The sequence below is a fragment of the Carcharhinus amblyrhynchos genome, chromosome 2, assembly GCF_965287045.1.
Source record: "Carcharhinus amblyrhynchos chromosome 2, sCarAmb.v2.hapA, whole genome shotgun sequence".
Lineage (NCBI taxonomy): Eukaryota > Metazoa > Chordata > Chondrichthyes > Carcharhiniformes > Carcharhinidae > Carcharhinus > Carcharhinus amblyrhynchos.
In genome coordinates this window covers 86,230,904-86,519,261 of record NC_137325.1, presented here as the reverse complement: position 1 = coordinate 86,519,261, position 288,358 = coordinate 86,230,904, and the positions used below count along the sequence as shown (strand labels likewise).

General features: G+C 41.9%; 1 protein-coding gene, 1 non-coding gene and 1 pseudogene across 2 annotated transcripts; 1 reads left to right on the top strand and 2 right to left on the bottom strand.

Annotated features, from left to right (window-relative positions):
• Positions 1-87,063: 87,063 nt before the first annotated feature.
• epb41l4b (erythrocyte membrane protein band 4.1 like 4B) lies at positions 87,064-265,979 on the top strand. The gene is made up of 16 exons (XM_080208697.1): positions 87,064-87,506; positions 204,881-204,985; positions 219,276-219,318; positions 219,510-219,588; positions 229,382-229,426; positions 230,222-230,274; positions 241,838-241,958; positions 246,618-246,705; positions 246,791-246,879; positions 246,973-247,042; positions 249,165-249,334; positions 249,424-249,533; positions 253,397-253,427; positions 261,121-261,154; positions 261,273-261,331; positions 262,651-265,979. The coding sequence occupies exons 1-16, from the start codon at positions 87,255-87,257 to the stop codon at positions 262,805-262,807; spliced, it is 1,506 nt and encodes a 501-aa protein (XP_080064823.1). The 5' UTR covers positions 87,064-87,254; the 3' UTR covers positions 262,808-265,979.
• On the bottom strand, positions 201,271-203,268 carry LOC145351761 (malignant T-cell-amplified sequence 1 pseudogene; annotated as a pseudogene).
• Positions 240,096-240,292, bottom strand: LOC145361993 (U2 spliceosomal RNA). Its single transcript, XR_013889904.1, has one exon. It is a non-coding gene; the product is annotated as a U2 spliceosomal RNA (small nuclear RNA).
• Positions 265,980-288,358: the final 22,379 nt, after the last annotated feature.

The window sequence follows — 288,358 nt, the reverse complement described above, 5'->3', positions numbered from 1 at the left end:
AGGATCCGTCTAAAAGGTAACTAAGAGAGAGTTGGTTTTGTATGTCAGGTTGCCACAAGTTGCTAAGATACGAGATTCCATTAAAACAAATGTTAACTACATCAAGCTAATCACTGACTCCAGGCAATCCTACTGGTCCATTCGGCATATAGAAATCAGCTGATGTCTCTGATTGTTACAACGATGACAAATGAGCCAAAACCATTTCAGTCCAAGTAACCCCATACTTCCCGTGTGTGAAGCTCTAATTACCATTCATTTGCTGTTTGATGATAAGACCCATATTGCCTCCGGGTTGAATCTATTAGCCCTCAGAATCCTGCTGAATTTGTCTGCATTTTACACGTTTCCAGATTTTTGTGCTGCATCTGAATGGTTTGTGAGAATTAGGATATTCACTCTAGTTAAATGACCTGTCGTCTACTGAAAAATCCCTCCTAACTTAGCCACTGCCAACTCACTTGTGATAATCCACATGCAAAATGGGAACCATAGAACCATAGAACCCTACAGTGCAGAAAGGGGCCCTTCGGCCCATCGAGTCTGCACTGAACACAATCCCACCCAGGCCCTACTCCCATATCCCTACACATTATACCCTCTAATCCCTAGACACTAAGGGGCAATTTCTTAGCATGGCCAATCAACCTAACCTGCACGTCTTTGGACTGTCATGTGTCTGGGAAGTCATCCATATAAGGCAGAACCCTGATAGGCCTAGAAAGTAACTCAGGATACAGGTAGGTAAGGTCAAGGTAAAATATTCTGCACTCTGCAAGTGAGGCACACATACCTTATGGTTATCTACAATCAACCAGCCTCACCACTTCCATAACTCAAGCTTCTGTCTCAATTGATTATTGGAGGAAAAGTTAGAACAAAAAGGAACAAACTACTTACTTAGCACCTAGAAAGGCAGGTGTAGGTTCTGTTTTGTAGCCATTTGTGCCTTGAAATATGAGGTTTCCTACTGACTTGCATTTGAAACATTTTAACAGCGTCTTTTTAAAGAAAGAATGTTTTGTTGTGTCTGCTGCTGGAAAGTTTTAAAAGCCAAAGCAGGCTTGGTTTCTGCTTGCAGCATCTCAGCACAGGCAGTAGCAATCTGGGCTGGCTGGCTGCCAGGCAACAGCAGGGGCAATGCAGACTGGCACAGTGGTGGGAGATCAAATGCTGCCTCCATGAGAGGGCAGCGTGTTCGTGTTCCACAGAACAACTGACAGTTCCCAGGCTGCAGTCCTAGCAATGTGCTGGAGGACAGGTTGGTGGACTGCTGTGAAACTGTCCAAGTCCCCTTGCATCTTGTAAATCCACAGCCGTGATTTAACTCAGATGTTGGGTGGCAGATGCTTACACTGAAATGGAAGCTCTCATATTGGCCATGAGATGCTGCAATATGGTTGTGTTCACCAAGGTGCTAATAGATTTGGCTACCAACTCCACGCTGGAAATGATGGGCTCCAAGCTCTGTGTAAATCCCACTGTCAATTTGTTACTGGATTCCTCATTCTACTCGACATTGACCACAGACCGACTGGCAGACTTCTCAACTCACCAGAACATTTCACTGCACATACCTATTAGCATTCTTCTGTAGTCAATGAAGTCCCACCTGAGTCATAAGAACATAAGAACATAAGAAATAGGAGCAGGAGTAGGCCATCTAGCCCTTCGAGCCTGCCCCGCCATTCAATAAGATCATGGCTGATCTGTTGTGGCTCAGTTCCACTTTCCCGCCCTCTCCCCATAACCCTTAATCCCCTCTCTTATCAAGAACCCATCAACCCGCTTCTTAAAAATATTTAGCGAGGCAGCCTCCACCACTTCAACGGGCAGAGAATTCCAGAGATTCACCACCCTTTGAGTGAAGAAGTTCCTCCTCAACTCCGTTCTAAACCGCCTCCCCTTTATCTTGAGGCTGTGCCCCCTAGTCCTACTGTCTTTTTTGAGCGGGAAGACTCTCTCCACCTCTATCCTATCCATCCCATTCATCATCTTATACGTCTCAATGAGATCTCCCCTCATTCTTCTAAACTCTAACGAGTACAAGCCTAGTTTATTCAGCCTCTCCTCATAGCTCAATCCCCTCAACTCCGGTATCAGCCTAGTAAACCTCCTCTGCACTCCCTCCAGGGCCAAAATATCCTTGCGCAGGTGCGGCGCCCAAAACTGCACACAGTACTCCAGCTGCGGCCTCACCAATGCCCTATACAGCTGCAGCAAGACCTCCCTACTTTTATATTCAATCCCCCTCGCTATGAAGGCCAGCATCCCATTCGCCTTCCTGACCACCTGCTGCACCTGCAAGCTGGGTTTTTGCGACTCATGCACAAGGACCCCGAGGTCCCTCTGCACCGTCGCCTGCTGCAGTTTTTCGCCACGTAAGTAATAGTCCTTCCTACCATTCTTCCTATCTGATTTTCATGTTTTTTTCATGTGATTAGCGGGCCAGGGAGGCGTTCAGCCTGGGGGTTCTGCAGGGGGTGGTGCGGTACCTGCCTCCCGTGGAGGGGCGTGGTGGAGATCAGGATGTTCCAGGGCGGGGCATCAGGGCTGGCCCAGGAATGGTCATGGGGACTGCGATCAGGCCATGGGTGTGCCACGAGGGGCCCGGGCTCGTCAGCGATCGAGGTGGCCAGCAAACTGCAGGCTGACAGCTTGGAACCACTGCACATGCGCAGAGGATGTGGGTATGCCAGTGTTGGACTGTCTGTGCTTTATATGCTCTGTCTGAGGCCAGAACTCTCTATTCACCTGACGAAGGGACCTGACGAAAGCTTGAGAGTCTATTATCAAATACTCTGCACCAAACCTGTCACGTTGCTGTTCAGTGAGCTGGCCCCTGTGCCATCCTTCCCCCATCCTGGCTGTAACGCATTCAATATACTCCAGGCAATGGAACCTCATCTGTCAGTTGAAGAGCTGGCGAAAGCCCTGTTTCACCTTTAAAAGAGGCCCACAATATTAAGTGCCAGTAATAAGTGCCAGTACCAGGCTTTTGAGTGGCCAGCAGTGGGCTTTCATTGGGTCAAGGACACCAGAAGCAGAAATTCTACCCCACCTCAGAACTGTCAGCTAAGCAATTGCGGGCGTTGTTACAAGTCAAAACTACATTACTGTGGATCTGAAGTCACATTTAGGCCTGACTGGGTAAGAAGAACAGATTTCCTTCCAGGACATCAGTGAATCAGATGGGTATTCATGACAGTTCAATAACTTTGTTGTCACTATGACTGATTTTTTTAAAGTTCTAGTTTATTTAGTTGAATTTGAGTTCCTATGCTGTCATGGTGGGATTTGAACAGAATTATTAATCCAAATCTCTGGATTACTAGTCCAGCAACATAACTGTTCTGTGACTGAGTCATGCAATCTCTTTTGTTGGTGTAGTGATCTGCCAGTTTGTGCAACTTGGGAGATGTGGCTGTAAGGTTTGCAGTAGTGCTTTATGAAGTCTGGTGAATATGTCAGGCATGAGGCTCGATTGAGATTGCAGGTAGATGTGGATAGAGTGATGTGAGCATTTGCTGAGGTTGGCAGTGCAGTTAAAGGATTAGGCAATTGAAGATGTATTCGTTGACCTTGGCCATTCATGACAGGTCATCTAATGTTTTGCAGCACTGCATCCATGTCCTTGGAACCTACCTCCGAGCATTGATCTCCACGGCTATTTTCTCTTCCTGCCTTTGGAGCGTCAGTCTGGAAGATATCCTTCCTCATTGTGGTTACTCTCCTCTTTTGCACCTCACCCATCAATACCTCCAATGCAGCATTCAAGAACTTTAGAACCCACTTTCTGCTTACATTTCCCCATGTCGGATACTCTTTATTTATGACAGCACTGGCTCCAGCCAAAATGCTTTATGAGGCAGGGGCTGACTCAAAATAGTCAGATTAGCTTTAAATGGTAGTAGCCTCTTCTTTACAACAATCAATCATATTGTTGCAGTGGCCATCAAGGGGATTATCTTGAATTCCACCAGCTGTTATTTGAATCCAGGTCCACACAGTGTTAGCCTGAGCCTCTGGATTATTAGTCCAGTGACATTACCACCATCTCCCCCACTAGTGTTGGTTGGACACTGGGCAGGCAGTATGAAATTGGTATGCTGCCTACATTGCAAACAATGGACACAGGTTAATCACATTTCACAATCTTTGGGTTTATTTTTCAGTGGCTAGAAAATTTACCCCCCCCCCGCCCCTTTGTTTCATATGGAGGACTATCTCTTAGGACTGATTAACCCATGTTCAACTACTGTTCATGTGGAACCCTTTTCCGCTTCGGCCTTCAATGTTCTCATTTGAATATTTAGGGGCCATAAATGTAAGGGAAATAAGAAAAATAATCTTTACTCAGAAAATTTGGAATTTATTGCCACAGGAAGCGATTAGGTAAATGGTTTTGATGCTTTCAAAAGGAAACTGGATGTTGACAAAAGGGAAAGGGGAATCAGAGGATGTGCTGATAAAGCGAGATGAGATAAATAGAATGGAGGAGACTCATGGACTTTAAACACCGCCACAGATTAGTGGGCCAAGTGGTGTGTTTTATGATGTATATTCAGTGTAACACTTAGCAGCCACTTAGCTGACAGCACTTGGATGTACACAGGTTGGAGAATTGAATATATGACAGCCCTGATCTCAGCATTCAGGTTGGTCAGACTTTTTAATGCACACAAACTGCCATTTATAAAATTTTCTTGCACTCTGAAAATCCCCACATTTTGTATTACATATCATTATACTAATGATAATTTACAACTCCAGTGAAGGAGTTATGAGCAAACTTGTCCCATACCAATAACTGCAGCTAATAAACAAATTAGTTTTCTTAACTGATGAGCTCTTTTTCTATTGGGCTAATGAGATTGGTATGACTCTATCACTTTATCAATGGTTTAGCATATAATTGTTATTCCACTAAGGGAAACCTTTGATTGCAAATCTGGCCTTAATTCCATTTTTATTCGGTGTCTACAAGGAAATAGCAAACTGTCTTAATGAAAATCAATGGTCGGTGCTAACTTCACTTGTTTGCCCTGATGTTAGGTAAGTATTTGTGCCTGCTTGTTCTCACAGAATTTTTTTTGTTCTAGTTGCAGAGAACAGAGGCAGGAGTCATCTCAGAGAGATTCTTTAGGTGAGCCAATCTTTTGTAACTGTGTTTAAAAGATGGTTAAAATTCACAATGTGAAAGAAAAATTTTTAAAAATAATTTTGATTTGTCATGAGGCTGTCAATTCCATTAAAAAGTACATTCTTATATAACAAAGTGGGCTTGGAGTGTCCGTAATAAGCTTCAGCTAAAGTTCATTTGAATTTTGCTGTGCACTTTAAGCAGTGTTGCAGTGATTTCAGTCTTAAGATTCTCCCTGATGTAATGTTGATCCTCACAAGCCTCAAGTCATTTTGATATAATACTGTGGGATATGTGGCTACTTCAGAGGCTTGAGGAAAGTTTTTAATGCTTTAGATGATATACACAAGCCTCCTATAGCTGATGTGCACTTTCAATCTGACAGGTATTCTAGAATGCAGTGTAGATTAATTTGACCTGGAGTCATGTTCCACTATTGGTGCATCACACTTTCAGCTTAGCTTCTTAAAATCACTGACATTCTTTTGAGACTTTGGTGTAGGTGCAGGGATCATGAGTGAAGAGTCAGGCAACAAGTCTGACACAAGGCAGAACGAGATCACCCAGCAGCTGCTGCTTTAGGAAATCGATTTTTTTTAAAAAATTAATAATATAGCCTCCTCTCTACACTTTTTCCCTCTTTCCCAGGTTGGCACTGCCGTGGTGCCAAGTTGGCAGTAACATGGGGACCTTAAGAGGAATGGGGGGAGGTCTACTGAAATGGGGCGCATAGGGGGGCTCCTGAATGGTAGGGGGGCCTTTGGCAACCCCATAGCTGGGTGTCACTCACTGATGCATGAGGAGGGATGGGTGACTGGTACCAGTGAGTGATTGGCGGGGTTGCTGATGCCAGCAATTTGGGGACAGGAAGAGAGGGGGGCTGGTGTTTTAGCCAGCAGGTAGGAGAGTTGGGGGGGGCGGGGGGGGGGGGGGGGAGGCGGGGGGGGGGGGGGGGGGGTGTTTTCTGGAGATCAGAGTGCTCTGTAAAAAGAGTGCCAGGATCTGTGAGGATCTGGGCTTGCCGGTGTCTTTACCAAATACATTCTAAGTGTGAATTGCAAACTGAATTTTGAACATAAAAGTTGGAGTGTATTATGGTAAGGTTATATAAGGCACTGGTGAGACCGAATTTAGAGTATTGTGTACAGTTTTGGTCACCTAGTTACAGGAAAGATGTAAATAAGGTTGAAAGAGTGCGGAGAAGGTTCACACGGTTGTTGCCGGGACTTGAGAAGCTGAGATACAGAGAGAGATTGAATAGGTTAGGACTTTATTCCCTGGAGCATAGAAGAATGAGGAGAGATTTGATAGAGGTGTATAAGATTTTGATGGGTTTGGATAGAGTGAATGCAAGCAGGCCTTTTCCACTGAGGCTATGGGAGAAAAAAACCAGAAGGCATGGGTTAAGAGTGAAAGGAGAAAAGTTTAAAGGGAATATTAGGGGGGGCTTCTTCATGCAGAGAGTGGTGGGAGTGTGGAATGAGCTGCTGGATAAAGTGGTTAAATGCGGGGTCACATTTAACATTTAAGAAAAACTTGGACAGGTACATGGATGAGGGGGGTATGGAGGGATATGGTGCAAGTGCAGATCAGTGGGACTAGGCAAAAAATGGTTCAGCACAAACAAGAAGGGCCAAAGGGCCTGTTTCTGAGCTGTAATTTTCTATGGTTCTATGAGTTGCACCAAACCACCCAACAGGAATCTCTTTGGTTTTCCCACTGGGAACAACACTTAGAATATTTTTGGGAGAATTCTACCCTTCATTCAAATATAAAATAATTATTACTGAATATTGGAATTGAGTAAATAGGACATAAATATACTAATGAAAAACACAAATAAAATAAACGCGATAACGTTAGCAAAGGGACGGTCTTATTTACATAGGATGTCCTACTTCATACCCAATTTTACTAAATTTTATGACCCCTTAGAACGTTAGCAAGGGGACAATCTAATTTATATTGAATGGGCTAATTCATAGCATTCCCCCAATGTTAATGCATTTTTTTTTGCCGTCTCTGAAAACTGAGCAAACAAACATCAAGATTCTATTTAACATATAAAAAACTGAGTAGGCAGAACAACATTTATTCCTTTCTTAACTTTTGCAGTTAGAAACTAGGGTGTTACGTTTTAGGAATTACTGTTTTATTCAGATTTATACATACCCTGGCTGAATGTATCAGATCATTAAGTTTCTTCCGACATTGACCCGCCATCCTCAACATGACACTATTCATTGTAAGAATGTCCAATAGGTGCTTTCAAGCCATCGTCTGAAGTTTGCTAGGAGGTTTATGGCCTAGGATATGAACCCCCCTTTTTAATCTCATTAAATAAGATATCCAACTTATCGTCCGTAAAGTTCTGATTTCTCTTCTTCAAGACTAAATTTTCAGTTGCCATATTCTAAATTAACACAGGAAATACTTTTAAGCATGACATCCATAAAGTTTTATAATAATATTGTGTAGAATTATATCATAGTTTCACAGGTTTAAAACAAATGACAAAATCTATATTCACTTATGAATTTTGAACAATAACCATCTCTAATCATAAAAATGAAGCTGAGTACGGGACCCCATGAACTGTAAATCCATCATTGCCTGCTACATTATTGGTCCCAATATGGAACAGAAGAGATGGAACTATCCCTCTCCCTCTTATAAACATTTCCAATCGTTTTGAAATTCCTCTAACCTAGCATGCGTTAGGTAGCATTGTGGCCGGGATACTGCCAAAAAAATTCTCAGACCTGGATTTGGGGAAAGCGGGAAAACTCTCATTGGCTTTTTAAGTGTGATTTTCAGATTGAGTCTCCAGCAGTCTGAGCATTGCAGAATGGTCTAGCGGGATTCTGTCTGAAAATCCCACAGTAGAGGGCGGCAGCATAACACTAAGAGGGCTATTATCTATACACTGATTTGTCAGAGTGGAGATCGGCACATGTGCAGTGGTCCACCATTGCTAACCTCCATGTCACTGACCAGCCCAATCATTGGTCATCCCCACAATCATCCCATCAGTGGCCTTGCACACCCCCCTCCCCCTGCCATCACTGGCTTCCTGGACCTCCCCAGGCCAGCCCCAATCTTCCCTATCCACCCCCTTGGTCAGTCTTGATCACCATCATTCACCCCTCTGCCTGCAATCCCTGTGCGGAGTGGTAACGGGACCCTCTCCCCAATGATTGCCCCCATTAGGCTCCATCCGCCTCTGGCTCTGCTTCCTTGGCATTACCTGGTGGATAGTGCCAAGGTGCCCCTGGGACAGTGCCACGCTAGCAGGCTGATGCCAAAGGAGCACACCTCAACTCCTGGTTGACCGCCTGTTGTCTGTTCATGTGGAGTTGTTGTAAACCCCACTGGAGTGAACCACTTTTGGTACAGCTGATCAGAAGAATCGCCCCCAGTTTTTGGAATTTTCTAACTGACTGCAAAGGTTGATTGATCAAATCCCTTGCAGCCTCATTTCATTGTCCCCTTGGACAGCCACCTGTGCTGCAGCACCATGTTGTGGCCATCTTCCCCGTAGTCTTCAGCATTGTTGTCATGGGTACCTGTTGAATAGGACCAGTCTCTGAGGATCTTGTGCTTCCGGCCCCTTAGGATCTCTCTGCACACCAACAGTCGCACACGTCTCTTCCCATGCTTGTGTTTTCTTTGAGAAAAGCTGTACTCTATAGTATCCTGAATTTCCTCTCCCTCCTGTATCCCTTGCTCACATTCTGGCTCAGTGACTCTGAGTTATAATGTCTCAAGACAGAAACATTTTCTACAGGACTTTATGTTTTGATTTTTCTTAATGCCCACGAACTCCCATGTACTATAATTTAAATTCAGCATTGATAGACTCCTTCGATGTGGGAAGTTTCTAATTTTCACAACTATCTTGGATCAATGCATGCTGAAAATTGATTAGGTGCTGTGTTTTTCCCCAGTCGAAATATTTTGAATTACTGGGGATACGAATTTAATTTTCTGTCATGACTACACTCCCAAATGTAGTTAGCGTTCAATCATCATATTGGCCAAACAAATTGCATTAAACCCCTTCACTTTCTTTACCCCAAACCCTTCTGCTTCACAGTAAAAATGGCAGCAGTTGTAAATATATCATTGGAATGGCCTCAGATCTGCTTTGGTATCTGATGCCAGTGCTTGACATTAATCCTTTGATGCCAGTTTGAAAAAGGTGCAGGTGGTTTTATTCAAAGTGACATATGGAGAGAAATCTGTCAGGTAGGGCCTGCAATGCTGAGCCCCAGTCAGTAATTCTTAGTTACCATAACCAGTAAAATAGATTGCATATTTATGGGTTATGCTGCTTCAATCTTTTCATCAAAACATTACATTCTTATTCTGCATTTCATATGACTTGTGACCAGTTTCTTTAATGCACTATTGAAAACAATATAGGAATTAATCTTGATTTAATAACATTGAATGGAAAATTTCTGTAAATAGCATAAGCTTCCTTTTTAGCAAGAACAACACCTCAGTGTGTGTGAATGTGAACTGTACTTGCAGCACAACAGCAAGTAATGTGGCAGTCCTCCAGAGAAACCAAGATCAACTGGAAATTTGGTGTCTCTATGTTCTTTCATAGTGTTCATGCAATTGGAAATGTCATTTTAGTATCAATACATTAAAGTTTAAGATCCAGATTTAATATAGTTTTTCCTTTTGTCTGAAATAGCATCATGCTGATAAAATCTGTAAATGACCAGCTTGAAGAGATGTTTATACTATAACATTCAGTGTGTGCAGGCAAGTCAGCCCATATTTAATGCAGTTGGACAATGTAGGGTTAATGACAATTTTTTTGATACTTTTCCTGGATGGAGGCATTTATTTCCCATCCTTAATTGCGCTTGAGGTGGTGATAAGCCAACTTCTTTAACCGCTGCAGCCCATGCGGTGTAAGTCCACAAACAGTGCTATAAAGAAGGGAGTCCCAGACATTGGAAGAACAGTGATGTATTTCCAAGTTAGGATATTGTATGGCTTAGAGAGGAACTTGCAAGTTTTTTTAATTCATTTGTGGGACATGGGTGTTGTTGGCTGGCCAGTATTTATTGCCCATCCCCAGTTGCCCCCTGAGAAGGCGGTAGTGAGCTGCCTTCTTGAATCGCTGAAGTCTATGTGCTGTGCAATGCTGTTAGGGAGTGAATTTCAGGATTTTGACCCAGTGACTGTGAAGGAACGGCAATATATTTCCAAGTCAGGATGATGAGTAGATTGGAGGGGAACTTGTAGGTGGTGGTGTTCCCAAGTATCTGCTGCCCTTGTCCTTCTAGGTGGAAGTGGTCGTGAGGTTGGAAGGTGCTATCTAAGAATCACTGATGAATATCTGCAGTGCATCTTCTAAATAGTACATACTGCTGTTACTGAGTAGTGGAGGGAGTGAATGTATGAGGTGCCAATCAAGCGGACTGCTTTGTCTTGAATGGTGTCAAGTTTCTTGATTGTTGTTGGAGCTGCACCTATCCAGGTAAGTAGGGATTTTCCAGCACACTCCTGACTTGTGCCTTATAGATGATGGATAGGTTTTGGGGAGTCAGGAGGTGAGTTACTTGCTGTAGAATCCCCAGCCTTTGACCTGCTCCTGTAGCCACTGTGTTTATGTGGCTGTGCTGTTTTCATGAATTTGCTGCCTGTGTCTTTTTATGTGGTGGATGTTGTGGCTTTGGAAACACATTATGGGATAAAGGAAAGAAAGCTGGGTAGTCAACAGTTTAGGTAGAATGGATTCAAGAGGGAAAGAAGTATGTCTGACTGGGTAATCTTAGAAAAGGAATGGGATAATGAGACATTGTTACTAATAACACTGATAATACTGAAAAAGGCTTGCTAAGAGAGTTAGGAAAATTAGAGACTAAATTAAAAAGCAGAATCACAAAGGAAAGTTTCAATTCATGGGGCACTGGTATCAGTTTTGAGGAAAGAGGGAGTTGTAGCATTGGGACAGGCTTCAGTTGAACTATACTGGGACCAGTGTTCTTGTGAATTGAATAACCAGGGCTGTCAAAAGAACTTTAAACTAAATAGTTGGTGTGAGGGGATGGGAAAGTTAGAAAGTTAAAGAGAAAGGACAATATAACAATGTAGAATAGCGATATTGCTAATGATAACCAAACAGTGACAGGAAGGGACCAAATTTTTAAAAAAGATTAGTATCAAAGTGGAGTAAATGGTAAAATGGCAGTATTAAAGATTCTCTAACCAAATGCATGAAGTATTTGTAACAGGATAGATGAATTGATTGTACAAATAGAAATAAATGGGTGTGATATGACAGCTATTACAGAGACCCGATTGCAAGGTGACCAATGATGGAAACTGAATATCTAAGAGTATTTGTCATTTTTGAAAGAATGAAAGGCAAAGGAGGGCTCTGTTAATAAAGGATACGATCAGTACAGAGATTAAAAATGAACTTGGTTTAGAAAATCAAGATACAGCTACAGTTTAGATGGAGATAAGAAATAGCAAAGGGAAAAAAACATTGGCTGGAGTAGCTTGTAGTCTATCTAACTGTAGCTAGAATTAAATATGAATCAATAAATCATGGGGGCGATGATTGTGGGCAATTTCAATCTTCTTATAGATTGCAGGGAAAATACTTTTTTAGACCTGCCAATGTGTAACGAGAGGGGATTGATTAAATTAATGGGCTCAGAGTAAGCAAACCTCTAAGGAAGAGTGATCATTGCATCACAGAATTTCATACTCCATTTGAGGGTAAGAAAATTTTGGTCTGAATCAAATGTCTTAAACAAGCTGAAACCTTTGAATTCTTTATTCCATTGGAAATCTTTGAACTCAATTTCACAGTGCAGTGCTTTTGTTGACAGCTTAATGGATTTCTACTCAGCCACCAGTCAGCTATGTTTATTTACATTTCCCTTCATGCTTGAATGCATCTTGAGGACCTCCATAGTTCTGAACCACAATGCTAACATCGACTCAAAGCCTGGATGACAGATACGGTTTCTTCAAAGAGAATAAGTGATCAACAAAAGAGGAAGTGAAAGCACCCAACTCCAGGACATCTGTTGTATCTCCTTGACCCCTCCACCTTGAGGCCAGGCCAGGATGTCAGTGTCAGGAGGCAGAGCACCATTGGCGCACCAAGGTACATGTCCTGAAGGTGGACCTCAATAGCTCTAAAGAAGAGCCAGAAGGACCTGGATTATTAACTCTTTTTCTCACTCCACAGTTGCTGTCAGACCTGTTGAGTTTTTCCAGCATTTAAAATTTATTTATTTATAAATAGACTTACATTAACATTCCAATGCAATGAAGTTGCTGTGAAAACTCCCTCGTCACCACATTCCAGTGCTTGTTCGGGTACATTGAGGGGAGTTTAGCATGGCCAGTGCACCCAACCAGTGTGTCTTTTGGACTGTGGGAGGAAACCAGAGCACCTGGAGGAAACCCACGCAGACACGGGAGAATATGCAAACTCCACACATACCATGACCCAAGCTGGGAGTCGAACCTAGTTCCCTGGTGCTGTGAGACAGTAGTGCTAACCATTGTGCCATCATGCCACCCTTTTCAGTTTTTTATACTCATAGAGGTTTAGAATCATTGAGGTTTACAGCGTGAAAACAGGCCCTTTGCAACTTGTGCTCATTAGACTTTGGAGGATTGAGAAGAGACCTTATTGAAACGTATAAGATCCTGAGGAGGTTTGACTGGATAGATTCTGGGAGAATGTTTAAGGTGCTCCCATAAGATGGTGATGAGAAGAAATTTCTTCTTTCAGAGAGTTGTTAGTATTTGAATTTTCTTCCCCAGTGAGCAGTGTGGTTAGGTCATTGAATATGTTCAAGGCTGAGTTAGACCAATTGTTGGTCTAAAAGTGAGTCAATGGTTAAAGGAGATGAGAAAGAAAATGGAGGTGAGGTGGCTATCAGATCAGCCATGATCTTATTCAATGGTGGAGATTGACCAAGGAGCTAAATGGTCTATTCCTACTTCTATTCTTTAAGTTCTTAAGTTTGCATGTTCTTTACGTATAGAATTGTTTCACAATTTTGTCCCTGAAAGGCCTGACTTTTTTTTAGACCATGCCCCAGTTTTGGTCTCTACAACCTGTGAAATTATCACCAAAATCTTGCTAGCGTTTATGCCAGCAGGATCTTGCAGTCCTGCCAATGGTGCACACCCGCCAGGGACTTCTCAGCGACGAGGGGAGCATTCAACAGGAAACTCCATTGACAAAGGTGGAATTGTAAGATCTTGCCACCAGCGAGCAACACACTGCCTCCCACTGCCACAAAACACACCATGGAGGGGGAGGAAAATCCTACCCAATTTCTCACTAACTACCCTATCAATTCTCATTCAAAATTATGAAACTTTGATCAAATCCAGTGAAAGATTATCAGGAGTAGGTGGAAATGTGGAGTTGAGGTAACAAGCAGATCAGCCATTGAATGACAGACCAAGATCCGTGGGCTGAGTGGGCTATTCCTGTTCATAATTTCTATGTTTGTATGTTCATAAAATAACACTACACTCCTCATAAGGCTAGTGTACTCTTCCAACAGTAGTACCCAGAGCTGCTCACAACACACAAACTGTGATGTCAATAGAACTTTGCTTACCTGTAGTGTATCATCTTGTATTCTAGTGCTTCAGATATAAATACCTGCATTTCATTAATCTTTTTGATTATATACAGTGTCTGTCCATGACATTTTACTTATCAACGTGCGTGTACCTCAAGTCTCTTTGGACCTGTGTTCTTTCTAGCTTTTCACCATTTAGAAAGTATGTTTCTCTATCCATTTTGGTGGACAACTTCACATTTGCTTATATTGACGTCCATTAGCCACAGTTTTGCCCTTTAAATCTATTAATACTTCTTTATAATTTTACAGTAATGTCTACTTAGGAAAAAACGGGTCCCATTGTGGATGGATTGAGAGCCAGAGGACTCCAGTTTAAGGTGGATGGCAAAAGAATCAATGGCGACAAGAGGAAAAATGTTTTTGTACAAGTGGTTTAGACCTGGAATGCACTGCCTGAGTGTGGTCAAAGCAGATTCAATCAGGGCTTTCAGAAGGGAATTGGATCATTATTTGAAAAGTGTAAAATTTTCAGATCTACTGGAGAAGATTACATTAGGTGAGTTGCTCTTGCTGAGAACCAGGGCTGATATGACAGGCTGAATGGCCCCCTTCTGTGGTTCTGTGCCATCTATCTTTGTGTCATTGGCAAACATGGATTTGCAGCTTCCAATTCCATCATCTAAGTCATTAATATGGTGAATAGTTGAGTCCCAAACAGATGTCTTTATAGGAGACCACTGGTTAAATCCTGCCAATTAGATTACTTGTCCATTATCCCTATTCTCCAACTCTCAGCCAATTCCTAATCAGATCAATAATTCACCATCCATTCTATGAGTTTCATCTTTAGCTGTTTCTTCTGAGAAGCTTTATCAAGTGTTTTTAGAAGTCATATAAATAATATCCATAGACATTCTCCTGTCCACTTCTTTAGTTAACTCTTCAAATAAGGTTTGTAAGGCCTGATTTCTCCCTTTGCAAATCCATACCATTTCTCTCTGATCAGCTAAAAAATTTCAATGCATTCAGTCATGGTCTTTAATTTAATTTCGTGATTTCCTATTAGGCCAAGTGGTCTACAATGTTCAAGTTTCTCTCTCACTATCTTTAAATAATGGAGAGGAGATTTGCCAGTCTAAGGAAATGCTTCTCAAATTGTGAGAAATTAAAAGATTTGAGTTAAGGCGACTACACCTGCTCCCTTTGAAACCATCTGGTCCTGTCAGTTTGATGCACTTCAGTGCCATTATTTTCTTCATTGTGTTATTTTGCTTTTATACCTTTATTCAATATCAGTTTCCATTGGATATCCAGCTTGCAGTCCTATTCCTGTGCTGTAAATACTGAAACAAATTATAGCACATGTCCTCCATTTCCTTGTTTTCATTTGTAGCAACAGTTTAATGCTGTTTCTTTTTTCTGTGGCTGTTCGTTCTTTTTGACAAGTAGAGCCCTTCCCTGGTTTTGTATCATATTAGGCTTTTTTTGTGTACCACCCACTGATGTGCTGTCATTTTATCTATTAACAGATTGGCTTTATTTGCAATGGACTGTCTCTGTTTCCCATATTGACATGTGTCTGATGTAAATCAAGAATCTTAGTAGCTATGTTGAGTTTCCCCCTTTCAGATTTGCATAGAAACCCTGCCGTCCATTGGCCAATGACATGTCCTTCTCAGGAATTGGGTGTAATATTTGACTGCGTGGCAAAGCAATGTTTGTTATTCTCAGTCACAGACTGTGGAACTTGGCAACTGCATCATTGTTTCTTTTATGCAGTGGAGAAGTAGTGAATCCAAACCAGTAAATCCTGTCACACAGAACTTTCCACTCTGGAGACTGCGGAGGAGATTTTCTCTGAAATCGGGAAAGGCCAATGTAAGACGGGAAAAACGACGTTGAGCTGGGTGGAGGCGAAGACAGATTTTTCCACCATACAGTACAGCACTTAGAAGAAAAAATTTCAGGCATGAATTCAAAGCTGTGTTACTGGTGGGCGGCATGTAATTCGCCCACCCTATCGTCAAATCAGCAAATCAATGATCTGGGTGCCATTTTTGAAGGCTGCCCCAGCACACAGTGAGCAAACCAGGGAACAATCTTCACCTAGGTGCACCTCTGGGACCAAGCTGGCATCAACTTGGCATCAAGTATTAGTATGCCAGGTTTCCTTGTGGACATCTGAAACTGCTGGAATGAAAATATGGAGGCTTCAAATGGGTTCAGAGTGAAGCTCCACTGGTCTGATATGTGCTCTTCATTTCAATGAGGTTACTAATTATGCCTGAATGTAGTGTTGAGATTTTCTGGGTCACAGATATCAAGACGATGCTGGACGCGAATTTAAGAACTGCCATATGAAGGTTGGGTCAACTGTGCTGCTGAAGCTCTCTCTCTCTGCACACAAAGCTGACCTGATTTGCAGGCTCACACCCATAACTGACAGATCACTGTGTCCTAAACAATGATCTGATACTGGGAACACAATATGATGATGAGGACAGAACATTATTCTTGCTGGGAGGATGACCTGTGGAAATATGTTGCAGTCTGGATTCAGATCAGTCCTCCAACATTCAGGTGAGAACCAATGATTAATGGTTGCCCCCCTTGAGGTGCCTTGCAACACTCCAGGCATCTTGCTATGAGTGTATTGATTTTTGCAGTGCTGTTCCTGTCTCTTGGATGTTGCCACAGGCAGTGAAATGTTGGTAGAGTGTTTAAAAAGACTGCACCTTATCCGATTGCTTCACAGTAAGTGCAAGTAGAGTTCCTACCCCATAACAGAATACTCCAGAGGCTGCCTAGCCTTCCAAAGATGAGGCCATCATGATGCAAGATTGTGAGTACCCATCCTGAGATTGATGTCCTTCATTGAGGTGTTGAGGATAGCAAGAAGATGTTAATGTCGAACCTACGATGTGGGAACAGGTGAAAGAGGCTTGTATGAGCAACTTATCTTCTTTGTCCCGTAATTAAGTACCTATAAGGATCTCACAGATATGTCTTCCATGTCTGGTCTGAGCTCTGGCCTCTCCCTTTAGAGCCTCAATATCCTCGACATCATTAAGCTCATCCCTCTCAATACCCACCTTAGGACAAGAGATTGATAGCTCCTCCATCTGGCAACTCACCTTCCCTTTGATGTGTCAGCTTGTGCAGAACATGGCAAACCGTAATAATAGAAACATAGAAAAACTACAGCACAAACAGGCCCTTCGGCCCACAAGTTGCGCCGAACATGTCGCTACCTATTAGGCTTACCTATAACCTCAATCTTACTAAGTTCCATGTACTTATAAGAACATAAGAAATAGGAGCAGGAGTAGGCCATCCAGCCCTTCGAGCCTGCCCCGCCATTCAATAAGATCATGGCTGATCTGTCGTGGCTCAGTTCCACTTTCCCGCCTTCTCCCCATAACCCTTAATCCCCTCGCTTATCAAAACCCATCAACCCGCGTCATAAAAATATTTAGCGAGGCAGCCTCCACCACTTCAACGGGCAGAGAATTCCAGAGATTCACCACCCTTTGAGTGAAGAAGTTCCTCCTCAACTCCGTTCTAAACCGCCTCCCCTTTATCTTGAGGCTGTGCCCCCTAGTCCTACTGTCCTTTCTGAGCAGGAAGAGTCTCAGAAACTCTATCCTATCCATCCCATTCATCACCTTATATGTCTCAATGAGATCTCCCCTCATTCTTCTAAACTCTAACGAGTACAAGCCTAGTTTATTCAGCCTCTCCTCATAGCTCAACCCTCTCAACTCCGGTATCAGCCTAGTAAACCTCCTCTGCACTCCCTCCAAGGCCAACATATCCTTGCGTAAGTGCGGCGACCAAAACTGCACACAGTACTCCAGCTGCGGCCTCACCAATGCCCTATACAGCCGCAGCAAGACCTCCCTACTTTTATATTCAATCCCCCTCGCTATGAAGGCCAGCATCCCATTCGCCTTCCTGACCACCTGCTGCACATGCAGGCTGGGTTTTTGCGACTCATGCACAAGGACCCCGAGGTCCCTCTGCACCGAAAGTTTCCAAAAGTCTCTTAAAAGACCCTATCGAATCTGCATCCACTACCAATGCCGGCAGCTGATTCCACTCACCCACCACCCTCTGAGTGAAAAACCTACCCTTGACATCTCCTCTGCCCCTACTCCCCAGCACCTTAAACCTGTGTCCTCTTGTGGCAACCATTTCAGCCCTGGGAAATAGCCTCTGACTATTCACTCAATTAATACCTCTCATCATCTTATACCCATCTATCAGGTCACCCCTCATCCTTTGTCTCTCTCAGGAGAAAAGACCCTCAACCTATCCTCATAAAGCATGCCACCCAATCCAGGCAACATCCTTGTAAATCTCCTTTGCACCCTTCCAATGGTTTCCACATCCTTTCTTAATGAGGTGACCAGAACTGAGCATAGTACTCCAAGTAGGGTCTGACCAGGGTCTTATAAAGCTGCAGCATTATCTTCCGACTCCTAAACGCAATTCCTCGATTGATGAAGACTAGTAAACTGTACGCCTTCTTAACCACAGTCTCTGCCTGTGCAGCTGCTTTGAGTGCCCTATGAACCCGGATCCCAAGATCCTTCTGATCTTAATCTCTAATGAAGGATAGAGTACTGGAGACTGATGCCTGATGGGCCAGACGTCTAAAGTGCATTTTTATTTTTTATTTTTCATTCATGGGATGTGGGTATTGCTGGCTGGGCCAGCATTTTGTGCCTATCTCTAATTGCCCCAAGTAGTTTGCTAGGCCATTTCAAAGGGCATTTAAAAATCAACCACATTTCTGTGGGTCTGGAATTGCATATAAATGGGTTTTTATGATAATTGACAATGGTTTCATTGCCTTCATTAGATTTTTAATTCCAGATTTTTATTGGATTCAAATTTCAACATCTGCCATGGTAGGATTCAAACCGAATCTGCAGAGCATTAAGGTAAAAGCAGAATATTGCGGATGCTGGAATCTGAAATAAAAACAAAAAATGCTGGAAAATCTCAGCGGGTTTGACAGCATCTGTGTGGAGAGAATGGAGCCAAGTCATCTATACTCGAAACATTGGTTCTATTCTCTGCAGAGCATTAACCTGGGTCTCTGGATTATTAGCTCACTGATGATACACTCTGTCATTGCCGGCAGTCTGTTCAACCAAAGAATGTGCCAGAGAATGGTACCTCTCCTCTGAAGCACTTTGTGGCTTCCATGAAGTGGGTGTCATTAGCCATGTCTTTTGGGGATAGCCTTTGTCACCAATGAGCCAATCCTGAATGCACTGAGGAGTCTTAGCTCCGTTGGACCTGCGAATGACTCAGGATGTAAGAGATATACAAGCTCCCAGAGTGTCCCGCACAAAACTGCATCATCTGATATTCACTGTTAATGGCACCCAGCAGCTGTGCGAAGCCAGAGATTGCTGTAAATGCCACTGCTCAGGCAGTTTAGCTGGCTTCAGCCAGGAAGAACTGGATATAATTGTGGTCTTGCAGAATAGGGCATCCGTAACCTTTCAGATGTATTTATGAGCAGAGGACTGTTATATTCTGCCGGGGTCCCCATTAGAGCCCTGGAATAAGCCACTCAAAAACAGTTGGTGCAATGGTCACCTTTTGAGCCACTGGCAATGGATGGCCTTCCAGGCTGTGTATGTTAAATGAGGCAAATGTAAGCCACCACATCCCTTGACAAGTGAAGGTGTCTTTAACACTGTCTCTCTCTCTCTCTCTCTCGCTGTCAGATATAAGGAATATCTTTAATACAATCCGGATCATGCCAAAAACCTCTGTGCAATGGGTCTGATCACCTTAGCTTCTGAGTCTTTGTGGGGCCCTACTGACCCATATTTCTCAGGGCAAAACTCTTCCCTTTGCCCTGCCAGTTGGCAAATTGCCCTTCTTCTCTTCCATTCAATGAGAGCCATGAGAAAGGGAGCATTGCCAGCTGCCTCCATTCTGCACTCCTCCTCATATCTCTGTGGGAAAACAGAACAGAAATATGGTTGAATAAAACCTTGCAATGATCACCTTCCATCAGCAAGATAGAGAGTCTTTGAGAAGCCATAAGCTGCCCTCAATCCAGACATTCCGTCTGCAGATCCTCCCTTGTAGCTGTTGCTTGGTCTTTAGGATCGCTGGAAGTTGAACAATGCCCCACCCTGACCCAAACACCTGAGGCATGACAGTGCTTTCACAAAGCAAGTTGGAACTGGATGAGTACAGCCCGCCACTATCAGCCTCTTTCAGGGCACTGTCAGGCTGTCTCCTTCGGAGTAGACCTGTGCCCAAGTAATGACTTGTAATTGTTGAGGCGTGTAAAGCCTCTGCCTCTCAGCTGCAATATGTAAAGTTCTTTGGAATGTTCTGCATATGCACCTTAGATATTGCCTTTTTACAGTATCTTTCTGATCTTTGAGATTCCTATGAGAGGGACAAATGCTCATTCATAAGAACAAGCTGCAGTGGATTCTTGTGAGAATGAATTCCATGAGTTAAGTGCCCAAATTCTGCAATTGCAATTTGAGTTTTCCTAACATGTCACAGCTGAGCTTTGCTCTCTGTCCTCAAGAGGAAATTATTAGGGTGTCCCTCAATCGGCCAGAAGTGCAGTAATTGACTGCTCCTGCAAGCCCTCAGATTCCTTTCCCGGTGATTCTTTTCCAAGGTTAATTTTCAATTGCATCTTAATTGTTGGCAAAATATCACTGCTCTGCTTTTATTATGAGACCAGCTTCCAACCTCTTCACCCCTCCTCACTTCCCCCCGCTGTCAAAGTCCCTCCTATTATCCTGAAACGGCAAGTTTTCTTCTTCTTTCTTCCCTTCTAACTGTGTAGCACTTCACAATTCTTGTTGATGTCTCTGTTCTCCTCCTGAACCATTTTCTATAGATAACCTGATACCCTATATCAATCTGACCCTTTCCCATCTTGAGGCCCTATACACTGTGACCTGCTGTGACATGCCACCCATCCCCCACACATCCCCCCGATGGACCATCAAGTGCGCCTCTCTTACTTACCAGTTCCACATTTACAAGCTGAAGATGCCTCCACTGAATATGACTGTGCCACCTGCAAACCAAGCCAAAACTGAAGTGTGTGAGGAACTAACCGCACTCTATACACCATACTGGGCACAGCTGACACAGACAGGCTCTCCCACTCACTGGACTGCGATAAGGACATATGTATCAGTCTTTTAGCATGATGCCCACTGCCCAAAGATTGTCTCTGCTATAAGCTCCCTTTTCCTTCCACTCATGTTTCTGTCCACATCCTGCTCCTGGGGCTCCAATTAATCTCCAACCCCATGTTAAGTGTGTGCCTTCCAGGTCCTTCCCATGCCTATAGCACCATCATCTCCCTCCCAAATACCCACCCCCTTGCCTTTGCACTTGTCTTGCCTAAACAACCTTCCTTGGCCCAAAGTCAGAACAGCCGTGACTGTAACAGTGAAATGTGGTCGATTGTTGTGCACATTAACCTTGAAATTGCAAATGAAGTGCATGTCTGTTTCACCCATCTGTAATTCTTGCCAGTTTAATTAGCTGTTGGCATGGCCATTTGATTTGGAGTTGGGGGCTGGGGGGTACGTGATTCTAGTGAGATGGGCTTTTAGTGAGCATTCATGTGACGTAAATATGGTTTCCGACCATATTGACCATACCTGACTGGTCAGTTAGCAGTGGCAAATTGAAACCTATTTTCAAGCCTATGGGAAACTGACTTTTGTCTGCATCATGACATGTGGAACTGGAAAATCCGTGATGCCCACTGCTGGCAAGACTGGAAAGTTCTGTCCTGTGTGTAAAGTTCTGGTATTCAACTTTTAGAAGTGATTTTTCAATATTTTTCTGGGATGGAGAATCCCTATACTTTTAATGCTTCACGTGAAAATTTTTGACTAAAATACTCTTTTCGCTTTTTAGATTCTAGCATAAACAAACTTAGTTTCTGTAGATTTACTTGTAATTCATATGTTTGCTGTCTGCTCTCAAATGAGTTAGGTTTTATATTGCTATAGATCCCATTTGCCTCGTGTTGAAGATAGCTCAGCTACTTAGTCATGATGTCTGGTTTGTATCATTGCAGCCTGCCCATCTGGTCACACAGTGGGCTCCTAACTGGACATAGAAGAAGAGTGTGAGCCAAGATCAACTGGCACCAGATTGTCAGAAGAGATTGGTCAACAGATGCTGGAATTATGTGAGGATGCTAACTGTAGACAGGAGAGAATGAGTTTTGTCTATCTCATGCATTTCTACACACAGGAGTTACTTCATCTAAGATCGTTATTGTAGGATATTGTCATACATTGTTTCACATCCAATATAAGTTCAAGAACAAGGGAACAATTAAAAAGGCAGTTTATTGAATCATGTTAATGAGATAATAAAACACAGCCTCTTACATAAAGTTTGTGAGATACAGAAGCCAATTACACTCACATACCAAGAACTCCTTCTGGAGACTGCAAGTGTGTCGTTTTGATTTCTTATAATAACCTCAAGAAGATGAGATGGAAGTTCCACGGGAACTTCAGAGTATTATCACTTTTAGATATTTAATTGTTAGGGCAAAGGTGTGTACCTGTGACATCACTGCCTGTACATATGCTGTAAGAAGTCTCACAACACCAGGTTTAAGTCCAACCAGTTTATTTGATAGCAATCCCACAAGCTTTCGGAAACAGTGTTCCTTTGTCAGGTGTGTGGAATGTTCTGATCAGAGAAGGGCATATAAAGTCACACACAGTTTACAGAATGCTGCCATAATTTAGTGCTAAGGTTAACTGTTACCAATTTGTTCTGATCCCAGTTGGTGTAATAACTGGACAGGAAGATGGAACCCTGGCTCAAAATACTGTAACTTTTCTTTAGAAAACATGGAGGAACTGAGTCACAGGATCGCTAATTAGTTTTAACAACAAGAAAGGTTCAATTATAATACAATACTCCTTTACTTCCAACCCCCATTTTGCTTCACAAATATACACAGATTTTAAAGTTACTATGTGTTGCAAAGTATATCTTTGGTTAAAATGGTCTCGGTAACACAATCCCTTTACACACACAAGCTGGCTGTGGTAAGACACACTTTGTTCTGAACCCAAATGGATTTCTCATCAAGATGATTCTTCTATTGTGAGCCACCTTGTCTCACTGAACTGCAGCTTCCATTCAAGTGGCTTCAAATTCTGCTTTCATGGAAACCCTACAGTGCAGAAGAGGCCAGATGGCCCATCAAATCTGCACTGATTCTCTGATAGATAATCTTATGCAGGCCCATCCCCTCCCCTATCCCCATAACTTCATGCATTTACCCAGCTAATCGCTCGAAACCTATACATCTTTGGACACCAAGGGTCAATTTAGCACAGCCAATCCACCTAACCTGCACATCTTTGAACTATGGGAGGAAACCTGAGCACCCAAAGGAAACCCACACAGACATGGGGAGAACGTACTAACTCCACACAGACAAAGACCCAAGGCTGGGATTGAACCAGTGTCCCTGGTGCTGTGAAGAAGCAGTGCCAATCATTGTGCCATCCTACCATCAAAAAACACACTTTCAAATCTTCTAAACAATGCTTTCCCTTATGTTCCACCCACGATTCGTTTTCAGCTTTTGCACCTCTCCCTTCGGGTTTCTTTTGTCTTAAAAGATTTTGCACAATTTCTTGAGGTCCAGCCACAAATTTCCACAATTATTTCAGATAATGTCTCCCAAACTGTAGTAATTTCTCACAAACCTTAGCACCACTGCAGACATATTTTTGACTTCTTACACTGCAATGCTTTTTCAACTGTCTGTGACTATACTGAGCAGTAATCTGTTCTGATTCCCAGTTTCCTCGGTTCCATTAACTCCAGGCTTCTGGGAATCTTCCCTTCCTTTCTCTAGTTGCACTAAGTAACTGCTCGTTAGTCTCAACAATTGCTTTCTCAACCATTACTCCAAGATAAGGCTTTTCTCCTAGCAAAGCTGAGAGAGACATTCCCTCTCTAGCCTTTTAAATAAAATGCTCTCTCACCACATATCTCGAACTGTTAACGAATTCTGCTAAAATGACACTCGCAAAACCTTCCTACTTTAAAGGTACTCCGAGTTGCTAAGCAATGGCTGTTACTACTTGCTTAATTTTCACACACAGACCTCTCTAAGCACAATAGAATCACAGTTTAAGTTGAAACCAAAACCTCCATACATACAGACCAGCATAAATCTAACTATAAATTTATCCTTCCTTACACAGAAACACTAAAATTAAACACACTTAAAACCATATCTTATTTCTAAAATTTACCAATACAAATATAAATCCCTTAAAACTACTTTCATTTTCCTGGCAATTTGTTCTGCATGCTTTAGAACCATTTGTGATGCCAGGGAGCTCTAGAGGAGGTTAAATGGATCATTCAGTTGGCACTTCTGGCTGAAGATTGTTGTGAATGCTTCAGCCTTGCCTTTTGCACTAATTTTCTGGGTCTTCCATCATTGAGGATGGGGATATTTGTGGAGCCTTCTCCTGCCTTTTAGTTGTTTAATTGTCCACCGTCATTCACAACCGGATGTGACAGAATTACAGAGCTTAGATCTGATCCAGAGGTTGTGGGATCTCCTAACTCTGTTAATCAGATGCTGCTTCCTCCGTTTGGCATGCAAGTAATTCTTTGTTGTAGCTTCATCAGATTGACTCCTCATTTTTGGGTGCGCCTAGTGTTGCTCCTAATATGCCTTCCTGCACTCTGCTTTCCTGACTTGATGATAATGTAGTGGGAGAGCATGCTGAACCATGAGTAGTTGTATACAAATTTGCTGCTGCTAATGAGCCATAGCACCTCATGAGTGCCCAGTTTTGATTTGCTACAACTGTTTGAAATATGTTCCAGTGGTAGTGCTGCACTACACTACATAGTGGAGTGTATCCTTAATCATTCATTTCTACAAAGATACTGTCATGCATATACAACAGGTAGATTGGCGAGGACAAGGACAAGTATGGTTTTTCCCTCTTGCTGGTTCCCTCACCATCTGCCCAGTTTAACAGCTATGTCCTTTCAAGCTCAGGCCATTCAGTCGATAGTGGTGCTACTGAGCCACTTTTGATGATGTACATTGAAATCCCATCCCGTGTACTTTCTGTGCCCTTGCTACCTTCACTGCTCTTCTAATCGGTGTTCAACATCAGCTGAGGGGGGAACAGTGGGTGGTAATCAACAGTATATTTCCTTGCCCATATTTGACCTGATACCATGAGACTTCATAGGTCCAGTGTCAATGTTGAGAACTCCCAGGACAACTCCTTCCCGACTGTATGCCACCATGCCCATCACATGTAGTAGGGTCTGGCTTGCTTGCTGGTGGGATAGGACACACCCAGGATTGGTGATGAGTAGTGTCTGGAACATTGTCTGTAAGGTGTGATTCCATGAGAATGATGTGTTGCTGGAATAATTTGTGAGACAACTCTCCCAATTTTGCCACCAGCCCTGCAGATGCTATTAAGGAGCACTTTGTAGGGCCGGATGTTTCTTCTGAGGCATAATTGGCTCATCCAGTTTCATTCCTTTTCTCACTGCCTGGCCTTTCCAGAAGACATTGAGACAATCACATTGTTGTGGCTCTCATGTCACATGTAGGCTGGCTAAGGATGCCAGAGGGAACTGGGTGGGGTTTTATAAAAATCAATTCTAATAGCTGTGATGGTCAGCATTGCTGAGACAAGCTAGCAGTTCCAAATTTATGAATTAACTTGAATTTCACCAGCTGCCATGTGAACCCACATCTCCAGAGGATTACCTGGGCCATTGGATTGCTAGTCCAGTGATTTGACCTCTACACCAGCACTTCCCCCATTCTATGGCCCTCTGGCAATTCTCATTAATTAGTTTCTAAACTTCATCTTTAAGCAACCATCCTCTGCTGCCATATTTTAATCCAGAAAGCCAGATGATGAAATGGAGCCAATCTTTACACACTTTAATATTAATTTACAGAGTTACACATTACAAGCATACACCTCTAATCCAACAACTATAGGGGAACAAAGTGAATCCCCAATTAATGCCCACCATATGCCTACAATTAATATGCAATTCACATTCAATATGGCCTACCACAGATACTTCCCACATTGCCACCGGCCCACACCTATTGGCTCCTCCTTAACCCATTAACCTCACTGGAGTCAGTAACATAGTTCTACAGGAGGTGCAGTCCTAACAAAACTACATCTCACATTAGGCACCACGCATCAAAGAATCATAATTTCCCACAATCTTAGAAAAAGAGAAGAAAAAACCTAGTCATTGGCCTGGATTCTGAAATTTATTAAAACAACGGTTACAAACAACTAAAATTACATGGATCCTGGCAGGGTAGAAATATTTTTGTTTCTTTGGGTAGCACAGATGTGTATATCATGTAGCCTCAAGACATACATACACAGTTTAATTGTATGTTCCCATTAATTTGCACATATAAGCAAGCTACAGGTACCTATGGACTTAGGCGTTAGCACTAAGAATACATCATTCCAAACTCCCTGACAATAGGATAAATCAACAAATAGAAGTGAAAACCAAATTGGATTGCTTAGGTTTGGATTGCTAAGATTTGCCTATCAGCATTCAAGATCACATATAGCCAACAACCAATCTGTATTAAAAAAACAAGAATCAATCTGACTGTTTTTAGATGTGGACATTCAGATAGTATAACATTTTAACACAAGCTTTTCATTGTGTATATTTTTTGGTTAATGCACTTAGAAGGGCTAACATTAAACAATCTCCAATGGCAATAATCTCCAGTTTGGAGAATTTACTTTGAAAAGTTAATTAAGAATACCATATTTACAACTGCAATTTTAAGGTTACACGATTAAAGTAACAAAAACCAGTGAGGCACAATAATAAAAACATGTAAAATGTTTTTTAATTTGCACCACCAACGAGTTCTCTTAAGTTTCCAACACTCTAATGGTGCCATATTACAATTACACTGTAAGAGTTTAAGTATCAATTATCCTTAATCACGGTGGTGCTATTATGAAAAGTGGAAAATCAGTGCACATTATGACTCTCAAAATACAATTACACCTAAAAAAATGCAATGAATATGATGAAAAAATTCAACAAAAATGAAACACTTTAACTGCTTGTCTCTTCAGTGTGCCTGCTTATCAGAATCGAATAATCCAGCCTTCAACTCCAGATTTACTTCCTGTTGGCAAAACTGAATATTTTTCAACTCAGAGTATGTAACCAAATGAGGGCATTAAAAAATCATTGAATCAGTGTTTGCACTGCCTCTTTGAAAGAATTATCCAAAAAAGTTAACTTTCCTGCTTTTACACTCTCCCCATCTATTATTGCAATTGTTACTCTTACTCTAGTGTGGAACTCTTGTTTTGTTCCATCTCCAATAGCTTTCTGGCATGGAGTGCTGATAAGCAGTACAAATTGTCTTTTCAGTCTTGTGTTAGGGAAGAGGGATTTGATGTGGTAAGTTACTTGTGTTTTAAAGTTTGTTCCAGCTGCTGAGTTTTCCTCTTTTGGCTTCCAGCTGACTTATTTTTTATATTGAATTTCTCTCTTCTTTAATTTGGACTCAGGTCAAATTCAACTCAACTTTTCTCAGGCATGTGTCTCCAATTTCTGTTACAGATGGGAAGAGGTTTAACTTAGACAACCCTGATTCCTCCTCTCCCCACCCGTCTACAAACAGAAAGATGTTTTTGATTTTCCTCCCTTTACAAACGGCAACAGATTTCCCAACCTCTCAGTTTCAGTGTGATCCACTTTTCCTTTAATAACCCCACACTAAACATGAGGTGGGGATAAAGTTAGAAAGTCAAAAGGTGGGAGAAGTGTTTGCAACAATCCTTTTTTTGCATTCATACAAGAGGGATAAAGAATGAAAATGGTACAGGACCAAGACCATAGAGAAATTAGTAATTATTGTTTCACTTGAGTCGAGAATCAAAGGTCCAATGATTTCTTCCTCCACAGCAGACTGAAAACTGATGCTGGATAATCCCCTTTTCCAGTAGAGATAACTTCCATGATGAGACAGGCTTGTAGTGGTGAATTAGTTTTGCAGACTATGGTACAAAAGTTCAGTGGTTCCAGTAGAAACAATGTAGATGGGAACCAGGCATTCAAAAGTGGAAAGAGCCCCTTTTTTGAGCTGCTGCTTGGTTGATGGAAGATGGCAGACTGAGCTTTGCAGTTCCATGAGGAGAAAATGCAAACTCTCCACAGACAGTCACCCAAGGCTGGAATCAAACCCAGGTCCCTGGTGCTGTGAGGCAGTGATACTTGACACTGTGCTATCCCCTCCCTGTTCTTCCTACATCTGCATGGATTTTCTCCCATGGTCCAAAGATGTGTAGGTTAGGTGGATTAGCCATGATAAATGCATGGGATTATGGGAATAGGGCTGAGGGATGGGCCTGGATGAGATGCTCTTTCGGAAAGTCAGTGCAGACTCAATGAGCTGGGTGGCCCCTTTCTGCACTGTAGGGGATTACGTGATTTTATGATTGACACAACCCCTCAATGGTTTGGACGTACGGCGTAATGACTGAACGCTGGCATTGAAATTCATAGACTACGCTACTGATTTGTGTGATAGGCAGACTGTCTTTTTGCCTTAACAGCTGCATCCTATTTGTGGAAAATACTACTCATTTTGCGACTTCATAGTGACAGTGTGAAATGGCTAGTTTCATTTTTCAGGGAAATTTGTAGTACACTGGGCATTTTTCTGGGCCTGAGCCACATTTGTGAGTTTGCATGTTTCATGGTGAGCAACAATGTGATCGGGGTAGCCATTATCCCATTGGATAGCTTTGGTACACCCTATCTGGGCACAAGCTTGCACAGTAAGCAAATGTCTTGAGCTCTATTTATATGATTTATGTAAGGCCAACCTTATAGCATGTTGAGCTGTATGAATCACAATGTGCATATTTACTAGTGAAGGTGAGCTTAAGGAAGGCAGTAGCAGAGAATCCATTAGCAGATTTCACAACTCACACATCGAGAAAAAGTCAGACTGTTCCACTTCAAAGATGAATTTGAGAGCATTAAGATGTGTAAAGAAATTCTCGCATGCAACTGCAGATTCAACTACAGCAAATGTATCGTCTACTTACCGGAAACTTGCAAGGGGTAGGAAGTTATGAATCATTCCATTGAAAATGTATTTCTCATACCAACTGGAGAAAATGTTAGCAAGACCTGGACCTAGAAGATATCCCATGGCAACATAATTTATTTGGGCATACTTAGTGTCATTAAAACTGAGCCCAGCTGCATGAGTTGCTAAGTTCATAAGTTAAATTGAATGCAGATTTAGAAAATGGTGGATGTCTACGTTGCCATGATGTAGTGACATGTCTCAGTCGATATGCTCATTATTATAAGTCAGGCATGCAGCCAGCCAACTTGTGCTATTCAGTGTTTGCAAGTTTGTAGTAGGAGAAAATATTATTTAGAAGGGCCAAAACTTTTTATATGAAGGTACGCTCAGGTTTTAGACAATAAAGAAAACTTCTGAAGAGTAAACCAAGTTCTCACCCTCTGCTCTCACATCCTCCAGCCTCACAACTTTCAATACCTCACTCCCTGCCTTCCTTTAATCACCTACAATTGTGGAAATTAAGTTACAACAACAATGGCAGACAGCTCTGTCAGCAAGAATGGAAAGTGCTTAGGCACAGACAAGACCTGGGCAAAGTCAACAGTTATTTAGAGAATTGGGATTGGGATTGGGAGTTACAGATAGTTCTATGGCTTGGTAGGTATAGATGTGATTGGCGCAACTTGTGGACCAAAGGGCCTGTATGTGCTGTAGTTTCTATGTTCTATGTTAATTGACTAATCTAACCTTGTGCCAGTTTCTTAAACACTGTGTTCCTGGCCATGGCTGTGACCAGGGAATGAACCCAAAACAAGTACAAGAACTCATACCAAAAACGAAATATGGTGACATATTTTGTTAATGATGGATTAGAAGGAGATGGTTTTCTATTGGATAAGGAAGGACAAAAAACTACACTAAGATTGGTGGACCATGTGTGCAAATTATGGATTAGAATGTTGCTTGTTTCTTATTTGCTGTAATGAACATAACTGCAAATCATCTGTATGAATCAAAAGAATACCTAGCAGTGTATCCCACTGCATGTGTATTCTCCTTGTGCACAAGTAATAAAGCTTGGAAATTTGAGTACACTTGATGCCATAGTGTTGATTGTACCCAAGTTGACAACACAATCGCTGCATATCACTTCATTAGTCATACTCACCATTTTTGCAATACTCACTTCCCCATGTCTTATGTATGACACACTGCATGTCAGCTATTCTAAATATCTCAAAAGACTGGTACTAATACACATACATCTTTCTTGTAGGAGAAAGTCAGGCACAACTCCAGACAGCTGACAATGGAGACTGAGTCTGCTTACACACTCTCTTCCCCAAATCACCCCCGCCCCTTCACACCACTCAGCCCCACTATCCCAGAAGAAAACATGCTGGTCAACATGGGCTAGAGCAGTGTTGTAGTCATAGTTTCTGCAATGCTGTGGCCACAGTTTTTGCAGTGCTGGATGAAATATTGCAGAGTATCTTCATGCTATTTAATCTTTTTCTGTTATTATTTCTATCTCATTCTTCACATGCTACATAAAAGAACTGCAGGTGCTTTACCCCACAGAATATTTCAGGTGCTGAAGATTTGGACATAATTCTGCCATTTGTGGAAATGGGGGCCATTAATGCACCATCTCTCAGCCTCACCCTCACAATTGTCACCTCAAATCCAGGTACCATGTGTATTTTGGATGCTAGGTTAAATGAGATGAACTCCGTGATGAAGGAACCAATACAAATGTGAAGCTAGGGCAGGATGTAAAATGGCACAGGTGCCAACTTGCCACAGGACAGGATTGAATATTTTCCCTACTGCAGAGAATTCAGGTGCCGACTGTGAGGACCAGGCATACCATAGAAGCTGATGGATATATACCAGGAAATGCTGGGTACCTGGGCAGCCCATTAGTGAGCTTGTACACAATGTCAGAGCATGGAGGAGCTCAGCTCCAACTTGTGTCAAGACATCACGCATTGTTCTACTTAAGCTGCTTGGTCAGCTCCATCAACATAATCATGATGGGGCTTCTCACATGGAAACTCAGATAACTGGCATCTTGGCTTTGAGACCATTGTTATTATCGACTTGAGAATTTTACACAATTAAAATGGGAGCGCGTATCCAGCTGAAACTTGCTTGGGAAGACTTTGCACGTTTGTCCTGATGTCATTGCGTACGTGTGTAATATTATGGTCAATGGACGAAGTTGGAACCCCACCCAATTAAGGCCAATAACGACCCTATTGACAGTGATTGTACATTGCCCGTGTGATTTTGCCGACAGCATATGGGCTACATAGACAGGCAGCCAACTCGTTTTCATCAATTTCTCATCCAAGGACAGAATGAAAACCTTCAGAGTATAGTCACTGCCAGTTCAGGTGAAAGTTTGGTGTTGTTACATTTATGAAATTTGAGAGGTTTCTCTTTAATTTTTGTTACAATTTGAGTCTAGCTAGTTTTTTTTTAGAACTGAATTGTCTTGCCATTTTTCTCAGAGGATTTCAGCAGAGTGCACCCTTGGGTGCAAGAGACAGTAACTTGTGCATTTCTGCTAATGAGAACTGTATATTCGACTGCTGAGGAGGAAGAAGGGCTAAGGAAGTGGTTCAGATGCCTGGACCGATCATTGCAAGATCCTCCAGAGCACATGTTGCTTCTTGTCGGTGTATATTGCACTGTATAATCTGGCTCTGACAAGGAGGGGATCCAGTAGAGGATGAGGATGGTGAGCTCTGCATGCCATGGAAGATGTCTCCACTGATGGATCTGATGAGGAGCCTGGGGAGGCTGAGGATGTGGAGATAGACATGAGGAACTCTCAGGGAGGCAGGGAGACGGTGAGGATGCAAAGCTTCAGCTAGACTGCCAAAGTTTGGCATCTATCTCATGCCAAGGGTTTTATGATGAGCCAACTCATGACTCTGAAGGCAATTCACAGCCTATGCAATGAATTTACAAGTCCCTTCCATGCCCAACACCTTTAACAACCATCAAGCATACTCACACTATTAAAATGTAATCAATCTTTATGTCATTTGCGAAGTTACAAAACCAAACATAAAGTTCTTTATGATGTGAATGTTAACACCAAAAAACATTTGCAAGTCTCTTGTGAGAAGCCTTTCTTGTCATGTTCTTCTCAAGGTGCCTTAAACTTATGTTTGCAGGCATCTTGGAGTCATAGAATCCAACAGTGTAGAAGGAGGCCATTCGGTCCACCCAGTCTGCACTGACCACAATCCCACCCAGATCCCTACTCTTGTAACCTCACACATTTATCCTGCTAATCTCCCTGGGTCAATTTAACATGGCCTATCAACCTAACCCACACATCTTTGGATTATGGGAGGAAACTGGAGTATCTGGAGGAAACCCATGCAGGCACGGGGAGAATGTGCAGACTCCACACAGACAGTGACCCAAGCTGTGCCACTCCCATTCCACCATGACCGCCACCCCCCCCGCCCCCAACCCCCAATCATGCTGGTCGTTCTCTGGCCATTGTTTGCCATTGTGAGGTGAGTTTGAACATCCCTGTTCACCACTGATGGACGGGCATCCAGCAGCGAGACTGGCTGCCACATCCATGTCTCAGACTGGCAACGACCTCCTGCAGTTACGGTGTGTGGGATTGCAGATCCGAGGACCACAACACCAGGAATCCCGGACTCTGTTCCTGGAGCTGCCTCTCCATGACAGTCACCACTCTCCCATTGGAGAAGGATGTGCACTCGGTGCTCAGAGTCAACTCTGTGCTCACGCTCCACGTGGACTCCTCCCTGACAGAGACTATGGCACATAGACCCTCTGGGACCCCCGCTGGATTTTCCAGCACATCCAAATGGACACCAAGAATCTTCCACCTGATGGAAGACTTCAGAGGCTCATCATCATCCTGGTCTCCAGCAATTGTCCAACTGCTGGCATCCTGTGGACTCTCTGCTTCCACCAGTTCCTTGTACAAGTGTGCCATATGCTCACCACAGTGCACCACAACATAATTATTGACACAATGAAGAACTGCATCATCGTGCCATCTGGATTGGAAGATCAGTGGGAACTCTTGCTTTGAATTTTCCGTTTCAGATGAGATGACCCTACAATATTTCACTTCCTGCCTCTCTCACATCTGTCCAATGCACTCTTACCCTCCTCTAAGACCCCTGCCTCACCATGACCGATAGAACAAGTTCCACAGTGGTATTCTAAGGCATCCATTTCAAAGCAAGACAGGACTGATTGACCTCATCACCGTCAAATTATACCTTCTCTTTTGAAAGGACAAAAGCGAATTCGTCATTAGTGCTGCATCTCCTTGGGGCACCATTCCAGCATGATCCACCTCCTCACACATTCAACCACACCTTGAGAGCCCAGTTGCCAGATGTTTCAGAGTGGCACACCTTACCCTCCAATAGACTCAGGCCAAGAGGGAAAACCTCCCAGTGTTGGTTGATGCAGGATTTACTGTCAGTTGGTGCACACATTCTTACACAAGGAACAGTTGCCCAAATACACATCTCTATACATGTGAAATCTATACACATCCTTGCTGACTGCAGATGATTGTTGAACCTTTTACAGTACTGAATCCAGGTATGGCACACCACATGGTACCCACTGACCTGGAAGCCACTTCTCCCATGCCTCCTTGGTCACATGAAGCAACTCCCTCTTGCCATCCCTGGGCAACAGAACTTCATCAGGTAGTAACATCCTCTATGAGTGTGCACAGGTGCTCATCAGAGAAATGAGGGGCAAAGTGCTCACTGGGCTTGCCCTCCTGTGCTCACTGGGTGCTGAGGTTTTTGCCATTGAACAAAATATTTATTTCTATTGTTGCAGCCAGTTCCCTCAGTCATCCCCACGACTGCTGGGAGCTTTCAAGGAGCAGCTTATACACTTTCTAAATCCCCCACCCCGTCCCCATTGGACCTGGTGCCTGAATCCTTCCCACCCCCACCCTGCCTGCACCATCAGGCCAACAGAGGGTGTTTTTCACCCTGGAGGAGCCTTACTTGGCCACTCAGTGTGAAATTGCATCTACACTGTGATCTTGCCTGTGAATGGATTCTACATCTGCTTCTGGTCTACCAACCTCAAATTTCAGGCCTGCAGAACTGTTGTCAGGCAGTGCTGGAGGAGTGCTGTGCAGCAGTTACATGAGAATTCCATTGGCTCAATGGACAACCCACTGTCTTCTCTCAAGATTGACAACTTCATGACAAATATTGACATCCAGCCAACAAAAGAGATTTTGGACATTCAGATATTGCTGGGCCATTTTTTCAAGATCCCACACTACCATCCAAAGCTATTGGCAGGGATTTTCCAGCCCTTCCCACTGATGGGATCTTCTAGTCTTGCCAAAAGGTGCCCCCACCACACAAATGGCCATTGACTCCTGCTGAAGGCTAATGGTGAGCCTTCTCTGCCGCTGGAAACCTGTCGTGGTAGAGGCCAGAAAATCCCACGCATTGTTTGTGTTACTGTCCTGTAACATTCAGCCTCTTACAATTCACAAACGTATTTAGCTATAAATACAGGATGAAACTTAGTTGACTGCTTATAAGTCGTTGCTTCCATTTGGAATGATAAACTATGGCTACAGACCAGCAAAATAAGAAACCTGATATTAATAATTTCTAAAAATAAATGCTACCCTTTATTTAACAAGATTATTTTGACAGAATAGTCAGCAATGTAATTTCATCTGCTGATTCACAAACTGTGTGATGCTTCGCTCTGGAGACATGTAGCTGGTATTGTCGTTTTTTTTCCTTCCTAAGAGTCATTTTCTTCCAAGCTTTTCGGTTTAGCAGCCAAAAGCAAAAAGATGACTCAGTAGCTGATGTAAGGAATCTCAGGTGGGATCTATGATTTCCCCATACCAGGTTCCAAAATTCTGTTCAAGGTGCAAGAGAGTAATTCTGAGGCATCCATTCTTTCATCATCGGTGGGAAAAGGCAAGAGAACTAACAGCATATTTGAATACTCTGAATTCTGGGAAAGGTCCTTCAAATCTACAGAGGAACGTCTAACGATTGAGGTCTTCAGCCATGTGCACTTTGCTCATTCACTCCTCTAGCTATCATGTCCCCTCTTGATTTAATGAATAGCACAAAGTGAGGAGGTCTCTGGGCTTGATATCAGTGGGCTTGACTCCTTTACATCTATCTGGAAAGAGAACAAATACTTTTTCAGGAATAAAATGAAGTCAATTTTGCTGATTTTCTATAAATTATTATTAGGGAATAAGGGTTTTTGACAACCCAAACAATATTGTCAATGTAGCAAAATTTTCTCTCAGTTATTTAGGGCAGTGGATTATTATTTGTGCTTCAATGTTTAAATCATTCTAGTTTCAAGGGGATAAACTAAGATATAGGATCCTACATTTAGATACAGTAGTGTCTTTCATGTGCAGGAGTCATCCTAAAGTGCTTCACAGCCAATTAATTACGGTCACAGTGTTAATGTAAGGAAACGTGGAAGCCAATTTGCAGACAGCAGTGATCTACAAATAACAAAGTAAGATAAACGATGAGCTAATCCATTTTTGTGCTGTTAGTTGAGGATAAATGTTTACCTGAACACCAAGAGAATACCACTGCTCTTCTTTGAAGCATCTGAGAGGCCAGAGTTCAATATCTCATCAAAAAGATGCCACGTTTGACATTGCAGTACTCCTTCTATATTGCAATAACACTTTATTGGACTGGAACTTGAACCCATGGCCTGATGACTCACATGGAAATGCTACAACTCAGCGAAGGCTGAAGAAAATAATTTTCTGCCTCAGAATCTATGTTTAGAAAGAAAACAAATTATCCCCTTAACTGTAGAGCGCAGGGAGATAAGTGTTCTCTTTGTGAAAGCTGTACACTTTTGTTTCACGCACTTTATGTAACTCAACCAGTTACACGGCCAATGCCAGCAACTTATCTTGTTACAGTGCTTATTTAATCCATCTCCCGCAAAGGATGAGGAATCACATGGCAGCGTTTGTCACACTTTTTCCAGAATTTGGTTCATAACAGCTGACAAGAGGGAGGATTGACAGAAGACTGGAAACAAGATACTCCTCATTTGGCAGCGCCAATCTCAGCCGACCAATAGCAGTGGGAAAAATCAGAAAGCTAGAAGGAGAAGTAATTTGTTCACTTTGAGCAGGGTTGATGGTACATGATTTGCAATTTTATGATCTTGTTGATTCTGAATGACCTTCCTTCCATCATAAAGTCAAAAGTGGGGATGTTCACTGATGACTACACAATGTTCAGCACCATTCGCAGCTCTTCAGATACTGAAGCAGTCTGTGTCCAAATACAACAAGACCTGGACAATCTCTAGATTTGGGCTGACATGTGGCAAGTAACCTCTGGAAGACAGCCTTCACGTTCAAGTGAAGGCAAGAGTTCAGCAGAAGGCAGCGACACTGATTGGCTATTGCAGAGAACATTTGCATAGTTGCAGTCACTGCTACCAGAAAGTGGTCTGTAAAGAAGCTGTTGTAAAGGGACAGTTAAGCCCTAAACATTACTTCAGCATTTCTCTCCCTATCTCCTCCTCTAACCAAAAAAGATCACAGTGAGGACTACAAACAAGGAAAAGGTGAGTTGACATTCTTTTATCCTTTTACCTGTGAGATGGTAATATATCAGATAGGGCAGTGTTATGCTCCTCCTGCCAGATGTGGGAAATGAGGGAACAATCTTGTCTCCCTGACAATGTTGTCTGCAGGAAGCATGACCACATTTTTTGGTTGGTGCAGCAGATGGATACACTGAGGAACATACAGTGGGCAGGCAGCGTGATAGACACTAGTTATTGGGAAGTTGTCATGCCATAGAATCAGTCAGGTAGATGGGTGATTACCAGGATAGGCAGGCAGGTAGTGCAGGAGTCTCCTGTGGCTATTCCCTTTTCAAACAGGTGTACCATTTTGGATACTGTTGAGGGGGATGACCTGTCAGGGGAAGATACCAGAAGCAGCTAGGCCTGTGGCATCACAGCTGGTTCTGCTGTACAACGGGGTTGGGCAAAGAGCAAGCAAGTTGTAGTAATTTGGGACTTGCTAATTAGAGGCACAGACAGGCATTTCTGTGGTCACACTTGAGATTCCAGGATGAAGTGTTGCCTTCCTGATGCCAGGGTCAAAACATCTGTGAGCAGTTGCAGGACATTCCTAAGGGGAGGACGAACAGCCAGAGGTTGTTGTACATATTGGTATCAACGACATAGATAGGGAAAGGGATGAGGTCCTGAAGAGTGAATACAGAGAATTATTTAGTTATAAAGGGAGAAGTCTAAAGTGCAGGACCTTAAAAATAGGAATTTCTGGACTATTGCTGTGGCCACGTGTTAGTGAGGGTAGGAATAGAAAGGATAGGAATTGATGATGCATGCTTGAGAGCTGGCACAGGGGGCAGGGATTTAGATTTGTAGATCATTGGGATCCCTTCTAGGGAAGGGGTAACCTTTTCATTAGGGAGCAGGTTACATGTGAACTGGGAGGGGACTAATATCCTGGTGGGGAGATTTGGTAGAGCCACCTGGGAGGGGGGTGAGACCCAAAGCAGTAGGGAGACAGAAGAGAAGGTTGAGGACAGCACAGAAGTTAAAGAGAGCACACTTAATAACAAAGGCAGTGTCAGAAATCCTAGTACTAGACAGATCAGGCAAAATCAAGACAGAGAGCAAGAGAAATCCAGATTAAACTGCATTTATTTCAATGCAAGAGGCCTGATGGGCAAGGCAGCTGAACAGCCTGATGGGTACGTGGGACTGGGATATTATGACTATAACTGAAACATGGCTAAGGGAGAGACAGGACTGACAGCTCAATGTTTCAGGGTACAGATGCTGGAGGGGGAGTTGTACTATTGATTAGGGAAAGCATCATGGCAGTACTGAGAGAGGATATATCCGACGGTTCACCCACTGAGTCTATATGAGTAGAACTGTGAAATAAAAAGGGCAAAATCACTTTGATAATGTTGTACTATAGGCCTCCAAATAGTCAGCAGGAAATTGAGGAGTGAATATGTAAGGAGATTACAGATAGCTCCAAGAAAAATAGAGTGGTAATAGTAGAGGATTTTAACTTTCCCAGCATTGACCGGGACAGCCATAGTATGGCTTGGATGGAGAAAAATTTGTTGAATGTATTCAGGAGGAATTTCTCATTCAGATGTGGATGGCCTGACTAGAGAGCGGGCAAAATATGACCTCCGCTTGGGAAATAAGGACGGGCAGGTGACAGAAGTGAAGGATCACTATGGGACCAGTGACCATAATTCCATTAGTTTTAAGATAGCTATAGGGAATGATAGGTCTGGTCTAAAAGTTAAAATTCTAAATTGGGGCAAGGCCAATTTTCTTGATATCAGACAAGAACTTTCAAAAGTTAATTGGGTGAGTCTGTTGGCAGGTAAAGGGACGGCTGATGAGTGGGAGGCTTTCAAAAGTGTGTTAACCAGGGTTCACAATAAGCACATTCTTCTTAGAGTGAAGGGCAAGGCTGGTAGAAGTATGGAACCTTGGATGACTCAGGATATTGAGGCCCTGGTCAAGAAGAAGGAGGCACATGATATGCATAGGCAGCTGGAATCAAGTGGATCCCTTGAAGAATACAGACAAAGAACAAAGAAAATTACAGCACAGGAACAGGCCCTTCGGTCCTCCCAGCCTGCACTGAATTAAAACCCCTATCCTGCTGGGCACCATATCCCTCAATTCCCACCCTTTTCATGTATTTGTCAAGATGTCCTTTAAAAATCACTACCGCCTCTGCTTCCACTACCTCCCCCAGCGACAAGTTCCAGGCACCCACCATCCTCTGCATAAAAATCTGCCTCATACATCTCCTTTAAACTTTGCCCCTCGCACCTTAAACCTGTGCCCTCTAATAATTGAATCTTCCACCCTGGGAAAAAGCTTTTGACGATCCACTCTGTCCATGCCTCTCATAATCTTGTAAACTTCTATCAGGTCGCCCCCTCAACCTCCATCATTCCAGTGAGAACAAACCAACTTTCTCCAATCTCTCCTTATAGCTAATGCCCTCTATACCAGGTAACATCCTCGTAAATCCTTTCTGTACCCTCTCCAAAGCCTCCACATCTCTGGTAGTGGGACATCCAGAATTGAACACTATATTCCAAGTGTGGCCTAATTAAGGTTCTATAAAGCTGCAACATGACTTGCCAATTTTTAAACTCCCTGCCCCGGCCAATGAAGGCAAGCATGCCATATGCCTTCTTGACTCCCTTCTCTACCTGCATTACCAGTTTCAGTCACCTGTGTACCTATACACCCAGACTCCTCTGCCTATCAATACTCTTCGGGGTTCTGCCATTTACTGTATATTTCCTATCTGTATTAGTTAGACCTTCCAAAATACATTACCTCACATTTGTCTAAAACTAGAGGGGCATTGGTTTAAGGTGAGAGGGAAGAGATACAAAAGTGTCCAGAGGGGCAATTTTTTCACACAGACGGTGGTGAGTGTCTGGAACAAGCTGCCATAGTAGAGGTGGGTACCTTTTACCTTTTAAAAAGCTTTTAGACAGTTACATGAGTAAGATGGTTATCAAAAGATATGGGCCAAATTTGGGCAATTGGGACTAGCTTAAGGGGTTATAAAAAGGGGTGGCATAGACAAGTTGGGCTGAAGGGCCTGTTTTCATGCTGTAAACCTGTATAACTTAAAGTGTCAAGCAATAACCATCTCCAACAAGAGAGAAACTAACCATCACCCCTTAATATTCAATGACATTATCATCACTGATTCACCCATTATCGACATCTTGGGGGTTACCATTGACCAGAAACTGAACTGGACTAGCCATATAGACACTGGCTGCAAGAGCAAGTCAAAGGCTCAGGATCCTGTGATGAGTAACTCATTTCCTGGATCCCTAAAGTTTGTGGACATTTACAAAACACAGGTCAGGAGAGAGGTGAAATACACCCCACTTATGTAAATGAATGCAGTTCTAACAATATTCAAGAAGTTCCATAGCATCCAGGACAAAGCAGCCCGTTTCATTGGCGCCCCATTCACAAACATTCAGTCCCTCCACTACCAAACAACAATGGCAGCAGTGTGCACTGAATGAACTCACCAAGGCTCGACAGGCAGCATCTTCCAAACTCATAACCCCTACTATCTAGCAGGACAAGGACATCAGGTGCATGGGACATCACCATCTGGAAGTTCTCCTCCAAGCCACTAACCATCCTGACTTCGAAATATATCACCATTCCTTCAATGTCGCTTGGTAAAAATCCTGAATTCCTTCTAACATCACTGTGGGTGTACCTACACCACATGGGCTGCAGCAGTTCAAGAAGGCAGCTCACCACCACCTTCTCAAGGGCAATTAGGAATGGGCAATAAATGCTGGCCTAACCAATGATGCTTACATCTTATGAAGGAATATCAAAAATAAGGGGCAGCACAGTGGTTACACTGCTGCGTCTCAGTGCCATGGACCTGAGTTCAATTCCTGGCTTGGGTCACTCGTTGTGTGGAGTTTGCACATTCTCCTATGTCTGCATGGGTTTTCTCCAACAGTCCAAAGATGTGAAGGTTAGGTGGATTGGCCATGTTAAATTGCCCCTTGGTGTCAGGGGGACTAGCAGGGTAAATACATGGGGTTGAGGGAATGGGCCTGGTTGGATTGTTGTCGGTGCAGGCTTGATGGGCCAAATGACCTCCTTCTGCTCTGTTAGAATTCTGAGGCTGCATTTTGGAGTTGAATTAGCGTTCATCAGAATGTAACAATACAATGAAAAAGATATTTTAAACATCTCATGACCTTAAAAGACAGTGTTCACTGGCATGAATCATGACTTGTCTTTTGACAGCTTTTGGCTGACCTTTACCCCTCCCAGCAAACTTGGAAACACAAGGCTTGGCCTTGTCCTGAGATGATGGTTCATTAACAACTCTGCTGGCAGGACCCCAGTTGTTGCATGTGAAGTGGTCTGGCAGCCAAGAAGGAAGCATAAGATTCTAGGGCTCCTCCTGATTGCTTCTTTAGGGCAGATTTAAAAGTTTGAATAGCTCATCCAGCTAGTCTGTTAGATGCTGGGTGATAAGGCAGAGTTCTAATGTGCTTTATACCATTGTCTGTGCTAAATGTTTGAAACTCAGTGCTTGTGAATACTGTTCCCTTGTCAAACATTATGGCCATAATTTTACCAACTCATTCCGATTGTTGGTCAAATGAGCCAGTAAAATCATGCAAGAGCTGAGAAATTAGGACCACACCCAAGTTCTTGGCTCTCACAATTTTATGAGAGTTGGAATTCTGGCGCTCAATCGTCCGGGCTCGCTTGCCTTCTTTATGGCCTCACTGAAAGAGGTTCTCTCGGCGAGGAAAACAGCTGTTCCCCACGAACGGGGAACAGACCTGTTGGGCTCACCAGTGGCTTTATTGAGACCCCCCGCAGAGGTCAACGGCAAGGGGGTTGCCCCTTGGGCAGTGCCAGACTGGCACTTTGGCAGTGCCACCTTGACACGTTGGCATTGCCCATTGAGCACTGCCAGTGGGCACTTTGGGGGTGGGGCCTATGGGGGCAGGACATGAAGGAGCAGCCTGATTGAGGTGGAAGAGAGGGGGCTCACTCTACATGCTGCAATGGGATTGGATATGGGAGGACCCACTGCCACTCAGCAGTTGTGACTAGATCGGGGGAGAGGGGCTCAATTGGTCTGGGCAGCAGGGGGTGGGGGCAGTGGTGGGGCTCGATGCCTATGCATTGTAGGATTCACGATTGGCTGCGGGCCTGGCGATTGTGGGGGAGGGGAGCTGGTTAAGGCTGCCTGCAATAGCAGGGACCTGACAGCTCTCTGTCTGTCAGACCCTGCAGCTGCTGCTATTGAACATGTGCATCAGCTCCTTCTACAGGCAAATTAAGCATAGCTCGGTGCCTGCAGCAGCTAGAAACAGTCTACACCATTTTTTTCAATGATTAAGTACAAGATAAGATATGAAAAACTGCCCACACCAGAAACTCCCCCATTCTCACGCCAGCTGGACACTTAGGGCAGAGTTTTGCAAGACTGAGTCTATGACTTCAGGTATTTCTGGGCCTAGACTATAAGCATGGGGAACTCTTGCATGATGTCCTGGATCTGAGAGGAATGATTTCTAACAAACACAGCCATTTTCCTTTGTACTAGGGTGATTCCAATCAGTGGAAGGTTTTTGCCTTATTTTCCATTGACTTCTGTTTTGCTATATTTCCTTAATGCCACGTGTGGTCAAATGTTGCCTTGCATTGGGGTGTTATACAAAATTTCAACTATTCCCAAAAACAGCAAGGCAGTATTGAATCAATGTTAAATCAATGAACTAATGGACAGGGAATGTCTCTGAATATTATTGATATAGACTTTTAGAAGACAGTTGATTTAATACCTTATATAAAAAATATTGTTAACTAAATTTGAAGCTCATGGAATAAAAGGCAAATTAATGACCCGGCTAGGAAAGTAGCTGGGTGGCAGACAGTAGGGATAATGAGCAGGTTTTATTTATTTCATTTTTATTAGTGTCACAACTAGACTTACATTAACACTGCAATGAAGTTACTGTGAGCTGGTATTTGGCAAGATGTGATCAGTGATGTCCTGCAATTTCTGTTTAAGCCTCAAATAATTACTGTATTCGTTAATTACTCAAATAATAGTCATCGAGTTTTACAAAACGGAAAGAAACCCGTTAGCCCATCATGTCTACGTTGCCCATCAAGCTCCTTTCTATTCTAATTCCATTTTCAGCACTTGATCTGTAGCCTTGTTTACTATAGCATTTCAAGTGTTCATCTAAATGCTTCTTAAACCTCTACCCACCTCTACCACCCTTTCAGGCAGTGAGATCCAGATTCCCACCACCCTCTGGATGAAACAGCTTCTCATCAAATCCCTTCACCTGTGTCTCACCTTAAATCTATGCCCCCTGCTTATTGATTCCTCTATGAAGGGAAAATGTTCCTTCCCATCTATCCTAATTATATCCCTCCATTTTATACACCTCGATCAGGTTCCCCCTCAGCTTTCTCTGCTCTAAGGAAAACAACCCTATAGAAAGATGCATATCCAAATTTGCCAAAAATTGGCAGTATTGGAAGTGTAATACTGCAAAGAAATATTGACAAAACTGCAGCCGATGGTTCTCAGAAACTACAAAAGGTCGTGAATGTAGCCCAATCCATCACAGGTTAAATTTTACAAAGGCTTTCAGCATCGTGGCTGCAATCCCCCACTCTGCTCCCTGGGATATGCGATCGTCACACTATAGATTGATTTTTAAAGGGACAGTCACCACACAAATTGTAATAGGTGTTTGGCACTCTTTTCTGAAAACTACAGTTGATACTGGAGCAATTATTAGTTTTAAAACTGAAATTAATTGATAGATATTTGATAGCCAAATGTATTAAGAGATACAGAACAAAGGCATGATATTGGGCTAGATTTTACCAGTCCTCTATGGAGGGGCAGTGGGGTGGGGTGCTCAGAATATGGCAAGGGAAGGTGAGCGGGTGGAGTACTCATCTTTCTGCTGCCATGGCATTTTACTATGGGTGGGGATGTGCATGATAGTCCTCCATCAATTAAGCCAATTAAGTGACCAAATAAGGCCACTTCCCAGTTCTACTGTTATTTCACCAGAAGCAGATGGACATTTCATTCCATGAGGCAACCATCTGTTGAAGCCTGATGAATTCCCTGCAGGGTTGGGTGGGGAGCAGTTTGACCCTCCTAAATGAGTACTCTGTGGTCCACAGAAGGTCCCAATTTGGTATTGTCATGGCCATTAAAACAACCTATCCACACCAACACATCCCCCCACAACAGCCCCGCAACCCCTTCCCTGCCCCCATTTCATTCAATTCTCTCAGTTTAGTGTAGTCCCAGCAATGGCCATTGCTCAAGGTGGTGCTGATGAGATTGAAGATCTTCCAGCTCACTAATTGGTCAAAAGATCTTGGCGCCCAGTTCTCATCCAAGGGATGGGAGCCCTGACAGCAACTAATTAGTTGCTGGATGAACTCCAACCACAAACATTGAGGTAGTGCTGCTTGTGGCTTTTGAGCCTTTTATTGGACCCCACCATCCTGACCAAATTCAGCCCATGTAGTTTTGTCACAGATCAGTCATGATCTTACTGAATTGTGGAAATGCTGTAAGGGCAAAATGGCCCTGTTCTTCTGTTCCCAAGACAGAATACGAGAGATGACTGAAGAAGAATAAGGTATGAATCTTTCAATGGCAACTCAAATAAAAACAGGTACATTGGCAGATGGAGATATGAATCAGTGAATGATGAAGTTATCAAGAATGATGATTTCAAGCAACTTTTTTTTATTATTTGATTTATTATTGTCACATGTACTAGGATACAGTGAAAAGTATTTTTTCTTGTGAGCTATGCAGATAAAGCATACTGTTCATGGAGAAGGGAAGAAGAGGGTTCAGAATGTAATGTTATCGTCATAGAGAAAGATCAGCTTAATATGAGGTAGATCCATTCAAAAGCTTGGCAGCAGGGAAGAGAGTTTATAAGAATTAAAGGAGAGTTTTAAAAGCATAGAATGAGAATAAAAAATAGAATTAGAGGGTATGCTGGGCACAGCTCGCAAGAAGTTGCCACCTTCCAGCGCCACCTTGGATTTATTTCACTTGGTTGGCTATGTATTAAAAAGGTTTAAAACGTGAGAGAATTAATGAAGTTTATTTTCACTTGAAGGAGTTGCAGAATGGACAATATCACATCAGTTGTCGACTGGCCGCTTCATTGAATAATTAGTTCCGTGACTGCAGTAGAGTTAAACATCGGGTATGTTGTATAATAGTTGACAAAATCAACTGCACCGCCATCTGTTTTGCATATACACCCAAGTCCAATATCAACCCCATCTGGTTTAGTCCAGGCAGAAAAACTATCAAACCCTCAATGTTGCCATGCCATGTGTTAATGTTGCAAATGCTGTGATAATTAGGCACATGTTTAGTTGTGAGCAAGAGCAGGTGATAGTAATTTTGTAAAGGTTAGGGCACATGGATAAGAACCAGTTTCCATCTGTGGAGGGGAGGGCTGGGTGAGTTTGTACTTATTTTACACTGGGTTTTGTAAATAAACCTAAGTTGAATTCAGACTGGCTCCAGTTTCTTCCTTTGCCGGATGGATGATCACCCAATTAACAGCGTGATTTTAATCTGTTGTTGGTACAGCTTTGAAAAGCACTATCCTAGAGCTCTGTCCCACCATAATCAAGTAGATGAGCTATAAAACTTTGTCTCACTGTTGCTTTAAATAGCTGCCACCTTCTTAAAATCTAAAGCAATCCTGGAGTTAAGAGGGAAGAAAACTTGATAAAGAATTAAGGAACAAAAATAATAAAGTAAGTGTAAAATTGAAACACAGTATAAACAAGGGGTGGTATTTTCCAGTCCTTCCCACTGGTGGGATCTTCCAGTCCTGCTGAAGGTAATCTTCCCGCAAGTTTCCCAGTGGCAGGACAAGTGAGCCACATAAAACACCGTAGACATTGATGGGAACTGAAGATCCTGCCAGCGGCCAATGGCAAGCCACCTCCAACACTGGAAAACATGCTGCCTACATCAGAAAATCCCACCCATTACAGTTTAGCAATTGTACCACTGAGACACCATTGTAGGAAAAAGCAGGCTGTCTCCATGAGTAGCAGTAATTATGACCATGACTGCCCAAGGCAATCCAGTAAAATCTACAGTTGGTGAAATTTTGGTGAAATGTTTCCATACCAATTCCATACCGTGGGGCAGCATGGTGGCTCAGTGGTTAGCATTGCTGCTTCCCAGCTCCAGCAACCTGGGTTTGAATCCCGGCTCGAGTCCCTGCCTGTGTGGAGTTTGCACATTCTCCTTGTGTCTGTGTGGGTTTCCTCTGGGTGCCCCCATTTCCTCCCATAGTCCAAAGATGTACAGGCTAGGTTGATTGGCCATTCAAAATTGCCCCTTAGTGTCCTGAGATGAATGGGTTAGATGGATTAGTGGGTAAATATTAAGGATGTGGGGATGGGACCTGGGTGGGATTGTGGTTGGTGCAGACTCGATGGGCCAAATGGCCTCTTTCTGCGCTGTAGGATTCTATGATTTCAATGCCAGCAGAAACATCCATAAGTGTAAAACTGCAAACGATATTTCTGTTAGAAGAAGATAGTTTGGAGGAATGTTGCTGACAGCCCCTCCCAAAATCCCCGGCTCTACCTCTGCATCTCCAGCAACTTCTGGAGAATTGATCCCAGCGGTCCAGTACCTGGCTGGAGACCAGCTGTTTCCTTGACTCCGGCAGACTTCTGCCTGCCCGATACCTTGGATATTCCTGCCTTCACCTGATATGCATCAACGGCTATGTGGTGTGCACCGGAGTGTCCCACCATGGTAATTGTATCCGGTGGATGATACGGGTGATGCCTGTGTAAACTTCTCGGTGCTTTCCTCAGATGTTGACAGAGTTGTCAACTCCTGACGGACTGTCCTCATTGGATCGTCTCCTGCAAAATAGAACAGATGGCTCAGTGTAAGGGAGGAACAAAAATCTGGGCAAATTACAACTGACTTGAGAAATGTCCGATGAATTAATTTTTTGGCTCCTCACTTCCATGGTGCATGCCAAAATGACTGTCAGCCACAGCTCTCTCCTCTTCCTTCCCTGGCAGCTCCAATGCACAATCCTCAAAGGGAGTCAGGAGGTGCAGCTCAGGGATCTCAGCTCCAATCTACCCCTATTCCCTCCTGTTAAGGGCCAGCTTCTCCTTCGAGGACAAAGTGGGGATTGAAAGCCTGATGGCTGAAGGGCGTGATGGTACTGGGTTGTCGGAGGTGGATCCAATCAGGTGGTGTACCTCACCAGGCAGGGGTTGTGATGGGTATTACCAGTGGGATTATAGGAGATTGGGTGCTGGAAGACTGCTGGGTGTCAGGGCATGGATTGATGTGGACATTCCAGGTGATTCAGACAGGACTGATGCCAGGACAAGATGGACACTCACCTTTGCTGCTGGAATGAGGTCATTCATTTTCTTTTGGTCCTTGACCGTTTGTGGGGAAGAAGTTGGCCTCCCCTCTTCCTCAGCATGCAGCTGACATTCCAGCTCTCCCTTGACAAAGTGTGAAGCTGGTTGTGGATACAGTGGGAGTGTGTTTAAATGCAGCTTCCCTCTGCTTAGCAGTGCACAGCTGTGGCACTTCGAGCGAGTCAGGAGTCTGGAGCCTCCAAGATGGTGTGATTCACATGGAGGCTCTTTTATTGCATTGAGTGTTGAAAGATTGGGAAGTGGAGCACACCTGAGAGACTGGCATGGCTCACTCTGTTTTTCTCACTGTCGCAACACTTAGAAATTATTTGGGAAATTTCTACCCAATATTTGAGTTGATTTGCAACTTAATCAAATAATAGTTCTTGATTAATCCGAGTAATATTTTCTTATAATTCGCGCAATACTAATTGGAACTGAGGGGATGTATGCTCGACAAAGTCACTTTGCTGAGATTTGCTTGCATGTTTTGGGAGGCAATTGCACCAGGCATATTTTGTACCACTGTATGATCATTCCTCGGGTCCTTTCAAGCAGCTCATAAAAATAAACAGCTTTTATCTTGCTTATTTTACCTTCATGATCACAGTCCTCATTGATGTTCAATAAAATAGCTTCTACATAATATTTACATTGTTTTTAAAAGCTTGGTTAGAAAATAATTAAATTAACAATGATATTGAATACTTTTAATCATAATAATGTGCTGGAAAGCACAGGATGTTGTTAAGATATATTCAAAAGCTGTGAAGCTGTAACAATAATTGAATAATTAAATTAATGCAAATAAAACTGATAAGGAAAGGGATAAGGTAAAGTAATATTCATTCAATTTGTATGTGACAGGTTTATAATTGCTTGAAAGTTCCTAATTTTAGGTACACCCTGGTGTACATTACATCCTGAATTTCTTTTGGAATTTCCAGTCTTCCAATTTGTATGCAAATATTTATTTCTTTTGCGAATTAACTCCATCCCATCTTTAGTGTTTAACTAACTAGCTAATGAACTATATAAAACAGAGTGTAAACTGATGTTCCCTTCCTACAAATGGATTTTCTATGGATTAAATGCCAGTTGGCCTTTTGCCTAAGATTAAATGTGGTATGGATATGCTGTCCTTGGTTGAAGTCATGAGGTTTCGTTTCAATTTCATTTGAAGCAATGTTTAAAAGCGGCATCTGGACCTTTTGGCTAAGATGCAAATGAGATCAAGCCTTGGAGGAGGAGTATGCCTACTCCAATCAGCTTGGATCATGTAGATGAAGCCTGAGACAAGAAGTGAGAGCCCTGTCTTGTCAGCTTGGAACGGGAATGTCTCAACTTGTTGAGACTCTGAATTGTACTTGATTGGATTGAATTGGAATAAAAACAAAAAACAAAATCTGAAAAAAATGGCAGTTCTACCTCCTGTGAATTGTAATAGTTATTTAAGGTTCATATCCAGCTGCAAAAATGATGTATAAAAGTAAAGAGATTGAATCCTTTGAGGAGGTAACTAAGTGTGTAGATGAAGATAGACCAGTTGATGTTGTACACATGGATTTTAGTAAGGCGTTTGATCAGGCTCCCCATGGTAGACTCATGAAGAAAGTAAGGAGGTGTGGGAAAGAAGGAAATTTGGCTGATTGGATAAGTAACTGGCTATCTCATAGAAGACAGAGGGTGGTGGTGGAGGGAAAACTTTCAGACTGGAGATCAGTTACCAGTGATGGACCACAGGGATCAGTGCTGGGTCCTCTATTTGTGATTTTTATCAATGACTTGGAAGAGGGGGCTGAAGGATGGGTTAGTACATTTGCTGATGACATTAAGATTGGTGGAGTAGTGGATGAGGAGAAGGGGTCTTAAAGGCTGCAAAGAGACATTGATAGGATGCAGAGTTGGGCCGAAAAGTGGCAGATGGAGTTTAACTCAATAAGTGCAAGTTGATTCATTTTGGTAGGATAAACTTGACTGTGGATTACAGGGTCAACGGCAGGGTTCTGAGGAATGTGGAGGAACAGAGAGATCTTGGGGTTCCTATCCACAGATCTCTGAAGGTTGCCACTCAAGTGGATAGAGGCATGAGGAGACTTATAGTGTGTTAGCGTTTATTAACGGGCATTTGAGTTCAAGAGCCGTGGGGTCATGCTGCAACTATACCGGACCTTGGTGAGACCACGTTTGGAATGTTGTTCCGGTCACCTCACTATAAAAGGATGCGGAAGCATTGGAGAGAGTGCAGATGAGATTTACTAGGATGCTGCCCGGTTTGGAGAGTAGGTCTTATGAGGAAAGGTTGAAGGTGCTGGGGCTTTTCTCTTTAGAGCAGAGGAGGATGAGAGGTGACTTAATAGAAGTTTATAAGATGATGAGGGGATAGATAGATGGACGTTCAGAAACTATTTCCTCGGGTGGATGTAGCTGTTACTGGGGCATAACTATATGGTTCATGGTGGGAGATATAGGAGGGATGTCCGAAGTAGATTCTTTACTCAGAGTGGTCGGGGTGCGGAATGCACTGCCTGCTGTGATAGTGGAGTTGGATACTTTAGGAACTTTCAAGCGGTTATTGGATAGGCACATGGAGCACACCAGAATGATAGGGAGTGGGATAGCTTGATCATGGGTTCGGACATAGCTGGGCACAACATCGAGGTCCGAATGGTCTATGCTGTGCTGTACTGTTCTATGTTCTAAAGTTTCAATGAGAGGTTTACAGCAAACACAGAACTCATTGTATTGATAAAAATTGGTTTTGTTATATTGTTCATCAAGGGAATGCATTCAATCCCGAATCTCATTAAAAGGATTCTATTTCACGAACAGCTGACATAACCCATAGTGGTTTAATGACATTGTTACAGTTTTAATACTACAAAATGTAAGTTTTTGACGAGCCCTGGAGAGATTAATCTCAAAATCGAGAAAGTTCATATTTGCTGTTGATTAAATCATATACCATTTAAAATATGCTGCTTAAAGTTCATATTTTATAAGTGAATTATTGTTGCTTTTGATTTTGAGAAGGGCAAAACCTTTCCACAAATTGCAGAATAAAACTCTCTCATAGATAAGAAAAGTTCAGTAACCTTTACCGACAGCATGATATTGCTAAGATAATATAATCTTTGCCTTTTCTAGAAAAGAGCATTCATCCATTGAAACATACTATTGTACTCCTCATGCATTCAGCTCAGATCTCCAAGCTAACGTTGCACAATGATTCTAAAGATAACAAGATTATTTTAATCTCTGGGCATTTTACATATACTGGCATATTCCATCCATTTTTAATGGGGTTGCGAATGTAATCAAAATTGTGTCCAAATAATTGAGTTGTTGCAATTTGCACATTTATCAATTTTTGACATGGCAAAGCATCTTAAAAGTAGAAAAGGATAGTATGTCGACAGCTATTTTATTTGCTCAGTTGACTATGACAGAATACATTTTATAGAATTATATTCATAATGCACAAATTGCAATTAATGATATAGTTATGATCATTTATTTTAATTCAGTTTTCCCTTTCAACATGCTCTCTATTATAATGTATTAGCTAAAACTTAAATGAAGTATAAAACAATTTCTGCTGGAAATTTCACTGTAGGATCAGATGCTAGATATTCCTACATACAAGGTATTCAGAAAATATAGAGAAGGAAAGAAATGAGATGGGACGGTGGGGGGGTGGCGGTAGTAGGGAAGTAATGCTGATTAAAGATTGTATTACTGGAGAGAGAGGATGTCCGATACAGGTAAAGGACAGAATCTATCTTTCTTCACCCAGAGAGTGGCAAGCCTGTGGAATTCACTACCATAGCAAGCAGTTGGGGTCAAAACATTGTATGTTTTCAAGGAGGAGTTAGATATAGCTCTTGGGATGAAGGGGATAAAAGGATATGTGGGGAAGGCTGGATCAGACTAATGAGTTGGATGATCAGCCATGGTCATAATGAATGCTGGAGCAGGCTCAAAGGGCCAAATGACCTACTCCTGCTACAATTTTCTATGTTTCTATTTGATTAGAGTTAAGAAACTCTAGACTACTTGGCCATTACACTACCGAGTCTACAATTAGTAGGAAGGGTATAGGGGAACAAATTTGCAGGTAGATTTCATAGAGGTGCCAGTACTACACAATAATAATAATGGTGGAGTTCAATGATCCTAGTGTAGGCTGGGAAGAATTTCTGAAATGTGTTCAGGAGAACCTTTTCGATCAGTACATTTTTCAGCCTAATGATAAATGAGGCCTTACTGAATCTGGTTCAGGAAATGAACTGTGTCAACTAGAAGAGATGTCAGTGGTAAAACATTAAGGGAACAGGGTCATTGTACTGTACCATTAGTGCTACATATACGTAATGTCATAGTTCATATGTTTTAGACACCATCTCTATCCCTGTGGGTAGGTTCAATGATAAAGGGAAGGGAGAATTTGGTGTGAGTGCAAAATTTGATTTCACACCAGCGTGAATTTCCATGGTATCTTACGCTGCTGCTGCCATGGCAGATCAGGAAACTGGCTGGAGGCCAGTGTAAAATTAATTTGTATCTTGCTAATGGGATGGAGATGAAGGCATGACTAGAATTGTCCACCCATGCCTGATTCTCCACTATGCCAGTGGAAAAACACGTCAGTCAGAAACACGACTGGAACAATGTGGTGTGCAGATGTTGGAACACATCGGAACAAAACCTGAGGCTGTCTCCAGAGTTCAAAATGGAGGCTGCCAGCAACCATGGATCCTGGCACACCTCAGCAGTAGGTAAGAGGGAACATCTGGATCTTCCAAATTCAGTCTCATTGAGGAGGCCATCTTCCAGGCCTCAAAATATTCCTGAGATCTACTTTTTCAGGAGGTCCACCTTTTTTCTTCAATAGTGGGTCAGTGATGTTGGGCGCCTTTGCAATATTTATTTAAATAAGAAGGGTTAACAATATAAAGTGAGTTAGGGGATTAATAATAGAAAATATGGAGATGGCAAATTAATTGAGTAAGTATTTTACATCGGTCTTCACTACGGAGGATTCAAGTAACATCCCTAAATCATGAAAAGGAAGGGAGGGAGGAACTCAAGAAAATTACAATCACCGGGGAGGTGATACTGAGAAAACTGTTGGACTTGCGGGCTAATAAGTCCCTAGGACCTGATGAACTTCATTGAAATGTCTTAAAAGAAGTGGCTAGGGAGATAGTTGATGCATTAGTTTTAATTTTCCCAAATTCCCTAGATTTGGGAACTTCCATTAAAGTGGAAAATAGTAACTGTACCTGTTCAATTCTAATAGAGAGGGAGACCACAAGCAGAAAACCATAGACCAGTTAGCTTAACATCTGTCTTAGGGAAAATGTTTAAAATATATTACGGCAGATGTTAAACCAGGGCAATAATATCATTTCAAGGTAATCAGGGAGAGTCAACGTGGCTTTGTGAAAGGGAAATCATGCTTAACTGATTTATTGGAGTTCTTTAAAGAAGTAACCTCTGCTATAAATGAAGGGTTGGATGTAATGTGCTTCCATTTCCAGAGGCATTTTGATAAGGTGCCACATCATAGGTCTTTTAAAATTCATTCACACAATGTAGGCATCACTGACTAGGCCAGTATTCATTGTTCATTCCTACTTGCCCTTGAAAAGGTTGTGGTGAGCTGCCTTCTTGAACTGTTACAGTCCATGTGTGTAGGTACACTCACAGTGCTTTCAAGAGGGAGTTCCAGGATTTTGACCCAGTGGCAGTGACAGAACAGAGATATATTTCCAAATCCTAGAGGATGGCCTGCTGGTATTATTGCTAGACTATTAATCCAGAAACTCAGCTAATGTTCCAGGGATTTGGGTTCAAATCCCGCCACAGCAGATGCTTGGAATTTGAATTGAATAAAAAAATCTGGAATTAAGAATCTATTGATGACCATGAAACTATTGTTGATTGTTGGAAAAACCTATCTACTTCACTAATGTCCTTTAGGGAAGGAAATCTGCCGTCCTTACCAGGTCTGCCCTACATGTGACTCCAGAGCCACAGCAATGTGGTTAACTCTCAACTGCCCTCCAAGGACAATTGGATGGACAACAAATACTGGATAGTCAACAAAGCCCATGTCTCATGAACAAATAAAAGAAAAGTCAGGATGGTGAGTGGCTCGGAGGGGAACTTCGAGGTGATAGTATTCCTATGCATTGTTGCCTTTGTCCATCTAGATGGGGAGGCATTGATTCCACATTGATCCCCTTTGGGGACCCTGGAGCTCAAAAGTTGCAGCCCTTTCCCTTAACAATATACCTGGCCAACTGCTTGATAGAGGACACCACAGATGGTCTATTTATCAATTGCATTCCAAAATGTCCTGATCAAGGAACATTCCTGAGTCAGTCAAAGGATCATAAATGATTGGGAATGAGGTTTCTGTGAGAAATTGCATGCATTGATACAATATAGATGTAGCAAGAGCCAGAAGTATTTTTGTGCTGAAATGTATTAGTGAATTTGTTATATGCTTTATAAATTTACAAATATCACCTTATGTTATACATATTAAATCTTAGAAGTTGAGCTGGATGAGTGACCAAGTCCTGTGCTTTTCATTTCCAATAGGTCACTTGTTTTTAATTTCCATATAGCAATAATGCAGTAATTAGGCCACTGTTTGGATGATGTGATTATCTACTTATATCATTCAATTGGGAAATGATGATGGTCAGAGGGGACGTTAAGTTATCAACATACATTCTATGTAGCTGCAAGGCTAATGAGGCATTTGAGTGTCTGATCTGGGTGGGAAAAAGACTAACGCACAAAAGCCAAAGAACTGGGTTGCCCTTGATTGAAACACAACCAAAGGTGAGTGCTGGCATACAGCTGAGACTATTACTAAAGGAACTCTATTCACAGATTGCTATTAGTTTTAGAGATCAAGGTATTTTACTGTTGTCATTGTACACAAGCTTGCTCTGCTCAGTTTATTTCCTGGTTGTTTCATTTATATAAATAAATTTCATATTCAGAATCTGAACCCAGCTCAAGTTTAATATTAATGATTACATCTTCCAGAGTCATTTGGAGAGAAAAACAAGTGTAATCTCAAATTATGTGAATCTTAAAGGAATCAAAAGCTCCAGTATTCCCATGGAAGATGGGAATCAAGAGTCAGGACTGAACCCAAGCTGTGTTCCTGCCTCCATCTCCAAGCTATGGAGGATTGCCACTTTATGGTCTCCAGGGCCTCAATTGGTGTTGAAGCCGGTTTGCTGCACACTTTGGCAATCCTGAGGCAGGAGTGGAGGGGGCCAATTTCAGAATAAGCAGATTAAAAGGCTCGCTTCTGCTCTCATCTGTTCATATATCATTGGCCTGGATTTTCAGATAAATGACGAACATTGAGCTATAGCGGGAAGGACACAAAATGTATTTACATTAAAATCATTTTTTATATATTTTAGAAGTATTCTAAAATTTAAATATATTCTCCCTCCTTATTCATTCTATAAACTCATGACTCCTATTCTAAACTTGCATCCAAGAGTCCACAATTCCTCCAAATAAATGATTTGACCTCAGAGCTGCTAATCTCAGCAGATGTCCAAACTGAAATTATAATGGAATCAGCAGTACTTGAAAATTAATTGTTTTGTAAAACTATTCCCACTTCCATGTAATTGATGTAAAACTCAGTAGGTTCTGCACACTGTCCGCTTCGCACAAGATCCAAGAACTTTCTAGAAATGGGTGAATCTGCAATGATGTTGTTAAAGCAGTGGGATTGTTCAGGGCCAGCTCTCTCTTCCGCCCTTTAAAAATGGCACAGGGCAGGAATGGAGGCAGGGCTCCTGGCTGCACCATTTGGTGGCCATTTTGTTTGCCATCCTGCCTCCATTGGAATACAATTTAGGATGAAGAAATTCCAGTTAAGGTCTCTGTGGCTTTTAGTTCACGGGCACCAAAATCCACTCGTGGGAATTATGAATTATATTGTAAGAGGAGTAGTTGATGAAAATTTCCTCAAATTACAACACACTGGTAGCAGCGCATTAAGAGGGATGCCTAAGGCTTCTTTCCATTTTTGCAGCTAAAGGAATGAAATCTGGGACGACTGAGTTAACAATACTCCACTGTGTATCACCCTTGAAAAAGAAGCAATTTTCTATCACTTAAAAAGATCAAATGTCATTTTAATTTGCGGGAAGATTTGAGCATCTGAAAATTTTACCAAAATAAATCAGTTCACACGCCTTGTGGCATTATAATTTTTGCTACTTCAGCTGAGAGTCTAATCGTTTTGTTCCAGAACTCAAACTTACTTTTATGCCAAACAATCCCAGGAAGTCAGAAGATTTTCTCTCCTGTTTCTAAGAGTCAACACGAAATACAATAGAAAAAACATTTCATGGGATATCCAAAGGAAATTCACAATATCTTGGTAAGTTACAAATATAAACACATTTTTATTTAACTTCCTGTTCACTTCTCATTGTGAAGGAAGCTTTTCATCCACAAACAAACATACTGCATTAAATAGCTGATTAATTTTGTAATGGTTGTTCTGCTCTCAGCTCATCTTTTGTCTGTTTAATGGAGACCAATGAAGTAGAAAAACATAACGGACAGGCTTTTACCAGAAGCAACCATGTTGTAATGTGCAGACTGAATGTGGGTGATGTGGGTGGAGTAGCACATGTGATGGGGGGCTGGCTCTTCGTAATCAACTGGCCAAGGAGCCAGTCAGTTAGGTGATGCAGGCAGGGGGTTGAGTTCAGGCTCAGGCAATACTGGTGCCATCATTAAAATACAGCTCTTGCAACAGCCCGAGAGTGACCAGGTCATTGCAAAAATGACACTGTCAAAGGCAGATCAAGATCACAGATTTTATGGCATATACTGTTTGCAACTTCGGCAATATAATGATGCTTCCCTGTAGGTAATCATCAAGGCTGTAAGGGCAGGGAAGGAAGTCATTTTCCCTTAGGGTGGCTTAAGGGGACCAACTTGTCAAACAAAGCAAGCATGGATAGACATAGCAGAGGGGATCAGCAGCTGTGGGGTTGTCACTCATACCTGATTGCCGTGCCCTAAGAGGGCCAATGATCTGATGCATTTTGGCAAGATGAGTGCAGTATATAATATTAAGCTTGCAGCCTGAAATGTGACTGAGTTTAAAGTTTATTTAGGTTTACATTAACACTGCATTGAAGTTACTGTAAAAATCCCCCTGTTGCCATATTCTGACACCTGTTTGGGTACACTGAGGAAGAATTTAGCATAGCCAATGCACCTAATCAGCATGTTGTTCAGACTGCAGGAGGAAACTGGAGCAGCTGAAGGAAACCCACACTGACACAGGGAGAACGTGCAGATTCTGCACAGTGACCCAAGCTGGGAATTGAACTCGTGTCCCTGGCACTGTGAAGCAGCAGATCTAACCACAGTGCCACCATGCCGATGAAGGTGAATATGAAATTGGAAAAGGGTTTACTCACCCTGTTAGTGGAATTGCCCAGGCATCAGGATTAGCCGTCAGATGCATGCTCGTCACTTTGTGCAGGACACCAGTCAGGAAGAGGTGATTCTTGCACAGCCACATGCAGTAGGCATAACTGTGCGCAGTATGGACAGTTAGAAATTGTGTGTGTCTTGATGGAGGAGTAAAAATTGAAATTTATGTGCTTACAAGAGAAGAGAGTTTGCAATGCTAAGGAAACATCAAGATTTCCCCCATTTGCCAGATTTATACTACATTTTGCAATTTGGGGAAGAATCAAAATTGTAGAGAGAGTTGACTCAGACTAGAAAAACTGTGTGAAACTCGCCAGCCTTACTGCCAGCTTTTCTCACCTGATTAAACAATACTCTGTGCAATTTTGAAGTGCTGCAAAGGTCACACAGCCAACTGGAGGGATGGGGCCTAAACAGGCCCGTAACATGCCCTGATCTCAAAATTTAAAGAACACTACACCCATGTACATTGGGCTCACTCCACCCTGCCCCCGTACCCCTCCCCAATGGATATGGAGAACACCCCCCAAATGCAGAAGAGGGCCTGCCCTCAAATGCAGGAGTGTGACCCCTAGCAATTGCCAGGGGACATGGCCAGAGGGTACTTCCAGGATACAAAGGGACAATGCCCAGGAATGTTCTTCAAACCATCTCTGGTGTGGTCATCACGACTGGTTTTGTTCTTGAATGGGGTTGGGGAGGATACGTCACGGGTAGACATTACAGCATCAAGCCAATACTGGCTTGAATTCTCTGGCCGTTCGTGCCCTGCCGCCACTGCAAGTGAGAACAAAGTAGTTGGCGCTCAGCCAAATCTCTGTTGACTGCTGCAGGACCAGAGAAAGTAAGAAATCTCACAACACCAGGTTAAAGTCCAACCTGGTGCTGTGAGACTTCTTACTGTGTTTACCTCAGTCCAACGCCAGCATCTCTACCAGATGGACCAGAGAAACACAGCCGTGGGTGAGGTCAGAGAATCTGGTCCTTTATGTTAATATTAAAATTTATGGAAATTGGGTTCATGCCCTTTCTGGGCATGAATCTGATCACATCGCTGGCAGAGAAAACTCCAAACTGAGATCTCACTGGCGCAAATCTTGTTTTTGGCTGCTTGCAGGATTTCATGGCTATTATGGGATTTGCACCCAAGGCTGTTAGATCGCAGCCATTGTGTTTTGCTTTTTCTTATTCCTTTTGTCATCATTGGCTTTTTTTTGGTAGTGGAGATCTTGCCCTTTGGGAATATTGTTATGATCCCAGTGAAGAGAATACTGACCAAGCGGGATAATTGTTAGGATCTGGTTTGATAGCCTATAATCATTTGAAGGATATAATGCATGGAAAAACCACAGGTAGGGAAATATGTGTCAGGACTTCAATATTAAATTGAGACAGCAAAACAGTCTTTACTATGCAAACTTGAGCAAACAAATACAAACAAGAATGACAGAATAGGTACACTGAGCCAATAAAATAATGATTCTGAATAATATGAGCTTCTATCTTAATCTGAATCTAATAGATTTAATCCAGTCTAATCTTTTGGCTGTGACTTTCATTATGATAGGATTTTAGACATAGTCATATTCTGGAAGGAAGTTCCTCTTTGTCAGGACTGGGCTACACAGTCACAGCTCAGGCCAATGGTATACCCCTATCAGTGTGAACTCCTGGTCCAAGTATAGGCATCACTGATAGTCACACACCTCAGCCTAACAGGCAACACACAGACACCCCCTTGGCAACTGTTCTGTAGCTGGACTTCTCATTCCTTCATAGGAAAGATCTCTCGTCTCTTGAAATTCCCTCTATTTCTCTCTACACATTCAGAAATTGGTTTTCTGGTTAAATGCAGCAGACTGGGTCAACAGTTTCCGGGTTAGCATCTTTAATACTTAATTTTCCTTTAAAAGAGAGCACATTTTTTTCTTTTTTGTTTTCCATTCAGCAACTTTCTCCATTGTAACCTGAGGGCTTCTAAAGACCCCCAAGCCAGGTCAAAGGTTCAAGCATGGTGTGTAAAGATGGAAAGGCATATTAAACCAAATCAAAAGTAAACAGCCTTCAATTCACTTTAAACTGAAACCAAAAATCTACATTCTTAACATTTAATATAACTCAAAATAAAAACATAGAAATCATAGAAACCCTACAGTACAGAAAGAGGCCATTCAGCCCATCGAGTCTGCATCGACCACAATCCCACCCAGGCCCTACTCCCATATCCCTACACATTTTACCCACTAATCCCTCTAACCTACAGATCTCAGGAGACTAAGGAGCAATTTTAGCATGGCCAGGCAACCTAACCTGCACATCTTTGGACAAAAACAGAAAAAAAAGTTACAACAATATGACTGACTCTATCACTTTTAATCATTTGAAAATTTTTTTTACTAAGTTCTTAAAGCTACAAAGTCAATGTGCAGATTGATTCGGGTGGACTCAAATCCATCTCCTTGATTGCTCAAAAAAACAAATTCAAATTGAATCCAATTCATGGCCCCCACAAGAGAGACCAACAAGATTCAAGCTGACAAGATAAAGTATTGCACCCCATCTTGGGCTTGATCTGCTACTTGGTCTCAGCCAAAAGACACTAAACACTTTTTTTAAGCAACTCCAATGATCTTCTGCCATTTTAACCTTTAACAGATTTGTCCAGTTTACTGCGGATGGTCTCTGTGTCATCCGTTGAAGTCAGATATACCTAGATTAGAGAATCCATAGAATCCCTCCAGTACAGAAGGAGGCCATTTGACCCATCACATCTGCACTGACTTTCTGACAAAATATCTTACCCAGGCTTTCTTCCCTGCTCGATTCCCATAACCCACACATTTGCCATGACTAATCCATCTAACCTACACATATTGGGACACTAGAGGGCTATTTATCATGGCCAATCCACCTAAATGGCACAGCTGGTGTGTGGGAGGAACACAGTAAAAAGTCTCACAACACCAGGTTAAAGTCCAACAGGTTTATTTGATAGTAAACCCACAAGCTTTCAGAATGCTGTTCCTTCGTCAGGTGAGTGGAAAGTTCTGATCAGAAATAAGGCATATAAAGGCACACACAGTTTACAGAATACTGTAAATAATAATACTAATAATAATTAAAAAAAAATAATACAGAACTTTCCACTCATCTGACGAAGGAACAGCATTCTGAAAGCTTGTGGGTTTACTATCAAATAAATGTGTTGGACTTTACCCTGGTGCTGTGAGACTTAGAACATAAGAACATAAGAAATAGGAGCAGGAGTAGGCCATCTAGCCCTTCAAGCCTGCCCCGCCATTCAATAAGATCATGGCTGATCTGTCGTGGCTCAGTTCCACATTCCTGCCCTCCCCCCATAACCCTTAATCCCCTCGCTTATCAAAAACCCATCAACCCGCATCTTAAAAATATTTAGCGAGGCAGCCTCCACCACCTCAACGGGCAGAGAATTCCAGAGATTCACCACCCTTTGAGTGAAGAAGTTCTTCCTCAACTCCGTTCTAAACCGCCCCCCCCCTTTATCTTGAGGCTGTGCCCCCTAGTCCTACTGTCCTTTCTGAGCGGGAAGAGTCTCTCCACCTCTATCCTATCCATCCCATTCATCATCTTTTATGTCTCAATGAGATCTCCCCTCATTCTTCTAAACCTAACGAGTACAAGCCTAGTTTATTCAGCCTCTCCTCATAGCTCAACCCCCTCAACTCCGGTATCAGCCTAGTAAACCTCCTCTGCACTCCCTCCAAGGCCAAAATATCCTTGCGTAAGTGCGGCAACCAAAACTGCACACAGTACTCCAGCTGCGGCCTCACCAATGCCCTATACAGCTGCAGCAAGACCTCCCTACTTTTATATTCAATCCCCCTCGCTATGAAGGCCAGCATCCCATTCGCCTTCCTGACCACCTGCTGTACCTGCAGGCTGGGTTTTTGCGACTCATGCACAAGGACCCCGAGGTCCCTCTGCACCGTCGCCTGCTGAAGTTTTTCGCCACGTAAGTAATAGTCCTTCCCGCCATTATTCCTACCAAAGTGGACCACCTCGCACTTGCCAACATTAAATTCCATTTGCCATTTCCTGGCCCATTCGCCCAGCCTATCTAGATCCTTCTGTAGACTCTCCACACCCTCTGCGCAATTTGCCGTTCCACCAATCTTGGTGTCATCAGCAAATTTCGACACCGTACACTCGGTTCCCTCCTCCAGATCATCTATATAAATGATAAATAGCTGAGGCCCCAGCACCGACCCCTGGGGCACTCCACTAGTCACCAACCGCCAATCCGAATAGCACCCATTAACCCCCACTCTCTGCCTCCTATTTGACAACCAATCCTCTATCGACTTCTTATTGTGTTTACTCCCATCCAACACCGGCATCTCCACATCATGTGGGAGGAAACCAGAGCACCTGGCAGAAACCACACAGGCATGAGGAGAATGTGCGAATTCCACACAGATCATCACCCAAGGCTGGAATCAAACCCAGGTCCGTGCTAACCACTGTGTCACCATTCTGCTGTGGTTTTTCAATTAAATATTTTATGGATCACTTATTTTTTTGTTTATTAACTGCTAGTCATTTAAAAAACTGAAAAATTGATAGAAGGTAATTATATTTAAGGAAGGCCACTCTTAATTCATCCATCCAATAGGACCTAAGATCATTCCTCTTCAGTATCAAATTATTTCTTCAATGATTCTAGGATTTTCAGCTTGACTATTCCACCTGGAAATTGAATCCAATTCAATATTTGTGTACAGGTCAGGGTGCCACACCATAGAAGGATATAAACACATCAGAGAGAGTGCAGAAGAGGTTTACAAGAATAATGAAAAACTTCAGTTATGACGATAGATTGGCGAGGTTAGGACTGTTCTCCTTAGAGAGGACGCTTAGGGGAGATTTGTCAGAGATGTTCAAAATCATGAACATAACTGGACAGAGTATATAGGGAGAAGATGTTCCTCCTCGTAAAAGGATCAAGAATAAGAGGGCACAGATTTAAGTTGATTTGTAAAAGAAACAAATGTAAGAAAAAACTTTTTTGCACTAGTGTTTGGGGTGTGGAAAGCACTGCCTGGAACTGTGGTGAAGGCGGGTACAATCGAGGCATTCGATAAAGCATTCAATGATTACTTGAATAGACACAATGGTCAATTGCCCCACAATCGAGATGGACGAGCCTTGCAGAATGGCATTCTCCATTAGCCTCAAACAGGATCTTAAGAGCCTCCGGCAGGTGAGGCAGTAAAATTCTGGCAAATGGGAGGAATCTTACCAAAAACTGGCAGAAACTGGTTGTTTTTCTCTCCAGATTCTACCATACCGTGCCAGAGAAAAATCAAGTGAAGTGATTCACACGATCATGGTTGTGGGGGGGGGGGGGCAGTGTTGCTGGGCCAAACACGCCAGCAGAACCCTGCTGCTCAGAGATTGGGGTGCCAGCATTAAAAGGCGTGCTGACCACAACTGCAAAATAAGCCTGCCCCCACCACACCACTGAGGCCTCAGGGGCCCCATCCCACAGATCTCCACCCCCATCTGTGATCATCAGCCCCTTCTCCCCCACCTCTGTGATCATCAGCCCCTTCCCCGCACAGTCAGAGCCTACACCCCCATCCCCCGTAACGGCCATTGCTGGCATCTCTTTCTGGTCAGATCGCTCCTGACCCACAACCACAACTGCATGAGTTTCCCCCACTCCGTCCATAGGTCTCCCAAGGACCCACCACTTGACCCAGCTTGGCTCTGAGATATTGTCCTGGGCATGGTGCCAATCTATGCCAAGGATCAGTGGGAGGGAGCATTCCCATGGCACTGTCTGACCATATCCCTCTTCCCCCGAACTAAATTAAACTTTGTGGTCTCCGGGGAGGCCCCCCACAACAGTTCACTTCTGTATGAATCTGTTGTAAACCGTCCTGACATGAAATCGTGTCAGTGCAGTTTGAAGATATGATGAAGGGTCGAGGATGTGTTTAATAATGTTTAATTGCATGCATATTCATGGATAGCATGGGCGTGAACCTGAAGGCATTATTGGCGATGGGTGGGGAAGATTTGGCAAACGGGGACTCGAGATTTCGTTCATAATTAAAGAGTACAGAGAACTGGCAGGGGAACAGCACTAAGCCATAATGCTCATTTGGAAAGCTGATGCAGACACGATGGGCAAAATGGCCCCTTTCCACTCTGTAACAACTCTGTCATTCTAATATTTGAAGAAAATCCCAATATTAACCTTCAAATTTATCTTCTGTTAGTTTGATTTTACATGCTTTGTCCTGCTCTTGCAGTCAATTTAAAATAATTCATTGGATTTATCACTTCCTTTTTTTAATCTTTTTACCTATCTTATGATCACCCCTCAAACACCTCCTGTTCCAGCTGCAGAGGCTGTGTTTTTCCAATCTTCCCTCATAACTCAGTTCTCTGACACTGGGGAATAGTCTTATGGCTCTTCTCCACGCTGCCTTGAGTGCCTGAATATCTCTCCTGTCTCTTAGCAACCAGAACTGTACAGAGTAATCAAGCAATGGTCTGACCACAGCATTCTAAAATTTAATAATATCTTGTATTCTGTTGTTTTTACTTTGTAGATTAGTATTCTATTGACTTTATTGATTGCTGTGCTGCCTTAGTTGGACATGTTTAGTATAAAGCAGAAATTGTTGAATTGGAGAGCATGCCCCCTGATGTTGAAAGACGGGGAGAGTGGGGGGATGGAGGCGGTGTGATAAGAATACCTGGGGAGAAAGGGGCTGCCAAGGAGGGACATTGATTCAACCTTACGTTGTCACAGGAGATTCATAAAAAGGCTGAATTTCTTAATTTTCTTTTCTAAAAGAGTAAATTTATGTTTGACATTTTATAAAAGATTTTGTCAGTTTGTTTTTTGTTTGATTTAGTGACTTATCTGAGAGTACAGATTAATTGGGCTGTTTTGTGTCCCAGTGAGAATTATGAGTGAGCCAAAATTTTCGTCAGCTGTATCCACACAACATCATTGAGTAAACTATGCCAACTTGTCCATGGATTGGGTAAAAGCCATGAACAGACACAGTTGTGGACTTAATGCTTTGTGTTAGTTGTTGGATCGCAATTTGTATGGCACCAATTTTGTATATGTAGCAAGTCAATATCCATAATTGCAGTTGCTGAGGTTGTGAACCAGATGAAAACTTGACCACTGCACGCAGCTCCTCACAATGTTCAGTGACAGATAGGATAATTATTCCAGCAACTTTTGTTTCGTGCAGACATTTGATGGATAACTCAAGTTTTGATAAGAATCTGCAAACTGAAGGAGGAATGCCATATGTTTATGAACAACGCTGAATCATCACTTACCAACATTCTTGGCCGACACCAGCATGTTTCATCAGGTTATTTTTCCAATATGTTTGTCAAGTTCAATGAACTTCACCTTTCTTTGCAAAATAATAAAGTACACTTGCACCATGCATCTTTTGCTACACGATGCATCATTTTTCTGTCAGCTATGATTCAATTGGTCATGTTCTCACCTCTGAGCTGAAAGCTTCTGCTTTCAAATCCCACACTAGAACTTGAGCACAAAAATAAAAGCTGATACTCCAGTTCAGTGAGGGTGTGTACACTGTTGGAAATTTTGGGTGGGATTTTCTGGACGCACTTGTCTTGAAACCATAAAATCCTGCCTGAGGTCAGCAGACCTTTCCATGATCCACCCCTCACCCACTATGATTCCTGTGGCAGGCAGAATGGGAAAATTTGCCCCACTATCTTTGGCTGAGATGTTAAATTGAGGTCCCTCTGCCTGTTGTGGTGGATAAAAAGATCCCGCAGCAGTATTTTGAAGAAGAGTAGGAGATATGCCTGAAGAGAAAATGCTGGAAAATCTCAGCAGGTCTGACAGCATCGAAAAGGAGAGGAAAGAGCTGATGCTTCGAGTCCAGCTGACCCTTTGTCAAAGCTCTCAGACCATGTCAGAGATTTGACCAAGGGTCATCTGGACTCGAAACGTCAGCTCTTTTCTCTCCTTTTAGATGTTACCAGACCTGCTGAGATTTTCCAGCATTTTCTTTTTTGGTTTCAGATTCCAGCATCTGCAGTAATTTATTTTTATCCAGGAGATATGTCTGGTGCTGACCGATATTTATTTCTCAACCAACATCACAAAAACAAATTCTCTGGTCATAATCACATTGCTATTGGTGAGTGTTTGCTGTGTATAAATTTGGCTGTGTTTCCTGTACTGCCATAGTGACTCCATTCCAAACATACTTCATTGGCTGTGAAATGCTCTCAGGTCATGAAAATAATTTAACCATAGAATGTTTACAGCACGGGAGGCCATTTGGACTGTCAAGTTTAGTTTCAAGTGCAATTTGCTTAGTGCCATTCTCCTGTCTTTTCCCCCAGGCCCTGCAAATTTTTCCTCTCAGATACTGATCCAATTTTGAAAGCAACAATTAAATCTATCTTCACCACAGCCTTGGACAGTGGGCCCTATTTTACCATTTTGATTCCAAGTGCTGGGTGGACTTGAAACTGGGAATGTTTCAGATCTGACTTTTAGACCTGTTTTTGGGCGCTCCCATGTGCACTCTGTCTGAAAAAATATTAGCGATTCTGAATCGTGCTGCACAAGCCTGTGGGCAGGACTTAGCACACCCGAAATCTTGCAACTCCAATCAGTACTTCCAACTACACACGCACAGAAAAAAAAGATAAAATGCAGCTCCCCTGCCATATTGCACCTGGACCGGATAATGTCTCCCTCTGGCCCCCACAGACATCGCCTCACTCCCACAACATTACTGACCCCCCTTATCCCCCCACCCACCCACCACCCGCCACCCAGACCAATTGCAGTCCCCTCACTGATCTCAGGCAGAGTGGCAGCGGAAACCCCCCCTCCTCCTCATTGATCACAGGCAGAGAGGCAGAGGACCCTCCCTTCCCCCTCACTGATTTCAGGCAGAGTGGCCGCGGACCCTTCCCTCCCCCACTGGTATCAAGCAGAAAGCAAATACATTTAAATGGCCATTGTGCCTGTTTCAGGCATGGTCCAGATCACAACCATTTTTGGGCCTTGGTAAAGGGGAACCGGCGTAGAGACAGGTGCCGATCGCACTACTCGCCTTACACCTGACTTTACCAAGTTTTTGTGGTTGAAAATGAGCGCAACTTGATGGCAAAATCGGGCCCAGTGTGTTCTTGATCCTTCTCCCTTGAACAGTTTCTCCTGGTCCAATCTGCTCAGACCCTGCATTATTTTGTAATAAGTCTTTCAAATGTCTTCTCAACCCCTCTTCTCTGAAGAGAACAGTTCCACCTTGTCCAATCTAGCTGCCTAACTAAAGTTCCTCATCCCAGGAACCATCTTCGTGAATGTTTCCAGCACCCTCTTTAATGATTTAGCACAATAAATATAGTCAGCCTATCTAATACTTCTTGTTTATCAAAGTTCAACCAATCAGACATCTCAACTACCTCCTCTTTCACAATGACTTGAGCAGCATATTTTTCCTTCATAAAGGGTAGCAGTGAATCAAAGTATTTATTTAGTGCCATGCCTTCTGTCTCTATGAATAAATTCCCCTTTTAACTTCCTAATTACCCTGCATCACCTTCTACAACCCTTTTACTATTTATATGTTTATAGAAGACTTTTGGATTCTCATTTATGTTAGCTACAGGTCTTTCCTTATGCTCGCTCAGCTTATTTGTTTTTTGCATTTCCCCTGAACCTTATATATTGAGCCCAATTCTTCACTGTATTATTCACCTGACATCTGCCATGTGTACCCCTTTTCTGCTTTATCTTACTCTCTGTCTCTTTTACCACCTTGGGAGCTGGATTTGTTTGCCCTATCTTTCCCTGTTGGAGGAATATGTCTTGACTGAACCCAATTTATCCATTGTTCAGTTACAGTTTTGCCTGCCAGCCTTTGATTCCACCAAATGCAAGTCTTCTTACTTCATAGACTATGCTGTAAGACAATGTGGCCATGTTCCCTATTTAGCTTTTTATCATCATGGACTGTCAGGTTTTGGTCCTAAAAGTTCAAGACATAATTCTGGAACATTTGCACAAAATTCAGAAAATATTTTCTTGAAAGATAAGCAAATAAATTTTGTCTGGGATCAAAATCTGTTTTCAGTGGTCCATACAGTAAAGGTCAAGACTGTTGTGAGGCTAAAAGAGAATTTGATTAACATCGATGATGACTGTTTTAAGGGGTAATTTTAAAGTCATACCTCTTGATCAGTATTAGTTCTTAATTTCTAAATGTCTACTTAAATTGTCCAATAATTATTATTTTTGCCTCAATGTAGCAGAGTAACATAGAAGTTTCTACACTTATGATAATAAGAAGTATAGTAATCCCTTGAATGGATAAACTAATCTTGGTTGATATTCTTCGAATTCAAACCAAGATTCCACTAATTGAGTGCTAACAGCAAACAAGCACAGCATATTCACTGAGTTAAGGGTGAGTCATCAGGTGTTATTTTATGTTGAAATTTATTCAGTAGTATTGTACTGGTACTGTTCTATTTGTGTTACTTTCTGTCTGAAGCAGTATGTTACGTAAGCTGAGGAAATTAAATCTTTTTGTTCCATGCACAAATAACGTTGCATAGAAAGCAGAGGGGAGCAGCATGTGGTATGAATTTTCAAAGAGAGAGTCTGCTAAAAAAAATTTTGGAACCTCTGGGTATGGCCTACAAAGACTCATGAGTGATGAAATTGCATTGTGTGGCACCATTTGTAACAGCACTAAGAAGGTCATTTTTGACTTGTGGCCCATGCTGCCAGCTGTCCCCTGCGCAGCCTCAGTGGCTTTTCTTTGAAGTAAGGTCATACGCATGTCTGTGTTGTAACACTTGGATTCACTGCTACCCTGACATCACACTGTCCAATTACCTGATATGATGCCAAGGTCATGATTGCGACTCTCACAACCAAAAACCAACTTTTAGCCCCAAATCTTTTTCAATTTCTTTCTTATCAGTTCCACTTCCAAGAATGCACATCACCTAGTCTGCCTTTCTTCATGCATTACTTCATAGTTTTTGGTATTAAATTTCATCTGCCATTGTTCTGTCATTTTACATATTTTATGCAACTCATTCTACAAATGTGACTTAATCCTCCTTCTGCTTCCTGTCTCACAACTTCCAGAAAGGAAGAGCAGTGACAGAGATGAATAAACGTCTTGGCCACAGTCAAAAAATTATATCAACACACTTATGAGGATTGATGATACATGGCAGATAGCTATAGCATCTTCTGCAGCAGAACATACACACTTAGCTTATTGCCATCCAGCTTTGCTCTTCTTCACTGTTCACTGTATGGATAGAATGTGAACTCAGGGTTGACAGAGTCATTTCCTCTCAAGGAGTTTGAATACTGAAGGCTAGGTAGCTTCCCCTTATAGACTTCATACACTTGCAGAAGGAGGAACAGCAAGAATGCAGTGCAAGATGTCTAAAAAAGACCCAAAATCTTAAACCTCACATATCTTCAACATTCAAAGAATAGGGAGATATGACAGCAATTAAAAAGATTCAAGAACATGATAGTCGTGGCTTCAAGGACAACCATGCATGGCAGAATATAAGGGAACATAAACTCTAGGATTACATATGGAATTGGAAAAATATGGAACAAAACGTGCACTTTTAAACTTCATAGGGCAGCAGCTAAACAATATGGGCAGGTTGTCGTGCATTGGCAGCGAATTTCATGAAGCGACAGCATGTTGTTGACAAAATACTTTTATTATCACTGTAAGATCATTAAACTCCTTCCTATATTGGAGTGTGTATTGGGATGTTACTGACAACCATTTTTTTATATGTTGGCAAATTGGTGACATGCATTTGTGCATATTTTAGCTCACTCATAGCAAATTACTTCTTTACTGAATCACATTTTGTACATCCTCCACTTAGTTCTCAAACAAATTTGTAGCCTGCTGATTCTTTATGAATGTATCATGGCTTATGTCTTTCATTCAAACTTCAGCTGCAGCATTTTGGGACTGCAGTTGCTTCTTATTCTGACAACCCTCCAGGTTATCTAGCAACCGCAACTCACCCACCCCTCTAGCACAACAATTATGTATGGGACCTATGTTATTGTTCTACTTGGCTATCTATTAAAAACAAGTGATAAGAGTGTGGAGAGGGTATGGATCTGATGCGGTTAGGGTCAGGTGTGATAGGATGGCACAGTGGTTAGTACTGCTGTCTCATAGCACCAGGGCCCTGAGTTCGATTCCCGGCTTGGATTACTGTCTGTGTGGAGTTTGCACATTCTCCCCTTGTCTGCGTGAGTTTCTTCCGGGTGCTTTGGCTTCCTCCCACAGTTCAAAGATGTGCGGGTTAGGTTGATTGGTCAAGCAAAATTGATCCTAAAGTCAGGGGATTAGCAGGGTAAATATGTGGGGTTATGGGAATAGGGCCTGGGATTGTGGTCAGTGCAGACTCGATGGGTCACATGGCCTCCTTTGGCATTGTAGTGTTTCTGGGATTCTACAGTAGTTACCACCCAGAAGTACCTATTTTCCAAACTTCTAACTGCAGGATTGGGACCCAGGAATTTGGCTGCCTTATTTGACAAAAGTAGCATGGTTAACATTAAAACACAATTTTTAAGCTTGATATATTACACATATTCAATGAATATTTTATTTTTACTCATTGCTGAACATAAATATCACGTTACAAAAATAAATAGCTATTCATCACCTTCAACCCTGTGATAAATCTTCTTACAAGTTTAATGGTGTGACCTAAATTATCGCCAGTAACATCATGAACCACTTTTATGAACTGGAGAGATCCCTATTAGTTTCATTTCCCTTAGCCCTCTTTTTCACTTTTAGTCAGATCTATTCATGTTAAGTTCCATCACAGGAGTTTTCTGACTCCAAATCAACAAATTTAGCCCCACTTGATCACCTGTTTTTAATGGGATAGTGATGTCTTCAAAATGTGGTCAGTAACCTTACCATCCCATTAATACAGTAAAAGAGACTGGCAATATTTTGGAAGTGGCCCATGGTTATGCACTCCAAGTGCTGGCCTCTCTCAAATTGTAGGTCTCCTTAAATATGCAAATTAGCATCCTAGAACCACAATTGCCATTTTAGGTGGAAACTGATCAGACCCATCTTTGTGCACACTCTGGCCAGTTCCATAGGTGTTAGAATCAAGACTAAATAAGTTTGCATTTGTTTTTTCTGGGGTATGGTAAAACAGTTCTTTTACTTGAGATCCCACATGAATAACTTAATCTGTTATCACCTGGGACTCCACCCCCTACAATAATGAGCTCCCCCACTTCCAAATTTCGTTGGGCAATTGATACTGGGATGCCTCACTTCAGTAAGCTGTATTGCAATGCCTTTTTGATATCTTGCAGATTGCTGGCCTGATGTTGATGGGACCAGTATTAACTGTAGCGATCTCTTCACCATTGGCACAAACACTCCACCCGTTGATATCCAAACAATCTGAATCCAGTTTCAGACAGTTCAGCAGCAGTCACCATTCCTTCCCCACATTATACTATTTTAATTAGACCAAAAACATCAATAAATCAAACAGAAGTTAGAGGGGGTTACAGCTCCTGATGGGCACTGTAACTAAAACAAACATTAAAAGGAAACTTAACTAATTAAACCAAAATGTCATACTGGGAACGATGATGCACTTCAGCCCCTGTGGAACCCACTGGCTGTGGAAGGTCTTAAAGGTGGATACCATGTTCTCCCTCTCCAAGGCCACCTGGCCATGAGTTTAGCTGCAGTAGAGAGGCAGACAATCGAGTTGGCTGAACCCACCGACTGTCCAGACCTATTAATGGCCTATTTGGCCAGGCCCAGGAGTAGGCTCATGAGGAGGACTTTCTTCCTCCCCAACCCCCCTCAGGGTGGGGCTGAAGTGCAACCAAAAATTGAGGAGCAGCTCCTTCAAACAATGAAGAGGCTGCAACTTCCAGTAATTTCTGTAAACATGGAACACAGACTCCCCTTGGCCTCTCTTGCAGCCTGAGTGACTGACCCCTCTTAGTCTACGATTGCATAACACTGCTTTATGTAACTACCTGCACGCCAGGTTCCTAATGGAGAAAGGAAGGACTCCTACAAAGAGAGTTCTCCACTGGGGTCCTCCAGGTGGTAGTTTCTCACATTAAATATCCAAACTTATATTGCTAAATGTAGCAGTTTTTAATGTGCCAATTTAACGGTTGATGGATGAAGAGATCTGGTGGTAAACAGTTCAGTTTATGCAGAGCATAAACATTTGGAATTTGGAAACAACGGGACTTTGGTGGAGAAGGAAAGGAGATGCTGCGTTTTGCCTCCAATTTGTGGAACAGTATTTAAACTTTTTGTCCAGTGTTTTATTACAAGCTAATGTGTCAAAAAAAGTCTTAAAAACTAAAAATGTAGAAATAAATAACCTAGACTAACATAGTGTAAAACATGTTGTATGTCTGGATTACAATATGTTTACAGCAAGACAATTCCAAGCAAACAGACTTGTAGCAGATATTCTGGCTCAAATCTCACTGCCTCAGAATCTGAAGGGCAAATTAGAGATACCCCAACGTACAAGGGAGGGGAAGCAGTATCTGGACCATTTGCACCAAACTCCACTCACACCTCAGAGAGCAGTGCGGTTCAGAATGCTAAGACCCATAGTATGCAAAGTACAGGAATTCAAGTAAGGTAGAGAATGAGAATGTGCAGAAACTGATTCCATTCAATTAATACAATGTACCTGTGAGTTGAGGAGAGGATGAAGATAGCAGGAACATCAGCCAGAATACAAACCATGGCATCTTGGAGCAGGAGGCTCTCCAACGTGGGAAAGGAGGAGGAGGTGTAAAACAGATAGCATCCTTTGTAAGCAAGATCAAGAGTCCCATATCATTGGTTACCTATCTGATACTAGGGAAAGGGACATTTTGATTTGGCTTGAAAGGATAGTGGAGGTGGATGGGAGGATACTGTTCTTGTAATTCAAATTGGGAACAAAAGAATTGGGAATAGTAGATAAGAGGTTATGTTTGGAGAGTACCAGTAACTAGGAGTTGAATTAAAGAACAGGAACTCAGAGTTTACAATCCCTCAAGTATAATTGGAGCACATGCAGATTGGCATTGGTATAAACAGATTACGGAGGTGTACATGAGGCTGCAGGATGGTGTGAGAAAAGGAATTCATTGTCATGGGATATTGGCACTAAAGCTGGGAAGAAAGAAACAGTACTGTTGGAATGGGCCCCAACTAAACCAGGTGGTGTAATGGACTTTAAAATAGCAAATGGTGTGTGTGTGTGTGTGTGTTGGAGGAGGAGGGGGAAATGGGGGAGGGAAGCACCAGAGGACTTCAGTCGAAAAGGTGGCGTAAATAATAGTTCAAACACAAATGAAAGGGTCAAGAATAGCGTGATAGTCAGAAACTGAACTTTAGGCAATAGAGGTAAAAGGGAAAACTAAGAGCTGTCAAATGAGTAACATCATAAGATCCAGGAGCAGGATTAGACCATTTAATCCATTGAATGTGCTCCACCATGTTATAAGATCATTGATGAACTGATTGTGGCCACAACTCCACTTTCCTGTTTGTCTCCATAAACCATGGGCCTCGTGTCGATCAAAAACCTGTGCAACTCCTCTTTGCACATGTTCAATATCCCAGCCTCTACTTCTCTCTGTGGAAAAGAATTCCAAAAGTTAACAGCTCTTCATCTCTGTCTTAACTGAGAGACCCTTTATTTTGAATTTGTGTCCCCTAGTTCCAGATTCCCCCTTGAGGAAAGATCCTCTCAGCAGCTACCCTATCAAGTTCCTTCAGAATCTTACATGGTTTAATAAGATCATTCCTCATTCTTCTAAATGCCAATGAGGATAGGCACAGTCAGTTCAACCTTTCCTCACAAGACAACACTTCCATCCCAATAATCAGCCGACTGAACTTTCACTATACTGCTTCTATCCTGAAGTTAGATGAACTGAAAGGTGCACAGTATTCTAGGTGTGGTCTTGTCAATGCTCCACCCAATTTTAGCAAGACTTCCCTTCTATTTTTTTCCATACGTTTTCAGTAGAGACCAACTTTCTGCTTTCCTAATTACTTGCTGTACCGACGCGATAATTTTTTGTGATTCATATATGAGGGCTCTCTGTACCGCAATTTTCTGCAGTCTCTCTCCATTTAAATCATATTCTCCATTTCTGTTCTTCCTACCAAAGTGGACAACCTCACATTTTCCCAAATTTTATTCGATTAGCCATTTTTTGACTCATTCACTTAACCTTTGCAGATTCTCTATATTCTCTTTCTAACTTGCTTCCTTATCTATCTTTGTATGATCACCAAATCTGGCTACAATACAAGTCTTCATCCAAGTCATTAATATAGATTGCAAATAGTTGAAGGCTCAGGAGTGAGCCCTCCACTAGTTACAGTTTGCCAACCTGAAAATTATCTATTTCTCCTGACTCTGTTTTCTGTTACTCAGTGAACTCTCTATCCCTGCTAACCCCGACACAATGAGCTCTTATTTTGTGTAGTAATGTTTTATGTGGCTCCTCATTGAATGCCTTTTGGAAATCCAAATACACTACATAGAAAAGGATAGCTATACAGATAATATTCTTGAGTATTAATGTTATGCATGTAATATCATTAAATATCTAGGTCCCAACCATGATCACTTTGCCATTACAGAGACATGGCTGCAATCATATCATTTTCATTTAATTCTACTTGTGCTATCAATTCATGCATTTCTTTATGAATGATGACTGCATTCAGATAAAAAATCCTTTAATTCAGTCTTTTCTTAATCATTTTTCCTGCTCTGATCATAATTGCTGGTGCAATCTTACGATTGTGAGCTTTCTTTTACTGTCACAGTCTGATCATCATTACCTACAATACTATATTGCACTATTGCCTTGTTCTTTCTTTTCAACTTTCCAAATCTATCCTCATCTATTTTCCAATGCCCTTGCTACAGTTATGCGATTCACCATTACACTGACTCCAGTTTAGTTTAAGGTCGGCTCAAAGGTACACTTCCTTCTTTCCCCAGTACTGGTGTCAGTGTCCCATGAATCAAATTCCATTTTTCTCACATCAATATCTGAGTCATGCATTCAACTCTCTGACCTTGTTATTCATTGCTGATTTTCTCATGGCTCAAATAGCAATCCAGAGATTATTATATCAGTAGTTTGTTTTTTTTTATTTTAGTCCCTAGCTGCTCATTCTCTCTCAGTAAAATATCTTTCTAAGCCCTACCTATGTTGCTTGTACCCATGTGGAACATGACACCTAGGTATTTTCTCTCCCATTCCAAGTTCCACTCAAGCCCTGAGAAGATGTCCTTAATGATGGCACCAGACAGACAACAGTCTTCAGGACTCACCCTCTTGGCTGCAGAGAAAAGTATCTGCAATAACCTCAAACCTGTTGGACAATTGCAAAGGCTGAGGCTCCTCCATTGCTACTTTCTGGATCCCTACATCTGCCTGTCTTACACTCACACTCAGCTGTCCCTCACCATGGATCAAATTGAAGTACCTAGACTTTACAGGTGACTACCTGCTGAAACAATGTGTTCAGATGACTTTCCCGTTCCCTGATGTATTGCAGTGTTTAAAGTTCAAAGTGCCTCAAGCTGCAGACACTTAAACCAGACTCACTTTCCAAAGAGAACTGAAGGACTGCTGTGTTTTCTGTTTCATGGAGACATGGCTCACTCCTGCTTCACCGGACTGTACCCAGCCAACCAGACAGCTCCTCAATCCATCTAATGGACCATACAGTGGTCTCAGGCAAGGCTAGAGAAGGTGTGTCTGCTTCCCAATCAACAACTCGAGGTGCCAAGACATAGCAACATTGACAGCTTTCTCTCCACTCACATTGTCTGTATCTTTAAGATTTGATTACCTGTAAAGATTCTCATTATTTTGTAAATTGAGTTTGTGCCTTTATATGCCCTGTTTGTGAACAGAACTCCACTCACTTGATGAAGGGGTAGCGCTCTGAAAGCTAGTGGTTCGTGCTACCAAATAAACCTGTTGGACTTTAACCTGGTGTTGTGAGACTTCTTACTGTGTTTACCCCAGTCCAACGCTGGCATCTTCACATCATGGCTACCATCGACACCGCAAACTGCCGGCACCAAGTGAAGAGTATCTCCAAGAAGATCGCGCGTATTGACACAGGCATCAAGTTTCTACAAAGATGCAAGAAATCAGACAAGATACTGAAAGGACTACAGATCACGAACCCACTCAGATCAACCTATAACACAGACTACGCTGACAGACTTTGCTGTCGCACCTCTCTCACACTCAACAACCTCATACACCAGCTCTACAGCAAATGCCGCATCCTGGAAACTAAGATAGAGTCCATATTTTCAACTTGTGCTCAGGATGCAGCCAGCTGCGAAACTCTGCCTAAGCAGACGAGACAAAGGAACTACACCAGCTACATGCACACCAAGAACAGGAAACTTGGCATCACCACTAGCAGCAGCCAAGCCTCCCCTGGTACCACAGTAGAAATCAGTACCACTGCAGGGAAGTCCATTGTCAACTTGTCAGACAACACACTTCAATCAGATGAAATCGAAGTCCTCAGCTGAGGGCTCAATTTCTGCCCCACCACCAAAATAGACCCCATCAGTCTTGCAGCAGACACAGAGGAATTCATCAGGAGAATGAGGCTGCGGGTGTTATTCCACAAACTCCAAGAGGCCAACAATGAACACAATGAGACAGCCAATAAACCAGAACAGCTGGCAGAGAGATCTGCGGTGCAGCAACTGAAGAAGAAAGAGTCGAATTGGATTCCTCCAGAAGGCCGCTGCCCTCAACTTGAATGTATGCCCAAGCTGTCAGGAGGTGCGTCAATGCCAGTTTCATCAGCCGCAGTCACAAGACAGCCCCGACCATCACCCAAGCACAACGCAATGTCACCCGCGCTCTCAAGACCAACCGTAACATTGTTATCAAACCAGCAGATAAAGAAGGGGCCATTGTTATACTGAACAGAACGGATTACTGAAAAGAAGTGTACCGATCAGTTGTCCTGCGGATCTGTTACCTGCAGATCCGACCAAAGAACACACCCATTAACTCAACAGACTGATCAAGACCCTTGATCCGGACCTTCAGAGCACCCTCTGTGCTCTCATCCCACATTGTCCGGACGTTGGAGATTTCTACTGGCTCCCGAAGATACACAAGACAACGCACCCAGCCGTCCCATCGTATTGGGCAATGTGACCCTGTGGGAGAACTTCTCCAGCTACGTCAAGGCATCCTGAAACCCATTATACAAAGAACCCCCAGCTTTCGTTGCGACACTACGGACTTCCTAGAGGTATTCAACACAGATTGAGCAGTTGAACTAGGAGCACTCCTCGTCAGAATGGATGTCTCAGAATTCTACACCAACATCCCTCATGATGATGGTATTTCTGCAACAGCCTCAGTACTCAACGCTGAGAACTGCCAATCTCTAGATGCAGTTTTACAATTCATTCACTTCATCCTGGACCACAATATCTTCACCTTCAACAACCAGTTCTTCATCCAGACACACAGAACAGCCATGGGGACCAAATTCGCACCTCAATATACCAACACCTTCATGCACAGGTTCAAACATGACCTCTTCACTGCACAGGACCTTCAACCAATGCTATACATTAGTTACATCGATGACATTTTTTCTTTGGACTCATGGTGAACAATCATTGAAACAACTATATGATGACATCAACTTCCATCCCGACATCAGGCTCACCATGGACTACTCTCCAGAACCGGTTGCATTCTTGGACTCATACATCTCCATCAAGGACATCCACCTCAACACTTCACTGTACCACAAGCCCACAAATGACTTCATGATGCTCCACTACTCCAGCTTCCGCCCTAAACACGTTAAAGAAGCCAACTCCTACAGACAAGCCCTCCGTATACAAAGGATCTGCTCACATGAGGAGGATCACAACAGACATCTCAGACTCTGAAAGGTGCCCTCAGAAGAACAGGATAGAGTGCTCAACTCATCCATTGAGAGTTCCGACGCGCCACAGTGAAAAATCACACCAACCTCCTCAGAAGACAAACATGGGATATGGCGGACAGAGTACCCTTCGTTGTCTAGTACTTCCCCAGAGCGGACAAACTACGACATCTTCTCTAGAGTCTTCAACATGTCATTGATGAAGATGAACATCTCGCAAGTCCATCTCCACACCCCCACTTCTTGCCTTCAAACAACCGCACAACCTCAAACAGACCATTGTCTGCAGCAAACTATCCAGCCTTCAGGTGAACAGTGACCACAACACCACACTACCCTGCCACAGCAACCTCTGCAAGACGTGCTGGATCATTGATATGGATGCCATCATCTCACGTGAGAACACCATCCACCAAATAAATGGTAGATACACTTGCAACTCAGCCAATGTTGTCTACCTGATACGCTGCAGGAAAGGTTGTCCCGAGGCATGGTACATTGGGGAGACCATGCAGACGTTACTACAACAAATGAATGAACACCGCTCGACAATCACCAGGCAAGAGTGTTCTCTTCCTGTTGAGGAACACTTCAGCAGCATTCGGCCTCTGATTTTGGATGAGCATTCTCCAAGGCAGACTTCATGACACATGACAGCGTAGAGTCGCTGAGTAGAGACTGATAGCCAAATTCCGCACACATAAGGACGGCCTCAAATGAGATCTTGGATTCATGTCACACTATCTGTAACCCCCACGACTTGCCTGGGCTTGCAAAATCTCACTAACCGTCCTGGCTGGAGACAATACATACCTCTTTAACCTGTGCTTAACCCTCTCCCCACTCACATTGTCTATACCTTTAAGACTTAATTACCTGTAAAGACTGGCATTTGAACCATTATTTTGTAAATTAAGTTTGTGTCTTTATATGCCCTGTTTGTGAACAGAACTCCCACTCCATGATGAAGGGACAGCACTCCGAAAGCTAGTGGCTTGTGCTACCAAATAAACCTGTTGGACTTTAACCTGGTGTCGTGAGACTTCTTACTATGAACTTTCTGCTCCCCACACCTAGAATACCTAATGCTAAAATGCTAACCTGACCACCTTCCATGACAGTTCATCTCCGTTATCCTGAAGGTAGTTTACATCCCATCCATGCGGATGTGAAGGTTGCACTGGACAAAATATACACAACTATGAATAGCCTTGAGACGAAACATCCCGAGGCCTTGTTCATCATGGCTGGGACTTCAATCAGTCAAGCTCAAGAGCATACTACCAAGTTACCACCAATATGTCTCTTGTTCCACCAGAGGCCCAAAGTTCCTAGACCACTGCTACACAGATATCAAAAATGCTTATCACTATGTTGCTGCCTACACTTTGGCAAATCAGACCACAAGGCTGTGTTCCTGCTCCTGGCTTACAAACAAAAACTGAAGGAGGAGAATCCATCAAAGGAAGTCATGTAATGTTGGTCTGAAGAATCAGATAATCTCCTATGGGACTGGTTGGGGTCAGTGGCCTGGTCAGTATTTAAAAACTCTGCAACCAGCCTGAACAAGTACGCCAATACAGAAACTGACTTCATTAGTAAGTGTGTCGAAGTCTGTGTGCCAAAGAAGCAAATTCATGTGTTCCCCAACCAGAAACCGTGGATGAACAGGGATATTCAATGTTTGCTGAAGTCCAGATCTGAGGCATTTCAGTCAAGTAACCCTCACCTGTACAAGAAAGCCAGTTACGATCTAAGGAGATCCATCAAAGATATCAAAAGACAGTACCGACCAAGCTGGGATCCTAGGCCAGCCACACAGACTCCTGCTGACTATGGCACGGTCTGTAAGACATGACAGGCTACAAGATGAAGGCACGTAAAATCACCGGCTCCAACGCACCCCTCTCTGATGAACTCAATACATTCTGTGCCCATTTTGAGCAAGAGGTCAGTGACAGCATGGCCTCCACCCTGGAAGCCCTGGATGAACCTGTATCTGGGGTCACCATTGCAAATGTCAGAGCAGCTTTTTCGAAGGTCAATCCATGGAAAGCAACTGGCTCAGATGAAGTACCCAGACGAGCACTCAGATCCTGCCCGGATCAGCTGGCGGGGGTATTTGCAGACATCTTCAATCTCTCTTTACAACAATCTGAGGTCCCTATCTGCTTTAAGAAGACAACAATCATCCAGGTACCTAAGAAAAGCCAAGCAGCGTGCTTCAATGATATCATCTGGTGGCTCTGACATCCATCATCATGAAGTGCTTCAAAAGGCTAGTCATGGCATGAATCAATTCCAGCCTCCCGGACTACCTGGATCCACTACAATTTGCCTACCATTGCAACAGGTGCACAGCAGGTGCCATCTCCCTGACACTGCACTCAAGTCCGAACACCGAGATAACAAAGACATTTATGTCAGACTCCTATTTATTGACTACAGCTCAGCCTTCAATGCCATTATTTCCATGAAACTCACCTCCAAACTCCGTGGCCTGAGTCTTGGCTTCTCTCTCTGTGACTGGATTCTGAACTTCCTAATTCACAAACCACAGTCAGTAAAGATAGGCAACAACACTTCCTCCACAATCATCCTCAACCCCGGCAACCCACAAGCTGTGTTCTCAGCCCTCTACAATACTCCTTATACATCTATGACTGTGGCCAAATTCCCCTCCAATTTGATTTTCAAGTTTGCTGACAACACCACCATAGTGGCTCAGATCTCAAACAATGACAAGACATAGTACAAGAATGAGATAGAGAATCTGGTGAACTGATGCAGCAACAATAATCTTTCCTTCAATGTCAACAAAATGAAGGAGATTGTCATTGACTTCAGGAAGCGTAGAGGAAAACATGCCCCTGTCTACATCAACGGAGATGAAGTAAAAAGGGTTGAGAGCTTCAAGTTTTTAGGTGTTCAGATCACCAACAACCTGTCCTAGTCCCCCCACACTGACATTATAGTTAAGAAAGCCCGTCAACGCCTCTACTTTCTCAGAAATCTAAGGAAATTTGGCATGTCAGCTACGACTCTCACCAACTTTTACAGGTGCACCAGAGAAAACATTCTTTCTGGTTGTATCACAACTTGATATGGCTTCTGCTCTGCCCAAGGCTGCAAGAAATTACAAAAGGTTGTGAACGTAGCCCAATCCATCCAGCCTCCCATCCATTGATTCTGTCTACACCTCCTGCTGCCTTGGCAAAGCAGCCAGCATAATTAAGCACCCCATGCACCCTGGACGTTTTCTCATCCACCTTCTTCTGTCAGGAAAAGATAGAAAAATCTGAGGTTACGTACCAATCGACTCAAGAAGAGCTTCTTCCCTCCTGCCGTCAAACTTTTGAATGGACATACCTTGCATTAAGTTGACTTTTCTCTACACCCTAGCTATGACTGTAACGCTACATTCTGCACTCTCTAGTTTCTTTCTCTATGAACGGTATACTTTATCTGTACGGCACACAAGAAACAATACTTTTCACTGTATGCTAATACATGTGATAATAATAATTCAAATCAAATCAAATCAAATCAGGTATGGTTGCTGTGGATTTAGTTCATTATGCTATAAATTTAATATAACACTTACAACTCACCAGTGCCAGTTTAAACCACTGCCCCAGTTTAGAAGGGAAAAAATGGAAAACTCACCAACTACCAGCAATACATCTAATTAATCCTTCTGAACTTCAGCTCTTAGGGTTCGGTGTCTCTAGTTCCCTCTCTTGGACCACTTATTTTTGTGAAGGCCAGAATGCACCTCTTCCCTCACGGCATCAAATTCCCAGGTTCAAGCGCTCATTCTTGCTTCACTCACTCTCCATTGCCACCCATGTGCTACTAAACCAGGAAATATGAAACACACAAGTAAATGAATAAAGTAGAAGGAAAGGTTAGGATGAATGACCCAAGGAAGCATTGTTTATATAAATGCATAGAGTATGAGAAACTAATTGAATTGCCAGTGCAATTTCAACTTTGGAGGATAAAAGATAAAGTCACCATAGTCCCAGATGACCATAGGCTGCTGTCCCATTTGAGGGGGGAGAGCTGACTGGTGGTGATTTAACCTAAGGATCACCACACCTCAGGCAAGGCGCAAGGTTGAGAAAGCAAGCCTTCATGAATAATCTCAATGTGGAGATGCCAGTGTTGGACTGGAGTGCACACAGTAAAACGTCTCACAATACCAACTTAAAGTCCAACAGGTTTATTTGGAATGACGAGCTTTTGGAGTGCTGTTCCTTCATCAGGTGATTGGAGGGGTGACATATATAGACAGAAACACAATTGCAAGAATATGGTTGGAATGCGAGTCTTGCGAATCTAGATAAATAATCTCAGGCAGTATGGGAATTGAATGTGCACTATTGGCATTGCTCTACCAATATTAATGCTCAAATTAGTCAAGCATGTGACAAAAGGAGTGTGGATTGGGATAAACAGACTAGCATGTGAATGTCTTGAAATACAAACAGAAGATGCTGAAAATACTCAGGAGGACTGGCAGCTTTTTTGGACAGAGAAATAGAGTTAACTTTCTGTGTTGATGATCTTTCAACAGAACAGTATTAGTAACAATATTGGATTAGGCAATAACTAGATAATTATCTGAAGCAAATAAAATTGCAAGCTATGAAGAAAAGATAGGGGAGAGAGAGAGAGACGAGCTAAGTAGTTCACGCAGCGTACCAGCATGGACACAGTAGACTGAATGGCCTTCTTTTGTGTTTTAACCATTTTATGAATTACTTTGAATTCCCCGTAATAATCTCCTGCAACAATGTATTCCAGACTCAACACAGGCATATTCCACACTAGATATTGTTATGAGTAATGAACCAGATATAGTTAACAGCCTAATGCTGTTGGAACATCTAACCAAATGGATATCTTATTATTGAGTTTAGTGTAGTGCTTGAAAGGGAGAAATGCAAAACACCTACTAAGATTCTAGATTTAGTTAAGACTGACTCAAGTGTGATGAGACTGCAAATCTTTTAATGGATAAAATGACAGAAGATCAGTGGGAGGTGTTCAAGAAAGTATTTAAGTAGATGCAGAACCAGTTCTTTCCTCAAAGGGGCAAGAGTTCTAATTTCCAAAAACAAACCATGGATGAGTGAAGAGCTGAGACACAACATAAAACTAAAAGAAAAATATGCAAAAATATAAAAAGTTTGGAGGTGCATGGCATGTATGGTTCTTAACGAATACTTTGCTTCTGTCCTCACAAAATACAGAGACAATGCACATATTGTTAATAAGGAGGAGGAGGAAGAATATGAAATATTGTTGGGAGGGGAGGGAATAAATATAATGAAGGAGGAAACATTAAGTGTTTTAACATCTTTGAAACTAGATAAATTGCTAGGCCCAGATGAAGTCTATCCTGGGTTAAGAGAAGAAACAGCAGACGCTTTAGCCGTAATTTTCCAGTCCTGTCGACGACAGTCATGTTGTGAGAGGACTGCTAACATTTTAACATTGTTTAAAAAGGCAAAAAAGGGATAGACGCAGTAATTACAGGCCAATCAGCCAAACCTAGATAGTGGGCATGTTATTGGAAATATTTTTGAATGACACTATAAATCATAATTTGGGAAAGTCAGATTAACCGGTGATAGTTGGTATGGATTTGTTAAGGGAAGGTTATGTCTAAATAATGATTAAATTTTTTGAGTAGAGAACTATGAGGGTCAATAAGGGTAAGGGTAGTCTACATGGACTTTTAGCCAGGCATTTGACAAGTTTCCACAAGGCAGATTGGTCAGAAAATTAAAAGCCCATGAAACCAGAGGGTAAGTCAGATCCAAAATAAGCTAGAACACAAAGGATAATAGTTGACAGGAGTTTTTGTGACTGGAAGGCTACTTCCAGTGGAATTCTGCAGAGTTCAGTAATAGCTTTCTTACTTTTCGTGATATATATTGGTGATTTTGACTTAAATGTATGTGGCATGATTAATAAGTTTGCAATAGATTCAAGAATTGCTCTTTACTTGATATTGATGAAGAAAGCTGTATATTGTAGGGAGATATCAATTAACAGGTCAACTGGATAGAAAAATGACAAATACAATTCAGCCTGGAGAAGGCTGAGGTAATATTTCTGGAGTGGACAAGGAAGGCAAGAGAACACACTATAACTGGCAAGTTACTGAGACATGTAAAGGAGAGCATGTCCACAGATGTACCTTGGAGTGCATGTCCACAGATCTGTGGAAGTGGAAGGACAAGTGGATAAGGTCGTCCAGAAGGCATACGCAATGCCTTCATTTAGTGGCTAATGTATAGCATATAAGAGTAAGGAAGTTGTGCCAGTTCAGGCCCAGCTAGAGTACCCAACATGAACACTAAGAGCAGTAGCCATTTGATAACACCATGATTGATCTGACTTTGGCCTTACTTCCATTTTCCTTTCTGCCTCCCATAACACTCAACTCCCTGTTGATCAATAAATCTAACTCAGCCTTGACCCAGAACCTCCTCTGTGCTCCTAAAAGAATCCCACGGACTAACAAACAAAAAGATTTCTCATCTCCAACTTAAATGGGAGACCCCTAATTTTGAAATTGTGCCCCTAGTTCTAAACTTTCCCACAAACTCACTCAGCAAACAAGATCCTGAAAGGACATGACAGGGTGCATGTTTCAATAAAAACATCTCTCATTCTTCTAAACTCCAATGGGTGTCGGCCCAACCTGCCCAACCTTTTCTCACAAATTAACCCCTTCATCCCAAGAATCAGTCATGAACTTGCTCTAGACTGCTCCAAATTCAATTATATCCTTTCTTAAGCAAGGAGATCAAAATCATAATCCAGATGTGGTCTCATCAAGGCCCTATACAGCTGTAGCAACAGTTCCCTACTTTTATACTTGGAATAAAAGCCAACATTCTCTGTGTCCAGATCACCAATAATCTGTCCTGGTCCCTTCACACCGATGCTCTAGTTAAGAAAGCCCACCAATGCATCTACTTTTTCAGGAGGCTTAGGAAATTCAACATGTCAGCTACGACACTCACCAACTTTTACAGATGCGCCATAGAAAGCATTCTTTCTGATTGTATCACAGCTTGATATGCCTCCAGCTCTGGCCATAACTGCAAGAAGCCACAAAGGGTTGTGAACGAAGCCCAGTCCATCACACAAGCCAACCTCCCATCCATTAACTCTGTCTATACTTCCCATGCTTTGGAAAAACAGCCAACATTATCAAGGACCCACACATCCCAGACATACCCTGTTGCAATTTCCTCCATCGGGAAAAGGATACAAAAGTCTTAGGTTATGTACCAACTTACTTTTTACTGTATACTAATACATGACAATAATAATTCAAATCAATTCCATTTGCCTTCCTAATCACTTGCTGTACATGCATATCAATTTTTTGTGATTCATCTACCAGGTCACCAAGATCCCCCAGGCCACAGAATTCTGCAGTATTTCACCATTTAAATAACATACTGCTTTTCTACAAGTTCATATTTACCCACATTACATTCCATCTGTCAGATTTTTACCTACTCATTTAACCTCTCTATATCTCTTTGTAGACTACTTTTTCTCAACAACATACCCTCGTCTGTGTCATGAGAAAATTGAGCTGCTATTGCATACAGTTCTAGTAACTGCATCACATGAGGAACGCAATCACACTAGAGTGGGTACAGAGATTTAGGAGAATGTTGTCAGGACGGGAGAATTTGTAGCATGAGAAAAGATTGGATCGGCTGTGATTGTTTTCTTTGGAAGAGGCAAAGCTAAAGAGAGGTTTATGAGGGGCCGAGATAGTGGATAGGAAGATCCCCCTATTTCCTTTAGCAGACCAGTCAATAATCAGGTGTCATAGATTTAAAACTTTCCAAACCCGCAATCTCTACCACCTAAAAGGACAAGGGCAGCAAATGCATGCGTACACTACCATCTGCACGTTCACCTCCAAGCCACACCCATTCTGACTTAGAACCATATCATGATGTGAAGATGCCAGCATTGGACTGGGGTAAACTCAGTAAGAAATCTCAGGTTAAAGTCCAACAGGTTTATTTGGTAGAAAGCACCACTAGTTTTCAGAGTGGAGAGTTCTGTTCACAAACCTGTATATGAACAGAACTCCCACACACCTGATGAAACAGCAGTGCTCTAAGAGCTAGTGGTGTTTGCTAATGAATAAGCCTGTTGGACTTTAACCTGGTGTTGTGAGACTTCTTACTGTTGGAATGATATCACAATTCCTTCTTGTAACCGAGTTAAAATCCTGGAACTCCCTTCCCTACAGCACTGTGAGTGTAGCTGCATCACTTAGACTGCAACATCTTCTGAAGAGTAATTAGGGATGGGAAATAAAAACACTGCCCTAGCTAGCAATGCCTATGTCCTGTGAAAGAGTAAAAAAATTGGGAGAAGGGTTAGAAAGGTAGGTATTTGGTAATTGACGAGAATGTTTTCCATCCTGAAAAATGGGTGTGGAAGTTACTACTTGAAAAGTTGGTCGAGGCAGCATACAATTTAAAAAGTATTAGGACATGCACTTGAAGTGCCATGGTATGACTAGAACAAGGGCTGAAAAGTGGGATTATGCTAGTTTAACTTCGATCAACACAGACAAAATGGACTAAGTTGCTTCCCTCTGGAAAACTTTTGAGATTTAAATAAAGCAGACGTCAACCACAATGTCACTGAATGGTATAATGTAGTTAAATTGTCTCTATTTTGTTATTTTCAATTCTTCATGTAAATACTCCAGATACACACTGAATGAAGTTTATCTGAGAACCTGCAAAAGTAAAATGTTGAAAATTATTCAGATTGAATGAAATACAAGATCGCAAGAGAAAACAAAATCAGAATAAGAGTAAGTCAGCACTCGTAAAACCAGGGTCATTGTTGCTGAAAAAAATGAAAGCTTGTCAAGATTCTAGCATTCTAAAATTGTTTAACTGAAAAACACTATCTTCAAACTCAGCAAATTTGGTGGTATGTACAATATATGAGCACAATAGTACATTAGGGACAGCACAGTGGTTAGCACTGCTGTTTCACAGCACCAGGGACTCGGGTTCAATTCTCAGTTTGGGTCATTCATAGAAGTCATAAAAAATCCTACAGTACAGAAAGAGGCTATTCGGCCCATCGAGTCTGCCCCAACAACAATTCCACCCAGGCCCTACCCCCAAATCTCTACATATTTACCCACTGATCCCTCTAACCTATGCATCTCATGACACTAAGAGCAACTTTTAGTATCGCCAATCAACCTAACCTGCACATCTTTGGACTGTGGGAGGAGACCAGAGCACCTGGAGGAAACCCACACAGACATGAGGAGAATGTGCAAACTCCACAGAGTGATCCAAGCTGGGAATTGAACTCAGGTCCCTGGAGCTGTGAAGCAGCAGTGCTAACTACAGTGCTACTGTGCCGCTGCATTGTCTGTGTGGAGCTTGCATGATCACCCTGTGTCAGCATTGGTTTCCTCCGGGTGCTCTGGCTTCTTCCCCACGGTCCAAAGATGTGCAGGTTAGGTTGATTGGCTACGCTAAATGCCCCTCCATGTCAGGGCATTAACAGGGTAAATAAGTGGGGTTATGGGGATAGGGCCTGGGTAGGATTGTGATCGGTGAGGACTTGATGGGCCAATGGTCTCTTTCTGCACTGTAGGGATTCAATCATAGAATTATAGTGCAAAAGGAGGCTATTCAGCCCACTGAGTCTGCACAGACAACAATCCCACTCAGACCCTATCCCTGTAACTCTACTAATCCCCTTGGCACTGAGCAATTTAGCTATGATTCTATGAGGTATACAACTTTGTCCAATTATTTCTATTCAGCATCAATGAACAAAATAAAAACTCTCAACAAGTAATATTTTCAAAATGACTCTCTCGGGACATTCTTGAGGTGGACATAGAGCCAGGAACAGAATTTGAGGAGCAATAGTTTCATTTTTCATGATGTGGAAATACCAGCATTGGACTGGGCTAGGCACAGTAAGAAGTCTCACAACACCAGGTTAAAGTCCAACAGGTTTATTTGGTAAGACCAGCTTTCGGAACACATCAGGAACACATCATCACACCTGATGTTGTGAGACTTCTTACTGTTCACATTTCACAAAGAGCAGCAATTTATAAAGCTCTGACAAAGGGTCATCAGACGCCAAACGTTGGCTTTACTTTCTCTCCATAGCTGGTATCAGACCTGCTGGGATTTTCTAAGCAGTTTCTGTATCAGATTCCAGCACGCACAGTAATTTGCCTTCCATTTCCAAAGCTGCCTTTCCAACAGGAGTGGAGGATCCACCTGGTCAGGGTATGATGTCATTTCCGGCCAGGTGAGTCGGGCCAGGTGCCGTGTACATGCGCAGTTCCGTCGCCGCCGCCGGTGGATGGCGCATGCCCAGTGAGGGCTTGTGTGGCGGGCGTGCAGCTGCGCGCATGCTCAGTGCGGCTGGCTGGGCGGAGGTGCGCGCATGCCCAGTGCCGCGCTGCCCGGGCTCCGCTCTCACCTGGCTGCGCTCGGTGCTCAGGGCTTTCGGTCAATGTGCAGCCCGCCGCCGCCGCCGGGTGACTCTCCGGGGCTGCACTCACACCCGCCACCAGCACCCAGTGGACCAGCAGCCACAAGTGTCGGCCGATCAGCCCGAGGAATACCAGCCCGGCGAAGATGATGAGGTTTCTGCGGAGGACGTTCGGGCGCCGCTCGGTTCGCCGCTACATGGACGAGCGGGATGGCGGAAGGGGAGGCGGGAATAGCGGAGCTCGGGAGCCAGCAACAGTTGCCGGCGCTGGAGTTCGGTCCGCCACACCTGTGCCGGCCAGCACCATGGTGCACATCCCCGCGGCAGGTAACAGCAAGTCGGTGCTGACCTGCAGAGTGCAGCTTCTGGATGGCACGGATGTCAGTGTGGAACTGCCGGTGAGTTTGCAGAGTGTCAGCTGAGAGACCTGTGATCAATTAAAAACCAAACATCTATCCACCCGGCAGTGTATCCACTGCACCCAGTTAGAGGCAGCAACTGAGCTCAGTCTACACAGTTTGGATCCATACCCACCTGTGCCTGGTTAGGTATGGGACCTGTACCCATCTGGGCCGAGGATGAGGCGAGGTCTGTGCCTAAGTTTAAGTGAAAGTGGATAACAGAACAGGACACCTCACCTGTTTCTAGTTTGGTTGAGGATCCGACCCAGCTTCTACCTGTGCATTTAGTGTTGGATTCTTTTGTGTTTAATTTGATTTATTCTCGTTTATTTACATAACTTGATCCTTTGCTCAATGATATCTCTCTTTGAGAAACGTGGCTACACTTGTTGGAGAACTATTAGCGGAGCTGAGCATTTCTCCGTGGACTGATAGGTGAAGGCAACTGTGCTTGTTGTCTTCTACCTTCCTGCTCCAACGACGTTTTGCGTTGGGTAATTCTTATGTACTCCATTCTGCGCACTTTGATGTTGTTAGATTTAACCACGTTTATGCAGCCCTTTTACTTCAGGCTGTGCCATTAATATATTAGAAGAAAAATCTGAGGTTGCATATCCAAAGCCTGGACGGAAAGAACGTAAATGAAGGTGCACATACAACATCCCAGAGTCGGATAGTGAGGGGAAAGAACCCCTGAGGGCGGAAAGGGGGGGGCGGGGTTGTGAGGGAGGGGATGTGCCAGCTAAAGAAGTCCCACTGAAGGTGAAGAGAGTTGACCATGAACGGGGAATGGATATAATTTGTTTCGTTATGTAATGAGCAGATTTAATACATAAAATCTGAATGAGCTTTTTACCGATGTTACAACCGCAAACACACAGCTACACCCTGGATAGCAAATGTACAAAGGAATCAGCCAGACTAGAAATTAAAAACGGAGAGATCAATTTTAAAGTTCAGGAATGGCTGGAAAGTGGTGGAGCTTTCACTATAAATAAGTACGGCAGAACCTCACACGGAAGTTGACTGTGATGGACACAAAAGAGGTTTGGCCGAAACTGCCTGACACATTTGGTTTCAGTGTAAATCCCGGAGCTGCCTGAGTCAATCCATTAGTTTCACATTTGGCCAAGCCGTGGCTGGATTGTAAATCTAGCAGGAACCCAACAACAACGAAATGATATTACACCGATGTTTATTGTGCAGCATTTGTCGTTTTCTTGATTTGTTTTCAAGAAATAGTTGTTATTTTCAGTTCTTCTAGAATTTATTTTAAAAACTGTAACATGAAAAACTAAGCCGATGAAAATTAAGTTATTTTGACAACGTGGGAAATTGATCTGCCCTCACTTTTACGATGCAATATTAATCTCGAATTGAAGCCTGCTTTCATTTAACTGAATGTGGGTGGGGTTAAGAAACCGATTTATTGTCCTTGTTTACATCTTCCGCGGAAACTCCCTCTGTATTTTAACCCTTTCGTTTCCGATCGCAGGAGTGTCACCTCGACAGTTGATGCAAGTGACTGTTGTGGGCGAGAGAGGTTTGCGCTTCAGGCTGGTTCTTTCTGACAGTTTGACTATTTCGCTGCCTGGCTGAATGCTGAGCGCAGTTTGTCGGGGTGGTCTGGGTTCATTCACTGACTGGGGCAAATCGCGCTCCAAAATTTCCAACGCTGAATTAAAAAGACATTAAGTATTTCCATAAAGAAATGGAGTTCAATGAAGAAAAGTAGAAAACATTTGAAAAAGGCTCTTACGATTTGTTACAATCTGTGCACGTGAGTTTGAGAGATGTGGGATAATGCAAGAAAAAAAAAGCAATCTAATAAACTCAGTAAATTCAGCGTCCCCAAAAGTTCAATTTGAAAACCAAGTTCCATTTGACTTATTGTATTAGTATGCAGTGAAAGTATTGTTTCTTGCATGCAATACAGACAGAATGTAATGTTACAATCCTAGCTAGAATGTAGAGAAAGATCAACTTAATGTGAAGTAAGTCCATTCAAAAGTCTGGCAGCAGAGAAGAAACTGTTCTTATGTCAGTTGATACTCTGTCCGAGACTTTTGTATCTTTTTCCCGACCGAAGATAGTAGAAGAGAGTATGTCGGGGTGTGTGAGGTCCTTAATCATGCTGGCTGCTTTTTTCAAGGCAACAGGAAGTGTAGACAGAGTTAATGGATGGGAGGCTGGTTTGCATGATGGACTGGGCATCATTCAGGACCCTTTGCGTTCTTGGGCAGAGCAGGCGCCATGATGAAACATTGTGAAAGTTATGAAATGACAACGACTAGATTTAGTAATAAGTTAGACTCGTGGATTTAGATACACATCTTTTACTGTTAAATTATTGTCTTAACAGCCTCCATGATATTTTAGCTTCCAATAACATTGGAAGTATCTCCTTGCCATACCTAACAGTTAATCAAATTCAAGACTTTGGTGCCTCTAACTTTCATGGATGAAATGGAGACTGAGAACAGCAAACAGGTTAAAACTGTTCATGAGTAAATCTGTAGTTGGACAGTGGAAGATGTTGAAAAAAGAATTCAACTCAATGCAGGACCAGATTGCATCCCTAAGGGGCAAGGGCACTGCTTACCAAATTAGAGCTGTGTTCAAGGAAAATAGTGAGAGATAACAGAGCGAAAGGCACGAGCACATTGTGAAGGATAGGTGACTGGGAAAGATAAAATTCAGCAACAGAAGACAAAAAAAAAAGCTGCCAAAAGGAATGCAAGAAGAAACTTGCAAAGGGATAGCAAGATTAACACAAACTTTTGCCATTTTATTGGATAGAAAAAGGTACTCGAGGATGATATGGGTCTGTTTAAAACAAATATTACAAATATAAAGAAGGAATGGCAGATTTGCTGGATAATTAGTGAGTCATTCTTCACAATATTCCTGATGATCCAGGGAAGTTTAATAATAAGACAAAGGGATTGGAATGCACAGAAGTTACTTTAGCAGAAAACAGTACGAGAAAAATATGTTAGCACTAACAACTAACATATCCCCAGGACTTGACGTTTCCAAACCAAGATTTTAAAGTGAGTAGGTTAGAAAACTGCAGATTAAGTTTATTTATTAGTGCCACAAGTAGGTTTTCATTAACACTACAATGAAGTTACTGTGAAAATTCCATAGTCGCCACACTCTGGCACCTGTTCAAGTACACTGAGGGAGAATTTAACATGGCCAGTTAATCTAACCAGCATGTCCTTTGGACTGTGGGTAGAAACCGGAATGCTCAAAGGAAACCCATGCAGATACAGGGAGAACATACAGACACTGACCCAAACCGGGAACTGAACCTAGATCCCTGGCAGTGTGAGGCAGCAGTGCTGACCACTATGCCATCATGCGATGGCATAATCTTCCAAAGCATGCTTAATTCAAGAATGGTCCCTTTAGATTGGAAAATTTCACATGTCTCTATTATTTGGAAAAAAAAAGAGGGGAAGAGAAAAAACAGGATTCTTTTTGAATCTATAATTAAGGGCATGGTGATGGTGGCGTATTAGTTAGCACTGCTGCCTCACAGGATCAGGGATTCGGGTTCAATTCCAGCCTTGGGTCACTGTGGAACCAAAAGAGAAAATGCTGGAAAATCTCATCAGGTCTGGCAGCATCTGTAAGGTGAGAAAAGAGCTGACATTTTGAGTCCCGATCTGGACTTGAAACATCAGCTCTTTTCTCTCCTTACAGCATTCTGGATTCAATGTCAACTCTTTTCTCTCCTTACAGATGCTGCCAGACATGCTGAGATTTTCCAGCATGTTCTCTTTTGGTTTCAGATTCCAGCATCTGCAGTAATTTGCTTTTATTGGTCACTCTGTGGAGTCTGCACATTCTCTCCATGGGTTTCCTTCAGGTGTTCTGGTTTTCTTCCTCAGTCCAAAGGTGTGTGGTGTAGATTGGCCATGCTAAATTGACCCTAGTGTCAGGAGGGGATTAGCAGGGTAAATATGCGAGTTACGGGAATAGGGCCTGGGATTGTGGTCGGTGCTGACTCAATGAGCCAAATGGTCTCCCAGCTGTCGGGAATCTATGAACAATAATTGTATGATAGTACTTAAAGGAATTTGAGCTGATTAGAGAACCAACCTGGAATTGTAAAGGCCAGGCCATGTTTAATTTCCCAATTTATCTATTTTAAGGATGTAATAGTAGTTAGCAGGAAGGAGTACTTAGCAGGAGCATTTCATGTGTGCTTCCAGAAGACAGTCAATGAGGTTTCTTTTGAGAGATTGTTAGTTGGAATTAAAACTGATGGAATTGAAGGCAAAATATTGACTTGATTAGAAGATAGTTTGTGATAGTAATTAGAAAACAGATGTACTCAAATTGTAAATAAATGACTATTGGTGTCTCTCAAGGATACAGTTATTCACTGTATTTTAATGATTAATACAGTGGAGCCGTATATCCAGTTTGCTGATGACAGCAAGATTGATGGTATAATAAATAAATAGTTTTTAAATACGTTTGGTTGAAGGAACCCCCATCTAAAATAGAATACTGTATAGGGAAGTGCTGCACGTAAGGACTATAATAATGCCTTTAAGAAAATGGGTAATTAGTGTAGTACTTTATCTACGTTAGTGAAACTCCTCAATGACGAAACAGGCCAGAAAAACCTGTGTTAAAGGATAAATATGACAGCACTAACAGTACATACCAGATGTGCTACCTTTAATGTGGTTAAACATTGTGTATGTATGCCATTAACAGGCAGTCAGTTCACAGATCACATTCAATACAAACAGCTATTGGCCAGATCAGTCTTACAGCAGTCACACCATGTATAGGCTTAACAGGCTCAAAGCAGGTTTCATTTTAATTAAATCTTCCCATAAAAAGATGCGTATCCTTCTATCCAATTCTTTTGCAGAGTACTGCATGAAAGTGACTTGTTCAAACCTAATCCAGTACCTATTATTTAATCATTCAAGGAATTTGCATTATTGCAACATTGTGGAAGATTTGAGCAAGTTGAACACAACATATTTCCACAATTACGAAAAGCAAACTAACACAAAATTAATATAGACAGAAAATTATGGAACTACTCAGCGGATCAGGCAGCACCATAACAACACTTTCTCACTGCACGAGTCTAAATTAAATCCATTTGAGTACTGTTAGAAATCTGAGCATTTGTGAGCTTTGGTGAATTTCTTGTTGCTGCTTGTGCTAGATTAATACAAGTTTCAATTCATTTAGAAAAGTGAGCAGCTTTTTTTTAATTCCTTCTTTCCCCTTTTCCCCCGTTGTAATTTTTGCTGTCCTGCCTACTGAAGAAAATATTTTGAAGGTCCCAATTTTAAAACCACTTTACTAAGTAGTGTAGAGAGGAGCATTAAATACAAGAGACATGGATAGATTAATGAATGGGTGAAATTGTAGCAGATGATTTGTTAAGTGTGAGATCTTCTATTTTAGAAAACCAGTTAGAAAGGATAAATTGATATACTATTTAAATAGAGAAAACTAGAAATAATGGAGGTCCAAAAGGAGTAAGGTGCACAGATTGTTAAAATCGTTAAGTCCAGTGCAAAATGTATCTAAAAGCTAATGAAATGTTTCCTTTTGTAACGAGGGAAATAAACGTGGAAGAGGTTTTGTTACAAATATTCAAAGTCTTGGGTAGTCCACACCTCGAGTACTGTATACATATCCAGGCTTTGCACGTTAGAAAGGATGTCTTGGGCTTAGAAGGAATGCGATACAGATTCACCAGAATGTTACTAGTGTTTTATTATGAAAAGTGATGACGTGGGTTGGGTTTGTATTCCTCGAAGTATTGAAAGTTTATGAGCGATTTGAGTGAGCTTTATAAAATTCTGAAAGGATTGATAAAAGGAACATTTTCCACTGGTGGTGGATTCTAGCACAAGGGGATCATAAAATTCGAGCCAGGTGAGCAGTTCCTGATACGAAGGATGATGGAAGCATGGAACTCCCCTTACAAAAAGTAGTAAATGATAGCTCAATTAATAATTCCACTTGAGATTGATAGGTTTTTGCTGGCCAAGGCCATTAAAAAGATATGGCGCCAAGTAAGAAAGGTGATGGAGTTAAGGTACAGACCAGCCGTGCTGTAATTGAATCAGGTAACAAGCTCGAAGGACTGAATGCAACATGTTTGCTACTATGCTGTTCTGTTGATATGCTGTCGTTGCTGCATGTTTTGCAGATGTTTGATTTATTCTTGCCTCATAACCCCTATTTCCTTCTATTTATTGCCCCCCTATTAGTTGCTCTGCGGAGTTATGGTCCTGGTTTCTTTTCCCCCCATGAACTCAAAAGTGATTGATGTTGTGTTTGAAATACTTTAAATACCTTCTAACATTTTGGGATTTTTATTTTAGGAACCATACCATTGCTGGTCAGTTTCTTTACAGAAGTTGCCAAGTTTTCAGTAACACTGTCAGAACAATGCTACCCTGGTTGCAAGAATCACTTGACAGTTGAAAATAATTTTTACTAAAAAACAGCTTTCAGGAACAATGTTCTACATTCCAATGCATTTTATGTTGGAAGGAGAAAAGGAAGATGAATAACTTGATAGCTGAGTAGTTTTACTATCTTGAGATTGTATACTTTGTTATAAATCTGGCTAGGATATTAGATATGAGCAAGCTACAGTGGACATTGGAATCTGAAACCAAAAGAGAAAATGCTGGAAAATCTCAGCAGATCTGGCAGCATCTGTAAAGAGAGAGAAGAGAGTGATGTTTTGAGTCCAAATGATCTTTTGTCAAAGCTAGACTCGAAACTCAAAGCTTTGACAAAGGATCATCTGGACTTGAAACATCAGCTCTCTTCTCCTTACAGATGCTGCCAGACCTGCTAAGATTTTCCTGCATTTTCTCGTTTGGTTGCTAGGATATCAATTTTGGAAAGATTTGAAATTTGTTCTTGGAGGGCTTTATTGTGGTTTTCTGGCCATGATTCCCTGAGTAAAATTATAGAAATTCTTGCACAGAAGGGAGCCATATGGCCACTGTGCCTGTGCCAACTCTGTCATCTGTGCTGCCTATTCTAATGCCATTTCACTGTTCTTTCATTGTAACCTTTCGATATTTTCTTCGAGTGTTTATCTAGTTGCTTCGTAAATGTGGTAATTGATGTAGCTTTAATAGGTGAGAATCCAATCTCGGCTGTGCTGTTGGGGAGAAGTGCCAAATGCTTCTCTATACAAAGGAAGAAAAATCAGAAGCACATCATCCTTGTCCACCCTATTAGTTTTTTTGTTCTGGCTGTTCAAGGAGGCATGTTAGAAATGTGGTGTTACTTGCCTATTCAAAAAAGACGTATTTCTTGGTTGGGGAATGGTGTCTGGGGGAGAAATTGTAAAATTAAAAAAACAGAACTGGTCATCTGTTAAGTAAATATGATACAGCTAGGCTAGCTTTAAAGATCTGGAATTTTATCATACAATGGCCAATTGACAGTAGATTCTTTAATAGTAGTAATCAAGTACGGTAATAAGCATGAATTTATTGTAAATGTAAAGGCACCATCATCCCAGCTGACTGTAGACTGTTTTCCCTTTTGAAGGGGAGAGCTGCCTGAGGATCACCGCACCCCATACATTACCCACTACGTTACAAAGCTGATGTTGGTATGAGCCATAATTTGCAATATACAGCACGCTTATTCATTTCCAGAGGATGTTAGTTGTATCACCACAAATTTCAGTTAGCTGGATTTTCTTGTAAGCATACAAAATCCTGTATATGTAGTTAGAAAAAATTATAGTTAGAAAAACAAATAAAAATGTTACTTTTTTGATGACCCATATTTGCAGATCATGTCACTTTTCATAAATGGCATGTAGATACTGTAAACCATTTGCTCAAATTACCTTATTGGAATGACCCATAATATAGGAATTCTGATTGAAAATTAAATCATATTTGGTTTATATTTTGAAAATGGTGAAATTAATTTCGTTATTGATCATGCAAAATTGACAACAGGGCAATTCCATTACAGCGCCGTACAGGCCCTTCGGCCCTCGATGTTGCGCCAGTGGAACCAATCCAATGACCCTCTAACCTAAACTATTCCAATGTTAACCATATGCCTATCCACAGACCACTTGAACGCCCTTAAAGTTGGTGAGTCCACAACTGCTGCAGGCAGGGCATTCCATGACCTTACTACCCTCTGAGTAAAGAACCTACCTCTGACATCCGTCCTATATAATTGAAAGCAAAGGTTTCCAGTAACTAAATCTATATATTTTAAGGCAAACAAGTTAATTGCTGTGAACGCCATCTGTTATAACTGATGATACGATTTTAATTCTACAGTGTTATCACAATGATCTCTTTAGAAAATTATTAACTTCTGAAAACTAAGTGTGGTTAGTAGTTTGATAGTTTGCCAGATGTACAGTGATGTTCTGTCAGAGTTGGTTTGTTGTATTGGGTATTTGTTGTTGCTGTTCCATCAAATCATTCATCAGTAACGAAATTAGGTTTGATGTCATGTGGGATATTTTCAAAGATTCACAGCCAAATCCTGTAACATAGAGTTTGACTGCACCAACATTAAGTAATTTTCAACAAAATAGATAAATTAATAAATAGCACAGCTAAGAATGAGTGTGTTTGATCCAAAAGCTATTACAGAGACATGGGTCAAAAATTTCATGTCTCGCCCACTGCAGGAATTATAGCAGGCGGAACAGAAAATTTGGTGGACGTTTAAAGGTCCGTTGAGCTTGGGCGGGAATTTCTGGTTTTGAGGCAGGCGTGTCAAAAAATTCCACCCCTTGTTGCAGAGTGACCAAGACTGGGAACTTAAATTTCCAGGATATTTGATTTTGGTGCAGGGGTGTGGGAAGGGTATAATGCAGCCCTAATGATTAAAAGAAATGAGATAAATTTCACAGAATGATTCTTAGCTGGGAAGATCAAACAGTAGAATCAGTTTGAGTGGGGCTAAGAAACTAGGGACAGAAAACACTTGAGAATATTTTATATACCCACCTAGCAATTATAGTGTTGGGCAGAATATAATACAGGAATTAGGGCATGACAAGAGTAGTACACTAATCATGGGGGTTTTTAATTTGCCAAAAAAAGTCATATAAACTGGAGGATTGGTAGGATTTTAGAATTCAAGGGTGATTAAGAAATTGATACACGAAACAGAATGATAAAGTTACTAAGCTAAAATTGGTAGTAAATATGAGCCCCTTAGAGGCTGATACCTTGCATTTGTTTTCCCAGTTGAAGACATGTTATGGAAACAGGTAAACCAAATGTCTTGAGAATGATGGAACTTAAAGAACTTACTATTAACAAAGAAGTGATACTGGTGAAATTATGGGGCTGAAAATTAAGACTCCTGGACCTGATGACCAGCATCCAACAATTTTCAAAGAGATAGATGAGAAATAATGAATGCATGGGTTTTGATCTCCCAGAATCCTCTCTGTTCTAGAATAGTCCCTACGGATTGGAAGATAGCAAATGTAAGTCCGCTTTTATGAAAGGAGGGGGAGAGAAAGCAGGAAACTAGTTAGTCTCTTATCAGTGATAGGGGAAATAGTCAAATCTTCTACAGTAAGTTCCCATTTAAGTTTCCCAGCCTGGTCATTTTACTTCAGTTTCATGCAATTTTTAGAGCTGTTCTTCCTGATTGTCAGTTTTGATTTAATGTTGTTGTGTATTGTTTTGCATCATTGTGATGTTGTTTTGTGACGACGTGACTTCAGGTCCAGTGGCCTGATCGCTGCCATTCTGAAGTGAGTGCAATCGAAGGTGTGAATTTGCACACTCAAAGGAACCACAATTTTTATTTCAAAAGACTCAGAAGCAAAGATCTCAGCAAAGAATATTTAAACTACTAGCATTTGTATTTTTTGCAAGGAAGAAGTTGAAGCCTGGACTGTTGATTTCTGTGCCGAAAAGGCCCAGTTTTTGACTCTGGAGCCTCAGGTGTGTCTGCTGTAAAGCCATATATTGGTTGAGGCAAGGAGATTATTTTAAAGACAGAGAGAGGCATTCACCACTGTACACAGGTAAAATTGCTTCCCTCATCTTAGGGCTTATTTGAGGAAAAAAGACACAGCCACCTCCACTGATGTCCTCAAAACATTCCTGAAAAGGTTAAACATCGCCACTGATTCATGGTGACCAGCCAGAATGAGAGGGAGTTGATTTAGGGAGACACTGAATGCAGAGATTTAACGAGGAACATACAGGGACAAAGACAAGGCAGTGGAGAGAATGCAAAAGCCTCCAAACAGTTATCTAACTAACCTTCCAAGCAACACCTGTCCTACATGTGAGAGAGGTTGTGCATTGGACTTATGAACTATCTCAGAATCCATTGAACTGAAGTGGAACCTAATCATCCTGAACCTGAGTTACTGACCAGGAAGAGAGAGAGAGAGACCAGCGAATATTTCTTATATATTTTCTAGTTTTTTATTTTTCAAATTATTTCAGCTTGGATTGCACAATACTATAAATTTATGGTACTGTATTTAAATTTGTACACTGGCTTTTCTGGGCAAGGAATGTCGTAAGAAACCTAACTCCAAATTTAGTATTGATTCCAATCATAGAATCCCTACAGTGTATAAAGAGGCCATTCAACCCAGTGAGTCTGCACCGACAACAATCCCAACAGGCCCTATCGCTGTAACCCCACATATTTATCCTGCTAATTCTCCTGACACTAAAGGGGAAATTTAGCATGGCCAGTCAATCTTGCCCGCACATCTTTGGACTGTGGGAAGAAACTGGAGCGCCTGGAGGAAACCCATGCAGACACGGGGAGACAGTCACCCATGGCCGGAATTGAACCTGGGTCCCTGGTGCTTTGAGGCAGCAGGTCTAAGCACTGTGTCTCCATGCTACCACGGGAGCCTATTTTTACTATATAAAACCTATATAATGTGTATTATGTAGGAGTTGTTTTAATTTAAAATTGCCATCTTCAGGAATACAATTACAACTTTAAGTGAGGACTTAATGTATTCAGGACCTGGTAACAGAGCACGTAGAAAATCATATGATTAGGCAACACCAACATGGATTTATCAAAGAGGAATCATGTTTGAAGAGTCTATCTGATTTTTGAGGTTGTAACTAGTAGGGTAAATAAAAAGAAGCAGTAGATGTCGTTTATTTAAATTTTCACTAAGCATTTGATAAGGTGTCATGAAAGCAGTTTTGAATTTTGGGATTGTGGCCAATATATTAACATGGATTGCAGTTGGTTAATGGAGGAAAAAACAGAGTAGGAATAAGCAGATTATTTTTGGGTTATCAGGTATTAACTAGGGGAATACTGCAAGGATCAGTGCTTGACCCCGGCTAATTACCACCTATATTAATGACTCATGAAGAGATCAAGTGTAAAACCCCAAGTTTGCAAGTGGGTGCAAGAGATATAGACCAATTAAGTAAATGGACAAGGAAATGGCAGATGGAATATAATATGGGGGTGACAGAATTTATCTACTTCACCAGAAAAAATAGAAAAGCAGAATATTTTTTAAAATGGTGAGGGATGGGAAAATGTTGGTATTTGGAGGGACTGTGTGTCAGTGTAAGTTAATACGCACCTTTTTCATTCATTCATGGGATGTGGGCATTAGTGGCTAGGCATTAGGATTGCATCAACACCTTCAAGATGACTTCAACATTGATGTCAAAATACCTTAGCACTGGCATTGTCGTTACTGGTTGTTTGTTTTTAGTGAATGCTGCTGCTTGTTCTGTGCCTCAATACCACTGCATATCCTTGGCAGTAAGCTTGTGTAATGGTTCACACTCCAATGACAAATTAGGTAAAAATAGTTCATGAACCCAACAAGTCATTATTGCACTGCTTTCACATCTCTTGGTTGCTGTATTGCCGCTATAGATCTCAACTTGTCAGGATCCAGGCAAAGACCTTTGTCAGTACATGACCTATGTACTTCAGGCGTTTCAATTTGCAGTTTATTTTCTTGTTCAGCTTCAGGTTCACCTCGCAAGCTCTCTTCAGTAGTCATGTTAAATTCTGATCGTGGTCAGTTATAGCTGCTTCCGTTGTGACTCCACATTTATATCTGGTAGATCGTCCACCGTGCCTTCCACTCCAGAAAGATCACTGACTATTTCATGTTGTCTGTGTTAATAATTTTTGGAGCCTTGGAAATGTAAAACTGCACGCACAACCATCTGTCTGTCTAGAATGACATTCAAAATGTAGTTAGGAAGCTCCTCCTTTCATCCAGTTTCCCTTGCAGTTGATCTTCCACTCTCATCAATGATGAGATAATATTCACCATGTAGACATCCAAACTGTGTAAACACAGATTTGTATTCCTTTAGGGTCTGTTCAACAGTCAATGTTTTATGTGCTGTGACATATTGTAGATCTCTGTTAGCAAGTTCAGGGTTACCAGTCCAAGCTTTAGATTGTTCAAGCTGAGATAAGCTGTGTACTGTCTACAATTTAGAACTCGGATCTTCATTCTTGCTATTGCATTGGGCTCTCAGATTAATTTGTCATCTTGATATTAGTATTGTACCATCATATAGCTTCAGCCTTCCTTTTGAGGGCTTCATTTTCCAATCATCATGTTGATCCACCTCAGAGGTCTGTGCAGGCTATGATGTTGCATGCAACAATGTCATATGACATTTCTTGCTCACTTGATGCTCCCCTTTTGCAGTCATCATTCTAATAGTCACAAACCATTTATTACCTATGGACTTGACGGAACTACCGTGTTGTATAGTTACATAGTACTTCGTTATGGTCGATACCTCTCCAGCCTTGCTTCTTTCTAGCCACACAATTGTGTGTAAAATGATTTGGCTTCTTGCAGTTAAAATACTGCTTTCCCCAGGCTGGCAATCTTTCTTTTCCCTTTGTATGATGTCCTCTGTAGTATTTGCATCTCGCAATTGTTCTGCTGTTTCAGCCTGGAATATCTGTGTTATGTAACTCCTGGTTTATTCTGCCAGACGTGTTCTAGCTGATGTTTTACACTTCTGCATACGATATTGCTTTCTTGAAAGTCAATTTCTCCTTTGAGTAGACTTGCTCTCACTGTCAGATCCCTTGTGCCTAAGACAATTCTATCTTTAATTAGATCATCTTTTAATTGCCTGAATTCACAGGCTTCTGCAAGCTGTGTTCCTGCAGTCTCATACTGAACCCTAACGTTCAACACATACCATCCATTAGTTACATTTACTTGGGGTTCAAAGCATGCTTTCAAGACTAAGAATTTCTACTGCCTGTTGTTCTTGTTTTTCGGATAGATTTAGAGTGGAATACAATTTGGAGTAGTCTCTCCCTAGCAGTGTTGAAAGCGCTGCTACTCGTATTGGCTCCAGCTTGTTAATTAAATCTGTTGCAATCCTGTAATTTTGCCATTGTAAATGGGGAAAAAATTCAGTTCTCTCCCATATCTCCTTTCATTTTGATAGGAGCTAGGAATGGAAAATTTACTGCCATTTTTGTCTTACCCATATTTTACTTGCGACATTGAGTTTGTGTTAACTTTCCTTGTCTGTATATATTTCTTTAGCAACTTAGAGCAGGTTGGAACATTTGTGTCTCTCTAGTAGCTGTGACTTCCATCATTTCAAAACTCAATCTCAATTCTATTCTTGACATGTTATGAGCTCAAAGGCTACAATGGTTATACTGTGGTGTCTTTATTGAACTTCATGTAAAATGGCTGCTGCCAGTCATTCCCATGTGCAGAGGTCACATGACTGGCTAGCCAGGTAGGACACCTATTGATGATTGCATGTCAAAACCCAAACACTTGAAGGGCAATGCCGGAAATGTTAACTTGCGACTTTGCTCCACAATATTTCCCTTGACATGCTCTCTTTTTGTTTTAGATTTCCACCATCCATGGCATAATTTTGCAAAAATATCTAAAAACTATGATCGTAACGGGGCATTAAAATATGCAATTCTTGACTGTAACCTGATGTTCTGCCCAGCTTATTTATTTTCTTGAAACCTGTAAAGAATTTTGTTTACCTCTCAATTTCTTGTTGTGAATAGTTTACACCTGAAACATCAACCTGTGTTTTTTTTTGATTCTGCAATGAACTTAGAAATTCATTGCATTTGTAAGTGACAGCTTTCCCATACACATCCCCACTGCACACAAACATCTTCAGCCCCTTTTGCACTTGTACTTTAGGTTATGCTCTGTTCCCCTTTATACTGTCCTCAACCACCAAAGCCACACAGTGTCAGCCCCTGGCGCTTTACTGCATACACCACATCCATGGCAGTCACCGTTTTGTGCTTGGCGTGATCAGTATAGTTCATTGAGTCCCTGATCATATTCTCCAAAAACACCTTCAACACCCCATGGACCTCCTCGTAGATCAAGCTGGAGAAATGCTTGATGCCTCCATGGCGTGCTAGACGCCTGATGGCAGGTTTGGTAATGCCTTGAATATTGTTGCAGAGCACCTTGCGATGCTGCTTGGCTCTGCCTTTACTGAGCCCTTTACCACCTTTCCCTCTACTGGACATGATCTATACCAAATGATCAACAAATGCTAAAAATGAAGGAGGAACAGGTTATGCTCTTTGAAATACCTTATTGCATTTTTATTGCTACATGCAGCTCCCTTATTACTGAAAAACTACAGCTTTTTTGTGACTTGATGTAGGAGAGTGTATAAGCTAGGAACCATCGCGCAGTCCTAAACAAAAGCTGATGTCAAAGTAGCCTTTTAAATTGTGTGTTTTTTGCTTTACTGCTTGCTGCATTTGATCTCTCCATTTTTTAAAAAAGAAGTAATTATAAAAAATATTTTTTACTCCATGGACCCCATCAAACCAAATTTAAAAATAGCTTGTGTAACTGCATTCCATGAAAATCATAGGATAGGAAAATGTTTCCAAGTGAACAGGTAACTTTCCATGGCTTCAGCTACATTTGCATTGTTTCAGATTAAATTATATGTTTATAGGTTATTAATTTTTGTTTAAATAATTGTGTTCCTTGGAGCTGAGATTACAAGGATGGTATTACTTCCTTCTATTTCCCTGTCCTAGGCTATTTTCAGGTTGATTATTTTCCCCTATGTGGCAACCCTGGCTTAGCCTGTAGCACTCTCATCTCTGAGCCACAAAGTTCTGGGTTCCAGTTGCATTCCAGAGGCTAGAACACACAAATCTAGATGACATCGCAGTGCTTTGCAGAGGGAATGTTGCACTCTGGAGGTGCCGCCTTTTGAATGACGTGCTAACCTGAAGATCCGTCGACTTGCTTGGGTCAATGTAAAAGATGCTATGGAGCCGTTTAGAAGAAAAGCAGGGAAGTTATCCCTGGTGTCCTGGCTAATATTTATCTCTCAATTGACAGTACGACAAAGAAATTATCTAGTAATTATCACATCACTGTTCTTTGGGAGTTTGCTGTACAGAATTGGCTGCCGTGTTCTTGAGTTTCAATAGTGACTGCAGTTCAGAAGTGCTTCAAAATTGGCTGTAAAATGCTTTGAGATGTCTGCTATAATGAAAGACACTATGGCTAGGGTTTTCCGGCTGAGCTTACCCCAAGACTGGAACTTCCTGCCCAAGGTCAATGGACCTTTGCATTGTCCTGCCCCATCTACGATTTCCGTGGCAGGCAGGATGGGAAAATCCCACCCTATATAAACACAAAGCTTTCTCTCCTCCCATCCCACGAATTTTCTTTTGATCCATCTGATTGTTTACAGAGAAATTTAACCAAGACTAAATGTTAAATCAGTGAAATGATCCATCCATTTTTTGCTTTTATTTCTAACTGCTGTGCCTTTCTTCTTTGGATCCTCTGCAGTGATTGTTTTGTTTTCAATTTCTTTTTTTCACTCCCAGTAGACTGCCAATTACCCTGCAGAGCCATAGATGTTGGATAGATAGAAATAGTAATGGCATTTTGTAAAGAAAAATCTGAGATAAAATCTTTTGAGGTTGCATTTAAAAAAAATCTCACGCATTTACTGAATTTCCCGACAATGTAAACTCTACGAATGAGCATTTGTAGAAAATTGTTCCTTTATTCATTCACATTGGGATCTATGTATATTCTCTGACTGTTCACTAAATTTTGGTTGGAGGTGGCACTCCCAAGTACGAGATTAACTTCCGCAAATCTGAGATGCCTTCATGTAATTTTTAAGAAATAATGTTTTTATTGCAAATTTTCAACTTTATATTCAGATACACAACAAATTCCTGGGATTTTGGGCAGTACAGATCCATCATCATTTTACAAATGTTGATTTAATTTATTATTGTCACGTGTTATTATGCAGTGAAAGGTATTGTTTCTTGCATGCTATACAGTCAAAGCATACTGTTCATAGATTACATAGGAGAGAAGGAAGGGGTGCAGAATTAACTGATATAAACCCATATTGCCCACTATAAAGATGATGACCACGCAAGTGCTGTTCAGCACATTGCCCCAGTAAAGTGCGTTATGGCCATAGCTAGGGTGAAGGGAAAGATCAACTTAATTTAAGGTAAGTAGATTCAAAAGTCTGATGGCAGCAGGGAAGAAGCTGTTCTTGAATTGGTTGGTATGTGACCTCAGACATTTGAATCTTTTTCCCGATGGAAAAAGGTGGAAGAGAGTATGTCTGGGGTGTATGGGGTTCTTGATTATGCTAGATGCTTTTCCAAGGCAGTGTGAAGTGTAGACAGAGTAAATGGATGGGAGTCTGGTTTATGTGATGGACTGGGCTACGGTCACAACCCTTTGTAGTTTGTTGCGGTCTTGGTCAGAACAGAAGCCATACCAAGCTGTGATACAGCCAGAAGGGAAGCTTTCTATGGTGCATCTGTAAAAATTGGTGAGAGTAGTTGACATGGAGGGACCAGGACAAGTTGTTGGTGATCTGGTCACAGAAATTTGAAACCTTTGACCATTTCCACTTCATCCCCATTGATTTAGACAGAGCCATGAGCTCCACTGCACTTCCTGAAGTTGATGACATGGAGAAGACCAGCAAAGACTACTATAAATAATTCAGAGAATTGATCATCACAATCCCTGCTGTTATTATTAGTGCTCCTTCCTGTACAGATATTGGAAGGACAACAGAAAGTCAGAACAACATGATTAGGCCATGAAAACATGGCGCTGTAGTGCACACTGTGTCATGGAACAACAAACATAAACTCAAAGACCTTATCAACCGTACTCAGACATGCACCACCACTCACCTCTCCCACACTTCCCTCAACCAGAAGCATCAACAGCAAGGGAAAGAAGTCCAGTCCACTCTACGATATTTAGTCTGTCTGCATCACCATGAGATAAACACTGGATTTCTTAGACTCAGGAAACTAACAAAAAAACAAAGAAAAACAGACACCAATAGTTCTAATGGGGGGATTTCCTCACTTAAAATGGGGAATTAATGCCTCACAACTACCTCTCCATCTATCTATCCATCCATCCACCCACCCCCCTGCTATGGCGCTATTCACCTTTTCTAGAACTAAAGCAGATGGTGCTGCAACAGAATGTACTCCTTCTGTGCAAATGCAAGGATTACAGCACAGAAAAAGTATAATTACATAAGAACATAAGAAATAGGAGCAGGAGTAGGCCATCTAGCCCTTCGAGCCTGCCCCGCCATTCAATAAGATCATGGCTGATCTGTCGTGGCTCAGTTCCACATTCCCGCCCTCTCCCCATAACCCTTAATCCCCTTGCTTATCAAAAACCCATCAACCTGCGTCTTAAAAATATTTAGCGAGGCAGCCTCCACCACTTCAATGGGCAGAGAATTCCAGAGATTCACCGCCCTTTGAGAGAAGAAGTTCCTCCTCAACTCCATTCTAAACCGCCTCCCCTTTATCTTGAGGCTGTGCCCTCTAGTCCTACTATCCTTTCTGAGCGGGAAGAGTCTCTCCACCTCTGTCCTATCCATCCCATTCATTATCTTATATGTCTCAATGAGATCTCCCCTCATTCTTCTAAACTCTAACGAGTACAAGCCTAGTTTATTCAGCCTCTCCTCATAGCTCAACCCCCTCAACTCCGGTATCAGCCTAGTAAACCTCCTCTGCACTCCCTCCATGGCCAAAATATCCTTGCGTAAGTGCAGCGCCCAAAACTGCACACAGTACTCCAGCTGCGGCCTCACCAATGCCCTATACAGCTGCAGCAAGACCTCCCTACTTTTATATTCAATCCCCCTCGCTATGAAGGCCAGCATCCCATTAGCCTTCCTGACCACCTGCTGCACCTGCAGGCTGGATTTTTGCAACTCGTGCACAAGGACCCCGAGGTCCCTCTGCACCGTCGCCTGCTGCAGTTTTTCGCCACGTAAGTAATAGTCCTTCCTACCATTATTCCTACCAAAGTGGACCACCTCGCACTTGCCAACATTAAATTCCATTTGCCATTTCCTGGCCCATTCGCCCAGCCTATCTAGATCCTTCTGCAGACTCTCCACACCCTCCGCGCAATTTGCCGTTCCACCAATCTTGGTGTCATCAGCAAATTTCGACACCATACACTCGGTTCCCTCCTCCAGATCATCTATATAAATGGTAAATAGCTGAGGCCCCAGCACCGACCCCTGGGGCACTCCACTAGTCACCAACCGCCAATCCGAATAGCACCCATTAACCCCCACTCTCTGCCTCCTATTTGACAACCAATCCTCTATCCACGCTAACACCCTACCCCCAACTCCATGCCCCCTTACCTTCTCCAGTAACCTCTTGTGAGGTACCTTGTCAAACGCCTTCTGAAAATCAAGAAAGACCACATCCACCGGCTCTCCTATATCCACCACCCTAGACACATCCTCATAGAACTCCAGTAAACTTGTCAGACACAACTTCCCCTTAACGAAACCGTGCTGCGTCTGTTCTATCAAGCAATTCCCCTCAAGATGCCTCGCTATTTCCTCCTTGATGACGGATTCTAACATTTTACCTACAACAGACGTTAAACTAACCGGCCTATAATTCCCCGCCTTTTGCCTGGCACCCTTCTTAAACAACGGCGTAACATTAGCCGTTTTCCAATCTTTAAACATATGTTGCACAACCCCAACACGCACAACCTATTCCAAGGGCTCTTTGATTAAAAAAACGAAAAGGGTCCCCAGCTGGAAAACCAAGCCCCTCTTACCACCAGAGCATACTGGCAAAAGAGCAATCAGCAAGGACACAAAAGATAGCATCACGTAATCAGGAGCAAAATCACAAGGAGACAAAGTCTAGGACCACAAGCCATCCAAGGAGCCACAAAAGGCCGAAGCCACAACCAGCTCGCCGAGGAACATCCAGGACTGGAGACATCCAGCCCTCAGATCAAGATTGTGAAAGCATGGCAGTCAATTCTCAATGTCAGTTGGGGACCTCACCGCAGCTCCTCTTCTTTCCAGGAGGACAGTCCTCATCTGGCCATGTACCCTAGACTGAAATAGAATGTTCAACATTCCATGCAGCAGGATTTCCAAAGATCCAAGTTAAATCTTCACCGAGGAAACCTACCTCTTGACTGAGAACCATCATCTCTGCACCATTCATTCTCTCCAGATTCATCATAGTGAGGACAGTCATGCCAGAGAGCATGACCTCTACATTTTCATTCATAGTGATGTCGCCACTGCAAACTTGCCCCAGCAAGTCTGTTCTGACTGCATCAGACAAATCAGGATTTCTTCGACTTAATTCTGTTCCCTGCAGTCAAAAAAATTAACTTTCACAAACATTGCACAGATGACCAACTTCTTCACCGCACAGAATCTTCAACCGATGCTATACACTAGATACATCGATGACATTTTCTTCCTTTGGCCTCGTGGAGAACAATCACTGAAACAACTATATGAGGACATCAACAAGTTCCATCCCACCATCAGACTCACCATGGACTATTCCCCAGAATCAGTTGCATTCTTGGACACATGCATCTCCATCAAGGACGGTCACCTCAGCACCTCACTGTCGCGCAAGCCCGCAGACAATCTCACAATGCTCCACTTCTCCTGCTTCCATCCTAAACATGTTAAAGAAGCCATCCCCTATGGACAAGCCCTCTGTATACACAGGATTTGCTCAGATGAGGAAGATCGTGACAGACACCTCCAGACACTGAAAGATGCCCTCATAAGAACAGGATATGGTGCTCGACTCACAGATCGACAGTTCCGATGCGCCACAGCAAAAAACCGCACCGATCTCCTCAGAAGACAAACACGGGACACGGTGGACAGAGTACCCTTCGTCGTTCAGTACTTCCCCGGAGCGGAGAAACTACGACATCTTCTCCAGAGTCTTCAACATATCATTGATGAAGATGAACATCTCGCCAGGGCCATCCCCACACCCCCACTACTTGCTTTCAGACAACCACTCAACCTCAAACAGACCATTGTTCGCAGCAAACTACCCAGCCTTCAGGAGAACAGTGACCACAATACCACACAACCCTACCACAGCAACCTCTTCAAGACATGCCGGATCATCGACACGGATGACATCATCACACGTGAGAATACCGTCCACCAGGTACACGGTAAATACTCTTGCAACTCGGCCAACATTGTCTACCTGATACGTTGCAAGAAAGGATGTCCCAAAGCATGGTACATTGGGGAGACCATGCAGACGCTACGACAACGGATGAATGAACATCGCTCGACAATCACCAGGCAAGACTGTTCCTTTCCTGTTGGTGAACACTTCAGTGGTCACGGGCATTCAGCCTCTGACCTTCGGGTAACCATTCTCCAAGGCGGCCTTCACGACACATGACAGCGCAGAGTCGCTGAGCAGAGACTGATAGCCAAGTTCCGCACCCATGAGGACGGTCTCAACAAGGATCTTGGGTTCATGTCGCACTATCTGTAACCCCCGTGACTTGCCTGGGTTTGCAAAACCTCACTTACTGTACTGTCTGGAGACAATACACATCTCTTTAACCTGTGATCAGTGCTCCTTCCACGCACATTGTCAGCCACTTTAAGTCTTGAACAGCAGGTTAGGTGTAAAGATTCGCATTCTAATCAGTAATCTATAAACTGTCTGTGCTTTATATGCTTTGTCTGAGGCCAGAACACTCCATTCACCTGACGAAGGGGCTAACCCGAAAGCTAGTGAGTGTACTATCAAATAAATCGGTTGGACTCCTATTAGACAGCCAATCCTCTATCCACGCTAACACCTTACCCCCAACTCCATGCCCCCTAACCTTCTGAAGCAACCTTTTGTGTGGCACCTTATCAAACGCCTTCTGAAAATCGAGAAACACCACATCCACCGGTTCCCATTTCACAAAAGAACATTGAAACTGATGGTCTGTTTGCTATAGGCAGGTCACTTTTTGACTCTTGATGCTCAAAAGTCATATTAACACTTAATTGAGAATTGGGCCCAATATCAAAAAAGTGAATGGGAAATTGTTTCTGACCAATAACACACATAATGATATGACTGCACATTTGTCTTTGGTAGGGCTGTGGGGGAGAAAGTGGGCCTGGTAGGGGAACATAGTGATGAATTGCCTTTTTGCACCATTGCAGTCCAAGTGATGTTGGTACACTCAGTGATATTCGGGAGGGAGTTTCAGGATTCTGACTGACAGTGAAGGAATGATGATATATTTTCAAGTCAGGATGCTAAGTGGCTCAGAGGAACTTCCAGGCTGTGGTGTTCCCATGTGTCTGCTGCCCTTGTCTTTCATGATGGTAGCGGTTGTGGGTTTGGAAGTTGCTGTCTGAGAAGGCTTGATGAGTTCCTGCAATGCATCTTGCAGATGGTACACACTTGTCACTGTGATGCTGGGACCCCAGGAAGAGGCCAAGTTGGATCAAGATAGCCCCTTTAAGTTCTTTGCATGTACTCTGAAATCCATTAGTTTTATTTTCTGTCGCCATTCACGACTGGATGCAGCAGGACTGCAGAACTTTGACCTGATCAATTGGTTGTGGAATTAATTAGTGCTGTCTAAAGCGCACTATTTCCATGTTTATATTCCTTTGCTGTAGCTTCACTAAGATCTTGGCAGTGGCAAGTATTCAGATGAGAACTTTGAAGGCCAAAGTGGAAGAAAGTTCTGTGTGAATGGTTGAATCTGAGACAGACTGTCCTGAGAGAGAGGCAAATGCTTCCTGATGCTCCTAGTATGTTCTCCCAGTCTCTTCATTGAGCCATGGTTGGTCCCTTTGCTTGATAGTAATGCTAGAGTATGGGACATGCCAAGTCATGAGGTTACAAATTATGGTGCATCGTGCTCTGGATGACTGATAGCATCTCATTGATGTCCAGTTTTGAGCTGCTTGATCTGATTCGAATCTGATAGTGCAACACAATGTAATGGAAGGTATCCATAGCGTGAAGATGTAGCTTTTTGTGTTCACTCCGACCAGTACTGTAATGAATAGATAGATTTGTGAGAACAAGGTAAACTTGGTTTTTCTATCATGTTGGTATTATTGCTTCTTGGCCTTTTGACTAAGATCAATTGTCATTGGATCAAACCTAAAATGGGGTTTCATACCTTTTCTTGTCAGCTTGGATCTTGTTTGTCTCTCTTGTGGCGACCTTTGTGGATTCAGTTAAAATTTGAATTTGGTTTTTTGGAGCAAGCAAAGAATGGATTTGGATCTGCCCGATCTACTCTGATCATTGGCTTTATAGCTTTAGGAATGGAGTAAATATTTTTTAAAAGATTATGTTACTATTCTCACCACCTATCATTGTCCTAGTCTGGCAGGTAAGTTCTTTAGAACTTGCAGGATTTAACCAGTTCAGTCAACCATGATGTTACCAAGCTACTCTAGGTGATGGATATTGTTGTATCATTAATACCTTCAGTGTTTCTTCAAAATGGTGTTTGACATGGAGCACTGATTCATCAGCTGATGGAGGGTGATGAGTGGTTATGAGCAAAAATTCCAGTTGCTTGTGTTTCACCCGATTGCAGTGGGACTCGTGGCAATGTTGATGATTCCAGGACCGTGCCCACCCAACTATTTCCCACGGTACGACCACTTCTAGTGGTCCCCCGCAGGATAGGATATACCCAGGTAGAATGATTTAAGAGGCTTGGGATATTGATTGTAAGGCAGTCCTGTAAGTATGCCTATGCCAGGCTGTTGCTTGACTTGTCTATGGGACAACTGCTAAGTTTGATGCAAATCCATCGAAGTGAGGAGCACTTTGCAGGATTAACTTAGCTTGCCATTATGGTATCCAATGCTTAGGTTGATGCCCCGAGTTCTGACCTGTTTTAGTCTTTGACTTTTCTACTGTGTTTTTGATGCAACTGAATGCCTTGCTAGGAGTTTGTTGCCTGGAATCTCAATTCTGGGCAACGACAATAGATTTTCTTCCCTAAAGGACTTTAGTATTCCAGATCGATATTTATGGCAATCTGGTAATTTTATGGTCATCACTTCTGAGACTGGCTTTTTATTTCAAATTTATTTCATTATTTTAATTTAAATTCTCCAGCTATTGTGATGGCCAAACATCATTTGGCTTACTGTCAGATTTAAGTTTTTGTTTCATCATTTGACCTTCCCAGAGTATGCATTGCTGCTGGTTTTTCTTATCTTCCATCTGCTGCAAGATACTACTGTTATCAGATAGTTTAGTTATTCTTTAATGAAAGTAAACTTAGTGCAGTATTTATAGGTAACCACTCGAGGTGTTTTAACATGGGGAGACCAAACACATTGGGTGATTGCTTTGTAACCTGGATCTTTTAGTCACATGCCATTTTAATTTTCCACCCCATTCCTACTTCCTCTCTCTCCTTGGTCTCCTGCAGTGCTCCAATGAACCCAAGTGAACGAATTTTTGACACCTTGAGCATCACCGAGTGCCTTCGATGATTCACACTGGAAAATGGGGGGGCGGTGTCTCATCCTGTCTGAGAGACCAACAGCATTGTGCTGAAAAGATGGTGGAAACAGAGTCTTTGAATATTTTAAATTAGCTTCTTGGTAAGCAAGGGGTTGATGTGTTATCCAGTGTAGGCAGGATGCAGATTTGAAGTTACTATCAGATCTTATTAAATGGTAGAGCAGTCTCCAGGGGCTGAATGGCCTACTCTTCCTCCTCCATATTAAGTGCCGGTTTTCAGGAGTATAAACAAACTTTTTCTGTTACACAATTGTATTTGTGAACATTTGAAACTTCTGACATGGTAAATACATTGAGGGGAGGAAATTCCTTCGGTTCTCTGATATATTCTTGAAGTAGGAGTTATATTGAGATCAATGTAAGTTTTTCATCATGGTTAAATTAAGAATCGTTATTCATGCCCTTGGTTAGTAGTGCGTTCCTTATAACAAGTACACTGCAAAATGGGAAAGCTCACATATGACTTTGCTGATTTGATTTGATTTATTATTGTCACACATATTAGCATACAGTGAAAAGTATTGTTTCTTGTGTGCTATACAGATGAAGCTAACTGTTCATACAGAAGGAGGCGAGAGAGTGCAGAATGTAGTGTTATGGTCATAGCTAGGATGTAGAGAAAAATCAACTTAATGCAAGGTAGGTCCATTCAAAAATCTGACGGCAGCTTAATGGCATGAAATATATAGCATTTCCTTCTATATTGGAAATGCTGACTTCATGAGCAAACTTTTGAATGATCATTTGAAATTGAAGCTGTACTCGCATATCTTTGAAAACAACTACCATCAGTTATTTTGTTATGATATTGACAAAAGACACAGCTTTAACATGAAATACATTGTATGAAAGAGCATTGTAGAATTTTTTTTAAAAGACATCTTTCAATGTGACCCATGTTACATCTTAACCACTCTGTTCACAGTGTGCAGTCCTGAAATGATAGAAAGTATAAATCAATTTAGGCTGCTACGAAAAGTCAACAAAAGACACGTTCTTGCCAAACCATATCAGAAACTGCACAGTCAAAATTCCAAATGGTCCTGACATGCAGATTATTCAACATTCAAATGAAGACTGAAGACATTCAGCTGAATCCTTTAGTGGTTAAAAACTACTACAATTGTATTCGTTAATCCACTGGCAATAAACAATCAGCATTCTGCATCACAGTTGTAGCAAGTAGAAAGTCTAATGCAGGAGTTCAACCAACCTTAGACATCATAACGCACAAAATGAAAGCTTGAAATAGCATAGTCTCATTGGCAGCCATTTGAGGTGTTTCATCTTTGTTATTCTTAAGATTTTTTTTATAAATTTTGGTGTCTGTGTTGAAAATGTGAAACCATGACATGGTTCACAACATTGTGCCACCTTGTTCAGCATTTATTACCATCGGATTACAGATGCACTTAATTGCAGTTTTTATGACTGAAGGTTTCAGCTCAGAACCCTGTTCTTCATTACATGAATTCCTGATAGTAAATGACTATCCATTGTTCAGTCATCAGACTGATCAGCCGTTATATGAATTGTTTTTCAGAACAGTTATGAATAATCTCTTGTACCACTGAATCAGTTATAGTAATTCAGTGATTAAATATACAAAGATATTTAAAGATTTGGCTTAAAAAAAACTGATGATAACACTTTGAAAAATAATCCTCATTTTCCCAATTCTGCTTTTGTTGAAGGCACCATCTGTTAATGGTGAACCAATATCTTCCCAAGTGGCCATTCTTCTTGCAAGTCCAGGTGATGAACATTGGAAGGGCCATCTTTTTATTTCTTAGAAATAAGCTGCGCATAACCTAAAATTTGACAATTGAATTAGTGCATCGCACTGATAGTTTGGGGAGGTTTTGTGGCACAATGGGTACCATCATTGCCTCTGAGCCAGAAGTTCTGAGTTTGAGTCCTACCTCCAAGTTCGAGTCCCACCCCAGAACTTGAAGACCAAGGAAGGTATGTTCATGACACAGTCATACTCGTTGAATGTCAACATGTAAATCCTTCAAAAACACCAATGGCTGGTAATAAGAGTGAGAGAGATTCCTGATCAGCCAGTGGGGCTATAAGCCCCTGGTGACAGACTAGTGACCTGTTCTGAGAATTACTAACTTTGGAAATGGATAAAAGTCCTGGGTGCAGGAAAAAAATGGAATGGAATTGAACTGATGGTTCATCATAGCAATTGCAGGTGAGGTGTGAGGGGCTTAACATCCAATTTGGAATTTAAAGGCCATTAGAAACTCTGCTGTAGACAATATTTAATTTTGTGTGAGATCTTATGTGAGATTTACTTTTGTAAGAAACTAAGAAATTCATACTCAAAATGGTTCTGCTTATTATCTGATAAAGTGTAGTCTTTGAGTAGTGTGCCTCAGAGGGCTGCTCAACTAAATTTTACAGCCTTCATGATAATGAACATTTATAAGCTTTATTGTTGCACTATCTTTTAATAAAGTTCTTGATTGTTCACTAGCTTTTATTTAATTTCCAGTATAATCTCTCATAAGATGAGGAGGGAAATCACTGTTGTAACTGCACCTAAGTTGTAGATGTATAAGTCTTTTACCCTGCACCCTCCTTCCCAACCAAGCACAAATATTGGGTAGATTTCACATTGATATTAGCACTCTTAATGCACTTTGTATACTCCATTTTGTATGCCATATTCAACAAAACAAGCAACATTGTTATTGCAACGATCCATTTAAGTTTTTTATTGGACTGTTATACCAGTTACACGAATGATTAGCAGTTACAAAGAACAAAGAACAACCCAGCACGGGAAACAGGCCCTTCGGCCCAACGAGCCCACGCCGCTGCATCACCCTACGCCTATTCTACCCTGCGTGTCTACGAATGGAACCCCTAACTTAGCCAGATTCAGGGGAGAATAGTGTCAATTTGGTAAACCAATCAGCCTAAGAGCACATCTTTGGGGTGTGGGAGGAAACCCACGCAACCACAGGGAGAATGCGCAAACTCCCACAGACACAGGCCCAAATCCATGTATCTGCACAGCCAGCAGTGCTAGTCACTGAGCTGTTGTGGCGCCTGTCTACCGGTCCAGGATCAAGCACACACACTGACACGAAGTACTAGGCCACTCCCGGAACCTCCAAGAGCAGCCCACGCACGACCCACCGTGTGCATGCCCCTCGTTTGACAACGAGGTGGACCTCCACCTGCGCAATAAAAAGACAAAAACGTTAACTTACAAGTCTGCATTTCCGGTGTCTCCCGAGGTTCTGACCTTATTTAATAGCCCCTACTATAACCCTCCATCCTCGTTTCACTCATGTGTCTGTCTAACTGAACCTTCAACGAGTCCAACGTTCCTGCCTCCACCACCCTACTCGGTAGCGCGTTCCATACCCCCACAACTCTCTGCGTAAAGAACCTTCCTCTCACATCCAAGTTATACCTCTCCCCCCTCACCCTTAAATCATGACCTCTTGTATTTGTACCCAGTCTAGGGAGCAGTCTCTCACTATCGACTCTATCTATTCCCTTCAGTATCTTATATACCTCTATCATGTCCCCCCTCAACCTCTGTCTTTCCAAGGAGAAAAGTCCCAGTTTCTCCAATCTTTCCTCGTAACCCAGCCCCTCCATACCAGGCAACATCCTGGTAAACCTCCTCTGAACCCTCTCCAGAGCCTCCACGTCCTTCCGGTAGTAAGGTGACCAGAACTGGACGCAGTACTCCAAATGCGGTCTAACCAACGTTCTATACAACTGAAGCATTAGACGGCAGCTTTTATACTCTATACCCCTTCCTATAAAGGCTAGCATTCCATAAGCCTTCCTAACAACCTTCTCCACTTGTGTCGCAACCTTCATGGATTTGTGAACCTGCACTCCCAGGTCCTCTGTATGTCTATACTCCTAATGGGTCTACCTTTTATCACATAGCTCCTCTCTGCATTATTCCTTCCAAAATGCATCACTTCGCATTTGTCGGGATTAAATTCCATCTGCCACCTATCTGCCCAATGCACCAACCTATCTATATCCTGTTGTATCACCTGACATTCCACTTCAGTACCCGCCAACCCTGCCATCTTGGTGTCATCTGCAAACTTGCTGATCACACCACCTACGCTCTCTTCCAAGTCATTTATGTATACGACAAAGAGGAGAGGTCCCAGTACTGAGTCCTGCGGCACACCACTGGTCACTGGCCTCCAGCCCGAAAAGGTCCCCTCCACAACTACCCTCTGTCTCCTATTGCCCAGCCAGTTCTCAATCCACCTAGCTACCTGACCTCGTATCCCATGCGCCTTAACCTTTTCTACCAGCCTACCATGAGGGACTTTGTCAAACGCCTTACTGAAATCCATATAGATGACATCAACGGCTCTCCCATCGTCAACCTTTTTTGTCACCTCCTCAAAGAATTCCACCAGATTCGTAAGGCAAGACCTCCCTCTAACAAAGCCATGTTGCGTATCCCTAATCAGATCGCAACGCTCCAAATGCTCATACACCCTACCCCTAAGTACTTTTTCCATTAATTTCCCTACCACCGACGTCAAACTCACCAGTCTATAATTCCCAGGGTTATCCCTACTACCTTTTTTAAACAGCGGTACCACATTTGCTACCCTCCAGTCTTCTGGGACCTCACCTGTGTCCAAAGAAGAGACAAAGATTTGCGCCAGAGGCCCAGCAATTTCATCTTTCACCTCCCTAAGCAGCCTGGGATAAATACCATCAGGCCCCGGAGCTTTATCCGTCCTTACGCTACCTAAAAGCCCTAGCACTTCCTCCCTCGTAATAGATATTTCCTGCAACTGATCCTCAGCTCCCTCTAACAGACCGCACGACACCGAACCCCTCTCCTTCGTGAATACCGACGCAAAGTATTCATTCAGGAACTCCCCCATTCCCTCCGACTCAATACATAACTCCCCACTTTTGTCCCTAAGAGGACCAATTTTCCCTCTAACTAATCTCTTGCTCCTAATATAGGAATAAAATGCCTTTGGATTTTCCTTAATCCTACCAGCCAAAGCCATTTCATGCCCTCTCTTCGCCCTTCTAATTCCCCTTTTTAGCTCCCTCCTACTCTCTCTATATTCCTCCAGCGCACTCTCCATACCCAGTTGTTTCGACCTAACATACGCCTCCCTCTTTTTCCTGACCAAGTCTTCAATACCCCCTGTAATCCACGGCTCTCTAATCCTACCTTTCCCATCCTTCTGCTTAACCGGAACATACCTCCCCTGCAACCATTTCATTTTGCCCTTAAAAGCCTCCCACTTGCCAACCGTGGACTTTCCAGCTAACCGTCCCTCCCAATCAGGGTCCTGCAGCTCCCTCCTAATCAGTTCAGCACACTCCCATTCGGCCGGCACTCATCCCTTTCCATTTTTATCCTAAAGTAGTTATGGAAACATAGAAAAATTACAGCACAATAAAGGCCCTTCAGCCCACAAAGTTGTGCTGAACACATCCCTACCTTAGAGTTTACTAGGCTTATCTATAACCAACTAAGTTCCATGTACTTATCTAAAAGCCTCTTAAAAGACTCTATAGAATCGAATTACAGCTTTAACAGAGAAACAGGGAAATCAAGGAAAATCAACAACATCATAAGTAGGAATTAAGAATTAGGCGCATAAGTAGGCAAATTCAGCCCTTTGGCTGATCTCTCCCTGGTCTCAAATCCACCTCTCCACCTGTTCCCCATATCCCTCTTCCCCTTTTTCAAAATTAGAAATATGTCTATCTACTTCTCAAAACACAACGATTCAGACTCCACCATGCTGTGGGGCAGTGAGTTCCACAAATTCACCATCCTCTGAGTAGTTCCTCCTTATATCAGTTGTAAGTCTACTGCCTTGCAACCTGTACCAATAGTGGGATAACCTAGTGGCTGTCCAGCAGTATGATCTAGATTCCTAGATACTAAAACAGTACTGTAATAAAGTACTTTGCGAACTAGGTTCCAGTTTCATTGGATGGAATCTTAAGTATCAGAATGGCGAGAATAATGGAGTGATCCATGCCAATTTCTTACGCGTGCTCCGCACTGCATTCCTCTCACAGTCAGTCTTTTCTGGAGAGTTCAGATTTTTGCGTGGCACATTGGGGGGAGGTTATGGGGTGTAGGGGGATGTGCCTAAACACATTGGTGAACCTGCTTCAGAGCTCTGTTTCCATTTTGCAAGGGCACCCTGATCTCTGTGCATAGGGAGACCCCCCCTCCCCATTGGCATCAAACACCTTAAGAACATAAGAACATAAGAAATAGGAGCAGGAGTAGGCCATCTAGCCCTTCGAGCCTGCCCCGCCATTCAATAAGATCATGGCTGATCTGTTGTGGCTCAGTTCCACTTTCCCGCCCTCTCCCCATAACCCTTAATCCCCTCTCTTATCAAGAACCCATCAACCGGCTTCTTAAAAATATTTAGCGAGGCAGCCTCCACCACTTCAACTTGTGAGCAGCATGTGCCCCACCCTCTCCCTGACATGGGTTGCTGGCATCGGGACCTCCTGATGGGTCCCCCTGTCTGACCTCTGACGTGTCCCTCCCATCATGACCCTCCTGCATAGTCACACTCTCCCTCCCCTCCGGAGAATTCTGTGCGCTGGGAGTTGACTGGACAATAACACATTTAAAGCAACCTTTAAATATGCAATCAGCCCTGCAGTCTTTCTGGGTGAGATCTGGTTCAGGCTATTAGGAAGGAGCCAGGAGAATCACGAACTGTTTGGTGCCAGGCTGAAAACCAAGTTTTAGTCCCGCACACTATTTTCCAAGATCAGTGCGATCTGTGCCAGGTGCAGCAAGGTCAGAAAATTGCCCCCATTGTTTACATCTGGAAAATGTTTTCCACAATGGCGAGCAGGAAAAGAGAAATAAGAAAATGTCATCTTCATATGGAAGAAAGATACAGGAACATTCATACTGCACTTTCTTGGGATTGTTTTATCAACTAGGTGCCTGGCACCAGGAAGCATCCATTATGTTTCAAATTCAAAAGTTAGCTACTGAGAAGCAGTTATTCTGTAGAATTTGTTTGTGCAGTATGGAATATACTGTCTCCTCATAGAGACACTGAGCTAAATCCAGAAAGTTTAAGAGCAAGTTGGTAGAAACCTAGTCTACAGAACCCCCCCTCCCGCCCCCCCCCCCCCCAAGTAAATGTATACTTATTGTTAAACTTAAACCAGCTTTAAAAAAAAGTAGTACTGATAAACTCCCTGCATCTTAGAATACGATGTTGAGCCCAAGAGGTTGAACAAAAACATGTCAGATAATAGGTTTCTCTTTGCACTGCCAAGAACAAAAAGCAGATGAGAGAGAATGCACTGGACCAGGGAGTGGCAAGATGCACAGCACAAGAGCAGAACGGGAAACATTTAACATGTTGAAGTCAAACTTAAAGTTTGAAGTTTTTTTGAGTTTATTTCTTAGTGTCACAGGTAGACTTGCATTAACGCTACAATGAAGTTGCTGTGGAAATCCCCTGGTCGTCCCACATTTGGCACCTGTTCAGGTCACCCTGAGGGTGAATTTAGCATGGCCAGTGCACCTAATGTGGTACAAGGGAAGATGGTTGCGGTGGTTGGAGGTCAGTCATCTCCATTCCAGCACATCACTGCAGGAGTTCCTTAGGGTCGTGTCCTAGGCCCAACCATCTTCAGCTGCTTCATTAATGACCTTCTTTCCACCATAAGGTAGGAAGTCGGGGTGTTCACTGATGATTACACACTGTGCAGCACCTTTTGTGACTCCTCAGGTAGTGAAACAGTCTATGTCTAAATGCTACTAGATCTGGATAATATCTAGGCTTGGGCTGACAAGTGGCAAGTAACGTTCATGCCACACAAATGCCAGGCAGTGACCATCTCCAACAGGAGAGAATCTGACCAATGCTCCTTGACAGTCAATGGTATTACCATTGTTGAATCCCCTACGATCAACTCCCTGGATGTTGTCATTGACCAGAAACACAATTGCTGCAGCCATATAAATACTGTGGCTACAAGAGTCAACAAGCTAGAAATCCTGCAGTATGTAATTCACCTAACTTTCCAAAGCCTGTACACCATCTAGAAGGCACAAGTCAGGAGTGTGATTAAAAAAAAACTCTTCCCTTTGGATGAGTGCAGCTTCAATAGCACTCCAGCTCAGCACCATCCTGAACAAAACAGCCTGCTTGATTGCAATCCTTTCCACAAACATTCGCTCCCTCCATTTCTGTTGAACAGTAACAACCATGTGTGCCATCTACAAGATGACTGCAGGAACTCACCAAGGCTCCTTAGGTAGCTCCTTCAAAATCCACAAGTGCTACCATCTAGGATAAGGGCAGCAGTTATGTAGGAACACCATAATCCTGGACGTTGCCTTTCACTAACTGTCCTTTGTTCTTTGTTCTAACTTGGAAATATGTTGCTGTTCCTTCACTGTCACTGGGTCAAAATCTTGGAACTCCCTTCCTAACAACACTGGGTACACCTCACTCCTCTCCTGCTCAGCCCCCTCTTGTACTCTCCAACTCTTATTTTACCCTTTTCCTTCCTCCTTCCATCACTCCTCTGCCACAGGAGATCAGTTGTTCAATATGAAAGCAAAATATTGCAGATGCTGGAAATCTTAAATAAAAACATGCTGGAAATACTCAGTTGGGCAGTGTTTGTGGAAAGGAACAGTTAATGTTTCAGGTTGATGACAATGGGGAAGGGTCAGGAAAAACAAAAGGGAAGGTGGGGGGCAGGAGAGCTCATTAACAGAAGATGTTATGCAAAAGCCAAAGAGAATGGTAATATGTATAGTGTAGAAACAAAGGTTTTGTCCAGATGGGACATGAATGGCTACAAAGCAGCCATCTAAATTCAAGAAAGGAACAAGAGAAATAAGCCAGAAAAATAAAAGAAAAACTTGCAACAAGATGGAAGGTAGGATTATGGACTAAAGTAGTTGAACTCAATGATAAGTCCAGATGACTTTAGTGTATGAAGATGAAAGATGAGATGCTGTTCCTTGAGTTTGTGTTGAGCTTCACTGGAACACTGTAGCAAGCTGTGGATAGAAAGTTCAAAGTGGGAACAAGATGGAAAATGTCAAGCGACAGGAAACTCGGGCTTATGCTTAGAACATATGTCGAAACTAGAGGCAGGAGTATGCCATTTGGCCTTTGAGCCTGCCCAGCCATTCATTGTGATCATGACTGATCATCAAATTCAATATTCTGATTCCATCTTCCCCAATATCACTTGATTTCTTTAGGTTCAAGAGCTATATCTTATTCCTCCTTGAAATCTCTCAATACTTTGGCTACTACTTTCTTTGATAGTGAATTCCACAGATTCATCACTTTGAGTGAAGAAATTTCTCTTCACATTAGTCTTAAACCATGACTGAGTTCTGGACTCTCCCACCAATGGGAACAGTCTTTCTGAATCTACACAGTCAGATCCTGTTAAAGTTTTATAAGTTTCTATGAGATCCCCTCTCACTTTTCTAAACACCAATGAATATAATCCTAACCAATTTAGTGTCTCCACGTATGGCAATCCTGCGATCCCAGGAATCAGCCTGGTAAACTTTTGCTGCACTCCTTCTATAGCAAGAACAAACTTCCTTGTTTAGAGGCACCAAAACTGCACACAATGGCCTCACCAACACCCTATACAATTGTAGTAAAACGTCTCTATTCTTGTATGCAAATCCTTTCGTTATGAAGGCCAACATACCATTTGCCACCTTTACTGCCTGCTGTACCTGCACGCTTACTTTCAGTGACTGTTGCATGAGGATACCAAAGTCTCGCTGAGTATCAACCTTTCTCAATTTACACCCATTCAAATAATAAACTGCCTTCCTATTTTTGCTACCAAAGTGGATAATCTCGCACTTATGCTTGTTAGCTGAATGGAAGTGCAATATGATCACCCAAGCCTACTTTTGAGCTCCCTATTGTAGAGGAGACCTCATCATGAAAAGTGAATACAGTATTGTAAATTGGAAGAATTCAGGTAAATTTTTGGAAGGAGGATTTGGGGTTTTGAATGGCGAGAAGGGAGGAGGTAAAAGGTTGAGTGTTGCGTCTTCTGTGTTTGCATGGAAATGTGCACTTGGCAGGGGAAGGGAAAGGAGGGAGGGGGTCTTAATGGTGACTCACGAGTGGACCTGCATATTGTGGAGGGAACTGTACCTTCAGAATGCTCAAACAAGAGGGCAGAAGCATTTGTGTTGGTAGTGACATTTGGGGTTGGTGGTGGGGTAGATGGTGAGAATAAGAGAAACACTATCATGGTTCCAGGATGGAGGGGAGAGTGGATTGAGAGCAGAAGTATGGAAAATGGATCAGACATGATGGAAGGCCTTGCTAACGGCACTGAGTGGGAATCCTTGGTTGAGGGATAAAGAAAACCTATCAAGTGATTTACTTGTATTACTTTCAATTTACTGTGCTGCATTTGCTCTTCACAATGTGGTCCTCCGTACAGTGGATAACTGCTTTGCAGAACAAATCCATTCAGCCTGCAAGCATGATTCTGGGCTTCATGTTGCTTGTCCTTTCCAGTCTTCACCTTGCTGCTACTCTGACCTTTCTGTCCATGGCCTGCTGCAGTGTGAAGCTCATCACAACCTCAAGGACCCCATCTTTCATCTTGCCACTCTTCAGCCTTCTGGATTCAATATTGTGTTCACCAGCTTCAGATCCATAACCTGTGCCTGTTTATTTGCTGGCATATTCCTTTCTTTATTCCTTCATGTTGCATTCAGATGGCTGCTGAATAACTTTCCATGCCTCATCTGGACACAACCTTTGTCCTTTTCTCCATTATATCACTACTTGGTTTTTGCATCATGAAATTTTTTGTTCATTAATCTGTCCTGCCCTTGGCCACATTGCCGATCTTCCTTTTTGTTCTTCCTGAGCCTGCACTTCTACAATCTTAAATACTTACATTTCTATCTTTCTTCTGGTCATCAACCTGAGACATTAATTCTGTTTCTCTCCACAGATTTTGTCTAACCTGCTGTGTATTTTCAGGATTTTTTGTTCCTATTTTAATGACTTAACATGTAGACATCTATGTGCATGGGGAGTGAGGAGGGACGTGAACGCTGGTGTTTTGGATAGTGAGGCCAGAGAGATAGAAATGAACCCTGAGGTGGAAGGTTTGTGCCTGCAGGAGTGGCTACTTCTGTTTTTATTTTCCAACAAATTAGGACAAATTTATGTTCATCTCATTGTACCTTCCAGTTTGTGTGTCCGGTAGGTATGATGGTGATGAAGACACGCTGAATGAGAAGGGACCTACAGTCACATGTTGACATAGGTCTGTCCCCTTTATTTTATGTTGATACAAATTTTCCATTATAAATATTAGCAAATATGTAACACAATCATGGCAATGGGAAATGAGGTTCAAGTAATTATTCAGAGAATGCCATGTGCAAGACTTAACATTACTGCTAGGTATTCAGTGGCATTGCATATGCTGAATTGCAGGAAGTTAATTGTCCAATAATTAAAACAGCTGTAAATTAAAGCCGAACAGTGACCAATGTTATGGCTCTGATCTGTGGAGTCAGTGTAAATTGACTGCTAGTGTTTGTGTGGAAGGGAAAATGACACTAATTTAATGTTTTGTAGCGCATCTGCTCTAGCATTTGTGTATATGAGCTGTATCCTAACTTGCAACAAATGATTTTCATCCATAAGTTCTGTGCTTGCTGTCCTAGATTTGACTGCCTGTCTCCAAGAGACTTCAATGTAAAATTCTCGTCCTTTTATTCATATTCCTCCATAACCTCTATCCTCCCAATCACTGTAGTCTCACGCAACCTCTCAGTACTTTGGGTTCTTCCAATTCTGGCCACGTGTGCATATCTGATTCTGTTGAATGTAACATCACCAATCGTACCTTCAGCTGCTCTATTAGTCATGGAATTGAACAAACGAAAGGAGATTGTTTAGCCCGTTGTGTCTGCACTAACGCTTAACACACAGTCAAGCACTGCCTTTTCACCACAGTCATCCAACTGTTTTCTTTCAAGTATGTTTTTCTGTTCTGTTTTTAAAGTTGTTATCGGAATCTATTTCCACCACCCTATCAGTTAATCCATTTTCTGATTGTTACCTCTGCCCAATTTCTCCTAATTTCCTGTCTGTTTTTTTTTAACCTCAAATCTGTGACCTCTGATTACAGATCCATCAACCAATGTGAACAGAGGAAATAAGTGAAAAGAGGATTCAGTGGAATGCATACTACTTCCATTTATTAACTTCACATTAGTACAGTCATACGGCTCTTCCTTAAGGCTTTAACTACAAAACTGAAAAAAGAAATCTTTTTGTCATGAATGTTGACCTCACTGAGGAGGCTTCAAGCCAATCTACATCCAGATAACCTGTTCTGAAAACTTTGCTCACTCCATGGCAGCTCAGACAATCCATAACATTCTAAATCAATCAACAACATTCTAAATAAAAAAAGCCCACAACAATCTTAAAAAAAGTCAATTCAAGTTCAGGATTCCGATCTGGATCTGAACCTTCGCTAATAATTAATCAGTTCCTTCTTGAATGATGCCCTGTCTGTGTACCAGGTTTCCCTGCAAACTGCCCTTTACACCCAGTCTAAAGTGCAGTATCCACCTCAGCCCTAACCAGAACTTTATGAAGGTTTACTGTAACTTCCTTATTTCAAGATTCTGTTCATAGTCAGTGATCCCACACTTGCTTTCCAGTCTCCTGCATTGCTTTGTGGGTGACAGCTCTGGTTTTTATGGCAGCGTGTTGTGTATGAGGTTGTATTACTGCCTTCAAGACACAACCGTTCATTTGATGTACCAGTAAAAAATATACATGGGGTGGGATTTTCTACTCTCTGCACAAAGTGCTGGCTCAGGCAAGAAAACTGGTGTGCATCTTGCAGACTGAACAAGCCAGCTTTTCCCTCCAGATAATCCAATGCTTAGTGCAGATGAGGTGTGACCCACACCATCACACTGGTAGGGTGGGGCCAGAAAAAGCCAACCACTGGGAATCCTGAAATGGATCTTTGATCCAGGAAACTCCCCCGGCAGTACAGGGCAGTGCCAAGGTACTGCCTAGGCATGTGCCATCTCCTCTCTCATGGGAGCTATATTTAACTGTGCACCCCTGGTAGGTTCCCTTTGCGTTATTCATGTTTTTGAAAACCAATTGCAAACCACCACATCCGTGGATGGGGTTGGGGGGCGTATTTGAAATATAGGGGAAAGGTACAATGGGGAAGATTGCTGATTATGTTAAAATGTGTTTAAATAAGATTCCTGACCTTCAGCATGGTGGCACAGTGGTTAGCACCTCTGCCTCACAGCGCCAGAGTCCTGGGTTCGATTCCCAGCTTGAGTCACTGCCTGTGCAGAGTCTGTATATTCTCCCCGTGTCTGCGCGGGTTTCTTCTGGATGCTCCGGTTTCCTCCCACAGTCTGAAAGACGTGCTAGTTAGGTGTATTGGCCCTGCTAGATTCTCCCTCAGAGTATCCGAACAGGCACCAGAATGTGGCGAATAGGGTATTCTTACAGTAACTTCATTACAGTGTTAATGTAAGCCCATTTGTGACACTAAAAAATAAACTTCAAATTTCTAAGCTTCCCAACCTTTTGACTTTTGCACTCATGGTGAAAGCAGGCATAAAATTGCAATAATGATGTCACAGTCAGAACCAGCAGCCTTTTTTTGCTAGTCAAAAGCAGGTTCGTGCTTTCTCTCTCACTGGCCTTGCATCCTCATTTGCTCAGCTACCAGAAACAGTAATAAAACATATTGAGCAATCGTTTGGTATGGTTTCATGCAATCTCCTCAAACATAGGTGGGGCATATTCCATTGTCATTATGGGTTAAGCGGTTTTCTTACATAAAGTGGCTGTAAAAGATTTCAGTTTGATTGTTCAAAATGTTGAGATACTTGACAATGTCTTTCTCATATCTGATTAGGGAATTTTTTTTTTGAATTATAGTAGCCACTGAAGTTTAACTTGAAAGAACAATGGAACATTGTAGCATATTATTAATTCAGTGTAAACCTACTGCTGAGCGTATGTGGTTGCTAAATGGACATTATAAGATACTACAGTGCAATCCACATTATTGAACAGCATCTGGTTAAATGCCAAGTGCTTTTCAAGGTTTATTGGGACAATGAAAGAGTGTTCTAAATTTATGGATGTGTCAAGCAATTTTCGATTTCGAAATTGGAAATAGGTGGTTAATTTTTAACAGCAACGCCTTTTTTTATTTCTTTAAGTGGAATCTTTCTTTAATCAGTAAATGTTTATGCCATAATTGTAGAAGCTGGCTTAACAATGTAACTGACGCAGAGGGAGAGGAAAAGAGAGACCTTAATTGATATGCGTAATTGAAACAACAGGATCATTGACCAGCCTTAGGTTAAAGATTGCAAGTTTAGTCTTAAATTATTCTGACCTGTTACATTGTGTTCATTAACACCTTTAAGACAATTTCTCAGACGTTATCAATACTGAGCTGTTGAAGTAAGACCAGTGAGTTACCAGAGACGTTTGTTGAAAATCACTGTGGTTGAAGGCAAAAATAGTATTAAAAAACATACGGAATCCTGTTCTTCACATACAACCTACCCTGACAATGCAGATGTAGTTCATCTCCAGCACTGCATGCAGTTCTCCCAGAATCACAGAATTCTTATGACACGGAAGACCACTTGGCTCTCCAAATGAGCATCCTGACTTTGTGCCATTCTCTTGCCTTTTCCCCATACCCTGTCATGTTGTTTCTATTCAAGTCATCATATAATGCCCTTTTATTGAACCTGCCTTTACTACACTTCCAGGCAGTGCATTTCATACCTGAACCACTCAGTTTTTCTCACATCACATTTGCTCCTTTTGCAAATCACTTCAAAATCTGTGCTCTCCTGTTCTTGAAACTTTTATGAGCAGGAACAGTTTCTGAGCAGCCCTTTTGCGATTTTGAACGTCTCTATCAAATCTCGTCGGAACCGCCTTCTCTCCAAGGAGAACAGTCCCAACTTCTCCAATCTGTCCTCATAACTGAAGTTTCTTATCGCTGGAATCTTTCTTGTAAACCTCTTCTGCACCCTCTCCAATGTGTTCACATCCTTGCTATAGTGCGGCGTCCAGAACTGTACAAAAATTCAAACTGAGTTCTAACTAGCATCTTGTATAAGTTCAGCATGACCTCCCGCACTTTACTCTATGCTTTTACTAGTAAGGCCCGGGATACTGTATGCTTTATTAACTATTCTCTCTACATGTTCTGCCACCTTCAATGATCTATGCACATGTATATCCAGGTTCCTCTACTCCTGCACTCAAGAATTTTATCCCTTATTTTATATTGTCTCTCCATGTTCTTCCTACCAAAATGCATCATGGCACACTTTGCATTAAACTTTATTTGCCACCTATCTGCCAACCTGCCCCTGACAAAATTCAGCGGAGGATTTGAGAGCTCCATTTAATCACTCTGGAAACTATTACCTTGCTTATTGATTACTGCATATGGCAAAAAACACATTCTCTATAGGTTTGGGTTGGAAAATGAGTCTTCCTCCTCTTCCTTGTGGTGCTGCTATTGCCTGCCGCCACCATGGTCGCTTACTGGAAACACCTGCATTTTGGAAAGGAGAGTGGAATGACAACGTTGGCTGTCTCCAAGGTAAAGGCACATTCGACCCTAAAGGTTTGCATTGGATGGAGGAATCCTTACTCGGTGGATGGCCAAGCCAAGTTCCCCATTGCCAATAGCTTTCTCCTGCTCAACTTCCCCAAGCTGTGAAGTCCTCTCCTTGAACTCGGTTAGAGCCCTCACGGCTCTAACCGAGTTCATGATCAACCCTCTCCGGTTTTCTGCTCCACTCGGTTGTGCCAGAGCTTCTCCTGCTCAAAGAAGAGAACGCTTGAGAGAAGCTGCATATTATGTTAGTTGGAGCATTCCATTCCGAATCATTCCTTATTCACCCCCCACTCCTTGTAAGATAACTCACTTCTGTGTGGCTAGTTATCACTGGTGCTATTGGACAAAGGTTGTGGATCAGCTTCCTCCAAAGAACAGAGAATATTCACATGCAGGTTTCATACATGCATGTGATGTGGATGCTGCTTGTTCTCTTCGTGTGACTTTAGAGCTTGGGGGAGTTGAGCAGGAAAAAGCCATTGGCAATGGGGAACTTGGCTTGGCCATCCACCAAGTAAAGATTCCTCCATCTAATGCAAACCTTAGGGTCGGACATGCCTCTATCTTGGAGACATTCCACCCTCCTTTCCCACTTGCAGGTGTTTCCAGTAAGTGACCATGGTCGTGGCGTGTATGGTGCTCCCCATCCAACCCCCACCCTCACTGCATGCAGTGTCCCGTATCTGCTGCTGTGTGTAGGAGGCGAAGTGGGATACCCTGCGGTGGGGCTGTGAGGCAAGACATGATGTTGCCAACTGTCCTTGAACCCTGATAATTTGGAATCATTGTGGATTGGGGGACTATTGATGAGGCTCACTCTGGCCATTTATCCTCATGCAGCACTGGGTTGCTGACCTGTGCACTTATGGTAGCGGTCATCTGCACCTATCCTGTGTTGGTTTCCTTGTTGGGCTGCCTCCTCTCATCAGCCTGATAGAAATCATCCCTCCTGACCTCCAGATGGTTGTGAAGGATCGCTACTAAATTTGAATAGCGGACTTTTGCCCGTGACGTCTTCTCTCAATAGTAGATGCTGCTGATAATTCATATAGCAACCATATTTAAAATGGTGGCAGTGGGACACTTGCCGTCAAGCCTGCCTTGTCACGGAATACAGTGCAAAAGACCTGGATGTATAATTAATGAGGTGGGGGCCAGACAATATGGCATGATTTGCTGTTGGCTGCGCAGTGGGAAGCACTCCCCACCCCACCCTCACCATGGTTTCAGTCCCAGATGGGAGAATTCTGCCCCTAATTTTCAAGTCCCTGATCATCAACATCTGTCAGCTTGTTTCCAACCTCACTGTCCTTCTCCTATTTCCTTTGGCTGCATCGTGCTACATGACTGGAACTAAAGCAAACTTACACATAGTATGAAACCCTCAAAAGCATGTCACAAAACACGTTAGGGCAACGTGGTGGCACAGTGGTTAGACACCGTTCCTGGTTTGGATCACTGTCTGTGTGGAATCTGCACGTTCTCCCTATGTCTGTGTGGGTTTCCTCCGGGTGCTCCATTTTCCTCCCACATTAGGTGGATTGGCAATGCTAAATTGCCGCTTCATGTCAGGGGGACTAACTAGGATAAATATATGGGATTATGGAGATAGGGCCTGGATGGGACTGTGATCAGTGTAGACTCGATGAGCTGAATGGACTCCTTCTGCACTGTAGGGATTCTATGAAAAACTAATCTTTGTTTCGAGTTGCATGTAGGTTTAGTGCATGCAGTGGAATGTTAAGTATTCACATGTGGCTGCTTTATTTAAAAATAACCAGAATTAAGAAAAAGTAAATGACAAAATCCCAAGTTTGTTCGAGAGCTGCCTGTTTGACTAGAAATAGTTTTGAGGTCTGCTTATGGCATAGTGAGTTTCATGAACTTTGTTGTAGGTTTTTGGGAGACCTGGATCCAAGCCCGGACTTTGAGCTGGTATTGGCACTCCGGATTATTCCAGATGGCAAGCTGCAAAGTTGTTGATCTGCAGCAATAAACAGCAGCACTAGAACAAAAGAACTGCAATATAGTCACCACTTTGGGAATAATTTGAAAGCTTAGTAGTCTGATAAAGCTGTAGCACAGTGTTTCAAAGAGACCCAATAGAAATTTCAAAATTTAACAAAGTTATATTTAGTAAATTGACATTTCCTGAAAATACCCACTGCAGTACTTCAACAGCCTTAATTTGCTAGCTAGAAGGCTTTATGTATCAAATGACATTTTTTTTTGTTAGCCACCTGCGTGTTTAAAGTAATATGTTTAGTAATTTCTTGGTGAAAGAGGGTAATGAAGAAATAAGAGTTGCACCCAAGGGCTTAACGTGCAGAGATGCAATTTCCGTCTCTGCAGTAGCCTGTTTTGTTGTCCTTTGTGAAGCTAGCAGAGAAGGTCTTTATAGCAGCATGTTGCAGTGTGCACAATTGGATTTCCAGCTTCCAAGTCATTGAGCTTTAGTAGTTGAGGAACCCGATCATCTGTGATTTAGTGATGAGGACCATGCTGCAACCATGGCGATTTAGGCAGAAGGTTGTGTGTCACTTTTGTAACGATGTCCAACTAACACAAATCGATAAGATTTGCAAAATCTACAAAATAACAGCCACATTAAACTATCTGTCTTTATAAAAATGAGAGTTAAAGCATGTAAGACATGAACAAATAACTTATATTAATGCCAGGATCAATATAAGCCTGGGAAGATCAGCCATGATGAAGTGTTATGTTTGTGACATATTCTAGGTGCAAAATCCATAACCCTTTCCCTACTTCAAATACATGGTTTATAACAAACTTGTACTCCTTTGAGGCACAAAAACCCAGCAGGAAAGGTGACTAACCATGGCTAACAAGAAAAGTTACAGATTGTTGTAGAATGAAGGAAGAGACTTATAAAGTTGTCAAGAATATAGTAAACTTGAGCATTGGCAGCATTTTAGAATTCAGCGAAGGGGAGCAAAAGCTGAAAAAAATAGAATATGAAGTAAACTGGTGAGGGACATGAAAACAGTCTGTAAAAGCTTCAATTATTATGTAAAAAGGATTAGATGAGCAAAAACAGGTTTGGATCCACTACAAGCTAAGGCAGGATCATTTTACGATGGGCCAATGAATTCTAGACCTTCACGCCCTCTGGGTGAAAATAAATGATCTTCATCTCCCTTCCCATCTTCCTTCCAATTACTTTAAATCAGTGCCCCCTCTAGCCACTGATCTCTCTGCTAATGCAAATCGGTCTTTCACACCTGCTCTATACAGACCTCTCACAATTTTCTACGTCTCAGTCAATCTCTCCTCAGCCTCCTCTGTTCCAATGAGAACAGCCCCAGCCGATCCAATCTTTTCTCATAGCTGTAATTTTCCAATCTTGGCAACATCCTTGTCAATCTCTCTGTACCCTCACAGTTACATCTTTTCTATAATGAGGTGCACACTGTACTTAAGTTGCAGCCTAACAAATGTTTTATGTAGTTGAGTATAATGTCGCTGCTCTTATATTCTTTCCTAATAAATGAAAGGACTCCATAAGCCTCATGTAAGACAACTAAAGGACTTATTTTTATAAAAAAAGTATATAGAGATCATCATTGTAGCTAATTTCTAAAATTTTAAAATTGGATATTGATTTTCTAACAACCTCAGGAACTCAGACAAAGAAAGGTATGCTCTTTGTCCAAAGCAAAGTGAGAGTCTTGTGGCACGATCCTTTGGCTACTGGAAGCTGTGATATGCTCCATGTGGAGCTGAAAAACTCAGTTTGCCATTTTCAAATTACCAAGAAAAGGGGCTGTGCGCAGGTTTGAAAGCTTGGCCCTCATCTACACTTCTACTCAAAGTTCTGAACTTCTGTACCATTGTCTACAAGACCAGTTCATCTCTGCTTGCCTATCCCTACTGGCAAAGTGAATTATCAAGCATCAGTTTTAGCCTGCCTACCTCTGTGAAGGAATCCACTATTGGACTTTGGATTCTGGACTTTGAACAGAATAATAACAAAAAAAAAATTATTTTCTCTGTGGTCTTTGTCCTGTAAATCTATCTCTATCTCCTTTTATTGCATGAGTGAAAAGGAAGTTCTGTTGTGACCCTCCTCTTGTGCTTGTGTGTTCAAATAAATTAACCCTCTTAGATTACCCTGTCTGAATTTGCTCTGGGGTTATTAATGAAAATTGGGTCACACTGAAATTGAGGGCTTGGGAAATGCACCACCACGCATAAAGGGGGAAGTCAATTTAAAAAAAAAGCCTTTGTTTATGAATGGGTGGTGAGAGAAGAAATCTGGACTGTTCAAATTAAATCCCCTTCAGACTGTAACACTATGTAACCACCTTCTCAGACTGTCCTGCTACCTTCAGGTATCTGTGGACATTCACTCCAAGGGGTCTCATTTTCTCTACAGCCCATGGTATCCTGCCATTTATTGTATAATCTTTTGCCTTGTTTTGACCTCTCCAAATAAATCACCTCACACTTCTCTGGGTTGAATTCCATTTGCCACTTTTCTGTCCGCTTGACCAGTCCTAATAGTGAAGGATTGGAAGTGTTGATGCCTAAAAGGGAGTTGGGTATCCTTATTCATAAGTTATTGAAAGCCACCACAAAGGTTTAGCGAGCATTTAGTAAGGCACATAGTATGTTATCCTTCATTGCAAGAGGATTTGTATAAAGGAATAATGAAGTCATGTTGCAGCTGTGTAGAGTCTCAGTGACACCTCATCTTGAGTATTGTGTACACTTTTGGTGTCCTTACCGAAGGAAGAATATACTTGCCATGAAGGAGTGCAATGAAAATTCACCAGACTGATCCCTGGCACGGGATTGTACTGTGAGAAGGGATCAAGGATACTGAGACTGTTTAGAAGAATGAGGGGTGATCTCATTGAATTCATATAGGGTCGAGAGGGTAGATGTAGGAAGGATGTTTCACCTGACTGGTGAACCAGGGAATATAGACTTAAACTAAGGGGTAGCAACTTAATACTGAGAGGAGGAGGAAGTTCTTCGCTCGGGGTGGTGAATTTTTGGAATTTTCCAACCCAAAGGGCTGTGGAGGCTCAGTCATTGAATATATTCAATATAGAGATGGATAGATTTCTATATCAGTGGATATGAGGATAGTGTGGGAAAATGGCTTTGAGGCAAAAGATCAACCAGGATGTAGTTGAACGGTGGAGCAGGCTAAAGAGGCAGAATGGCTTCCAGCTGCTTCTACATCCTGTTTGTGGTGCAGTGGAACTCACTTTGGTGATCGATGGATGATTGTGATTATAAAAGCAATCGGAGGGGTGCCTCCCCTCCTCAGTCATCTTCAATGACATTTGTTTCTTGCTGGTAAGATTAGTTGGAACATTTCATTCGTCAACCCAAAGCTGTGCTTACAGACTCAGTGCCTCTAAGTGTCTCAGACCTGTGAGTCACAGTTGAGTCTGTGGGGGAGCTTTGAATAGTCAGATTGACTGATAAATCAGCTGTACCTGCATTAGCACAAATCAAAAAGTATGGTGGCAGGTCTGATTCACTGTCATGAACCCGGCTGATGGTGACTATGAGTGTCCCAACTTGGAAACACAGGTTTTGCTGGTGTGGAATGGTGAAAGGGGCCACATGTGATACCCAGTGAGAACAGTAACCAATCCAGTTGTAGTAAAATACTTATTCAGCCATGTTTATTACCATGAAGAAAATACACACACACACACACACACGTACAAGACTATAATAATCTTAAAAAGTTGCCTATAAGACTACTAAACACACCCACACAGTTTAAGTAGGAATTACACTTCTTATCCAAAATGCATTTACAAGATCTGAATTCTTTAAGGACTTCGCTCTGCCAAACATCCAATCCAATAGATCTATGAGTAAAGGCCAGCGTATAGTTACCATGCTGTATATGATTGAGCAATTATTTTGAGGAATGTCTCTTAGTTCAGCAAAAATATGGGTTTTAACTGCCTCCATGAAAGACATGCTTGCTTCTGGCCTGCTAACCAGCTTAGAGGCTACAAGCTGGACTTTGTGCCTCTGGCTGCGAGATGGATGCTACCTCCTGCTTCCACAAAAAGGTCCACTTGAACCAGTCTCCTGGCAGATCGTATACAAAGAACCGCAGAAAGGCCTTTAAACCAAATAGTACTGGGAAGAGTTCACATGAGATTAAGAGTTAAAAAGTTAATGAGAAAGGACAAGGCAATAGTGCGGGGCAACAGTGTAAGTAGATGTTGGCAGGGACAGAGCATACAAACATAAGAGTGTGCAATGGCAAATAATGTTGAGTAGGGAAAAATGTTAAAAAGAACACTCTTAAAAGCTCTTTATCGGAATGTACTCAGGATTTGTAAAACAAGATGGACGAATTGATGCATAAATAGAAGTAAACCAGTATGATATGATTGCCATTGTAAAGGTATGTTTGCAAAGTGACCATGACTGGGACTGAATATTCAAGGGAATTTCAGAAGGATAGGAAGAAAGGCAAAGGATGTGAAGTAGCTCTGTTAATAAAGAGTTAAGTCAGTACAGTAATGGGGAATGAACTTAGCTTGGAAGATGAAAATGCAGAATCAATTTATGTCGATAAGAAATAGTAAGGAGATGAAGCAGTGGTTTATAAGTGCCCAACCAGTAGCTACACAGAATGTATAATCAAGAAATAATGGGGGCTTGTAAGAATTGGGTGGATCAAATTGACAAAGGTAGCCTTGAGGATGAGTTCGTAGAAATGTATATGGACAGTGTCTTAGAACACTATATTGTGAAACCAACCAAAGCTACTTTAGACTTTGTAATGTGTAATGAGACAGAATTAATGAATGATCTCATGGTAAGGATCCTTTAGGGAAGACTAATCATAGCACAAATGAATTTCAGATGCAGTTTGAGTTGAAAAACTTGGGACTGAAGAAACTAGTGTCTTAATTAAATACAAACGCGAACATATGAAGACAGTTGGCTGCGGGGACTGGGAAAATAGGTTAAAAATTAAGGTAGACCAACAATGGCAGACTTATTTCATAACGCAAACAAAGGTTTATTTCATTGAAAAATTCTTATAACTAAAGACATTAAAAGTGATACAAAATTGAAGGAAAAGGCCTACGATACTGCAAAAGTAAGTGGTAGGCCAAAAGATTGGGAAAATTTAGTAACCAGCAAAGAGCAAAAACGACATAGAGGGAGAAGTTGTAGCATGAGAAAAAAAAACTAGCAGGAAACATAGAAACAGATAGGGAGAGCTACCACAAGTAAATAAAAAAGGAAGAGAGTAGCTAAAGTAAGCATTGATTCTGTAGAGGGAGAAACTGGGGAATTAATAGGAAGTAATGAAATGGCAGAGAATTTGAACAAGTATTTTGTATTTGTCTAGACAGCAGCAGATGCAAAATGCATCTCAAGAATAGCAGAAAATCAAGGGGCAAGGGAAGGAGGGAGGTACTTAAAACAATTACAATCACGAGAGAAAAAGTACTAGGAAAACTAATAGGATTAAATGCTGACAAATCCCCTCGACCTGATGGCCTGCAGAGAAGGGGCTTAAAGGAAGTGGTTGTGGAAATAATGAATGCATTGGGTGCATTCTTCTGAAATTCCTTAGATGCTAGAAAAATCCCAACAGTTTGGAAAACTGCAAATACAATGGCTATGATTCTCCCAAAAAAAAATGAAGTGCCCAATGGACAGGAAAACGAGCATTTTTATCGTCTTTTTTGGGTGAACTTAGTTACATGAACCTCTGGCATTCTGTGCGTTAGCGAGTACCTCAGAGAGATTCATGCTGGAAAGAGGAGGGGGGGCACTGGTGGGGGTTGGGGAGGAGACAGAATCTGTGCACTGAGCAAACCACTGCGCGTGCACCGATCTGCTATTGCCGGACTCCTGATTGCTAATCTTCCTGATGTTATTAACCACCTCTCCCCGCGACACCCCCCCCCCCCCCCCCCACATCCGTCCGTCCATCTTTCCCCATGGCCCTGCTTGCCTCCCTCCCTCCCTCCCCCCACCGATTCCATTGCAAGGTGACGGCGTGTCCCTGAGTTGGCCCTGCCCTCTATCACCTTCCTCTTGACACTGCTCAAGGGGCACACTCCCCTCCCCGCTCTTGACCAGCGTGGTGAGCATGCCTGTTCCCCGTTGGTGGGGAGCAGTCATAAGCCCTGCTGGTGGGGACCTACCCCGATGTGGGTGAGACAGTAGCTGGCTCGGAGACTACTGTCACAGGCCTGCTAATCATGTGAGAATTGAGATTTCCTGCTGTTGTCAATAGGGCTTCAGTTGAAACCCATGGTGGAGGTGCACCATCAGCAGGAGCGGAAGATCCTGATGGCGTAAAGGCCCAGAGAGTTGGGATAAATGCATTAATTTCATGTTGACAAACTGTAACAAGTGGATTGCCAAAGGAATCAGTGCTAGGGCCTTAACTGTTTATAGGCTATATCTTGAATGAAGGAGCAGAGTATATTGGTGCCAAATTTGCTGATAATGCAATGACAGATAGGTAGGAGGGTTGTGAGGAGGACACAAGGTTCAGCAAAGTACTAAAGTATATTGAGTCAGTGGGCAAAAAATTGGCAGATGGGTTATAATGTGAGAAAATACTATGCTGTCCATTTTGGTACGATGAATGAAAAGCAAAATGTTATACAAATGGAGCAAAACTACAGAATGCTGTGGTACAGATGGATTTAGGTGATCTCGTGCATGAATCACAAAAAGGTAGCGTGCAGGTACAGGAAGTAACTAGGAAGACCAATGGAATGCTATCCTTTATTTGAAAGGGGATGGAGAATGAAAGCAGGGAAGTCTTGCTGCAACTGTACAAACATAGCTGAGAGCACACCTGGTGTAGTACTGTTTTGGTCTCCTTATTTGATGATATAATAGCATTGGAGCTAGTTCAGAAAAGATTCATTGGGTTGATTCTTTGGATGATGAACTTGTGAAGAAAAATTGAGCAGATTAGGTGTGTACTCATTGGAGTTCAGAAGAATGAGGGGCAATCTTATTGAAACACGCAAGATTTTCAGGCTTGATAGGATAGATGCTGAGAGGATGTTTCTGTGCTTGAGGAATTATGGAAGTCAGGGGCACAGCTTCAAAATAAGGGGTCTCCTGTTTAAGATGCAAATGAGGAGGAATTTATTGTCTCTTATTGTCTGACTCTGGAATTCTCTACCCCAGAGAGCAGTAGAGGCTGTATCACTGAATATATGTGTTGCTGAGTAGGTTTTTAATCTGCAAGTGAATCTAAAGTTTTGGAAGCAAGGCAGGGAACTGGAGTCAAGGCCACAGTCAGATCAGCCATTATCTTCATTGCATGGCAGAGCAGGCTCAAGTTTAAAGTATAGCTGTTGATATAAAGCCTGTGTGACATGAAGACTAAGGCCCAGCCTTCCCGAGGTTGAGTTTATCTCCCCACTTGGTGAACCCAGCCTTTGAAAATGATTGCCTGCTGGAAGGACTTTTGGTGGAGGTGGAAGCGGGAGTTGAATGAATTCCAGCCCAACTCCAAATGCGGGGTTCAGAGGAGGGACTTGGGGCTTTCAGCCATTTCTGGGATTTTTGAAATGATGGAGAGACTCCATTCATGGTGAAAGCCTGGGTCTAACGATCTACCTACAGTCTGCTCTCTCCATTGCCTATAGGTGTAAACACCTTGCACCTTCTTATGTCAGCCTGGGTGCCCCTTATTCCCATAGCAACTGAACAGATCAGATCACATGACACCCTTAACTCCTCCATTTTATCTTAAACAGTCCCTAAACGTAACAATCTTACAATCTTTACATCTGTAATAATGGTTAACTTGAAAAGATCTAGTACATCTCGATATAATGTCTATGTATGAATTTTTTATGTTGGACTGTCTGCTTCAAATAAGTGCTCAGAGTTTGGAAGGCTGAATGTTCAATCAGTCGCTCGTGCAAATCCTGAGGAGTATTGCATCAATATCATTACACAGCATTCATAAACCACTTGAATTGGAATGTAAAGTATTTCCCTGATCCATTGAATATATTCCATCAATGTAATGTTAAAATTTCCTTCCTGCAGTCTAATATTTACGTAAATGGCTGAATTTTCTCTCATAAATAAATGCAGTTTAGAATAACTATTATGATTAAATATTATTATGTACAATAAAGTCAGGTGCACGGCACCCGATCTTGTGTTTTCCCTTGTCCAACCTCCCAAATAATGACTTTCGGCCAGAATGTTCTTTCTTGTGTCAGGTGCACAGAGATCACAGAATACCCTGTACAGTGAACACAACATCCATTAAACTGGCCTTTGCTGCCTGATTTTTGGTCTGGGGCTGAGGGTTTGAGAGGGGGTGGGATGGGGGAAGTAATGGTGTGGGCCAAACTATAATTACATCCAGGCAGGAGGCTTGATTGGATATCAACAGCAGGCCTTCAGAAAAGTCCACTTGCGGTGGGAACTCCTTGGTCAAGTCTTACAGCATTGGAAGAGATGTCACAAACTTGTCAGATGAGTGGGAATTCTGTAAATTTTGACCAACTAATAACTGACGATGGCCATCATGAGCTTTCCCCAGGAAAGAACTGTCATTGTTCTGTCTATGGTAATGAACATAGAACATAAGAAATAGGAGCAGGAGTAGGCCATCTAGCCCTTTGAGCCTGCTCCGCCATTCAGTAAGATCATGGCTGTTCTGAAGCGGATCAGTTCCACTTTCCCGCTTTTTCCCCATAATCCTTAATTCCCTTGTCAATCAGAAATCTATCTACCCATGACTTAAATATATTCAGTGAGGTTGCCTCCACCACTTCAATGGGCAGAGAATTCCAGAGATTCACCACCCTTTGAGTGAAGAAGTTCCTCCTCAACTCCGTTCTAAACTGCACCCACCCACCCACCCCCCCCGCCTCCCTATTTTAAAGCTGTGCCCTCCAGTTCTGCTATCCTTTCTAAGCGGGAAGAATCTCTCTACCTCTACCCTATCTAGCCCCTTCATTATCTTGTAAGTCTCTATAAGATTCCCCCCTCAGCCTTCTAAACTCTAATGACTACAGACCCAGTCTATTTAATCCCTCTAATGGTGGGGATCCTACTGTCAGTTCACTGAGTATGAGGAGAAGTTAGCATGAGAGGGAAGTGAGGCTGGGATTGTGTCATAAGGACAGCATGAACATGGTTAAAGCAGTGGGGTGCACTTCTGAGCATGCTTTTCCAGTGTTAAATGGCTGTACCTAAATCGCTCTTTTTGTATCTCACATTTTCCCTCCTCTGAGGAGGGAGGAAAGTCATGGTGATGCTCCACTGGTCAGCAGTGTGGAACCTCAGGAATCATATTTTGGGGAGCAATATTTGGATGATCAGCAGCAAATACATAACATCCGGCAGATTTGCCTAAGGATTGCACGTGGACATCACGTGCGCTATATTGCCCTTGGAGCTCAACTATGTGAGTTCTTGACTATGAGGAATTGGGCACTTTCATGGAGAGACACATGGCAGTATTTGTACAAGAGCAGGGTGCAAGTATCCCTCACTAACCTGGGTCAGTCTGCTCAGAGTATGAGCGCAGTAATCCATGGAATACTTGAGCTGCACACTATTGCACTGCGGGCACAGCCGTTGCTGGAATGGGGCTGCTGTGCAGCAGCAACCCAGCCCCATTGTCCCCACCTGTGGACCAGCTCACGGCTGTGGAAGTCACTGAAGAGGGTGAAGGTACCAAGAGCTTCTCAGCACCCTCATCATTTTCTACCTCTCCGGCTCCTCTGCCAGAGCTCCTGTCAGTTTCACAGGTGCGAGTGACCGTAGCTGCCCATGAAATGCGGAGGCTGCATTCTGAAGGAGATTGCCAAAGGGTGCCTGATAATGAGGCCAGCCACCACATTACTTGTGGTCATGTAGACCAGGAGATGAGCAGCCTGCCTCCTACTCCAAGGTAACATGGGAGGCACTTCATAGGAATGTGTGTGAGTGAGGGGTGCCATCTCACCCAGATCACTAATGGCTTTACTGTGCTAGTTCTGTTCAATTTGTCAATATCACAACTGAGCATTTTTAAAATAATATATGAGCTCATAGATGTCTCAAAGTGTCAACATAACAAAGGACATTCTTACCAATGACTCAGAAGGCTGAGGTCCATTTTGCATTGACATCATCAGGTGCAGGGATGTGGCCAGATTTGTGGGGAATGGAAGGCTTCTTCCTTAGAACATAAGAACATAAGAAATAGGAGCAGGAGTAGGCCATCTAGCCCTTCGAGCCTGCCCCGCCATTCAATAAGATCATGGCTGATCTGTCGTGGCTCAGTTCCACTTTCCCGCCCTCTCCCCATAACCCTTAATCCCCTCTCTTATCAAAAACCCATCAACCCGCGTCTTAAAAATATTTAGCGAGGTAGCCTCCACCACTTCAACAGGCAGAGAATTCCAGAGATTCACCACCCTTTGAGTGAAATGTTCCTCCTCAACTCTGCTCTAAACCGCCCCCCCCTTTATTTTGAGGCTGTGCCCCCTAGTCCTACTATCCTTTCTGAGCGGGAAGAGTCTCTCCACCTCTATCCTATCCATCCCATTCATCATCTTATACGTCTCAATGAGATCTCCCCTCATTCTTCTAAACTCTAACGAGTACAAGCCTAGTTTATTCAGCCTCTCCTCATAGCTCAACCCCCTCAACTCCCGCATCAGCCTAGTAAACCTTCTCTGATCCTTCACACGGTTGCAGTGTTCAAAGTCTCAAGGCCTGAGATGCTCCTTGCATTATCACTGGGTGCATCTCAAACATGAATGCTGGGTACAAGGTCGTCGTCTGTACAACAGTGTTAGCACTGGCTTGGGTGTAAGCAACTCGAGATGTAAGCTGAGCTGCAGGGAATATTGCTCCCATGCTGTCTCCACTCATTTGGCTGCCTTTGCATTCCAGATGGTAGAGAATGTGCTTTGTGAGGGTAGCCGAGGTTTACAAAAGCTATGAATGTTGTATATGACACCCAGTCCAGAAACTGGATTGTTGCTCGAATTGAAGCTGTGCAAATTCATATAGATAACTCTTGTTGCACAGTTGTGGCTTCATTCTGCGCAATGTTGACACATACAATCATATCATAGATTCCCTACAATGCAGGAGGAGGCCTTTTGGTCCATCAAGCCTGCATCGACAGCAATCCCACCCAAGCCTTATCCCCACAACCCCATGTATTTACCCTGATGATCCTTGTATTTTCCTTAATATCCCCCCTAACATTAAGGGTCAATTTAGCATGGCCAATCTACTTAACCCACATATCTTGGTGTGTAGGAGGAGACTCACGTAGACATGGGGAAAGTGTGCAAACTCCATATAGACAGTGACCCAAGGCTGGACTTGAACCTGGGTCCCTGGCACTATGAGACAGCAGTGCCACCGTGTTGCCCCTCAGCATGTATTGGGTGCGAAGTCATAAGCTCGAATGGGTCTCTCAGCACTGTGGGCATGGTTTGAGGTGTGTGCAGCAGTGCCTCTTTCTTCTGACGTGTGCCCTCCTTCTGGTCTTCACCTGCTTACGTTGACTTGCTTCTATAATGGTAGCTTTAGCTTCTCATGCACAGGCATTGGTGTTTTTGTGAGGGGACCAGGTTGTGAAGGACTTGTAAACAAAGTGTGTGATTGCAATATGTTTGAGGCCAGTGATTATGATGGTGAGGATTGTATCCATTTTAATCTGACTGATTCAAACTACTTCATCTTGTTTTCCTCCCTTATTCCTGAGTAAGTGTAAAAGGTCCTTTGGTGCTGTCCAGGGACTGGCTGATGACAAGTGTGAGATTGGAGGATCTTATGTTAATCTCTTTTTCACAAGGACTCCTCTGGTAATGAGCCCCTTCTGCACACAATCAGCCCTGATGACATGACCGTGCCTCTCAGCTGCTCTGTGATTGGCAGCCACCTCATCCTCATCTGTTTCAGGATGTTCAAATAGACATGGGCTTTCTTCTCCTCCTCGGACTATAGCATCTTCCTCTTTTGAGTTGTAGGCCCTTCCACTGCTTGATCATTACTATTCTGGGATATTCCTGCATAATGCAGAACTCTATCTGAGTGATTAAGGCCTCAGGAGTGAAAGTTTAGAATGCCAATGGCCTGCTCACTTATACTCCTTGTGATGACGTGGTTGCAGTTGTAATTGTGTTATACCAGAGTGTCTGGGCTCCTGAGGTGGTCAATATCCAAACTCTGATCTGTGAAATTGGCTGAAATAGCTGAGGGAGTTGAAAACCCTTCTGTATGAATGGGTTGTGGTAGCTGCCAGAGAACTTTGCACACACAAAGATTCATAAACTATCAGGACATTGTGTGAGTAAGAGCACATTCAGTCGACAAAAGTTGAGCAATTATAGTGATATGCAATCCGTGACATCCTGCCCCTGAGTGAAGTCTACCAATTGGGCAGAGCTGCATCAACAGGGAAGTTAATGTCTTCCTCTGCACCTGCAAACAGGGCATAAGTTGCTAACTTAATACAGCTGTGTGCTGCTGACTGGATTGTACCAGACATGTCTCCTGCTGAGCCCTGAAAAGAGTCTGAGGAACGAAAATTGAGAGCTATGATTAATTTACAGCCACAGGCAGGGCATGGGGATTGCTGTAATAGTTCAAGTTGTTGTGGGATCATGCGACATATGTTGGTGACCGCTTACAGCTTAATCTGTCACCTTCAGCACTTTCTCTAACATATTGAGGTCTGTTTTAAGTCTGTAACTCTGGCTTTCCTCCCTCCTGCTCCTCCTTCCTGGTGTGTGCAGCAGTGCCTCTTTTTTTCTGACCTGTGCCGCCCTCCTGGTCTTCACCAGCTTATGTTGACTTGCTTCTATGGCATTTGTGTGTGAGGATAAAATGCCCAGCTTGTACCACCTTTGGCACATACTGCAATGGGCCCTTCCCAATCACTGTTCTTTCTGCCACCTGATGCACAAAACAGTAAGGCAAAAAATACTGACCTGTCAAGTCCACCATCTCTACCCTCCTGCTCCCTTGGGTTAAAGTCAGACAGTTGCTGTTGCATTTTTGTCATTTCAGGGGTAATCAATACAAGTTTAGAGCAAATTACATAGTTGCCCCCGCACCCCTCCTTAAGGGTATCCGAGCTATTCAAACAAATCTGCAAAGTTCAGATCTGCACGTAGCAGGTGGAATCTACACCTGAATCACCAAAATTACACAAGTGGAGGCAACTGCTGATATGTATGATAGCTGCCTCAACAAAATGCGCATGTGCAAAATGTGAGCCTCCCCCATTCCTGCCCCTGTGAAAATGGTAGGTGCCATATTCAGAGGTGAACTTGTGTGGATTTTGGTCTCCTCTGCCATTTTCACAGTGGTGGAGAGGCTCTCGTTGGTTGCAAACATCCAGGTTCATGTGAGTTATTCTCGGGCTTCTGCTTTCCCCCATCATTTTAATCCTTCCTTCCCGTTCCCTCATGATGGCATTAACCTTTGGCTGGAGTGTGGCTCCACCGCTCAGGCTGCTTATTTGCCTCATCCAAATCAATATTCTTAACTCACCAGCAATGTTGTTACATTATTATCAAGTTATTCAATAATGGGAGAATCACAGTTTAACCTAATTATGACTTCACTTAATATCTGCAAACATACTTTGACCAAAGATTACTGAATTTCTGACTGAATTCACACTTTCTTTCAGCCTACAAACTACAATTGTAGTTATCTTTCTGATGCCTTGGCAGAGAATTGTTAAGTCAACACATTTGGACCTATCAGGTTTGCATGGCTCAGTTCACCATTGCTTTAACTAGCAGAACCCTTGTTGAAGACTAATTTTGCTCTTAAACAAATTACCAGGAGTGCATAAGAACACCCTTGATTGAACTTATCCCATTGTCTTACTTCCTACTTGTTTGGCAATACCTCTTATTTACCCTCGAGACGATCCAGGGAACCGAGATACAGCCACTGTGGGTGTTGTGTGCTTTTGCCAGATCTTTAGGTATAATTTCTGGTGCAAATCTTCAGTTTGCAAAATAAATTGATGCACTGGGATATAGAAGAGAGTTTCGTGCTGAATATCAGTGCACCAAACTACTGGTTAGCTCATCATGAAGATGCACGTTGCAAGAATGTTCACAATAGTCTAATTGCTGCAAAGGTCTGTGGATAAGTTGGAATGAGGTAGAAATCTTGTTACAGAAATGTGCCCAAGTGTCTGGATGAAATATATTGTGCACAGGGTTTCCTTAGCAACAGAGCTGGCATTCAATCATCAGACAGTACTTACAAAAGCTCCTCAAGGATTTTTTAAAATAAGAATTTCATGTTTTCGCTTAAAATGAAAATCATCTGCCCAGCATTTGATTTGAATTATTTCTTTGCACACATGTATATATTCAGATTAATTCATTTAATTAGCATTTTTAATAATTATGAAGGAATTCAAAAAGCTGGATTTCTGATCTGTGCAATAATGTTTCAGTGCATTTTTATTGACCATAAAATACAAGAAATGAATCTTAGAGAACATGATGTATTGTTTTAATTAACTACAGTGGTAAGGGGTCTTGTTAACTGCAGCAAGTAAGCATTTTTTATAGGATTTTGGTAGTCTGCACGTTCCACTTCATTGCATTCCTGTAAAAGTTTTTTTTGTCAATAGCCATTCATTTCTGGAAGTTTAACTGAGCATTTGCATTTTGAACAAAATTCAGTCTTTTTGCACCTGTTCCCTTATTTGTAGTTCTTGCAGCAGAAAGTGCAGCAACTTGTCTCTACTGCGTATGCGTGCAAAATAGGTGAGGTTTCTTTTACTTGTTCATGGAATGTGAGGGTCGTGGGCAAGGGCAGTATTTATTGCCCATCCCGAATTGTTCTGAGAATCTTGTAGTGAATTGCCACCTGAAACTGTGAAGTTCAGATGGTGAATATACTCTCTCAATGCTGTTAGGTTCCAAGATTTTAACCCAGTAACAATGAAGGAATGATGTATTTCCAAATCATGTGGAAGCCATTGTGGATCACCCAGTCAACTCTTCCATTTGAAGATGCAAACATTTCACCCTTAATTTTTGCATTGATATGCTGGCCTCGTTGTTGTTGTTGTTGAACTTGAGGATATTCATTGAATCTCCACCTTTTAGTTTAATTGTCGAGTATATTCATGACTGGATGTGACAGGAGTCAAGAGCTTTGATTTGATCCCTTAGTTGTCAGTCTGCTTAATTCTTCCACACTTCTGTTGTTCAATATGCAGTTAATTCAGTGCTGTAATTTCATGAGGTTTAGATTTGTAGATACACCTGGTGGTGTTCTGAATGTCATCTTCAATGGCCCTCATTGAACCAGGGTTGGTTACCAAGCTTGCAAGTAATGGTAAAGTGAGGGATATGCCAGGTCATGAGATTGCAGATAGTAATGATATACAGTTATGCTGTTGCTGATGGCATGCTGCACTTAATCAGGGTTTAAGGTAAATTCTACATCTATCCCATTTAGCATGGTTGTGACATCACACAACTCAATGAAAGGTGCTCACAGTGTGAAAATGGGACTTTGTTTCCACAGGCATTACTTGGTGATCACTCCTATAGTATCACAGCTGGGTGCATCTGTTACAGGTAGATTGTTGCAGATGAGGTCAGGTAGGTTTTTCCCTAATGTTGCTTCATAAGCTGCAGGCCCAATCTGAACAGTCCACCAGGATGGACTCATCCGGCTTGTGATTGTGCTACCAAGCCAGTCACAATGATGACATTGTAGTCCTCTACCCGGAGTATATTTTGTATCCATGCTACCCTAGCTGCTTTGTGGAGGAACACTGATTCATCAGTTGTGGAAGAATGGAATGTGGAAGTCAGCAGGAAGACTTGCTCATATTTGACTTGATGCCGTGCAATTTTATGGGAGCTAGAGTCAATGTAAAGGACTCCCAGGACACACTCTTGACCATGTAACCCAGTGCTCCCACCTCTGATTGGGCAGTCCTGCCAGTGGGACAGAATTAACCAAGAATGGTGTTGGAGGATTGTTGAATGTCAGCCAAAAGGTATCATTCTGACTGTATGTTGAGCTGTTGGCTGATTAGCCTGACAGTCATTTCTCCAATTTTGGGACAAGGAAGATGAATTTTTCTCAGGTTGACTGAGTTGACTATGCCTTTGTTGTATTTGAATCCAGTGCCTAGATCAATGTTGGGTGATCCATCCAGTTTTATTTTTTTTTCGTGATTTGGTATATTAAGTGGCTTGCTAGGACAGGTAGGAGGAGTCAGTCACGTTGCCATGGGTCTGAGGTATCCATCTGGCAGATTTCTTCTCTAAAAGATAATAACAGAGCAAGTTGTTTTTAATCATTATTTTTCCTACGCTTTTAATTCAGGATGTATTCAATTGAAGAATTTCAATTTCCTTGATTCATGTTTGGATTTGGTCTTGTGCCTTCAGTTCAAGTTTCTAGATTACTACTTCAGTAACACAACCCCTATGCTACTGTTCCTTTAATATTTTGTTTTGCAGTCAGAAGTACTGTTTTTGGAATAGATGAGTTGGGACAGTAATTGGCAGGTGATGAGATGGATAAATGCAAGTGTCTAAATTTGATTAAAGATGAGAAATACTTAGGAAAGATTCACAAACGTACTCATAATTTGTGGTAAAAAATGCCATGGTCTTAAAGTATTTTCATGAGTGGATATCTTGATGGTTCGTTAATATCATAAAGGATTTCCAATCCATTGACATTAACACCGCTTATGTTTCACGCGTGAGCGTTTTTAATAAGTTTTACTTCTGTGCTCGACTTGGTCTTCCATTTTATAATAAATGATATGTAAATAACACAAGCTGGTTCCAGTCTCTGATTACCTTAGGGGATACTCTGATTTCATGTGAACAACACAGTAATGAGGTAAAAATGGAAAATGCCCAGTTTTCAACTACCAGACTGTCTGTGTGGCTCCTGTCCTTGGCAATTGCTCATCATTTTATTATAATGCCACTTTGCACCGTCAGCTTAACACATGGGGATCAGTACCTGGATCACACATTCAGCTAAGGTGGTATTTTTAGGGATTACCTCACTTTCAAGTTTAGTTTCTGTGTTAAGGTTTTTTCTTCACTCTTGTTAATCTAGTAAAAACCTAAGGGAAAGGATACTATGATAGCATGATGGCAGTCTAGTCAGTATTTTGTAAAGATGCACCATAACCTTTTTGCATTTATATTCTCTATAAATAAATTCCAGGATCCTATATACCCTATTAGCCATTTTCTCAACCTGTACTGCCACCTTCAATGATTTGGGCACAAGTACCTCCAACACCCTTTGTTCTTGCAACACCGTTGGAATTGTACATTTTACTTTAGCCTCTTTTCATCCTTCCGTTCAAAATGTAAAACTTCACATTGTCTGCATTAAATGCCATCTGCTACCTTTCTCCCCATTCACCAGCCTACCCATGTTCTCCTGATGTCTCCTGCTATCCTCCTTGCAGTTCATAATACTTTCTGGCTTTGTGTAATCTGCAGGATTCAAAATTGTGCTCTGCATGTCAAAGTCTACGCCATGAATATAGATCAAGATCCTAGTACAACTGATCCCTGGAGTATCTCTATTGTGTACCTACCTCCAGTCAAAAAAACAACCACACCCCACTTTGCTGCTTCCTGTCACTCGGCTTCATATCAGTGCTGCTTCTGTTTTTATTCCATGGGCCTTAATTTTACTGAGATTGTGGCACCTTATCCACACACCTTATAGAAGCACAGACACAGCACATCAACCATAGGAACACAAGAAATTGGATCAGGTGTAGGTCGTTGGGCTCCTCAAACCTGCTTCCTCATTCAATATGATCATGGCTGATCTAATGTGTCATGAATTCCACTTTCCCTTGATTCCCGTGGAGATCAAAAATCTAATTCAGCTTTGAATATATTTAATGTCCAAGCCTCTGAACTGCTTCCAGTGCCATTAGACCCTTTCTTAAGTAAGGAGACTAAAACTATCCCAGTAGTGGATATAATAGTTCATGTGTGAACTCGTCTACGCCATGTACAGTTATAGCAAGATTTCCTTTATTTTTATACACCATCCCTGGTGCAATAAAGGCCAATATTCCTTTACCTTCGTAATTACTTGCCTTGCCTGCAGGCATTCTAACTTTTTATAATTCATGTACAGGAACACCCAGATCCCCCTACTACAATATTTTGTAGGTTCTCTTCATTTAAGTACTATTCTCTTTTCCTATTCTTCCTCCCAAAATGGGCAATCTTAAGCTTTCCCACTTTACAACCCACCTGGAAAATTTTGGCCTATTCACATAACCAGTTTATATTATTTTGCAGACTCTTGTATTCTTTACACAGCTTGTTTTCCTATCTGCCTTGGTAGCCATAACATACTCATGAATCTTCCATGTTACCTCATCAAAAATCTCAATCAGGTTAGATTAAACACAATGGGACAAATTTTCCCATCCCACCTGCCACAGGAATTGTAGCAGGCAGGGGTTGGACCATGCAAAGATCTGCTGACCTTGGGTGATATTTTCCAGTTTCAGGGACAGTCTGGCCAAAAAGTCTCACCCATTGTGTTTATGAAATTTACATTGGCTTTCTTTAATTAATCAACGATTGTCTCAGTGATTCTTAATTTTGTCCCAGATAATTGTTTCTAAAAGCTTGCTCACCACAAGGTTAAACTGGCTTGTACTACTTGGGTTATTCTTGCACCCTTTTTTGAACAACAAGTCTAACATTTGCAATTCTCCAGTCTTTGGCACGACCCCTATATCCAGGGAGAACTGGAAGATTGTTGCCAGTGCCTTTGCAATTTCCATCCTTACTCCCTTAGCATCTTTGGATGTGCATAGATCTGATCTTGGTGACTTGGCTTTTAATACACAACCTATCTTTTTTTATAGCTCAATCACTATTTCCTCTTTCACTGTGATGCAAAGTAGTTGTTTAGTCCCTCAGCCTTGTCCTCTGTTTCCATGCATAAATACGCTTTTTGGTTCCTCATTAGCCCACAACTCCTTTCACTATCCTTTTTACCTTGCAATCTTCAGGAACCATTCCAGCATCTATAGAATTTTGGAAGAATTTTGATCATCAATGCATCCACTATCTCTATAGCAACCTCTTTCAACACCTGGGATGTATAATATCAGGTCCCCGGGGCATATCAACTTTTAGTCCCATTAATTTTTCCAAAATCTCTGTTTGGGAAATTTCTTGGATCATTTCTTAGTTAAATGATTACTTTGTGTTTGTTTTCACTTAGCTGCCATTTCTCTGTTCTCCATTATGAATTCTCCTGATTCTGCCAGAGGATTGGGAAGTTTTTAGAATACAGCAAAGGAAATACAGGCCAAGAAACTGATAGATAAAAAGAGAATGTGAATGCAATCTGGCAAAAAAAACTCATGAAATGGACTGTAAAAGCTTCTGTAGGTACGTAAAAGATAAGTGTTTGGCTAAGACCAGTGTGGGTCTATTTTACGATTTATATACTGATTGAAGACTTTTCAATTTCCCATTGTGTTAGCTGCCAGTCTGTTCTCATGCTCTTTCTTTACTTTTCTTTTACTTCTGAGATTTCTATGCTCAGCTTGATTCTCATGTGCAATTTCATCATCCAGGGAACTCTGACTTTGTTTGTTCTACCTTGCCCCTCATGGGAATGTAGCTTAAACCATCTGCATTTTTACGGCAGCCCATTGTTCAATTACATTTTTTCCAACCAATCTCTAAGTTCAATTCTTCTGGGCCAGATTAATTTTCACCCTTTCCAATTAATTAATTTTACTTTGGCCTTTTCAGTAGCTAAACTAAATCTCATGATACTATGATTACTGTATCTTAAATGGTCTCCTTCTGACACTCGATCCATTTAACCCACTCCATTCCCCAGAACAAAATTCAGTAATGCCTCCTTCCTTTGGGTTGATTTATTATTGTCACATGTATTAGTATATAGTGAAAAGCATTGTTTCTTGCATCCTATACAAACTAGGAAGTAGAGAAAAATCAACTTAGTGCAAGGTAGGTCCATTCAAAAGTCTGATGATAGCAGAGAAGAAGCTGTTATTGAGTAAGTGGTACATGTTGGGCTAAAAACATTCTGGTCTAGAAAATTGTCCTGAACATATTTCAGAAAATCTTACTCCTCTCTGTCCTCCATACTAATACTATTCTAGTTTATCTTAGGATAATTGAAGTCCCTCACTATGACTAATCTATAGATTTTGCACCTCCCTGTCAGTGCAGATTTGTTCCTGTATTTTTTTCTAGACATAATGACCAGCATTCAGTTAGTCTTTTGATTATTTTCTTTGTTTGTTATGTTGTAATGTACATACCAAGACTCCAAAGCCTCTTTGGGTTCTACTGTTTCTAACTTTCTATTATTCAGAAAGTACCCTGTTTTAACCTTTGAAGCACAAAGTGGATGACCTCATTTTTGACTACTTTGATATCTAATTGTCATAGTTTTATAATGTTAATGTTATAATAATACACTGGCGTGCCTCTCATCTTTGTGTCATTGGCAAATTTTATGGATATGCAGCTTTCAATCCTATGTCTAAGTTGCTGATAAATATATTGGACTGTAACTTCTGGGCTGCCAGTATCAAATTTGGAGAAAACTCCAATGATGTGCTGAGGAAATCCTCTTGAAACTTCCCAGGTAAGCATTTGCATTGTAATTGTCCAGCAATGCTAACTTCCCCTGGACAATTGTGCTGCGCCCTGAACCATTGGATAAAGCAATTTCAATGGCTAACTTTGAATGATTCCAACTGTGTCTCACTAATAGCTATGCAGAAAAAATGAGAAGAAATAAAACTACTTCTAACTTCTGTGCACTTTATTTTAAATAACCAAAGCCAATTCCCAAACCCAAAATACCCAATACTCCCATAGGACTCCAATCATGTCCCAACTCCCTAGGGAACACCACTGGAAACCACCACACCTCTCGCTACCAACAATGTTGTCAACAGGAACATTTATGTCAGTCTTATACTTGATTATAAACTTTAGTAATTTCCTGTAAACAGATGTTAAGCTAATTATCTATAATTTCTTGGTTTGCCCCAACACCTTCCCCAAGTAGCGGAGTGAAATGTGCAATTTTTTAAATGAAATAAAAGTATATGAAATTTTACCACATTGTGAATTCAGGAAAATTATATTAAAGTTCATACTTACTCCCTTTTAAATCTGGTCCTAGGAGTTGGTCACTGCTTAATGACATTATTTTCTTAATTACTGTTATTTTGCTTGTGTGAATTTTTGCCTGTCCATGTGCTTGATTCAAATTAGTTTCCTTTAGATTTCTGGCATGCTGACCTTGCTTGACTGTAAATCCTAATACAAAGTTGTTATTCAACATGTCCACCATTTCCTTATTTTCATTGATAGTTTCGCTATGACTAGTTTACAGCGTCCACGTTGCTCTTGACCACCCTTTTTTCCTAATATATTTGTAAAAATTGTGTTTGGTTTGATACGCATGGCAAGTTGCTTTTCTTACCCTCCTCTTTTATAGCTCTTTCTATTTGTTTTGTCAGCCTCTTTGTTGCTCTTTATATCTCTCCCCAGGGCCAAGATCTGTGCTCTTTTTTCATTTTGACATGTTGTATTTTAGTTTCATTTTGTTTCTTACCACTTTAGTCACTCGGTTTCTTTTGCTCATTTCCCTTAGGAATGGAAACCGGTTTTATATCACAAGTTGTGTTTTTTTTAAAAAAAACTCTCACTAGTCTGTTGTTTTGCACATTTAAGACTTACCCAGTTTTCAGTGGGCAGTCTTGATCTCATCACTTAGTCTTAGCTACTAAGATTCTATATTTAGATATCTTATGTTTCCCCCTTTCAGACTCTACTGTGTTAAAACCATCTTGAGAGAAGTGTTCGTGTGTTGTGAGGTGATGGCCTAGTGGTATTATTGCTCGATTATTAATTGAGAAACTCAGATAATGTTCTGGGGACCTGGGTTCGAATCCCACCATGGCAGATGGTGGAATTTGAATTCAATAAAAAAAAATCTGGAATTAAGAATCTACTGATGACCATAACACCATTGTCAATTGTTGAAGAACCCCACCTGGTCCACAAATGCCCTTTAAGGAAGGAAATTTGCCGTACTTACCTGGTCAGGCCTACTTGTGACTCTGGAGCCACAGCAATGTGCTTGGCTCTTAACTGCCCTCTGAAGTGGCCAAGCAAGCAACTCAGTTGTATCAATTGTTACAAAGGCTCAGAAATAGAACTGGATGGACCACCTGCCATCGACCTAGGCACTGGAAAAGACAACAGTAAAACAAACAGCCCTATCGACCCTGCAAAGTCCTCCTTCCTAACATCTGGGGGCTAGTACCAAAATTGGGAGAGCTAGCTCATCAACTAGTCACACAAGAGCCTGACATAGTCACTCTCGTGGAATCATATCTTACAGATGACACCTCATTATCATCCCTGGATATGTCTTGTCCCACCAACAGGACAGACCCAGCAGAGATGGGAGTTGGGAGGGAGTTGCCCTGGGAGTCCTTAACATCGACTCTGGGCCCCATGAAGTCTCATCGCCTAAGGTTAAACATGGGCAAGGAAACCTCACTGGTAACAATGCACCGTCCTCTTTTGGCTGATGAATCAACATTCCTCTGTGTTGAACAACATTTGGAGGAAGCACAGAGCGACAAGGACGCAAAATGTATTCTGGATGGGGAATTTCAATGTCCACCCAAGAGTGGCTCGGCAGCAGCACTACTTATCGAACTGGTCATGCCCTGAAGGATATAACTGCGAGACTGGGTCTGCAGGTGGTGAAGAAATCAACGAGAGGAAATAATATACTTGACCTCATTCTTACTAATCTGCTGGCTGCAGATGCATCTATCCATGATGCAGTATCGGTAAGGGTAACCACCACACAGTCCTTGAGGAGACAAAGTCCCAAATTTGCATTGAGAATAACCTCCATTGTGTTGTGTGGCACCATCACCATGCTGAATGGGACAGACTTAGAACAGATTTAGCAACTTAAGACTGGGCACCCATGAGGCGCTGTGGGCCATCAACAGCAGTGGAATTGTACTCCAGCACAATCTGCAACCTCATGGCCTGACATTATTCCCCACCCAACCATTACCGTCAAGCCAGGGGATCAAATCTGGCTCAATGCAGAGTGCAGGAGGGCATGCCAAGAGCAGCACCAGGCGTACCTAAAAATGAAGTGTCAACCTGGTGAAGCTACCAAACAGGACGACTAGCATGCCAAATGGCAAAAACAGCAAGTGATAGACAGAGCAAAGCAATCTCACAACCAATGGATCAGATCTAAGCTCTGCATTCCTTCCACATCCAGTCAAGACTGGTGGTGGATAATTAAACAACTCATTGGAGGAGAAGACGCCACAGATATCCCCATGCTCAATGATGGAGGAGACCAGCACATCAGTGCAAAAGATAAGGCTGAAGTATTCGCAGCAATCTTCAGCCAGAAGTACCAAGTGGATGATCTATTTTGGCCTCCACCCAGCATCTCAGGTGCCAGTCTCCAGCCAATTCAATGAATTCTCCGTGATATCAAGAAACAGTTGGAGGCATCGGATACTACAAAGGCAATGGGCCCTGATAACATGTCGGCAATAATTTTGAAGACTTATGCTCCAGAATTTGCCACTCCCGTAGCCAAGCTCTCCCTGTACAGTTACAACACTGGCATCCACCTGACAATGTGGAAAATGCCCCAATATGTCCTGTACACAAAAAGCAGGACAAACCCAACCCAGCTAATTACTGCCCAATCAGTCTGCACTTGGTCTTTACAGACTTGGTTCTAACATGGACAAAAGAGCTGAATTCCAGAGGTGATGTGAGAATGACAGCCCTTGACATCAAGACCGTATTCGACCGAGTGTGGCATCTAGGAGCTCTAGCAAAACTGAAAGCAATGAGTATCGGGGGCAAACTCTCCTCTAGTTGGAGACATGCCTGGTTCATAGGAAGATGGTTGTGGTTGTGGAGAGTCAGTCATCTCAGTTCCATAACATCTCTGCAGGAGTCCCTCAGGCTGGTGTTCTAAGCCCAACAGTCTTCAGCTGCTTCATCAATGATCTTCCCTTCGTCAAAAGGTCAGAAGTGGGGATGTTTGCTGATGAATGCACAATGTTCATCACCATTCATGATGACTCATACTGAAGCAATCCATGTTCAAATGCAACAAGATCTGGACAATATCCAGGCCGGAGCTGACAAGTGGCAAGTGGCAAGTAACATTCGTGCCCTACAAATGCCAGGCAATGACCATCAGCAATAAGTGACGCTGTAACCACTGCCTCTTGACATTTCAATGATATAACCATCACTGAATTCCCCATCCTCAACATCCTTGAGGTTACCAGTGATCAGAAACTCAATTGGACTCACCACATAAACACGGTGGCTACAAGAGCAGGTCAGACGCTAGGAGTACTGTGGTGAGTAATTCACCACCTGACTCCCCAGAGCCTATCCACCTCATCTAGAAAGTACAAATCAGGAATGTGATGGAGTACTCCCCACTTGCTTGGATGGGTGCAGCTCCAACAACACTGAAGAAGCTTGACACCATCCAGGCCAAATATCCACTCCCTCCACCACCGACGCTCAGTAGCAGCAGTGTGTTCTATCTACAGAATGCATTGCAGCAATTCACAAAGGGTCCTTAGCAGCACCTTCCAAACCCATGACCACTTGCATCTAGAAGGACAAGGGCAGCAGGTAAATGGGAACACGACCACCTGCAAGTTCCCCTCCAAGCCATCCTAACTTGGAAATATTTTGCCATTCCTTTACAGTCGCTGGGTCAAAATCCTAGAATTCCCTCACTAACGGCAGTGTGGGTCAACCTACAGAACATGAACTGCAGCGATTGAAGAAGGCAGCTCACCGCCACCTGCTCAAGGGCAACTAGAGATGGGCAGTAAATGCTGGCCAGCCAGTGACGCCCGCATCCCATGAATGAATTTTTTAAAAAAAGGCTTACTACTAAATCTAATACGACATGCTCCTTCATTGATTCTAGGACATACTGTTGCAGAAAACCATTCTCAACAGCCTTGATAGGGTGGCACAGTAGCACAGTGGTTAGTACCGCTGCTTCACAGCTCCAAGGACCTGGATTCAATTCCCTGTCTGTGTGGAGTTTGCACATTCTCCTCGTGTCTGCATGGGTTTCCTCCGGGTGCTCCAGTTTCCCCCCACATTCCAAAGATGTGTGGGTTAGGTTGACCGCCATGTTAAAAATTGCCCCTTAGTATCCTGAGATGTGTAGGTTAGAGGGATTAGCAGGTAAGTGTGTAGGGAAATAGGGGTGGGGCATGGGTGAGATTGTGGTTGATGCAGACTTGATGGGCCAAATGGCCTCTTCCTGCACTGTAGGATTTCTATGATTCTAACATATGTGAAAATCTGGACTTTCTGCCATTTGCTAATCTGCTTGTCCCATTCCATATGAAAATTAAAATCCCTCATTAAAACCTTTCCGCCTTTGCAATATGCTTGTCTAATTTCTGTATTTATGCAATCTACAACTTCCCATCTGCTACACAGTGCCCACTGCGTTCTTAAAGCATTTGCTGTTTCTTATTAGCATCTTTACCTGCTTACCCTTCAGGATATCGTCTATTACCATTCAAGTGATTATCTCCTTAATCAGTAAAGCTACTGAAAGAAAAATCACTGATGCCACTCATCCCCCCTTCCCTATCTTTACTATTGGCCTTGCAACCCAATATATTTAATTCCTACAGCTGACCACCTTTCAGGCACTTCTCAGTAATAGCTACCATGACACACCCTCTGAAGTTGAATTTGTGCCTGAAATTCATTTTGTTAATTTTGATACCCTGTACGCTTTGATAAAGAGCAGAAATTTGGGCCACGCATTCTAACCTGTTCTTCAGCAGCAGTGTTTAACTAGCATGTTTCATATTTTCCCCTCAGTTTAATTACTTTACATTATTTTGTTTTCTGTTTTTCCTATAGTGCTTCAAAAACAATTTCTGACTCTAATCTCTTTCCTTTCATTTTTTAATTCAATTTCGGAATGTGGGTGACACTGGATAGACTAGCATTCGCTGCTTATCCCTAATTACCCTTAAGGAGCTGCTGATGGTGAGCTACCTTCATTAAACCCCTGATAGCCAGGTGGTGCAGATACACCCACAGTGTTGTTAGGAAGAGAGTTCCAGGATTTTGATGCAGCACGGTGAAAGAACGGCAATATGGTTCCAAGTTGGGATGGTGTGTGGCTTGGATGGGAACTGGCAGGTCTTGGTGCTCCTGTGCATTTGCTGCTCTTGTGCTTCTAGGTGGTGGAGGTCATGGATTTGGAAAGTGCTGTTGAAGGAGCCTTGCTGAGTGCTGCAGTACAACTTGTAGTTGGTATACACTGCTGCCACTGAGCAGGTGGTGGAGGAAGTGAATGTTTCTGGTTGTGGATGGGGGTGCCAATCAAGTGGACTGATTTGTCCTGGGTGGTGTTGAATGTCTTGAGAGTTGTTGGATCTGTGCTTAGCCAGGCAAGTGAGAGGATTCCTGACTTATGCCTTGTAGATGGTGGATAGACTTTTGGGAGATAGGAGGCTGCAGAATTCCTAGCTTCTGAACTGCTCTTGTGGCCGCAGTATTTATAAGGCTGGTCCAGTTAAATTTCTGGTCAGTGGTCTCTCCCAGAATGTAACTTGTACTAAGCAATGAAACACTGAACAAACTTTAAATACTTGGTACCCTAAGCTTAAATGACCATTGGCGGTAAAAAGAAGCACCTCTTTCCCCCTCTATCAAATTGCATTCTGTTGAAGATGCATACTGTTAGGTGACAACTCTGTGCAACAGCAGATACTGTTTATTTTTGCTGTTGTCTTTGAGTCACATCTGTAACTGCTGACGAGGCTTCCTGCTCACAGTTAATTAGCACCTATTCAGGCAATCACAATGACTGATTCATATGATATCAAATTGCTTCTTGACCTTTCAGCCAAGATAAGTATCAGATCAAGCCCAAGATGGATTGTAATGACTTTTCATGTCAGCTTGGATTTTGTCTCTCTTTTGTGGGGACCCTGAATTGGATTCAGTTTGGTTTTTGGAGCAAGCAAGGAAATGGATTTGGGTCTGCCTGGTCCACTTTGAGCATTGGCTTTGTAACTTCAAGAATGGAGTACAACATTTTAAAAAAAAACCTGTTTGAACTTCACTCTTCTGGTTTATTATATGCCTTTAATCCCTACAAAATCTTATTGCTTCTGTTACAATCCCAGTTCATATAACTAGATAAGATCTCAGGATGGAACCCTGCACAAAATCCCATAATTTGTACTTTTTCCTTAAATCGTGAAGAAAGTCATAGGATGGCTAATTAACAACGGCAAAAAACATTTATTAAACATGAAAAGTTGGTTTATTATCCAATACTACTTTACTTCCTCTTAGCTTAACAAGTACATGTAGATAAAGTACATTTTAAACTACAATGGTCCTATTAAACAAATAGTACCTTTAAACACACAGACTGGTTGTGGTCAAATACACAAACTTTGCTCTGAAACCAAGTTACTGTTTGTAGTTTTTCTCTTCTAAATTCCCCCAGATGATTGTCATATGAGAGTTTCCAAACTCCACTCCTAAAAATCTCTGTTCACAATACTTGCAATTAGTGATTTGCATTATGAAATCCAGTCCAGGTTTTCCAAAAGACCATTTTAAACAAAGCTTCTACTCCACTTCTAACAGTGTGTCCAGTTAAGGATTTCCCCCCACCTCTCCCCAGGATTTATTTGTCTTGACTAATGTAAAAACTGTTCACAATTGTCTTAACTTTTGATTCCCAGATTGTATAAAATGGCATTAAACATTTGATTTACCTCTGAGCTTTGCTTTCCCACTTTAAATCTGGTAACTGCAATTGTCTTTTAACTCAAAACACTTGGTTTACTCTTCCTTGAATTCTTCTGCACAGTATCTTGGTCTCTGATCTCTCGACTTCAGCCATCTTAGGAAATTCTGCCCCAATTCCTTGGTTATCTGTAATGTCTTTTGCTTCTAGGAAACCCTGCTCCTTGGCAACTTCCTTGTCCTGTCCAGATTCTCCTTGCAGAGTTGAGAAATGTGCACTCCCTGGTGTCCTATCTCCAACTGCAATATATTCAGCTAAGACTAAAACTTAAGAGCTTTTCTATCTTGCGAGGTCCCAGTTGCTAAGCAACCACTGTTAGTTTAGTTGTTCATCACACCGTAACACACTCTAAACACAAGAGAAACAGTTAGAATTGAAGCAAATCTGCACATTTGCAAATACCTTTGTCTAGCATGAATCTAATTCTAGGCTTTTAATCCTTCCTTATACAGAAACAGTAAATTAAACACACTTAAAACAATACCTTATTCATAACATTTATCAGTACAAATATGAATCCCTTAAAACTACTTTTGTTTTCCCAATACTTCACATAGCTGTCAATTATCCTACTACTTATTTTGAAACATAACTTATAATATCTTCGGGTTCTTCTAGCACTGAATGAGGAGGGGCAATGGCTACACTGAATGAAGTATAAAGGATTAATTGAATGACCATGCTAATCTATGGGCACATGATGATTTAGCACTGATGTCAGGCAATCATTTGTGTGGTACCATAGGGGTCAGACAGGCAGCCCTGAAGGGAAATATGCCTCCCTGGTAACACATGGGCTATAACTTCCTGGCTCCAAGGATTGAATAAGAGAGGTACTACAAAGATATGCTAGGATAACCCTCTTGGAAGTTCCAGCATAAGGATTGCCCTGGCAATTGTCCAGAAGAACTACCCTGAATAATTGTGCTGGGCTGTGAGCCATCGCATAAAGTGATTTAAATCACTAATTTTGGATGGCTATGCCAGCTTTACACTGATGCTTACTGTGAAAACATTAGAAGGAATAAAATCACTTTCAACTTCAGAGTAACTATTTTATACACCAAGACCAAGCCTGGCATGGTCCCCCCCATCGCCCCCCACCACCAGTCCTGTAAAAAGAGGCCGTGACCTCCTTCGCCCTGCTCCTTTTACACTTTGCCTTTGGAGCCATGGATGTGCTTCGCTTCTTCAGTCTCAGCAGACCTGAGTCAGGAAGGTCGGACAGGCGGGTGCTTTCCATTTTAAGTGCAGCTATGTCGCTATACAGTGGCTGCTGATTATCATCCAAGGAAGTTATGGGCTGTTATGTACAAACTGTAAATAAAGACATTGTTAAGGAGGTGCTCTGATACTCCTGCAGCTCTTCCTTGCTAGGATACTGGCTAACACATTCTACAACACAATTGATATTGAACAGCCCTTCAGATAATTGATAATGCAGGCTGTTTACTGAAGCCTGGCTGAATGTCACGTGTAGCAGTTGGGTTAACTATAATGTAATACTTTGCAAATTAACAGTTAACCAGTTATTGGTTGAGGAATGAATAATGGCCAGGGCAGGAAAATGCCTGATCTTTTTAATGAAGTGTCATGGGTTCTTCTGTATGTGTGGCTTGCTGGGGAACTTGCAGATGCTGATATTCCCCTGTGCTTTCCCCCACCACAATCTGTTTAATGTGCCTTTGTGTCTTAGAGCCTACATTGTGCATCTTCATGTCCTTGGAGTTTAGTTTATCACCAAAGCTCAGGAACCACACATCTGCAGAAACTTGGAGCTCATGTGAAACATTACAAATTCTGGCATGACTGAACTTAACAAAAGGACTTTTATGCAGTAATATGTTGATTTCTGTTCAATGCACTTAAAGTTCAGAGGGTATAGTTTATAGCTACGGGATTGAAATGACGAACATGTTTAAAAAAAAAAGGCACTTACTAGTGAATGGAAGTATGGGACTGGCTAATCTCCAGTAGAATTAGTTACTACTGTCAGCATCTGCAAGTTCCCCTACAAGCCACACACCATCCTGACTTCAAACTTTATCACAGTTCCTTCACTTTGGCCAAATCAAAATCCTGGAACTCCCTTCTAACAGCACTGAAAGTCTGCCTACAGGAGTAGGTACATCTCCTCCAAAAGATGTGGTATCTTGCCAACTGACTCACTGCTCAACTTCATAACTGCATTACGTTGTTGCCCTTGTGAAGCACATCTTTTGGCGGGGCAGGACATCTGACAGAAACTCTGGATTTTATGATAACTGTGCACATCTGGCCTCTGGAAGTTACAATCTGGTTTACATGTACATAATGGTAAATGCTGTGTTTGCTCACTTTTTGGCTTTCTAATTGAACTGATTGGCACTGTTCGCTTGTCACTGATTATAAAATCTGATCTAGTGTCCTGGCTGGAACTTCAGTGCAGTTTTAAGGAAGTCCTTTATGGTCAGAGCTGCTGTCTTTCAGAATTGGTGGACATAGAAGGACCTATATCACTTTGTTAAGAAGATCAGGGCGTTCTGCTGCCCTGGCTGTTGTTCATTCCTCAACCAATGCCACCATAACCAATTAATTGTTAATTTGTCTCACTGCTGCTGTATTTGTCTTCACGTGCATGACAAGGTGGGTGGCATCATGGCACAGTGGTTAGCACTGCTGCCTCACAACAGCAAGGATCCTGGGTTTGATTCCCGGCTTGGGTCACTGAGTGGAGTTTGCATGTTCTCCCTGTGCCTGCAAGGGTTTCCTCCCACAGTCCAAAAGATGTGCTGGTTAGGTGCATTGGTCATGCTAAAATTTTCCCTCTATGTAAGCGAACAGGCGTCGGAGTGTGACAACTTGGGAATTTTCACAATAACTTCACTGCAGTGTTAATGTCAACCTACTTGTGACAATAATAAATAAACTTTAAACCTCTAGTAAAATGTATTAGACATTAGCCTCCAACATGCTTTATTTTCTTTTCTGATGTTCTTTGAAAGTCCAGAACAAAGAACACCCAACCCACCAAGCCTGTGCCAATACATGGTTTCTATCTCTGTTTGCCTTCTGTTCATGTGTCTTATCAAGATGCACCTTGAACGTTGCTGAAGTGCCTGCTTCCACTGAGTCAGTGTGTTCCAGGCACTCTCCACCCTGTATGTGAAAAGTTTTCCCTGCACGTTTCCCTTAAACTTCCTCCCTGAGAAAAAGCCTCTGACTATCCATCCTATTTATGCCGAGCCTGAATCCATTTTTTACAATTAAAATGCCCTGGACCCATTCTTCAGAAATATCCAGATTCCCTTGCCTGTTTGTTTAACTCACATTCCTTTGAAAAAACAACAGTGCAGAATTAATGAATTGCAAGGAAAGCAGTTATTCAAATAGGAGGATTTGGTTTTCTGTGATAAAACTTGATTGTGGATTCATTCAAGTAATAGTGGAAGTAATGAGGGGTAACATGCTTTTTGTCACTTGCATATAACTGTGGCTAGATTACTAAACGTAACAGAACTAAAATTGTTGGAAATCTGGCAGCAAGTGTGACTCAATTCATGATGGTAATTTCCATGCAGTTGACAGTTGTGTAATTGCCATAGTGTATTTGTTCTAATTTGCGATTAACGTATAAAATAAAAGCAACAATGATCCCGAACATCAAACATCTCTTTAACAGATGACTGGCTGCAACTCAATCTTTGGTAAAATAATGTTTATAACATGGGCGCGCAAAATACAACCAAAATCTCGTTGTTACTGAAAAGAGAAAATGCTGGAGAACTCAGCAGGTCTGGCAGTATCTGTGGAGAGAGAAACAGAGTTAACATTTCGAGTCCATGTGACTCTTCAGATCTGAAGAGGGGCAGTAATGTCATAGAGATTTACAGCATGGAAACTGGCCCTTTGGCCCAACTTGTCCATGCCGTCCTTATGGATTATGTAATTGGAATGGTGGAGCAAAACACAAAATTGGGATAGGTGTGACCTCAGGAGCGAATGTCAAAGATGTCTTGACATGAGACAAGGAGATTGTTAATGGTAGTGTTAAAGACTAAAGAAGATGCTTATCGTGGCATGAGGGTAAGTAGTAAAATGTCTAGATAGCAGAACAAGGGTCAGCACTCTGTAAAAGCAAAACAAGTCACAGATGGTACTGTGGGGAAGGGAATTGGGAAAGGTACATTTCGAAATGAAGGAGTAAGTTCATGGTCTGAAGTTGTTGAATTCAATGCTATGTCTGAAAGGCTCTAAAGCATCTTTTGCACGCCTCATTGTTCGAGGCGTGTTCTGTACCGGAGTGTTTTCCTGCTGGCATTACGGAGAATCGGGTGTCGGGGGCAGATTCTGGTTGGGCCTCCATCGGGGATCTTTCACCTGGCTTTGAATTCCAGAACTGAATTCACCCACTCAAAAGCAAATTTTGACATTGCTCACATCAAAATTGTGTCTGGAGTAACAGGTCAAAGAATACCAAGTGTGGTGTTTTTTTTAAATAAAACCATTTTATGATGTGTGTGTGTGTGTGTGCACGTGCTTGCAAGAGAGAAAGACTAGGATTAATTGAACCAAGGTAAGATTACTCAAGACTGAAGGCTGTCTGGAAGGTTAGTAGTGTTCGGTTTGTACATTTGTAATGAGAGATTATGTTAGGTTTGAGCTACAAATAAATAAGTTGTATCTGAAATTTACATTTTGAGCTAAGTAAGGAAATTGCTTTTTTTGGTTGTTGTATTTTGAAAGGGAATTAAGAGGTGGCAAGGAACATTTGCACTATACAAGGGTTTCTATGAGTAAACAGGGAAAGGAATATTAAATTGACCTGAAAGTCAAGGCAAAATGGAAAAGATGAAAGATTTTTACGTCTGGAAAAATTGAGTTCAAAGAGGTGTTTAAGGATGATGGAGCCAGAGGTGAAAGGGCAGGGGGGATAAATTTAAGCAAAGAGATGTTTAAATGAGTTGCTGTTGGGAGGGAGGGGGGCAGTTTTGGATTGAAAGCAGCCTCCTGGTGTTAAGCCAATAGAGTCTTTATTTGGGGAAACAGTTTGTATCTGAAACTCCTTTTGGAATTTCATATCATGATAGAGGTGCCTGAGAAGTTGTGAGCTTATACCTTTTATTATGTGATAACAATTCCTTTGTGGGTAAAATTTACTGGAACGGCACTCCTCTTGCACCGTGTTTTACAGCAGTGGAGGTAGCCTGCCATTAGCCGGCAACAGGATTTTATGTCTTTCTGGTGTCAAAAGGGTTTTCTGATCGCACACTCCACTGGGCTTGCTGTCATTGGGATTGGACCATCCCACCAGTGGGAAGGGTTGGAAAATCCTGCCAATAGCTGAATTGTGTATTTTTGACCAAGCATATTTTTTGGGGGTTATTCTGTCAGGTTATTTTAACTGTATAACTTTCATCTTGTGTGCTTTACTTTTTTTCCATAGGGGATAGGGCCTGGGTGGGATTGTTGTCAGTGCAGACTCGATGGGCCAGATGGCGGTCTCCTGCACTGTAGGGTTTTTATGATTCTAAAGATGGCACTGGAGTTCTATGGTTTTAAGATCAATTGTTCTTCCTCCTCGTTTTCACAGTTTAAAAAAAATGCTCAGTGAGCCCGACTTTGCTCTGGTGCCTCTCGTTTGCTCAGCAATAACATCAGTTGTTGTCAAAACAATTTGAAACTTTTTCATTTGTTGAAATGAAATTACAGTTCAGTAAAGTTGAAATAAACATTGAACTGCCATTAATACAATAAATTCCTGTTTCCAGAACTTCACATTCATGTTTCAGTTCATAGGAAATGCTAATGATTTATTTTTCATTGCCTTAAAATGAGCACATCTTTAACTACAAAAGATGGTGAACGTAGCCCAATCCATCATGCAATCCAACCTCCCATTCATTGACTCTGTCTACACTTCCTGCTGGCTCGGCAAAGCAGCCAGCGTAATCAAGGGCTCCATGCACCGCGGACGTTCTCTCTTCCATCGGGGGAAAAAAATACAGAAGTCTGAGGTCATGTACTAACCGACTCAAGAACAGCTGCTTCCCTGCTGCCATCAGACTTTTGAATGGACGTACCTCACATTAAGTTGATTTATCTCATACCGTAGCTATGACTGTAACAGTACATTCTGCACTCTCTTGTCTCCTTCTCTATGAATGGTATGTTTTGTTTGTATAGCATGCAAGAAACATTGTTACTACATGTGACAATAATAAATCAGAGATCAAGTATAATGTTCTTAGCATTTTGTGGTCAAACCTAAAGATCTGTATGCTGACTGTAAACTGTCTTTGTGGTAATTTATCCTGAGAATGGCATATTTTAACACATACTTTATTCATATTAACATTGGTGATTGCTGCTGTTCAGCATCCAAATCTAAAGTAGCAGTTTTGCCATTATAGTGCTTTAACTCCTGTATTCTAAATTGAGCCATTTTTCTGTGCATTTTCCTCATTTTAGATTTGTGCAATAAACACTGGAAATGAAAATAGCATTTTTTTCCCCAGATGTCTTAAAACTAAAATACTTCAAGTTGTACACAACTCGAAATGCTGGAGAGAAAAAAAACGTGTTGAACAATTTTTTTTCAGTTGTGGCTTTTGGCAGTTGGGAGAACGGACTTCTGCAAGTTCAGAGAGCTGTGATGTGTTGAAGAAATTTATGGGTTATATGGTGTCAGTATGTTTCATGTAGTTATTTCAATGTAAAGAAGGCTAGAGGAAGAGGAGTGACATACCTTTGAAACCATCTAAATATTGAGTGGTTTTCCTTTTAGATGTAAACATCACTGGCAAGGCCAGCATTTGTTGCTCATCCTTATTTGCTTTCAGGAAAGTGGTGGTAAGCTGCCTTCTTGGACTGCTGGAGTCAGCATTGTGTTACTGATGTTAGGGAGGAAGTTGTAGGATTTTGATGATGAAGGAATGGTGATACAGCTCCAATTCAGAATATTGTGACTTAGGGGGAAACCTGCAGAAGGTGGTGTTCAAGTGTTTGCTGCCCTTGTTCTTCCAGGTGATAGAGGTTGCAAGTTGCCATGGCACATTGTTGCAGTGTGTCCTGTGGATAGTATGCACTGCTGCCACTGAGCATTACTAATGGCGGGAATGAATGTTTAAAATGGTGGTTGGCTGCTGGTCAAGTGAGCAGCTTTGTCCTGGGTGGTATCAAGATTCTTGAGAGTTGGTGCCACATTCATCCAGGCAAATGGAGAGCACTTCATCACACCTGACTTGTATCATGTAGATGCTGTACAGGCTTTGGGGAGTCAGGAGCTGAGTTACTTACCACAGAATGTGTAGCCTCTGACCTGCTCTTATAGCAACAGTATTTATGCGGCTAGTCTAGTTTAGTTTCTAATCGATAGTAGCCCCGAGTATGTTGATGTTCTGTTCTTTCTAAAGCTGATTAGGACTCATACAAAAAAAACCCCTCTATTCTTGTACTTGACACTGAGTTTTATAAAACATTATTACTGTAACCTAAAAGATTGAGATTGAATTCAAGCAAATTAGCACTGTTGTGATGTTAGAGTTTGCTTACATTTATATTTTGGTGCAACACCTATAACTCATGTTTTACACGAAAGTGTTATTTCTCTATTGAGAGTGAGTGTTGCTGTGACATCGAAGCAATAGATACAAGTGATGGGGTGGGGTATTTCATTTCAGTTTTGCTTCTTAGAGATACAATTTTAATAAACTAATGGATTTTCCTTCTAGATTAATACACTAATATTGTAAAAGGCATATTGTGGACTATAAAATATTAGCAAAAGAGTATTTCCAGAGATACGAATACTGGATGTGCTGTGACCCTAGATCAAATCCTCAAAGTGTTGCTGAGATGCGGTTAAGGACCGCTAACGTTTGTTTAAAAGTAGACAATGTTTGAGATTCAAGACATTTACTCAATAAATAAAGCCACAAGATTCCACAGGTTTTGAACAAACAGAAGTGAACTTTACTCTTAAAGGTTAGGAGGATAAAACAACTTGCAATTTCTGTCTTGTACCTTATTAATCCTGAATGTTAAGAGTACATGTGAATTAACAAGCAAACTGGTCAAATACACCACGTTATTCAATTAATGGAAGATGTGACCAAGAGAGAGTCTATGGATTTCTCAGCACCCTACCCAGTAATCACTGAGTCAACAGATCTTACTGAAACTCTGAATCTCTCATGAGGGATTTCAGTCTTAATATTTGAACATCTTAGCTGGGAATTCTTGCCAAAGGTTGCTACAACTCAGACAGCATCAACAACTGCCCACTTCACAGCGTTTCAAGCTTGTCTCCCAAGATTCCATTCCCCTGGATTCCTGAGTGTGCAATCAAGCATCAACTTAACAAGCACAACATTGGATCTTCAGCCACACTAAGCAAAATACTGCTGTTCCAAAAGGGTACCCTCACCACACAACATGGAGTCACCAATGTTCACCTGCTGCCTTCACATTAAGTCGCTCTTTTATCCCTGTTTGGAACCTTTTTTCTGCCCACTCTTTTAAGCTGAACTGGGATCTCTTTTGTCCTTGTCCCATCTCTGGGATTCTTCTTTTGGAAACTTTCTCTGTCTCTTCTCCCTTTTGGGACATTTCCTTGTCCCTTGCCTGAGACACTTACCTTTGATGACACTCTGCCCTAGGTCACATTACCAGGGTTTACACACCTTTTTTCTTCTTGGACAGGAAGAACATAAACTGTGCGTGTGCACCCTCCCCCTGGTCTGTGCATATGCAAAAGCTCCAAGGCCCTTTGGGTGTTGAAGTTCCTAACCTGTGTTCTCAATGATCCCACTGATAAGAATGGCTGGAAGCTTTTGGCCGAATATCTTAATGTTAGATGTGTTTCCATGATTGGACAGCAGTTGCTGAACAATTCTGAGTGTGCTAAGAATTGCAATAATGACCAATTTAAGACTATCAGTTGAGTTTGCAACGTGAATCACTTACGCTTGTGTTACCGTACACAGCAATGTTATAAATTTTTAGGGAAAAAATATCTTAAGTCACATTTTGTAAGTGGACCGAGTTTAAAGACTTTCAAATGAGGGTCACTTGATTTTCTCCTTGTGAATTCAGGCCGGAAGCTGTTTGGCCAAGCAGAAAGAGGAGATCCTCAGACATGCACTGAATTTTAAATGTGTACAGTATGTTCCAAAAGTGTTGAAAAGAGGATGCTTCAATCCAGGGAGAGGTAAAGGCACCTCAAAATAACCACAGCTTCTGCTGCAAGTAACTTGACAGTTTGAAAGTGCCATGTCTGCAAAACCAGAAGCAAGGATGCTTCTTCCTTGAATACTCTGTTTCCACCTACTGAGCTCATCTGTTAAAGCAACCTCTGGCAATTCAACAGTGGAGACCATTGCAGCTGCCAGGAGAGCTCTACAACCTCAACTCCTTCACTTCAGACAACGCAGCACCTTAACTTCAAAACAAAATACAAGTGATGGGCCGAATATGAGAAAAATGAAATACTGTGACCTTGTTCATTGTAAGCCATTGGGAAAGTTTTTTTGGGGGGAATTGGTGTCCAAAATGATTGTTTTTTTAAAATTTGTTCATGGGATTAAGGCATTGCTGACAAGGTCAGAATTTATTCTCCATCTCTAATTGTCCTTAAGAAAGTGATGTTAATGGATCAAGGGGCAGAAAAGGAAGAATCTTGTGAGATTTTGGAATAGAAGGCTGTAACATCAGGGTTGGTACAGTCAGCTTAGGTTTGAGCTTATGATTTACCAATATTTAGATTAGAGAAGGCACAGGAGCATTTTTAAAGAGATAGCTGTACACGAAGTCTTTGTATGCAGTAGCTGAAACTACTTGGATTTATATAGCCTCATTGCTGGTTTAATTAAAATGGATTTTTTTCACAAATATGAGATCAATGGATTCAAAGGTAAAAGGGGTAAATGAAAGGTGAATTGAGGGCAATTTTGTAGTTTGAGCCTGAAAGTGACAAGGCATGGATAACATTTTCAGTGTCGGGGCTGAAAAAGGGTGTAAACAAGAGCTACAATCTAGGTGTGAATAAGATAGATGGTATATAATCTGTGAGGCTTGAAGCTCGCATTCAGATTTAATTAGGACACTGAGATTGCGAATCACCTGGTTCAGTCTGATTCAGTGGCCAGAGAAGAGGATGGATTTTTACCAAAGACAGTGGAGTTTGCAGTAGGTAACTAAACAAGATTGCTTTTGCTTTCTCACGTTGGGTTGGAGAAACATGGAATTCATCTATGATTGGAAGTCAAGTCCGTGACCTAACAGTAAAGGGTCAATTGAAGTTTGGTAAGAAATAGTGGTGGGGCAGTGCTAAGTGCCCTTGTGGAAAGTGATCAAGGATAAGGGTAAGTATACAGAGAAGCAGTATAGAGGTAAAGGAAACTTAGCAATCATTATGGATTTTGGAGGTGAGAATGCAATGAGTTAAGAAATGTTATTGTTAGAGGTATGCTGGCTAGGTTTGGTTAGATTGGAATAAGCCATGCAAGCACGAGATACGAAAGATTAATTATTTGAGGAGGATGGCTTGCTCAGGTGTATGAAACACTGCAGCGGTCACATTGTTAGAGGGAAGCAGTGCAGAGTACAGATATTGAAGGACGACAGTCACGCTTCCTGCTTTTCAGTGCCACCTGCTGATTATGGTGACTAAAGCTCATTGTTCCTTTGTTGTCAATGCATATCATTTGTTTTGTGTTGATGCCCACCATCTCAATCTTTCAGAAGTTCAGTTTTCTTCACAGTCATATGTGAAGGTTAACAAGAAAACAAAAAAAATATAAAAAGCAGAATAAGAACATAAGAAATAGGAGCAGGAGTAGGCCATCTAGCCCCTCGAGCCTGCCCCGCCATTCAATAAGATCATGGCTGATCTGTTGTGGCTCAGTTCCACATTCCCGCCCTCTCCCCATAACCCTTAATCCCCTTGCCTATCAAAAACCTATCAACCCGCGTCTTTAAAAATATTGAGCGAGGCAGCCTCCACCACTTCAACGGGCAGAGAATTCCGTAGGCAAAATGCAAACTGAGGATCTGGGGAGGGAGTATGAAAAGCTGGGAATGGAATTAAAAAGTAGAACCGACAAGGTGGTCATCTCTGGGCTACTGCCTGAACCGAGTGCAGACGGGCGTACGGTTGATAGGATTAAGGAAGTGAATGGGTGGCTCGGGGATTGGTGTGGGAGGAATGGGTTTGAATTTATGGGGCATTGGCACCAGTATTGGGGTAGGTGGGACCTGTTCGGGCAGGATGGGGTGGGTCTGAACCGTGCTGGGACCAGAGTGCTGGCGAATCGTGTAAAGAGGACTGTAGACAGGGCTTTAAACTAATTGGGGGGGGGGGGAGGGTGTGAGGGTTGGTGACATTATGGGGTCTAAAGTTAAGGAGACGGTACAGGTAAGGATAGAGGCCGAGGATGTCCCAATAATAGAGGGAGTAAGGGGCGTGAGTATGGTTGGTGGCGTTCCGGCAAATAAGGTCCAGGTGAAGGCTGGGATGAAGGCGCTTTATCTGAATGCGCGAAGCATTAGGAATAAAGTGGATGAGTTGGTGGCGTAGATCGACACAAATGGATATGATCTGGTGGCCATTACAGAGACGTGGCTGCAAGGTGACAGGGACTGGGAGCTGAATGCCCAGGGGTATCAAGTGTTTAGGAAGGATAGGCGGGAGGGAAAAGGGGGGGGGGCTTGGCTCTGCTGATTAAGGATAGCATCAGGGTGGTAGCAAGGGATGATATTGGAGCCAAGGAGCAGAACGTGGAATCGTTGTGGGTAGAGATTAGGAACAGCAAAGGGAGGAAGACGCTGGTGGGTGTCGTCTGTAGGCCCCCGAATAATGATCTGGAGGTGGGGCGGGCGGTTAACGCGCAAATAAGTGTGGCGTGCAGGAATGGGACAGCCGTAGTTATGGGGGATTTCAATCTGCATATTGATTGGTCGACCCATGTTGGACGTGATGGGCTCGAGGAGGAGTTCTTGGAATGCTGCCGGGATAGTTTCCTGGAACAGTGTGTGTTGGAGCCGACGAGGGAGCGAGCTATCTTGGATCTGGTGCTATGTAATGAGGCGGGTAGAATTAGGGAACTTGCGGTGAAGGATCCTCTTGGGGAGAGTGATCATAGCATGGTGGAGTTTCTGGTGCAGATGGAGGAAGAGAAAGTGGGTTCCCGGACACGCGTCCTTTGTTTGAACAGAGGGGAGTACGGTAGGATGAGAGAAGAATTGGCGAATGTGGACTGGGGGAGCGCGTTGGAAGGTAGGTCTGCTGAGGAGCAGTGGAGGATCTTTAAGGAGATCTTTCTTGGTGCTCAGCGGAAATTTATTCCGATGGTCAAAAAGGACCGTAGGAGGAGAGGTAATAAGCCGTGGATAACGAAGGAGGAGAAGGAAAGTGTTAAATTAAAAGCGGAGGCGTTTAGAGTAGCTAAGAGTAGTGGGCGAGAAGAGGATTGGGAGAGGTTTAAATGTCAACAAAGATTGACAAAGAAGTTGATAAAGAAGGGTAGGAGAAACTATGAAGCTGGGCTAGCGCTTAATATAAAAAAGGATAGCAAGAGTTTTTATAAATATATAAAAAGGAAGAGGCTGGCTAGGGTGAACGTTGGTCCCTTAGAGGATGAGAAGGGAGACTTAGTGTTAGGGGATGGGGAAATGGCTGAGGTCTTGAATAACTTTTTTGTTTCGGTCTTCATGGAGGAGGACGTGAATAATTTGCCGGATGTTAGAGTTGGAAAGGTGGTAGGACTGGAGGGTCTCGATGACATTACTGTTACTAGAGAGGTGGTGCTCGACAGACTGGAGGGGCTGATTGTGGACAAGTCCCCAGGACCGGATGGAATGCATCCGAGGGTCCTGAAAGAAATGGCGGAGGTGATAGTGGATGCCTTGGTGGTTATTTTCCAGACGTCGCTGGATTCCGGGTAAGTGCCAGAAGATTGGAAAGCGGCTAATGTTATGCCGTTGTTTAAGAAGGGTGCCAGGCAAAAGGCGGGGAATTATAGGCCTGTTAGTTTAACGTCTGTTGTAGGTAAAATGTTAGAATCCGTCATCAAGGAGGAAATAGCGAGGCATCTTGAGGGGAACTGCTTGATAGAGCAGACGCAGCACGGTTTCCTTAAAGGGAAGTCGTGTCTGACAAATTTACTGGAGTTCTATGAGGATGTGTCTAGGGCGGTGGATAGAGGAGAGCCGGTGGATGTGGTCTTTCTGGATTTTCAGAAGGCGTTTGACAAGGTACCTCACAAGAGGTTATTGCAGAAGGTAAGGGGGCATGGAGTTGGGGGTAGGGTGTTAGCGTGGATAGAGGACTGGTTGTCAAATAGGAGGCAGAGAGTGGGGGTCAATGGGTGCTATTCGGATTGGCGGATGGTGACTAGTGGAGTGCCCCAGGGTTCGGTGCTGGGGCCTCAGCAATTTACCATTTATATAGATGATCTGGAGGAGGGAACCGAGTGTAGGGTGTCGAAATTTGCTGATGACACCAAAATTGGTGGAAAGGCAAATTGTGCGGAGGGTGGGGAGAGTCTACAGAAGGATCTAGATAGGCTGGGCGAATGGGCCAGGAAATGGCAAATGGAATTTAATGTTGGCAAGTGTGAGGTGGTCCACTTTGGTAGGAATAATGGTAGGAAGGATTATTACTTACATGGAGAAAAACTGCATCAGGCGACGGTGCAGAGGGACCTCGGGGTCCTTGTGCATGAGTCGCAAAAACCCAGCTTGCAGGTGCAGCAGGTGGTCAGGAAGGTGAATGGGATGCTGGCCTTCATAGTGAGGGGGATTGAATATAAAAGTAGGGAGGTCTTGCTGCGGCTGTATAGGGCATTGGTGAGGCCGCAGCTGGAGTACTGTGTGCAGTTTTGGTTGCCGTACTTACGCAAGGATATTTTGGCCTTGGAGGGAGTGCAGAGGAAGTTTACTAGGCTGATGCCGGAGTTGAGGGGGTTGAGCTATGAGGAGAGGCTGAATAAATTAGGCTTGTACTCGTTAGAGTTTAGAAGAATGAGGGGAGATCTCATTGAGACGTATAAGATGATGAATGGGATGGATAGGATAGAGGTGGAGAGACTCTTCCCGCTCAGAAAGGATAGTAGGACTAGAGGGCACAGCCTCAAGATAAAGGGGGGGCGGTTTAGAACGGAGTTGAGGAGGAACTTCTTCACTCAAAGGGTGGTGAATCTCTGGAATTCTCTGCCCGTTGAAGTGGTGGAGGCTACCTCACTAAATATTTTTAAGACGCGGGTTGATGGGTTTTTGATAAGCGAGGGGATTAAGGGTTATGGGGAGAGGGCGGGAATGTAGAGCTGAGCCAAGACAGATCAGCCATGATCTTATTGAATGGCGGGGCAGGCTCGAAGGGCTAGTTGGCCTACTCCTGCTCCTATTTCTTATGTTCTTTGAGTGAAGAAGTTCCTCCTCAACTGTGTTCTAAACCGCCCCCCCCTTTATCTTGAGGCTGTGCCCTCTAGTCCCACTGTCCTTTCTGAGCGGGAAGAGCCTCTCCACCTCTATCCTATCCATCCCATTCAACATCTTGTACGTCTCAATGAGATCTCCCCTCATTCTTCTAAACTCTAACAAGTACAAGCCTAGTTTATTCAGCCTCTCCTCATAGTTCAACCCCCTCAACTCTGGAATCAGCCGAGTGAACCTCCTCTGCACTCCCTCCAAGGCCAAAATATCCTTGCGTAAGTGCGGCGACCAAAACTACACACAGTACTCCAGCTGCGACCTCACCAATGCCCTATACAGCTGCAGCAAGACCTCCCTACTTTTATATTCAGTCCCCCTCACTATGAAGGCCAGCATCCCATTCGCCTTCCTGACCACCTGCTGCACCTGCAGGCTGGGTTTTTGCGACTCATGCACAAGGACCCCGAGGTCCCTCTGCACCATCGCCTGCTGCAGTTTTTCGTCACGTAAGTAATAGTCCTTCCTACCATTTATTCCTACCAAAGTGGACCACCTCGCGCTTGCCAACATTAAATTCCATTTGCCAGTTCCTGGCCCATTCGCCCAGCCTATCTAGATCCTTCTGCAGACTCTCCACATCCTCCGCACAATTTGCCATTCCACCAATCTTGGTGTTATCAGCAAATTTCGACACCATACACTCGGTTCCCTCCTCCAGATCATCTATATAAATGGTAAATAGCTGAGGCCCCAGCACCGACCCCTGGGGCACTCCACTAGTCACCAACGGCCAATCCGAATAGCACCCATTGACCCCCACTCTCTGCCTCCTATTTGACAGCCAATCCTCTATCCACGCTAACACCCTACCCCCAACTCCATGCCCCCTGACCTTCTGTAATAACCTCTTGTGAGGCACCTTGTCAAACGCCGTCTGAAAAGGTCAAAGGCGAGAGAGAAAAGTACAGTAAATGCAGAAATCAAAGCAATACAACATTTTAGTCTTCATATTATTTGGAACAGGGCTAAGCAGATAACACCTAAGAGCCCTGCTCCCAGGAACTGCTTGGTTCTGAACAGGCCACTGTCATCCACAGCGAGCACAATTTAAACTACTTTTTAGTTCCCTTTCATTTTTAAGTAGTTGTAAGCTATGGCCCTGTTGGACCTCTGTGGAACTTCATAAGCATTTGGTTTCCATTTTGATACATTGTCACACCCCATTACCATTTGTTGCCCACTTTTCAACTGCACATCAATCTAATGTTGTCAACGGGCTCAATGGTACACATCATATAAATTGGTCTGTGTTGTACTGTAGTACAAAATTGTGTCCTAAAATTCAGGTCAGCAACCTCAGCTTCAACGTCAGAATTATTGTCTCCAGGAAATGCAATAAATAGTTCTGATGTTTTGAATCCGAACTAGCTATTTTGAATCATCCCTGCTTTTCTAAATAATCCCTCTTTAAAGTTTTCAATGCTTTTCTTATCAAAATTTCCGATTTCCTAAAATTGAGTTGTGGACCATGTTTGCAATTTGAAAGTTCATCCCTTGTATCTGTTTTGCTGCTCGGAGTCAAATTTGCTGCTTAGCACTAGGTTGAGCCATTACCCATTTTTTTGTGCTTTGAAGCGTAGCTGTGATAGATTTTCAGTCCTTCCAGCAAACTACAACAGCAACTTGGATGAAAAATCATTAGGATCTGGAACGTATTCTTCAGCTTTATAGATCTTTGAATGTTGCCATTCCTAATGGTGCTGAGTGTTTCCAGTCAGTTATATTCCTCTTTGGTATTTATTGGTTAAAAGAACAGTCACAAATTCCTAATGATTTCGGAATTCTGACGTTTCTTGAGCACTGATGCCACAGGTAAGCATTTGAATATCCCTTTGTACCCCATTTTTCTCTCAATGCACTAAAGCAATGCTTTGTCATTGCACTGCCTACTTTCAGCTATGTTTCTCCCGTGTTTTCTCTTTGTATCATCAACTCTATATTTCAGAATTTCTTCTTGCCAATACCTTCCCTAACTCATTTCAACCAGTTTGCTTTTACTCTCTCGTTTGGTTGTCGGGTGTTTTTTATAAGAACATAAGAAATAGGAGCAGGAGTAGGCCATCTAGCCCTTCGAGCCTGCTTTTTGAGCCTACTTCTGCAATGTAATCAAATATCTCCTTAAAACACGTCCATGTTCCATACCTTTTATTTGCTTCTGCTGTTTCATTCCTTTCATACAACATTTCATTTTCTTTAAGCCTGCTGTCCTGCAATGCACTCACTTAATATGTATTATATCTTCTCTTTCCTCAGTTCAAAATAAAAATGAACAAACTTATGATCACCCGAGCTCTAATATTTGTGTTGAATTTCTCCTTTGTTGGAAATGAATCTCAATACCACCACCCTGCTTATCAATTCTCTCTCCTAACATTTTAAAAGAATATTATTCAATTTCAAAAAGCTTCACATACAAATTCAGCCTATTCAGTCTACATCTATTCTCGGAAGAGGAAAAGCTCCATGATTAAAATTGTGAATTTTCTTATGAACTCTCTGCAGTACCATTGTAGCATTTCCATCTCCTTTCAACCCATAAACTTTCCCCAATATAACGTTGTTCTTCATTTATTCTCAATTTCGTTTGAGTTCAATCATTTACACTAATCAGTAGTTCCCTATTAACCATTACTTCTATTTCATCAATTTATTTGATTTTCTACCTTTTATGTGAATACATTCCTGTTCATTCTTGATCAGCATCGCTTTATTCACATGGCTTCTATCTAATAATTATTCTGCATTGTCAATCCTGCTCTGATATTGAACAAGTAGTAGGGAACTGGAAAAGTGTCGTGGAGACCAGTCCTGTTTACTCAGCTTAACTTAAAGCATATGAATTTATTACATTTAGTGAGAACTCTGATTATTTGGAACACCAGGTGATCTCCTATGAAGTTGTTAACAGTTGATGCTAAACATTACCCTATAACCCTAGCTAGTCTTTTCTCACATCTTCCTTGATTATCTGTGGATATTTCATTTTCTTTTTCTCTCATTCTTTATTTCATTATTCACTTTGGCATTTTGCTGATGTTACATTCCCTCAGTTTCTATTCATCCAGGACATCAAATGTCTGATGCAGCAGACTGTGTGAGAGGGGTAATTCCTGGCAAACTATGTTCCAAACATAATGTTTAGAGATCTAGACACTGACTGGATCAGGCACCTGTATTAATAACTTTCACAGGTGAATAATTTTGTACTTAAAGTCTTTATGAAGACAATAAAATGTGAAACTTAAAATGACTTATGACTTCAATTGAGCATTCATCACCTTCCTCCCCTTCGAACTCAACTGCTGGCTTCTGATCTTGTTGTGCAAGATGCAGCAGATCGCTGCCATACTAGAAACCCTTGCTGGTGCAAAATGATAGTGCCCCCAGCCTTCTCGTTTGATTCTTCAGCATTTTAATTGCATGCTCAATGACAACCCTGATGTTCATGCAGTTTCTGTTGTTCTTTTCCTGGGTGTCAGTAAAAAGGCTCCTCAGACATGTCAACAGCCACATGTTTTGTCCGTAACCATTGTCTCAAAGGAGTCATTCACTGACACTGCTTTGAAGTGTGAATATCTTTGGCAGACTTGATTGGAACAGAAAGAACACATCGTGACAGCTCCCTGGGTATCTTGCACAGAAGTGCATGATGACCTTATATAGTTAGAGACCAGCTGAATGTTGTCATAACAGAATCCCTTTTAGTTGATATTATTCCTGGATGATCTGGGAGCTGCCTTGATTACCACCTGTGTACAATCTCTGACTTCCTGAACCAGAGAGAATCCAGCCATAGCAATGAAGCTATGCATTGTCATTCTCACTGGCCTTGCCATTGGCAAAATACACTGGCAAAGTATTTGTCATGTGTGCACAGCAGATTGAAAGATGCTACAAATAACCGCAGTAGGTCCCCGGAAGGAGCCGGGGCAGAGAAATCAAATGCTGTGGTGACCTTGACCATCACTGGGAATGCATATCCACTTGGAAGGGAATCTTTTTTCGGGAAGTTATAAATGTCAGTTATCAGCTGATGAGAAAACGTGGGCCTCCTGAGACAGTCATGTTCAGGAAGTTGATCTGCTTGAATGCTCTGTGTTGAGGTGTACACCTCCAGAGAGCTGATATCCTTGAGTTCATCTCCTCTGTCCACTGGAGTGCCAGGTATTTGAGGAGAAGGCTCTTGCTGTTGGTGATGTTGCTGGGGGTGATTAGGTTAAATGCAGAAGTTGGTGATGGTTTAAACCTGCCACATGCATAGAAACCCACTCACCTTAATGAGTTAAAATTCACCCTGTGATTTCGAGCAATCCTGAGTTGGGAGCTGGATACAGGTAGTGGCAGGGAGTGGGGGAAGGGAGAGACAGTGTCAGGAGTTAGTGATTAGCACACTAACAGACTGTCTTAGACTGTAGTAGTTCTGAGGAATGATAATCTTGGCAAAACTGGGATAGTGATTCGGAGTTTGGCAACAGATGAGTGTGGTTGCCGTGGTTTGACAAACTTGAGTGGTGGGATGTGGGTTTGGCTCATGAGTAGATTATTGAGTTCTGGCAGCTGTGGGGAAAAAGGATCGGAAATGGACCTGGCTACACCAGTTTGCAAATTCCAAACAGATTTCTGCAAATGTTGTATTGTTTTTTTTATTCTTCCCTGTAAAATTATATTTTTTGGTAAATCTCACAGTTGCATCCATTTTACTATTTCTGCCTTACTGCAATGGTAAATACAAGACTACTTTAATAAAAATAAATGTTGGTAATTGAAAATTATGTCTAGTATAGTTGCATCTTCTACAAGGTGAGTGTAAAGGGTGAGGCTTCCAGCCAACATTCTCCAAACAGACTTCCTACCAAAACTTTGAAAGCGGGAAAGTGGAACTGAGCCACAACAGATCAGCCATGATCTTATTGAATGGCGGGGCAGGCTCGAAGGGCTAGATGGCCTACTCCTGCTCCTATTTCTTATGTTCTTATGTAAAGAAGAGAAATCACATTCAGGTCAGCCTTTTGGAAATGCTGACCACACTAAGATATTAGAAGAAACAAAAGGCAACTCAATTCACAAATATACTCATTGTATTTTGACGGAGGCTTTTGAATTTAAAGTCTTATTTTGAACAGTAGAAATTATATTTTTAGATAAAAGAAATTAGATTTTTAAAAAAATCACTTTTTATGCGTAGATTTCTCTGATCAGGTTGGATTGGATCATTTTTATAAGGTCCTTATTGAATTTGTTGCTGTTTACTTCGTTTTTGGTATGCCTGCTCACTTCCTTACTATTTCTGATTGCGAACAACAAATTGAAAACTTGTGACAGTGAAATGTTATCAAATGACTTTCCCATAATATGCATTGACGTCAGACTAACTAAGATTTAAGTATAGATGTACAAAGCATTGTTCAAAAATCATGACACAGGGAGTATGAGTAATGCATCTGACTCTAAATACGTTATAAGTTGACGACCTGTCAGGTAGCACATGAGAGTTAAGTACAAGGAGGCAATTTTCTGGCCTCGCTGCGCCTGATGCAGATTTGCTAATCTGGGAAAATGGCATATGAGCCACAAAAACGGATTTTGTGCTTGGTATCAAACGGTTTGCAATCATCCAGAGGAGAGAGTGCAAACTCCACACAGTCATCCAAGGCTGGAATCAAGCCTAGGTCTTTGGTGCTATGAGGCAACAGTGCTAACCGCTGTGCCACTGTTCTATCAGCCATGTTCATGACAAAAAAAAGTGGAAGATGGTGATGGAAGTTGCAATTTTCAACTGCCCCCCATGATGTTGTGTGCAAGCAGATTACGACTGCATGAGATGTGAAGGAGAGGATGAGATCAACCAACCTTGATGACTAGGTACTTTTTGCTGGTCTGAAAGAGGACATCATGGAAATTTCAAATCACGGAAACATGCACGGACGTTCACCACACGATATGCTGCACAATGGAACTGATAGATGATGCAGTCAAAGATGCAGGACGTTCTTCACCTGAGGAAGTGGATGATCTTGCAGAATCCGATAAATGCTTATCTGCCTATTTCCTAGCTGATGCTGCAAAGGCTGTAAAGATGTTCCAGGATTTTGCACTGCAGCATGAAAAATCTGCACCACGTTTAACTACGTTGACGACATGGACTGTATCACATACATCCGAAGACAACACATTGAGATTTCAAAATTTTCCTGGAGCTAACTCCTGACATTTTTTAATGCAAAACTCTGGCCTTTTGCAAGGTCAGATTTTAGTAAGATGTGAACAATTTGAATAAAGATTTTTCTCCACGGTTACGGTTTTGATATGTTTTGATTTGACATTTGAATCTGTTTTTGGCATGAGTCATGTTTATAGGCATGTAGGGTTACACTGATTATGCATTCCTGTGGGATTGAAGCATCCTTGCCTGTCAGAAAGCTCCATTTAACACAGCCCCATTTAACACAACTCCATTTAACACATTTGTGAGATTCGACTCATTGGGATTTTACTGTATGGTTCGATAAATCTTAATCTTGAGTTCATGAGGATTCCCAAAGCTGTTTCTGAGCGGAAGAGACTCAGTGGCCCAGCTATAGTCCGAGCATATATTGACAGCGAGACATGCTAATTATATACCCTTCTCCACTGGGGATGGGAAATTACAATGGATAAAAATCTCACAAGGATCCATCTTTAGGTGAAGTAGAAGTAACTAAAATTTGATTTATTTTTGTACAAACATCAAAAAGTTAAAATTTGAATTCTTAGGGTTTTTTCATGACATACTCATTAAATATGGGGGATAGTTCAGATGAAGCTCTGCAAAAAAACCCTCATGGGCCATGGAACTGTTTTTTGCATGATTACTCTGCAACCTCGTTGTGATATCTGTTCTGAGAAATAATGCCCTCCCATTTTCTCACTAAATTAATGCAGGTGGATGTGCTAACATCATGAGATCAATGTGTTCATGTTTTGAAACAAATGTGCTGTTAAAAAATTTAATATCTTCAGGATATACATTAATATTAATTGTGCCTTAAAACTAACCTCGAACATTTCTCAATATTTTTTCCTTTAGAAATATATTAAAATGCCAACCCAAGATGACTAAATTTTTCAGCCCTAGGGGGGAAAGAGATTATTTGCTGAGGTGTGTAATGAATGGCAATTTTGCAGCTTAAGCCCAAAGCACTAAATTGAAGCACTTACAGTATGCTTTGGTTTAGTGTTCAGCAAATTGTCACCATTTTCTTTTGTATATTTGTAGATAATTTAGTGGCAATCATTAAAGCTGTGTACGCTGCCATAACTGTAATAAGTAAATTCTTTGCTGCGGAATGAATTTCTGAGTGACAGGATTGCACTGGCAAAAACAAATCGATTTTCAACCTTCTGAAAAATCAATATTTTATCCCTGATATCGAATTTTTGTTTGTGGTGTGGTTATTGGAATTCAAGTCCAGCAATCAGATTGCTTCTGCATCCCAAACTGAAGAGGCAAACATTTATTGATTGCTATCAGTAGTGGACAGCATACTGATTGCTCAACTTGTTTGTATCAACAATACTACCTTGAAGTGGAGAAAGAGAAAAATAATCTACATGCACTGAACAGCACAGTTCAGAAATGAAATGGATTTCAGTGTGACAAAATAATTCTTGCTTTGTGTTGGCCCTTACATTAGAAGAAACCAATTATATCACTGTCAAAAAGTGAAATGTACTCTTCTAAATCTAGGGAAATATTGTTAAATGAGGACATTGACAACAAGGCATTGAGGCCACCGCTATCTTTCTCTTGATCAGTAACTGAAAGTAACTTATGGAAGATGACAGGAGTCTTTGCTGAAATCTGATGCAGTGGGCAAGATGCCTTTTGGCATTGGCTGTAGCCATCAATACAAGTGTTTCAGGTAGGGAATGAAGTTGTTACAGGTTGTGACCACAGCCCCAAAAGAAGCATTCATTTTTGATACCCAGAAATTCAAAATCATGTTTTTTGCATACAGTCAGCTTATGAATTGACCACTCCCTCCCCGCACCCCAGCTATGACACGCTTTACTAGTTTTAGTGCATTAGTTGTCAAACTTAACTTCTCACCCCACAAATAGATGGTTTAATTTCCAGTACCTTATAACAGAGCAAGGAGTCAAGCAGGCAATGCAGGCTGTGTTTAAGACTTAGCTACCAAGAGCAGAGCCCATGTGACAAATGTCTAAGATGGCAACCTGTGCCAACAGTTCGCTTTCGTAGCGCATAAGTTAATTTCCACTGTGTTTGGAAGGATTGTTCGAAGATTCCAAGATTGACTTAAATACTAACACCTACAGAAATTATTTTGGAAAACTATCCCAATCAAGGAGTCAAACACCATTTTAATTGTTTTTTAAAAAATTCTTTTGGCATTTTTTCTTCAATTTTGACTAAAGAGAAAAGTCAGCTTACACAATTAAACAAAACATTTTACCTTTCGGATTTTAACTGTAGAAAATAATCATCCTCATGTCTCCTTTATTTATCCTTTTTCTCCTTTAAGCAAGTTGCAAGTTTTGGTATTCATTACCAGGCCTCATTGAAAGAAACAGTTGTTAAAATATGCCCTTAATTTTACTTTTAGTTCAGCAGTTCTTTTTAAAAAGCCCTAAAGTTCAAATTGGATTTTTGCCACACATCCTAGTAAACATAACTTCAAGGCAGAAAGTTATCTTTTTTGAAACAACCTCTTTGGTGGCTTTCAGAGTTGCACAAGTAAATGTTGGTTAAAATAAATCCACTCTAATATATCAGAAACAGAAAGGAAGAGTATTATTTAAATGGTGATATATTGTGATTGTACAAAGGGACCTGGGTGTCCTTACACATCTGTCAATGGAAGTGGAGAGGGCCTTGGTGAGACGATACCTGCAGTATTGCATGCAGTTTTGCTCTCCCTACCTAAGAGAGGATATGCCTGCTGCAAAGGGAGTGCAGGAGAGCTTCACTTGGCTCATCATGGGGTTTGTGGGACTGTCCTAACAAGAGATTGGTTCCACTGGGCTTGTTTTCACTAGCGCATGCAGCTTGGACTACAGAGATGGTCGCGATAGGGGACCTATTGGGAAGGTCCTATGTTGCCATGTGAGGTTTACACTGCACTCGAATTGGGGGGGAGGGGTGGGGAGGAGGAGGAGACTGTCTATAGTGGGGTGGGGGCGGTGTTTGCGAGGAGTGATGGGAGGTGGTCTCCCAGTTCTCTGGGAGATTGGCGCACCTGCAAAGTCGAGCTCCGAGTAGGCTTCAACTGGCTTTACCAGCAAGTTTAGGCTCTACCACCCCTGCCCTTCCCCAAACTGGTAGAATTGCACCCTGTCCAACAAAAGTGGCCAGTGTCATAAGATTGCATTGTTAAACTCGCTCAAACAAATGGGACTGAAACACTCTCATTTTCTCACTTGTTTGGCACTTACGTTCTTTTTTGTAAGATTACGCCCTTAGTCATTTTTTGGGAAAATCAGTTATTATCAAACATTTTTGTTTCTTCCACAAACTGATTTTTAAAATATCTTTGATATTTACAAACAGCACCCTGCTTTAACAATGGAGAGTGAGGATTGTGAATAATGTTGGAGGGAGAGTCAGATTCAACTGATGCTAATTGTTGACAGCTTCCAGTATCAACTGTGCAGCTCCCTGTCTTCCACTACCTTCAAATCTGTGAGAAGAAAGCACTACCTTGTGGGAGGCTTGCTAGGGTCACTGGAGCTCTGGAAATACAGGTATCTTATGTACCCCAGCAACTGGCCGAACTTTGTTGTTATTTTGTATGGCCTCTATCAAGGTAGGTCACTCCCTGGGACCTGATAAAGTGTATCCCAGCATGTTGTGGGAGGCTGGGAAAGAGATTGTGGTCCCCTAGAGCAGACACTTGAATCATCATCAACCATAGGTGAGGTGCTTGAAGATTGGAGAATAACAAATGTTATGCTTCTGTTTTAAAAAGGGCTACAGGGAAAAGCTGGTGAACCCCACATCTATATTGGGTAAAATGTTAGAAGGTATCCTGAAAGACAGGATTTACAAGCATTTAGAGAGGCAAGGACTAATTAGGGACAGTCAACATGGCTTTGTGAGTGGAAAATCATGCCTCACAAATTTGATTTAGCTTTTTGAAGGGATAACCAAGAAAGTAGATGAGGGCAGTGCAGTTGATATTGTCTTCATGGACTTTAGCAAGGCCTTTGACAAAATGCTGCACAGTAGTTGTTGCACAAGGTTAAATGTCACGGGATCCAGGGTGAGATAGCCAAATGGATACAAAATTGGCTTGATGACAGAAGCCAGAGGGTGCTTGTAGAGGGTTGCTTTTCAAACTGAAGGCCTGTGACCAGGGATCAGTGCTGGGTCCACTGTTATCATTTGGGCCAGTGCACTGACGAATGGCAGATGAAGTTTTAGATAAATGTGAGGTGATGCATTTGGTAGATCGAACCAGGACAGGACTTCCTCAGTTAATGGTAGGGTGTGGGTAGAGTTATAGAACAAAGAGATCTAAGAGTACAGGTTCATAGCTGTTTGAAAGTGAAGTCACAGGTGGACGGTGTGATGAAGAAGGCATTCGGCATGCTTGGTTTCATTGGTCAGAACATTGAATACAGGAGTTGGGACATCTTGTTGAAGTTTTACAAGATATTGGTAAGGCCACACTTGGAATACTGTGTACAGTTCTGGTCACCCTATTCTAGAAAAGATATTACTAACTAGAAAGAATGCAGAAAAGATTTATTAAGATGCTACCAGGACTTGATGGTTTGGGTGATAAGGAGAGACTGGATAGACTGGGACTTTTTTCTCAGGAGCATAGGAGGCTTAGAGGTGATCTTATAGAGGTCTATAAAATAATGAGGACCATAGGCTATATAGTCAATATATTTTCCCAAACATAGGGGAATCTAAACCTAGAGGGCATACGTTTAAGGTAAGAGGGGAGAGATACAAAAGGGTCCAGAGCGGCAATTTTTTCAGTGTGGTGAGTGTCTGGAACAAGCTGCCAGAGATGATGATAGAGGCGGGTATAATTTTGTCTTTTAGAAAGCACTTAGACAGTAACATGGATAAGATGGGTATAGAGGGATATCGGCCAAACACGGGCAATTGGGACTAGCTTGATGGTTAAAAAGGGGGTGGCACGGACAAGTTGGGCCAAAAAAACCTCTATGATTCTATTGCTACCTTCATTCTGTCTCACCAATGCTCAACAAGGTTGAAGCTATTCTTTATAGGAGAAGGGGGAAAGCAGGGCTTACCTGTACCATCAGCCTTCACTATACACCTATTGTGGCACTGGTGGTGGCCCAGGCGGTTCCACTTAAAATGGGGCAGCATTTCTCAGCAACAAGTTCCTGGATGGTGCTTATGAATCACATTAGGATGTTTCACTATGATAAAAATACCGTACAAATGCAAGTTGTTGCTGATGACTTGTTTCAAACCACTAATAACAGCAATTAGACTATGTAAGCCTAAAAGAACAAATCTGTTTTTATTGATTCATGAGAGTGCGGACATTGCTTGCAAGGCCAGTATTTATTGCCCATCCATTGAAAACTTGATGGTGAGCCATCATCTTGAACTGCAGTTGACCTAATCTGCATGATGTAATGTAATGTAACAACTGGGCTTTATTTGAATAAAATGCCCTGAAGTTCTGCACTAACCCAACTAGGTCCACTACTAACTGGTGTTATTGCCATCATTAATATTCCACAGCCTGGTTTCTGCCAGGTAAAAGGTGGTTAAATCTGGGCTGAGAAATTTATTGGCATAGTTGTAAATGGTGACAATATAACATTTTCAGGCACGTTTTTGCTCAAAGTTATTCTTCTATGGCATGTGTTTGGAGAAAACGAGCACAGAATGATCACTTAGTGTTTTAATTTTTGAAATCCTTTTGCAATGCAGAATATGTCTAGGAGTGTTAAAACTAACAATCTAAATAAATGTAAAACCAATCTATAAATCATCAAATTGCTCCTTGATGGCATAATTTTCACTTTAAAATTGCGGTCTGATTGCAGTTCTTAATGTTGCACATGGCTTGTTCTGTTGGTGAGTTCCTTGTTGCTAGTTTATCATTTTGCTGTGCAGCAATATGTCCAAGAACTGGTAAGATACACAGGGCAAGGTACTGACAGCACGTTGATAATTCGATAAAGACTGATGAATTGAGTTGTCATGCTCTGGTGAGAGTATTTTGATATGTTAACAATGAACCCCCAGCAGTATTGTGCATAGTAATAGCATGTTGCAAATTTCTGAGATCAAAGATGATCCAGTTGCACTCAGCACCTACAAAGTTTTGTAAATATCAAGACCATGTTATTCTCTTTCTGTTGTAGGGTCCAATGTGGCATTGAAAATGCACTTAGCAATAAGAGGCAGAAGGTGTAAACAAAATGGGGACAGAGTGTATTAGTTCATGAGCTATTTGGAAGAAGCATTGTAATTGCCCCTATAAAATTCTTGGGTAAAACCAAGCTAGGCTTGAGATGATGAACGAAAGGGAAAATACAACATTGAGAGAAACCTGGACTAAGTTACTGATTTGCTAAGGATTGGTGGATGTGTGCATGATGCAGGGTGTCAATTAGCTAAAATGAAAAGGATTTAAATAGAATCTTTGAAGATTCACTGAAAATATCCAGCAGAATAAGGACATTTGGTTACATTCATTTTGGAATATAATTGTTGATTCCCCTGTTGGGCTCTGTAATGAAGAGCAAAAAGAGACTGAGGACTGGCAAATTCCCAACCAGCAGTGCCACTTCCAATTGGGGCATCAAAGTGGGAAATCAACCCTTTCAAAGAACGAAAGTGATCAGACTGGGTGCTATAAATTATGAGAAGACTTATAGAACCAAACTTGTTTCTATTTGAGAAAAGATGACCAAGAGATGTTAAAATTGAAGTTTTGTGTAAAAGATGAAAATGTTAGTGCTAAAGCAAAGGCAGCAGTTTGAAATGGGGCAGAATTTAGAAAGATGAGGGATGAGCTAGCTGAGGTGAACCAGTTAAAAAAAAGGGAAGGGGACTGTTCATCAATAATAGGAGTTTTAAAAAAGGAGACTGCAAAGAAATTGAATAACTATAAATCACTATTGAATCATTATACTTTTGCCATGGATACATATAGGTTAAGAATGAACAAAAATTGAAGATTTCACTCCCTATATCTACACCCTACCCCTCAGCACTGCCTATCGTAAACTGGGTGAGGAAGGTGGCTAAAATGAGACTGACCTTTAACTTCCTCTGATCGCTCTGCCTTCCTGACATGTGACGATCTTAATGTACTCTTCTGGCAATATAGTAATTAATTAACCTGTAGTTTTAGTTGGCCTGAAAGGGAAACCAATGACTGTGCTTCCTGTTGGGAAGAAGAATCATGAGCCGAGCAGGCCCAGCAGCTGAGTTTAACAAATTTTAATGGTGTTTCTTTTTTGGCCAAGAGGAAGCAGAATCCTTCTGCATGATTCACTAGGAAATCATGAACCTTAGTTTCCCCTGCTCCACTTGTGATCTCAGGTGGAACCTCAGTCCCACTCCTGATTTTACTTCTGACTGCTGGACACCACTTCCAGGGCTCTCTGACTGTATCCTCCAGCTGCACAATTAATCTGACTAGGGTTAGGTTCAGCCCGTGTGAAAAATTATGGAAATGAGATCCAGTTGTTAAGATTAGCTCTGAAATAGGTGAGGAAAGTGGCTAATATGAGGTTGACCTTTTACTTCCTCTGATCCCTCTGCCTTCCTGACATGTGACAATCTTAACGTACTCTTCAGGCAATATAATAATTAATTAACCTGTAATTTTAGTTGGTCTGAAGTGGGAATGGATGACTGCGCTTCTTGCTGGGAAGAGCAACCATGAGCCTAGCAGGCCCAGCAGCTGGAGATGTGAAGGCCCAGCTAATCTTAACAACTGGATCTCATTTCCACCCCCCCCCCCCCCCCCCCCCCACTTTAAAATTGGGGCTATTATTTACTTAAGCCGCAAAACCAAAGAGCGCATGTTAATGGGAGTTTGAAACGAAAGACTTCGGAACGATTATTTTTCCACACTGCTTAGCGGATATGTGGAACAGTATGCTGTCAATACAAGTAATAGTAATACATCGGAATTGAAGCTTATAAAATGTTTTCAAACTGGAATTCTGACCCATTAGGAAATCCATGAGGGGGTTCATGGGATCACACTGAATTCAGGCGGTCATCTGATAGCTGTATTTTTTTTCTATTTATTGGTTTGCAACACTTCCCTTTAACTGTAGAAAGCATTTACGATATAACAATGGAAGTATTGTTTCTCACTGAGCAGCTGATATGATCCTATGTGCATACACATTTTGAAAAGCACTGTTTTAGAGATGATACCATATTGCATAGACCATGGTGATTATTATTTTGTTGGCAAAGAAGGGAGTGAATATCCATGGAAAGCAGCTGACTAGGGTTTGAATGGAAAATTTGCATTTATACAATGCCTTTCGTGATCACTGAATGACTCAAAGTGCTTCACAATGACGGAAAAGCATTTCACCCACTGTTGCAATTTAGAAAACATGGCAGGTAATTTGTGCACAGTAGTCTCCCACCAACTACAAAGTGATAATGATCAGATGTTGATTGAGAGGTCAGTAATGACAGGAACATCGGAGGCTCAGATAGGAATCCAATGGATTTTTACAATTAGCTGAAAGGGCAGACAGGACCTCAATTTAATGCCTCATTTGTAAAACAGCACCTTCAACAATACAGCATTCCCTCAGAATTCCACCAGAGTGTCAGCCTAGGCTTTTGTGTTTAAATGCTGCAGTAAGACTCGAATCCATAGCATTGTGACTCACTTGCGAAAGCTATCAACTAAGCTGTGGCTGATTTCTTTTGAGGATTAATAGAAGCTCAAGGACTGTGCCTAAATGTCTTTAGATCAGGGATTTTGCTCATAATTAAATAGAGAAGAATATATGATGCACATATTGAAATGTGGGATTGCATTTTACATATCTCTGCCAGGTGTGTTTTTTTGGGGGGGGGGGGGGGGGGGGGGGGTGCACTTAAAATGCATGGGTGTCCAAAATACCCACCTGAGCTCCTCCCAATAATGTGGGGAGTGGGTAGGCACCAAAATCAGCAGCCGCCTGTCATACTTAAGTAGGTAATTAAGGGTCAATTAGACTTGTTACCAAGTCTCTGACAATATGCTGTCCATGCTAAACTCCTAGATTAATTAGGGTAAGGCTGGAGATATGGCATAATTTCCTGCTAGCCTACGTAGCGAAAAAAAACTCCCCATCCCTGCCACCCTCACAGGACTAAGTCCTACATGTCCATGCCATAAAACATTGGGTAGGAGCACGCAACCTGATTTTCAAAAATAAATTCTTTAAAGGGGCAAAATGAAGGGGGGCTCCTTCCCATAAGATAGAATTCATGCCTCTTCCATTTCTTTCTACCTGTCTGCAGCCTTAATCCCACCATCCAACTCTCACTGAACAAGATCACAGACTTATCTGTTTCTGGGGAAATCATTGTTCTTCCTCTTCCTATTGTATTCCCGGCAATACCCACAAATGTATTGTTAGCACTGATGGAGGTCCCAAGGGCAGGATTTCCTCCTCAGAAAGAGATGCAATTTCCACTTGGCCCTTGTTTAGCCTGCCCACAGTGCAATGTGACTGCGGTGTGTCAGGCGCGAAGCAGGTCGGCTCCACACCAACTTTGTTTCCAGAGTAAGGTGAGCAAGCAGTCAGCATTGATAGGTCAATAGTCTTTACGATGTGCTTTCCAGAGATGCACTGGTCAAAAAAGTCTTGTCAGTTATTTGTCTGTAGCAGAAACTTCCAGGGGCTTGTTTGTAGCAGAAAGTCCCGTGTAGGACTTAATCCTGTGAGGGTGGCAGGGATGGGGAATTTTTTTGCTACGTAGGCTGGCAGGAAACTACGCCACATCTCCAGCCTTAACCTAATTAATCCAGAAGTTTAGCATCGTATTCTGTGACAGCTGGGCTTGATGCACGCATTCCGCCATCATTATTTAAAAGGCACCCAACATCACGGACCCAATGTTGATGAAAAAGAATAAACCTCCTGAAGAATGAAGATGGCTATTTTTTAATTTGTTCGTGGGATGTGGGCATTGCTGGCTGGACTAGCATTTATTGTCCAATTCTGATGGCACTTATGAATCAGTCACAATTCTGCGGACCTGGAGTCACAAATAGTCCAGACCAGGGAAAGACGACCAATTTCCTTCCCTTAAAGATATTAGTGGATCAAATTGGTTTTACGACGATCAACAATTGTTTTATGATCAATATTAGGCTTTTAATTCCAGATTTTTATCACATTTAAATTTCACCATGTGCCTTGGTCGGGTTTGAACCATGGTCCCCCAGAGTATCACTAATCCAACGACAGTACCACTATGCAACTGTCTCCCCCAAGGATCTCCAGGAGCACACTAAAGCTAGAAGATGGACCTTCTCAATGACACTGAAGCTCAATAGGCACTCTCCCATCCACGCTTATGGTGGTCCCAACCTCCAAAATGGGAAATTCACACTGGCGTAAAACTGAATTTTGGATTCCCTGCTGAATTCTCTCATACCCCCCATAGCACCTGGAAATATGAGGAGGCACTGGCCTATTGATGATATCATTAGACTTTTAATCCAGAAACTCAGCTAATATTTTTGGAGACCCAGGGTTTGAATTTTGCCACGGCGGGGTGGAATTTGAATTCAATAAAAAGAATCCGGAATTAAGAATCTACTGATGACCATGATACCATTGTCAATTGTCGGAGAAACCAATCTGGTTCACTAATGTCTTTTAGGGAAGTAAATCTGCCCTTACCTGGTCTGGCCTCCATGTGACTCCAGAGCCACAGCAATGTGGTTGACACTTAACTACCCTCTCAAGGGCAACTAGGGATGGACAATAAATGCTGACTAGCCAGTGACAACCCACATCCCACAAATGAATAATATACACTTATGATTGAAGCTGGAAATGGGGCACAGGAGAATTCTACCTTACTCTTCACTGCATGATCCTCAGTTGTTGCATTAGAAATTAGAACATAATCAAAATACTGTATTTAGTTAGGGAAGAAAAGTTTTCAATAATTCAATTTTTCTTCAATTGGCTGAACTAATTCAGTAAAAGGAAGTTGATGAGCAACATTTTGACAACTGCTGAAATGACAGTTGTCATGCTCACAACTGAAGATTTACCATATTAAGAGCAATAAGTTCAAGTGCTGAACATTTGGCTAGTATGCCAATGATAATTTTGAAATCAAATTCTGATTTTTCCTTTTGAAAGTTTTTTTTGAGGTACCTGTGCTTAGAAAAAGGACAAACCTTTCAAAAAAAATCCCAAATGTGCATGCATTTTACCTTTTTGTTTGTTCTTTTGTTTCTTTATTTTGCGCACATTTATTCCACTAATTTGTTTGTTGGAAGCTTATTTTTAAACATTCAGCATTGTTCTTTATCTGGCTGATAGAAAACATCGAAGGATAAATCTGTGTTGAATCACCCTTCCCACTACATCTTGCAGAGATTAGGTATTCCGCTACATTGAAAATTATGAACATAAGTCTGCATCCTTCATTGATGTGCCGTCAGAACTAGCGCTTCTAAACTGTGAGAAGAATTCCAAGTGCTAACGATGTGCACTGTATCTTCAACAGTTCTGACATACCAACATTAAACTCTCTTTGCCACCTCGTGTCATTGTTTTTATAAGTCTATTAAGGCCCCAGTTTCATTTTAGTGAACATATTTAATTTAATCCTAAAGGATTTGGTAATGTCTTTTCGAAAATGAATCCTGTGGTCATCACTTGTTCCGACCTGTATGTAACTCCAAATCCTTTTTTGATTGATTCCGAATTGCCTCTGAAGTGACCTAGCAAAGCAGGCAGTTGTATTAAATGGCAAAAAAAATAAGAATTTTAAAAAATAGATTGGTCCATTCTGCTGTGACATGAGCTCAAATTCTAACACAACAAAGCTCAACTCAGCTGAGTCAACTCTGCAAAATCATACTCTCTAACTCCTGGAGGCAGGTACAGAAGTTACAAGAGTTGTTCAACAGACAAGTTTAACAACAGCTTGATGTCTGTACGATTTCCTGAATATGAGTATCAGTTAATATCCCCAACTCCTCCACCGTCATCCTTGGATATGCCCTGTCTCTATGGAAGTACAGATACACCAATAGTATACAGTCAGATGGGATGAGCTCAACATTGACTTAGGATCCCATTAAGTTGCATAGCTTCTGATTAGGCAAACGGTACCCACACTCCCTTGGCATTCAATGGCATTCCTTTTGCCAAATTCCCCAACTTAACATCCTGGAGTTGCTATTGACCATTAATTCAACTTGACCATCACCATAAATGCCATGGCTACTAAACCATGTCAGAGACTGAGTAGTCTATGTTCAGTGCTTCATCTCCTGTCTCCCCAGAGCCTTTCCACCACCAACAAGGCACAAGTCAAATTGAAGTGTGTTGGAATATTCTCCATGTGGCTGCAACACCACTAATTTGACATTATCTAGGAAAAGATGACAACTTGATGGGCAGCTCTGCCTAGTGCCTTAAAAATCTATCTGCTGATGCACTGTGGCTGCAGAGTGTACTTGGCAGCAACCTGACTTCATCTCCCAAACCCATGACCTCTATCATCTGGCCCAGCAGAGAGAGAAGATGCATGGAAATCCGATTGCAATGCCCCATCCCCAACCATCAAATCTTCCATCACCTTGACTTGAACATATGTCACCATTTCTTCATTGTTGCTGTGTCAAAATCCTAAAACTCCTTGTTATAGTGCTTGAAAAGCACCTTCAACATAACTCCAGTGGTTCAAGAATATGGCTCACCACTTTTCAAGGACAAGAAATAGAGACACCCATAAACCTGAGAACGAATGAGGAGAAAGCTAACCCAATTCCATTTGTAAGTAATCCTGCATTATTTTCCCTTGCTAAAGCAATAGCCATGTGACATTCAGTAGCTGTAAGTTGAATTAGAGATCACTTCTTTGCTGCGCACACATCTGACCTAATACTGCTAGAATATAAGAAATACCAAGAATTTGCTTTAAAATAACAAAATATATCTGCACTGTCTCTGGTACAGAGCATTGTTTGCACCTGGGGCACCAATTGTCTTGCGTATTAAATAGACCAGAATTTCCAGTCAGCTGTGCATGAATGTCATCAGCCATTCATTTAACAGGCTTTCCAAGTGGTGTAAAGTACCCGGGACTTGCAGGTACAGTGAAAGCAGCTGTGTATCTTTTTAAGCAATAAGACTGAAAAGTTATTGATGAAGTGTGCAGAATCTGAACCTAGAAATACAAATTAGAATACTTAATTCAGTGCAAAATTAGATACAGAAAAGCGGGATTGAGTGAGAGAAATATAAGTAACAGATAAAAGTTTTTGAAAATTATTTACATCTTTTACTTAAAGTTTCCAACAATAATTAAAATCTAAAAAAAGTGATTCCACATTTGCAAAAGTTAATTTGCACTGTCAGGTTGTTTGTCAATAACAAGCCTTAACATGCTGTTAAAAGAAGACTTGTAATTAAATTAACAAACCCTAACATTTTTGACAAGTATAGTATGTATCTAACGTGGTGCTGTGGTGGTATTGTCACTGGATCAGAAATCTAGACGTTCCCCCCCCCCCCCCCCCCCCCCAGCAGATAGTAAAATTTGAATTCAATAAAAGTTGGAATTAAAAGTCGATTGTCACTAATGTTCTTTAGGGAAACAAATTTGCCATCCTTACCTGGTCTAGCCGATATGTGACTCCAGACCCACAACAATGTAGTTAACTCTTAACTACCCTTTGAAATGGCCAAACAAGCCATTGACATATTTAAGGAAGACACCTTCTGGTGCTCTACATCACTTCCTGCATAACATTGGATACATTTCTGCTGGGAATCTGCCATTCACCCACCATAACTTCAATGAAAGATTGCAGAAAACCTGAAAAATGTTGTAAACACCAATTCACCTCCCTTATGTATATGATTGTACGCTCGTTGAAGTAATGAATGTTTTAGATGTGTACTGGTTTGCTCATTGCCTAGTGCTGTACTTATCAGCTTTGATCAGGTTGGAACTCCCCTTAAGCAGTAGGGGCGATATTCTCCAGCTTCCCAGCTGTGTGTTTCCTGCCGGTGGGAGGTGACACATTGTTGGCTAATGGCCAGATTCTCTGGCCCCATCACTGTCAATGGAGTTGCCCCACGCTGGCAGGAAACCTGCTGGTAGAGGTGCACTGTCAACGAATCCTGCTGGTGCAGAGGGTGGGAGAATTCCAGCCTAGTTCTTGGATTATTTGATTGTAATTAAACATTCAGTTGTATTGAACTGATAAAGTGACATCATTTCTTGATGAGTGGCATATTTAACCTCATTTATTCGCAATTCGTTGAAAATTCACTGAATTTGCTTAGCTGATTTTTGTTTCTAGAATACCCTCCCTACTCTTCTCTCCCTCACTTTCCCAAACACTCCTTAAAATCTACTTTAATGACCAAGCTTTTGATCATCCGACCTCGTATCATCTCATGTGAGTTGTTTTATGCGGCTCCTATAAAATTGTTGTTTCTAATCAAAATGGGATTAAAGTAGTCTATATTCTTCAAAATCAGATCTCAAGAGACTATGGGTGGGATTTTTCTCCCCCTCCACAGTTTGCCAGTGGCGGAAGGCGGAGGGATTAGATGGTCCCGCCTTTGTCAGTGGGGTTTCCTGGAGAAACCCGCAGCAGGGGGTGCTCTATCAGTGGGAATGTAAAATCCTGCTGGCACAAATTTGGCGTATGTTGCCTCATCTGAAATTATTTCGAACTATTTCAATTAAGATAAGCCAGGTCAATTCCCTGGACATCTAATTTTGCCAGTGCACCTAATAAATAAATTTGTGAATAATATTGTTGATAAATTTATGCATGTTTTAGTGATAAGCATTCTAAATCTGTTATTTTAAAACCTCTTGAATATGAGACTTTTTAAATGAAAGAAAACTAACCTGGATTTGTTCATGTAATTGGGAAACAATCCTTTGCACAGGAATGAATGGATGAGATCTGGTTTGCACCAGTAGCAATAGGGTGGCACAGCGTTAACATTGCTGCCTCACAGCGTCAGGGACTCGGCTTTGATTCCTGGGTCACTGCCTGTGCAGAGACTGCATATTCCCCCCTGTGGCTGTGTGTGTTTCCTCTGGGTGTTCTGGTTTCCTCCCACAGTCTGAAAGACATGCTAATTAGGTGCATTGGCCATGCAGTGTTCCCGAACAGGTCCCAGTGTGCGGCAACTAGGGGATTTTCACAGCAACTTTGTTGCAGTGTTAATGTAAGCTTGCTTGTGACTAATAAATAAACTTTACTTTGGGTACCAGGATGATTGCAAACCATTTGGTGCAAAACCTATTTTTAGGCTCGTGCGCAAGTTTTTGGGATTGGTACAATCTGCGCCAGTCACAGCAGGGCCTCCCTACCTACAATAAACACTGTTTGAACTGATTTGAAGTGACCTATTAAAAGGTTCCAGGGTTCCCTTTGGCTCATGAGTCTGATGAGATGTCATAAACCATGTCTTCTATCGAATGGGCCTAACTCTAGTAAAACAGAGGGGAGGACGACTTTTATAACTTGGATGTGAACGTTGCTGGCTGGAATAATACTTCTTGCCTGTCTCTTAATTGCCCTTGTACCAAGTGGTTTGCTAGACCATTTCAGAAGACTTTTAAGACTCAATCATATTGGATGTGGACCTGGTAAGAATGGCAAATTTCCTTCCCTGAAGGACATTAGTGAACCAGATGGGGTTTTATAACAAATGGCAATGGTTTCAGAGTCATCGTTAGACTTTTAATTCCAGAGTTTTATTTGATTCGAGTTTCGCCCTCTGTCACGGTGGGATTTGATACCCGGATAGATAGAACATTATGCTGGGTCTCTGGATTACTAGTCTAGTGACAATAACACCAATGCCTCCTCTTACAAAATACCAACTAATATGTCTAAAATACCAATTCCAACAATGGAGCCAGTGAGGTTAGGAGTGCTGCATGTGGGCTTGCTATCCACACTGTTATCTCAAGCTGCTAAAAATAGCCACCAGCGGGATTGGGAGCAGCAATCCCAGAATCAGGTCCTGCCCACCATTTTCATACTCACCTCACCCTCTGTTCTGACACAGACAGAGGAATGAAAATCCAGTCCTCATTGTTCAAAATTCATTGGAAGGATGGAAGATTGTACAAGGGGATTGCAGGATGGCAAAGGTGACAAATGTGTAGGCCCTCTCTTCAATTAAAAAAAAACAGTCATAGGGACGGATCAACTATTTTTCCGCAGTTATTGGTTAAGTGATGAACTTGGATTTTCCTGTGTCAGCTGCTTATTGTTGCTGAGTAGTTCAGAATAAATTGGAAAGTGGGTGGAAATTATGAACACCAGTAACTCTACGCATCAGTGCATGTTCTATTGAGTTGGACCACTGGTGGTAGAAACGTCTACTTAAAGCAAGCAGGTATCTGTTCAAATATTTGGACACTTGTTTATTCTGTGTGTCATTTCCTGCTGCTCTTGGTGCAGGTTGCCTGACATAAATCACACCAGCTTGAAGTAGATACCTAGATTTCCTGGATAGCAATAAATATTACAAGAAATTATGGAAAGGACATATTAAATTGTCTTAACTTTTTTTTCCTTGTTCACATTTAAAAATCTTGTTACCAGTTATTCTGTTAGTTTTATACACACAGTACCATCTGTGTCAATGGGAATCATTTTATCGATTGTGTTTGGAGGAAAAAGAATCAGCAAAGGGATTCTAGCTGTATGAAAGATGTTTTGTGCTGGTACCTGCAGCCTGTATTTTGTACTTAATGGCAGACAGTTAGTCCAGTTGGAGCCTGGTTTAAAGACATCCATCTTCTCGGGTTCTCGTCAACATTGAGGCAGATGCAGACCTGTGGCTTCAGATGCAAGGTCACCTGCATTTGTCTTACAGCATACTGCTGGCACATCCATGGAAAGGGATCAACAGCTGTCACCTCAAACCCGCATCCACCACCTTGCACGCATGTTGTGATAGAATCGTATCCGACGTTGGAGATCATTCAAATCATCATGCCCCTGCTATCTATTGGAAAAAGCTGTCCCATTTAGTCCAACCCCTATATTTTCCTCATTACCCTAAAAATTAGTCCTTTAAAGCATGTGTAGTAAAGCTTTTTGAGAATTTCATCCCTTCGGACACTGTTTTCCAGATCTTGGCATTCCTCTATGTGGAAACAAAATTCTCCTTACTTTCCTCTCCAGTTCTTTCAAATCTATTAGCTTTGGTTACCAACCTCCTTGCCAGAGGAAACTCTTTCTCCATATTTACTCTCAAGACCTCTCAGAATTTTGAATCATCAAACTAATCTCGCCTCAACATTTTCTGCGATATGAAGCCCAACACCAGCTTCTTCTATCTCTCCGTGTAACTGAAGTACCTCTTCCCTGATACCATTCCTCATAAATCACTTCTGTAACATATCAAATGGTGCATGCTCTGCAATAACGTTCTCGTTGGCACTCAGTTTGAGTTCCGTCAGGGTCACTCAACTCTTAACATCATTACAGCCTTGGTCCAAACATAGGAAAAAAAGAGCTGAACTGAAGAGATGAAGTGAGAGTGACAGCATTTGACTGTGTGGTATCAAGGAGCCCTAGCAAAACTGAAATCAATGGGAATCAGAAGAAAAACCCTCCACTTGCACAAAGGAAGATGGTTGTGATTGTTGGATGTCAATCATCTTAGCCCTGGGACATCACTGCAGGAGTTCCTCAGGGTAGTGTCCTAGGCTCAACCATCTTCAGCTGCTTCATCAATTACCTTCCTTCCATTATAAGGTCAGAAGTGGGGATGCTTGTTGATGATTGCACGATGTTCAGTACCATTTGCAGCTCTTCAGATACTGAAGCAGTCTGTGCCCATATCTAGCAAGACCTGGATAACATTCAAGCTTGGGCTGATAAGTAGCAAAATAACACTTGTGCCAGGCAATGCCCCCCTTCAACAAGAGAAAATCTGACCACCTCTCCTTGACATTTGATGTCATTACCATCACTGAATTCCCTGCTGTCAACATTCTGGGGATACCATTGAGCAGAAACTGAACTGGATTAGCCATATAAATACTCTGACTACTCAAGCAGGTCAGAGGCTGAGAATTCTGCAGTGAGTAACTCACCTCCTGACTTCACAAAACCTGTCCACCATCACCAAGGAACAAATCAGAAGTATGATAGAATATCCTCCACTTGTCTGGATGAGTGCAGCTCCAACACTCAAAGCTTGACACCATTCGGGAGAATGCAGCTTGCTTGATTAGCCCCCATCCACCACTTTCAACATTCACCTCTTCCACCACAGACAGTGGCAACAGTATGTACTATCTACAAGATAATAGATACCTTGTAACAACTTATTAAGGCTCCTTCAACAACACCTTCCAAACTGATGGCCCCTACCATCCAGAAGAACATGGGGAGCAGATGCTTGGGAACACTATCTCCTGCACGTTTCCCTCCAAGCCACACACCATCCAGACTTGGAATGGTATTGCCACTCCTTCATTGTTACTGGGTCAAAAGGCTTGGACTTCCTCCCTGCAGACACTGTGGGTGTACCTACACCACATGGTCTACAGCGGTACAAGAAGGCAGCCCAACAGCTTCTCAAGGGTAATTAGTGGTGGGCAATAAATGCTGGTCTGGCCAGTGACCCCCCACATCCAGTGAAAAATATAATCAAATAGGTTTATGTATCCTTCCTAAAGTGAATTATCCAGAATTGCATATAATATCCCGGTTGCGGCCTAACTAGTGATCTTAGTTTCAGCATGACTGGCTCGTTTTTGAACTATGTGCTTTTATTCCCAAAGCCAGGTAAGCCATATGCATTATCACTCTGCCATATACTCAAGTTCTTGCACCCCTCATTAAAATAGTAACATTTAAATTTTACTGCCTCTCCATGTTGTTTCTTGCGAAATGCAATACATTCAGTCTTATCACATTAAACTGTATCTGTTGTGCGTTTGCCCATTTCACTGGTTTATTTGTGTCCTCTTGAAATTTGCCGCTGTCCAGCTTACTTCCTACGTTGTCTGATTTCATATTGTTTGTAAGCTTCAAACTTGTATCCCTGTCAAGCCCAAGTTATTTGTGTGTAAATCAAAGCAATCGTCCTAATGCTGGTTCCCTGAGAGATTGCATTGTGTACTCTTTACTCAGAAAGATGTATCTTCAGTTACTCTCTGCCTTCTATCCCTTAGTCAATTTATATCTCTTCAAACTTGTGAACTTTTATTTTCTGAATAGGTCTGTTCGGTAATGCTTTATCAAGTGTCTTTTGTAAGTTCGTATATCATCTATTCTACCTTCTTCAACCCTCATTTATTTCTGGAAAGAATTCAATCGGATTAGGCAGACATAATTTACCTTTCAACTTTGATAAACCCATGCTTGCCTAAGTGTAAATTAATTCTGCCTTTGACAATGATCTCAAGTAATTTTCCCACCACTGACAGATCGACTGACTTTTAATTACCAGGTTATTCCTTGCACTTTTTTTAATATGTTGTAACATTTGCAAACTCTCCAGTCCTCTGACATCACTCTCGTATCCAAGGAGGATTGTAAAATGTGCTCAAAGCTTCTGCTATGGCCACCCCTACTTACTTGAAAAAGGATTGATTTTATCTGGACCAGATGATTCGTGGCTGCTGAATGAACAACTGAAAGGGAATACACCACATGGAAATTGACATTAGCTGTGTGACCATAAGGTGGCTAAGAAGAACATAGGCTAGGCACACTGAGATGGCAAGGTCCTTACAATCATTGGTGAGTCTGCCATGTGTAGATTTGGAAAATTGGAAATGTGATTGACTTGCAAGAGCGCACGTGAGCTCTGAGGAGGGACTTAAAGGTTGGAAAACCTGCTGCATACAGAGTATATGAAGTACCAGTATACATGACCTTTCTCTACCTTTTTCAACTTCTGTGAAATGAAATGTAGACCAGGTAGACAAGAGATGCCAGGTAGCGACATCTGCAAAAAGTATGGGAGGAACCATGGCGGCATACCTGTTTGTGACATATCTTATAAAGAGGAGCATACACAAAGGTAGATTTGAAATGTGTTACATGTACATTGATGAACATTATAAGCGTGTGGTTAAGATCGTGCCACTGTCATATTCCTAATATTTCTTAGATTTCCAAATCCTACCGCTATGTGTTGGTGCTTCCCCAACATCCACAGCACAGGTGGAGGCAGCCTGCCGACTGCTGTGCCCCATTGTCTGTGATAACTTTGGCGGGTATCTTCTGCCAGGCCAAGAGCTGGAGGGATCTGACTAGCTTTGGATGTCCAGTCATAGGGCAGGTCCAACCTCGCCAGTGTGTAGAGCTGGAGCTGATATGGGCACAGGAAAAGGGGGTTGGGATCAGATGGGCACCTCCAGAGCCACTTGGTTGTATCGTCCTGGTGGATGCAGCTGCTGGTCCTCCTCCCAATGTCAACCTGAGGGCATCTGCCAGCCCCTTCAGGAGAAGGGAGCAGCTGGAGTGAGATCGAGCTGCCCCACCGCCCTCTTGTATAGTCATTGACAGATGCTACCAAGAGCTACAGTGAGAAAGTGCTGTTCCTTCAGCAGTGCAGGGCTGATGTTTTGGACCAAGATCCCCACAGCAGCTGCCAATCTGCTAGCATTGACTTCTGTATATTGGCTTGCCAGCGCTAACACCTCAGAGTGAATGCAGATTAACTTCCCCATTGCAATCTAAGGGAGGCAACTGACATCCCTTCCTGATGTACCTGAGATTGCCGCTGCATCTCCAGCAACTGATGTATGGCCCAAGTCCGGAGGCTCATTATCTGACTTGGACTCAGCAGAATTGTGGCCTCCAGCTGCCCTCCGACTGGCGGTGACCTCTGATGCTCCTGACTCCACCTGCTAAGACCCAGATTGTGTTCTGTGCTCACCCGTTTGTGAACCCAAGCCTGAATTAGATCCAGGTCCTACTGAGCTGTGTGTCTCTGCACTGCTGGAAGGTGTGGGTGAGCACTTTGATGGGTTTTTCAAGTGACTGGCTTCAGGTTCCTAATACGAGGTTTCCTCAGGACTTCAGCTGAGCGCATGGCTTGTGGGTGACCTCAAGCACTTTCCAGAGATACCCTTAAAAGAGAGTAGAAAAAATTAGCACATCGCAGGTGACTTGAAAAGAGGATGAAGCTTTGTGTTGTCTGTGGGAAAAGCTGGTGCATGTTTCTCACTTTGGGTGTGTGCCACCCAGCTCAACATCACCACAGGCACAGTCCACGTCCTCCCCAACCAGCAAGCTGGCATGTGTCTCAAAGGGAGCAAGGATCCTAATGTCAGCCGTTGAGGATTGTTAAAGTTTTATAGTTGCTTAAACAGAACTAGGCCAAGTAACTACAAGTGGTGGGAAAAGTATTGGAAAAAGTTCTAAGGGGCTGTATAAATCGTCATTTGGGCAAAGGCTAAGCAAGGTTGGATTTGTTAAGGGAGGGTCTTGTCTGACGATCTTGATTGAAATTTTTGGGGAGGATTGACGAGGGCAATGTCGTCTATACGACTTTAGCAAGGCTTTTGATGGAAAACCACCTGGCCAGAAAAGTAAACTTAGGATCAAAGAGAAAGTGCCAGGCTGGATCCAAAATTAACTTAATGACAAGAAGAAAAGGATAATGATTAAGGCATGTATGACTGCAAGGTGATTTCCAGTGGGGATCTTGCAGAGCTCAGTATTGGGTCCCTTGCTATTTGTGATGTGGAAATAAATGCTTTAGACAAATTCAGGAAGAAATATAGAATTCAGGAAAAAATTATAGAGGGATGGAGTTACCTTAGGCTGTATTTTCACAGATCCCTGAAATTATCAGGGCAGACAAATAGGGAGCTTGTGAAGGAATACAAGATGAAGCACAGAAAGGTTATGCTAATAACTATAAAATGCTAATAGGACACAGTTGGAATATTGTGTACTATTCTGGTCACCACATTACAGGAAAAATGTGATTAAATTGGAGAGACTAGAAGAAAATTCAAAGTGTCTTGCCAGGAATGGAGAATTTTAGAAATGAGGAAAGATTGGATAGGCTGGGCTTGTTTACTTCAGAACAGAGGAGGCCAAATGTTAATTAGGGTTCATAAAATTATGAAGGGCTAAAATTGGTTGGGTATGAAGGTTTTTTTTTCCATTAACAGAATCATTGTCATTGATCAAGGGTTCAGATAGTAACAATCGTAGAAATAGAGAGGAGTTGAGAAGAGCAAGTTTTCATCCACAGCATGAAAGGGTGGTTGAGGCAGAAACATTCATCACATTGAAAAAGCACTTTGTTATGCAATTGAAGCACCATAAACTATAATGGGTTGAGGAGCCTCCTGTGTTGTAAATTTCTATGATTCACTCTAGGCCATCAGCAGGGATTACAAAAATGCAGAATGTACTTAGTCAATTTCTTTAAACAATAATCAGAAAATAGCCAAATGAAATGCAGTGCGTGTAGTTTATGTGAATTTTTCATGTGGTGAAAATAGTATCGCATGGATATAAGCTTGCATGTTGCAAAGTGCTTTCTCATAGCCTGTGGCTTGTCTTCTGTAAGCAGAGTAGATTCAGTAAGAGGTTGTAATCTTCATCATTTAACAGCAGCTCAGCTCTGGCTCAGTTGGCAGCACACTCACCTCTGAGTCAGATGGTTGTAGATTGAGCGCAAGAATCAAAAGGACAGCGTGCCTAATGTGCTGAATTTCGAATGAGACATTAAAGCCAAGGCATCATCCTCCCCTTCAGGTGGTTGTAAAGGATTCCATGGCTTTGAAGAAGGGCAGGCAACTTACTGCCAACATTTGTCCTACAGTCAACATCGAATAAACAGATGATCAGCTTATTATCACATTGGTTTTTTTTTAACCTTAGGCATTAATTTAACAAGCATACTTTGAAATTAACTATGCAACCATGTTTGTACAAACCCACTATACAAGGAAAGACATCTACATTGTGAGATTTGATTTTAAAGCAAGTTGTTGTAAATTTTTTTTTGCTGCATATTTTGATGCGATTACAAATTCGTTTGTAATTTAGAAAGGTTTAAATTTAGAAATTCGTTTGTAATTTAGAAAGGAAAAAATAAATCCAGGACAGATGTAACACAAAGCTGTTTCCCCCCCCCCCCCCCAAACCTCCAAGTGTTAACATTTTAAAGTTTATTTATTAGTATCACAAATAGGCTTACAAATACTGCGATGAAGTTACTGTGAAAATCCCCTAATCACCCCACACCAGTGCCTGTTCGGCTACATTGAAGGAGAAATTATTATGGCCAATGCAACCACTCAGCACGGTTTTAGATTGTGGAGGAAATCAGAGCACCCAAAGAAAGCCCCCACAGGCATGGGGAGATTGAACCCATTTCCCTGGCACTGTGAGGCAGCAGTGCTAACCACTATGCCACCGTGCTTTCTACTGTGTTGGGTTTACGCAAAGCAAAATAAAAAATAAAACTCTTAAAATCCAACACTGCCAACGCCTACTTGTCTTGTAGCTGGGTCTGTCCGTTTTCTCCTTCTAGTAGATATTTGGTTTTGCTGGTATTTGTGTTATTTGTTTGTCTTCATGTGCCAAAGGCCATCATTTAAGGAATGCATATTCTCAATTCCAATACCTTTGTTGACTTGTCAAATTTTATCTGCTGCTATCTTCATAAATCCCACAGAGAAGGCACGTTGCTTGCCTTTTGCCGTGATAGCAACTATGGTGTCAGTATCTGCAGGGTGAAGTTTAGCTCCAGGGGAAGTTAGACCAGGAGATGTGATATTGGCCCCACTAAGCACAAATTTGATGACCCCTTTATCAATGTTGATGTGGCAAGATAGTAGGATATTTGTGAAGTAATCATAAGGTGTGGTAGGAATGTCCCTCCCTTTGAACAACGATTCTCCATTAACAGTCAGGATCTCGATAGGTTCTTGGTATTTTACAATTTTTACAGGGCCCTTCTTTGGCATGACTTGTTTTAGCCATAGTTCAATGACTGGAAACTGAACCACTAACTGATTCTTAATGCCTTTAATAACAAATGTTTTCAGCTGGATGCAGGTTGAAACATTTTCATCAATATTTTTTAAACATGGTGCAGCCTCCGAAACTCTAACTGCACCAATCACATTGCTGTTTGGGCAGTTTGCTGAGTACAAGTTGGCTGCGTGTTTCCTAAATTAAACCGTGGACTATATTGGTTGTGAAGTACTTTAGGACGTTCTGAAGTTGTGAAAGATGCTTGATAAATTCCTTAGCATGGAATTAATGTAACATTCTAAATGTAGAAAAATGTTCCAAGGTGTCCAACAGTGGCATAATGAGGCAATAGTTAACAAGCCAACAAGGAAGACATTAGGGCTCAAAGCAGTAGTTCTGAAACAGCATCTTAAAGGAGCAGAGAGATGGAGCCAAGGTTTTATGTTGTTGAAGACACACTCCTATGATGGGGCAGTGGAGGGGGGACTTCTACATAAGGTCAAAGTTAGAGGAGCATCAAGTTTCTAGTGGAGGTTAAGAGATAAGGGTGAAGATATGGAGGTATTTGAACACAAGTATGAAAAGCTTGATATTGAGCATCGGTGTTCTGGGAAACCATTGTAGATCATTGATCAGAGGAGTTATGGTAGAATGAGACGATTCAAATTGAGATATGGGCAACATAGTTTCAGAGTTGCTCAAAATTAGGGAGGATGGAAGATACAAAACTGGCCAATGGCAAATGGAATCTGGCCACATTATGGAGGTGGAATTCAACATCTATTGTGACGTTTTCAGATGTCCAGTTCAGAATCAAATAGGACATCAAGATTGTAAATAGTCTGGTTAAGCCTGACACCAACAAAAGGGATGGGATTGGTGGTGATTGAATGTCAGTTGTGCTGGCGGCTAAAGCCAATGGCTTTCGTCTTTCCAGTATTTAATTAGAGGAAAATTCGACTCACCCAAGACTGGATGTCAAACATTGTGACAATGCAGAAGTGCTGAAGAGCTATGGGATGAGATTCTCCAGCCTCAGCTGCGTGTTTTCCGATGGCTGTTCGCTATCCCTCCACTGTAAATGGGATTTCCCATTGATGTCATCCCATGCTGCTGCAAAACCCACAGGCTGTTGCACTACTGGCAGGACCGGAGAATCCTGCTGGCGTGAACAGCCGGAGAATTCGGGCCGTAATGTGGGTGGTCGACGTATCATGTGACTTCATTAGATGACAGTTATTTTGGCCTTGGCTATATGCAGAATTAAGAGTGAAAGAATACTTCCAAGGGAAGGTTGGTAAAAATGATTGTACTGTGTTCTTTAATGAGCAAAGATAGCTGGGGCTGAAAATAATTCAAGGCTGTGTGAAGGCATGTGCCAGAGGTGCAGAGTATATGATTTAGTGAAAATAAAAATGCGTTTTATTAAGTTGGTTAAAGACATTCATTTATCACACTGCCTTAACTGGAATGCTAGTTATATGTTGCTAGTCCCTGCCATTCTTGACTGGGGGCAGGAAGTACTGTGGTACTTTGTCCTTTAGTGAATTCCTCTCTTGTGCCTCAATTCCTCCTATCATCGTTTCTATGACCCCAGTAGAGAAATGGAGTGTTTTGTGGTTCCTTTGAAAACACCTTTGCGAATGCAGTGATATGGCCTCGCAAAGTATGATATCTTCTCCTTTAAGCTACAAAATACTTTAATTTGTGGAGCAACATTTGATTCCCTACCCTCTGACAGGCAAACTTCCAATCATAATTTCCACCAGGAGCTCACTTTCATTGCATTAGGAAAGCTGATTGCAGAATTAAGTGTATCAGAGTCAGTTGTGTAGCCGTGTGCTCTTCCAATATTATCTTGTATGTTTATGCTTGCTTGAAAGATCAAAGCTTCAGTTTTTGTATGACTGTGGTTTGGTTAGTATCTCAGATGCTTCTGAAACCGAATATAGTGAGCTCAACCCTCTATTCCTGTGTCCTTGAGCAGATTATTTAGGTTGACATTTGAGTGTGGTGTACTGCTAGAGGAACACTGCATTATCAAAGGGTAAGACAAACAAAGATCTCTGTCTGCTTGTTTAGCTCTGTTTTAAGGAGAACAGGGAATTTTTGTATCCTAGCTAATGATTTTCCCTCAATCAGCAACAACTAATCCTTCATTCCACTTGTTTGTAGAACTTTAAAATGAGTAAAATGTGTTCAATTTTTGACTTCACAGTAATGATGACTGCATTGGAAAAGTAATCTAGTGTTTGTAGTGTTTTGGGATATTCTAAGGCATTATATAAATATAAGTAAAATGCACAGGTGATTTGGTTAGGTGCACAAGCCTTTTAAATCTGTGTGCCCAACTATTGTATGGTAATGTGTGTGCGGCCTGCAGGGTAACTTTTGGATTGTCGCAAGGTTGTGCAGCTTAAAAAGTACATTGAATCTAAATTTGTTTTTCCTCCTTTCTTGTGCACATTGCAGAAAAAGTTTGAGGGCAAAGTATGAGTCAATAAAATTACATCTTTCCAATCTGTTTCTTTCTATATAGATGTATATAATGAAGTGAAATAATTCAGGTTTGATTTTATATTGATGCAGATATTTATGATACTTTGAGATAATTAAAGATTTGATCAGTAATATTTTGTTCTGTGTAATTGCAATGGACAACCCAAAATGTCCCGTTTAAACGGTGGGCTTTAAGTGACATTGTGCAAACTGTAACAAGATGGTGGCAACATTTTTATGTACCTTGTATAATAAAGTGGAGGAAGGGGACTAACTAACATTTTACATGCACCTCTACTGTACTTCAGATATGACTGTTCTACACCAGGGTTGCAGAAATATGAATTGACCTGAATATTAATAATGAATGTCTTGGTTTTAACTTTGAAATAGATTTTTCTCCTCTTTCTTTTGTGTTGAACTCATTATCGAATATTCCAAGGATTAAGTTTGTAACATAGCACATGACTAATTTTGGAAATAATTTATTCGTTGCCTTTTATCCATATAGTAAATGTATAGGAATAATATTGCTTTTGTATCTTTCTCGTTGCCTGAGTTTAATTTCAGTGTCTTAATTAGTTCACGTTTTCGAGATTTAAAGTTATGCTGTTTTAGTTATTTTATCATTTCTAAGCAATTCAAACTCCAAAACTACATCAACTTCATATAAATGCTTTTTATCTTTTGTAGAAAAATGCTAGAGGTCAAGATCTATTTGACCAGATTGCTTACCATTTGGACCTTGTGGAGGTAGAATACTTCAGCTTGCAATTCATAGATGCCTTTCAAGTTTCGGTAAGTGACTCTTTGCTATTGTACATAGTAATAAGTACAAGTTAAATTTGGTTTAGAGGTCAGTTACTCCAATGGAGGACTGAGATACTCTTTTGAATGTTGAGCATTGATTTGTGTAAGGCCAGTTGGTGGAAATTAAATTGGACCAATTTTGCTAAAGAAATTGTGATTTAATTTTATGTATCTATGTGTGTTTAGAAATTACATCCTCAAAGAAGATCTCTTTACAGAATTCAAATACTGGTAAACAATGTAAAACAGAAATCTTGTGTAATCACAAATAAAAGCCAGTGACAAAGTCAAGGTGATCAATTGAGTTAAATTATTTTTTACAAAAAACAAAATACTGCAGATGCTGGAAAACTGGACAGAAACAGAAAATACCTGCAGGTTGGGCAGCATCTGTGAATGGAGAAACCGAGTTAGGGGTCTTGATTTTCACTTGAGTCGATATGACATGGGAGCCCTTTTAAAATGGTAGACAGGTCCTGATTTTGGGATGTTCAATCCCATTCCGGGGCTTTGTGATTTTTGGGAGGTTCTTTAAGGAGTGTGGGCTGTTTCCTGTCAGAAGCCTGTATTTGGTACTTGCAGCCTGGCCTGCTTCATTGTGGGGATAGGCGTGTCCTACTCCTCCACAATTTTCATTCAGGTTTTTAAAGAGTTGTGGTTCATGGCCCCTTAGAGGAATCATGAACTAGTCTGCATGAGGGGAACTTTTTTTAAAAAAAGTTCAGAAGATCCCCTTCAAGTTCTTATACCAAACTCTGGCACTTGTGTGCCTATTGACCCAGTGTACACTTTCTAGGACCAATGAATACCATAGTGCGACTTGGGATTTTTGTTTAAATGCTATAACAAGATGTAATCCTTTGACCATAAAATCTTCCCTTTGAAATTTCAAAAAACCACAAACACAAAGCCATTTACTTAAGTCATTGTGAAATTGACCACAGAGATCAGAGGGCCTGAGCTATCAATCAAACAATGTTCCCTCTGGGGAGCAGGTGCTCTGCTATTCAAATAGCTGTCTTGGCTCTCAGCTATTATGCCTCATTATGTACACCAAAAGGGGAGAAATCAAATGAGAATCAGCTATTTCTTCTTACATTGCATTTAGGACTTGTAAAATCACATTTTGCATTTGTTTGGTTTTCTTTGGGAGCTGGCAACCCAATGATCAGCCATGTGATGTTAGAAAATTAGTAGTTACAATGGAAGTGCAGTGGAACGTTAACATGCCATAAATTAAGTAATAGCTATTCCTACTGTTAACTGGAGCAAACGTAAGGTATGCATAAAAGGAACATTGCGATACAGCAATTGAAACTAAAATAATTTATTCTGCAACAGTTGTGTTTTAATGCCCTGGACAGTTCTTACATCTCCCTTTAATTAGCATTATGCCCCAGACTACCATCTCGTGCCACTGGAGAGAATCTGGCTTTTTGAGACAGAATGCTTTTTGAGATTTTCTACAAATTGTCATGGAAAGAACTAAGTTACGGTGCTCAGTGCATGTCAGCATTGAGGGAATTGGTCGTGGGCTGCTGAGCAAGTGGTTTGTGGTGGGGGTGAGGCAAATATTTTTAGGCTATGTCCCTGGAAGGAATTGGCTGGTCTTCCCTGGGCAACGTAGTAACTGAGGGATGCTTGATTTACTCGTCCTGAGAGAATTTCACTGGCAAAACCACAGATAGACTGTTGTAACTGCAGTGTAGCTGGTGGACCTTCTTTGGTACGTGCCTTGAAGAAGGGAATTCCTCATTTCAAGCAGGCGCATGAAACACTGTGACTGAATGATAATGATGTGCCAGGCAGAATTAAAAATAAGGTGCTTGGATGTATTTTGTGTAATATTGACAATGGATTTCAGCCAGTATCTAACAACCATCAGTTGTTCTCTTGGGGTAGACAGTAGCTGAAAGGGAGGTACCCTGTCAAATTGTTAAAAGCATTTATCAAGGCCTTAAGCTACAGATTCTTGAACACTTTCCTGGTCATATCTCTAGGGCAGAGAGGCCAATCTTTTCTCAATTAGGTATGCCAGCAAGAGCCAATAGAGAGTGACATTAATGGCACTGGGTCCCATTCCAGGAAGTAAAGATTGATGGTTGCAAATTAGAGATAAAACGAGTACAAGGAGTTCTTGCTTCCAACTGATTTTTTTTTACATAACAACTGTAAATAGGAGCTCCAAACGTTGACTGTTTGAAGAATGTACGTTTGTAAGCCTAGCTGGAGGAAAAGTATTGTTCAGTGTAGGCCAGCAATCTTTACCAAACTGTAATTACCTGAGGTATTATCATAATTATATCAAACCACTACTTTCCAAAATGTACATGGAATAAAAGTCTTCACAGTGCACATTTTAAGGACTTTATTGTCTAACCTAAATTCATGTTTGTCATTAGGTGAATGATAATAATGTACGCATTGGATATGAATTAGCCTATTATAGTTCAGCATTTCCTTTGTAATCTTTTTAAACAACAAAACCACATATGCATTCCCCTAGTCCTCCAGCACCTGCTGTTGAAGTTTGGAAAATAATCCTCAGAGCATCTGCTATTTCCTCTCTGACCTCCTTCAGCATCCTTGGGAACAATCCACCTGGCTCCGGCAACTTATCCACTTTCAAGAATTCCAACTCCTCTATCACTTCCTGCCTTGTTCTGAATATTTTATCCAATATTTCATACTGCTGCTTTTGGATTACCAGATTTGCATCATCCCTTTCCCTTATGAACAGGGAGACAAAAAACTCATTTAAAACTCTTCCCATATCCTCTGCGTCTTCACACAAGTTTCCTTCATCTCTGATGGGTCCCACTTTTTTCTTAACTGTCCGTTTTCTCTTAGATACTGGTAAAACATCTATTGATTTTCCTTAATCTGGCTTGCTAATATTTTTTTCATGCCCTCTCTTTGATTTCTTTATTTCTCTTTTAACTTGATCCCTGTACTTTCTATACTCCTGTAGGCTAAGTACAGTGTTGAGTTTTTGTGAAGATAGTAAGCTTTCTTTTTCTGTTTAATCTTCACCTTTAGTTTTCTAAACAGCCATGGGGGTGTAGGTTTGGCAGTACCATTCTTATTTTTGGAGGGGACATATCTGCTTTGTTGCTGAAGAAGCTCATTTATTAGCCTTCCCACTAGTTTATCACTGATTTATCCTTGCGTAATCTTTAACAATCTTTCTCATTAATAACAAAATTGTGGTCACCAACCCTGATATGGTCACCCACCATCACTTCACCCACTTGCCCACCTTCATTTCCCAAGACTCCTTCCTTTGGGCTTGGCTCCTATTGTTAAAGATTTCTTGGACACAGTGCGTGAATTTTTCACCCTCAATGCCCCTTATATATTTGAAACTCAGTTGACATTGGGTTAGTTAAAGTCGCCAATATTATTGCCTCTCTTATTCCTTTAGGCAGAAGTGCAGCATTAGTGGGAAACTATCATAGAAAATCATAGAAACCCTACAGTGCAGAAAGAGGCCATTTGGCCCATCGGGTCTGCACCTACCACAACCCCACCCAGGCCCTACCCCTATATCCCTACCCCTATATCCCTACCCCTATATCCCTACCCCTATATCCCTACCCCTATATCCCTACCCCTATATCCCTACCCCTATATCCCTACCCCTATATCCCTACCCCTATATCCCTACCCCTATATCCCTACCCCTATATCCCTACCCCTATATCCCTACCCCTATATCCCTACCCCTATATCCCTACCCCTATATCCCTACCCCTATATCCCTACCCCTATATCCCTACCCCTATATCCCTACCCCTATATCCCTACCCCTATATCCCTACCCCTATATCCCTACCCCTATATCCCTACCCCTATATCCCTACCCCTATATCCCTACCCCTATATCCCTACCCCTATATCCCTACCCCTATATCCCTACCCCTATATCCCTACCCCTATATCCCTACCCCTATATCCCTACCCCTATATCCCTACCCCTATATCCCTACCCCTATATCCCTACCCCTATATCCCTACCCCTATATCCCTACCCCTATATCCCTACCCCTATATCCCTACCCCTATATCCCTACCCCTATATCCCTACCCCTATATCCCTACCCCTATATCCCTACCCCTATATCCCTACCCCTATATCCCTACCCCTATATCCCTACCCCTATATCCCTACCCCTATATCCCTACCCCTATATCCCTACCCCTATATCCCTACCCCTATATCCCTACATATTTACCCGCTAATCCCTCTAACTTACGCATCTCAGGACTCTAAGGGGCAATTTTTAGTACGGCCAATCAACCTAACCCCCACATATTTGGACTGTGGGAGGAAACCGAAGCACCTGGAGGAAACCCACACAGACATGAAGAGAATGTGCAAACTCCACACAGACAGTGACCTAAGCCAGGAATCGAACCCAGATCCCTGGAGCTTGAAGCAGCAGTGCTAATTACTGTGCCAAACATCTGTCTGTTGATCTTTCTTGTAATATTAATAAGCAACAGTGAGTTGTTAAAATATATCGGGCCATGTTTGATGCTGGCTACTGCTCTGGACCCACATTTAATGAGCATTGTTGCAACTACATTTAAAGATTAAACTCTTAAGCCTTTTCAAAGGTTTAATTGTGTAAAGCTTATTACAAACTCATTCCACCATTTCGTTTCAACAAGTTTTTGCCATTTGTTTACCAGCAGGAATTCTTGACTTGTGTGTCAAGGCTGTATTTATTGACCATCATCAGTTGCCCTGCAAAGTGCCTCCTTGAAATGTTGTTTTTGTGCTTTTGGTAAATATGGGATTAGGCGGAAATCCCAAGATATTGGCATTGGGCAATAAAGTAATGGTGGTACTTGTCTCAAGTCAGGGTGGTGTGTTACTGGAATGGGAACTAGTATAATGGGTTTCCCATGATCTTGTTGGTCTTGTCCTTCAGAATGGTAGAAACTATCTGGCAGACATCACAGTTGGAATAAGCTTGGTTGAAGGGGTATGGTTTTATCCCCTACACTGTTGAGCTGCTTCATTGTTGTGGCTTCATCCATCCAGTCAAAATGGAGAGTGGGGAGTAAAGTCTTTCAGGCTGGCTGAAGGTGAGAAATAGTGTTCCCCAGGAAATGATGCTGTGACTCGTGTGCTTAGCCACTTCTTGCTGTTGAGGAGTGAGCCAAGTTAATTGGATATTGGCATCTGTGATAGGATCTGAGGAGGAAACCAAGTTGGATCATGCACTTGGCAATTTTTACTGAACTTGCTAACCAATGATTGCAAAACCATTCTTGGTTTTGCCATGGTTGAGGATAGAGATGTTCATAAAACCGCTTTCTCCTGTTAGTTGCCACTCCCATTCTTGACTAAATATAGTTCAGCTACAGAGTTCAGCTTTATTGGTTGTGTATCAGTTAGCTCTATATTTTGCCTGCTGCTTTTTTCTTTATTATTTCCTTTCAGTACTTCATTTCTAATCAAAAAAGTCAATTCATATTTAGTCCCCACATGAGGGACAGACAAGATCCAAGCTGACAAGACTTTGCATCTCATCTCGGGTTCGATCAAAACAAGATCCAAGCTGGACAGGATGAGGAGTAGCACCCCCTCCTGGGCTTGATCTAACATTTCATCTTAGCGAAAAGGCCGAGATGGCTTTGAAAAATTGCATCAGATAAAGCCTTGATTTAATCTCATTGGCTACCTTGATCCTTTACCCTTGCTTAAAGAAACTACAGTTGCAGGTGTCAGCACACCCCCACCGCAGTGGGCTAGTCCCACCCCCTGTCTGATCATGGTTTCAACCCTGCTGTTGTGTCTAGAATGCTATGTTGGAGGTTTCAATAGATTGGTCATTTATTCTAGGATACAAGTATCACACTGTTCCTGGCATTCCCTTCTGCACTCTCTAATAAGCTAGGATTGACCATCTTGTTTGACAGTGTTGATGAAAATGAGTGATGTGCTCAGCAATAAGGTTACAGATATGGAGATGTACAATTCTGCTGGCCAATAGACCACACAACTTCATGAATGCTCAGCTTTGGGATTGTAAATCTGTTTATTGTTTGCCCCACTTACCATTGGTAAGTTAAAACACTGCAGAAGGCCATTTAGTCCATTGTGCCTTGCTGGGTCTTTGAAAGAGCTATCTACTTAGTTTGTCTTCTCCCACTGAAGTGTTTATTCAATTCCCTTTTCAAGGGCACCACTGAAGAAGCTTCCACAACTCTTTCATGGAATGAATTCCAGGTCATAACACTGTCTTTAAAAAAAAAAATTCCCTCATCGGATCTTTTGGCAATTAGCTTAAATCTGTCTACCCTGGTTACATCATTTCAGCCCTTAGAGTTTCTCATTAGCTGACCTGAATGCCCTTTTATAATCTTAAATGCTTTATTAAATCTTCCCTTAACTTTTTCTGGCTCAAATCCCAGCTTCTCCTATCTCTTCATGCAACTGATGTCTCCCATGTGTGGTAGGATTCTAGTAAATTCTCTGCACCCTCTCCAAAGCTTTCACCTTTATATAAGGTATGATTCCCACGCTTGGACACAGGGCCTAGGTTAGGATGTCTTTGTATTTGGTGCCTCAACTGATAAAGATAGATCCCATATGCTTGTTTTAACAGTTGAAAATAGGGAAGTATTGCCAAAGCATTTCATCTTGCACTCATGACAACAAATGTAAAAATGCAAAATTTCAAACTGTCTCAACAATCAAAGCGTCACCTCAGCCAATCAGCGTCAACTTGCTAGCCAGTCAGCACCCTTTACTCTAATAAATTATTGCGATCATTTGAAATTTGGTTTTCTTGTGTTTGTCCTGATGAGTGCAAGGTGAAAAGTTTGGGCAAAACGTCTCTTGTTTTACTTCTGTACTACATAACATTGTATGGTACAGTATTAGTTACTCCATACCCATGTAATGGAGGACATCTTCATGGTAAAGATAAGTTTTTGCCTTCATAAGGGCTGTGTGACAATTTCAAAGATTAATTGGCAAGAACAGGGTTAAATAAATTACTGCCTTTCTTTGGTTCCCTCACTGGTTGACGCAAGCATAGTCAGCAGTTGTGCCCTTTTTGGTCTTAACCAGCACAATCAGTCATGGTACTGCTCAACCTCTCATGGGACAGCTCTCAGAACTTGAGCATCAAGCCCCAGATGCAAGCTTGGTGAAGTTTACAAAGTTACCTGGGCTGGGATTACCTGAGCCAAGAAAAATAATACATCTGAGGATCGGGAGTAGTTTAGAATTCAGCAAAGAAGGACCAAGGGATTGATTAAGAAGCGGAAAATATAATATGAAAATAAACTTGCAGGGAATATAAGGACTGACACTAAGAGTTTCCATAGATACATGAAGAGAAAGAGGTTGGTGAAGACAAACCTAAGCCCCTACAGACAGAAACCGGGGAATACATAATAGGAGACAAAGAAATGGCTGAGCAATTGAATACATACTTTGGTTCTGTCTTCACAAAAGAGAACACAAATCAGATGCCAGAAATGTTGGCAAATGCAAGTGAGAGAGAAGAACTGCAGAGATGAGTTGAAGGGGTTGAGCTATGAGGAGAGGCTGAATAAACTAGGTTTGTACTCGTTAGAGTTTAGAAGAATGAGGGGAGATCTCATTGAGACATATAAGATGATGAATGGGATGGATAGGATAGAGGTGGAGAGGCTCTTCCCGCTCAAAGGACAGTAGGACTAGGGGGCACAGCCTCAAGATAAAGGGGGGGCGGTTTAGAACGGAGTTGAGGAGGAACTTCTTCACTCAAAGGGTGGTGAATCTCTGGAATTCTCTGCCCGTTGAGGCGGTGGAAGCTGCCTCGCTAAATATTTTTAAGACGCGGGTTGATGGGTTTTTGATAAGCGAGGGGATTAAGGGTTATGGGGAGAGGGCGGGAATGTGTAACTGAGACACGACAGATCAGCCATGATCTTATTGAATGGTGGGGCAGGCTCGAAGGGCTGGATGGCCTCCTCCTGCTCCTATTTCTTATGTTCTTATTATGTAATCAGTAGAGTTGACAAGGGAGAGCCAGCCAATGCAGTATGTTTGGATTTTCAGAAAGCGTTTAACAAAATCCCGCATAGACTATTGTGCACGATTAAAACACATGGGATTGGGGGACGTGTACTGAGATGGATAGAAAACTCTTTGGCAGAGAAGAAATAAAGAGTAGGAATTAATGAGTGATTTTCAAATTGGCAGGCAGTAACTAGTGCAGGGATTGGTGCTGGACCCCAGCTATTCACAATATATATTAATGATGAGGATGAGGGAACAAAATGCAACATTCAAAGGATCCTGGGTATCCTTATGCACCAGTCACTGAAGGCATGCAGGCGGTAAAGAAGGTAAATGATATGTTGGCCTTCATTGTGAGTGATTTCGAGTACAGGAGCAGGGATGTGTTTTTGCAATTATACAGGGCCTTGGTGAGGCCACACCTAGAGTATTATGTGCAGTTTTGGTCTTGTTTTCAGAGGAAGGATGTACTTGCTCTCGAGAAAGTTTACCAGGCTGATTCCGGGGATAGCAGGACGGATGCATGAGAGATTGACTAGGTTAGGATTGTTTTCGCTGGAGTTCAGACAAATGAGGGGGGATTCTTAGAGACTTATAAAATTCTAACAGGACTAGACAGGGTACATGCAGGGAGAATGTTCCCAATGGTGGGAGAATCCGGAACCAGGGGTCGCAGTCTGAGGATTCAAGGTAGACCATTTAGGATGGAGGTGAGGAGACACTTCTTCACCCAAAGAGTTGTGAACCTGTAGAATTCATTACCACAGGAAATAGTTGATGCCAAAACATTGAATGTATTCAAGAGGTGGCTAGATGGAGCATCTGGGGCAAATGGGATCAAAGATTATGGGGAAAAAGCAGGATTAGGCTATTGAGTTGGATGATCAGCTGTGATCGTATTGAATGGCAGAGCAGGCTCAAAGGACCAAATGTCATCCTCCTGCTCCTATCTTGTATGTTTCTATGAGCTTTGTTCTGATTTAATGGGTGAAATCTTAGCAAAAAATGGCGGAATGTTGATTCTGGTGCTGAATGTGTCGGTGTGTGTTTTTAGTCCAAATCTTTCAGTTTATTTGTATTAATTTTTATTCCCATGAGTTTTGTGCCACTCTCGCAGTGTTTTCCCTCTGATTTGCCTATCATGTAATGACTTAACTGCTGCAAGCACTGGGGAGCTCCCTAATACCTGTTCCACAGCGACTGCAGGCAATGGCAGCCACAAAGCTGGCACCACACTTCACAGAGGGGGCCCTCACCAGACTGCTCAATGGAGTGGCACAGAGGCAGGAAACGGCCGTCCAGCAGGGTGACCAAACCTGTGTAGGATACCTAGACATAGTGGGATGGTGAGGAAGATTAAGAAACCGAAGGTACATCGTGGGAATAGGTGAATAGAGATGATATTGCAGGTAGATCACCATTTTGTTCTGAATGTTTGTCAATAAATTTCATTTTATTCACCCACAGAGCCTACAGCCTGTCTTCATGCCACCAAGTTTGGGAAATGACTGCGCTCACCTGGCACCTCTCCCCTGTGTCATGTGAAGAGTGCAATGTCTCTCCCTCCCTCCCTCTTGTCAGCCCCCACTAAGGAAAAGTATCCCTCAGCAGTGATATGGAAAGAAACCCAGGAATGAGGATGTGAGAAGTGCTACTTGCATACCATTCTCTACAACACCTTTAGAGCAAAGGCATCCCAGCATGAAGGTTAGAGAAAGCCTACAAGTGACCCCTCCTGATCTATGTCCCCAAAATGGTGATTCTGGAACCATCACCACTGCTCTGAGTTGAACTCATCAGTGTCCCCCATGTCCTCTCTGGTGCCCCCAAGCAGTACACACCGCAGAGGGTGCTGGCTGCCTGAGTGCTTGCTTCTGAAACCGTGCCCCACCTCTTGGAGGTGAAGGCACCTGGTTCAAGCTTCTGTAGAGCTGTAGTAAATGGTACTGGTGTGACATTGTTGGTCGTTGAATATTTTTAAGGCTGAGTTAAATGGCTTAATGAGGCAGTCAAAGGTTATTGGGGTAGACAGAAATATAGAGTTGAGGGCATAATCAGATCAGCCATGATTTTATCAAATGGCAGAGTCAGCTCAGGGAGCTGACTAGCCAACTCTGAATTTGCATATTGGTATGTATGTCTGGGTCTTGTGCTATTACTGGTTGACATGGTCAATATCAGTTTCCCTCTATACAGTTTTGCAATTGTTGAAAACTGGAAACTTTGAAAATCTTGAAAATGTTGATTTGCTTCCCATATGTGCAGGCACATTGAGATAAATAGCTGTATATCATTAAAGTGAAAACACATGTTTAAATGTTTGGTATTGTAGCATTTAGTAAGCCAGTGATCAGAAATTGGCCTTCCCTAATGATCCTGGTGTTTCTTTAGTTGAGACGGTTGTATTGTTCCTTATTTTTAAACGTTCTATTTAAACATTGTTTAAATATGTGCGTACAGATCATTGAATGCAAGAATCTTTCATTTGAGTAATCCAAGGTTGGAGGCATCAGAAGCTTTCCTGTATTTCAGTCAATTCCCAGATCTATATCAATGATCCAGTGACCTTTTTCTAATTTCATTGTTCTAATTTGCATTATTTCCTTGTCTCATTTCCATGCGTGTATAGATTTTTCAAAACTTGGCAGTTTGGAATGCAACTAATATGGAAAGAGTGGTGTCTGCTACTGGTTGTAAACCTGCATGTTGCATCAGTAAAATATATTGATGTTTTGTCAATATTTGGAATGCTGATGAATCATGAACTTGGAAATGAAGGTAGCACTGTGAAAAAAATTACAATATATTTCATTGCAAATCCATACCATCCATAATTTTTAACTTTAATTCCACCAAGTGTTTTGTAGGCGTCTAAAACCTTCTCTAGGTTCAAAGTAAAAATGTCTTTAAGCAGCAATGTAAAGAAACCTGAGCACTTTCTATCATAAAAACAGAAAATGCTGGATAAACTCAGCCGATCTGGCAGCATCTGTGGAGAGAGAAACGCAGTTAACACTTTGAGTCTAACGTGACTTCTGTAGAACAGATTTTTACTAGAGCTTGGGAGATAATAAAATTAGGCAATACACAATTTTACAGATGCTTTTATAACATTTGAGATATTAATTTTTACTCTGTTTAGCCTCTGAATCTTGCAGTCAGACCTGCATAACTCCTCGCATGTATCAGCAAGATTTTAGATTGTGTGTCTACACAGGATGTGAACGATCCCAATCCCCTTCTCACCATTTAGATGGTTCTGGGAAATGAGGGAATCCATAGACTCAGAATGATCCAACTGATCCTTTCTCTATTATTTAGTTAATAATGCAATTTAGAATTTTTAAATCCACATGTGGCACATCACAGTGCAACAATTTTTCACAAAATGAATAAAGCTTGGCGAGTCATTATCGGGCATGAGTAATTCCCATGATCTCCCAGATTCTGGCTTACTAAACTCAACCATGTCTTTCTCCTATAGTGACTCCATTCTATAAAGTTATTTAGAACTCTTTTTTTTAACGTTGCCTTTCCCAAGCCCCCTCTACTTGGACCTCTGGGTGAATAACTTGTAGTTGCTTCTCCTACCCAGAGAAGAAGTTTGAGATTTGGGAGGTTCTACATTACTGAAAACCACAAACTAAATGTAAGGAACCATCTGTCATGCTGCAAAGATTGAGTTGACTTTGCCTTCAGCAACATCAATGGAATTTACTTTGGGACATTAAAGGACACATCAAAGAGGACCTGTGAAGTGAACCCAGAGTCTGAATTTGGGCCTCATGATTACAGAGGACTGAGCTGGATATTCAGGAGCCAAACTGAAAGTTGAAGTGAGGGTAAGAAGTAGAAATAGATGAGTAGAGAAGGGAATTGTGATGGAATTGAAGAAAAAGTAGGGAAAAATAAAGATGGGTTTGAGAGATCTGTTGATAGTCATAGGTTCTTGCAGTTAATTTCCTGTCTAGGAGGATGACTCACAGTTTTGCCAGATGTATTTCCCACACTGTTTAACTAGTTCAATGATATTTTGTGGCTTTCTTTGGTCTTTTAACAGGATACATTTAAAAATGAACCTACCATTGTTAGCTTATAGGTTGTGACTGCAGCTTGTGCAAATTGTAAGGTAGTTAGAAAATTTTGAGACGATCTCAAGAACCTTTTATGCTAATTTTCACCAGGTAAGATTTGGAAACTCATACTGAATGCCTTATCCAATGAATTATCTGTCTGATGTGCTTAAGGTGTTTTGAATGTTACATTATTAGAACAATAGCAAAATGTTGCAGATGCTGCAATCGGAAATAAAAACAGGAAAATGCTGGGAATATTTAGCGGCTCAGGCAGCATTTTTAATTCATTTTTAATTCACTTTATGAATATGGGCATCATTGGCTGTGCCAGCATTTATTGCCCATTGCTAGTTGCCCCTCAGAAGGAGGTAGTGAGCTGCAGCCTTGAACTGCTGCAGTCCCCTAGGTGCTGATACATCCACAGTGCTTTTAGGGAATTCCAGGATTTTAATCCAGATTTAGTGAAGGAATGGTGATGTATTTTCAAGTCAGGACGGTGTGTAACTTGGAGGGAAAATTCCAGTTGGTTGTGTTCCCATGAGTCTGCTGCCCTTGTCCATTTAGATGGTGGTGGTCATGGTCTGGAAAGTGCTGCCTAAAGAACTTTGAATTCCTGAAGTGCATCTCATAGAAAATGCAAACTGCTCCCATTGTTTGTCGATAAACCAGAGAATCCCAATAGTGCAGAAGGAGGCCATTCAGCCCATCGAAGTTGCACCGATTTTCCAAAACAGCTCCTTAACCCAAGCCCATTACACCCCCCCCAATCCCCATAACCCCGTGTTTAGAATGGATAGCCCACCTAATCTAATCTACACATCTTTAGATGCCTTAAAATTTCCAATTTGACTCCTGAGTATTCAGCTCAGTCCTCTGAGTACAAGGAAGTTTCGACTCCATTCACAGCTTGTAATATGTTGTTAACTTTATCATTATGGCTATAGTACCCTATTCAACAGCTTTTCCCTTCTAGACTGTTTATATGTATTGTATGTTTATTATCTATAACAGGTGCTGTTAACAAGCCTAAGTTGCAGGATAATTATTTGGAATTGAACATGGAATGAATGATTCAATGCGAAAGGGCTGTAGATATTAGCACATTGAGCTCTGAAACAATGTTATTCTGGAAAACCATATTTGGAGAACTCAGGCCATCAACATTGAAAACACCTAATATGCGCACTAAAGTGATAATTCATTGGCTGGAGCTTTCAGTTAACTTCTGTAGCCTGCCTGGAGGAAAGTTAACTGAGAAAGTTAGCCCTGAAGAGTATATCTCTTCCACCCCACTTCATCCTCAGATTCAGCTCTGTTTTGGAACAAGTGTATTAAAAATTGGTGCAAGATTTCCCAAATCTATTTTACAGAGATTCTAGATATTAATCAGTCTGAATAAGAAACATTTCTGACTGTAGTATGTCGAGTAGAGGTAAAGCAGACTGCTGTAGAGTCTGTTCGCAATCAGCTTCAAATGGTGGGTGACACGTGGTTAGTACAGCAGTGCCAGGGAGCTGAGTTCAGTTCTGGCCTTGGGTGACTGTGTGGAGTTTGCATGGTTTCCTCCCACAGTCCAAAAGTTGTGCAGGTTAGTTGGATTGGTCATGCTAAATTGAACCTTAGTATCCCAAGATGTGTAGCTTAGATGGATTAGCCAGGATAAATACATGGGGTTACGGGGGTAGGGTAGGGGAAAGGGCCTGGGTAAGATACTCTGTCAGAATCGGTGCAGGTCCGACGGGTCGAATGACTTCCTTCTGCACTGCAGGGATTTTATGATGCTATGACTGTTGTCTCCCCAAACACAGTTTGTAAAAACCTTATGGAAATTTTAAATAACTTTGCTTAAGAAGTAAATCCCTGTTTTCGAATTTGCTGTTTAGTACAAATGTTAAGACACTTGTCTGCAGCTTTATTTTGTTAAAAAACCCTAACCTCATGATCAATGATCTCATTGTTAGCTCATCTCCCCTTTTTAAACCTTGTCAATTGTTGGAATCCCTCATCTGCTAGTCCAAACATCAAAATATGTAAATATCTTTGATAGACTTCATTATTAACCTTAATCCTGGTGAAGGACTTTGTTTCTGATTCTAATTTGGGGGAAATTAAAACAATTTCAATAAAACTGCACATATACTAGCTTGTTAATAACTTGCCTTTTTTATTTAAACAGCACTGGTTAGATGCTACAAAACCCATCAAGAAACAAGTGAAAAGTAAGTACACATGATTAACTTGGAGTCTGCTTCAGAATGTCGTTTTAAATTAATTTTTGGATTCATCTTGATGTTTTATTAAAATATAAACATTCTGTATTATCTTTACTTGATAAATACAGTATTTGATAAACTTGACTTAAAATCATTGTCTGACATGGAAATGTTTAATATATAAATCTTTTTCTCAGTTGGACCTCCTTACTATTTCCACTTCAGAATAAAATTCTATTCCTCAGAACCAAACAATCTTCGTGAAGAGTTTACAAGGTAGGAAAATATGACGTAGAAATGCTAATTGCAGCAAGCACCTGCAATTCTTCTAAATATATTTGTTCTGGTGGTGTGAGTAATGCTGGCAAGGCTGCACTTATTGCCCATCCGTAGTGGCTGTGAGGGCATTGAGGGCCAACTCTATGCAGTGAGACTGGAATCTCAGAAGGCAGTCTGGGCAAGTAGGCAGGTTCTTTTTCTTGAATGTAATTAGGGAATTTGTTTGGTTTCTGACCACACCACACCAGCAGATTTCACTTTCTCTGGGGCCTGCTCCCAAATTGCTAAATTTAATTAATTCATTTAACCGATTAGTCATGGTGGGATTTGACCTGACCTGACCTCCTCTAGAAAGTTCATCCACATCCATAACCATGAGGCTGCCATTTCATTTTATATTCAGATAGACCGAGATTTTAATTTCTGGCTGTTAATGGATCCAATAACATTTTCCACTTCAGTATCAGTTAACTTTTAATACCAAAATGAAACACATTAAAAATTAATTCTCTCTCTCTCATGATAGTTGTGTCTTCCTCTGTCTGCTGCTCCATGTTGCACATGCTCTTTCCTGTCACTCTTGGGCTCTGTCCTTGGTTCTGACCTTCTTTCCACTCTTTCCCATATTCTTTCTGACACTCTGCTAGGTTTTGCATACATTAGCTCCCTGTCTCTCTACCTCTTCCCCCCTCATGCTATTTCCTCCCCATACACTTCCCTCCCTCGCCCTTCCCTTTCTCATGCTTTTCCCCTTTGCAATCTTCCCTCCTGCTCACATCACACCCAGTGCCTTGCCCCATCATGCCTTTGGTCGCACTTTGTTCCAGCATTTTCTGGACAGTCTTACCTCCTGTCTCATCTTTACCTCCCCCAAGAATCCAACCCGGACACTTATTATAATGCTGCATGTTGGTTAACCTCTTGCTACTTATGCTGGGCTTTAATCAAATAAAGGATTTAAATTTAATATATCAGTAAAAACTTTAAAGGTGAGGGAGGTGACACTGAACAAGAAAGAAGGAGACCAATAGACATGACTGCCTCTATTAAAATTAAGAGCCATACAGAAAAGGAGGAAGCAATGAGCCACAAAGTGCGAGGAAAGCAATACAAGATTGAGAGCACGAAAAATTGCAGGTCTGTTGGTTTCAGGAAGAGAGAGGAATTTCCTTCTGTATTTCGGCAAAAGCAGTGATGCATTAACTTCTCTTGTTGTGGTGTAACTGTTATTTTTAAATGTATAAATCTAAATTTATTCCCTTAAGATTTCAAAGTCTAATTGCCTCAGGTACGTCCTGAGATTAATTAGAAATCAATTGCTGGTATTGATGGAAGTTTGCGAATTGGCATGTACTTGGAAATTCGCACTTATGTAGGAAACCAATTGCATAAAAGAACATAAGAAATAGGGGCAGGAATAGGCCATCTAGCCCTTCGAGCCTGCCCCGCCATTCAATAAGATCATGGCTGATCTGAAGTGGATCAGTTCCACTTTCCCGCTTTCTCCCCATAACCCTTAATCCCCTTGCCTACCAAAAACCTATCTACCCGCGTCTTAAATATATTTAGCGAGGTAGCCTCCACCACTTCAACAGGCAGAGAATTCCAGAGATTCACCACCCTTTGAGTGAAGAAGTTCCTCCTCAACTCTGTTCTAAACTGCACCCCCCCCCTTATCTTGAGGCTGTGCCCTCTAGTCCTGCTGTCCTTTCTGAGCGGGAAGAACCTCTCCACCTCTACCCTATCCATCCCTTTCATCATCTGAAACGTCTCAATGAGATCTCCCCTCATCCTTCTAAACTCTAACGAGTACAAGCCCAGTCTATTCAGCCTCTCCTCATAGCTCAACCCCCTCAACTCCGGTATCAGCCTAGTAAACCTCCTATGCACTCCCTCCAAGGCCAAAATATCCTTGCGTAAGTGCGGCAACCAAAACTGCACACTGTACTCCAGCTGCGGCCTCACCAGTGTCCTGTACAGCTGCAGCAAGACCTCCCTACTTTTATATTCAATCCCCCTCGCTATGAAGGCCAGCATCCCATTCACCTTCCTGACCGCCTGCTGCACCTGCAGGCTGGGTTTTTGCGACTCATGCACAAGGACCCCCAGGTCCCTCTGCACCGTAGCATGCTGCAGCTTTTTGCCCTGTAAGTAGTAGTCCTTCCTGCTATTATTCCTACCAAAGTGGATAACCTCACACTTGCCAACATTGTACTCCATCTGCCAGGTCCTCGCCCACTTGCTCAGCCTATCTAGATCCCTCTGCAGACTTTCCACACCCTCCGCACAATTTGCTGTTCCACTTATCTTGGTGTCATCAGCAAATTTCGACACCTTACACTCGGCTCCCTCCTCCAGATCATCTATATAAACGGTAAATAGCTGAGGCCCCAGCACCGATCCCTGGGGCACTCCACTAGTCACCAACCGCCAATCCGAATAGCACCCATTGACACTCACTCTCTGCCTCCTATTTGACAGCCAATCCCCTATCCACGCTAAAAGACGTTGCTGTGAACTGTGTGCACGCGTGTGTCACTCCCTCTGTCCCTTCCTAGATAAAGATTAGTTTATTACAAAAACTGCTGATGGAAGTTGCCTACATATAAACAATAAAGTTATGAAATAAAACATGGATACTAAGATTAAAAGCAGATAAAGATTAAAGATGACATTTCTTTCAGATTTTGTTGTGGGCCTGTTGCTTGATTTTCTTTGGTTTGAATATTATTATTCTCACAAGTATTGATATACAGTGAAAAGTATTGTTTCTTGCATTCCATACAGACAAAGCATACTGTTCATAGAGAAGGAAAGGAGAGAGTGCAGGCTTTCGTGTTACAGTCATAGCTAGGGTATAAAGAAAGATCAACTTAATGTGAGGTAGTTTCATTCAAATACTGATGGTAGCAGGGAAGAAGCTGTTTTTGAGTTGTTGTAATTATGTCTCAGACTTTTGTATCTTTTCCCTGATGGAAGAAGGTGGAAGAGAGTAATTCTGGGTTGCATGAGGTCCTTAATTATACTGGCTGCTTTTCTGAGGCAGCAGGAAGTGTAGATAATGTCAGTGGATGGGAGGTTAGTTTGAGTGATGGATTGGACTTTGTTCACGACCCTTTGTGGTTTCTTGCAGCCTTGAATAGAGCAGGAGCCATACCAAACTATGATATAAACAGAAAGAATGCTTTCTATGGCGCATCTGTAAAAGTTAGAACATAAGAACATAAGAAATAGGAGCAGGAGTAGGCCATCTAGCCCTTCGAGCCTGCCCCACCATTCAATAAGATCATGGCTGATCTGTCGTGGCTCAGTTCCACATTCCCGCCCTCTCCCCATAACCCTTAATCCCCTCGCTTATCAAAAACCCATCAACCCGCTTCTTAAAAATATTTAGTGAGGCAGCCTCCACCACCTCAACGGGCAGAGAATTCCAGAGATTCACCACCCTTTGAGTGAAGAAGTTCCTCCTCAACTCCGTTCTAAACCGCACCCCCCTTTATCTTGAGGCTGTGCCCCCTAGTCCTACTGTCCTTTCTGAGCGGGAAGAGTCTCTCCAATTCTATCCTATCCATCCCATTCATCATCTTGTACGTCTCAATGAGATCTCCCCTCATTCTTCTAAACTCTAACGAGTACAAGCCTAGTTTATTCAGCCTCTCCTCATGGCTCAACCCCCTCAACTCCGGTATCAGCCTAGTAAACCTCCTCTGCACTCCCTCCAAGGCCAAAATATCCTTGCGTGAGTACGGCGCCCAAAACTGCGCACAGTGCTCCAGCTGCGGCCTCACCAATGCCCTATACAGCCGCAGCAAGACCTCCCTACTTTTATATTCAATCCCCCTCACTATGAAGGCCAGCATCCCATTCACCTTCCTGACCACCTGCTACACCTGCAGGCTGGGTTTTTGCGACTCATGCACAAGGACCCTGAGGTCCCTCTGCACCGTCGCCTGCTGCAGTTTTTCGCCACGTAAGTAATAGTCCTTCCTACCATTATTCCTACCAAAGTGGACCACCTCACACTTGCCAACATTAAATTCCATTTGCCAGTTCTTGGCCCATTCACCCAGCCTATCTAGATCCTTCTGCAGACTCTCCACTCCCTCCGCGCAATTTGCCGTTCCACCAGTCTTGGTGTCATCAGCAAATTTCGACACCATACACTCAGTTCCCTCCTCCAGATCATCTATATAAATGGTAAATAGCTGAGGCCCCAGCACCGACCCCTGGGGCACTCCACTAGTCACCAACCGCCAATCCGAATAGCACCCATTAACCCCCACTCTCTGCCTCCTATTTGACAACCAATCCTCTATCCACGCTAACACCCTACCCCCAACTCCATGCCCCCTTACCTTCTGCAATAACCACTTGTTGAGGTACCTTGTCAAACGCCTTCTGAAAATCAAGAAAGACCACATCCACCGGCTCTCCTCTATCCACCGCCCTAGACACATCCTCATAGAACTCCAATAAATTTGTCAGACAAGACTTCTCCTTAACGAAACCGTGCTGCGTCTGCTCTATCAAGCAATTCCCCTCAAGATGCCTCGCTATTTCCTCCTTGATGACGGATTCTAACATTTTACCCACAACAGACGTTAAACTAACCGGCCTATAATTCCCTGCCTTTTGCCTGGCACCCTTCTTAAACAACGGCGTAACATTAGCCGCTTTCCAATCTTCCGGCACTTCCCCGGAATCCAGCAACGTTTGGAAAATAACCACCAAGGCATCCACTATCACCTCCGCCATTTCTTTCAGAACCCTCGGATGCATTCCATCCGGTCCTGGGGATTTGTCGACAATCAGTCCCTCCAGTCTGTCGAGCACTGCCTCTCTAGTAACAATAATGTCATTGAGACCCTCCAGTCCTACCACCTTTCCATCGCTAACACCCGGCAAATTATTCACGTCTTCCTCTGTGAAGACCGAAACGAAAAAGCTATTCAAGACCTCAGCCATTTCCCCATCCCCTACCACTAAGTCCCCCCCTCATCCTCTAAGGGTCCAACGTTCACCCTAGCCAGCCTCTTCCTTTTTATATATTTATAAAAACTCTTGCTATCCTTTTTTATATTAAGCACTAGCCCAGCTTCATAGTTTCTCTTCCCCTTCTTTATCAACTTCTTTGTCAATCTTTGTTGACATTTAAAACTCTCCCAATCCTCTTCTCGCCCACTACTCTTAGCTACTATAAACGCCTCCGCTTTTAATTTAACACTTTCCTTCATCTCCTTCGTTATCCACGGCTTATTACCTCTCCTCCTACAGTCCTTTTTAACCATCGGAATAAATTTCTGCTGAGCACCCAGAAAGATCTCCTTAAAGATCCTCCACTGCTCCTCAGCAGACCTACCTTCCAACGCGCTCCCCCAGTCAATATTCGCCAATTCTTCTCTTATCCTACCGTACTCCCCTCTGTTCAAACAAAGGACGCGTGTCCGGGAACGCACTTTCTCCTCCTCCATCTGCGCCAGAAACTCCACCATACAATGATCACTCTCCCCAAGAGGATCCTTCACCACAAGGTCCTTAATTCTACCCGCCTCATTACATAACACCAGATCCAAGATAGCTCGCTCCCTCGTCGGCTCCAACACACACTGTTCCAGGAAACTATCCCGGCAGCATTCCAAGAACTCCTCCTCGAGCCCACCGCGTCCAACGTGGGTCGACCAATCAATATGTAGATTGAAATCCCCCATAATTATCGCCGTTCCATTCCTGCACGCCACACTTATTTGCGCATTAACAGCCTGCCCCACCTCCAGATCATTGTTCGGGGACCTATAGACGACACCCACCAGTGTCTTCCTCCCTTTGCTGTTCCTAATCTCAACCCACAACGATTCCACTTTCTGCTCTTTGGTTCCTTTATCATCCCTTGCTACCACCCTGATGCTATCCTTAATCAGCAGAGCTACGCCCCCCCCTTTTTCCTCTCGCCTATCCTTCCTAAACACTTGATACCCCTGGACATTCAGCTCCCAGTCCCTGTCACCTTGCAGCCACGTCTCTGTAATGGCCACCAGATCATATCCATTTGTGCTGATCTGCGCCACCAGCTCATCCACTTTATTCCGAATGCTTCGTGCATTCAGATAAAGTGCCTTCATCCCAGCCTTCTCCTGGACCCTATTTGCCAGAACGCCATCAACCATACTCACGCCCCCACTCCCTTAATTATTGGGACATCCTCGGCCTCTTCCCTTACCTGTACCCTCTCCTTAACTTTAGACCCCGTAATGTCACCTACCCCCCCCCCCCCCCAATTAGTTTAAAGCCCTGTCTACAGTGAGAGACGTAGCAGACGAAGTGAAACTTGAGCTTGGTTTAGCATCTGAAATGGTTTTTCCTGTTGACTATTCAGAAGTTTGACTTTTCAGATGGACACAGCAGATCAGTATATTTTTGGGAGAGCAAGGTTTCCTATTCCTCACTGGAAGAACAGCAGTTGATTTCTTAATATCTTTCATTTTGTCCTCCCTTGTCTGGGACCCTCTCTGAAGTTGTTTCTCAGAGTTCTTATGGGTGTTGTGTACACCGAAGTGGCTGGTTCTTTATTACAACCAAATAGAAAATAGCTGCTTTGTTAATCTCAGTTAAGCATTGTTCGACCAGAGAATTAAGTTAATTATGTTAACGTCCTTTGAAGCCCCTTTCTGTCTCCTATTCTCTCAAAAGTAAGAAGATTTTTCACATCTTGGAGAATTAAATGGATGACCCTGGAGGGATCTTTGCAATTGTAATGATTCTTCATCAATCTAAAGATTTGAAAACAGAAATTTGTCTTCAACACATCTGTCCGCAAAATCTGTAGTATCATAATTACACATTTGTGACACAAAAAATGATGCTTGTGATGGTGCAAAACTTTTATATACAGTACGATCCCAAGATTTGGCAGCTAGCATGCAGCCACTGACTTTCAACCTCTCACTGTTATATGACGCTCACTTGAGCATTGATTGGCAGTGGGTGAGACTTCTGTTCATCCTTGGAAGGAAGCCCTGCCCATGAGAGCTATTAGCCAATCAGATTGCTGGTAACCCTTCAACTCTGCCAGATACAGTGTTGCAGTGGCCAAAAGTGGTACCGCAGCATTCTAAGTCTTGGGGTTTCCAGGGGCAGGAGGTTAAAGGCAACTGGGGAGGGAGAGGGGGGAGAATGGTGGTGGGCAGGAGATGGAAGATAGCAGTGTAGGGAAGGGGATCCCGGAGTGCCAAGATCCCAGGGGAAGGAAACCCCAACTCTTCCTGCCCAAGATGGGGAAAAGGTTTATTGTCACTTTTCCACCCTACCTGCTAACCTGATAATTGAGGCTGGATGTGAAAAGGTCACTTAAATACCTTAAGTGAAAGGCAGTTTTCCCACCTGAGGCCTTGCCTGCCCAAGCGTGAAATTGTATCTAGGTTTGGGTGTGAAGGAACTCGGGGACAATCCTGTCCATTTTATGCCCCCCACCACCTGAATCTGCCTTGGGTGAGGGGAGAGGGGTGGGATGGGGGTGTGTGTGGAGAGTATCTAAAATTCTGCCCATACAATTTTTTCAAGTAATTGATTTCAAAGCCTTTTTGGGAACATAAATGGTGGGCAATCTCATGGGAAATAAAATACCTTCTATGTGTGGTACTGAGTGTCAGACACGTTAAGGTCAACTATTATACCATCCAGGGCACAGTATACCTATCGTTGCTCTGCCACCATAATATTCATTTACCCAAGATGTGAAAACCCACATTGTTGATCAACGTGCTATTAGTTTTTTCTTCACCATCTGTGTTTATGACCTGTGAATCTCACTATCAATGGCTGATAACTGGTATTATAGGCCTTCTAGTGGATTAAGACATCTCCAAACATTGTTAGGATTTCTGGCAGTTCAGGGATTTGGCAGTCAGCCCAAATACAAAATTGAGTACCAAATTTCAGATAAATCTATTTGATCTCCCTGCAAGGTGTCTTTGCCCAATCTGACTTGCAACTTATAAAACAGTGCACGTTTTTAAATGAGTCCTATTTTCCTCTTTAATAAAATTTTAGTTCATTGGAATGCAAGCCTCACTATGTTTAAACTGTCTCTTTTCAAGTCCTTAAAACCTTACTGTCCACCCAACAGTAATTAAAAGAAAATCTCACCATGATTACTACTGCTTTCCTTCCTTAGCCTCCTGCACCAAACCAACTTCTTAATGTCCGCAAATTCAATCTCCACCTCAACTCATCATATTCTCTCTCATCTGAGTTCACTACACTCTTATTCTAATGAATGAAAAGGTAACCCTGTAAAGGTAAACCGGGCACTTTTCAGAACAGGAGTTGTAAATAGCCATTTGCTCACCTTTCAAGCTTGATGCAGAAATAGAGCAAATCACAACTATCTTTTCAAAAAATGGCTATCTGTTCCAATTATTGCTCGTTCTGCACTGCCTAATCTTGCAAATGGGCCAAAGGCCACCAAGTTTGGACCTTAAAAATTGCCAATTGACCTCAAATTACCCTGGAAATGCAAAACATCTCAAAAAATTTCAACACAAGGTTAAGTAGGTGTTTCACGTTGCTACGACACAGTGGCAATGTGAGTGGTATTTTGCACTAACAGGATTCTGCTTTCAGCTCAACAAACCATTCTGTGTACTGCACAACTGAGCAACATAATGTATCAATCTCCATGCTAATATGATGCCAGGTTAGGAGGGCATGTGTCCCAATGATTGGCTGATTGAATCAAACAGCATGTTTGGCTGTTTTGAAATATTAAGAGTGTAGACCATACTCAACCCAGCCCCTGCTTGCAATACATCTACTGTTTGATGTGATTCCACAACTGGGCAGCACTTGCTGAACAATCCTGAGTCTTCTAAAGTTACACTAATAAGCAATTTAAGATAATCAGTTATTAGTAATGTGGCTCATTTATTCTTGCTACATGTAACATACATCCATGCGCAGGGACCCATTCTCTATAAACAAGGAAAATGGATGAGCCTCACATTTTTTTTGAATTCACAGAAGCATGGGGAGCCTATAGTTTCCTATTGCTTTCTCCTTGGCAACATATCACTAAATCAGAGCCTACCTAGCAACAAATCACCACTCCTTTCCTCCTGTGGCATGAATTGCTACGATTATTTGAAATTTCTTGTGTTTGTCCTGATGAGTAGAAGCTGAAAAGCTTTGGCAGCATGTTTCTCTTCTCAGCAATGTTTAAGTTCTGCATGACCAAGTAACTAAATAAAGTTACTGTTAAAGATCATAGTTTGCCTTTTAAACCAAAATGAGCCTAATGGTGGTTTGAAATCTCCAGCTTCACCTTTGCATTCAGACAGGCTATAAATTCCTTGAGCTTTGTTGTTACAATGTACTTCATCATTTGAACCCCTTGGTTAGATTCTGCCTTGTAATTACTCCCACGTATCTATTATGTTCTAACATGCTGCTTGGTATAATCTAAAGTAATGATATAAATTACCAGGAATGCACAGCAAGTCAGTCAGTAAAGTCAGACCTATGGTTTCCAGAATATTCTGTTTATATTTCATATTTCAGCCGTTTGTTTTATATCTGTTAATATGCTCTTGGGTTGAACTGCAACACATTTGATGTCACCAATGTAATTTCATCTAATAACCTCTAGTTATTGTTTTCAAGTTTGATTCATTTATATGTATCACATACACGGCAACTCCTATGCAAGAGAGTGCAAGCATTTTCTTAGAGCATTGGTAGTGTTAAAGATTGTGTAAAAATGAATTGCCTCTAACTGGTCGCTATATTTATTTTGCAGATATCTTTTTGTGTTGCAACTCAGACAAGATATTCTTTGTGGCAAGTAAGTTGATATTAGCAAGTATGTCTTTTGCATAGAACTTTCTGCAGAAGATGAGGTCTTCCAAAAATACACAACCTTTATCTGATTCCTATACAGTTTGGATCTAGCTAGCCGTTTTGATATGTTTGTTGCAAGTAAAAGTATTTTGAAAGATCTGGGTACAGTGGTGCGCCAGGGACCCTGGGTTCAATTCTGACCTCAGGTCACTGTAGGGTTGGCATGTATTCCTGTGTCTGCATGGGTTTCCTCCCACTGTCCGAAGATGTATGGGTTAGGTTGATTGGCCATGATAAATTGCCCATTAGTCTCGGGGGACCAGCAGGGTAAATACATGAAGTTACACAGCTAGGCCAAGGATGGGATTGTTGTCATGTGTCCCACTGATTGGCTCGACGAGTCAAATGGCCTCATTCTGCACTGTAGGTGTTCTATGATTTAATTCATAAGAACATAAGAAATAGGAGCAGGAGTAGGCCATCTAGCCCTTCGAGCCTGCCCCGCCATTCAATAAGATCATGGCTGATCTGTCGTGGCTCAGTTCCACTTTCCCGCCCTCGCCCCATAACCCTTAATCCCCTCTCTTATCAAGAACCCATCAACCCGCTTCTTAAAAATATTTAGCGATTCCACTGAACTAAATTGGTGAATATCTTAATATGCCTGCTATCATGTTTTACTGTGGAAAATCTTCAATATAGTTTGGCCTTGGAACAAGTCAACAATCTGTGAAGTCATTCACCTACATAATGAATTACAAATTGTACTCTAACTCACTGCATATGAATGTTTTTGCAGATTGAAATGTCCTTATGATACTGATGTAGAGCTAGCTGCTTATTGCCTTCAAGGTAAGTGGCAAATCTCTAGAATCTGATAGTTTTCCAGTGAAGCTCCTTTTGAGGTGTTAATTGTCTAAAGTTAAGTGTCAGTTTTGCTTTTTGTTTTAATCCTCTTTTTGTCTTGCGCATTCATCAGATGGCCTTTACAGCCTGACTAAAATTGCTTTGGAGCAATGGAACTGCTGCCTGATTTACAGCCTAAAAGCATACCAAATATTAGGAAAATTCATGGCTAAAGTCAACTAATTATTTGGGATTTGCATTCTATAACATCCAGCTGCTGCCTGATGTCTTTAATACAATTTAATCTCATTATATAATGGTCATAAAATGAAAAGGGCAGCTGTTTAGAACAAGGCACAGAACTGTATTAGTATTCATTCCAACATATGGTGAAGTTTCTTACACTGTTAATCAAACCACAACTAAACACTCTGATTGGTAGTCATCCAACAGCAATTTTTCCACAGTGAATTTGGCTTGTGCCACATGACACATGCTCCTAACTTAGAGAACATTACATAGGTTTAATTTCTACATCAACCAATTGATTCAGGTGTTGAGAAGTTATAATTCGGAACGTTGTTAATTTTAATACCACTCATCGGAAACAACAATGGCAACCCAGCTCTGTCGACCTTGCAAAGCCATTCCCTTCACCACTGATGCACAGTGGCATCTAGAGTGCACTGCAGGAATTCACCAAGGCTCCTTAGCAGCACCTGCCAAACCATGACCACTGCCATCTTGAAGGACAAGGGCAGCAGATACCTAGGAACATCACCACCTGGAAGTTCACCTCCAAGCCATTCAGCATCCTGACTTAGAAAATATATCACTGTTCCTTCACTGTCGCTGAGTCAAATTCCTGGATCTCATCCCTTATAGCACTGAGGGTGTATCTACACCACACGGACTGTGGCTGTTCTAGAAGGCAGCTCACCACCCCCTTTTCAAGGGTAATTAGGGATGGGAAATGAATGCTGGCTAGCCAGCGACACCCATATTCCATAAATTTAAAAATAGACGCATGGAAATTTTGTTTTAGAAATGGTTTAGTGATATTGTCATGACTGACATAGTAGCAATAGCCAGCCACATCTTCCAAGTGTATTGAATTAAGGTTGTCTTTTTAAAGTCATCTCCCTTTCACTATTGAAAATGGTAAAAGGAAGCCAACAATCAGAGCATGGGACATCACTGATCTCTGATGATTCCACAGTGTGCAATTCCATTCAAATTCACTAAGCAACACTTAACAACATCATGCTTGGCAGGGACCATTCACACCTCTTAAGTCAGGAGTCCTCAGCATCAACTCTAGACCCCATTAAGTCTCATGGCATCAGGTCAAACACGGGCAAGAACATTTCCTGCTGATTACCATGTACCATCCCCCCTCAGCTGATGAATCAGCACTACTCCATGTTGAACACTACTTAAAGAAAGCACTGAGGATGGCAAGGGTCCAGAATGTACTCTGTGTGGTGGCCTTTAATGCTCAAAACCAAGAGTAGTATAGCTTGATATACCGGCTCAGACTGAGCTGGCCAGGTCCGAAAAGACATACCTGCAAGACTGGGATTGTGAGAGCGGTGAGGGAACCAACAAGAGGAAAAAACATACTTTGACCTCGCCCTCACTAACCTAACTGCTGCAGATGCACCTGTGTATGACAGCATCAGTAGGAGTGATCACCACAATCCTTGTGGAGATGAAGCCCCATTTGGTTGATTTGGTTTATTACTGTAACATGTATTAACATACAGTGAAAAGTATTGTTTCTTGCACACATCTACAGACAAAGCATACCGTTCATAGAAAAGGAACAGAGAGAGTGCAAAATGTAGTGCTAAACTCATAGCTAGAGTGTAGAGAAAGGTCAAATTAATGCCATTCAAAAGTCCGATAGCAACAGGGAAGAAACTGTTCTTGAGTCGGTTGGTACGTGACCTCAGACTTTGTATGTTTTTCCATATGGAAGAAGGTGGAAGAGAGAATGTCTGGGGTGCATGAGATCCTTAATTATGCTGGCTGCTTTGCCAAGGCAGTTGGTCATGTAGACGGAGTCAATGAATGGGAGGCTTTAAGATGCATCTGTAAAAGTTAGTGAGAGACGTAGCTGACATCTTCACGTTGAGAATAAACCTCCATTTTGTTGTGTGTAACTACCAGTGCGCTAAATGGGATAGACTTCGAACAGATGTAGCAACTCAAAACTGGACATCCAACAGACTCTGGGCCATTAGCAGCAGCAGAATGTTATACAACGACAATCTGTAATCTCACGGCCTGGCCTATTCCCCACTGCATCATTACCATCAAGCCAGGGGATCAACCCTGGCAAATGCAGAGTTCAGAAGGCACGTCAGAAGCAGCACCAGACATACCTAAAAATTAGTTGCCAACCTGGTGAAATTACAACACAGGACTACTTGGATGCTAAATAACAGAAGCAGCAAGCAACATACAGAGCTAAGCAATCCCTTGACTAATGGATCAAATCTAAGTTCTGCAGTCCTGCCATATCCAGTCATGAATAGTGATGAGCAACACAACGAACAGGAGAAGGAGGCCCCACAAATATCCCCATCCGCATTAATGGGGGTGCCCAGCACATCAGTGCAAAAGCCAAGGCTGAAACATTCGCAATCAACTTGAACCAGACGTGCTGAGTGGATGATCCATTTTGGTTTTCTCCGGAGGTCCCCAGCATCATAGATGCCAATCCTCAGCTAATTTGATTCATTCCACATGATATCAAGAAATGTCTGAAGGTACTGGACACAACAAAGGCTCTGGGCCTTGGCAATATTCCAGCTATGGTGCTGAAGACTTGTGCTCCAGAAATTCTGCGTCCCTAACCAACCTGTTGCAGTACACCTATAATATTGCACTTACCTGGAAATGTTGAAAATTGCCAGGTATGTTCTGTACACAATAAATAAGACGCATCCAATCTGGCTAATTATCACCCATACTTAATTATCCAGTAGATTATCCAGTCTACTCTAGATCATCAGTGAATGATGGAAAGGAGTATCAACAGAGCTATCAAGCGGCACTTGCTCAATAATTACCTGCTCATAGATGCTCAGTTTAAGTTGTGCCAGGGCCTCAGCTAATGACTTATTACAGACTTGGTTCAAACGTACACAAAAGAGCTAAAGTTCAGAGTTGAGATGAGATTGACTGCCTTTGAACAAAGTGACATCAAGGAACCCTAGCCAAACTGGAGTCGGTGGGCACTGGGGAAATCTTTCTGCTAGTTGGAGTCATATCTGGCACAAAGGAAAGTGGTTCTGGTGATTGGAGGTCAATCATCTCAGCTCCAGGGTACACTGGAGGAGTTCCTCAGGGTAGTACTCTAGAACCAGCCATCTTCAACTGCTTCATCAATGAGCTTCTTTCCATCACAAGGTCAGAAGTGGGGATGTTTGCATATGACTGCATAATATTCAGTACAATTTGTGACTCCTCAGATACTGAAGCAGCTCATGACTCATGACTCCTGTCTCATGACTCATGTCTTAGCGACTGAAGCAGTTCTAAAAGGCAGCTCACCACCACTTTCTGAAGGGCAATTAGGGATGGTCAATAAATGCTGGCTTAGCCAGTGATATTCACATCCTGTAAAAATTAATAAAAAAAATACATCCTTTGAAAGTACCTTTGTTTTCCTAACATGCATAAAGCAAAATTAGAGTGCAATAGGAGATCTCCTTTGTGTCCAACCCATTTTAGTGTCTGTATTTCTGCCATTTACCAGAAGATACCTGCAGAAAATTGTGTGGGTGTTTTATCCAGTATAACTATCCCCTCAGCCAGTTCACCCACTTAACTAACAGAATACCACTGGCAAAGCATATAGGTGTTCATGGAAAATCCAGAATGTGCTTTCTTTTATAATCAGTATTTTGTTAATTATTATTAAAAATAAATTTGATCAGTACTGAATATGACACATAATATTAATTCTGCATCATAGGATAGTGATGGTTTTCCTGCTGGTGGCACTGTTAAAGCTCTAAGATAGCTTAATTTGTTCTCTTCCCTTCCTGTCGTGCAACAGGTTTTCAATATCAGTATTTGACGTGGGCATTTCACCAATCACTTTTCTCGGCTGTCAGCTGTGTGGACATAAGTAATCAGTATGGGCAGGTGTTTTCAATTTAAATCCCTTCATGGACCTCACGATTGCATTCCGAATACACTTCTGTCGAGAGCAAATCTTTCGTCATGTTTGCCTAATGAGACACCCTTATTTTTAAAACAAAACTTGTAAAAATTGGCCACCAGCTAGTTTAGATCACTTTCCATAGAAAACCCTACTGCGGACATTGACAGTCTGTGTTGTTACAATTCTGCCAGCTGTTAAACCAATTCAGTCTCCATGGGAGGGAGTGAGAGGCATTGAAAATGTGTTAGTTTTGCCATTACCTGAGGGGACAGTTCAAGGTTATAATGGTTTTAACTCTGCCTGTTAGTGCAGGAATATAAAGTAAAGCTGTTTTCAGTATTTCCTGCAACACGTCAGTGCAAATCTGGGCATTGACCAAGTTCTATTGTAGACTGGTTTGGATTACTTCATTATCAGAGGAGCTGTGAATGGAGTTGAACATCCTGGAATCAACAGGAGATAGCACAGTCCCTGATGATAGAGGGAAAGTTAATTATTGAAGCAACTCAAGATGGTAGGGCTAAGTGTGTTTTCCCCCTAAGTGATTGGCTGTAACACAGCTTTCTGCGTGGCATTATAACTTTGATCAATGGAGGATTTTTCACTTAACTCTCGTGGACCTCAGTTTTGGTGGTGACGCCCTCCCTGTTATCAGGTACAGTTACCTCCTCACTGCAACTCAGAGGTTGTCAGGGCTCATAGCCTTTGTTGTGCCCTATGCAGCTGCTGCTTAATATCCTGAGAGATGAATCAAATTTGCTAGGCACTGCCGTGTATGCTGGTAGGAACCTCGGGGAGGCAGGGTACAATTGTCCAGGGCAAGACTGGCGTTTTTATTTGACGATGCCAGCATACTGGGTTGGGCATGGTGGGTTGTCTCGGCACCAGGTGGGGGTCCAAAGGGTTTGTTTTGTGGCGTGGGCTTTTGGGGGGCTGCTCCTTCATCGGGTGGGTGGACATGGTTTGGACTGGGGTGATGCAGCTCTCGGTGGTGGGGTGCATGTGGAGCACAATGGAGTTTTCCAATTTGGGTGGACGCGGAAGTCTTTGTGGCATTGCTATGTTGCAGTGGTCATTGGGGTGTTGCTTGGACTGTGTAGCTCAAGTGGATTTGCGTGAGTAGTGTATTTCTTGAACCAGATGTGCAGAACTTTAACACATAGCTTCTTGGATGAACATGCTGGAATTCATATAGTTAGAGGAAGATTGTTGGAAAGCTTTACTCTTGTACCTCTTTGATTTGCGTAATATTACTTGATGTGATTCAGTGTCAGATTCTGTTCAATAATGCACCTATGAAGCACCCTGAGATGTTTTATTACATGACGCTCTATGAATGCAACTTGTTGTTGAATATGGGCAATGCTGTCCCATGAGGTCAGAGATTGTGGCAATGCACATGGCCACTGCTGATGGCTTATGAAGATAATGGATGCCCAGTTTTTGCCCATTAGTACAAATGACTTGGATTGGCAAGGTGATAGCTTATCTCTGCAAAAAAAAAGCCCACATTAAGTCTGGAACTAACATGAGAAAATGTATTTAATGTTAACTCTCCCAAAAAGCAATCACCAAAAATAGAAACATGTCTTGTGGCTTTCTTTAATCACTCAGACTGAGAACAATTAAATGTCTGTGGAATTGAAATGAAACACATTTGTCTTCCATTTCCAATGGAGCTAAGTTTGTTAGTTTTAAAATAGTAATGTGACTCTGATAACTGGTGCTTTTTAGCTATGTGTTAAAGTTCTGTATATCTGGTTTGAAAAGTGTACTGGCCATGTGGATCTGTTTGGGCTGCATGGTCCAGGCAGCTTCTTGATGGCCGTTGTGGCATGGCGGTATTGCAGGGATTTTTGTGTCTATTTGGGTTGGGGCGCTCTGTTGTGCTCCGTGTGTGTCTCATTGCTGGGGATTGTGTCATCCTGGTTCGGACTATGTTTGTCCGCCTGATGGGGGGGCGGCCCTGTAAAGGCTCATGCTGCCAGGTAGGCCTGTTGGACTTTTGCCTGGTGTTGAGACGACTTACCGTGCCTAACCCAGTCCAGCGCCAGCAGATCCACATCATAAGCAGCAAATGCCAGCAGATGATCTGTGACTGTCAGAAGTCGAGGATGGATAGCAGCAATGGAGCAGTTTTGATTCAGTTGTGATGATAGCTGGAGGCAGTTGAGTCCAGAGCATTTGCAGAGAGAGAGAGAGAGAGAGCAATTATAACTGATGTTGAGGTGCAAAAGGAAAATGGCCAGACTCACTACCTCATTAGGAAGCAGGTCAGGAAACAAAGAAGGGTAGTCACTACATTCCTAAGGCCTATTCTCAGAATGGAACCATCTTTTAAAAAAAAGACATTCTGGAGTGATCCAGACCTGGAGGCAGAGATAGGAGAGAAGTGAGGATAATTTCAGAAGAGAAGTTACAGCATCAGCACAAAAAACAACTTTACAGTCTTAAATTTTGTTTGAACCAAGGTTGAAAACAAAAGTTTGAGGAAGCCATGAAAACAAAAGATACATAAAATGCAAAGCAATTGCAATCTTTTAAGTCTAAATTTGCAATGCATTAAAGAGGCTGCAACAGGAGGGTCATAGTGAGCAGCTTGGAGAGGAAAAGATACATTAATGCCATCCAGTGACCAGAGCCCTTGAACTACAATGTGACAGGCCACAGTTTACATTGGAAAATTAGAAGAAATATTGACAATACATATTAAAATTCAACATGGATTCAGAAGTGTTGCACAAAATCACAACAATAAAATTAAAGGCAGGAAGCGCATGATTAGTTCAAAATTTTAATATAATAATACAACTTGGCAAGGGTGTTCCAGAGTAGGAATCAGCAAGGGATGGAGAGCAGTGGGTCAAGGGGAAGAGGAGGGCAAAGAGGAGAGAGTGGAGAATGTGATTTGATTTGATTTATTATTATTGTCACATCTGTTAACATACAATGAAAAGTATTGTTTCTTGCGTGCTGTGCAGACAAAGCATACCATGCATAGAGAATGAAACGAGAGTGTGCAAAATGTAGTGTTAGTCATAGCTAGGGTGTAGAGAAAGATCAACTTAATGCAAGGTAAGTCTGACAGCAGCAAGGATGAAGCTGTTCTTGAGTTGATTGGTACATGACCTCAGACTTTTGTATCTTTTTCCCGATGGAAGAAGGTGGAAGAGAGAATGTCTGGAGCGTGTGGGGTCCTTAATTATGCTGGCTGATTTGCCGAGGCAATGGGAAGTGTAGACAGAATCAGTGGATGGGAGGCTGGTTTGTGTGATGAATTGAGCTACATTCACAACCTTTTGTAGTTCCTTGCGGTCTTGGGCAGAGCTGTGATACAACCAGAAAGAAGGCTTCTATGGTGCATCTGTAAAACTTGGTGAGTGTATACTTAATAGTGTTTTGAGGTTCCAAAGGGCAAGTGGAAATTTAACTGGGGGGATGAGGGGTGACTTCAGAAGGGACTGGCACAAGTATAGTCAGAGAAGACTAGTTGGCTGCATGAGTGTTTGGATATGGGACTAGCCAGGAAGTCAGGCAAGACCAGCAACAAAGTTGGCATATTAATCAGATAGCCTTGTCATAGGAACTGGCTAAATTTCTAGTGATGGGTAGGAGGTTGCCAATTCTGTTGATGGTGAGTGGAGGATAAACACATTTTGAAGTAGAATGATACAACTCTCAGCTATGAAGGGGCAGTGCTCCCAAAGCTCGTGCTACCAAATAAATCTGGTGTTGTGAGCCTACTTGCTACTTAATTTGTCCAGTTTGCTCATTTTTCTGTTTCTGCCTCAACTATTACTTTAGCTTGTCCTGCATCTCTACCCCTTCCACTTTTTTTTGCTTTGCTTCCTTGACTCTCATTTTTATAGGCTACCTTCAGGATTCTAATTTCTCTCATTCCTGCTATTTTCCTTTTCCTCAAGTTCTTGTCCACTTCCTCGGTGGCATGTTGTTTTTGCAATTTCCCCTAACCCACCACTTCATAAAGATGACCTGAAGTTCCTAGCTCTCCAATGTAGGATTTAGCAGTTGCCCAAAGATGCGCTGGGGAATCCCCCTTGGAAGTTCCTAGGTGAGGCTTTACGCGGCAATGGTTCAGAAGCGACAACTTCCCTTGAACATTTTGTGTGTGCTGGGAAACATCTAAAAATTGACTTAAATCACTAACTTTAGATGGTTCTGTCAGTTTAATAGCAAAAGAGTTGGAAGAAATTAAACTACTTTGAACTTCAGTTTAACTATTTTAAACACCCAGACCATGCCATACACTGGACAGCCCCCTGAACTCTGGATCCCACCCCCCCCAACCAACCACCAATGGGCTGAATTCCAAGTTCCCTCATCCTGGCCTGCCTTCTGTTCCAAATCTGGTCCTTGGCACCTGTGCAAGTGGATCTGACCGACACGCCCAGCCGCCCCGCTCCCCCACGCCCAGCCGCCCCGGATTCCAGTCCTGCAACGGGAAGGAATGGCAATATGGTTCCAAGTCAAGGTGGTGTGTGCCGCTTAGAGGGGAGCTTGCAGATGGTAGTAATCCCATGCATCAGTTGTAGTCGTCCTTCATGGTGGTAGAGGTGCAGGTTTGGGAAAGTGCAATTAAAAAAGCCTTGTTGAGTTGCTGCAATGCATCTTGTCAATGGTGTACACTGTTGCCATTGTGTGTTGGTGTTGGGGGGAGTGGATGTTGAAGGTGGTGGATGGGGTGCAAACGAGTGGGCTGCTTTGCTTCTTGTTGAGCTTCTTGAGTGTTGTTAGAGCTGCACTCATCCAGGCAATTAGAGAGCATTCCATCACACCCTGCCTTTCAGATGGTAGACAGGCTTTGTGGAATCAGGAGATAAGTTACTTGCCACATAATTTCAGGTCTTAGATCTGCACAGAATATTTATGTGACTAGTCCAGTTCAGTTTCTGGTGAATGGAAACCACCCCCCCGCCCCCCCCAGGATGTTGATAATAGGGCAATGCCATTGAGTGTCATGGAGAGGTGGTTATATTCTCTTTTGAGCTGGCACCAGGGGGTCATGAATGTTACTTGCTGCTTAGCAGCCCAGGTCTGAATGCTGTCCAGGTCTTGCTGCATACCTCTATCTGAGGAGTCATGAACAGTACTGAAGATTGCAATCATGAACATCTCTATTCTTGACCTTATGATTGAGTGAAGGTCAATGATGAAACAGTTGAAAATGGTTGCGCATTGGGCATTACCTTGAGGACCTCCTACAGCAGTTGACATCCAGCAACAAGAACCTTCATTTGTGTGGCTATGACTTCAATCAGTGAAGTGGTTTCTGCTGATTCCCATTTACTTCAGCTTTGCTTGGGCTTGAGTGATACCACATTTAGTCACATGCTACCCTGATGTCAATGCCAGTTCGGCTGAACTCACCTTTTGAGTTCAGCTGTCTTGACTATGTTTGCATTAAGGCTGCAGTGAGGCCAGAATCTGAGAGGCTCTGGTAGTACTCAAATTGAATGTCAATGAACAGGTTGTTGTAAGTGCTGCATGATAGCACTGTTGATGATTCGTTCCATCATTTCACCGATGGTTGTTTTTATTCCAATTCAATCAGATCAAATCCAATTTAGAGTCTCAACAAGTTGAGACATTCCCAATCCAAGCTGACAAGACAGGGCTCTCACCACAGGGCTTGATCTACATGATCCAAACTGATTGGAACAAGTATAGCTCCTCCTCCAAGGCTTGATCTCATTTGCATCTTAGCCAAAAGGCCAAGATGCCGCTTTTAAAAATTGCTTCAAATGAAGCTAAAATAACCTAATGACTTCAACCAAGCACAGCATGTAGATACTACGCTTGATCTTGGCCAAAAGGCCAAGAAAGTACATCGATGAATTGATAATCGGTTGTGTTGGATTTATTTTGCTGTTTGTGGACAGAACATAACTGGGCAGTTGTCTGCACTCCTGGCAAGATTTCAGTGTTGTAATTGTGTCAGATCAGCTTGACTAAGGTTTACAGCTCGTTCAGGGGCACAAATCTCCAATACTATGGCCATGAACATTGTGTTGTCAAGACCCATAGCCTTGCAGTATCCAGTATCTTCAGCCTTTTTGTTTGATATCACGTGGAGTGAAGAGTGGGATGTGGGGAGAGATCTGGGTCTGCAGGTCCACAGTTCCTTAAAAGTGGCAGCACAGATGGAAAAGGTGGTGAAGAAAGCAAATGTCGCGCTTGCCATTATTGGATGGGGCATCGAGTATAAAAGTTGGCAAATTATGTTCAGTTATATAAAATGTTATTTAGAATACTGTGTCCAATTCTGGACACCATACTACCAGAAGGACGTGGAGATTTTGGGGAGAGTACAAAAAAGATTTACCAGGATGTTGCCTGGTATGGAGGGTGTTAATTGTGAGAAGAGATTGAATAAAGTAGGATTGTTCTCCTTGGAAAGACAGAGGCTCATTGGGTTGAATGGCCTTTTTCTGCACTGTAAAGTTTCTATGAATGTGAGGAAGTTATGTTACCTAATGGTGAAATGAAGAAAAAACAGTATTAGAGGCAAGGGGGAGAACATTGACAAACAGTCAAAACGAGTATCTCAAGGGAAAGATGGTGTGAAATGAATCTTTGAGTATTACATCTCATCTTTCCTCTGGACCTGCTCCAGAAATAATCAGCCTCCAAAATAGAATGATTCCCCTTCTCCGCTATGCCACATGACGAACCATTAATCCATCAGCCATCTCCTATTTGAAAAGAAACAAAAAGAGAAGCTGAACAGGAAATGGGCAGAGCCACAAACACACAACATATAAATAAGGGCTAAACCAACTGACCAACTTAACGTGAGCATTTCCATTGGTTGAGCAAAATAATTTTGCTGCACGCCCCAAATTATTTTCCCATGGCATGAGAATAGTATTCTACTGGGTAAAAACAGAAGGCAATCAGATATGAAAGCTCTTGCTTATATCACACTGGCTGGTTAAAAATAAAGAAACTGGGCTCATTACTACCAGGCAATATTTTCTAAGTCTATTGACAAAAGAATAAAGTAACCCTACTTTTGATTTGTTCCTCACCATTCTATTGATGTCTAGCATTTTTAAAAAACAGTAATTAGCAGTTAAATTAGCCTTGCCCTTCAGCATTTTAATTATGAGTTAGAAAAGGAAAATATTTCTTTAAGGTGTATCACTTACTGTATTCAGCTGTCACTGTCATATTTAATTTGGAACGGCGATCATTTTAGTAATGTACACTGTCCATATTATTCCACTGAGAAATACGATCTTGCTTTGTGATTGGTGAAATCTGTTCAATATCATATCTTTTAGATCCATCAACATTAGGCTAATTTTCTATCATTAAAATTGATTAGTTTTACTATGTTTCCACTAATTTTAAATGTTCATTTTGCTTTAGCGGAGCTTGGGGACTGTGAACCTCTTGAACATTCTCCAGAGCTGGTGTCAGAATTCCGATTTAATCCCAATCAAACTGAGGATATGGAAATAGATATTTTTGCACGGTGGAAGGATTGCAGGTAAACACCTGAAATGATTAAATTGAACTGTTAGGACACTTTGTTTCACGTCTTAAAATGCCTGTTTTTCTATTGTTTTGTGATAGCTTGTGGACAATAAAAGTTACTGTTGTAGTATCAATACATGAGGGAATAGCATTGCTTTTAAAACTGAGCTGCAGCATTTCAAAAAGGCAGCACACCACCGCCATCTCAGAGCAACTAAGGACAGACAATAAAATGCTGGCCAGCCAGCAACGCCCATGTCCCATAATTAAATAAAAAAGCACATTCTTGTGTTTGTAACGTCCTTAATGTGGCACCTTAACAAGACTTTTTAAAGTCTGGATAAACGGCATCCACCACATTCCCTGGACCTGTACACAAGTCTCCTCAAAAGAAAAATGAATTAAATCAGTCAAACATTAAACATTAAACTCAAAGGGTGGTGAATCTCTGGAATTCTCTGCCCGTTGAAGTGGTGGAGGCTGCCTCGCTAAATATTTTTAAGACGCGGGTTGATGGGTTTTTGATAGGAGAGGGGATTAAGGGTTATGGGGAGAGGGCGGGAAAGTGGAACTGAGCAGCGACAGATCAGCCATGATAAACGAAGAACGAAGAACAAAATCAGCCTGGGAAACAGGCCCTTCGGCCCAACGAGCCCACGCTGCCATTTCAACTCCACCTCTCTACCCATGACCCCTATCTAATGTTTTATGGCCATCCAGATTGAGGGAAATCTGATTTCGGGACAATTTATTCCTGCCAATCAGCCTAACAGCACATCTTTGGGGTGTAGGAGGAAACCGGAGCACCCGGAGAAAACCCACGCAAGCACGGGGAGAATGATCTTATTGAATGGCGGGGCAGGCTCGAAGGGCTGGATGGCCTACTCCTGCTCCTATTTCTTATGTTCTTATGACTTGCTCTTTACAAATCTATGCTAAATAACTGATTAAAAAAGAGACTTCCATTTATCAAGCATTTTTCCTGACCAAAATGTCCTAAATTGCGTTATAGTCAATAAAGTGCTTCTGAAGTTGTAATGTAAAAATACAACAGCCATTTTGTGCAGAGCATGGTCTCACATGGAATAATAACAAGATAATCTGTTTTCATGATGCTGGTTGGGAGATAAACATTAGTCAGTACACCTGAAGAACTCCCCTTGTGCTTCAAAATAATGCTACAGGATCGCTTATATTGACTTGAAAAGGAAGATGGGTAATTGCTTTGTCTCATTTGAAAGATGGCATCTTTGACAAAACAACTGCATTGGAGTGCTTGCCATTATAATTATGCAATAATTTCATCCTGTATACTCCCAAGTTGCTTATAGCTATCCAAGGTCTAGAATTTCTTGGTTTATCCTTTTCACCTTCCTTGATCGCCCCATCCAGTCTCTTTGCCAGAATTCCCATTTCAAGACTTATATTATTAATAACCATAAAGTAAAATATTTGATTTTCTCCATCCCTCCTTCAGTGTGGATAAGATCAATATAACCATTGACCAGGAAACGAATGCAGGTTGTGTGCTTTCAGGCAGTGCTTTGAGCAATGATGAAAACAGGGTGAAAAAAAAGTGTAGATATGGTTTGAAGATATTGGATGAGGATTATTTATAAGAGCACAAAACAGATTCATGGAGTGAATAGAGCCCATGGGAATCCCTGAATTAATGGAGAGAATCATGATGAGATGGAAACTTCAAGACCAATTGTGAGAAAACTAGCTTGACAGTGAACATATGGAGAGGGGCCATAAAATAGTAATTTGCTTGGAAATTCATGGAGCTAAACTTCGTGTAAGGCTTTGGAGATATCCAAAGCAATACTGATGAGTCACCCAAAGCATTCAGAGTTCCAGAGATGCACATCAGAGACAGCAAGATCACAACTGGAGTGGTCATGCTGAAAACTATGCTGATAATTACGTATTAGAATTGAACATAAATGGCAGAATTTTCAGCAGAGGTAATACAAAAGCAGCATTTTCGGAAACTTTGGAAAGTCGCAACAGTAAGACAATAATTTAAAGCGTAAGAGAAAAGGATATTTTGTTTTGGATAAGATGAACATGAGTGAATCTCAAAGATGAGAATAGGTGAATTGGGCAGAAAAAGGCCAGGAGTAATTCAGACTCTTGCATTTTGGAAACAATTGAAGGAATGCCATCATTACTAGGAATCTAAAGTTTAGAGAATAAAGGCTTCAACGCAGAGAGACCCTCCTTACAACCTAAAATATAGCAGTGTTCTAATACTGATTACAGTGGTTTTAGTAACTGAATAAACATTTTGCTACTGGTTTAACGAAGCCTATTCCTAATTTACCAGATTAAAATTAAATTATAATCATTATGTTGTAGTTCAGCAGTTTCACGTGATGAGTTTCTAATATGTTCTGTATAACTCTTCTAAACAGATCTGTTTAACTTGAGTTTACTCTGATATTTTACAGGCCAGAGTGCTTTTTATAAAGTTAAAATGCACAAAATGATATTAAAACGCAAAATCAGGCAGCACCTATTAGAGAGAAACAGATGTTTCAGAATAGACAGAAAATGATAGTCTTGCTGTAATTGATGGAATTCCTTTTTTACTTAGCACTGCATAAAGTTGACTTCTAATTTTTGACATTTAAGTTGTGACTTTAAATAGCACTTGAGTGTGCGAAATGACTGCATTGCTCATTCAACATTTAGGTAGCTTCTAAATTAACATCCCAAACCCAATTTCAACAAAAATGTATGGTCACAAAGTTACAGACATGCTTCATATTCATCTACAAAAAGGCTAACCTTTTCACTCACCTTTATATTTAGCTAATTGGACACTTAAATCTATGTTTACCTTTCTAATAGTCTTAACTCACACCAAGTTTTATTTATCCATCAGCTGTTTGCTCACTGATTTACTCTGGTTTCCAGTAAAGCAGTGCCTCAATTTTAAATTTGCTCCATGATTTTCCCCTCTTGATCTCTAATTCTCCGAAACATCACAATCCTGACCTCCTTAGCGCTAAGTTTTACTTATGCCATCATTGGTGGCTCAGCTATTAGCTGCAAAGGCCTTAACCTTTGGGATTCTTTCCCGAAACCCCTCTATCTCTCTTTTCTCCTTTAGTCACCCCTTGCAATCTCCTTGACCAAGATTTTGGTCATCTGCCTTAATATCTCTTTATGTTGCTTGGTGTTTGGTGTTGTTAGGTAACACTACCACTGAATTGTCTTTGGATGTTTTACCACTTGAAAGGCATCATATGAATACAAGCTATTGTTGTTGAAATGAAACATAACCCCTTCCTGTTGATGGCTATAATGACCTTCTCATGTAATGAACTATATTTTAAAATTGTTGCCATGCTCCTCCTCCTCAGGGTATCATGCCCATGAAGGTTGCCTCAAAATCTAGTGTTGTCTTGTTGCCTTTGCTACCACTTCCTTAAAGGATGGGTCAGTTTGGGCTGAAACCTTGATGCCGATTATCAGTAACAACTCAATGAACTGTAAGGTAATTCATTTTGGTAGGAAGAATCTGGATAGGCAATATAAAATAAAGGGTATAATCCTAAAGGATGTGCAGGACTGGAGGGACAAGGGCGTATATGTGCATACGTCATTGAAGGTGGCAGGTAGAGGGAGCAGCTCATAGAGCATACAGTATCCTCGTCTTTATTATTTGGGGCATAGAATACGAGAGTGAGGAAGTTTTCTGAAGTTGTATAGGAAATTAGTTGAGCTGGAGTATTGTATACAGTTCTGAGCATTACATCTTAGGAAGGATGTGAACACAATGGAGCAAGTTTTTCAAAAATGGTTCCAAGGATGAGGAACTTCAGTCCTGAACATAGATTGGAGAAGTTGATTGCTTTCGTTGGAGAGTGGAACAGGTGTTTGGATAGACGTGTCCAAAATCATGAGGGCGTTAGATGGGGTAGTTCGGGAAAAGCTCTTCCTCCTCGCAAAAGGTTGAAGATTGAGAGGGCGCAGACTTAGTGATTTGCAAAAGAAGCAAATGTGATGTGAGAAAAAGTTTTCCATACGAGTGGTTTGAATCTGAAATGTACTACCTGGAACTGTGGTGGAGGCAAGTTCAATTGAGACATTCAAGAAGGTTTTGGATGATTTTTGAATAGGAAGATTGTGCAGGGTTATGGAGAAAAGGCATAAGAATGACACTAAGTCCTAATGCTCGTTCAGAGAGCTGATGCAGACATGATGAGCCAAATGGCCATCTGCATCATAACAACCCTGTAATCCCATGGATATTTCTAGGACAGAGCTACTAGCAAAATTAAATAACAATGTACAATAATTAGTCCCAAACTAGGGTTAATACATAGTGCTTGTAATCAGATGATGGATCATTAAATGAGATGTTCTCAACCTGACTTACTCCTCCCCTTCCCTGCTGCTTGTTTTTCCATTGAGCAAATCCTACTGTTTGCAGTTGAAGATGGAACTGGGGGCCCATTGAAAAGTGATGAAAGATAACAAATTTTAGTTAGCATTTTGTGGAGTGATTCATGAGGCGTTTGCATATTTTAGGGGAAGAAAATAGTGAGTCAAGTTAACCAACGTTAAATACAACATGAATAATAATTGTTCATTCGGAGTATTGCATTGTAATTGAAGCTGTGATTAAAAATGACATTGTTACTGATTTTATTTTTCACAGGGGGAAAAGTCCAGCGCAGGCAGAATTATGTTATTTGAACAAAGCTAAATGGCTGGAAATGTATGGTGTGGACATGCACACTGTCAAGGTAATCTTAGAAAATATCTTTATATATCTATATTTATGGAGCATCTGATACATAACTCTCATCTGTAATATTCCCTCTTTCCTAGGGAAGAGATGGTTATGAATATTCTCTTGGCTTGACACCAACAGGCATATTGATCTTTGAAGGATCAAACAAAATTGGCCTGTTCTTTTGGTAAAGAATTTTTTATTTATTACATTTTCATATTTGAAAACACGCTAAGAAATGGTTCAAGTTTTCTGAACACCTTTTCATATCATCATGCAGGCCCAAAATTACTCAGTTGGATTTCAAAAAGAACAAACTAACACTTGTTGTTGTGGAGGATGATGAACAGGTGAGCAGCACATCTGATGGAATTCAAGACAGATGTAGAGATTCTGGGCAGGACTATGACAATAGAAGGTCAATCACAGTGTTGCTTCCTGAACCTGACTGTATTGAATCCAGTCCAGGTTAACTTTTATTTCTGACAATGTATGAGAGTCCTAAAGAGGACTGTTTTCAATGGCATATGGTCATTTCCCACAATCCATAGGCTACCACACAAAATTGCCCTTTTCATTCAAAGTAACTTTCATTTTTGTTAAATTCAATTTCTTCAATTCCATGTTTGAAACTTACTTTGAGTTTGTTACATACTCTGATGGGCAACTTCTTGGGTTCACTGCCAGTCTAAGAGTCTACCTTTACTGAGTGGTTAGCACTGCAGCCTCACAGTGCCAGGGACCTGGATTTAATTCCAGCCTCAGGTGGCCGTGTGGATTTTTTACATCCTCTTCTTGTCTGCATGCCTTTCCTCTGGGTGCTCAGGTTTCCTTCTATAGTCTACAGATGTGCGGGTTAGGTTGATTGACCATGCTAAATTGCACCTTAATGTCAGAGGGATTAGCAGGTTAAATATGTGGGGTTACGGGGTTAGGACGTGGATGGGATGTTGTTGGTGCAGACTGGATGGGCTGAATGCATCCATCTGCGTTGTAGGGATTCCATGATTGATTCACCTCCCAGTGCTTGCTTATATAATAATCCAGACCTGTAATTAAAACATCCCCTTGTGATCTGGATGGATGCTCATTTTCTGCAGCTGTATTTCTTTTTTCCTTCTGTAGGTGAACCAAATGAAACAAGCATTGAGTCTAAGCTGCTTTCTTCCCATCACATGAACATATAGAATAATAGTTATGATCAGATCATTATTTTCATTAATGTTGTTTATGTAATAATCTAGGTCAATGGACAAGCTTTTCTACTCCTTTTAATTTTGTTTGATTTAAAGCGAATTTTCTAATTTTTTTATTCCTGTAATCTGCCCTCCCTACGGTCCTTCGACTGCCTGATCACCATTGTAGCATTTCCATTTTAAGCATAGGACCACTTTTCTATCAGTGGTGCCCCAGCCCCTATCTTGTATCTTTTCATGAACAAATATTAAAGGGCTCCCAAATATAATCGGCGTGTGATATTTTTCAAATGCTCAGACAAGCTATTGTTCAGTTTCAGTGAAACCAACCTTTCAAAAACTGAAATACATTGTGTGGAGAAATAATCCAAAATCAGAAAACATGACACCCTGCAAGGTTGTGGTGCTATTCTACAAATGATTTGTCAGGAGTACATACTGAAGTAAATAAAATGCTGAGTCATCTATAGGCAGAAAATAATCTCATACCTCAGTCACTGGGAGTGTAGTTGTTGGCTTGTGGGTTTCTAAAGCAAACCAATAAATAATATTTGGAAGGATCTATTGGCTTTAATGGCACAGATTTTGTGCTCAGTGACAAACGAGTAGTGTTGGCTGCTCATGCTGTTGTTCGTTCATATACCTGTCCACAGACTTCTGTGGCCTTTTGTACTAGAAGTTACGGTATATCTCTTTAACATATTAGATTGAAAAATCCTTACTGAGACATGCAGGCTCTGAACCAGGATGTATAATTTAGAATTGTTAATTCAATTCCAGATCATGTTCAAGAATCAAAATAATGACATAGAAGAAGATGGAAATCAGAGAGAGAGAATTCCACACAACATTTTATTTTAATTTTTAAAATCTCCAACAGTAATTGTGAGACCCCACACTTGTACAGAAATGCAGTTTAGCATGAATAAAGACTTATCATGCTGTGAAAAAATAAAATCACTTGCACTTGAATAGATCAATCCTGACATGTCTGACATGTTTAGTGAGTGGCCAGTGGGTAGGTAGAGCAACCTGATGCATTTCATGCAGTGATTTCCTTGATCAGATATTATTAGAGCAAAGCTCCTGAAGGAGCAGGACAACTTGGACAGCAAATTTCCGATTTATTTATTTAATTGTGCATATTGTAGAAGTTGCTATCCAATTTACCCATTAAAGACAGTGAGTGCTATCAGTATCTTATTTATTAGAAGTGTATATTTTATTAAAATTACCTTTTTTGAAACGTCTCTTAATTTTTCCACCTTGATCAAAGGGTAGAGAACAGGAGCACACATTTGTTTTCCGGTTAGATAACTCCAAAGCATGTAAACACTTATGGAGATGTGCCGTGGAGAATCATGCATTTTTCAGACTACGAGCTCCTACCCAAAATAAAGAGGGACGATCAGATTTCATGCGCCTGGGATCTCGCTTTAGATTTAGGTATCACTTTTACAATTTGATTTTGTGGTTTGCTTAGTTCTACTTGTTTAAATACTATTTATGTAACAGCAAACCAATATTTGTTCCAGTGGTAGAACTGAATATGAAGCAACACACAAAAGTAGACTGCGCCGGAGGAGTACATTCGAAAGGCGCCCGAGCAAACGGTATCCCTCGCGACGGCATTCCACAATTAAAGGTATTAATTGTGTGTTATGGATTTTTAAAAATACTTCACTTGTGTTTTCGAAGTATATCGCTGTCAGCAATGGACATTTGTAGATTAGATGCCACCTGGATTTACACCATGTAAAGCAATGTATCCTTATCCAGTACTCCAGCTTGGAGGGTCTGGAGTAACTGCCTGGAAGTGTGGTGGAGGCAAGTTCAACTGAGGTATTCAAGAAGGCATTAGATGAGGACTTAACTAGAAACAATGTGCAGGCATATGGAGAAAAGTCAGGGGAATGACACTTACGCCATAATGCTTGTTTGGAGAGCCAGTGCAGACATATTGGACCAAATGACAGCCTCCTGCATCGTAACAATTCTATGACACCAAGATTGGTGGAACGGCAAATTGTGCGGAGGGTGTGGAGAGTCTGCAGAAGGATCTAGATAGGCTGGGCAAATGGGCCAGGAACTGGCAAATGGAATTTAATGTTGGCAAATGTGAGGTTGTCCACTTTGGTAGGAATAATGGTAGGAATGACTATTACTTACGTGGCGAAAAACTGCAGCAGGCGACGGTGCAGAGGGACCTCGGGGTCCTTGTGCATGAGTCGCAAAAACCCAGCCTGCAGGTGCAGCAGGTGGTCAGGAAGGCGAATGGGATGCTGGCCTTCATAGCGAGGGGGATTGAATATAAAAGTAGGGAGGTCTTGCTGCAGCTGTATAGGGCACTGGTGAGGCCGCAGCTGGAGTACTGTGTGCAGTTTTGGTCGCCGCACTTATGCAAGGATATTTTGGCCTTGGAGGGAGTGCAGAGGAGGTTTACTAGGCTGATACCGGAGTTGAGGGGGTTGAACTATGAGGAGCGGCTGAATAAACTAGGCTTGTACTCGTTAAAGTTTAGAAGAATGAGGGGAGATCTCATTGAGACATATAAGATGAATGGGATGGATAGGATAGAGGTGGAGAGGCTCTTCCCGCTCAGAAAGGACAGTAGGACTAGAGGGCACAGCCTCAAGATAAAGGGGGGGCAGTTTAGAACGGAGTTGAGGAGGAACTTCTTCACTCAAAGGGTGGTGAATCTCTGGAATTCTCTGCCCGTTGAAGTGGTGGAGGCTGCCTCGCTAAATATATTTAAGACGCGGGTTGATAGGTTTTTGATAGGCAAGGGGATTAAGGGTTATGGGGAGAGGGCGGGAATGTGTAACTGAGACACGACAAATCAGCCATGATCTTACTGAATGGCGGGGCAGGCTCGAGGGGCTAGATGGCCTACTCCTGCTCCTATTTCTTATGTTCTTATGATCCTGTGACCCCTGTGAAAATCCTATTCTGCACCATTGCCTTGATTTTCAACTTCCATTTCTTTTGGATTAGGGATTAAAATTTGCAAGACTGGAGGAAATTGTATCCTGTGTGTTAATGCCTACTTAGAATTGAATTGAAATTACCTGCTTTCTTGTGAACCGAAGAGAGATACTATCCTTTTCCCATATCAATTTTTCTTACTGATATCCTCAGCTAAATGCTTTTGGGAGAGAAATTTATTCAAATTGCTCTAGGCAGACTACATTCATTCCCCAGGGTAGGCAGCAACGCTGGCCACTTGCTACCTGTGACTTGAGTGGGTTTCTTCAATTATTTTGGTAGAGGTACTATTCAGATGGCAACCTTTGGTGCTGTCAATTCCTAGGGGATCAGTGTAAGCCTGTGCAGTGTCATCAAAGTGGCACTTGTGAACAGATTTATTTGCCATTGTCTCTTTGTTTCATTACTCAATTGTAAGTGACCTACTCAGTGCCCATTTTAGGTTAAATTTGGATTATGGAATGCAGCCATTCGATGGATAAATACACTGAATTATCAAAGGAACCTTGGGCGGACAGAATTTCATGTTATCAGTTTGACTGATATCAAACTTAGGAAATAGGCAATAAAGACAGAGTCTAATCCACTGTTGTCCAATCTTTCATATTCAGCAGGTTTTTAACTTTCTAAAATGTTCCAAACTTGGGGACTGTGAATTATTATCATTATCATTTTCATAAGATTTTGCTGATGGAATGCTGTTTGCTGATTTTTTTTAAGTATTCTTTTGGGGTAAAGGGAAAAACCTTCAAGAGATTCTTTATATCCTTCAGAAAAATGTTAAGACAGGTTTTCACTGCAGGAACATTGCTTGTTTTCTGTCCCTGGTTTATTTCAAACTAAACTTCTTCATGATATATGTTTGAGTCTCTAAAGTAAATCAATTTAATGTAAAAGCAGTCTGGAGAAATAGGAAGTGAACTGAGTTTGACTAATTCAGTCATCATAATTTTGGGAGTACATAAGAAATAGGAGCAGGAGTAGGCCATCCGGCCCCCCGAGCCCGCCCCGCCATTCAACAAGATCATGGCTGATCTGTCGTGGCTCAGTTCCACTTTCCGGCCCTCTCCCCATAACCCTTAATCTCCTCTGTTATCAAAAACCCATCAACCCGCTTCTTGAAAATATTTAGCGAGGCAGCCTCCACCACTTCAACGGGCAGAGAATTCCAGAGATTCACCACCCTTTGAGTGAAGAAGTTCCTCCTCAACTCCGTTCTAAAACGCCCCCCCTTTATCTTGAGGCTGTGCCCCCTAGTCCTACTGTCTTTTCTGAGCGGGAAGAGTCTCTCCACCTCTATCCTATCCATCCCATTCATCATCTTATACGTCTCAATGAGATCTCCCCTCGTTCTTCTAAACTCCAACGAGTACAAGCCTAGTTTATTCAGCCTCTCCTCATAGCTCAACCCCCTCAACTCCGGTATCAGCCTAGTAAACCTCCTCTGCACTCCCTCCAAGGCCAAAATATCTTTGCGCAGGTGCGGCGCCCAAAACCGCACACAGTACTCCAGCTGCGGCCTCACCAATGCCCTATACAGCTGCAGCAAGACCTCCCTACTTTTATATTCAATCCCCTTCATTATGAAGGCCAGCATCCCATTCGCCTTCCTGACCACCTGCTGCACCTGCAAGCTGGGTTTTTGCGACTCATGCACAAGGACCTCGAGGTCCCTCTGCACCGTCGCCTGCTGCAGTTTTTCGCCACGTAAGTAATAGTCCTTCCTACCATTTTTCCTACCAAAGTGGACAACCTCACACTTGCCAACATTAAATTCCATTTGCCATTTCCTGGCCCATTCGCCCAGCCTATCTAGATCCTTCTGCAGACTCTCCACACCCTCCACACAATTTGCCGTTCCCCCAATCTTGGTGTCATCCGCAAATTTCGACACCCTACACTCGGTTCCCTCCTCCAGATCATCTATATAAATGGTAAAAAGCTGAGGCCCCAGCACCGACCCCTGGGGCACTCCACTAGTCACCATCCGCCAATCCGAATAGCACCCGTTGACCCCCACTCTCTGCCTCCTATTTGACAACCAATCCTCTATCCACGCTAATACCTTACCCCCAACTCCAAGTCCCCTGACCTTCTGCAATAACCTCTTGTGAGGTACTTTGTCAAACGCCTTCTGAAAATCCAGAAAGACCACATCCACCGGCTCTCCTCTATCCACCGCCCTAGACACATCCTCATAGAACTCCAGTAAATTTGTCAGACACGATTTCCCTTTAATGAAACCGTGCTGCGTCTGCTCTATCAAGCAATTCCCTTCAAGATGCCTCGCAATTTCCTCCTTAATGACGGATTCTAACATTTTACCTACCACAGACGTTAAACTAACCGGCCTATAATTCCCTGCCTTTTGCCTGGCACCCTTCTTAAACAACGGCGTAACATTAGCCGTTTTCCAATCTTCCGGCACTTCCCCGGAATCCAGCGTAGATTTAACATGTATGTGTGTTAGGGGAGGGAGAAGAGTAGCTCACTAATATGCAATAATTTGTTCATTCCTTACAGGTTCAAACCCAGTGAAATATGGACACGCCAGGTTTGAATTTTTTTCTATCAATATTAAGGAGCATGAATGTTTACCGGAAACTGTTAACTCTTGACAAATCATTTCCTCAGCAATCGTCTACAATTTGCAAAGTGGTTAGATCAATAATACAGTTGGGAAGATATAAAGTGAACAAAATTTAACATTTGTAACAATTGTCAATTATTGCACATTAGTGAAAACATTTTAGAACATAAATCTAGAAGGAATAAATTACAATTAACATACAAGAATGTGAAGAGAGACCCTGGTGTAAGTGTTGGCTGGAAATACAAAGTTAGGTGGGACAGCTAGCTGTGAGGAGCATATCAGAAGTGCAAAGAGATATAAACAGGTTAAGTGATTGGGCTACAAGGTGGTAGATGAAATATAATGAATGGAAGTGTGAGGCTATTCACTTTGCTATTGAGAATAAAGAAGCAGAATCTTTTTTCAAAGGCTTAAAATTTTTAAATGTTGATGATCACAGAGACTTGGGTGTTCTTGCACAAAAAACACAAAGTTAACATATATTTACAATCAGCAATTAAGAAGGTAAGTGGAGTGTTGATCTTCAGTGCAAGGGATTGAAATGCAAGAATAGAGAGATCTTGTGACATTTTCATAGGATTACACAGAATATAGGGCACAGAAACAGGCCATTCATCCCAATCAGTTAATGCCTGTGTTTCTGCTTGATTCGAGCCTCCTCATCATTTTTCATTTAAATCTATCAATGTAAATATCCATTTTCTTCTCCCTCAAATGCTCATCTAACTTCCACCTAAATGCATCAATGTGATTTGTTTCAGCCACTAACTGTGGTAGTGACATCCACATTCTCACCACACTTGGAGCAAAATTCTGAATTCCCTATTGGATTTGTTGGAATAGGAACGATCCTGTCCTCACTTATGAGCTCTGTAGCAGCCTCCTCGAACTTGGTGAGGTCAATGATCTCTGCTTTCCCTTTCCCAGCATGGGCTTACTCTCACTTATTGTGTGCAAATTAGATCTGTATGAGGACAAAGGAAGAGCTGTAATGAGAGGAAATGGCAAGAAGTCTGACAACACCAGGTTTAAGTCCAATTGGTTGGACTTAAACCTGGTGTTGTCAGACTTCTTACTGTGTTTACCCCAGTCCAATGCCAGCATCTCCACATCGTGAGAGGAAATGGAGCAGAGTGGGGTGGAATGCTTGTCTCCAGTGTGTAGTGATGCCTCCCCAGAATGGACAGAGATTAGAGTTGGAGCAACATGATAGATGGAATGGTGGTATTGTGAAAGTCTTGTTGAGTGAGTGTTGATACATATAGAAAATAGCCACTTGACTACATGATGCTGAGCTGAGAGTTTGATAGTGGAGGGAGCTGAGAGAAGACTTACCCTGGTGGAATGGGTGAAATCGTTTATCTGCTTACTGCACTGAATGGTGTTTCCTTGGCAGGTGACAGCTGTGATGACCTGGGCAGCGCTGTCCAAGGCCAGGCCAGAGAGGTGAGGTTGGTGTGCATCTTTGGGCTGTCCCTGGAGTAGAGAGCATGCCAGTGGGCCCATATTCTCTAAATACAGGCCTCAAGGATCCTGGCGCTAAAAGCCAGTGCTGCCTTCTTTTTGAGGCTGCTAGCCCTTTGTTCTGGATATATGAAGAGAGTTGGGTTGAAGAGAATGATATGAGTGTGCAAAACCAATATTTAGATTTGGCACCAGGATCTTCAAATCTGTCGTGTGAGGGCAGGCGGATGAATTATCTGCCAGGGAAGTCGGAGTAGCGCTCGTCTGTCCATAATTAATGAGGTTCCAAGTGTGGGATCCTGCTATTCTGGTCAGCGGGAGCTGGAGCTGCCACAGAAAGGGGAGAATTCCACCCATTGTCTCTGTAGCCACTCTATCAAAAACCTTCAGAATTTTAAAGACCTCTGCTCAATTAACCCTCAGCCTTTGTTTTTCAAGAGGGGACACCATGCTGTCATACACACCCATGCATTTCAGATATCATCCTTGTAACTCTACTCCAGTGCCTCTAAATCCTTTTTATAATATGGCAAATCAGAACTGCACATAGTACTCTGAAGTGTGATCTAATCAAGGTTATGTTGATACATGTTCAGCATAACATCTCAACTTTTCAATTCTGGCCCTCGAGAAACAGAGCCTAGCGCTTGGTTTGTTATTGTTTTTTAATATGCTTACCTGCAGGTGAGCTGTTGACGATTCGTGTATTTTTAATCTGTTTTACTTTGTTCCTCTTCCCCATCTAGACTTGCAGCTCCCTATTCCTCCTCCTGAAACGCATTGTCCAGTTTTATCTATGTTGAAGTTAATTTGCCAAATGTTTACCCCATTCTGCATGTTCATTAATATCCTGCTACAAATTGTTGCAGCCTTCCTGAACATTAACTATCTGCCCCTTCCTGCTCCCCCATCTCTCCAAATTGGTGTCATGCACAAACTTTAAAATTCTGTTTTGAGAGTCCAAATCTGTAATGTAAATGGTGATCATGACATGGCAATGCCACCATTGGACTGGGTGGGCACAGTAAGAAGTCTCTCAACACCAGGTTAAAATCCAATAAGTTTATTTGGAATCATGAGCTTTAGGAGTGCTGCTCTTTCAGGCCAATCACCTGATGAAGGAACAGTGCTCCAAAAGCTCGTGATTCCAAGTAAACCTGTTAGACTTTAACCTGGTGTTGTAAGACTTCTAAATTGTGATCAGCACTAATTCTTATGGAATACCATTTCACAACTTCTGACATTCTGACTGCCTATCTTTATTTACCATTCTCTGCTCTCTGTTCTGCCATGAATGCCTTGACTCCGTATTTTCCAACCTTATTCATTATTCTATTATGGGGCACCTTATCAAAGGCCTTAAGGCATTACCATTGTCTACTTTCTCTGCTACCTCCTCAAAATACTCAGTCAAGCAGGATTTTTTAAAAATCTGTGATTGATTATCATGTTTCTCATTTCTGGATGTTTTTCTATTCATCTTTTTAGTAAGGATTCCATCATTTTTCCTACCACCACTGGTAAGCTGGCTTGTTGAGAATTCCTTGGACATGTTTTTCACCCCTTCTTAAGTATAGGAATTACCTTAGCTATCTGCCAGTCCTCTTTTTTTTTGCTAATGAATTATTATTTGGGACTAGTAATGCCTCTGTATCTCTTCCCTTGATTCTTTTAAAATAGGTGGATGCAATCCAGCAAGATTTCATAATCTTTGATTTTGTTTAGTTTAGAATACCCTTTTTATTTTAAAAGCACTTGTCTCATTGCTCACCTCATCCATCAGTTCTAACTCCCTGGTAAATAGCAAATCAAAATAATTAGTTAATATTTCTGCTAATGTTACCTCTGGTATCTTTAGTTGTGCTGTTCTTATCACAGCCTTCCTTTTTTTTATTAATGTGCCTGTAAAATATTTTACTATTTTGTTTCATGTTCTTTGATAATGTAATTTCATGGGGTCCTCTTTGCTTCCTATATTTTTTCAATGTTTTTCCTGATCTCTTTGTATTTTCTCTCATTATGCACTCCTCTGCTATCTATGCACTTAATGTACACCTCTTCCAAACCTTCAATTTCCCCTTTGTCTTTATTCATCCATGGATTTACATTAGAGTTTAATTTGTTCTTTCCTTTGAGCAGAATGTATTTTCCCTACACTCTGTTGAACACCATTTTAAATGTTTTCCATTGTTGTTTTGCAGTTTTTTCCAATGTAGTTGCGCATTTTATTTTTCAAGTTATATTCTCAGCCCCTCAAAATCAGAGACTAGATTTTTACATAGTGCCCCCACACCAGGGTTGAGGGGGGCAATGTAAAATAGGAAGGATGCTCAGCTCACTCACTCCCCACCAGCCCCTGAGCTCACCCCCATAACATCGTGGGTGAAATTTTACGTTCTGGTGAGGAAGGATGGAATTTTCTGGTCCCGCCAAAATCAACAGATGTTTGAATGGCTCAGCACATCTGCTTTCGGAGACCCTACCACAGTGGGACCAGAAAATCCAGTTCTTGATCTGGTGGTGGGTGGGAAAGTCAACGTGATTCTCACCAGGCAGTGGGATAGCTGAAAATGTGCAATCTTCAGTTCAGCTTATTAATTATGCATCCCCAGGGTGTTTGGTGAATCTTGTGGTGGAGTGGGCAGAAGGTTGTGTCCCCCATTCCCTGTCATGTCCTCATGAGGTCAAAGGTCTTGGTGGCACATTTAAAAGGCATCTGAATCTTAGAATCATAGAATCCCTACAGTGCAGAAGGAGGCCATTTGCACCGATAACGATCCCTGCAACCGCAAACAATTAGCCTCCTAATCCCTCTAATTTACACATCCTGGGACACTAAGGGGCAATTTAGCCTGGCCAATGCACTTAACACTCTCATTTTTGGACTGTGGGAGAAAACAGGAACATCCAGAGGAAATCCACACAGATACAGGGAAAACATGCAAACTTCACCAGCCAGTGACCCAAGCCAGGAATTGAAGTCAGGTCCCTGAAGCTGTGAGGCAGCAGTGCTAACCACTGTGCCACCATGCTGCCCAATGTCTAGGCAGACATTGACTCAATGCAGGCCCCGAGTCCTTGCAGCCGTAGCTTGTAATGGAGAAGCTGGCAGGTGTGAGGAGGACCTCCTTTCCGTTGAAGGGTGAAGTCTCACTGTGAACAATAAAGCTTATCCGCAGCATATTACGGCAGCAGGACTAGCTTCCATGGAACAATTTAGCTTTCAGGTAACTTCCCTTCTGGACAGGCTGTGGGGGTGCAAGTGGAATAAGCCTCTGCACCAGCCCACCCAAAATGCAGTGCCAGCATTTTTTATTCAGTTAATTGGTTTTCATCATGCTGAGGTCCTCCTCTATCATCATCTTAAAACATTATGTTGTGAACACTATTGGCTTGATGTTCCCCTATCTTGACTACTCTGGTTCATTCTTCATTGTTAAATCCAGTAACATATTTTCCATTATTGCTTTTTTACATATTGGGTTAGAATGAAGTCCTATATACATTGTAGGAACTCTGTTTCCTTGTCTCCTTCCTCCAATTAGCATCTGAGTAGGTAAAATCCCCCATGAGTAAAATCATCAATTCTTTTCTCATTTGTGTGCAATTTTGTTTCCTTTGTCTCCCTTCTATCTTTAGAGGATCTGTAGACCACACCTATTACTTTGATTTATCCTTCATAATCTCTCATTTGGAAATCTGATGCCTGTACCTGGTCTGGCACGCATGTATCTCCAGACCCATAACAATGTAGTTGACTCTTAATTGCCCTCTGAAATGACCTGGCAAGCTACTTAGTTCAAGGGCAAATAGGTATGGGCAACAAATGCTGGCCTTGCTGGTGACGTCTACGTCCCATAAAAGAAAGAAAATGCATGTTTTTTTTTCTGTAACAATGTCTCAGTAATCTCTATTCTATCTTTCCTATGACCCCAATACATGATTGTCTCCAGGTCCACTTTTTATCATGAACACTGTTGTACAGGCATTTTGACTCATTTTTAAGTGGATTTCTTTCTTCTTCATATTTACTCACCTTTTTGGACCTCTGTTCTATATCTTATTTATTCGCTCACCATCACTGTCCTCCCTTCCTTATTCTTTCCGATATTGTCCTGCGATGTTTCATTTATGTGCAGGCTGTTTACATACATGTAGATGTTATATATTCTATAGGGCCTTGATAAAACCACAATTAGAGTACTGTATGCATTTTGGTCTCTGAATCTAGCGAAGGATATACTTGCCTTGGAGGTGGTACAACGAAGGTTCATAAGTTTGTTTCCCAAGTTGAGAAAGTTATACAATGAGGAGGAAGAAGTAAATTTATTCTAGAATTTCTGGGGTTTAGAAGAATGAGAGGTGATTTCATTGAAACATACATGATTCCAAAGTGGCTTGACAGGATAGACACAGAGGTTGTTTCTCATGGCTGGGGAATCTAGAGTACAGGGATGCAATGATAAGGAACTGGTAATTTAGGATTGAGATGAGAAATTTCTTCATTGGGGTTTGTCAATCTTTGGAATTCTGTACCCGAGAGTATGTTGGATGTTCCTTCATTATTCAAGGCTAGGATAGATATATTTTTGATCTCTCAGTAATCATGGATATGGAGTGTGGGCGGAAAGTGGATTTGAAGCACAAAATCAGCCATGATCATATCCACAGGCTTGAGGGGTAATAAGATCTATTCCTGCTCCTATTACTTCTGCCCGTATTTACCATGTCTGAAGCAAGTGGTAAAATCGTTTAAAAGCTAATATATCACTAGAATGCCTCCTCAGATTATCAGAATAGAAGGTTTTGCAGTGCGTTGGTACTCTCTGCTTGAATATTGTTTGTTTGATTGACATGCCACAAATGCCATACACTTCTATCAGAATGGGTACAGAAAAGAACAGCAAGACTGATCCCGAGTGTTTATTGTGTAGAGACCAGAGCAACTTAAACCTTACAATCTGAGAAAAAGGCTTTTTGGGGTGAATTCTTTGAAGTATATGAAGGGGGGTAATTTTCAGGCCTCGTCACGCCTGGTGCAGATTGCACCAATCCCAGAAAATTGTGTGCTGGTCTAAAATTAAGTTTTGCACCCATGATAAATGATTCGCAATCATCCCGGTCCCTTTCTGATGGCATAAACTAAATTGTGCCCAGAAAGGGCAAGAGGGAGATTAGCATATTTAAAGTAGCATTTGTTTGACACCTCTAGTAGTTACCGGAATCTTCTGAGCCTTGTGAGCCCAATGAGTATAATTACTGATCCCCACTTGCAGGGACAAGGCTTGATGGCCGTGGGACTCGGGCAGTCAAGGACATGGCAGGATAGTGTGCCTCTGCCAGTGCGACTGGACAGTGCCAGTTGGGAACCAGTGACAAGATGGTGGGGCCTAAGGGGAGTGTGGGCTATGACATGGGGGTGATGTATGGGGGGCTGTGCAGAGGGAATCATGAAGGGGTCATAAAGGGGGACCTACTAGGAGGGCCAGATGCCGCAATCAGTGTCAGGAAGAGGGTGGGGAAACATGCCACCAATGGGGGGTGGTGTCCTAATACCTATGGGGGGAAGGAGAAGCCCTTTGCACTGTAAGACTGGGGTGTCCTTCCAAAATGGTGCCTGATCACTTTGCAGCCAGGCTCGCAGGTGTGTTTAGGTCCTGCCTCACCCAGAACAGGTGTAAAGCTCACCACTCTCCCAAAAAACAACTAAGTTTGGGGCACTTGGGTCTGGTCTGTGCTGAACAGGCTGGTACAGATTGCTTCTGTTTTCTTGCCATTGTGACATTTTTGAGAGAATCGTGACTGAAATCTTTCACTATCTCTGTGATAAAGCCAGATCATTAGCTCAACATAGCTGCTATAGAATAGAAAAAAGGTATTGTAAGGCACACAAGTATTTAAAACTCCTACATTGAGTTACGTGTTTGATAGAAAAGGATATTTACTGTCTGCATTTTATCCATTATTTTACTGATTTTAAATTAAGTGATAGAAAATGTTAAAGAAAGTAGGCCAATCTGCGATAGGAATGGTTCAGACCTAAACAATAAAATCTTTCTTTTCACAATATGTTGTAGACTTGCAGCAATTTCTATTTTTTTTAATTCTTCAAATGATTGAGTTTGTTTTATTTCCAATGCTTTTAATGATGTAACCTATTTTCTGATTTCCTTTTGCCTCTTTTCGACAGTTCACAGAACAGTGCTGGAATTTGTGGATACCAGGTAATTAGTGTTATTGGAAGATAAGTAAACATAATATTCTACTGGCTATTATGCAACTGCAAGTAATATTGGTCATCAGGAAATGCTAGTAATCGTTCCCTTGAATGTCTGTTTTTAGACTCCATATATGTGCAACATCCCTCCTGTACAGCAACACTGGCATTCCAGTAACGTAAGGTAAGTAGGTTCTACATCCTAAAGATTACTTAATAAAATTGGTGGATTTTACTTTTATCAGTGGCTTACTGTGTTCCTGGCCATCAACTGGGATCAGCTGCTTGGGTGTGCAATGTATCAGAATTATTTGAAATGAACTGAACTGAACTGATGGTTAAAGATGACTTAGTTAAAATTATCAAATTTAGAACAGCATGATGTATATTTTTTAATGTGGTAGATCGGCACCAGAGCAAAGTTCAATTTGGATTTAACTTCTTATTGGATTGAATTGAATAGTAATACTTGTTGAATTATCAGTCCTTCAATGCCACCAGTATTAAATATATTGTACACCAAAGAACAGCTGTAATAAATTAATCAATTGTCATTTAAACAAAATTAGACCAAGCCTTTCCTTTTTGCTGAGAGTCAAACTGTTGAATGTGATTTGCTGATCAATTGCTTTCTTTTTATGTAATAAAATTATTTTATTTAAGGGTGTTCCTTTCTTTGAAAAAAAAATGAAACCTCGCATTTCCTTTGCTGGGAACCATCTCTGCTGTACTGCTATTCACAATCACATGGTGGAGGGCGATTTCAGTTTCTGTGGGCTGTAACTGGAAGCTGTTTGGTGGAGGGAAATATTTGTTGGTAGAGTACCTTAACTTAATTTTACAACCATCCTTCCTAATGGCTCCAGTACTGTGTGCGTGCGTTTGTTGGCATACCTTGTTGAGCATGGGAAGCTCCATCTTTAAACCACGTATTTGGTTTTAAACCAAGTAGCAGTTTTCAACTCTTGATCTTGAGGCTAACTTAAGATCTGCAAAAGTACGCTAAACGGAGGGGATGTGTTTCAATAGTTGTCTCAGAGCCTTTGAAATAAATGATTAGGTTTGGAAGTAGTGTATTCGAAAGAAACTGTGTGTGTGGAATTTGAGAGTTTCAAGCCTTTGGGAAGGAATGTTTATTATAAGCTAAATTCTGCATGTCCCTTGTAGTGCTCTATAATATAACCTCATTCTACAAATTTCTCAATGCATGACATTGTATTCTTGCGCCTTGTGACTTTTCTTTGCACTGATTTGGTAGCAATGTTAAAAGCTGGTGACTGTACCACTAGTATTACTAAAACAGTAGAAATTACATCTTAACCATCATTTCCATTTTGTGTTTCTGTCTTCAATCATTTGCTCTCTCTCTCTCACTGCTCCATCCATCCCCATCATGCATGTCATTTACAGTTTTTCAGTAACCATTGACTTGATATCCATATATATATATATATGTTGTGTAAAATCTCATCTCACTAACTGCTCACTGTGCACATGGTACAGGCCATCGCCCCATGATGACAGGCACAAATATTACAACCGGACACCATCGCAGGAAGGAAATGGCAGAAACGCAAGATATGTTCAAGAGCAGAATATGAAGAACATGGGAGGGAGGAAGCATAGTGTTGACCAAGATAAACTCATGACTACACTTTGAAAAAAATGGCAAAATGTTCATCCGATCTGATGATTCTGAACCCCATTCCATTCAAGTTGCAATCCAGACTTGGGAAGAAAATATATTAAAGGGGGGAAAAACCTGGGCAACTGCATTTTTTAAGCTTTCTGCACAATTTTCTCTAGCCATCTCTGCATACTTTAAAGATGCAAATCACTTTGGTGTGTTACATTGCAACTTTTCAGTATTTCCATGAAATCTTTGCAAGACAAAATTGGCTGTCCTGGATTTTGTTTGATACGTCATGCAGGGCTAACAGATTTTTTTTGCTTAAGTAGTAAAGGCAGATCTGCTAGAAAATACATCTTTGAGCAGGAAATGTAATTGCCAAAGTTGAGATGTTCTTGAAGTGGTGAGAGCTTGCAGTTTTGTGTAAAATCTGATTACGTACAGGGGGTGCTGGTGGATTCTGTCATTATACAAATAGTGATTAGGGTATCCATATTGTACTTGTCAGATTTCTTGCCTTGTTTCTAGAAGATATTATCTGAAAGTGCATATTGAGAGCTCAGTATCTGTTGCTCTGTAAATAGATGAATCAAAAAGCATATGTTGTGGTAAAATGGTGTAAGCTGTGTCTTGCTGCAAATCTTTCGATATTGCAAATCATTCAGTTTATTCTGATTAATGCTGAATTAGGCCTCCATTCATCAAACCGTCATTAGAAAGTTTCTTTTTATACGTTTCACGCATCCTCTTTTCCACCGTTCTTCTGAAGCCTTGCCATGTAACTCACCATATTCCTGTCAGAAAGGGGAGGAACTTGCAGTTTCACTTTCTACCAGCACCACTTTGTTGCCAGCTGAAAGTAGTTGCACAAGAGACGATCTGGAATGACTTAAAATATGAAAATAAAATGGGGCCCCTCAATGGTTCCAAGAACAAATGTATGTGAGTGATAGTAATAAGCCATATCGACCAGGAAGGTTCCAAATTCAATCTGTGATGCATAAGCTGATTTCTGCTTAAGGGATTGGTGGGGAGGGTGGTGTGCTAAGCCTCAGTACCTCCATCCTACCAATTTCTATTAATTCTCAATATGCATTGATCTTTGCTAAAAGCATGGGTGAGAACAGAATTAAGCTCAACTCTGATGCCTTCTTCTATTTCTTGTTGATATATGCTGTAATGACTGACATGAAGGATTGCCACCACTTGGGCATTTGCTCAGATGTTGGCTTCTGTGACATGAGCCATCACTTTCAGGAAGGCAGAATAGACAAGGGAAAAACAGTAGGAGACGGGGAATTATCTGAGCAAGAATGCAAACTCTATTGTGTTTCCTATTGGAACTTTGGGGTCTGGGAGCTGACAATATGGAGAATTAAGAGTGGCGACTTACATGATGGTACTCGATTGCACTGCGCTTTTGAAATCAGCTGGTTTAATTAACATTTATTTAACAAACAGTTGAAATCTAAAAGTCATGCCATAAGGCCAGCTGATTGAGTGTAATCTAGTACAAATCATGTGCCTGGTACAAATCATCTTTGTTTTTTCCTAGAAGAAAGAAGCACTGAGTTATATTTTTAATCTTTTTAGAGCTCATCTATTTTGATGTGGACTGGTTGTTGAATACACATTTGATGAAATTCTGGTGGCTTAAAATATCCTGTTTATTTTGTTGTAATTTTGAAGTAGAATATTCAACGATAGGGATCCACTGGCACTTGCATTCCCTGTAAGATCTAGTTCAATTGTGTTATTAGCTGCTTCATACTTGTTGAAGCTAATAGAAGTTGCTCAAAGAACAAAATTAGATAAATTGATTTGCTAAGAGCATGATAACTAATAATATTTAAGTGATTTTACTGCAACAGGCAAAATAAGTCCTTTTTCTTCTTAAAAGGAAGCATTTTGCAAGCCTTTTAATTTGCATATGGGTATTTATACAGGCAAACTATTCTGAATGCTTGTTGCTAAACCTTTTCTGTAATGTCATCTTGAGTATAAAGTCATTTCTCAAAAGCTTTAAATAAAATTTTCTTCCCTTCCATCCCAACAAGCAGTCCTGTGCTACATGATGACTATTTGGTGAGCAAAATAAATGAATTTACCCATCACTAAGTACTTGTCAGACTTGATAACCTTTGGTGTTTTGGATTGGAACAGTTTGACAAAACAATCTTGCATTCTTTCATTCAATCTTCAATATGTAAAAAGCTGTAAATATATAAATATATGTACAGTTAAAAAAAAATCAACTTGTAATTTTGCTGTAAAGAATTAACATGCTTTATTGTGACCAGCATCCTCATTTTATTATTCCTTGAAGGTAAAGTAAATTTCTCACCATTTCCACCCCCCCACCCCACTGCAGAATGTTGAGTAGATGAGATTCAATACAATGCCTATTGTGTGGATGTTGCACAAGTTGTGGATCAGCACAATGACTGTGGGTTTTTTCCTCCTCTTCCTTGCATTTATGTATATTTAGAATACTATTTCATAATATTCACCTGAGCTCATGGTCATTTTAGCCAGCTGAGATTACCTTGACCCTTCTGTAATTGACTGTTACTCTTCCTCTTCCTAACAGTCCCTTTTTCTTTCTAAGACTTTTACAAACTGAAGAGGAAGTGAACCCAGCTATTTTTTAAATTGTGCCACTTAACTCCTGAATGCAACTTTTTTAATATTCAAATCATCAACTTGTGGGCAAGTTTATCAAAACTGTACAATAATCATAAATACTACCTTAATCTACATTTAACTGCTGTTTATTGTATGTGCTGGGTAGAAATATCTTAAGAATTGCTCCAAACATGTCTTCTGGGCTTTTATGACTCGTTTCTGCTGAATGTGGATGATAGTGAGTCACTGATAATTATGTAACTGCTACATAGGTCCTTGAATTGATTACTCTGAGATATTGGAAGGGTTTTTTAAAAATAGGTATTTTGTATAATTGTGAACTTAGACCACAGAGATCAAGAAAGTGTATACATATGCCTAGCAATTAAAATACATGATGAGTTATGTGCGATGATAAAGTGGCAGTACTGAGGTATGCAGTTGAGGATCTCAAAGTGATCAAAGCCGTCTGCAAATTTTAGCAGTCGTTCATCCAAAACTCCAGACAATTAGTTTAACATTTACATCCCTAAAATACACTAACAATATGCTATTTTGAGGATAAACAAAGTCCTCCAGGGCATTGTTCTTTTGTTCTTCATTTCCATTCCAACAAGCAGCTTTCAGTCTATGCAGTATGCTGACCATCTTGTAAGAGATTAACTTGCAGTTCATTTTCTAAATAGCATCACTGATGAAGATCAAAACATTTGCCCCTCCTGGTTCTTATTCTTCCCTGCCCCTTTAACAACCCCCCGCCCCCAACCAAAATTTCACAGAAATTATTTCAGTATCCCCTCTTTACTAAAAATGAGCACACCAAATATAGCCACTTACTTCATTTACATCAAGGTTATGAAATATGGTGAAAAACTGCTCAGTTTTGTTTTTAATTAAAAACTACAGTGCAGCAGATTCCTGGAGCTGGGGTAGTAGGTGGGTGATGGTCGTTTTGCCATTATACACTTTAACTTTGCTTCCTAATCTTCTGATGCACATATATATATTTCTATCTTTGATTTTTCCAAACAGTAAGCCAAGAAATCTCTTAACTATCTGCATGCAATCTCTTCCCTATTGTGAGGCTGGCTTCCAAGTACAGCAACGTTGATGTCCCCTATAAGTGTTTTGACAACCTGTTGTTATCAGAACAGAAGAGAACAAAAACCATGAGGGCATTACAAGTAGATGTGAGATCACGTATTCAGATTCAAATTCAGCAACAGTGGAACATTTCAACACCAATCTTAATTTCAATGCCATAGTCATTTGAAAATACATAAACCAAAGTTCAAGCACTATCTCCTGTACAATGCCACTCAGGTGTAGAAAGCCACACCACAAGTGACATTAAATGAAGCTTGGAAGAAGAAAAAAAGGATAATATGTCTACTTATTCATGAGGGTAACAATAATTGGGCACAAAACTTGTCCACCGAGTGCATGTTTCACTCTTGTCAGATCATAGAGTCCCTACAGTGCAGAAGGATGCCATTCAGCCCATCAAGTCTGCACTAACTCTCTGACAGAGCACCCCACCCAGGCCCAAATATTTACCCCACTAATCCCTCAAACCTACGAATCTTGGCACACTAAGGGGCAATTTAGCATAGTCAATCTGTCTACCTTGCATATCTTTGGATTGTGATAGGAAACCAAGTTTGGAATTGAACCCAGATATCTGACATTGTGAGGCAGCAGTATTGCCATTTGTATTGATCTATGCAAGATGCGCAAATGATAGTTGTTGGAATTTGGAGATGATGAGGATTTTCTTTTAAATTGTCTTTTTCTTACGTTAAATCAAACTTCTCCATCTATCAAATAAGTTTGAAAGTTTGTTTTTTGGAAATAATTATGAAGTACAGTACTGCAAAGTTAGAGGGCATAGATTTAAGGTGAGAGGGAAGAGATACAAAAGTGTCCAGAGGGGCAGTTTTTTCAGAGGGTGGTGAGTGTCTGGAACAAGCTGCCAGAGGTAGTAGTAGAGGCAGGTGCAATTTTATTTTTGAAAAAGCATTTAGATAGTTACATGGGTAGATAGGTATAGAGGGATATGGGCCAAATGCAGGCAATTGGGATTAGCTTAGGGGTTTTAAAAAAACAATAAATGCGGCATGGACAAGTTGGGCCGAAGGGCCTGTTTCCATGTTGTAAACCTCTATGACTCTAATTATAACATAGCTGCTGCTGCCATCAGCAATACTGCAATGCTACAATATTATTTTGCACAGATCTTAAACTTTGTTCTTTAAACTTCAAGCTTGGCACTAAAATTGGGCCAACATCCTGACCTGTGCATAGACTCGCTGGCAAGCCCTTTTACAAAAGGAGGTGGACCAGTTTCCTGCAGGTAGGGAAGACCAGAAATTCCATCAATCCCTTTTCAGAAGAAGGCAGGTTAGGGGGAAAAATAATGAGTGTCTCTGGGATGAGATTTTGATTACAACAACTATGCAAAGATATGTGGCACAGTGGTTAGCACTGCTGCTTCACAGCTCCAGGGACCTGGGTTCAATTCCCTGCTTGTGTCAGTGTCTCTGTGGAGTTTGCGCATTTTCCTCGTGTCTGCTTGGGTTTCCTCCAGATGCTCCGGTTTCCTCCCACAGTTCAAAGATGTGCAGATTAGGTTGATTGGCCATGCTAAAATTGCCCCTTACTGTCCTGAGATGCGTAGGTTAGAGTGATTAGTGGATAAATATGTAGGGATAAGGGGATAGGCCTGGGTTGGATTGTGGTCCGTGTAGACTCCATGAGCCTAATGGCCTCTTTCTGCACTATAGGGATTTTATGAAATTCAATGAAATAAGCATTTTACATGGAAAGTATAATTTCTCCTCCATTTTCTTTGCAGTTCAAGTACTGCAAATAAAAGGACAGTGATGTGATTTTTCTCCACTTTGAACATGCACAGAATTTCTGACAAATAGAACCTAATTTTAGATAAATGGGGTCAGGATTCTTTATGCTGGATCTCTGCCCCTCTGACCTTGCCATAATTTCAGACAGATGACAGAGATGGTGCACACCTTATCATTACTATCTCACTTTGTGCTCAGCAACAGAACTGTGTATTCAATTTTGCTAGTCTGTAAAATGACACATTTTTTTTAGGAGATGGCACACACTTTAAAAGGATTTGCAGAAGATTATTTATGAACTGAATTGGATTTTTCTTTATTTTATTCCTGGCATTGACTTCATGATCTATCTTAGTCCCCGATTCTCTTGGACTTTCCAAAGAAGGCACAGTGGCCCAGATCTTCCACACAGTGGTAATCATTGTCAGGTTGCCATCACCTTTCTGCATCATTATGTAGCTCTACATTACTGGCCAGGTCTTCTGAGCGTGGTTCCTTGAGAAATGCAGAGCCTGCATTCCATCGGAGAACTCTATCACAGCACAGGGGTGACGGGGCACACATCCTTTTTACGGCCCTAGCTCTTGTGAGGTAAGTTTAAATGTCCAGTGAATGGGTAGGGCATTTAAGTTAGTAAGGTGGCAGGTATGGTGGGATAGTCAGGTCAGGGGCTAGTCAGGTCGAGTGGGGGGTGTAATTGTGTGCTGGCACAATTGGGTATGAAGGGGTAGTTGACTCTGGCAGGGAACAGTTGCATTGGGGGGGAGATGGTTAAGGGGAGGGCGTTGGTGCCAACATTTGTGATTGGGAGTTCAATTCTGTAGTTACGCAGACATTAGACCAGGATCTAAATTTTTCGGATTGCAGCGGTGCCATCCCCAACAGGCCCTGTGACCTACAGACCTCATTTCCCCGGTCCATGATCCCTGCTGTCCCAGTCCTGGGACACCTGCCACTTGCCTGTTCTCGGGGTCTGAGACTCGAGCTGCAATTTTCTCCAATATTGACAAACATTGGTGTTGGGTGGGAAAAGCAGCATTGAGGCTGCAGATGGCAATGGTGGTTTTTTCCGCCATATGGTTCAGCACTTAAAAAACAAAACTTGAAGTTACGGGTGCTGCAATGGCCATATTGCTGACAGTTCATGTGAGGAAGGCTGGGTAAAGGTCAAAGTTCAATCTTGAGTGGGAAGGATGTTTATTGTAGGGGAGGAGCTCTATAATGGCTCTCTGCCAACTAAAGTGTTGACATGGACCACATCCCTGCTGACTTCAGCAGTGCCAACGCAATTGTGCACTCTAACGAGAGTTAATTGGTAGAAAGCTGGACTCATTTGTGAGACATTCCCTCCTTGGAGAGCTGCCAGCTAATCATATTGGCTGGGCTCTGACATCCCTCCAGATACAGCGCTGCAGTGACCGCAAGAGGCTGACCAGCTTCTGATTTGCCTGCCTTACCATCCCTGCCATCAAATCAGACACTCAGTGATTCAGGTATTATTTTTAAAGACCACCCCAGCACACAATGAGCACACCAGGAATCAATCTTCAACAAGGTGCACCGCTTGTCACTACCCTCTCCCCAGGTGCTGCATCGCATCCAAACTGCCCTGAGCGTCCTGCTCACCAAGTGCATGCCTTCTGAGACTAGCCATGCTACATGCTGTTCTGAGTTTACTGTGCTGTGGATGGAGTTTTTGAAGTAGGAGTGATGTTTCTGGTGTATGGGCCTGATTGCAAAAGGTCATGAATGTAGCCCGATCCACCATGCAAACCAGCGTTCCATCCATTGACTCTGTCTACACTTCCCACTGCCTCAGCAAAACAGCCAGCATAATTAAGAACGCTAAGCACCCTGGACATTCTCTCTTCCACCTTCTCCCTTCAGGAAAAAGATGCAAAAACTTGAGGTCATGTCCTAGACTTTCGAATGCACCTACCTTGCATTAAGTTGATATTTCTCTACAACCCTAGCTATGACTGTAACATTACATTCTGCGCACTCTCGTTTCCTGCTCAATGAATGGTATGTTTTGCAGAGTGTGCAAGAAAGAATACTTTTCACTGTATACTAATACATGACAATAAATCAATTGATAATTATATGACACATCACTCCCTTACTTGACATTGTCTGAATGCGCGTTTAAGTCTGATTTTATCCCATTCAACTCTTGATAGAGCACACGTGACATTGACACTGCTGAAGCTGACAGAGATGTGTTCCATGTCGACTCTTCAGTTGGCATTCAGAATGGCATTATGGTGGAGTACCACCCCCCTGCCCCTACCCCCCCCACCCCAATAATCCCCCTTCCCACCCAAGATTGAAACTTTGATTTTTATCCCAGTCTTCCCCACTTGAACTGTCACCAACCCACCAGACTAAAAATTGAGGCTGGAATGCAAATTGCTCTTATGTGTCCACTTAATTGAGCAAGGGGTGGGCTTCCTGTCTGAGGCCTTGCCACCCCAGGTTAAAATCACAACCAGGTTGAGGCAGGTGGGGAGAATCCAATCCATGCAGTTTTGCCCCTCAGAACGTACAGGGTGACCTAGGATTTTTCTGCCTTGACATTTCCAGGGTGCCTATCCAGGCTCTTGCATCAGAATCTCTGACCCTAGCCCAAGTTGGAAACATTTGCGAAGTGTGCCAGGGAGCAGGAGACACTTCAGCCCCTCAAACTTGTTTTTCCATTCAGTGAGAGCATGGCTGATCTGTATTGTTACTCTAGCCACTTGCCTTGGCTCTATCTCCTTTAATATTCTTGACTATTGTAAATCTGTGATCAACAGTTACCTATTGCTTTTATTAGGAAAAGGTCTGCAACAATGCTTGTAAAGATTGCACATCACAACAGAAGTCTTCAATGAGTTTTGTCACATTCAATATGATTCACAGTTGAGGCACAGATGCTAGTCTAACAAATGGTATAAAGGTCATAATTGCCATGAACATGTATATAGTGGGCACATGCTGAACTACTACTGGCAACATCAGTAAAATTCCCCAATCAATTGTATAATTGTGGATAAATCAAATCAAATCAAAAATTAATTGTTTGATAAAAGTGTAAGCTCATAGCTCAATCAATAGTGCACTCACCTCTTGGACATAAGGTTCCAGACCCATTCCAGGACTCAAACACATAAATCAAGGCTGATACACCAATGCAGCAAACATGCATGTTGCAACATCAGAGTTGCTAGTTTTGATGACACATTAAAACGAGAACAGAGCTGCCTTCTGAGATGAACATAAAAGATCCCATGGCACTGTTACAAAAAAGAGCAGGGGGAATTACCTCTGGTGTCCTGGCCAATATTTATGCTTCAATAAACATCACAGAAAACAGACTGTCACAGGTTGTTATTGCATGCTACTTGTAAGCTTGCTGACAACAAATTGGCTAATGCATTTCCCACATTACAGGGGTGACTATGCTTCAAAAAACTACTATATAGGCTGAAAAATACCATAAATAAAAGTCTTTTCAAATAAACCAATTTGTACCATGCAAACATATGGCAATATATCAAAGAACCACAATTTTACAATGGCAGGGTTTCAGTTTGCATCCATTTGGATACATGCGCTCATTTGAACAATCTCATTTAAGTATGTCAACACGAATAACAATGACTGAATGTTCACCTTGTTTGTGATCAGTAGCATTTCATCGTGCGCACAAGCAGCAGAGTGGTTAGCATTGCTGCCTTTCGGCACCGGGGTTCAATTCCAGCCTCGGATCACTGTCTGTGTGGAGTTTGCACGTTCTACCCGTGTCTGCATGGGTTTCCTCCAGGTGCTCCGGTTTGCTTCCGCACTCCAAAGATGTGTGGGTTAGGCTGATTGGCCATGCTAAATTGACTCTAGGGTCGGGGGATTAGCAGGGTAAATATATGGGATTACGGGAATAGAGACTAGGTGGGGATTGTGGTCGATGTGTAGCCAATGGGCTGATTGGCCTCCTTCTGCACTGTAGGAATTCTATGATTTCACAAGTGCTTACTCTCAGGCAGCTCATGTGACGCCTTCATTTAAAGGCAATCCATTGTGGCAGTATCCTGTAGTTAAGGAAGCCTTGACTCTCTGGCTCCTGGAAGATCAGGATTGCCCCCTCAGCTATGACTGGTACCTGTATTCTTTCCCAACACCCACTTAATAAATCGCTCTTCAGATGCCTGGATTAGTCTCATGTTCTAGTGTACAAAAGCAACAAGTGCTGACGTGTGTGTTGCCTGCTGCACAACTTTCTCTTGCCTGACAAGGAAAGAACCCAAGGTAGTGGGCAGCCTGAAAATGGCTGTCACGTACTAGATGCTTGCTGACCAGTGTATTAATAGTTCTGTCAACATTTTCTCCTTCCTACCTCAAAAGTGCTGTTATCTATAGTTGCTTGTCTATCTGCATCAGCAAACAGAGCTCCCATTCATTCTACCATATCAAAGCTACGTCTAAAAATCTAGCAAATACAATGGCTGTGTGAATCAACTTGAGTTCTACCACTGCATTATTTATAATTATTTAATATCCTTTATATTATTTATTTTGCCTTGCATTGTGTGTAAATGCACCTTTACCAGGATAATTGCCCTTATTGCCAGTCTGTGATGTTTGAATTCTTGATCTAATGCTTTTCCTTGGTGCCTGCTGAATGACAGGTATGTGTGAAATAGCCACCTGCTGTGCCTCCACAACAGCCTCATCTCATGGCATAAAAGTTCTGCAGGTAGCAACAAAATCAGAAAATGTGGAAAAACCTCAACAGGTCTGACAGCATTTGTGTAGAGAGAATAGAGCCAATGTTTCAACCCATAGATGCTGTCAGACCTGAGAATTTCCAGCATTTTCTGTTCATGTTTCAGATTTTAGCATCCACAGTATTTTGCCTTTATCTGCAGTTTGCAACCATGTGTAAATGAAATCAAAACACTGCAGGTGCTGGAAACCTGAAATAAAAATAGAAAATGCTGGATATACAGGTCTGGCAGCATCTGTGGAGGGAAAAACAAAGTTAATGTTTCAAGTCCATCTGACTCCTCTACAAAACTGATAAAGGACAAACAAAGATTGATAGATAGAAAGATAGATTGCCTTTAGTTTTGTTGTCACTGAGCACTGACCTTTGCTCGCCTACTAACACATTCTACTATGTACTTTTATGCTATCATTAGCACTTCAGGCTTTATTGCCACTATTAACATCACTTTGTCTAATGTCCATGACATCTTTGTCAATCTCTTCTTTGCTCTGACCTTCCATTCTGCTCCTTCCCCACTTCAACTGTATCATTCATTTCATTTCTATCCCTGTGTGGGTGGCAAAGCCTCAAGTCCTTTTGACCATGTGCACAAGCATGCTTGAGGGCAATCACTTGTGCTGTTCTCCTGAGCAACGTCACCAACTGAACATGTCTGCCATGCTACTGCTCCCTCAGTGTCAGGGACCCAGTTTCAATTCCTGGCTTGGGTCACTGTCTGTATGGTGTTTGCACATTCTTCCTGCGTCTGCGTGGGTTTCTTCCAAGTGTTCTGGTTTCCTCCCAAAGTCCAAAGATGTGTGGATTAGGTGGATTAGCCATACTAAATTGCTCCTTAGTGCCACAGAAACTAGCTGGGGTAAATGGGGATAAGGCCTGTGTGAGTTTGTGGTCGGTGCAGGCTCGATGGGCCGAATGGTCGCCTGCATACATATTTCTGCATACAGACGGGAAGTGAATCCAGTCTGTATGCAGAAATATGCAGAAAAGCAGGATAATTAATACCTGTGAAATCGATGAAGCCCTGAGACATAACTTATCTGTATCATAGAGATAATCACTTGGAGGCTGAAAGGGACAACTACCCAAAAGCAGCGTTTGATTTATTGATAGCAGAAACAGATTGACTTTGGATCCAATTTATAGGGGATTCTGTTGTACACTTGAGTGCAGGTGCCACTTGCTCAAGGGTAAACTGCAGTGCAGGGCAGCTCAGAGTTGTGTGCCCTAGTGGGGATGCTGGAATCCTCCAGTTATGTCTGCTGCATTTAGTCAGTCTTTCTGGTGCTTGCGTAGCTATTTTGTGGGCTATTTCACCTGCCCACTGCACTGTGGAAAATTCAACGATAGGCATTTTTAAAAAAGTACTGGATGCTTGTTTCTAGAGATCTTCCAGATTGTTTTCTTAAGCAGGCCTAGAAATGGGCAGTTGGCAGTCATGCTCGCAATAGGTGCGATGAAGTATTTAATGCATTTTTTTTCAAAAAAAGATACTTGATTCACAAAATTTGTAGAAGTACATTCCGAAATATTTTAAATTGGACATTAAAAGTGCAATGAAATTCAATTTTTCCCCAAAGGTGCCTGAATACAATTGTAATACTCGTGATATCTACAATATAGATTCATTTCAAGCAAACAGCCTGAAGTGTTCTACAGTTTCCAGTCCCTCGGTATACTATGGCAGGTAGGTCTTAAGATTGTGGTCTTTCCCCATTGAGCCTTTGTGGTGGCTGACCGAAGCTTTAATCTCTCACTCATACTCCTGTAGCTTGGTAGTAGGCAGGCCCCAATTCTTTCCGCTGTAAAAGAACGCAAGTTTTGGGAAGATCAAAGAGGGTCTTTTATTGAGTTCATGGTCCCCTGGCAGCAGTTGATGGTTGTCTGGTGGCGTCCCTGGAAATAGCCTGTGGAGCAGAGTCTTGTGTTGCGGTGCAGCAGTGGGTTGGGATGAATCTCAACCAAAAAAAGCTTTGATTAAATATTTAACCTTGCAATTTCAGTACTCCGCTGGGTGGAGCATGCACTTTAACAGGCTGCCATTGGCTTCTCAAGAAATACTTAAAATAATTCCATGGCATGCCTTTATGTGAGACCTGGTGGTGTATGAATCTTTCACCTGACCCAGCAAAGCTCTTCTCAGACACTCCATGTCCCTAATGCTGATTGTTAACCTCTTCCATGATTCCATTTAGGAGCTAGTGGGTTTCCTGTCCCATGATCAGCGAGCTGCCTGTTATCATTTACACAGTTTATTTAATTTGACGACAATAATCCCCTTCAATGTCAGCAAAATGAAGGAGATAGTCATGGACTTCACGGAACATAGTGGAGAACATCAATGGCGATGAAGTAGAAATGATCGAGAGCTTCAAATTTTTAGGTGTCCAGATCACCTAAAAATTGTTGGCTTGGGGGTGTCCTGGTGCACCCCCAAGCCAACACTATAGTTTAAAAAGAAAGTCCACCAATGCCTCTACTTTCTCAGGAGGCTAAGGAAATTTGGCATGTCTGCTCCAACTCTCACCAACTTTTACAGATGCACCATAGAAAGCATTCCTTCCGGCTGTATCACAGCTTGGTATGGCTCCTGCTCTGTTCAAGACCGCAAAAAAAACGAAATGTTGTGAACAAAGCCCAGTCCATCATGCACACCAGCTTCCCATTCACTGACTGTCTACACTTCCCACTGCTTCAGAAAAGCAGCCAACATAATCAAGGACCCCAAGCACCCCAGACATTTCACCTTCACCTTCTTCCGTCAGGAAAAAGACAAGTCTGAGGTCATGTACCAACTGAATCAAAAACTGGTTCTTCCCTGCTGCCATCAGACTTTTGAATGGACTTACCTTGCATTAAGTTGAACTTTTTCTACACCCTAGCTATGACTGTAGCATTACACTCTGCATTCTTTCCTTTCTTTCTCTATGTACAGTATGCTTTGTCTGCATAGCGTGCAAGAAACAATAACTTTCACTGTATGCTAATACATTTGACAATAAATCAAATAAAAATAAAATCTCACTTGGCAGGAAGAGACTTGGGAAAATTCCACCTGGAGTTTTTGGCACATACTCTGAAGTGTTGGTAAGGCTGGTTTCAGAGATGCCTAATTACTCTTCCTCTGCTTTTTCCTTGGCCAAATCTCTAGGAGCAGCAGAGATATTAGAATTGATTTCTGAGCTGCCGAGTTTGCATATTGCTTTCAGTAGGTGTGACATGAGGGCTTTGGTTTCTGACTATATTATCTGTTGTGAGTATAATGACATTAGTAGTCACTACCTGAATTTCCATTTGTATGTCAGCAGTTCTCTCAATTTGGGGAATTGCCTTCCCTAAAAAATGCCCTTTCCATAAGATATGAAAAAGCAAAGGATTGAGTTCCACCATTTGTCGTCATCTCTTCTTTTTGTTATGACTTGTTAGCTTTTAAAGAGAATGAATAAAGTGATAATGACGTCCAGTTGCTATGGGGTGCAGTCAAACCAAATGGTTTGCATAATCATACATTTCTACACTACAGAAGGAAGCCATTTGGCCTATCGAGCCTGCAACTGACAACAATCCCACCCATGCCCTATCCCCATAACTCCATGTATTTACCCAGCTAGTCCCTCTGACACTAAGGGGCGATTTAGGATAGCCAATCAACCTAACCTGCACATCCTTGGACTGTGGGAGGAAACTGGAGCATTCGGAGGAAATCCACGCAGACACAGGTAGAATGTGCAAACTCCACACAGTCACCCCAAGGCTAGAACTGAACCTGGTTCCCTGATGCTGAGACAGCAGTGCTAGCCACTGTGCCGTATCATGCCCCTGCATGTATTTTGGGTTTGAATGAAGGCACAGTTCAGTGTGAAGGATGGGAGTGTAAATTAACCTACCCTGGTTCCATGCCACTGATTGTTTAACAGTGGGGGGATGGAAATCATTGTTAGTGACTTGCTGCACTTGATGTATTTGCTATGCTGCATTCCTGAAAGGAACGGTTAATTTTATTTACATAATCGGATATGGTAAAATTGTTAAACATTTTGTAACACTAAATTGGCATGAATGGGGTTGTGAAGTTGACATTTACTGCTGTGGCCCACTTGGTACTTTCAATGTCAGCTAAACAATGCCCCAAAACATCAACAGCATCAGAGCTACTACAGTTGACCTAAGTTTCAACAGACTTCTGACGAAAATCTTATCACATCAGAAATCATTAGAGTTCTGTACTCCAAAGGAGAGCTGAAAAAATGGTCAGGGTTGTGAGATTTTAACATTAAGATCCTTGGACTTGTACTAGATTTAGTTTAGAATCATATTACTGCATTGTCATGGAAGATGCTTTTTCTTTCTTATCCTGTAATCTGCATAATTCATGAGCCAAATCCACAAATACCTGGAATTGTGCTCATAGTTAAAGTGCTAGCAATTTGTATGTAATCACTGATCGTGATTGGAAGATTTTCTCCAGTGAGATACCTCTCTCCATAATCCAGCTCATTTTGCTTTAAAAGGTTGATTTGTTTGCAAGTTTACTTGCATTTGCAAGTTTAAAACATGCCATTTATTGAGCAATGTATTTATCAACCAGTTCAGATAAACTTCACGTTTCAAGGATAAATGAGAAAATTAACAATGATCATATCTGGAAGAATGGATATTATTCGTATATTCAGAATAGATATACGATTGTTTTGTGTAACTGTGGATAGTGTAATTGTTGAATATGCCTGAGTATTGAAGTGGGCAACTAAACCCTGCCAAAGGCATAATTTCTTTGCTAAGAAATTGTTGGATAGGATTGTGTTGCCAATGATTACTGATCACAGTCCTTCTGCTGACTCTTCGTTCACATCGATTTGATTTTATCTCTCTATTCCAATTTTGAAGCAATAAACCGTGCTATGTACCAGGCCACTTAGACTGTTATTTTTAAGTCTTAAATGGAAGTATGAAAATCAGCTTAAAAGCAAGAAAATTATGTTCACTGTTGATTTTAATGGGGCAGGTTATGGTTACTTTTTAACTATTTATGGCAAGTTTAGTGACAGTGTTGCAAAAGTCGTAGAAAACCATGGAGTAGAATTACTAATGGTAAGTCACTTATTACATAAATGTCCTCTTTTGAATCATCACGAGCCCCCAAGACACAGATGTGCTATTTCAGTGATACGAGTCCCTATAAAAAATCTGGGCCATAGTCTCCTCAAATCAGTTTTGCCTGTTTTCACATCTCCATTGTAACTGGTATTCTTCAATGCCTCCATTCGATGGGGGAAGAAGGGATATGGCTTAATTCTGGCCAGCCAGCTTCTCCTCTAATGATAAGTACTATTAAAAGAAGCAAATGAGCTTGCAATGGGATTGATCACAAAACAAGAAATAGCTAAAACGTATGATAAACAACAATTAACATAGATTCACCTGACGAAGGAGCAGATCTCCGAAAGCTTGTGATTTCACACAAACCTGTTGATTATAACTTGTTATGTGACCTCTCAAAGATTCAGAAAAGAAGCTCTGTCCAACTAATTTAGTTTATCTAGGTTCCTAAAATATATTTTTCAAAAGCTCCACATTAAATACACATCACAGAGTATAATTTGGGAGTGCATAAGAAATTGAGTATTGCTGAAAACCGAGAGATACTGTTGAAGCTTTTCATCTTGCAATAATCAGGACAAATGCAAGAGTGTCAAATTTCAAAGAGAACAGTACATTATATTGCATGAGAAAAGGGATGCTGATAAATTGGTTCTGATTGGTTGAGCTGTTACCATGGCAAATGCACCAGAAAGCTATTGTCCCCCATGCTCTTGTTTATTCAAAAAGTGTGCATTGCTTGGGCATACTCTTTTTTTCCCCACAGAGGACAGGTCCCTGCATGTGAATATATGTAGCTTCTAGCAAGTGTCAGTGAGCTACATTCCAAGTCTGACTGATAATCTTAAATTGGTTATTAGTGTAAACCTTTGCATATTTGAGATTTTTTAGCAAGTGCCACCCATTCATGGAATTAGGTCATTATGTTCTGAGTTTTGCCAGCATAGGTTGGTTGAGGACTCTGTCCATTGCTGAAGAAATGGACAATTTTTAAGATTCACAAGTCTTTGGGACTTATGCCCTAGGTACCTGGCATCACACCAACAATGAAATTCATTTACCTTTGAAAGAATGTCTCTTTTTCCAGCAATACTCAAGTTCTGCAATACCAAGCAACCAATTGGATAAGAAGTTGTCAATGAGAAAGGAGCACGAAGAATTCCAGAGAGGAGTTGTGTTGATGTTGGAAGAAGTACTGATTTGGTGTATCCTCCGATGCAATTTTGGAACCACAACTATTTCAGGTTTACACAAACCTCGATGCAGATTAGTCAAATTTACAGATTATAGATGGGTAGTTGAATCAAAGGAGAAAAACTTATAAATAATAGAGCACTTTGGACAAAATATACTAGTGGCAGATGGAATTTAATTTAGGCAATTTTAAAGAACAAAGAAAATTACAGCACAGGAACAGGCCCTTCAGTCCTCTAAGCCTGCAGCGACCATGCTCCCTGACTTAACTAAAACCCCATACCCTTCTGGGGACCATAACCCTCTATTCCCATCTCAGTCAGGTACTTGTCAAGATGCCCCTTAAAAGTCAATACCATATTCGCTTCAAATACCTCGCTGGCAACGAGTTCCAGGCACCCACCACTTCGTGTAAAAAAAAAAAATTGCCTCATACATCCCCTTTAAACTTTGCCCCTCGCACCTCAAACCTATACCCCCCTAGTAATTGACACTTCCACCCTGGGAAAAAGCTTCTGACTATCTGCTCTGCCTCTCATAATCTTGTAGACTTCTATCAGGTCTCCCCTCAACCTCCGTTGCTCCAGTGAGAACAAACCAAGTTTCTCCAACCTCATCTCATAGCTAATGCCCTCCATACCAGGCAACATCTTGGTAAATCTTTTCTGTACCCTCTCCACAGCTTCCACATCCTTCTGGTAGTGTGGCAACCAGAACTGAATGCTATATTCCAAGTGCGGCCTAACTAAGGTTCTATAAAACTGCAAATGACTTGTCAATTTTTAAACTCAATACTTCGGCCAATGAAGGCAAGCATGCCGTGTGCCTTCTTGACTACCTTCTCCACCTGCATTGCCACTTTGTGACCTTTGTACCTGTACACCCAGATCCCTTTGCCTATCAGTACTCTTGAGGGTTCTGGTATTTACTGTATATTTCCTATCTGTATTAGACCTTCCAAAATGCATTACCTCACATTTGTCCTGCACATGTAAGGAAAAAGTTACATGTATACATTTGAGGATGATGGTATAACTAAACATAAAGTTAAAACAAGTACAGAATCCAGCAAGGTCCAATGCAATGCAAAATGGCAGTCAACAAAGCAAATACGATATTGAACAGCCAGGGCAATAAAATATAAGTGAGATGAAAATATATTCAACGCGTAGCGTGTTCTGGTCAGACAGCACCTTGAATGTTGTATCCAGTTGTATCTATCAGGACACGAGGCAGAATTGAGGCACTGGAGGTGGTATGGAGAAGAGCTACAGGCTGATCCTCGAGTCTCAATGCTTTGAGATTTGAGGAAATTCCGGGAGCCTGGGAAGGAGGACACAAGGAGGTGACCTTGCAGATGTACATAAAATTGCTAAGGAAATGGGAAATGTAAAGCTGAATATTCTGTCATGTCCAGTAAGATATGAAGATGTTAAACTCTGAAGCTATCTTTTTAGACATGGACATCAAAAACTGTTAAGTTAGCTGTAGCATGTCATTTGACTTAGTGATATCCAACTCCAGACAATCAGGAAATCAAGCAAATACCTAATTAAAATATGGACAATCACAACCACTTGGAAATGCCTACATCCCTTTTGTTAAGGATGGACTATCAACACAAAGAACCATTAACAGTAGAAAGGGTGCTAGATGAATACGAAATAGATTTCATTGACCTTTCATTGTATCCCAAACACACAGGCCATGGCTGTCTGAGATTCTCAAGGGTATGAAAAAACTACAACACAAGATGTTTGCCAGCCCAACATGCCACATTTCCTGGAAGAGGATATGTAACCAGTCACATGTGTAAGGTAGCCATGTTTGTTAGCTGTTTAACAACGTAACTGCAGAAGCTTTACTGAAACAGACATCATCAGAAACACCATCTAAGCCGTTGAACCAGCTGTAAGATAACTACACAGTCAAGGTAATTTACAGCTTACCATGAAGGTGAGAGAACTCATCTACCTCCAAACCTTTGCCCTCTTTAAGTTCACCCAGAAAACCGACGACCTGCAATTCAATCATTCCCTTAGCAGAACCTTTTTTTGTCGGTGTGTTGCAACTAGGGGATTTTCACAGTAACTTCATTGCAGTGTTAATGTAAGCCTACTTCTGACACAGATAGATTAAAAAAAAGAAGAATGCTCTGCTGGAGTTGCACTCCAGCTAAAGCATCAATTCATCCAAGAAACTACAGACCTGGTATGAAAGAAATAAAAATAATTCCAGAAAGTAATCAGATTTTTTTCTTCATCTGTATCTGATTTTCATGTGTGAAATTTGTCTTTATGAATTTATGAAATGTGGGCATCACTGGTTTGAACAGCATTTGTTGCCCATCCATAATTTGCCCTTGAATTGAGACCATTTAAGAGTCATTGACATGATGTGGCTCTGGGGTCATGTGTAGGTCAGATCAGATAAGGTTGACAGATTTCTGTGAATCAGATGGTTTTTATAATTGTTTAATGGCCATCATTAGACTTTTTAATTGCAGATTTTTTGTGGAATTCATATTTCACCATCTGCCATGATAGGATTCGAACCTAGGGCTCAGTGACAATGTCACCTGGCCACTACCTCACCCAGCTTTACACCTCCTGGGCAAATGTGTGCTAATAAATGATCTTCATTTTTTGAATTCATACTGGCTTGCTTCTAAAACTCATTTACACTGGGACAAATCACTGGTCTGAAGTGTAGGAAACCACACTCCTGACTTACTAAAATGTTTTGATCAGGAATAACCAGCACTCTCAAAGTAACAATTACTTTAAATTGAATTGAGATAGTAAAACTCTGGAATGCAATTTTAAACTAATGAAAAATAAATTTTAAGATAAATACCAGGACAGTTCTTGTGAGGTTTTAGTATTCAGAATGAAGATTTAGGTCACGTAGTGAAGACAAGAAACCTGAAATCATTTAAGAACAATTCAGTCCTACAGTAGAATGATTTTAAGCTTTTTCTGAATGGATAAAATTAAGATGATCAGAATGGCCCTCTTCATCCATAATTATCTTAAGAATGTCAATGATCTAACTTGTATTTTGTTAAATCTGTGACATAGAATCCTTACAGTAGAGAAGGAGACCATTCGGCCCATCAAGACTGCACTGACAACAGTCCCACCGAGGCTTTATCCCATAACCCCCACGTATTCACCCTGCTAATCTCCCTGACACAAAGGGGCAGTTTATCATGGCCAATCAACCTAATCTTCAGACTGTAGGAAGAAACCGGAGCACCCGAAGGAAACCCATGCAGACAAAGGGACAATGTGCAAACTCCATACCGACAGTCACCCATGGCTGGAATCAAACCCAGGTCCCTGGCATTGTGAAGTAGCAGTCCTAACCACTGTGCCACCATGCGGACTTTTCAGTACAAATTTACAACTGTTAAAATTATTTGAGGGGTGGATGGGTGGACATCAAAATTGGCAGCCCAGCTACCATATCTAATAATCTAATAAATAATCATGAGTCAATTGGGCTTGTTAACAGACCAGTTGACCCTGATGCACTGCCCATGAGACAAAATGGTTGGCAGAGGCAGTTGGACAGGAGTGGGCAGCCTGCTTTTCTAAAAGCTTTTTCCAAAGGGTGGGAGGGAAAGATGAATTGAGGGGCAGTCCCCCTGCTCCATAAAACATGCCACCCCCATCCTCTTGCCTCCTCCCCAAATTGCTCAAACTCACCCTGCCAAAGACCCCACAAACTTAACTTGGCTCCCAGATTCATGGGCCATCTTTGTTGTTTCTGAGTGCTGTCCCAACAGTGCCCAATATTACTCTTGATTCTGCTAGGTCTGATAGAGCTGCTGACCATTGCAATTGCCTGGCAGCTCCTGAGGCCAGGACTCCCCCTTTTCTTCCACCACCATCACCACTGCTCCCCATCCCCCACGCCCAGTGAGGGGTGGAAACATCGCACTGCCTTAAGTTAACCTACCTGCAGCCTGATTTGATTATGGGACAGACTGGCCGACGGTTGGTCAGCTCCACGCTGATTTCGCTTCTAAGAGCGGGAGGAGCAACACCCTGCCCCAACCTCATCCCTGTAATATTGCCCCATGTATTGATGCAACCAGAATTTTATTTGAATGTACTGTGGCTAGAAGGATGTAACTACACTGTTTGGAAAAAGTTAAAAGCATGCAGTTTTCATGTCAAGCGATGTACTTAAGTTCATCTTCCACATGTTAAAATAAGACTTCGTTGAACTGAAGGAAAGCTATGTCAACTGTTTAGTTCAAGGGTTGCATTATCTAAAAATATGATCTTTCTCCTGTCTTGACATGCATAAACAATCTGGTTGCAGAGCACACCTCAGGCATTCTTTCCACTGTCCCATTGTCAGTCACAGGAAAGATTTGTGTTTTCTGAGTCACAGACTGCCAGTTTTAAAGATTTGCCTTTAACACACCAAAAGCCATCACAATTGGTGTAAATCTTTTCTGTGCAATATTTTATCTGTTTGGCACTGCATTGTGATTTATGAATTTAAGTACCTTGATGTATTTCAAAATGAACTTTGAGTCATTCTTGTTCACTCACTCACTCACAAACACACACACACACACACACACACACACACACACACACACACACACACACACACACACTCTCGTCCCCTCCCTCCGACCCCGGGTCTTTGCAGCAATCAAACAAAAGCAAAATAGTGTGAATAATGGGGATCTAAAACAAAAGCAAAAAATGCTGAAACTACTTGGTAGGTCAGATACCTGTGGAGAAAAACAGGGCCAGCATTTATCGCCCATCCCTAGTTGCCCTTGAACTGAATGACTTGCTAGGCCATTTCAGAGGGCAGTTGAGAGTCAACCACGTTGCTGTGGCTTTGGAGTCACGTGTAGGCTAGACCGGATAAGGGCAGCAGATTTCCTTTCCTAAAGGACATTAGTGAACCAGATGAGTTTTTCTGACAATCAACAATGGTTTCATGGTCACCATTTGATTCTTAATCCCAGATATTTTTTATTGAATTCAAATATCCACCATCTGCTAAGGCAGGATTTGACCCCAGGTCCTCAGAACATTAGTTGAATTTCTGGAATAAAAGTCTCGTAATAATACCACTAAGCCATCGCCTCCCCGTCTGAGTGACATCAAATGTTCCTACGCCCCAGTTCTAGCCAAAATCTTTCCTTGATCTCTCTGCTGCATTTTGCTTAGTAAAGCGCACTACCCAGTTCCACTATTCTTGCATAGTCCTACACCTACATTGCTGGTATATCTCCACCCATGGCTCCTCTGCACCATCCCTTTAATCTCCAAACGATCCATCCTTGCTCATCACATCCCTTCCAATCAGTGTCAGCATATTGATTGGAAGGGATGTTAGCATCAATATATGCACTGTAGTGTGGTGACCTATCTGAATTTTTGTGTATTGGGAAGTATTCTGAAAGAGGGTCCATTGGTTTCCTGAAGTCATCATTATGTTCCAACATATGCATGTGACTTGAAGTTGTCTCGGGGATGAACATGAACTTAACAGGCAAGCTAAGAAGCAAGGGGTAAATAGGAAGCTAACTGCAGTGGGCTTGGGTAGGCCTGTGCTTTTGTTTAATTGTTCATAATGCATTGAAAATTTATGAGAAAGAAAATAAACAAGGTCCTCTCCAACAAACGGTTTTGTGTTTGATAGCCTTTGAACAGATCCTCATTTTAAAACAGATCTGAGAACGAAGGTGAGATTGTGTTACAGCGTGTGTTGGAAAGAGCAGAGAGCTGACGGTGGAAGGGCAGGGAATTATGGATTGAACATGACCCATTACTACTGTTTCAGTGTTACCAAAACCCACCAGACTGTTTAAAGGGGTCAGAGAAAGAAGTCTGTGGGATTCTGTGCCATCAGGACTGTTGTGACCCAAGTGACAGAGGATTCATAGACTTGTGCCTTATCGATGATAGCTGTGTCCTGAAACTTGAATGGCATACGGCTGCTAGTGAGATGCAAGACATTTGTGTAAGAAGTGAAGACCAAAACGTTTTTGTAAGAAGTGAGAGATCCTACATCATGGAGGTTGAGACTGTGAGATTGCTTGCGGTGTCCCATTTCTGTGCGATGTAATGTGAATGCTTGCACCTATCTGAGGTCTGTCTGTTGTTTTGACTATTTAAAGGAAAATTTACTTATTTGTTACAAATATCCTTTGCCTGTTAAATAATGTTTCAATATGTGTTGATTTTAGTTTTTTAAACAGTAAAAGCTCTAAAAAATATCTTGTCCATTGTTTTTTTTCCATCGGCATCTTGGGGATTCCTCCCTTTTATCAGTCTCTATGGTATTGTAACAATACTAGCAGCTGCTCTATTTTTCCATTATTCCTCTCAATCACACAACCATCTGTGCTATGTGCACTGCTGCTTTGCAATTATTTCCAATGCATTGCCAGTGCTATTGCTTATGTTAGAAGACCTTCAGTATTCTGTTCAGTGTTGAGCTGGTGTTCAAGCCACAAATCCTATTCATTATTGAGATTTCTTGAGTACAACATTGTCTATCTCCATTTCTGTTCTACCTGGTCTACTGCCAAGAAACCTTATTGAAGCGTTTGTCACAACCGAACTGGATTACTTCAATAATTTCCTTGCTGCCCTCATCTTGTCACACTTGGCCAGTGATCCATCTTCTAACATTGACTACTAGTTGAGGATTGAAATTTCAATAGGGCATGATATGAAACCCAATTCAATAAATTTGGCAATTTGCAGGCTAGTATCAAAAACAATGGATAGAATTTTAACTATTGAGGGACAGGGTTTGGTGTGGGGGCAGGGTGGAGAGAGGTTTAATCCTCAAAGCATGGTGTCAGACATTGTGTTTAACCAGGCGGGCTGGGAGGAAGGGGGGATTTGTAGGCAAGTAGGGTACTGTTGTGCAGCTGTCAGGTCTATAATTAAAATAACCAGGTGGCATGATGAATAGCATTGCTGCCTCACAGTGCCAGGGACCCAGGTTCAATACCTGGCTTGGGCCACTCTCTGTGCGGAGTCTGGATGTTCTCTCTGTGTCTGCATGGGTTTCCTCTGGGTGCTCCGGTTTCCTCCTGCAATCCGAAAGACATGCTGGTTAGGTGCATTGGCTACGCTAAATTCTCTTTGTGTACCGAACAGATGGTGGAGTGTGGCAACTAGAAGATTTGCACAGTAACTTCATTGCAGTGTTAATGTAAGTCTACTTGTGATACTAATAAATTTCAAATTGACCCCTTTAAACAGTCTGGTGGGTTTTGGTAACACTGAAACAGTAGTAATGGGTCATATTCAATCCATAATTCCCTGCCCTTCCACCGTCAGCTCTCTGCTCTTTCCAACACATGCTGTAACACAATCTCACCTTCGTTCTCAGATCTGTTTCAAAATCAGGATCTGTTCAAAGGCAATCAAACACAAAACCGTTTGTTGGAAAGGATCTTGCTTATTTTCTCTCTCATAAATTTTCAATGCATTATGAACAATTAAACAAAAGCACAGGCCTACCCAAGCACACTGCAGTTAGCTTCCTACTGGATCTCAGAATGAGGATTTACTAATTGTACTCTGCCTTTAAGTTCGTGTGCTGGTTTGACAAGTTGTGGAATTTACCAGGGTCATCGAGGCAAAAATGCAGTTTGGCATGCCTCTTTATTGGAACTGATGAGCTAAGAAAACTTCAAACAATGAAATTGAATTGCAGCAGCCATTTCTCAATGACAGGCTGGTGCTCACTGCGCCTGAGAGTATGCTTTCACTGCCTGACAGGTGACATCAAACCTTATGGAAGTTAGTTTACCTTGTACTTCACTCTCTTGATCTACAATTCCCTACTGTCAGCCTCCATTGCAATGTGGGAGCAGTTAATGCAACTCTTATCTTGCATCTCCTGATGAGGAACAAAAAGAGCAGCAATGCCAGCAGCAGCAACTGCCTTTTCAGCCATATGACCCTCCACAGCATTGTGAAGTTAGACACAGACAGCCAGCTCAATGAAGGAAAATTATTGTGGGCAGCTCTTTCAGCATTGTGAGCAGCATTCCAGGTTAGGCTGATATCTGCAGCCTCCTGGAACAAGACCTTCTTCCCAATGTAACAGCCAGATATGCAGTGCTAATACCCGTCAAGGTCGCAGTTGACTGGAGATTTCCCCACTGCTGCTTTCCTCACATGTTGCACTGAAGGTGTGGATCATGGGTTGAAATTATCATCCTGTAGTCAACATATGGCTCTTATTTCCAATAGCCACCCTAGTGACTCAAATGCAGCTACCAATTTGGACTGCTGAAGAATGATCACAACATACCTGATAAATAAGATGGCAATCAACTCTCTAGGGAATGCCTCACTATGCACATCTCCACCTTGAGTACTTCACTATGCACATCTCTATTTGTTGTAATCTGCTGCCACTCATGGCTGTTTCTCCCTCTAAATCCTCTATTATTTAAGCTGTCTTGATTCTAACAGTGGATGCATTTTAACCCAAATTACAAGTTAACTGTTAGTTTAAACACCTTCTGTTAGTTGAAACCTTATCCTCCAACCTTACCTTGTGAGCTCTGGGAAAGATCTGAAAAAATATCTCTGTCCTCTGTCTGCACTGTAAGGATTCAATGATTCTATGAAATGTATTTCACTCCTTCCAAATTGCAGAAGGGTAGTATGCAGGTACAGCAACTAATTAGGAAAGCGAATAGAATGTTATTGTTCATTATGAGGGGAATTGAATACAAAAGTCAAAGGTTATGCTTCAGTTATACAGAGCACTAGTAAGACCACATTTTGCAGTACTGTGTACAATATTGATTACCTTATTTAAGGAAGAATGTAAATGGAAGTAGTTCAGAGAAGGTTGACCAGACTAATACCTCAAATGGATGGATTGTCATATGAGGAAAGGTTGGACAGGCTAGGCTTGTATCCTGAGTTTAGAAGAGTAAGAGGCGATTTGATTGAAACATACAAGATCCTCGTGGGTCTTAACATGGTCAATGTGGAGAAGATGTGGGAGAATCTAGAACTGGAG

Bases quoted from the DNA above. Each gene is read 5' to 3' on its own strand.
- epb41l4b (XM_080208697.1), top strand. From the start codon at position 87,255: ATGATGAGGTTTCTGCGGAGGACGTTCGGGCGCCGCTCGGTTCGCCGC. The intron at 241,959-246,617 runs GTAAACACCTGA...TATTTTTCACAG, and splicing joins GCACGGTGGAAGGATTGCAG to GGGGAAAAGTCCAGCGCAGG. The intron at 253,428-261,120 runs GTTTGAATTTTT...TCTTTTCGACAG, and splicing joins GTGAAATATGGACACGCCAG to TTCACAGAACAGTGCTGGAA.